The sequence below is a fragment of the Symphalangus syndactylus genome, chromosome X (genome assembly GCF_028878055.3).
Source record: "Symphalangus syndactylus isolate Jambi chromosome X, NHGRI_mSymSyn1-v2.1_pri, whole genome shotgun sequence".
NCBI classification, from domain to species: Eukaryota; Metazoa; Chordata; class Mammalia; order Primates; family Hylobatidae; genus Symphalangus; species Symphalangus syndactylus.
Window position 1 is genome coordinate 90,762,386 of NC_072447.2, and position 288,358 is coordinate 91,050,743.

General features: G+C 36.0%; 2 protein-coding genes and 2 long non-coding RNA genes across 9 annotated transcripts; 2 read left to right on the forward strand and 2 right to left on the reverse strand.

Annotated features, from left to right (window-relative positions):
- Nucleotides 1-8,128: 8,128 nt before the first annotated feature.
- On the reverse strand, nt 8,129-105,906 carry LOC134735952 (uncharacterized). The gene is made up of 3 exons (XR_010119556.1): nt 105,628-105,906; nt 8,355-8,532; nt 8,129-8,276 (listed from the first exon to the last, which is right to left on the reverse strand). It is a non-coding gene; the product is annotated as an uncharacterized lncRNA (long non-coding RNA).
- LOC129475202 (uncharacterized) lies at nt 71,272-80,488 on the forward strand. Its single transcript, XR_008654787.1, has 3 exons — nt 71,272-71,447; nt 72,528-72,610; nt 80,097-80,488. It is a non-coding gene; the product is annotated as an uncharacterized lncRNA (long non-coding RNA).
- A 216-nt stretch (nt 105,907-106,122) lies between the features above and the next one.
- On the forward strand, nt 106,123-134,954 carry ZNF711 (zinc finger protein 711). 5 transcript variants are annotated; one of them, XM_063634283.1, is made up of 10 exons: nt 106,123-106,222; nt 107,934-108,053; nt 108,965-109,218; nt 109,583-109,687; nt 116,963-117,505; nt 125,932-126,087; nt 126,780-126,917; nt 129,933-129,980; nt 131,605-131,748; nt 132,250-134,954. In XM_063634283.1, exons 4-10 carry the CDS (start codon nt 109,609-109,611, stop codon nt 133,425-133,427), a joined length of 2,286 nt encoding a protein of 761 aa, XP_063490353.1. In that variant the 5' UTR covers nt 106,123-106,222; nt 107,934-108,053; nt 108,965-109,218; nt 109,583-109,608; the 3' UTR covers nt 133,428-134,954. The 5 variants fall into 5 exon arrangements, with proteins under 5 accessions (XP_063490353.1, XP_055123278.1, XP_055123277.1 ...); XM_055267303.2 differs by lacking the exon at nt 106,123-106,222 and adding an exon at nt 128,924-129,061 and having other exon boundaries at nt 107,990-108,053; nt 108,965-109,223; XM_055267302.2 differs by lacking the exon at nt 106,123-106,222 and adding an exon at nt 128,924-129,061 and having other exon boundaries at nt 107,990-108,053.
- A 4,165-nt stretch (nt 134,955-139,119) lies between these two features.
- POF1B (POF1B actin binding protein) lies at nt 139,120-245,107 on the reverse strand. Of its 2 annotated transcripts, XM_055268745.2 has the most exons (17): nt 245,003-245,107; nt 244,544-244,866; nt 232,738-232,812; nt 224,684-224,764; nt 214,691-214,792; nt 210,042-210,224; nt 194,828-194,958; nt 183,517-183,544; nt 182,247-182,321; nt 175,993-176,085; nt 175,036-175,149; nt 174,054-174,206; nt 173,665-173,784; nt 172,214-172,342; nt 171,277-171,359; nt 143,919-144,033; nt 139,120-141,162 (listed from the first exon to the last, which is right to left on the reverse strand). In XM_055268745.2, exons 2-17 carry the CDS (start codon nt 244,823-244,825, stop codon nt 141,157-141,159), a joined length of 1,770 nt encoding a protein of 589 aa, XP_055124720.1. In that variant the 5' UTR covers nt 244,826-244,866; nt 245,003-245,107; the 3' UTR covers nt 139,120-141,156. The 2 variants fall into 2 exon arrangements, with proteins under 2 accessions (XP_055124720.1, XP_055124719.1); XM_055268744.2 differs by lacking the exon at nt 139,120-141,162 and having other exon boundaries at nt 143,895-144,033.
- Between the last annotated feature and the right edge of the window lie 43,251 nt (nt 245,108-288,358).

Sequence of the window (288,358 nt, forward strand, 5' to 3'; positions counted from 1 at the left end):
TCATAGCCATAAACTATCTTATGTAATATCTTGAAACATTATCAAAAAGGTTTTTACAATAAATATTGTGCTTAGTTAATAAGTACTCATTAGATGCTAGTGATTTAGCAACATATACTTGAAGACATTCCTTTTCATCTATGAGCCTTTCTATTACAAAAAATATTTAGAGTTGTCTGTCATAGCAAGGCATGAAAGACAAATGGGGTCCTGCTTAAATTGACCTGAGACCTTTTGTAATGGCCTTCAGTTGCCTGGAGTATATAAAATCTTGGAGGATAATCTCAGAATTCAAGATGCTGTCAAATATGGAAAGAGGTAGTAGAAGAACAATGAACTGGGCAAAAGCAAAATAAAAAGCAAAACATAACAAACACAAAAAATTGTAAAGAATTAGCTCTGTGCTTCTTAGTAACTTTGAGACCTTAAGAATCTTAACCTCCATGAGCTTCAGATGTTTTATCTGTAAAATGGAAATGATAACACTTGCCTAACCTACCTCATAGATTTTTTGTGGGGATCCATTCAGATGAAAAAATGTATAAGAAAGTGCAAATGTAAGGGATTTTTTTTTTTTTTTTTTTTTTTTTTTTTTTTTTTTTTTTGAGAAGGAGTCTCGCTCTTTCACCCAGGCTGGAGTGCAGTGGTGCGATCTCAGCTCACTGCAGGCTCCGCCCCCCGGGGTTCACACCATTCTCTTGCCTCAGCCTCCCGCGTAGTGGGGACTACAGGCGCCCGCCACCTCGCCCGGCTAATTTTTTGTATTTTTAATAGAGACAGGGTTTCACTGTGTTAGCCAGGATGGTCTTGATCTCCTGACCTCGTGACCCGCCCACCTCGGCCTCCCAAAGTGCTGGGATTACAGGCATGAGCCACAATGCCCGGCCTAGGGACTGTTATATTTTTTATTTTATTTTTATTTTTTGTGGGTACACAGTAGATGAATTATTATATTTAGAGAGAGAATAATGTGTATATATAAATATATATGTATGTTTATAAATATATGCATATATACTATATATAAATATATGTATTTCTTGTTATTAGCTATTTCTTGTTAGTATATAGTATAGATAAATATATATACTATAGTTATATAATATAGATAATATATATACTGTAGTTATATAGTATAGATAAATATATATACTGTAGTTATATAGTATAGATAAATATATATACTGCAGTTATATAGTATAGATAAATATATATACTGCAGTTATATAGTATAGATAAATATATATACTGTAGTTATATAGTATAGATAAATATATATACTGTAGTTATATAGTATAGATAAATATATATACTGTAGTTATATAGTATAGATAAATATATATACTGTAGTTATATAGTATAGATAAATATATATACTGTAGTTACATAGTATAGAAATATATATACTGTAGTTATATAGTATAGAAATATATACACATAGTTATATAGCATGTAAATATATACTATATTTATATAGCATGTAAATATATATACTATATTTATATAGCATGTAAATATATATACTATATTTATATAGCATGTAAATATATATACTATATTTATATAGCATGTAAATATATATACTATATTTATATAGCATGTAAATATATATACTATATTTATATAGCATGTAAATATATATACTATATTTATATAGCATGTAAATATATATACTATATTTATATAGCATGTAAATATATATACTATATTTATATAGTATATAACTATATATACTATATTTATATAGTATATAACTATATATACATATTTATATAGTATATAACTATATATACTATATTTATATAGTATATCTATTTCTTGTTAGTATATAGTATATATACTAACAAAAAATAGCTAATTGACCAACAATATGACAGAAAATGATTGAATGGTCCTTCTTAATCTTCTTGACCTCCTTCTCCTCCACACCCCCCTTAAGTCTTATTGATCCCTATGGTACCAGTGTTGGTTACCATCTTGAACTACCCTCTCCATGGGGGGTGTCTTGACGACCACTCTCCTGCCCCTTACCCACCTTAAATTCTATGTGGGGGTGGGGAATGGGGAGTTGTTTAAAGGGTAAAAAGTTTTGGTTAGACAGGAGGAATAAGTTATGGTGACCTATTGTACAGCATGCTAACTATAAATAATAATAATGTATAGTATACTTGAAAATTGCTGAGAGTAGATTTTAAATGTCCTCACCAAAAAAATAAGAAGGATGTAAGATGCTGGATATGTTAATTAGCATGATTTAATCATTCCAATGTATACATATATCAGAACATGGTGTTGTACACCATAGATACATACAAATTGTCATTTGTCAGTTTAAAAATAACTAAATAGGTAAAAAAAAAAAAAACCCCTCAACTCTTTAGATGTATTGAATTTTTTTCAATTTCTTAGTGCAGGCATTCTCTCTCTCTCTCTCATATTCAGGCAAAACTTTCTTCTTGTTATGCTCTTATTTACTTCCCAACCCCCAACTTTCAACTGTCTAGTTAATTCTTTTTTTTTTTTTTTTTTTTTTTTAGTGAATGTAACCACCAGTACCTCTTGGTGGGATTGTTTATTATTGAGGACAACTCATTGTTTATAGATAAGCTCTCCCCAAACAATGTTTCCTTTCAGTCTTTTTTTTTATTATTATACTTTAAGTTTTAGGGTACATGTGCACAATGTGCAGGTTTGCTACATATGTATCCATGTGCCGTGTTGGTGTGCTGCACCCATTAACTCGTCATTTAGCATTAGGTACATCTCCTAATGTTGTCCCTCCCCCCTCCCCCCACCCCACAACAGTCCCCGGAGTGTGATGTTCCCCTTCCTGTGTCCATGTGTTCTCAGTGTTCAATTCCCATCTATGAGTGAGAACATGCGGTGTTTGGTTTTTTATCCTTGCGATAGTTTACTGAGAATGATGTTTTCCAGTTTCATCCATGTCCCTACAAAGGACATGAACTCACCATTTTTTGTGGCTGCATAGTATTCCATGGTGTATATGTGCCACATTTTCTTAATCCAGTCTATCGTTGTTGGATATTTGGCTTGGTTCCAAGTCTTTGCTATTGTGAATAGTGCCGCAATAAACATACGTGTGCATATGTCTTTATAGCAGCATGATTTATAATCCTTTGGGTATATACCCAGTAATGGGATGGCTGGGTCAAATGGTATTTCTAGTTCTAGATCCCTGAGGAATCGCCACACTGACTTCCACAATGGTTGAACTGGTTTACAGTCCCACTCACAGTGTAAAAGTGTTCCTGTTTCTCCACATCCTCTCCAGCACCTGTTGTTTCCTGACTTTTTAATGATGGCCATTCTAACTGGTGTGAGATGGTATCTCATTGTGATTTTGATTTGCATTTCTCTGATGGCCAGTGATGATGAGCATTTTTTCATGTGTTTTTTGGCTGCATAAATGTCTTCTTTTGAGAAGTGTCTGTTTGTGTCCTTCTCGCACTTTTTGATATGGTTGTTTGTTTTTTTCTTGTAAATTTGTTTGAGTTCATTGTAGATTCTGGATATTAGCCCTTTGTCAGATGAGTAGGTTGCAAAAATTTTCTCCCATTCTGTAGGTTGCCTGTTCACTCTGATGGTAGTTTCTTTTGCTGTGCAGAAGCTCTTTAGTTTAATTAGATCCCATTTGTCAATTTTGGCTTTTGTTGCCATTGCTTTTGGTGTTTTAGACATGAAGTCCTTGCCCATGCCTATGTCCTGAATGGTAATGCCTAGGTTTTCTTCTAGGGTTTTTATGGTTTTAGGTGTAACATTTAAGTCTTTAATCCATCTTGAATTAATTTTCGTATAAGGTGTAAGGAAGGGATCCAGTTTCAGCTTTCTACATATGGCTAGCCAGTTTTCCCAGCACCATTTATTAATTAAGGAATCCTTTCCCCATTGCTTGTTTTTGTCAGGTTTGTCAAAGATCAGATAGTTGTAGATATGTGGCGTTATTTCTGAGGGCTCTGTTCTGTTCCATTGATCTATATGTCTGTTTTGGTACCAGTACCATGCTGTTTTGGTTACTGTAGCCTTGTAGTATAGTTTGAAGTCAGGTAGCATGATGCCTCCAGCTTTGTTCTTTTGGCTTAGGATTGACTTGGCGATGTGGGCTCTTTTTTGGTTCCATATGAACTTTTAAGTAGTTTTTTCCAATTCTGTGAAGAAAGTCATTGGTAGCTTGATGGGGATGGCATTGAATCTATAAATTACCTTGGGCAGTATGGCCATTTTCACGATATTGATTCTTCCAACCCATGAGCATGGAATGTTTTTCCGTTTGTTTGTATCCTCTTTTATTTCATTGAGCAGTGGTTTGTAGTTCTCCTTGAAGAGGTCCTTCACGTCCCTTGTAAGTTGGATTCCTAGGTATTTTATTCTATTTGAAGCAATTGTGAACGGGAGTTCACTCACGATTTGGCTCTCTGTTTGTCTGTTATTGGTGTATAAGAATGCTTGTGATTTTTGTACATTGATTTTGTATCCTGAGACTTTGCTGAAGTTGGAAACAGCATTTCTTTTGAGGAGTTTTTCTGTGAATGGGAGTAGAGAAAAGAAAAATAGCTGAAGGAAGATGTGGGGCAAATATTTTTTGTTTGTTTTGGAGATTAAGGAAATCAGAGTGTATTTATTGATGAGAATGATCCAACGGAAAGCTGAAAATTCTAATGCAGGAGAGAAATGATGATTTTCTGCAGCAAAGTCCTTAAGTAGGCAAGAAGAAATGAGATGGGAGCCAATGTTCAAGTTATTATCATTAAAAATATTATTGCTACTTTTTTGCTATTATTCCTTTCAGTACAAATTTTCAAATGATCTTTGGCTTGCCTGATTCATGTGAATCTGTTTCTACTGTTCTATGCAGAATTTTCTAGCCATTTGCTGACCACCATCATAATGAGCCTTTCACTTCGATAAATCACAGTTTGGCGGCCAGGATGGAGCCTTAATCCTACCAGAGTCCCTCAACATTTGGGATAAAGTTTCTAAACGGAGAGGAGCCTAGAATCTATAATAACAGCTAATACTTTTATAGCATCTATGTGCCAAGTACTGTAGTAAATACATACATGTATATATGTATATGTATTTATCATATACATAAATTGGGTACATATATACACAACCTCATTGGGTTATTGTGATAAAAAAATGAGTTGATATATATAACTCATATTATTATCACAGTAACCCACTGAGGTATATGCTCTGTTATTCTCATTTTACAGTGAAGAAACTGAAATACACAGCTAATAAATGGGGGAGCCAAGAGACATGAACCCAAAGTCTTGGGCTCTGGAGTCTATATACTTAACCCCACCATAAATCTTTTCCTTTTCTGAGCAAGAATTCATTTAAGGCCATGATGATAATGTCAAGGTTCACTGAACTTAGTTCAGTCTCTGAAGAGAGGAACACAAGCTTATTTCCTCATTACACTGTCCTGAGAAATCTTCGTAAATCTCACAAAGACCCCTCAGATTAATGTCATTTTCTTATGGGTCATTATTAATGAATTTGTCTTTGTCCATAAACAGGTAAAGTATAATATGCCTTTTTCAAGATAAGAATCTGACTTTTACAGTAGATTTACACTATTTCTATGAACACCCCAACCTGCCTTTTAAAAATATTTTTTACTCAAGTATTACATTCAGAAAAGTATCATAAATGCATAGTTAGATAAATCTTCACACAGCGAGCAAGCCCATGTAACTAGTACCTAGATCAAGAACCAGAACATTATTAGCACCCCAGTGTCCCCTTCTTGCCAACTCTCAGTCACTATCCTCCCAAAGGTAACTACTGTTAGTTTGTTATGTTTTCGAACTTAAACCCAAACTATTAGATTGGTATAAAAGTAATTGCGGTTTTTACCATTGCTTTTAATAGCAAAAACCGCAATTACGTCTGAACCAATCTGATACTTTTAAATTAACCCCTACTTCCATTAACAATCGACACATTTCTTGCCTGATTTTTTCCAACTCATTCAAGGATGAAAGCTAAAATTGTGTCATGTCCTGCTCACCTAAATGACCACATTTTGTTCTGAGTTTTTATTTGAACTATGTTTATGTGATAAAATAATAAATAATAATAGTAGCCACACTTATTGAGCACTTACTATGTGCCAGGTAAGTGTTTTACTTGTCTAATCCCCATAACAACCCTAAGAGGGTGGTATTATTATTTTAATTTTTACTTTTCAAAAGAGGAAACTGAAGCGCAGAGAGATTAGGTAACCTTCCCAAGGCCACACAGTTAGCAAGTGGCAGAATTAAGGTAATTTTTTTCTCCCTTTGAAATATGTTTTGCCATATGTAGATCAGACAAATATATCCTAGTTCATCTAGATGCACTCTTGTTATTATAAGATTAGTTTTAATGAATTATTTAAGTACACTTATCTATTATATCTGATTATAGTTTAATTGCAGTCCACACTGAATTCCCCCTTGTACAGTCAATTCAAAATTTAGAATCCATTGTTAACCTTCTTGGGTTTAATTGTGACCTGTTTCATGCATCAGATTAACAGGTTGCTAGCTACTGTTCCCAATGTGTAGAATACAGAATATTTATGTTACATCCCTAGAATTTTTTTCAAAGGCATTTTGGTTGATCCATATTATTGTCCCTTTAATTAACATGGTTTGTCAGTTAGAATACTTTTGGCTGCAAGTAAGAGAACACCCAACTAAACATATTTTAAACAACAAAGATTTATTAATAAATCTCACATAACAAGAAGTCTTAGGTTAGGCAGTCCCAGGCTTGATTCATTAGTTCACTGAGGTTATCAAGGACCCTATTTTTTCCCCATCTTTCCGCTCTGGAACCTCCAGTTTATTAGGATGATTCTTCTCAGGGTTGCAAGATGACTGCAGCCATTCCAAGCATCACATCATGACAGAGCTGTATGCAAAGCCGGAAGAAAGGAGCTGCAAGGGAAGGCTGCCCTTTCCTTTTTTACAAAAGAAACTTTCTGAGAAACCCCAGCAAACTTCCCCTTATGTCTCATTGGCTAGAATTGTTCCATGTGGCCACTCCTAGCTGCAAGACAGGCTGAGATAACAATAATTAACACTCCCAGCCTCTGTTGGGAGGAGAAAGGTGTTTATTGGGCAATATGTTGTTAGATAGGTAACCATCATTATGTGCTTCACATAGATAATTTACAGCTAACCTTAATGTCTTAGAAAGGATATAGATGAAGAAAGGCAATATTAACTACACCCATAGTATATTGGATGTGTAAGCTGAAATGTTGCCTTCCTATGACTTGTCAGTCTGATAGTCTTGATGCTACTGTATTTCTGAAGTCTCACCATATGGTAGGACTTTCTAAGTGTGTCACAGTGAATTTGCTCCATATTGGCTGGAAGTTTCAGGAAAATAGAATTTAGTTTAATAGAAAGAAGTATATTTCTGACAGAGCTGGTTGTTTCCAGAAGGTTTGAAACACATATCACCAAAATGTTTAAGTACAGTGCTTCAGTTTACAATAATAACAATAATAATTACCATAATAATATGTAAATTCTCAGTCAAGAGATACTCAGCCTCCTGTCAAAAACAAATGAATTTCTGTAGAGGGAATTCATGTAGAGCTTAGATAAAGAATTAGTGTCTATCTATGATTTATAACCTTTTGTATCTTATTTCTTATTAAATACTCAAATAATTATTTTTCTCTTACCATAATAAAAACAAATAAACAAAAATGACTGTTTTCCAAAAATGTGCATATATATTTTCATAATATTGTACTAATATTAGGTTGGTGCAAAAGTAATTGCTGTTTTGCCGTTAAAAATAATTGCAAAAAATGTAATTACTTTGGCACCAACCTAATAATATTAAGTACATACTTTATTGCTATGATATTATAAAACAAGGAGATCATTTTTTAAAAATTGAAGTAGAGTTGTTGAGAGCAAACAAATTATACCAGGTCAAGGTAAGCTGGGTAGATAAAAAATTATCTGTATTAACAGGTGGCATGAAGGTTCAACCTGAAACTCTCATGAAACTGCAATCTTATTAGTGGCAAGAAAGGAAGAATGGTGAATAAAGTACAATAATAGGTAAATTCCAGCAGAAATACTTACATAAAAATAAATACACATGCCAGTAGGTGGGGAGAAGACTGGATTCTGAGACACACAGGGGCTACAAGGTTAATGATAGCTTGTCAAGGTGACTTAGATGGAAAATATATGGCAGATACGATTAGGTGAATTGGCGTCCCGACAAATGTGGATCTGAGGAGAAAAAGAGAGAGAATATCCTAATGAAAGCCTGGTATCCCAACTGGATTACATCTGTATTTCTTTCCTTACCAGACACTTCCTTCTCTGTCTTCTCTTTATTTTCTCCTCCTGAAAACTCTCCTTACTTTTGTTTCTCTCTTTCTGCCCTCTTCCACTTTCGTTTATTTTTCTTATCTTTTCTTCATCTCTTCTCTTTGCCAGTGATACCCAATGATGTCCTCAGATGATTGTTCAGCATTCCTGGTGGCTGCAAGGTCAGAGATCTCTGGTTATGAGCAGGGTTGGAAAATGTATTAGTAGCAATATGTTTCAAGCAAAGGTTTAACTTTGGCAAATAATAAAACATGAATCTTAGTACGAAGATGAACAAATAGTTCTTGGAAATAATAAATGGCTATGACTGAACTCAAGTGGTATACAACTCATACACAATTCATGCATGTTCCATATACAGGAAGTATAGATATGGGGATCTGACAAGTGTACAACCAAAAAGTTAACTAGTAATTTATACATGCTGTAAGGAGCAAGTTCAAAATCCATGGTCCCTTATCTCCTATATAAACCATTCACAATCTCTGCTGATTGCCTCTCCTAATTGCAGCAGTCTTTAAATGTAGTTGTCAGGACTGCCTTCTTCTATCTTACTCTCATGATGGTGGATCGCTTGTTTATACTGTCTTGAATTCTGTTCATCTCTTGGTGTTTTCTGACTGTACATTGTGAACAATGTAAGAAAAATTTTAGTTGCTTTATTTCTATAGGTTAAAGATATAAATAATTAATTATGCTTTAATTAGAGAGGGAATCAATGCTTTGTAGTATCCAAGGCTAAGGAACTAGACAATATTACAAGCAAAGGTTCTGTTGTTTAAAATTCACAAACCTGAAAGTATCTGTTTTTTAAAAAGGCGATTATTTTTAGAAGAGAAAAATAATTATTTTCTCTTAAAGATAACATGTTTGTCTCTGATCTCTGAGATAAATATGAAAAATTCTATGTACCAGTAACTAAAATTTTTACTTGTGTCAATATTAGTAATTGTTTTAGGCTACTTATATTTAACACTGTTTCTTAGAATATCTAAAGGTTGTACTATATTTTTAAGAAAATTTTCAATCTGCAATGTGTTCAATACAAATGTGTACTTACATGATATAATAAAAACCATGTGAATCCATGTAAAAGGAAAGAAATGGCCAAAGAAATAGGTGGTATAATCATACCTGTCTATGAAACAGCATAAAATCTTTGCCAAGCCAAGAAGTACAACTTTTTTTTTCTAAATGTTGGCTATTGAAAACAGATGTGACTTAAATTTCTCCAAACAGCACCATTTGACATATTAATTCTGGTGGGCACTTTTGGAATGTTGGGTAGTTGAATGTTCAGTGGAGCATTTTGGCCCAGTGAAGTTGTTTCCATATTTAAAGGTGTAAGTGAAACTTTTAAAGTACTCTACTATATTTTTACCTAAAAACTGCGTTATGTTTTCTGATGTTGCCCTTTCACTCCTTTTAGCAATATGTTTATGTAGTAGAATCAGTGTGTCATATTTTACATTAGGAAAAAAATACGCTCTACAAAGGGCAAACAGCTTCCTTTTGGATTCTATGTACCTAATCTCATCAAAGAAACTTCCCCTTCTTGCCCATCACCTCCATCCCCAAACATACTCAGATACTCAGAGACCTGGGATTCAGACGATCTGAACTCTGACTCCATGGAATCTCTTCTTTGTGTTTAGGCTGGAGGAAGGTTAAAACAGTTTTCCTTTTCTTGGAATTGCAGTTTCTGTGCATGTTTATAGGTCCTGTGACTTGACTCGTAAGAAACTTTCCTACTGAGTTTCAGACTTTAGAAAACTTTTTCTCAGTTCAGATCGGGGAGGAGACACTGCAGCCATATCCTGGGCAAAATGACTCTCCACAGTTTTCTTGAAATTATCAAAACACCATTAAGAGTTGGGGCTGTCTGGGTGCAGTGGCATATGCCTATAATCCCAGCTACTGAGGAGGCTGAGACAGGTGGGTCTCTTGAGCTCAGAAGTTCAAGACCAGCCTGGGCAACACAGTGAGACCCAGTCTCTTCAAAATATAAAATAATAATAATAAAAGAACCGAGTGTGGTGGTGCACAACTATAATCCCAGGTACTTGGGGGGCTGAGGTGGGAGGATTACTTGAGTCCAGGAGGTAGATGCTGCATGAGCCATGATTGCACCATTGCAATCCAGCCTGGGTGACAGAGCTAGGACCTGTCTCAAAAAAAAAAAATAAATAAATAAATAATAAATAAAATAAAATAAAAAAGAGAGCGAGAGATGTGGCTGAGGTGCCTGCTACCCCTAGTGGCCTACTAGTAGAGTGACTGTTTAATCTGTCTGTCTAAATTAGTGCACATTGGGAATGAAGAGAGCATTACTAATAATTATTCTGGGACATCAGACATAAACTGGAAATGTTCTAGCAACCCAGTATTTATGTTGACCCTATCTTTGGGTACCGTGCATCTTGTCAAATTTACTAATTATGCTTATTTTTATGTCTGTCTTTCTCTTATATATTGTAAGCTATTTAAAAACGTAGATCTTTGTTTTAACCATGATTACCTATCAAATGCCTGGAATAGTACTTGGCACATACTAGGTACCCAATAAATCTTGTTGAATGAGTGAAATATTATTGTATAATAGGCCATTTTTTTGTGATTCATTCCTAGGCTAAACGAGAAATATACTCTTGTGAAAGTCCTTTTCCAGGAAGAAATCTGTGAGTATGAATAAGATATATTTGAAAAATATACTTTGACCTCCAATAAATGACAGTGTATTACATATTAAAAGCCACATCCTTTTAAGTAGAGTACCACCTGTTTGAAGCTGGTAGATGCATTTTCTTAGAGAATCCTAGACAGTCATAGCTATGAAAGATTATAGTAATCACCTAACCAATCTTTTCATGTCAGCTATGACAGTATGGCATAATATAGTCCCCCTTATTTGCAGTTTCACTTTCTGTGGTTTCAGTTACCAGTGGTACCACGATCTGAAAATACTACATACAGTAAGATATTTTGTAAGAGACCACATTCACATAACATTTATTACAGTATATTCTTTTTTTTTTTTTGAGACGGAGTCTCACTCTGTCGCCGGGGCTGGAGTGCAGTGGCGCGATCTCGGCTCACTGCAAGCTTCGCCTCCCGGGTTCATGCCATTCTCCTGCCTCAGCCTCCCGAGCAGCTGGGACTACAGGCGCCCACCACCACGCCCGGCAATTTTTTTGTATTTTAAGTAGAGACGGCGTTTCACCGTGTGTTAGCCAGGCTGATCTCGATCTCCTGACCTCGTGATCCACCCTGCCTCGGCCTCCCAAAGTACTAGGATTACAGGCGTGAGCCACTGTTCCCGGCCTACAGTATATTCTTATAATTACTCTATTTTACCAATTGTTATTCTTGTTCATCTCTTACTATGTCCAATTTATAAATTAACAGGATGACTACAGCCAACGATAATTTATTGTCCATTTAAAAATAATTAAGAGTATAATTAGATTATTGGTAACACAAAGGAAGGATAAATGCTTGAGGTGATGGACACCCCATTTACCCTGATATGATGATTATGCATTTCATTCCTGTATCAGAATAGCTCATGTACTCTATAAATACATACACCTACTATGTGCCCACAAAAATTAAAAATTAAAAAAATAAACTTTATCATAGATATGTATGTATAGCAAAAATCATAGTGCCTATAGGGTTCAGTACTATCTGCAATTTCAAGTATCCACTGGGAGTCCTGGAATCTATCACCTGTGAATAAGTGGGGACTACTGTTTATTGGAATAACACATACTAGTAGTACCTTACTTAGGATCTGACATTTACTGTTTGATGGGGTAACCTGATAACAATTCTGCAGGAGACAATGAAGCACTCTCTAAAGATACTATATGAACAATTCTTGCCAGTAGTCACTCCCATTGGGGAATTTGGGAAAGTCATATTCTCCCTCTCCATAAATGCATCGACATTTCTATGTGATGTATGCCCTCTCAGTTTTCAGTATATGCATCAGAGAACCACATTCACATTATTTGGCAGGGTCTCAAGGTTTTATAAAAACACTAGACATTCATATATGAGTTATTTATTTCTATAAAATAGAGGAGGAAAATCTGGAATCATGGGAAAGATGGGGGCAGGTAGATTTTGCTGGCAGTCTTTTCTCATCTTCTCGTGTTTCTTCTTGCATTTGCTACAGAGTGGCCAAGTTAGTCTGTTAACCTACATTCATTGCTGTAGGAGTAGGTGCGAGGAAACACTCAGATTGCAGGTATGGAACTGGAAGCCTAGGCCGCTTCGACCTCTTCAGAGCAGTGATAGAAGTAGTGTAGCCAAAGTGAATACAGGAATAAGCCGTAGGCAAAATGCCGACAATTTTAAAAACAGTCTTGAGACAGCCCTTGTGGATGAGCCTTATTTTTCTTCATACCTGCCACATCTTCATTGCCTAATGATTGGGAAATCTTGACAGCCTTCTGCATGCTGACTCAGTGTGTTAAAACCTGTAGGCTTTAGAGTGTTTGCTCAGGTGGAAAATGGGACAACATAAAACTCTTGAAGTCCTTAAGGAGAAATGTGATGGATGAGTAACAATGAAATGTTTGATTCATTCAAGGGAGACCATTTGTTTTTTCCTAATATGTGAGCTTTTCCTATTTCTCTCTATGTAGATGTCCAAATTTCAGAAGTCGGTGGAAAAATTATTGGTACATGGGGACCAAATGTGACCAACTCTGGAGTACTCTGGATCTGATTTTAGTAGCAGCATTGCCTGGGATACGATTGGCTTTAATAGTTGGTGTAACAATCCAGACTATGTACTGCTGTAAAAAGAAGCCAAAGAAGAATATAGCTGACCATTAGTAAGAAATTTCTAAATACCTTGAGAATGATGGCAAATCTCTTGTGAGATCAGCAAATGAATCCAAAAATAATAAATATAATTTATCATGCGAATTACATACAGGTGGTATGTTCTCCTTCACATTCATCAACGTTGTAATTAAATTCTAACAAAAGTCAGATTAACACGGCCACACCAGACATATTTTGTTCAGGATTTGGATAAAGCAAAAACTGGAAAGTCACTTCCCCAGACAGAAGCCAAGTGTAATTCACAAAATAACTGTCCTACTTCAGTGTTTTCCTTCCCACCAAGGGTCAGTATTTGTGTGCACCCCATATACTGTCCTAATAGTGTGTGTTGGTCGCAGGTGGGAGATGGTGTATCATTACCTCACACTCACTCCCTAATCCCAGCAACAATGCCAGATAAGTGGAAAGAGGAATCCAATAGACTTGCTCTAATCTGAGTCTGTCTTGGGTAAATCTCTTCACCTCATTGGGCTTCATGTTCCTAATCTATAATATAGAAATTGTTATAATCAGATCTACCCACCTCACAGAGATGGTGGAATGATACTTAAAGCAGCAATCATTTATTGAGAGTTTATTATGTGTGTCAGGCTGAATTATAAATGTTTCAAACCTATCAACTCATGTAATACTCACCACCTTATAAAGTCCTGATGAGATTACTGAGGCACGAAGAGATCAAATAACTTAGCCAAGGTTACAAGCCTAACTCTGAACCCAGACAGTATGGCCACTAGACCTAAACTCTTAACTCCAGACTATACTAATGGAATCTAATGAAATAAAATAGTGCTTAGAAAGCTGTAAAGCCATGCTATATTCCTTTCCCTTATTTGTTTAAAAGCAAACTGTATCCTTTATACTTTGCACTGTCTCTGAATGAGAGGTATGAGGGGTAAATAACAGTATAGTAAAATCTCATAAATTTTATATCAGTAAATTCGAATTAGCATCTACATTAAATTATAATTCCCCAGTGACAAGATAATGTTACCCTCCATGCAGTATAAAGGTAGTTTGAAATATTACTTTAAAATTGGAAGTGGCTGATACTGTGAGCTGCATACTCCTAAGAATGGGCTTATAAATTGTAATAAAATCAGCAATTTGAACAGCCTCAGATATTTGTCTCTGGGAGGAATGAGATAAACTCTCCAACCTTTTTGTCATTTCAAAATCCTAAACTTTGCACCATAATTCTGTATCCTTTAAAGCATCATGTGGTATACATGTATATATAGGCATAAAATCAATGCTAAACATTAATTTTTAAAATTTAAATTACTGTGGAGAATTCCATATCACCATTTGACAGAGGTTGGAAACCTCCTGAGATGTTAAAGAATCATTATGATTAGAAATCACACCTGTAAATATGTCACTTTTGAACTATTCTCCATAGCTTTCCTACTCTAAGGTTTTCTAGAACACTAGATTTGTATTCCAATCTTTCTCTTCCTCTAATTGGGTATAACTTTGAGGTGATCACTTAGCCCCTATTTCCTCCTTTAGAAGTAGGGAGAGGGATAATACATATCTTACTTCCCTATACTTGTAAGATTCAAATGAAATAATTAATAAAAAATTGTACTGAGAAGCAAAAGTAAAACAGAAAGATTTATTATAAATCACAAGCACTTGGGGTTATTTACATGCTTTTTGGGTAAATAATTAAGCTGCTTTATTTTCTTCCAATTAAAATGCAGTTTAGTTTGAGCTCCATTTTATTCCCCCTCTGCCATTTCCTGATTTGTGAATTGACAAAGTAACTTTAAATATACTCTGGGAGATTCTTTAGTGTAGTGAATAACATAGGGGCCATGGTGCCAGACAGAATGAGACTCAATTCCCTGCCCCATAAATCACTGACTATGTGGCCTAGGGGAACTTCCTTAACATTTCTTAGAGTTGGGTTTCTTATCCACAAAATGAAGTTAAAATTATCTTCCTTGCAGGCTTTTTGTAAATATTTAAATAAAATAATGTAATATTTTTGTGAAATATACTGATGTCTGCAATTTACTTTTGAGTGTTTCAAAAAATAAGGTGTATTAATGGATAGATAAAGGAATGAATAGATGGACAGATATATATTAAAGCTAGTATATTAAAATTTTAATGGTACAATTAAGTTGGTAGATACATGGGCATTAACTGTAAAATTCTTTCAGCTTTGCTATATGTTTCAGCGTTTTTATAATAAAATGTTGGATGAATCAGACAATCTTAAGTAAACCACTTTGAACATGGAAAACATTAAAAAAGGTCGCCATTCTTATTGCTTTCTCTTGGGTATAGTCTGAAAATGGGAGCATTCATTCTGTATTGTAGCAAAACAGTTTATCAAAGAAAAAGATTTATAACCAATTAAGCAAATGCTCTATCCTATGTTGTTGTTGTTGTTTTTCAAATGTGCCAGAGAACAGAGGTGTTCATCAGGACTCCAACCTTAGCAGAATTCTACATATGATTTTGATACTGATATGAGGCCTCCTCAACCTGATCAAGGCCAGGTAAACACTGGAACTGATCTGCCAGATAAACTAAGTTTACAGAAGGCACCATAAACAGAAATGCCTCGGAGAAACAAAAAGAACCTTGGGAGATCAAAGAAGTAGTCAGAGACAACAAAATGAGATGTAATCAGAAGATCAAATTGCACAAATATGGGACGGTTGATGACAGGTAGAGTACAGGTTGATGATCAGTAGAGTACAGGCCAGGCCTGGGGCATTTACACTGGGAGTGCTGTCTACTATTCCTCTCCACCATTTGTTTCCAGGTAGCATCAAGTTAAAACACACATCTAAGGCAGCCTTGGGGAAAGTTAAAACACATCAAAGAGGCAAAGAAGTCCACAAAAGAGTGCCAGAAAGATATGGATAACAGTACAAGGATTTGAACCATGTGGATATATATATATACATATATATAAAATATGTAATTGTCTTCTCATCTAATGTTCCTAGTAGCACAGATTCTCTAACAGAGACTTGTGGGAATCTCTTCAATTCATTTCATTGTACTTTAGGAGCCGCTCTGAATAAAGAGTAAGAGGGGTATGCGTGCCATATTAGGCCACAAGTATCAGAACGGCAGCAATGCTTTTATTGTTTTAAATCGAACAAATCATATATAAAACACTACAAAATCATCTTTTTGTTATGGCATACTAAGTCCTAAAATATGCCCAATTATGATCTCTATATTTAAGGAAGTAATTCTGCATATGTTTCTGATATGGCTCTGTCTTAATAACATCAAGGCCAGTTAAACCCTGAAACTCATAAAATGGTTAAATTAAAGGGTTGATGAATCAAGGAGAGTGGCAAGATACTTTCTAGTTGAAGTCAAAAAAATTAAATATTGAAACAAATTATAGTATGAAGGGTTTGTTGTAATCTATAGTATTTTTCAAAAAAGAAGGTTAAAGTACCCTAGGTGAATATCCTACTATGAATATTGTTGATGTCTCCAAAAGGCTAAACTCTAGAACTGTCAAATGACTTTGGTTGCCCATTTTTCCCAATTATTTTCTAGATAAACCCTAAAAGTTAGAGAACCGTGCAGGTAGGAGGCACCTTTCTTTTTCTAAGGATTCACTTTTTCTTAATCTCCCTAGTTACTTCTGTCACCTACCTATTTTTCAAATCTCCGAGTTGACATTCTCATCTTTTCTCCTCTATAATAATCTCTCTTTTTAACTTAATGCTATACAAGCTCTAATTGTGGATAAAATTCATGAGGAAAGCCAAGTATAATGCCCATCACTTAGGCTATGTTCAATAAATGTCACTCTCCCTTTCCCTGTCTCAAATTTCCTATGGCTAAATCACTGCTATAGTTCTTGTTAAATATGAATACTTATGGACACTTTTTATTTAACGCTTTAACCATTTCCTAAACTTTCCTTGTCTAGGAAAGCCACAAGCGAACTACCATACCTGTCCCAATCTACATATTCTTCTCTTTCAGATTGTTTCCCAAAGTCTGGGGAATTAGGAAGCAGCAATGGACTACAGGTTAACAACTTAATAGAAAACTAAGAGACTTTTAAACCAACTTAAACTATTTAGAAAGGTGTCCAGATGCACTTTGTTCTGAACGTACATTTGAAATATTGACTTTTGCAAGTAATGACTTCTCAGAAGCTAAGGCTCAGATGAAGTTTCCACAGAATTAATGCTTTTTCATGCAAATTAATCACTGTTTTTTTTTTTTTTTTTTTTTTTTATTCAGCTAGCTCACACACACAATCAGGAACTAATAAGCAGAGGTTGAATTCATTCTTGAATTGTCTATGTTAACCTTTTCTAATTGATTTAACAATTAGATTTGAGTGAGTAGAGGTGAGACTACATATTTGCTACCTCTTCTTCACCCCATCCCCACTTCCACTTTTACGTTTAGCACAAAGTAGCTTATAGCTTTCAAAGTTGTTACAATTGTAGCATGAGCATATAATTAGAAATCCCAATACATTCTGTAAATCTTTGACAGAAAGGGGTGCTCCATAGTTTAGTCATGTGAAAAGAATTCACCGTTGCCTTTGTTAGTTATTTTCGTTGTTGTTCTCATCATAAATACTTTTTAAAAATTTATCTACCTTTAAAACAAAGCTTCTATAGTTCAGCCTTTTCCATAGGAAAGGAATATGCTTGAATTACTTTCACCTGGTGAAAATACACAACAACTATATTAGGGGAATAAAAACTACATTTCCTAGAGATCCAGCTAATGGGCATATTCTTAAGAGTATAGAAATAAATACTGGTATGGCTTAATGAGCATAAAAACAATACCAGGCCATATAACAGAAGCAACAAATATGGATAAATGCTCACTGAAAAGGAAGAACACTGAATAATAATCCGATTTTCTAAATGTGGCAGTGATAATCACAAACTTACCAGATTGTTGACTTTATTATATTTTCAAATGGAATAAATTGAAAGTAGGAGGAGACAAGCTAAGCTTTAAATTATCAAGTTTATAAATCCAGGAAATTATTCTTCCTAGATAATAATATGAAAATAATGTCTAATTATTTAAAGTATTCTTTACATACCTGAGAGTGTCATCATAACTTAATAATTTATCATTTGAGGTTGTTCATACCATCTTCAAATAGTTAAATATTATCAAGCACTCCACAACAGACAACACTGTACAAATTGTGATAATCTCCAGCCCTTCACTATAATTTCAATATGTAATATCACTGGATAAATATAAGATTAACTCCACCCTATAAGTACCTGGTTAGTCATAGCTTTATGACTGTGCATATTTGCATGGTTAAATCACTATGTCATATCACTTATGTAATTCATGAATGAATATTTTTAGACAACCAGTTATATACAACAGGGGTCCCCACCCTCCTGGCCACAGACCCATACTGAGGGGGCATTAACACCTGAGTTCCACCTCCTGTCAGATTAGTGACAGCATTAGATTCTCATAGGCATGCAAACCCTATTGTGAACTACACATGCGAGGGATTGAGGTTGCATGCTCCTTATGAGAATCTAATGCCTGATGATCTGAGGTGGAACAGTTTCATCCTGAAACAATCCCCACCTGATTGCCCTACCCCCAATACATAGAAATATTGTCTTCCAGGAAACTGGTCCCTGGTGCCAAAAAGATTGGGGATCGCCAATCTAAAGTGTACTGGAAATAAGAAAGTTAGAAATAACATATTTTACCATGATTTTTTTCAAAATAAATAGTACAATGTTTTGCTTTAAAAAATATTAGCCCCCATGGTAACAACACCATGAACACAACTGCATGCAGTTGCTAGAGGGTCCCCCCGACCAAGCCATGCTGCCTCTGTGAATGCCCATGTGGAAGCCAGCAACCTGGCACCTGCTAGCATCCTGCTGTAGCTGACAAGCATGAACACTGCCATGCTGCCACTGCTGCTGCTGCTGCTGCTGGGACATGTGAACAAGGATGGATCCTGCTGCCACCACCCTATGTGAACAAGGATGGATCCTGCTGCCACCACCCTATGAAACACCTTGGCTGGAACCATCCATTGGCGTTCTGGGACCAGCAGGTTGGGAGCACATAGGCCCCCACCATCACAGTGTGTTCTTAAACTTGAAGAGCCAGAAAACAAAGTTGGGGCCCAATATCAGTCCCCCAGTGTCACAGCATGCAGTTCAGGAGTTGTGAACTGAGCCTTGGCCCCCTACAATCTTCCAGAAATGAAGTCAGTTGACTGAACCCACCTTACACCACAATCAAACTCTCAAGGTCATCAAATAGGAGAAAAGAAAAAAAATCTAGAGGACAATGACTTTAAAGATGGAAGGAATATCAGCCCATAAACATGAGAAAGAATCAGTGCAAGGTCTCTGACAACTCAAAAAGCCAGAGTGCCTTCTTTCCTCCAAACAACCACACTAGCTCTCCAGCAAGGGTTCTGACCTGGGATGAGATGGCTGAAATTACAGAAATAGAATTCAGAATATGGATAGGAACAAAGATCATCAAGGTGCAGCAGTAAATTGAAACCCAGTCCAAGAAAACTAAGGATCACAGTAAAACAATACAGAAGCTGACAGAAAAAATAGCCAGTATAGAAATGAATGAAACTGACCTGATAGAGCTGAAAAACACACTACAAGAATGTCATAATGCAATCCCAAGTAGAATACCAGAATAGACCAAGCTGAAGAAAGAATTCCAGAGCTTGAAGACTGGCTTTCTGAGATAAGACAGTCAGAAAAGAATAGAGAAAAAAGAATGAAAAGGAACAAATAAAACCTCCAAGAAATATGACATTATGTAAAGGGACCAAATCTATGACTCATTGGTGTCCCTACAAGATGGCAAGAATGGAAGCAACTTGGAAAACATATTTCAGGATGTCATACATGAGAACGTCCTCAACCTAGCAAGAGAGGCTAACATTGAAATTCAGGAAATGCAGAGAACCCCAATAAGGTACTTCACAAGATCTACCTGAGACACACATCATCAGTTTCTCCAAGGTTTAAATGAAAGAAAAAAATCTTAAAGGCAGCTAGAGAGAAAGGTCAGGCCACATACATCAGACTGACAGTGGAACTCTCTGCAGAAACCTACAAGCCAGAAGAGATTGCGGGCCAATATTCAACATTCTTAAAGAACAGTAATAACAACCGAAAATCTCATATACGGCCAAACTAAGCTTAATAAGCAAAGTAAAAATAAGATTCTTCTTAGATAAGCAAATACTGAGGAAATTTTTTACCACCAGACATTCCTTAAAAGAGTTCCTGAGGGAAGCAGTAAGTATAGAAAGGAAAGACCATTACCAGCCACTACAAGAACGCACTGAAATACACAGACCAGTGACACTATAAAGGAAGCACATGAACAAGTCTGCATAATAACATCTAACACATCATGATGACAGGATCAAATCCACACATATCAATACTAACCTTCAATGCAAATGGGCGAAATGCCCCGATTTAAAAGGCACAGAGTGGCAACCTCAATAAAGAAGCAAGATCCAATGGTATGCCATCTTCTAGAGACGCATCTCACATGCAGTGACACACACAGGCTCAAAATAAAGCAATGGAAAAAATCTGCCAAGCAAATAAAAAAACAGAAAAAAGCAGGGGTTGCAATCCTAATTTCAGACAAAACAGACTTTAAACCAACAGAGATCAAAACAGACAAAGAAGGGAACTACATAACAGTAAAGGGTTCAATTCAACAAGAAGACCTAACTATCCTAAATATATATGCAGCCAATACAGGAGCATCCAGATTCATAAAGCAAGTTCTTAGGGACCTACAAAGAGACTTAAACTCCCACGTAATGATAATGGGAGACTACAATACCTACTGACAGAATTAGACAGACAATCGAGGCAGAAAATTGGATATTCAGGACCTGAATTCAGCACTGGATCAAATAGACCTCATAGACATCTACAGAACTCTCCATCCAAAACTAACAGAATATATATTTTTCTAATTGCCACATGTCACATTCTCTAAAATCGACCACACCATTGGACATAAAACAATCCTCAGCAAATGTAAAAGAACTGATATCATACCAACCACTCTCTCAGACCACAGTATGATACAATTAGAAATCGAGACTAAGAAAAATCACTTGAACCCATATAGTTATGTGGAAATTGAATAATCTCCTCCTGAATGGCTTTTGGGTCAATAATGAAATTAAGGCAAAAATCAAAAAGTTATTTGAAACTAATGAGAACAAAGATACAACATACCAGAATCTCTGAGATACAGCTAAGGCAGTGTTAAGAAAGAAATTATAGCACTAAATGCTCACGATAAAAAGTTAGAAAGGTCTCATGTTAAAAACCTAACATCACAACTAAAAAGAGAACCAGGAGCAAACCAACCCCAAAGCTAGCAGAAAACAGGAAATAACCAAAACCAGAGGTGAACTGAAAGAGACTGAAACATAAAAACCATTCAAAAGATCAATCAGTGCTACTGATTTGTGTACATTGATTTTGTATCCTGAAACTTTACTGAACTCATTTATCAGATCTAGGACCTTTTTGGATGAGTCCTTAGAGTTTTGTAGGTATACTATCATATCATTGGTGAACAGCAACAGTTTGGCTTCCTCATTTCCGATTTGGGTGTCCTTTATTTCTTTCTCTTGTCTGATTTCTCTGGCTAGGACTTTCAAGTACTATGTTGAATAGAAGTGGTGAAAGTGGTTATACTTGCTTGTTTCAGTTCTCATTGGGAATGCTTTCAATTTTTCCCCATTTAGTATGATACTGGCTGTGGGTTTGTCATAAATGGCTTTTATTACCTTGAGGTCTGTTCCTTCTATGCCAATTTTGCTGAAGGTTTTTATCATGAAGGGATCCAGGATTTTTTCAAATACTTTTTCTGCTCCCATTGAGATGATCATATGATTTTTAGTTTTAATTCTTTTTATGTGGTGTATCACATTTGCTGACTTGCATATGTTAAACCATTCCTGCATCCCTGGTATGAAACCCACTTGACCATGGTGTATTATCTTTTTGATATGCTGTTGGATTCAGTTAGCTTGTATTTTGTTGAGGATTTTTACATCTATATTCATCAGAGGTATTGGTCTGTAGTTTTCTTTTTTTTGTTATGTCTTTTCCTGGTTTTGGTATTTGGGTGATACTGGCTTCATAGAATGATTTAGGGAGGATTCCCTCTTTCTCTGCCTTTTGGAACAGTTTCAGTAGGATTGGTACCAATTCTTCTTTTAATGTCTGATAGAATTCAGCTGTGAATCCATCTGGTCCTGGAGTTTTTGTTGTTGATGTTGTTGTTGTTGTTGTTGGCAATTTCTTAATTACTGTTTCAATCTTGCTACTTGTTATTGGTCTGTTCAGTCTTTCTGTTTCTTCCTGGTTTAATCTTTTCTTCTGCTGGGTTTGGGTATAGTTTATTCTTGTTTCCCTAATTCCTTGGCATACGAGCTCAGATTTTCTATTTGTGCCCCTTCAGACTTTTTTATGTAGGCATTTAAGACTATGAACTTTTTTCTCAGCATGACTTTTTCTGTATCCCAGAGGTTTTGATAGGTTGTGTCATTATTATCGTGAAGTTCAATTAATTTTTAATTTCCATCTTTATTTCATTGTTGACCCAGAGTTCATTCAGAAGCAGATTATTTAATTTCCATGCATTTATATAGTTTTGAGGGTTTCTTTTGGAGTTAACTTCCAATTTTGTTCCACTCTGGTCTGAGAGAGTATTTCATATATTTTAGATTGTATTAAATTTATTGAGACTTGTTTTGTGGCCTACAATATGGTCTAGGAGAATGTTCCATGTGCTGATGAAAAGAATGCATATTCTGCAGTTGTTGGGTAGAATGTTCTGTAAATATATATGAAGTCCATTTGTTCTGGGGTATAGTTTAAGTCCATTGTTTCTTTGTTGACTTTCTGTCTTAATGACCTGTCTAATGCTGTCAGTGGAGTATTGAAGTCCCCCACTATTATTGTCTTGAGGTCTGTCTCATTTCTTAAGTCTAGTAGTAATCATTTTATAAATCTGGGACCTCCAGTGTTAGGTGGATATATATTTAGGACTGTGATATTTTCCTGTTGGACTAGTCCTTTTATCATTATATAATGTCCCTCTTTGTCTTTTTAAACTGTGGTTGTTTTAAAGTCTGTTTTGTCTGATATAAGAATCCTGTTTGCTTTTGGTGTACATGTGCATGGAATATTTTTTCCATTCCCTTACCTTCAATTTATGTAAGTCCTTATGTGTTAAGTGAGTCTCAGCAAATACTTGGTTGGTGGATTTTTATCCATTCTATATCTTTTACGTACAACATTTAGGCCATTTACATTCAACATTAGTATTGAGATGTGAGGTACTGTTCTATTCATTGTGCTAGTTGTTGCCTGATTACCTTGTTTTTTTTATTGTGTTATTATTTTATAGGCCTTGTGAGATTTATGCTTTAAAGAGGTTGTATTTTGGTGTATTTTGAGGTTCTGTTTCAAGATTTAGAGCTGCTTTTAGCAGCTCTTGTAGTGCTGGCTTGGTAGTGGCGAATGCTCTTAGCATTTGTTTGTCTGAAAAAGACTTTATCTCTCCTTCACTTATAAAGCCTAGTTTTGCTGGATACAAAATTCTTGGTTGGTAATAATTTTATTTAAGGAGGCTAAAGATAGGACCCCAATCTCTTCTAGCTTTTGGGGTTTCTGCTGAGAAATCTGCTGTTAATCTGATAGGGTTTTCTTTTTGGTTACCTGATGCTTTTCCTCACAGCTCTTAAGATTCTTTCCTTAATCTTGACTTTAGCTAACCTAATGACTATGTGCCTAGGTGATTTGTTTTTTTTTTTTAGATGGAGTTTCACTCTTGTTACACAGGCTGGAGTTCAATGGTGCGATCTCAGCTCACGGCAACCTCCGCCTCCCAGGTTCAAGCGATTCTCCTGCCTCAGCCTCCCAAGTAGCTGGGATTACAGGCACGCACCACCATGCCTGGCTAATTTTGTATTTTTAATAGAGACGAGGTTTCTCCATGTTGGTAAGGCTGGTCTTGAACTCCCGACCTCAGGTGATCTGCCCACCTCGGCCTCCCAAAGTGCTGGGATTGCAGGCGTGAGCCACTGCACCCAGCCTGATCTTTTTGTAATAAATTTCCTGGGTGTTCTTTGAGCTTTTTGTGTTTGGATGTCTAGATCTCTAACAAGGCCAGGGAAGTTTTCCTTGATTATTCCCTCAAATAAGTTCTCCAGACATTTAGATTTCTCTTCTCCCTCAGGAAAACTAATTATTCTTATGTCTAGTCATTTAACATAATCCTCAATTTCTTGGAGGCTTTGTTCATTTTTTAAAATTCTTTTTTCTTTGTCTTGGTTGGATTAGGTTAATTTGAAAACCTTGTCTTCAAGCTCTGAAGTACTTTCTTCTACTTGTTCTAGTCTATTGTTGGAACTTTCCAGTTAATTTTGTATTTCTCTAAGTGTGTCTTTAATTTCCAGAAGCTGTGATTTTTTTTTCTTTATGATCCCTATTTCTCTGGAAATAGAGTTTTGTAGGTATACTATCATATCATTGGTGAACAGCAATGATCTCTATTTCTCTGGAGACTTTTTCAGCCATGTGCTGTATTTTTTCTTTTTTTTTTCTTTAAGTTGATTTTCACCTTTCTCTGGTACCTAACTGAATAGCTTAATAATCAACCTTCTGAATTCTTTATCTGGCAATTTAGAGATTTCTTGTTGGTTTGGATCCATTGCTGAAGACCTAATATAATCTTTGGGAGGTGTTAAGGACCTTGTTTTGTAATATTACCAGAATTTACTTTTCTGGTTTCTTCTCATTTGGGTAGACTGTTTCAGTGGAAATATCTGAAACTCAATGGCTGCTTTTCAGATTATTTTGTCCCACGGGGTGATCCCTTGATACGGTGCTATCCCCCATTGAAAAAATAATTCTAAAATTCTTATGAAACCAAAAAAGAGCCCTCACAGCCAAAGCAAGACTAAACAAAAAGAACAAATCTAGAGGTATCACATTACGTGAGTTCAAACTATACTACCAGCCTATAGTTACCAAAGCAGCATGGTACTGGTATAATAGTAGGCAAGTGGATCAATGGAACAGAATAGAAAACCAAAAAGTAAAGCCAAATACCTATATCCAACTGATCTTCAACAAGGCATACAAAAACAAAAAGTGGAGAAAGGACACCTTATGTAATAAATGGTGCTGGGATAATTGGCAAGCCACATGTAGAAAAATGAAGCTAGATCCTTATCTCTCACCTTATTAAAAAATCAACTCAAGATGGATCAAAGACTTAAATCTAAGACCCCAAACCACAAAAATTCTAGAAGATAACACCAAAAAAACTCTTCTGGACATTGGCTTATGCAAAGAATTAATGACCAATAGCACAAAGGTACCTGCAACAACAACAAAAAAGATAAATAGCTGGGACTTAATTAAACTAAAAAGGTTCTGCATAGCAAGAGAAATAATCAGCAAACAGACAACCCACAGAGTAGGAGAAAATTTTCACAATCTGTGCATCCAACAAAGGACTAATATCCAGAATCTACAAGGAACTCAAACAAATCATCAAGAAAAAATTCAAATAATTCCATCACAACTGAGCTAAGGACATGAATAGACAGTTCTCAAAAGAAGATATACAAATGGCCAATGAATATATTAAAAAGTGTCCAAAATCACTAATTATCAGAGAAATACAAATCAAAACCACAATGTGATACCATCTTACTCCTACAAGAATGGCCATAACTAAAAAATCAAAAAATAATAAATGTTGGTGTGGATATGGTGAAAAGGGAACACTTTTACACTGCTGGTGGAAATGTAAACTAGTACAACCATTATGGAAAACAGTACAGAGGCTCCTTAAAGAACTAAAAGTAGAACTACAATTTGATCCAGCAATCCCACTGCTGGGTATCTACCCGGAGGAAAAGAAGTCACTATATGAAAAAGATACCTGCACATGCATGTTTATACCAGCACAATTCACAATTGCAAAAATACTAAACCAGTCTAAGTGACCATCAACCAATGACTGAATAAAGAAAATGAGGTGTATATATATATATATATATATAAATATGTGTATATATATATATAAATATGTGTATATATATATATAAATATGTGTGTATATATATATAAATATGTGTATATATATATAAATATGTGTATATATATACATGGTATACAGGTGTGTGTATATATATGTGGTATATGTGTGTGTGTATATACATATCTCATGGAATACTACTCAGCCATAAAAAGGAACAAAATAATGGCATTCTCAGCTACCTGGGTGGAGTTGGAGACCATTATTCTATGTGAAATAACTCAAGAATAGAAAACCAAACATCATATGTTCTCACTTATAAGCCGGAGCTAAGCTGTGAGGACACAAAAGCATAAGGATGATATAATGAACTCTGGGGACTCAGAGAGATGGGTGGGGTGATGAGGGATAAAAGACCACACATTGGGTACGGTGTACACTTGTTCAGTTGATGGGTGCACCAAAATCTCATATATCACCACTAAATAACTTGTACATGTAACCAAACACCACTTGTTCCCCCAAAACTATTGAAATAATAATAAAATGGAAATAAAAATAAACATAATGAAAAACGACAAATGGGATATTACCACTGATGCCACAGATATACAAATAACCATCAGAAAATATTATGAACACATCTATGCACACAAACTAGAAAATTTAGAGGAAATGGATACATTCTTGGACACATACATCCTCCCAAGACTGAACCAGGAAGAAATTGAATCCCCAAACAGACCAATAACGAGTTCTGAAATTGAGGTAGTAATAAATAGCTTAGCAACAACAAGAAAAAAGCCCAGGATCAGATGGATTAACACCCAAATTTTACCAGATGTACAAAGAAGAGCTGGTACCATTCCTATTGAAACTATTCCAAAAAATTGAGGAAGACGGACTCATTCTATGAGGCTAGCATCATCCTGATACCAAAACTTGGCAGAGATACAACAAAACCAGAAAACTTCAGGCCTATATCTTTGAACATCAATGGAAAAATCCTCAAAAAAATACTAGTAAGCCTAATTGAGCAGCACATCAAAGCCTACTTGTCCATCACGATCAAGTAGGCTTTATCCCTGGGATGCAAGATTGGTTCAACATACACAAATCAATAAATATGATTAATCACTTAAATAGAACTAAGAACAAAAAAACACATGATTGTCTCAATAGATGCAGAAAGGCTTTTGATAAAATTCAACACCCTTTCATATTAAAAACTCTCAATAAACTAGCTATTGAAGGAATATACCTCAAAATAAAAAGAGCCATCTATAACAAACCCATAGTCAACCTGATACTGAATGGGCAAAAGCTGGAAGCGTTCCCCTTGAAAAATCAGACAAGGATGCCCTCTCTCACCACTCCTATTCAACATAGTATCAGAAGTCCTGGCCAGAGCAATAAGGCAAGAGAAGAAATAAAGCAGATTCAAATAGGAAGAGAGGAAGTCAAACTATCCCTGTTTGCACACGACATGATCCTATATCCATAAAGTTCCATAGTCTCAGCCAAAAAGCTCATTAAGCTGATAAACAACTTCAGCAAAGTATAGGATACAAAATCAATGTACAAAAGTTGTTAGCATTCCTATACACCAAAAACGGTCAAGCTGAGAGCCAAATTGGGAAGGAACTCCCATTTACAATTGCCACAAAAAGAATACGTAGGAATACAGCTAACCAGAGAGGTGAAAGATTTCTACAATGAGAACTACAAAACACTGTTCAAAGAAATCAGAGATGGCACAAAGAAAGGGAAAAACATTCCGTGCTCATGGATATGAAAAATAAATATTGTTAAAATGGCCATACTTCCCAAAACAATTTATAGGTTCAATGCTATTCCTATCAACCTAGCAATTACTTTCTTCACAGAACTAGAAAAAAACTATTTTAAAATTCAAATGGAACCAAAAATGAGCCCAAATAGCCACAACAATCCTAAGCAGAAAGAACAAAGCTGGAGGTATCACATTATGCAACTTCAAACTATATTACAGGGCTACAGTAACCAAAACAGCATACTACTTGTACCAAAACAGCATACTACTTGTACAAAAACAGACTCATAGACCAATAGAACATAATAAAGAGCCCAGAAATAGGCCATACACCTATAGCCATCCGATCTTTGACAAAGATGACAAAAACAAGCAATGGGAAAAAGACTCCCTATTCAATAAATAATGCTGGGTTAAGTGGCTAGCCATATGCAGAAGACTAACTGGATCCCATTCTTATACCATACACAAAAATAAACTCAAGATGGAGTAAAGACTTAAATGTAAAACCCAAAAGTGTAAAACCCCTGGAAGACAACCTAGGCAATATCATTCTGGACATAGGAATGGGCAAATATTTCATGACAAAGATGCCAGAACAAACTGCAACAAAAGCAAAAATTGACAAATAGGATGTAATTAAACTAAAGAGTTTCTGCACAGCAAAAGAAACTATCAACAAAGTAAGCAGATGACCTATAGAATGGGTGAAAATACTTGTAAGCTGCATCTGACAAAAGTCTAATATCCAGCATCTATAAGGAACTTTAACAAATTTACAAGAAAAAAACAAGCAATCCCATTAAAAAGTGGGCAAAAGACATGAAAAGACGCTTTTCAAAAGAAAATATACATGCAGCCAACAAGAATATGCAAAAAAGCATATGATCAACATCATTGATCATTAGAGAAATGCAAATCAAAACCACAATGAGATACTGTCTCACACCACTCAGAATGTCTATTATTAAAAAGTCAAAAAGTAACAGACGCTGGTGAGGTTGTGGAGAAAAAAGAATGCTTATACACTGTTGGTTGGAGGTAAATTAATTCAACAATTGTGGAAAGTAGTGTTGTGATTCCTCAAATAGCTGAAAACAGAACTACCATCAAATTTGGCAATCCTATCACTTGGTATATACTTAAAGGAATATAAATTGTTCTTGTTCTATCATAAAGACACATGCACATGTATGTTCATTGTAGCACTATTCACAATGGCAAAGACATGAAATCAACCTAAATGCCCATCAATGGTAGACTGCATGAAGAAAATGTGATGCATGGAATACTATGCAGCTATAAAAAAGAACAAGATCATCATCCAGGAATATGGATAGAGCTGGAGGTCATTATCCTTAGCAAACTAATGAAGAATAACAACAACAACAAAAAAAAAAACAAATACCACATGTTCTCACTTATGAGTGGGAGCTAAATGATGAGAACATATGGACATGTAGAGGGGAACAATAGATACTGGGGCCTACCTAAGGGTGGAGGTTGGGACGAGGGAGAGGATCAGAAAAAATAACTAAAGGGTACTAGGCTTAATACCTGGGTGACAAAATAATCTGTACAACAAACCCCCATGAGACAAGTTTTCCTCTATAACAAACCTGCACATGTACCTGTGAACTTAAAAGTTTAAAATATAAGAAAAGTAACAAAAATATTTACTTATCCAGAAACACTAAAGGAATCTCAGTAATTGAACAGGAATATTTTTTCTGCTACATTTTGTTTTGCCTTTCTCACATCAACAGTGATATATGGAAAATATTAGTTTAATTGGTTTAAAAGATGATTCAAAGCAATCTATGTACCGATGAAAAGCAAACAGTATGTCTTACAATCTTAGGCTAATGTCCACAGCAGGAAAGAACAATTAGTAAAAGCATGAATTATCCCTCTGTTTTTACTTTCACTTAAAAGTCTGTCTTTTGGTTTGTATACAGCCATGTTTCATGGCTTGAGAAAATCAGGAATTTCCATATAAATGTGTTAACTGAGTTTGGGTTCTAATGTAAAATGCAAAACCTGTGTAAGTCAACATTGATTTGGATAAATGAAATGCAAATGCGCTTAAAACAATAGTAGTCTTTAATGAAGAAACAATATATAAGACAAAAAGAAAGAAGTTAGCTCTTTTGTTAGAGGTCTAGACAAAGGATCATTTGTGAATTTGATATTTTTCATCCAGTTATTAACATTATCTGGTATAAGCATGGGACATACAACAGAAATTATATAAATGCTTGAACACATGAATTAATGCATGAATGAACAAATACTCTCATGAGTTTTATTTTACTGTGTGAATAAATTTTCATAAAATATCATGTGTGTCATATCTGGATGATCTGATCACTAACAAGGTTACCTGTAGAGTCAAGAAAATCTTGCATAACTGGTAATTTAAAAGTAAGAAATACTAATAGAATAATATGGTCATAAGCCATAAATGTCAGCCACTGATTACAAGAGAGCACATATGAGAACCGGCATAAATCAGGGTAAACTTATTCTCATTCCTGTATTGTGATCACAAGGCAAAAGTCTGTTTTAGGTGCACTAGTGATCTAGTTAGAACTAAATATTTCTTTTATTGTTTGTTGTTTACTTTTTGAATCAATCTTATGCGATTGAATCGATGGGAATATTAAAACTTAACTGTGAATATTTATTTTTATAATAGCATCAACACTCTAAGAACTTACTTTCTTGTATCATTATTTCAATTATGTTATTGAAGTACGGTTAATGAATACATAATTGCAATCTGCAATATCATTCTAATGTTTTCATGTTTAGAAAATCTCCCCTTTTCTGTTTCTGTTCAAATTATGATAAGAAAATCTAGCTTTCTTTTCCTATTCACATAAGTGTAAATACCCTCAACCTGAAAAGAGAAGATATAAAGTCTCTCTCACATTCAGGAACTTTGTCCTTGCTAAATACTCCTGAATCGAGGGGGTCATTAGAAAAGACATTACTCTTTGTCTAGTTTCTAAAAAATGGGGACAAAACTTACCCACCTTGTGGGAACTACATATAGCAATAAATCATTCACTATATGAGGCTATAGCTAGCATTCTTTGGTTTATGAAATGAAGGGTAAAGCCCCTTGTAAGTATTTCTGCATACTCTGCTCAAAAGAGCATTGTATTAAGTGAACAAATCCTCTCTCATGTGTTTAATGAGCATGAATGCCTAGATTGCAGGAATGATTTAAAGAGAATGCCAAGTCAAAGAAATTGTTCTACTAATGACAACTTCTAGTAGCGCCATGGCAGACTGACAGGAGATATAATTCAATATATAATTTGTTTCCCCCTGAAATCATATCACTCACACTGCTTTTGAAGTGATCACTGTGGCCACAATTTCCTGAATTCTTCACTAAGACATTAAAAAGCAAGAAAGGAAAATTATCAACCAATTATCTTATATCTTCTTTCCTTCAATTATCTTATATCTTCTTTCCTTCTCCTTCAAACCCTCTGGAACTTTTACTGGGAGAAAAAGGAAGTATTCATGTGGATATTTACATAAAGAGGATAGACGCATGTATGTGGGGAATGTCTGTAAAGTGTTTAACCATAACATTCATTTACATAGATATTTATTAAAAAATGTTTATTGAGTACCTACTACGTGTTAGACACTCTATTTGATACTGGAGATGTAATGTCAAATAATACAAACAGTTTTGCCTATCATAGTGCTTCTAGTCTAGTAAAAAAGATGACTATACATGAAATATTCATACAAATAAATGTGAAATTGTTACTGTGAGAAGTGTTTAGAAGGAAGACAATGTGGTGCTTAGAGAGTTCAAATAGTATGAATACTAGACCAGAGGTAAAGGAAAGTGCTTTCCTTTATTCTATACTTCAAATGTTCTACCATTCTTTCATCTTTCCTTCTGTTCTCTATGCTTCTTTGACAAACTGTCTTAACTTAGGGCTCATCTAGGCACGTCTTATGCAATAATAAATACATACATACATGGATCAACAATTTAAAAAATAGATAATTAAAATACAACTTTTAACCACTACCTTGTGTTAAACTACTGTTAATAAATTGCCTAGATTGTATGTCATCATAGATAACAGGAATCCTAAAAGTCCTACTTACAAAGAAAACAAAAACAAACAAATAGAAACCTGGTTACAGGGTTATTAGCTGGTTTGGGAGCCATAATATTAGATTAGTTTTGTACCTCTATAAGATGAGCATCTATATTAAAAAGAAAAGCCAAGAGAAAGAACGTTATATTTTGACTAAAGTCCTAAAATTTCTTAATTTTTATTCTGATTTTTCTTGCCATGTTAGTTAATATTATGATGCCCTCAAATTTTCTAGAATTATTTTTAAAATATGTTTTTATAAACAAATAACCACGCCATGAGAAAAAGCGACTAGATGAAATTCTTCATTTTTAAGAGTAGATGGTGATGGCAGTGATTAACTTTTATATCATTGTTCATGTTTTCCATGTCTTTGAGCAGGAGCCTCTTCTGTGAAAACTCAAAATAATAAAACCTGTAGTTAAGGACCCAGGGCCAAATTATTTACTGGACTGTACAAGTAGTATCAGATTATGCTGATTTTCATAAAATTTTAAGTGATTTGCATTATACTAAAGGCATTTTAAAAAAGGACTCCATCAAGTAAAAAATAGGAAAATATGAAACTGTAGATATTGAAGGATCAGTACTATCCTTTTTTCTAATGTATACATAAATTAAAGAAATACATTTACCAAAATATGGACTGCATTTTTCTTTATGGGGGCGACTACAGGTCTTTTTTTCTCCATTATTGAAATTTTTCCATAGTTTTCTTTTTTTATGGTAATTAAATATTTTATTTTCTAATATACATTTTTAAGTTGTTGATTAATATTGACAGATTTTCAAAGCCATTATAGTTTTGAAGTTTTTCCCCTTCTACCCATATACAACTTTCCAAATTAGGAGATATAACTTTTAGAGGAAAGCATTTCAAACACTTAAACACACACATTAAAAAAAAAATTGTAAGGTTTTAAGTGTAAACATGCATTTTGATCTATATGTCCTACGTTTTTGCAATCTTTCAAATTGCCTCCAGAAGTCTTTTTTTAAAATTATGATTATACTTTAAGTTCTAGGGTACATGTGCGCAACGTGCAGGTTTGTTACATATGTATTTACATGTGCCATGTTGGTGGGCTGCGCCCATTAACTCGTCATTTACATTAGGTATATCTCCTAATGCTAACCCTCCCCCCTCCCCCCACCCCACGACAGGCCCTGTTGTGTGATGTTCCCCACCCTGTGTCCAAGTGTTCTCATTGTTCAATTCCCACTATGAGTGAGAACATGCGGTGTTTGGTTTTTCTGTCCTTGTGATAGTTTGCTCAGAATGATGGTTTCCAGCTTCATCAATGTCCCTACAAAGGACATGAACTCATCATTTTTAATGGCTGCATAGTATTCCATGGTGTACATGTGCCACATTTTCTTAATCCAGTCTATCATTGATGGACATTTGGGTTGGTTCCAAGTCTTTGCTACTGTGAATATTGCCACAATAAACATACGTGTGCATGTTTTTTTATAGCAGCAATAAAAAGACCAAATACCTAAGCATATACTTAATAATAAAAGTATAAGACCTGTATGGATAAAACTTTTTTTTTTTGAGATGGAGTCTCGCTCTTGTTGCCCAGGCTGGAGTGCAATGGCATAATCTCGGCTCACTGCAACCTCCGCCTCCTGGGTTCAAGTGATTCTCCTGTTTCAGCCTCCAAGCATTTGGGATGACAGGCGACCGCCACCACACCTGGCTAATTTTTGTATTTTTAGTAGAGATGGGGTTTCACCATATTGGTCAGGCTGGTCTTGAACTCTTGACCTCAGGAGATCTGACTGCCTCAGCCTCCCAAAGTGGTGGGATTACAGGTGTAAGCCACTGTGTCTGGCGGATAAAACTTTTAAACACCAGAAATCTAAGAGAATAACTGAACAGATGGGGAAAGACATACCATTTTCATGGACAATCAAATCAAATAGTGTAAATTTTTTCTCAACTAATAACATTCCTATGATTACAATAAAAATATAATAGATTTGTAATATTTGTTTTAACTAGATGAACTGATTCTAAATTTTATATGAAAATAAAAAGAGAATGAAACTGAAAAAGACAATGAGAAGATACTAGTCTTATCAGATATTAAAATATATTATAAGGCTTTAATAACAAAACATATATGGTATGGAGGCATTAATAAACAATCCAACAAAGCGAAAACAAACCTAGGCATTGACTAGACATCAGAATTTAGTATACTGTAGATGTGAAGGAGAGTTGGAATAATTAACTAGTGCTGTGACAACCAGGAAGCAATTTAGAAAAAATTAATATTGGATCTATGCCTTACAGAAATGATTTTCAGTGTGGTTTAGACCAGTGCATAAGCATCAACCACGGAACTTGTTAGTAATGAAATTTGTTGGGCCCCTCTCCAGACTTAGTGAATTAGAACCTCTAGGGCACACCCCAGCAATCTGTTTTAAAAAGTTCTCTAGGTGATTTGAATGCACGCTCAAGTTTTAGACCGCCTGCCTTACTCTATACACCAGAGTAATTCAAAATGAATCAAATATTTACCTATAAAGAATTGAAGCCATATAACTACTAGAAGAAAATAGGAGAGAAATCTTTTATAACATTGGAGTGGGAAAGTTCTTTCCAACTATAACTCAAAATACAGCAACCATAAAAATTACTAATAAAATTTTACCACATTGGAAACAAAACAAAACACTTCTAAATTGACAAATCACCCTGAGAAAAGACATGAGGAAACTGTAATAAAACATTTGCAACTCATATTGTATTAACCAGAATCCCAGGAAGAAACAGATGGCACAGGAAATCAGATTATTTAAAGGACAGTTTAATAAAGGGACTATTTGGAAAGGTGTGGACAGATTAAATAAAGGAACCACAAGAATAATGTAATACCCCAGAGCTAGAAATATTAAGGCTTTTGACGCCACTTGGCTTAAAAAAAATGAGGAGAGGGAGTGGTTACTGGAACCTGGGGGGAAAGAATTTTATGGAGAAGACCACTTTAGTCAAGGGGGGCAGTCATTGCAAGGCAACCGGGTAAAGAAGGAACTGGAAGAATAACTTAATCTTATTCTCCTCCCTCCCTCTTATCTCCTGATATTACTTCCTATCCACCAAACTCAATCAGAAGCCAGAGGCCAAGGAAGCCCATTGATAATTATATGGGTCAGCATTCTGAGGGCAGAGAGCAGAGAGAGCAAAGACAGAGACTACATCTAAAGCAGCCAACAAAAGATATCCAGGATAAATATTACAAAGGGCTAATTTTCCTTAATATATAAAAATATCTTCAAAATTTTGAAGTAAAGGATCAACAACTTATTTTTTTAAATGGGCAAATTAGATGAACAGTTACTGAAAAGGAAACTCAAATGGATCTTAAACATATAAAAAGTCTTCACTCATAATAAGAGAAATGTGACTATAATCACACTGAGGTACCATTTTTGTCTACCATTTTGGTAAAGATATGAAAGCGTGATAATATATTCTATTGGCACGACTGCAAGGAAAATGGTTGGTGAAAAAGCAGTTTGGCAATTACAAATGCATATATCATTTGACTCAGCTATATCACTTCTGGTAGTCTATCCTATAGAATATATTTCCACAGGTACAAACTGATGTATTCATACAACTTTTATTGCAGTATAAATTGCAGTAGAAAAGGACTGGAAACCAGACAAAGGCCTACTAAGAGAGCCTGGTTAAATAAATCTATCATACATCTATATAATGGAATGCTATGGAACTTTACAAAAGAAGAATAGTTATCTCTGTACTGATCTGAAAAGCTCTCCAAGATATGCTAAGTGAACAAAACAATGCACAAAAGAGTGTGTATAATATGTTTGCTTTTCTGTATGAAAGGGGAGGAAATTAGAATATATGTACATATTTGCTTACATTTATATAAATAAATTCTACACAAGCAACCATAAAATTGATTGCTGTTTAGGGGGTCAGAGGTTGGGAACTGAGTGGTTGGAGAAGATAAGTCGGAAAAAATTTTTCACTATTTAAATTAGTACTCATTCAGAAATTTTTCAGTGTTTTGCTTTTAATAATGGAATAAATAAAACTATGTTTTAAAAACAATCTGGCAGACACCACCTTAACTATGTAAACCAAGGTTAACATTACTAGTAATAAGATATATCAACATCATGTAATCCCTAATATGATGCACTATTAAGGGCAGGTCACTTCTGTGGTTTTCTTGCCAAAAATGAGTGGCCTCAATGTAATCATGAGAAAGCATCAAACTCATTGAAGGGACATTCTACAAAATAACTGACTAGCATTATTCAAGAGTGTCAAGGTCATGTAAAACAAAGAAAGACTGAGTGTCTCTAAACAGAGTTGAAGAGACTAAGGAGAGATAAGTACAATGTGGGATTCTGAATTAGATCCTAGACCAGGAAAATTGTATTAGTGGCAAACTGTTGAAATTCACATAAGATCTAGAGTTTAGTTAATATTGTGCCTTTGCTATTTTCCTGATTTTGATAATCTACTATGGTTACATAAGGTATGAGAACTAGGAGAAGCTGAGTCAAAGTAATATGAGAACTCACTGTACTATTTTTGCAACTTTTTTGTAGGTCAAATTATATCAAACTTAAAAAGTTATTTTAAAATAAACATTTGTTGCGAAACTCTCAGGTCCCCAGTCCTTTGCAGGGACGTGTGGGAATACAGACAAACATCATTATTCCTGATATCTGGGATATGACAAAAATCCATGAAACAATGGACAAGTCTAGGTTAAGTTCTTCTGTTATACACTTGTAGGAAGATATTTCTCTCTTTTGTAACACATCTCACTGTGCAACTATATACCCAATTTGGGTGGTTATTTTTTAAATGTTTGCTTTCCTTCTAGACTCCAAGTGTAATAGGAGCAGGAAAAATATTCTGTACATATTGTACATGATTTATGTCATAAATTATAGGTAGGACATTTATGTGGAAGAGCAATTATACTAATTTTGCACAGTTCCAAAAGGCAGAACCAAAACTAATGGTGGAGATTACAGGATGGGGGAAATTTCAGCTCAATGTAATGCATTTAGTTTCTAACAATTGGGGCAATAAATAATTAAATGGATTGTTCCAGTGAGGTGGTTCACACCTAAAAAAAAAAAAAAAACCCTCAAAATTGGAAGCATTCCAGAAGACTAAGCTGAGACAGAAGGAGCATCTTCAGATGGGAAAGCAGACTAGAGGTCAGCTAAGATTATATGATATTCCAGTATAAGATTCTGTATCCTTTTCAGCATATCATATTTTAAATTTCCTTAAGCTTCCTTCATATTTGAAGAATCAAAGGAGCTTTTTTTGGCCATCCTTTAACTCTGTGATCTCAGTATGTCATATGTCAAGGTTACCCTTTGAAGCCCATTTTCTAATAAATAACATTTAGCTCACAGAAGATTATCTGTTTCAGTTCTGCCTCTCATTCAGCCTTGGCAGATCCCTATGTCGATTATCCTCGTCAGTTTGACAGTTCATTCCCAAGAATGCCAACAGCAAATATTAGTCTGGAAGAAATTCTGGAGACCATCTATTTAATGACAGATGCTCTCTCTAGCTCCATGCTGACATAAATTTTAAAGGTCCTTTGATATGGAAACCTGTCAAAGGTTTTGTTTTTGTTTTTGTTTTTGTTTTTGTTTTAGAAACAGTCTCCCTATGTTTCCCAGGCAAGTCTTGAACTCTTGGGCCCAACTGATCCTCCTGCCTTAGCCTTCCAAGTAGCTGGAATTCTAGTAGTGCACCACAAGTGCCTGGCTTTTGTCAAAAGTTTTTGAAGGTCTAAATGAGTTATAACCGCTTCAGCCCACACAAAATGCTCAAAAAAAAAAAAAAAAAAAAAAACCTCTAGTTGATTTAGTCAATCATAATTTTTCTCTACAGAAATCATAATTATTTTTACCTTTTAGGTTATGTTTTCTTAAGCATTTGATGATCTTTGTTAATCTACCACCTCACTCACCATGAAAGAACAGGAATTATTGGTCTATAGTTCTCATTATTCTATTTTTATGGAATGTAGTTAAACTGGTGATCATTTGTAACAAAATGCAACACTTCTTGGTCGTTTGTCCCACATTTCAACTTTTACTTCCAGACTCTTCAGGAGATGCTCTCTGGCCCTTATGATTCTACTATACTTAGTAAATTGATTAACTCTTGACCAATGATTTCAAATGGAACTTTCCGTGATGATGTAAGTGTTCTATAAATCTGTGCTAAACAGGATGTTACTCACTGGGCACATGTGGCTATTGTGGACTTGAAATGTGGCAAGCATAACTAAGGAACAGATTTTTAGAATTTTCATTTTATTTTATTAAATTCAAATTTATATGTAAATAGCCACATGTAGCTAGTGGCTACTATATTGGACAGAACAGATATAGACCATTCTACACATTTAAAATAATTTACACAATACCTCTGACATATTTGATTTACTAAACCTTTTGAGACAAGTGCTATTCTTAATACTTTTCTCAGTAAAAACCAGTGAAAATAATTCATGTAGTCTGTTATCTAATTTTTTAAAAAAAAATCAGAATAGTTTTTGTTTCTGTTTCCTCATTTTCCACTTTGGGTTATAGCGTACTAAGCTCCGAGTTTGGAAGCATGTGATCAGCATCTGAGAAAGCATTCAGTGATCTTGATCTTTTCACTTATTTGATTTATTTAATCAGAACCTATTGAATCACAGTGATCGAGTAGTTCTAATGTTTTCTTTTTCTTTTCCCAATCAGCTGTCCATTCCATATTAATTAGCCTTTACTGTGAGCTAGGTACTCTGGGATGTAATAGGAATAAGGTAATGGAGTAGAGAAGAACTAACATATATTGAGCATCTACCATATACCATATTTTCCTAAATATAGGATATCTATAAAATAGGATTTCTGTTTTAATTTTCAACACTGCCCTGCATAGTCTTACTACCTCTATTTTTACAAACAAGGAAATCAAGGGCAAGAAAGGTTAAGAGACTGCACAGGGCCATGGGACTAAGCAACAGAACCAGGATTCAAAACCAGGTCTTTGAACTAGAAGTTCAATCTTCTTTCCACTAAACCACAGCTGACTCCTGAATAATTAAAAAAAAAACAATAATACCTAGCATAGTTTGAATATTCATGTGCCAGGATGTATGCTGGGTACTTTATATACATTACCATTTAATTCTCACAATATCCTCAAAACTCATTTAATCCTCACAACATCCTCAAAACTCATAGGAATGAATTTTACAGATGAGAAACTATAAAACACAGGTTAAATAACTTTAAGTTAGCAGGGTCAAATGCTTTAGCGAGGTCAAAAAGGATTTAAATAGTCAGCTCTTCTACCACGTTCAAAGCACTATATTAGGTTGGGACAGAGTATGCAGATCACTGTCTTCAAAAGTCTTTTCCTCTTCCATTCTCTTCAGTATTCCTTCCCTCCCCTGTTCACTTTCTATATGCCGTCAGGCATTGGAGGTATGTTCTGAGAATGCACCATTAGGCACTTCTGTTATTGTGAGAACATCATAGAGTGTACTTACACAAACCTAGATAATATAGCCTACTACATACCTAGGTTATATGGTATAGCCTATTGTTCCTAGGCTACACACATGTACAGTATGTAACTGTACTGAACACTGTAGGCAACCAACACGATGGTATTTGTGTATCTAAACACATTGTTTATATTGTGTTATAATCTTATGGAACCAGCATCACATATGCCATCCGTCATTGACAGAAATGCCCTTATGTGGCAAATGACTATAATTTATCAAAGTATATTCAATCTGAAAATCAAGTTAATGATATGTAATTTTCATTTATTGCAAATTTGATTCCTGTTACAAATTGTATTCCAATTATATTTCAGTAGGCAGAGCCAGGGTGGAATGTGCTTAAAATTAAGACTGGACTCAAAGTTAACAGCAGAGCAGTTGCTTCTAGTTTATAAGCTCCTGATTCAATTTTTTCCACCTTGTTTCGTGACTTAGCTATTCTACCTTGTCTCACACATTTCAGATTTTGACTTTTTTATAACATTCAAAAATGTTATATATAATTTCAAGATGCATATAGTTAATTTCCTTATTCTCCTTATTTTAATTTATCTTCTTTGCTTCAGGAGACATTAAGTACATTAAGACATTAAGTACAATCTAAGTGGAAAGATGAGAACTGCTGCTGGACAAAATGGTATATATTTTCAAGAAGCATATTGTTAATTTCCTTATTCTGCTTATTTTAATTTCTCTTCTTTGCTTCAGGAGACATTAAGTACAATCTAAGTGGGAAGATGAGAACTGCTGCTGGCCAAGATTATAAAAATCGTTTAACAAGAGAAAAATGTGTCATTTGATAAAAAACCTCAACCTGAAAAATGTAAGTGAAAAACAGCTGAATGTAATGTGTGTGTGTGTGTGTGTGTATACGTGTGTGACAGAGTATATACACATACTCATACACACAGATATATATATATATTCATTTCCTTCCTGGAACCAAATATTGAGAAAAATTCATCTAAGTGAATGCCCATGGAAATACTGCTTTCTTCTCTTTCTTTTTGGTAGACCATTTCTGATTCAGTCTAAGGAGGAACCAGAGGATTATCTAAAGTCTAGAGCAATTCAAGATGCCTACTCCAAGAGACGTGAGGCAGTTCCCAGATTAACCTAGTATTTCAGTTTTATTTTGAGAGGAATTGGGGATTCATTATGGATCAAAATCTCTGGGAGCATTCCAGACTACCTCAGAGCAGACTCAAATCCAGTGGGGTGTGGACGGGTAGGAGTCAGATCTTTCTGAGTGTTAGTCACCAGTCCCTCTCCTTTAACTCTGAAAGCAAAACCTGAATGCAATCTGCAAAATCGTGCTCAAATTATTTCAAAGGTCCTTATCTCTCAGAAAGAGCATACATCTATGGGTTTGGCTAGTGCTCACAGTCAAATCACAGCTCTTTATATTTGTTTTCTCACCTCTAAAAAAGAAGAAAAAATTGGAATATGAGCCATCTCTGTCTTGCAGGGCTGTTTTAACTACTTAAAGGTAAAGTGCTTCAAATACCAAAATTGTAATACAAACTAGTAGATTATTATAGGGAAAGATGCAAATTCTTTTTAGTGTGAAGTACTAAAACAATGTGTACATTTTTCTGGATTTTTTTGTACATTTGAAACATATACCTCTTAAAGCAAGATTTTTTTTAATTAAAAAAATTTTAACTGGACGCATAATAATTATACATATTTGTGGAGTACACAGTGATATTGTTATACATATAATGTATATTAATCAGATCAAGGTAATTAGCATATCCATCATATCAAACATTTATCATTTCTTTGTATTGAAAATTTTTGATATCCTCTTTTTTATTTTATTATTATTATGCTTTAAGTTTTAGGGTACATGTGCACAATGTGCAGGTTTGTTACATATGTATACATGTGCCATGTTGGTGTGCTGCACCCATTAACTCGTCATTTAGCATTAGGTATATCTCCTAATGCTATCCCTCCCCCCTCCCCCCACCCCACAACAGTCCCAGGAGTGTGATGTTCCCCTTCCTGTGTCCATGAGTTCTCATTGTTCAATTCCCACCTATGAGTGAGAACATGCGGTGTTTTGTTTTTTTGTCCTTGCGATATTTTGCTGAGAATGATTTCCAGTTTCATCCATGTCCCTACAAAGGACATGAACTCATCCTTTTTTATGGCTGCATCGTATTCCATGGTGTATATGTGCCACATTTTCTTAATCCAGTCTATCATTGTTGGACATTTGGGTTGGTTCCAAGTCTTTGCTATTGTGAATAGTGCCGCAATAAATATACGTGTGCATGTGTCTTTATAGCAGCATGATTTATGGTCCTTTGGGTATATACCCAGTAATGGGATGGCTGGGTCAAATGGTATTTCTAGTTCTAGATCCCTGAGGAATCGCCACACTGACTTCCACAATGGTTGAACTAGTTTAAAGTCCCACTAACAGTGTAAAAGTGTTCCTATTTCTCCACATCCTCTCTAGCACCTGTTGTTTCCTGACTTTTTAATGATGGTCATTCTAACTGGTGTGAGATGGTATCTCATTGTGGTTTTGATTTGCATTTCTCTGATGACCAGTGATGATGAGCATTTTTTTCATGTGTCTTTTGGCTGCATAAATGTCTTCTTTTGAGAAGTGTCTGTTCATGTCCTTTGCCCCCTTTTTGATGGGGTTGTTTTTTTTTCTTGTAAATTTGTTTGAGTTCATTGTAGATTCTGGATATTAGCCCTTTGTCAGATGAGTAGGTTGTGAAAATTTTCTCCCATTCTGTAGGTTGCCTGTTCACTCTGATGGTAGTTTCTTTTGCTGTGCAGAAGCTCTTTAGTTTAATGAGATCCCATTTGTCAATTTTGGCTTTTGTTGCCATTGCTTTTGGTGTTTTAGACATGAAGTCCTTGCCCATGCCTATGTCCTGAATGGTATTGCCTAGGTTTTCTTCTAGGGTTTTTATGGTTTTAGGTCTAACATGTAAGTCTTTAATCCATCTTGAATTAATTTTTGTATAAGGTGTAAGGAAGGGATCCAGTTTCAGCTTTCTACATATGGCTAGCCAGTTTTCCCAGCACCATTTATTAAATAAGGAATCCTTTCCCCATTGCTTGTTTTTGTCAGGTTTGTCAAAGATCAGATACTTTTAGATATGTGGCATTATTTCTGAGGGCCCTGTTCTGTTCCATTGATCTATATCTCTGTTTTGGTACCAGTACCATGCTGTTTTGGTTACTGTAGCCTTGTAGTATAGTTTGAAGTCAGCTAGCATGATGCCTCCAGCTTATCCTCTTTTATCTATTTGAAACTATATATTGTTGTTAACTATAGTTATCCTACAGTGGTACAGAACACTGGAAATTAGTCCTCCTATCTAGCTGTAATTTTGTATCCTTTAACAAATATTTCCCTATCCTCTCCTTTCCCCTACCCTTCCCAATCCCTAATAACCATGATTCTTCTCTCTACTTTTATAAGGTCACCTTATTCTGCTCCCAAATATAAGTGAGAACATGCCCTATTTATATTTCTATTCCTGGCTTATTTCATCAACATAATGTTCTCCAGTTCCATCCATGTTGCCAGGAATGACAGGATTTCATTCTGTTTTATGGCTGAATAGTATTCCATTGTGTATACATACCACATTTTCTTTATCCATTCATCTGTTGTTTGACACCTTGGTTGATTCTATATCATAGCTACCGTGAATAGTGCTTCAGTAAACATGGTAGTGCAGATACCTCTTTGATATTCTTTGATTTCCTTTCCTTGCATGGTAGTAGAATTGCTAAATCATATGTTAGTTCTATTTTTAGTTTTTTGAGGAACTTCCATACTGTTTCTCCATAGTGGCTGTACTAATTTACATTCCCACCAACAGTATATAAGAGTATCTTTTCTCCACCTCCTCACCAGCATTTGTTATTTTTTTTTGTCTTGTTGATAATATGCATCTTAACCAGGGTGAGAGGATACCTCATTGTGGTTTTGATATCAATTTTCCTGATGATTAGTGATGTTAAGCATTTTTTCATGTATTTGTTGGCCATTTGTATGTCTTCTTTTCAAAATTATCTGTTTAGACCAACTGCCCATTTTTAAATTGGATTGCTTGTTTTTTGTTGAGATGCTTGAGTTCCTTGTGCATTTTGGATATTAATCTCTTGTTAGATGAATACTTTGCAAATATTTCTCCTATTCTTCATGTTGTTTTTATTCTATTGATTGTTTCCTTTGCTGTGCAGAAGCTTTTCAGTTTGATCCCATTTGTTTATTTTTGCTTTTGTTGCCTATGCTTTTGAGGTCGTAATCATAAAGTCTTTTCCCAGAGCAATGTCTTGAAGGATTTCCCTTATTTTTTTAACTAGTATTTTTATAGTTTCGGGTTTTATATTTAGGTCTCTCTTCCATTTTGGGTTGATTTTTGTATAGGTTGAGAGGTGAGGATCTACTTTCATTCTTGTGTATTATGAATATCCAGTTTCCCCGACACCTTCATTGAAGAGACTGTCCTTTCCCCAATGTTCTGGGTGCCTTTGTCAAAAATCAGTTGGTTGTAGATATATGGATTAATTTCTGGGCTCTCTTTTCTATAACATTGGCCTATGTATCTGTGTTTATACTTGTACTATGCTCTTCTGGTTTTGTAGTATATTTTGTAGTATATTTTGAATTTGGTAGTATGATACCTGAAAGCTCTGTTCTTTTTGCTCAGAACTGCTTTGGCTACTTGGGGTCTTTTGTGCCACTATACAAATTATAAGATATAAAAGAAATTATGTGAAGAATGTCATGAGTATTTTGTTTTTTGTTTAGTTTTCCTTTTTTAAAAGAAGTTTTGTGGTACACAGTAGGAGTATATATTTATGGAGTACAATAGATATTTTGATACAGGCACATAATGCATAATAATCACAACAGAATAAATCAAGTTATCCATCACCTCAATTGTTGATCCTTTCTCTGTGATAAACAATCCAATTATGTCTTTTTGTTATTTAAAAACATACAATAAGTTATTGTTGACTGTAGCCGTCCTGCTATGCTATCAAATACTAGATCTTATTCATTCTATCTAAGTATATTTTTAAATCCATTGGTCATCTCTTCTTTCCCCACCCCACTACCTTTCCCAGGCTCCAGTAACCATCATTCTGCCCTCTATCATCATGATTTCAGCTATTTTAATTTTTAGCTTTCACAAATAAGTGAGAACATGTGAAGTTTGTCTTTCTGTTTCTGGCTTATTTCACTTAATGCCCTCCAGTTCCATCTATATTGCTGCAAATGACAGGATCTCATTCTTTTTGTGGCTGAATGGTTTTCCATTGAGTATAGGTGCCACATTTAATTTCTCCATTTATCTCTGATGGACACTTAGGTTGCTTCCAAACCTATAAGATTTCTACCGAAAAGTCTGCTACTTTTAGGATCTTTTATTTTTCCTTGACATTTAGGGGCTTGATCACTATGTTTCTTGGGATAGCCTTATTTTGAGTTAAATCTTCTTGGTCTGCTATAGTCTTCTTGTACTTGAATATTGATATCTTTCTCTAGGTTTGGGAAGTTCTTTGTTATTATCCTTTTGAATAAACTTTCTACTCCTATCTCTCTCTCTACCCCCTCTTTAAGGCTAGTAACTCTTAGATTTGTCCTTTTGAGACTATTTTCTAGATGTGTAGGTGTGCTTCATTCTTTTCTATTCATTTTTTTTATCTCCTCTGACTACATATTTTCAAATAGTCTGTCTTCAAGCTCGATAATTCTTTTTTTGCCAAATCAATTCTGAAGTTAAGAGACTCTGATGCATTCTTCAGTGTGTCAATTGCATTTTTCAGATCCAGAATGTCTGCTTGATTCTTTTAAATTATTTCGATCACTTTGTTAATCTTATCTGACAGGAATATGAATTCCATCTCTGTGTTATTTTGAATTTCTTTGTGTTTCCTCAACATGGATATTTTGAATTCTCTGTCTGAAAGGTGACGTATTTCTAACTTCCCATAATTGGTCACTGGTGCCTTATGTAGTTCATCTGGTGAAGTCTTGTTTACCTGAATGGTCTCTACATGTGTATGTTTGTTGGTTTCTGGGTATTGAAAAGCTAGGTATTTATTGCAATATTCACAGTCTGGGCTTGTTTGTACCCATCCTTTTTGGCAAGATTTTCCAGGTATTTGAAGGGACTTAGATGTTTTGATCTAAGCCTTTGGTCACTGCACCTATATCTGCATTAGGGGTCAGCCCAAGCCCATAACATTGTGGATCTTGCAGCCCCATAGTGGTACCACCTTGTTGGTCTTGGGTAAAATCCAGGAGATTTCCCTGGATTGCCAGGCAGACACTCTTTTCTCTCTTCTCTTACATTTCCCTCAGTCTCTCTCTGTGTGTGGAACTGCCTGGAGCTGGGGGACGGGTGACACAAGCACCCCTGTGGCCACCATCACTGGTAATCTGCAGGGTCAGACCTGAAGCCAGCACTGTATTTCACACAAGGCTCATGGTGACCACTGCCTGGCAAGTGCCTATTTTCACTCAGGGACCTACGGCTCTACAATCAGCAGGTGGCAAAGCCAGCTGGCTTGTGTCCTTACCTTCAGGGCAGTGAGTTCTCCCTGGCCCCTGTGGGTCCAGAGATGCCATCCAATAGCCAGGGCCTGAGGTAGGGAATCTTAGGAATCTACCTGGTGATCTATTGTACTGTAGCTGATCTGCCACCCAAGCCACAAGACAAAGTCCTTCCTACATTCCCTCACTTTTCCTCAAGCACAGCAGTCTCTCCCTATGGCTATCACTACCCCAGGCCTGTGGCAAGTACTGCTTGGCTACCACAGATGTTCCCTCAAGTCTTAAGGGCTCTTCAGTCAGCTTTTAGTAAACACTATCAGGCCTGAGTCTTTCCCTTTATGGTAATGGGCTCCCTTCTGGTCCAGGGCAGGACCAGAAATTCCATCCAGGAGCCAAGGTCTTGAATCATGGATGCCAGGAGCTCACTTGGTGCTCTACCCCCTTGTGGCCAAGGTGGTACCTAAGCTGCAAGACAAAGTCCCCTTTACTCTTCCCTCTCCTCTCCTCAAGCAGGAATCTCTTCTCATGACCATCACAGCTGGGAATGTGCTGGGTCACACCTGAAGCTAGCCTAGTTCTGGGTCTCAGACAAGGCCCACAGTGAGTACCACTTGGTTACCACTGCTGGTTAAAAGGATTCTTTAGTTAGCAGGTGATAAATTCTGCCAGGACTGGGTCGTTTCCTTCAAGGCAGCAGTTTCACTTCTGGCCCTGGGCGTGCTTGGAAATGTCATCCCAGAGCTGGGGCTTCGAATGGGGGCCCCTCAGGACTCTGCCTGGTGCCCTAATCTACTGAGGCTGAGCTGGTATCCAAGTTGCAAGACAAAGTCCTCTTTACTCTACCCTGTCCTCTCCTCAAGCAGAAGGAAGGAGTCTCTCCCAGACCTGTGCACTGAGCTGCCTGGTGTTGGGGAAGGGGTGATGCAAGCACTCCCTTGGCTGCCCCAGCTGTTGTCTCATTAGGACACGTGCACCCCAAGTCTAAAGGCTCCGAGCCCAGCCTAGCACCAGGATTTGACCAGGAATTTCAGTCCTTTTGGCCTAGACTGCCTTTCAAGTTTATTTAGGCCCCTAGAGCACTTTGGCTTGCTGGAACTCAGGCTTTTACGTGGCTGGGATGGACAATTCGCCTCTATCTAGGGCTGGTCTAAATGCTCCCTCTGTGGACACAGTGGTGCTTTCTGCTATGACAAGGCAATACTAAATTCCAATAGGAAGTCCCACAATCACTGTGGTCTCTTTCCCCTAAGTACACAGATTTTCTTTCTTCAGCATGTGGTAGCTGCTGCAGGAATCCTGGATGGGTGGTGTAGGTTATTCAAGACTGTCCTTCTTACCCTCTTTAGTGCCTCTTTCCTTAACATGATGTTAAAACCAGGTAGTGTGAGTGCTCACCTGATTTCTGGGTGTTATGAAGGTGCTTTTTGTGTTTGTGGATAGTTGTTCAATTTGGTGTTCTGGTGTGTATCTATTCAGCCATCTTGCTCCACCTTTTTCTGTCACATGTAGTTTGATATAGATTGCTTTGATTATATAGATTGCCTTGGGTAGTATGGTCATTTTAACCATAGTAAGTTTTCTCATCCATGGGCATGGGCTAGTTTTCCATTTGTTTGTATCTTCTTCAGTTTCTTTCATCAGTGTTTTGTAGTTTTGGTTTATTCCTAAATATTTTTTGTAGCTATTGTAAATGGGACTGAATTGATTTCTTTTTCAGATAGTTCATTGTGTACAGAAACATTAATAATTTTTTGAGTTTTGATTTTGGATACTGTTACTTTACTGTATAATTTTATTCATTCTAACATTTTTTGGTGGATTCTTTAGGTTTCTCTGTATATAAAAGACCATATCATCTGCAAATAGGGACTTTCCAATTTGGATGCCCTTTATTTATTTTTTTCTCTTGTCTAAAATTGCTCTGGTTAGAACTTCCACTATTATGTAGAGTAAGAGTGGTGAGAGTGGGCATCCTTACCTTGTTCTAGTTCTTAGAGAAAAATATTTCAGTTTTTCCCCATTCTGAGCAGTGTGTTTATCATATATAACCTTTATTGTGTTGAGGTACTTTCCTTCTATAACCAATTTATTGAGAGTTTTTATCATAAAAGGACGTTGATCTTTATCAAATGCCTTTTCTGCAGCTATTGAGATGATCGTATGGTTTTTGTCCTTAATGCTGTTAATGTAATATATCACATTTATTGATTTCCATATCTTGAACCATCCTCACATTCCTGGGATAAATTCCATTTGATCACGGTGTATTACCTTTTTGATATGTTGTTGGTTTTCATTTGTTAGTATTTTCTTGAGGACTTTTGCATCTGTGTTCATCAGAAATATTGGCCTGTAATTTTGTTGTTATCGTTGCTGTGTCCTTGTCTGGTTTGGTGTCAGAGTTATGCTGGCCTTGTAAAATCAGTTAGGAAGAATTCCTGCCTTTTAAAAAATGTTTGGGGAATAGTTTGAGAAGAATTTTCATTAATTTCTCTTTAATTTTTTTTTAAGTTCTAAACCTTTTAAATTCTCCTAGAAGCCTCTCATCCCCACTCTACAATTGTAAAAAGGAAACAAATTAGCACAGAAGTAAAAAAGTTTCTAATTTGTTCATCTAAAAATTACTATGATTCTGTGAAAGTTCTCGGGTACATTTTTAGCATATTCTACCATTTATTATCTCTTTGCAGATAAATTTTTACCTTTCTTGCATGCAAAGAAATGCTGTACATGAAAAGATAATTGGCCATAGCATACAAATGAAAATTCAAAAAACATATTTTAGCTGGGTGGAAATATGTTACCCTGTTTCTTTTTACTTTCCATAAAAATAATTAACTGCTAACTTTCAAGCTAATATGGGGTTTAAGGGTCCTTTTAGATATGTATGAGTGAGGTGAGCTGTGCAGACATGTGGGGACTTAAAAAAGTTGGGAAGAGGTGTGTGGTGTGTGTGTGTGTTAAGTTACGGTAAGAAGTAAAAATAGTTAAACCTATAAAAGGAAATCTCTAGATAAAAATAATTGTAATATCAATTAGCTACAACCGTTTTATGCAGAGATAGGTTTCTGAAAAATGTTTGCACCTGGGTGCAGTGGCTTCTATCTGTAGTCCCAGCTACTTGGGAGGCTGGGGTGAGAGGATCACTTGAGCCCAGGTGTCTGAGGCTATAGTGAGCTGTGATTGCACCACCGCACTCCAGTCTGGGCACGAGAGCAAGACTTCATCTCTCTAAAAAAAAAATTGCATACCCAAAATTATACTTTTGAAAAGAGAGATCTAAAATATTTTCAAAAAATATCTTCATTACTTTTCTATGTGGATTGCAAATTTCTTAACAATCAGGATACATTCATCTTGATATTTCTTCATACTTGTATGAGTGCTATGCACCTTGTGAATGCTCAATTAATATTATTGAATGTTGACAAAGAGCAATAGTATCTAGTAAACAGTGCTTCTTTTCCCTTCTCACTTCTAGTTCTCATACTGAATTAAAGACAAAGCATTATCTACATTGATATGTGGCTGCCAAATTGGCCACAATATTCTTGGATTTTGTATTTCAGTGAATAAAGTAAATTTTTGATCACAGAATTAGCTCACCCATACAGAAGTATAATTTAGCCATTAAAGTGATCAACTTATACTAAATTCTTTCATGCTGCAGATTTTTAGTTATATATGCCAAACACAGGAACTGTGAAGTTTTGTTAAATTTGCTGGAATGTTCTCTTAAAACTTTCTTCTATCCCTGGTTATTTTATTTTTGTTTTAAGAGATGGGTTTCTCACTATGTTGCCATAGCAATGGTCAAACTCCTGGGCTCAATTGATCCTCCTACCTCATCCTCCCCAGTAGCTGAGACTACAGGTATGTGCCACTGTGCCAGGCTATCCCTGGTTCTATGAGCATGACTCCCAAAAAACTTGTTGCAGAGAAAGTCCCTGTTTGAAGCAGACAAAATTTTGATGTGGCAATATGGTTGTATCAAAAAGTCTATATCCATGTTCCAGCATTGTAACGAGGTGAATTCTGAGTATGTGTGGAACAGTTTTGGGCTTCCCCACAGTTAAAGACTTAAACGTAATCGCATAAGATTTCCTAACAGCTACATGGCATCCCAAAAGGTAGCCACTTTGTGAATTTACTATTTTAAAACCTCCCCTCTCAGATAAAATTCTCTGTGAAATTTATGCTAATATCCACTTGAATAATATATGGAGTTTTCAGAATCAGGCATAGCAAGACATCTGTAACACAAGACTATGAATACTACTTGGCAAGATTTGATATGCAATTGGTATTCATTGCTCTAATATGGATATTTCACAATTGGAGCGAGACAACTGCTAGCAATACAGCATGGTCAGAATGGATAATGGGAGCATTCAATAAGTAAATGCACAGAAAAAGAAACTTCTTGTCTCTTCTTTAATCATTTCTTTGCTAGTGAGTTCTAATTTATTCCGATACCAATCTATTACTAAATTGAAAAATATGATTGCCAAGCTCCTTTTTAGAAATATAAAAGCTTAATAGTTTGAGCATTAATTCATGCTTAAACATATTCTTTTATAATGTACTTTCTTGGTCTGTATAGTTATTGCAGTTTGATATTTAATAAAATTATTTCAAAATGTATTTATTTGAATTTATGGTTATAACACAGCTACATTTGACCCATACTGCCTACATTTGTTATAATAAGATAAGAACAAAATAATGTAGGCTATAGGATACACAAAATTTGAAAAACTAGAAATAAAAATCAGTATATCAAAAACGTTTTTTCTCTAATAAAATTAGAAAGTTTTATTCTAATAAATAACGTCCTTATCCAATAGGATCTATCCTGTTTGAATAAGATAAAGTCAGTCATCTGACATGAAAATAAAATAGCAATAGTAATAATGCTAGAATCTCATGATTATCTACAGATGGTTAATCCACACACTTTGGCATCTAACTCAGCTAGATAAAGGCTATGGTCCTATTTTTCAAGGAACTCAATCTCACTTTCTTTTTTTCCCACTAATAGGCAAAATAACTGTGTTAAGATTAATCACTGGCAAATGTGCTATCAACAAACTATCAACATCAAAGGCAGAATATCTTAGATAATATCCACTAAAAGATATACTAGATGTTAAAACAACTATTCTTCTACTTAATAAAATAGGACTTATTCAGCTAGCAGTTTTACTTGTATTGTCACCAGACCTGTCAATCATTCAAAAGATAGGGAAATTCACAGTTCTATAAAATAACGAGGCCAATTCTTATAAGGTAAACAAAAAATTAGCCTCATTATGTTATTATCACAGTCCTATTGTGACTACGGTAAAGAGTTGATGCAAATAGTGTTATAACAAAAAAGGATGAGTTCATGTCCTTTGCAGGGACATGGATGAAGCTGGAAACCATCATTCTCAGCAAAGTATAGCAAGGACAGAAAACCAAACACCGCATGTTCTCACTCATACGTGGGAACTGAACAATGAGAACACTTGGACACAGGATGGGGAACATCACACACTGGGGCCTGTCGTGGTGTGGGGGGAGGGGGGAGATAGCATTAGGAGATATACCTAATGTAAATGATGAGTTAATGGGTGCAGCACACTAACATGGCACATGTATACATATGTAACAAACCTGCATGTTGTGCACAAGTACCCTAGAACTTAAAGTATAATAATAATAAAAAATGATACCCATTACTTATGCAATTGTGTAATATCATGCATTCTAGAAGGCAATACTTCTACACACATAATATTTAAATCATTCTGACATTATTTTCTCAAAAGTTTTATTTTATTTTAAATTGACACAATAATTGTGCATATTTGTTGGATACATTTTGATATTTTGATACATGTATACACTGTATATGATCAAATCAGGGTACTTAGCTTATCCATCTCCTCAAACAATTATCATTTCTTTTTTTCCTTGTTCCCACACTACACAGATGTAACAATGATCATTTCTTTGTGATGAGAACATTCAAAATCCTCTTTTCTAGTTACAGTTGACCCTTGAACAACGTAGGGGTTAGGAGCACTGACACCATGTGCAATAGAAAATCCGTGTATAACTTTTGATTCCTCAAAAACTTAACCACTAATAGCCTACTGTTGACTAGAAGCCTTACTGATAACATAAACAGTTGATTAACACATATTCCATGTTATATGTATTATATACTGTATTCTTACAGTAAACTAAGCTAGAGAAAAAATGTTATTAAGAAAATCATAAGGAAGATAAAATGTATTTACTATTCACTAAGTGGAAATGGATCATCATAAAGGTCTTCACCCTTGTTGTCTTCATGTTGAGTAGGCTGAGGAGGAGGAAGAGAAGAGGCTGGTCTTGCTGTCTCAGAGATGGCAGAGGTGGAAGAAAATCTGTGTAAAAGTGGACATGCACAGTTCAAACCTGCATTGTTCAAGGTTCAACTGTATATTTACTATAAATACTTAACAGTGTAATCCACTGAAACCTAATTTGTCTCAGTAAAAGAGACCATTACTCACCCAAGTTATACAAGACAGAAACATGGACTTGATCCTTGAGTATTCTCTCTTCCTCACTTGGTGTATCAATTATCACATCCCATCTGTTAGCTCTTCATATTTCTTAAATCCATCAATTGTCTCCATCTCTACTGCTACTGTCATAGTTCAACCACCCTTCATCTTTTACCTTGTCTGTTACCATAGCCTTTTAGGTGGACTATAAGTTTCTTTTTTTGCCCTGTCTCAACTTTCACCATTCATTCTCCATGGTGGATCCAGCATGACCTTTCCAAAACATAAATATAATCTTGTTACTTCCTTAAGTAAAAGCTTTTTAATTGTGCTCAGTAACCTACAGGATGAAAACTCTATTTTTTGGCATGTCTCATAAAGCCTTTCCTGGTTGCCCCCTGCCTTCTTTACCAACCTCATTTTCCATGCCTTCTCTTCCCCTCCATTGTCCTGTATTCTAACCATTTCAAGGTACTTGGAGTTCCACAAATACTACCTACATTTTCACACTTTCCACATTTTACACATGTTCTTTTTTCTGTCTTTATGCCCTCACTTTTCTTTGGCCCCTGCTCCAACATACCTGAAAAACTCATACTTGTTCTTCCAAGCTTAGATTAAAAAAACACATTCTTTGTAGAATACTTCACTGATGAAGTCAAGCAGTCATTTGCTTTGTCCACTTGCTTCCACAGCACCTCATATATACTCCCCCCATAGTGCATACTACATTGAATTATAAAAATATGTAAATCCATATTCCCCATTAGTTTTTGAGCTATTTAAGGGCAGAAACTGTGTTATATTCTTTTCTTTATCCCTAGTATTTAGCAGACTGCCTAGTACCTAATAAGGTATCAAAAATCATACATTATTTGACTACTTACAGATGACATTTGGTAAATGAATTACAGATAATATACTAGAAATAAAACATTTATGTGTATTTAAAAAATCACATACAGAAGTTTTAATCTTAAGTGTTTAACCTCACTCTACTCTACTCTACTCTTGATTCTTGCACTCTAAAAGTGGAAAAATCAAAGCTAGAAATACTACAACAGTTTTAGTTAAATGAAAGTTGTGGTTGTGTCTATAATGGGAGTTAAGTACTTTTAAGATATGCAAATGTCAGGGAACAATGGTACTATATATTCCATATCATTCATTCAACAGATATTGATTACCTAATTGATTCCTGTTACTGTACAAATTGCTAGAGATAAAATATATATGATTATATCACAGTACCCAAACTCACAGTCTAATGGGGAGAAAAAATGATGACAGTACAATGTGTTCAATACTGTAAGAGGATAACTCACAGGATGCTATGTGAATTCATACATCCTAACCCAGGAAATGTTAAGGAAGGCTTTTCAAATATAAGTAGCAGCTACCCAGGCGAAGAAGAAGGATAGATAATCCAGGCAATGGCAAGAGTCTGAAAAGCCATTAAAGTGAGTGCAAGTGCGTCTTATTTGAAGAGCTGCCCACTATATATATTCATGTTTCAACATATCTAGAGCGCAGGGGGCACAGTCCAGTCAAATACTTTTTTTAGCTTATATTTTAGGTTCAGAAGTACCTGTGAAGGTTTGTTACATAGATGAACTTGTGTCATGATGGTTTGTTGTACAGATTATTTCATCACTCAGGTACTAAGCCCAGCATTCAATAGTTACCGTTTCTGCTCCTCTCTGTTCTCCCAGCCTCCACCTTTAACTAGACATCAGTATCTTTTGTTCCCTTCTTTGTGTTCATAGGTTATCATCATTTAGCTCCCACTTATAAGTGAGAACATGTGGTATTTGGCTTTCTGTTCTTGCATTAGTTTGCTAAGAATAATGGCCGTCAGCTCCATCCATGTTCCCGCGAAAGACAAATCTCAACCTTTTTATGACTGCATAGTATTCCATGGTGTATATATGCCACATTTTCTTTATACAATTTGTCATTGGTGGGCATTTAGGTTGATTCCATGTCTTTGCTATTGTAAACAGTGCTGCAATAAATGTTTGTGTGCATGGGTCTTTATGGTAGAATGATTTATATTCCTCTGGGTATATACCAGAAATGGGACTGGTATGTCAAATGGTAGTTCTGCTTTTAGCTCTTTGAGGAATAACCATACTGCTTTCCACAATGGTTGAACTAATTTACACTTCTACCAACAGTATATAAGTGTTCCCTTTTCTCTACAACCTTGCCAGCATCTGTTATTTCAAAGACTTTTCTAAGTCATGGTAAGAAATTTTATTATGAAGACAGTGGCAGGTGGTAGGCAGTTGGAGAGGATAATTGAAGGATTTTAGAAAGAAGAGTGCCGTGATCAGATCTGCATTTTGGAAATATCACTGGTTACCTTGTACAAAATGTATGGGAGTGGAAGAAACAGTTGTCAAGATTGGAGACACAGACACCAGTTACAGTCAAGGCAAGATGTGATCATGGCCTAGTAGTAATAACTTAGTAGTAACAGAGGTGAAAAAAATGTATTTAAAATATAGAATTGACAGGTATGAGAGACTGTGTAAAGGGGTGTCCAGAATACAGTCTTAGTTCTCTGATTTGGATTACTGGGTGTTTGGTAATACCATTCACTATGTCTGGGCATAATAAAAGGACAGTATTCACAATAGCAAAGACTTGGGACCAACCCAAATGTCCATCAATGATAGACTGGATAAAGAAGATGTGGCACATATACACCGTGGAATACCATGCAGCCATAAAAAAGGATGAGTTCATGTCCTTTGCAGGGACATGGATGAAGCTGGAAACCATCATTCTCAGCAAACTATCACAAGAACAGAAAACCAAACACTGCATGTTCTCACTCATAAGTAGGAGTTGAACAATGAGAACACATGGACACAGGGAGGGGAACATGACACACTGGGGCCTATCGGGGGGTGGGAGGGTAGGGGAAGGATAGCATTAGGAGAAATACCTAATGTAGTTGATGAGTTGATGGGTGCAGCAAACCCCCATGGCATGTGTATACCTATGTAACAAAACTGCACATTCTGCACATGTACCCCAGAACTTAAAGTGTATATATATACATAAATAGACAACAGTTTTGACCCTGTTTGGAGAACCTGTGTGTCATAAGGATGGAGAAATACAGTAGGTAGGTGGAGACATACAGTAGGTCTGCAGTTTAGGAAAAAGGCCTTAGCTATAAATACTGACCTAGAAGATATCATCATAGAAATGGTAGTTAAAACTATGGGAGTAAATAACTCTCAAATCTCTGCTTTTGGCCAAGACTTTTTTTCTGGGCTCTAGACTAAGAATGAGCACATATTTTCAGTGGAGTGGTGGAGGACAGAAAGCAGACAGTGGTAGACTGGGAAGAGAGTGAGTGGTAAAAAAATGGAAGTAGTGTAGTCCACATTTTTAGAAGATTGAGTGTTAAGAGTCTCCAAAATAGTGTTATTCATGGAGAAAATTTATGATCAAACAGTTGATGAGGGGAGGTGGGACTCAAAAAGAAGGACATATTTTGGATTAGAACTGGAAACAAACAATGAAGAATTAATCTGGATAAAAATAGGCTGGGCGCAGTGGCTCACGCCTGTAATCCCAGCACTTTGGGAGGCTGAGGTGGGTGGATCACCTGAGGTCAGGAGTTCAAGACCAGCCTGGCCAACATGGTGAAACCTCCTCTCTACTGAAAATACAAAAATTAGCTGGGCGTGTTGGCGAGCACCTGTAATCCCAGCTACTTGGGAGGCTGAGGCAGGAGAATTGCTTGAACCCAGAAGGTGGAGGTTGCAGTGAGCCAGAATTGCCTGGGCGACAAGAGCAAGACTCCATCTTAAATAATAATAATAATATTAATAATAATAATAGTTTTGTCTATGGGGGTTCAAAACGTTGAGAGCACGTTCAGAACTGCATTTGACAAAAGATCACTATGAGAACATGTGACAATTGAACTGGAGGTTGAATTAATTCATAAGTGTGTGCATTTTTCAAGGCTGGGGGGAAATCCCAAGGTTTCAGCTCTTAATGGAAGAAACAGAGCATACCAAAACACATTCCTACAAACCCACACCAGCCATGGAGTTGAATATAACCTCAGGTTATACTGAGCCTGTGGTTGAAATTGAGCAGGATACAAGATCAATATACAAAAGTAAATTTTATTTCTGTACACTAACAATGAAGAATCCTAAAATGAAATTTAAAAATAGATTCATTTACAATGGTATCAAGATGAATTAACTACTTAGAAATAAATTTAACAAAAAAGCACAAAGCTACAAAGTACAAAACATTGAAATAAATTAAGGAAAAAATAAAGTAAAATAAAATTGTCGAAATAAGGTAAAGAAGACCTTAATAAATGAAAAGACATTTTCATTTATGGATTAAAAAACTTAGTATTGTTAAGATGACAATACTACCCAAATTGACATACAGATGCAATATGCAAGCCCTGTGAAAATCCCCACTGCATTTTTTTGCAGTACACTGTGATGCTAAAATTCATATTCAAATGCCAGAGTGCCAGAACAGCCAAAACAATCTTGAAAAAGAGGAACAAAAATGGAGGATGCATACATCACTACAAAGGATGTAATCAAGACAGTGAAGTACTTCAAAGCATGAGGTAGGCTGATTTCAAAAAAAGACAGTGAGGTGCTGATATAAGAATAGACATATTGATCAATGGAGTAGTACTGAGAGTTCAAAAATAAACCCTCACATTTATTGTCAAGTGATTTTTTTTACAAGGGTGCCAATAAAATCCAATGGGAACAAGATTTGTCTTCTCAAAAATATCATCCTGAGACAACTAGATATCCATACACAAAATAATGAAACTGGACATCTACTTCACACAATATATAAAATTAACTAAAAACAGATCAAAAACCTAAATGTAAGGAGCTAAAACTATACAACTCTTAGAAGAAAACAAGTGCAAATCTTTGTGACCTTGGGATAAGCAATGGTTTCTTAGATATGACACCAAAGACATAACTGATAAAAGAAAAAATAAGTAGACTGGAAATGATCAAACTTTAAAATTTTGTGTTCAAAGGACATCAGCAAGCAAGTAAAAAGAGACTAAGAGAGTGAGAGAAAATGTTGGTAAGTCATATGTCTGCTAAAGGACTTGTATCGAGAATATATTGAAGAGCTCCTACAACTCAAAAGTAAAAGGACAAATAATTCAATATTTGGCAAAGTATACGAATAGACATTTCTCTCATTTTATTTTTTTAACTTTAATTTTTAATTTTCTGGGTACACAGTAGGTGTATATATGTATGGAGTATATGAACTATTTTGATACATGCATGCAATGCATAATAATCACATCAATGTAAATGGGGTATACATCACTTCAAGAATTTACCTTTCTTTGTGTTACAAAAAAATCCTTTTAGTTATTAATACCCTTTTAGTTATTTTTTAAAGTGCAACAAATGATCATTGGCTGTAGTCACTCTGTTATGCTACCAAATACTAGATCTTATTCATTCTATCTAATTATATTTTTGAACCCATTAAAAATCCCCACCCCTTGACCCTGCCACTACTCTTCTCAGCCTCTGGTAGCCATCATTCTACTTTATATTACCATGAGTTCAAATGTTTTAATTTTTAGCTCCCACATATAAGTGAGGACATGTAAAATCTGGCTTTATGTGCCTGGCTTATTTTACTTAACGTCCTCCGGTTCCACCTGTGTTTTTGTGCATGACTGAATCTCATTCTTTTTAATGGCTAAATAGTATTCCATTGTGCATATGTACTATATTTTCTTTCTCTATTCTGTTGATAGACATTTAGGTTGCTTCTAAATCTTGGCTATTGTGAATATTGCTGCAATAGACTTGAGAATGCAGACAACTCTTGGATATCTTGATTTCCTTACTTTTGGGTATATAGCTAGAAGGGGGATGGCTGGATCCTATAGTACTTCTATTTTTAGTTTCTTGAGGAATCTCTAAACTGTTCTCCATAGTGGTTGTACTAATTTACATTCCCACTAACAGTGTAGAGGGTTCCCTTTTCTCCATATCTTCGTCAGCATCTGCCTGTCTTTTGAATTAAAAAGCCATTTTAACTCGGGTGAGATGCTATAACATTGTAGTTATGATATACATTTCTCTGATGGTCAATGATGTTGAGTACCTTTAAATTTTTTTATTTTAATTTTTGTGGGTACATAATAGGTATATATATATTTATGGAGCATCAAATGTTTTGATACAGGCATGGAATATGTAATAATCACATCATGTAAAAATGGGGTATCCGTCCCTTCAAGCATGTATCCTTTATGTTACAAACAATTCAATAATACTCTTTTAGGTATTTTAAAATGTACAATTAAATTATTACTGACTATCATCACCCTGTTGTCCTATCAAATACCAGATCTTATTCATTCTTTTGTTTTTTTTTTGAGATGGAGTCTTGCTCTGTTGCCAGGCTGGAGCGCAGTGACACGATCTCGGTTCACTGCAACCTCCTCCTCCCTGGTTCAAGTGATTCCTCTGCCTCAGCCTCCAAGTAGCTAGGACTACAGGCGCACACCACCATGCCCAGCTAATTTTTTTGTAATTTTTAGTAGAGATGGGGTTTCATCATGTTGGCCAGGATGGTCTCGATCTCCTGACCTCATGATTAGCCCGCCTCGGCCTCCCAAAATGCTGGGATTACAGGCTTATTCATTCTTTCTATATTTTTGTACCCATTAACCATCCCTACCTCCCCACACTGCCCCCACTACCCTTAGCAGTGTCTGGTAACCATTCATCTGCTCTCTGCCTCCATGAGTTCAATTCTTTTGATTTTCAGGTCCCACAAATTAGTAAGAACATATTAAATTTGCTAGCAAGGATGTGGAGAAAAGGGAACCCTCATACACTGTTGGTGGGAATGTAAATTAGTATATCACTACAGAGAACGGTTTGGAAGCAAAAAACTGAAAGTAGAGCTACCATATGATGCAGCAATCCCACTGCTGGGTATATACCCCAAAGAAAGAAAAGCAGTATATGGAAGGGATAGCTGCATTCCCACATTTATTGTAGCAGTGTTTACAATAGCCAAGATTTGGAAGCAACATAAGTGTCCGTCAACAGATGGAGAAAGCAAGTGTGGTACCTATACACAATGAAGTACGATTCAGCCATAAAAAAAATGAGATCCTGTCATTTGCAACAACATGGGTGGAACTGGATATCATTACGTTAAGTGAAATAAACCAGGCACAGAAACAAACTTCACATGTTTTCATTCATTCGTGAGAGCTAAAAATTAAAACACTTGAACTCATGGAGATAGAGTGTAGAATAAGGTTGCCAGAGGCTGAGTGTAGAATAAGGTTGCCAGAGGCTGAGTATAGAATAAGCTTGCCAGAGGCTGTGAAGGGTAGTGGTTGGGGGATTGAACATGATTAATGGGCGTACAATTTAGTTAGACATATTGAATAAGATCTAATATTTGATAGCACAACAGGGTGACTACAGTCAACAATAATTTATTGTGTATTTTAAAATAATTAAAAGATTATAACTTGAATGTTTGTAACACAAAGAAAGGATAAATGCTTGAGGTAATGGATACCCCATTTGCCCTGATGTGATTATTACACGTTGTATGCCTGTATCAAAATATATCACTTACCCCATAAATATATACACCTACTATGTACCTACAGAAATTAAAAATTAAAAATGAATAAGCATAAATGACCAGAAATCCCTCACTTTTGTTTTTCACACCTCATTTTTAAAGTAATTCATATGTGTCCTCTCACTTGTTCCTCTCATCATTCTTTAGAGACAAAGACTATTTACTTGTCTGACTTCCCTTCCCCCGGAACTATAACATCTACGTCTTGTGTATCTCTGTGTCCAGATTCTTAACACATAGAAAGTGCTCAGTAAAAAATGACATAAACAATTGAAGAAGTTACATCCTTTTATTGAAGATTTTCTTTAAGACACACAATGAGCAGATATACCTTGCCAATCACTGGACTGAGCACTTCATACATATTATCTCATTTAGCATTCGTAACAGAAAACTATGAGGCAGACATTGTTATCATTAGTTCCACTTAAAAACTAAGGAACCTTAGGCTCCAATAGGTTAAAAAGTGTGAAGCTGGTACTGAAAACCTGTCAGTATATGTGATCACCCAAGGAGAGCACATGGATATAAATTAAAGGGACTGATGCTAGAAACTTGACTATGATCCCCAGTCTTATTCCACTAAATTTTGTGTTCACTTACTCATCACTAATTCACAAAGGAATTTCTTTAAAATAAGAGTTGATACATGTATAGTAATTATATTTTCTGATCTAAAAATTAGGACATGTGGTATAAAAAAGTTTTTTTAATCCATTTATTTACATTAAAAGTTTTACACAGGCATAACATATCCAGGTAATACCGTTAGCAATTTATTGTATATAATATTATATAATAAACATTTATTGAAAAAATGTTACATAAAATCAGTGCTGTCCCTATAAAAACTTAAAACATATGTTCTTTATTAGGTGTAGTGCCAATGAAGAAATCTGTGAGGAACATGAGTCAGATTCTCTCAGGATTTGAATTCTCTATAGTTGTAAAATGTGCACCTTTAGCAGATGCATTCACTCTTTCTTGTCTACAGTACCTCAGGGTACTATTTAATGGTGTTAAATAGAACTCGAGGAAGGTGATTGCATTTTAATGTAGCTTCCAGCACGTTCACATAAATGCATATTCGTGTGTGCCTTTGTGCATGTGTGTGTGCACTCATGCATGTGTGTGGGGGTGACTTAGATCAGAAGTAGGGAAATGTTTTACTTAGAGATTTAAAATACTTAATTTCATTACGTTTCTATGCTTCTGGCAATAGAGAATTTAAACATAGTATAGGGGACTGTTAATTAACAATAATTTTAATTAATAGAGATTCTGGCTCTATTTTGCTGGCTTTTAAGGCCCAATTTTAAGATTGTATCGTGTGCCATTGTATACCCTGATCTATTGTTAAGTTATGCTTTCAATGAGTTATTTTAACTCCATTTATATATACTTTCTTTTCTGAATTTTAATTTTAGGTTTAGGGGTCCATGTGAAGGTTTGTTACATAGATAAATATGTGTCACGGGAGTTTGTTGTACATATTACATCACCCAGGTATTAAACTCAGTACCCAACAGTTATCTTTTATGCTCCTCTCCCTCCTTCCACTCTCCCTTCACAAGTAGATCCCAGTGTCTGCTGCTTCCTTCTTTGTGTTCATAAATTTTTATCATTGAACTGTCACTTATAAGTGAGAACATGCGGTATTTGGTTTTCTGTTCCTGTGTTAAGTTTGCTAAGGATGATAGCCTCTAGCTCCATCCATGTTCCACAAAAGAAATGACCTCGTTCTTTTATGGCTGTATAATATTCCATGGTGTACATGTACCACATTTTCTTTATCCAGTCTGTTATTGATGGGCATTTAGGTTGATTCCATGTCTTTGCTATTGTGAACAGTGCTGCAATGAACATTTGTGTACATGCGTCTTTATGGTAGAATGCTTTATATTCCTCTGGCTATACACCCAGTAATGACATTGATGGGTTGAATGGTACTTCTGCTTTTAGCTCGTTGGGGAATCGCCACTACTTTCCACAATGGTTGAACTAATTTGCACTCCCACCACAGTGTATAAGGGTTCCCTTTTCTCCACAACCTCACCAGCATGTTATTTTTTGACTTCTTAATAATAGCTATTCTGACTGGTGTGAGATGGTATCTCTTTTAAGTTCCCTATAGATGCTGGATATTATACCTTTGTCAGATACATAGTTTGCAAATATTTTCTCCCATTCTGTAGGCTGTTTACTCTGTTGATAGTTTATTTTGCTCTGCAGAAGCTTCAAAGTTTAATTATATCCCATTTGCCAATTTTTTCTTTTGTTGCAGTTGCTCTTGGTGTCTTTGAACGGTATTTCTGTCTTTACGTCTTTGGTAGAGTTTTGCTTGGTTATGTGGCTGCCCTGTTTCCTCACAGTTGCAGCTCTGTTCCCTCTCAGTGCTCTGAAAATGTAGGTTCCTCTCCCTCTTGAGTGCTGGCTATAGTTTGTGACTTGGCACTCCAATGATAGGCACTGCAGCTCTGGGGCAATCTCAGTGTTTATGTTCCTTCCCCAGCTTAGAGGCAGCAGAGAAAGAAATCCTACTGGGGGTTGTGGCCAAGGGTCCTTCACTTATTCCTAGAGGCTTCAATCTGTAGCGATGCAGGTCAGCAATCACTTAGTGCAGTCAGCCCAAGATGGAGGGTTTGTGCTGTGGGCCCAAGCCAGGCATTCCCTTTCTGGTGATGAGCCATGGAGGGTGTGAGGGGCCTACGGGCGATGGACTGGCCTCCTCTCCTTGGGTCAACTGCAGCTTGTTGGAGGGGTGGATAGGGCACTTAGGGTCTTTGCTCCTTCATTAGTCCAAGGGTGGCAAGGGCAGTTCCGCTGTAGAGGCAGTGACCAAGCGGCTGTCAGTTGCCCCTGGGGCCTCTGTCCAGAGAGTTACTGATTTGGTACTGGCTCAGTAGCTCTGGTGGGGGGTGGCTGCAGGTCCAGGCCTGCAGGACCTGCCCAGTGAGGAGATATGGGAACTGGCACCCACGTAACAGTCTGGCCACTTTTCCATAGGGCTGCTGCAGTATGCTTGGGGCCTGTTCCAGTCCCTAGTCACCCCAGATTTTCCAGAGCCTGGAGGTGTGTCACCAGTGAAGCCTGCAAAATAGCGAAGATGGCAATCTGTCCTTCCCTGTGGGAGCTTTGTCCCAGGGAGGTATGGACCTGTTGCTGGACCAAAGGCACCTTCAGGAAGTGGCTGGAGACCCCAGTTGAGAGGTCCCACCCATTGAGGAAGAATGGGAAAGGCACCCACTTAAAAAAGCAGTCTGGCCACGTTTTGGTAGAGCAGCCATGCTGTGCTAGGGGTCCACTTCAGCCTCCTGTCACCTCACACACTTTGAAGGCCAAAGGCTGGAATGGCTAAGTCACCCAAAGAGCAAAGCACTTTGAAGGCCAAAGGCTGGAATGGCTAAGTCATCCAAACAGCAAAGATGGCATCCCACCCCTCTCTCTGGGAGTACCATCCCAGGGAGAATTCAGATCTCTGTCAGCTGGACAGCTCTACTGGGGAAGGCTGGACACCCCAGTTGGGAGATCCTGCCCAGCGAGGAGGATCAGGACCAGGTACCTGCTTAAAGCAGCAGTCTGGCCACATTTTGGTAGAGCAGCTGTGCTGTGCTGGAGGATCCCTTCTGCCCCGGGTCAGCTCAGACTCTCCAAAGCCTGAAGGCTGGAATGGCTAAGGTACCTGAACAGCAAAGATGGCGGCCCGCCCCTTTCCCCTGGAGCTCCTTCTTAGTGAGGTGCAACGCCGCCACTGGTAGCTGGCTGGAATTCCAAGCCAGTGGGTCTTATCTTGTGTAGTGCCGTGGAAGTGGGGCTTGTGGGCTGTTGCTGCTCAACCCCAAGGATTCAGCCTTTTTCCTAGGAGTATGTACAGGAGTGTAACTTTTCACTTTGCCAAAGCTGCAGCTACTTTTGCTGGAATGCCTGAGTATCTAAGTCTTCAAGGCCTCCATGCATGCCTGAGCAGCTGCTCTGCCAGGACTCCATGTAGCTCTGTCTGTCAGACTGAAGACTGAAGGCTCTGGTGGAGTGGGTTCACAAGGAGATCTCCTGACTTAAGGGTTGCAAAGATCTGTGGGAGAAGTGTAGTTTCCCAGGGTCGTTCATTCACTTACTGCTTCCCTCAGTTGGGGAGGATCCCCTGGCTCCCTGTTGCTCCCAGGTGGGTTGTTGTCCTGTCTTGCTTTTCTTCATTCTCTATGCGTCAAGTTGTTTCCTTGATTAATCCCAATGTGAGTACCTGGATGTTTCAGTTGAAGGTGTTATATTTATCACTGCTTCTGTTCCTCTCCATGACAGCCATGCAAACTAGCTGCTTCTAGTCAGCCATCTTGGCCACTCCTCCCATTTATATATACTTGCTATACATTTATGGCTTTTTTTTTTAAATCCTGGGTGTGAAACTTATCTTTTCGTTTCACAAGCCTATCTGGCATGCATTAAAGAACATTGAGAAAGTTAAAATTCACTTCACAGCTGATCCAGAAGAGCTCAAAGGGTTCTGTGAGTCACTATGTTTTTGGATAAGGCTATTATTTGGAGCAAAGACAGGAAAAGAAACAATTCCTTTCTAATTGTTGGAGTAATGCTAGAGTAGGGGGTTGAAGACTAATTACCTCTTTGACTTTCTTTTATTTCCTTGACTCAGTTATCTCCTGTGAATACGCACAGGGGTTATGTGACCACTATTCATTCGCCAGATCTTAAATACCCAATACTTAATTATCTTTAGTTCTGATCAAGAAGTGAGACTAAAGGAAATATGTATGTATTAAACCTTCAAACAAAAAAAAATTAATCCAATTTCCTTTTAGAACATTTTCTTCTACCAACTTTGGACTAAAGCTGATAATAGAAGCCAAATTGATTAGTTTGAGTAACAAATTGTATTTCTTGTTCTTATTCTTCTTATGAGGGCACAAAGATAACAAAAGGCAGTTAGCCAGAAGGATGGAAAATTAAAGGATCCTGGATAGTGGATTGGTTCTGATTGAGAGCTCACTTTGCCTTATTTATTGCTCAGATTACTCCTCATCTGTGCTTAGCATTATCTTGGATATTTCAAGAGACCATTAAAGTATAGGGTCACAGCATTGAGATTACAGACTCTATAGGAGAAGGAACCAATGTTATTCCTTTTGGTCTTTAGCATAAAAATGCACTCATCACTGTTCAGTAGATATCATTCATTGACTCATTCAACAAAATTTATTGAATGCCTACTATACGCCTAAAACCATTCTATACATTGGTGAAACAGTGGTATCTCATATTGAGTCTTGTCCTCATAGTATTTACATTCAAGAAGAGAGAGAAGGAAGACAATAAACAAATAAGCAAGTAAATAAAATAATTTCAGATTGTGATAAATTCTATAAATAGAATAAAACAGGATGATGTAACAGTGACTTGGGAATGGATAACATTAAATGAAAAGTTAGGCAAGACTTTGAAGAGATATTTGAATTGAGAATAAAGGCTGAGAAAAACCTTTCCATATAAAAAGGGAAATAACTTTCTAAACAGAGAGAAGAACTACTACAAAAATCCTTAGGAAAAAAATGGGCTTGATATTTTCAAAGAAAGAAATTTAACATGGCTGAAATGTTGATAAGGTAGATGTGTCACGCTGGGCTTTGTAGGATGCGGTAAGATATTTGGTTTTGTTGTCAGTTCAGTGGAAAGTCATACAGGAGCACTGCCTCTATGGTAATAATTCTAAATGTTGTAAAGAGAATGGTTTGGAGGGGGCCATGACTATAAGTAGGAAGAAGAGTCCAGAATCTGATAGAAGTCTAAGAAAGAGATGATGTCTTGAACTACAGTGGTGACAATGGAGATAGAACTGGGCTTCGAGGTCTGTTTTATAAATAGAACAAACAAAACTTGCTGGCTGGCTGAACATGGGGCATGAAGGAAAGACAGAAATCAAGCATGACCATAAATATTTTGGTTTGAGTAACTGGATGGTTAAGGAACATGGGAGGCAGAGCAAGTTTGAGGCTGGTGGTGAGAAAGGATAAAAAATTTTGATTTTGACATGTTTAACTGGAGATACCTATCAGAAATCCAAGTGGAAATAGCGAATAGACAGTTGGATATGTGAATACAGATCTCAGGAGACAAGCATGGGCTGAAAAATATAAACTTGTTATCAAGATATGGGTGCTATTTAAAGTCATGTTAATGGACTTACGGCCACAGTATAGATTCAGAGGAAAAAAGAGTTTAGTAACAAGCCCTTAGATGCTTCAACATTTAGAGGTCAGGTAGTGAAAGAGTAGCTGGGTTGATAAAAGGAATTAGGGTAAATCAGAAATAGCAATAAGAGAAAAACCCAGAGAGTGTGGTGGCATACCAGAAAAGAGAAAGAAGAAAGTATTTCAAGAAATACAGAAAGGTCTACTGTATTAAGTGCTACTGAGAGATCAAATCAGAGGAAGACAGAGCAATTACTATTAGATTTGGCAACATGGAGGTGGTTGATAACCTTGACAAAAGCACTTTCAGCAAAGAGGTGGGAACAGAAGCAAGCCTGAAATAAACTGAAAACTGAAAGAGTGGTGAAGGAGTGTTGAAAATTAGGGTGGCAACTTTTTTTTGAGATGTTTTATAATGATAGGCAGCAGAAAAATGAGGCAGTGGCTAAGAGAAAATGTGGAATTAACGGTTTTTATGGAATTCACATCTATATGTTAATAGAAATGATCCAATAGAAAAGAAGAAAGTGTAAATATAGGGCAAAATGGAAATTGTTGCATGAGTAAAGGCTCTGGGGAGGCAAGAAGAGGAGGAATCCTGAGAACATTTGGAAGGCTGTGTCTTTTATACAAGCAGAGAAAGTTTATTCACAGCAGAGTGTATTAATACAGATGCAGACAGGTTGGTAAATTTGGTGGTGAGAAGATGAAATAGTTCTCTTCTGATTGTTTCTACTTTATTTGTGAAATAAGAAGTGAGGTTATCTGGGAATAAACAACATGGAGAAGCTGGAGGTTTTAAGAGAGAGAAGATAGTGAAATATTTGTCTCAGAGAGTAGAAAAATAATTAATTAGGTAATTGTAGGATAGGCTGAGCAGTGATGTTGAACTCCTGGAAATTCTTTATCATAAATTTTAAAGCCTTCAATTCATCTGAGAAACCCAGATCTAGCCTTCCATTGTTCAGTGTACTCCTCGTTCTGAGCATTGCTTCCCTAGATACAGTCTTTATTCTGTAACAATGGGAAAAACTTCATTGGCATTAGGGAGGAGAATGAACAGGGCAACTGCTTTGCCTGTTACTTCAAATACACAGGGCTCCTACTCAGGCTGTTCCACATAGATTAGATGTACCTTCATATCTTCCTGTGCACAATATTTTTGATCTTTGGAATGTCATCAGTGAGTCCCACAAACTTCTCTTCATTTAGTTACTTTTCCCAGCCTGCAGATGATGTTTTGCAATTTGATCATAAATTTAAATGGGAATCTGCTCACTTTCCTACACTTATGTCCTAATGAGCCCTCTTCACATGACTTCATATTTATACTTTGAAATTTGCAAGCTGAACCATGGCTTAATGGTGCATTGGACACATCTGTCCCAGATTCTCACAGCATCCCCCTCACTGTGGCTGTGGAAAAACGGAATCCCTGATTGTGCCTATACAATACCCAAAAGGGGGTGTCAAAGGTTTTTGAAATAAGACATGGAAGTTAAATTTCTTCTGATGAAGAAAGTGGGAGTCACATTGACTATGTTTCTGGAGAACATGGGGAGGCTCAGCTTTGGGTCCACTAATTGTGACTTCAAAGTAGGGTGACCAGGACAGTCCCAGTATCTGTCTGTTATTATTAATTTTTTAAATTATACTTTAAGTTCTAGGGTACATGTGCACAACGTGCAGGTTTGATACATAGGTATACATGTGCCATGTTGGTTTGCAGCACCCATCAACTCATCATTTACATTAGGTGTTTCTCCTAATGCTATCCCTCCCCCAGCTTCCCACCCCCTAACAGGCCCCAATGTGTGACGTTCCCCGCCCTGTGTCCAAGTGATCTCATTGTTCAATTCCCACCTATGAGTGAGAACATGTGGTGTTTGGTTTTCTGTCCTTGTGATAGTCTGCTCAGAATGATGGTTTCCAGCTGCATCCATGTCCCTGCAAAGGACATGAACTCATCCTTTTTTATGGCTGCATAGTATTCCATGGTGTATATGTGCCATATTTTCTTAATTCAGTCTGTCACTGATGGACATTTGGGTTGGTTCCAAGTCTTTGCTATTGTGAATAGTGCTTCAATAAACATACGTGTGCATGTCTTTGTAGCAGCATGATTTATAATCCTTTGGGTATATACCCAGTAATAGGGTTGCTGGGTCAAATGGTAATTCTAGTTCTAGATCCTTGAGGAATCGCCACACTGTCTTCCACAATGGTTGAACTAATTTACACTCCCACCAACAGTGTAAAAGCATTCCTATTTCTCCACATCCTCTCCAACATATGTTGTTTCCTGACTTTTTAATGATTTCCATTCTAACTGGTGTGAAATGGTATCTCATTGTGGTTTTGATTTGCATTTCTCTGATGACCAGTGATGATGAGCATCTTTTCTTGCGTCTGTTGGCTGCATAGATGTGTTCTTTTGAGAAGTGTCTGTTCATATCCTTTGCCCACTTTTTGACAGGGTTGTTTGTTTTTTTCTTGTAAATTTGTTTGAGTTCTTTGTAGATTCTGGATATTAGCCCTTTGTCAGATGGGTAGATTGTAAAATTTTTCTCCCATTCTGTAGGCTGCCTGTTCACTCTGATGGTAATTTCTTTTGCTGTGCAGAAGCTCTTTAGTTTAATTAGATCCCATTTGTCAATTTTGGCTTTTGTTGACATTGCTTTTGGTGTTTTAGTCATGAAGTCCTTGCCCATGCTTATGTCCTGAGTGGTACTGCCTAGGTTTTCTTCTAGCGTTTTTATGGTTTCGGGTCTAACATTTAATCCATCTTGAATTAATTTTTGTATAAGGTGTAAGGAAGGGATCCAGTTTCAGCTTTCTGCATATGGCTAGCCAGTTTTCCCAGCACCATTTATTAAAAAGGGAATCCTTTCCCCATTGCTTGTTTTTGTCAGGTTTGTCAAAGATCAGATGGTTGTCGATGTGTGGTGTTATTTCTGAGGGCACTATTCTGTTCCATTGGTCTATGTCTCTGTTGTGGTACCAGTACCATGCTGTTTTGGTTACTGAAGCCTTGTAGTATAGTTTGAAGTCAGGTAGCATGATGCCTCCAGCTTTGTTCTTTTGGCTTAGGATTATCTTGGCAATGTGGGCTCTTTTTTGGTTCCATATGAACTTTAAAGTAGCTTTTTCCAATTCTGTGAAGAAAGTCATTGGTAGCTTGATGGGGATGGCATTGAATCTATAAATTACCTTGGGCAGTATGACCATTTTCACAATATTGATTCTTCCTATCCATGAGCATGGAATATTCTTCCATTTGTTTGTGTCCTCTTTTATTTCCTTGAGCTGTGGTTTGTAGTTCTCCTTGAAGAGGTCCTTCACATCCCTTGTAAGTTGGATTCCTAGGTATTTTATTCTCTTTGTAGCAATTGTGAATGGGAGTTCACTCATGATTTGGCTCTCCGTTTGTCTGTTCTTCATCGTTTTTTATTGTGTCTATTTGATTCTTCTCCATTTTCTTCTTTATTAGTCTTGCTAGCGGTCTACCAATTTTGTTGATCTTTTCAAAAAACCACCTCCTGGATTCATTGGTTTTTTGAAGGTTTTTTTGTGTCTCTATCTCCTTCAGTTCTGCTTGATCTTAGTTATTTCTTGCTGTCTGCTAGCTTTTGAATGTGTTTTCTCTTGCTTCTCTAGTTCTTTTAATTGCAATGTTAGGGTGTCAATTTTAGATATTTCCTGCTTTCTGTTGTGGACATTTAGTGCTATAAATTTCCCTCTACACACTTCTGCCTGTTATTTTAATGTAAACCTTAACAGCTGCCACTGCCATTCTCATAAGTGTTCTGGTTTGGACAAGAAATTATATGGTCACCCTACCTCCAGAGTTTGATATGGTCACTACTTCCAGAGAAACCTGCCTTCACTAACTAGCTGCTGTTTTTTTTCTGTACCCTCATGTGCACATATGACTGGAGTCCCACACTCTTATAGCCACTACCATCGCCACTCTTTCTGAGACCGGATCTCAAAAATAATCTCACCATTGCTGTTACTCTTTGGCTCTGCCATCTACTTTATAATTTTCTAATCTTTAAGTTTTGCTTAAAACAATTTTCTATATCTACCTAGTTGGATCGAGGACTGGGTTTGGATTAATAAGTTTAAATTCGGTCCAAACTGGTAAAAAAAAAAAAAAAAAAGGAGGCACACAGCCATCCCTCTACATTTGGAGACCCCTACTGCTTCCAAAGAATCCTCCCTAACACATCCACACTGCTGAAGCTAAAGAGTCTGTGTTTAGGTCCCCCAAACCCAAATTTTATATAGGTCTTGTTTCATCCCATAAGATATACTACTTTTTCTTGCCTGATAAGAGAAAGAAGCCTAGACCAATGAAATTAAGTCCACCATGGAAGGAAAGGTGGCCCCTTTAAGAACATGGAATGGTCTGGAACCTTTGATTCTGCCCACTATGACAGCAGGAAGCAAAGGTCAGAGGGAGCGGCCATAGGCACATGTGAAGCTTTCTTGCCAATCTTCGTTGAACTCACACTTCAAAAGTCATGGTTTTCTTTCCTTATTTTATTGTAATTTTCTGTTTTATTATAAAGAAGATTGCAGAAAAGAAGCAGAAAAGGAGAGCTGAAAGACAAAAAAAGAGTATCTAAACAACAGAGGACAAATACTGGGTCTGTCTTTTTTTCCTGTTTCTATCGGTTTGTCTTTTCATATAATACTTAACCTCTGTCTTACCCTTGATATCATTATCAATCTAAGAATCTCTACCCCTCAAGGGTGGTTGTGGGCATTAGATGAAACTTAGGAGTAGTTCATGGTATATAATTTCACAAACTAATCTTTTTAAATCAAAGGGCAACGAATTATTTTATAGACTGCATCAAATTTCCTCATGGAAAAATAACTGTATCAAAGTGGTTACATAAAAATACATTTGATTTCAAAATCAATCAAAATGATCATGTCATAATACGTATATACATAGACATACATACAATACATATTGTATATGTACATACTCTTAACTGGTGTGGCTACAATAATAGGTTCTGTGTAGATCTTGTTTGGATCCAATATTATATGCCTCATGTCTGCTTTAAATGCCAAATTCTTGCTTCAATGCCCATATTCCTGCAAGTTAGTCTTTACTTATGTATTGACTCAGAGTATGGTCTTTAAGTACCAAGTCTTTATCAGTTGATTTGTATGGATTAGTTTCCCTCCAAAACCCTCTAGAATATGTTGTGGCTATTTGATGTTGCAGGTCTCTGTATTCAACCTAAGTATTTTCTGCCTGAGTTATTTTTGTCTTCTGTGTTTCCTCTAGAGATACATGTTTTTCAAACTATGACAATGGGAAGGGGGATTTAAATTTAACCCTTTTGGATGGAAAGGTCACTTACTGCTTAGAGTGGTGGCTGAAACGTATCTTCAATTTGCACTTACTCTTCAGTGAGCCATTTGATATCCCTATATAGACAGATGATGATGATGATGAAGACGACAGATAGATAGATAGGCAAACAATAGACAGATAGAAATAGAAAGAGACTTGCTATATGGTCAACATAATATATAAACATTTTCCCTTTAGCAATTACCTTTATTTGTCATTTCCAAAGATTAGTCCTGGAGCTATCTTTATATTTAAAGATTAGAATGTAGAATTAATGTGAGCTATTATATATTTCAAATTTCCCTAAAATCATGGCTAACCATTTCTTCTCTTCCCTCAAAAAATCAATGTGCAGAATCTCTGGAGCTCATCCCTTCAGAGGGTCCTTCCCAGAAGAACTGTATCTCCACTACCTTGGTTCTCTGGAATAAATTACAAGTAAGTTATCTTAAAAGAGATGTCAAAGCATGTAAATACTAAAAAGAGAGAAAGCAGAATGTTATTTGGGAATAATTTTAGTAGATAGTTTTATGTACTTATCTTTTGGTAGAAGGTAGGGTTTCAGGGAACGGAACACAGAGATAACAATGTTTCTTACTGTGAATGTCTACATAATTGTGTTTATATTAGAGCAGAAGATAGCTCTTTTACACATTTCCTGAGAAAAAACTCAGTACTGACTAAAATTAATCTGTAAGATTTTAAAAATTGTACTTCATTTATTTAAGTATCATAGTAATTTCTCAGACATCCTGAGAAAGAACACAGAAAATATTCCCTAACAAGAACCCTAGTTTGAGTGAGAAATAGAATAAAAAGAGAATTGTTTCATTATTTCAGTTTTATGAGAATGCCATTATTTTGTTGTGTCTGCTATGTCAATCTAATGTGAGTTCTGAATGACTTCATTTATTCGCTTCCCACAGAATATAGTCATAACATTCGATTTCATAACACGTAACACTTTATGATTGAGTTTTTAAAGTATCCTATAATATTTATTTTATTTTTTTTCATTTAAAATAGCCTTATGATTCATGAGTCCAAACAGGACAGTCTTTACGTCTACCCATATTATAATTGATGTGGCTCTCAAGGAACAACAAAACCTAAGCAAATTATGGGAACAAGCATTTATCAACCACGCAAATGAAGCCACTCTTTGTATCTATTATGCATCTCAATCTCCATATATGGTTATCAACGTAATAATTCAAGTAAAGGTTATATAATAAATACTAAGACCTCACTATAGCAAAATGATATGATAGAATTAGACAAATTATGTCAGGCAGAATTAGACAAAACTTCAAGACAAATGTTCAGGAAATTTAGTTTATATGACTCACTGTCATTACTATTTTATTTTGTAAAATGGGATTAGGAAATATGAACCAAATGTATAGTATATATGATACTTAATATGTATTAACATACTTATATATAAGTATGCATAATGTATATTTAAATTTGAATCTTTAGAAGGAGATTTCAGATCAAATGAAAACTGATTAAATGCCATTAGACTGGTTAACCCAGAGATGAGACAGGTCTTATGTTTTTGATGTCATTAAATTACCATAATTTAGCAAGGCAACTGCTATTTTGTGTTTTAGTCCACTTAAATAATACATTAAATAGTACATTGCTCAAGCTAATGTTGAACACTAGCTAATTACTGATCACTAGCTATAAGACATGTTAACAAATAACATAGAATGCAAAGTATTTCCTTGTAGAAGTGTTTAAAAACATCAATCAGAGAAAACAGCAAAACAGAGTATCAGCAGAAAGTTATCTTTATGAATATTCTTGATAAGTGCAATGAATTATAGAAAAAATGGAGCTAGTTCACCAAAAAAGGATAACTGGTATTTGTTAACATAATAAGTTGTGGTTCTTTTGAGAGGGGGACATTTTTGGTTGACCACATAGCAAAATAGCATTCCCCCAAAAAACTGCACTGTGAATTAATGAGTGACCTCACAGTGATAAATTAAGGAAACACAGATTTGTAGTTTTAAGGATTTTGATTGTGCAGTAAGACAAAATGCCAGCTGTGTGATTGAATAAAAGCAGGTTTTTCTAATGTACTTAGCATATATTAGGAAAGATATACCATCTATGAAGACAAGTGATGAAAGATAGAACTGAAAAAAAACTTTCATGGGACATGTAAAATCATTAACAGAATTAAATAAGAGAGAGTGGCACTGAACTCATTTTGGGTCAATACATGTGGAAACTCAAAAAGAGAAAACCTCAGTAAGAAAAGAGGAAAGGGTAATATTGAGAATATAGAGGGGAAACTGGCCGGGCTTAAATGTAGGTGGCTTCAGAATCAGTTTTGATCTGTGTATTAGTTCCCTATTGCTGCATAACAAATTATCAGACTTGTCAACTTATAAAAACACATATTTATTATCTCACAGTTTCTGTGTGTCTTAGTCCATTTTGTGTTACTGTAAAAAAACCCTGGGGCTGAGTAATTTATAAAAATGAATAGTTTATTTGTATCATGGTTCTGCAGTCTGTACAAGAAACATGGCACCAGCATCTATTTCTGGTGAGGACTTTAGGCTGCTTCCACTCATGGTGGAAGGCAAAAAAGGAGCTGGCATGTGCAGAGATCATGTAGCAACAGAGGATACAAGGAGGTTTCCAGGCTCTTTTTTTTTTTTTTTTTTGAGACGGAGTCTCGCTCTGTTGCCCAGGCTGGAGTGCAGTGGCGCAATCTCGGCTCATTGCAAGCTTCGCCTCCTGGGTTCACGCCATTCTCCTGCCTCAGCCTCTCCGAGTAGCTGGGACTACAGGCGCCTGCCACCACGCCCGGCTAATTTTTTGTATTTTTAGTAGAGACGGGGTTTCACCGTGGTCTCGATCTCCTGACCTCGTGATCCGCCCGCCTCGGCCTCCCAAAGTGCTGGGATTACAAGTGTGAGCCACCGCGCCCGGCCTTCAGGCTCTTTTTAACAATCAGCTCTCATGAGAACTAATAGAGGAAGAAGTCACTTACTACTGAGAGAGTGGCTCCAAGCCATTCATAAGGAATCCACCACCATGACACACTAGGCCTCATCTCCAAAACTGGGAATCACATTTCAACATGAGATTTGGAAGGGTCAAATATCCAAACTATAGCATTCTACCCCTGAACCCCTAAGTATCATGTTCTTCTCACAAGCAAGATACAATAATTTTATCCCAATAGTTCCTCAAAACTTTAATTTGTTCCAGCATCGACTCAGAAATCTAAAGTTCAGTCCTATCTGTGACTCAAGGCAATTTACTTACAACTGTGAGCCTGTATAATTAAAAAACAAGTTATTTAACTCCAAGGCACAATGGTGGTACAGGCATTCAGTAAATATTCCCATTCCAAAAGGGAGAAATTGGCCAAAAGAAAGGGGGAATAAGCCCTACACAATTCCAAAACCCAGCAGAGCAGACATCAAATCTTAAAGCTCCAAAATAATCTACTTTGACTCCATGTCCTGCATCCTGGGCACACTGGTAGGCAGGGTGGGCTCTGAAGACCTTAAGAAGCCCCACTCCCATGGTTCTGCTAGGTGCACCCACGTGGCTGCTCTCATGGGTTGCAGTCCAATGCTTACAGTTTTACGAGGCTGCAGTCGCACACTTCCAGGGGCTCTATAATTCTGGAGTCTGGAGGGTGGTGGCACTGCCCTAGTAGGCACCATTTGTGGGGGCTCCAACCCCTATTGCATTCTGAGCACTTGTGGATATAACACCATATGCATGCCACCAAGGCTTACAGCTTGTGTCCTCTGGAGCAGTAGCTTGAGCAGTACCTGGGGCCCTTTAAGCCATAGCTGGAGCCAAAGCAGTGGGGATGTAGGAAGGAACATCCTGAGACAGCACAGGACAGCAGAACCTGGGCCTGGCTCCCAAAACCATTCTGTCTTCTCAGGCCTCTGGGTCTGTGATTCGGCCTTTTACCCATAGTCTTGACTATTAGCGCCTGGCTTCCATTTAGTCATGGTAATCTCTTTAGTAAGTGGTAGTTCCACAACATCCTTGGATTCCTCTCCTGAAAGCACTCTTTTCTTCTCTATCACATGGCCAGGCTGCAAATTTTCCAGATTTTTACACTCTGCTTCCTTTCTAATCATAAATTTCAACTTTAGTTCATCCCTTTACTCCCAGATAATATTGAAAGTTGTTAAAAGTAGTCATGCCACTCTTGAATGCCTTGCTACTTAGAAATTTCTTTCACCAGATACCCTAGATCATCACTCTTAAGTTCAGCCTTCCACAAAGCCCTAGGGCATGGACACAATGCAGCCAAGTTCTTTGCTATAGTGTCACACTGACCTTTCTCCAGTTACCATTAAGTTGCTCATTTCCATTTGAGACCTCATCAGCATGGCCTTTACTGTCTATATTTCTATCAGCATTTTGCTCACAACCACAACCAATCTCTAAGAAGTACCAAACTTTCACCTATCTCCCAGTCTTCTTCTGAGAGCTCCAAACTTTTCTAACTTCTGTCCATTAGCCAGTTCCCAAGCTGCTTTCACATTTTCAGGTATCTTTATAGCAATGCCCCACCCTTGGTACCAACTTTCTGTCTTGGTCTGTTTTTGTTTTGCTATAAAGGAATACCTAAAGCTAGGTAATATTAAGAAAAGAGGTTTACTTGGCTCATGATTCTGCAGGCTAGATGACCGGGAGTCTGGTGAAAGCCTCAATCTCTTTCCACTAATGGCAGAAAATGAAGGAAAGCTGGCATGTACATAAATCACATGGTGAGAAAGGAAGCAAGAGCAGGGAGGTGACAGGCTCTTTTTAACAGCCAGCCCTCATAGGAATTAATGGACTGAGAACTCACTACTGAGAGAATGGCACCAAATCATTCATGAGGAATCTGCCCCCATGACCCAAACACTTCCCACTAGGCCCCACCTCCAACACTGGAGATCAAATTTCAACATGAGATTTGGAGGGGTCAGTTATCCAAACTATAGCACCATGAATCAGGAGTCTGAATATGGCTTATCTGGGTCCTCCACTCAGGGTCTTTCAATGCTGTCATCAAGGTGTCAAGCAGACTGCATTCTCATCTGGAATTTGGGTCCTCTCCCAAGCTCATGCATTTGTTGGGAGAATCCACTTCCTTGCAACTATAGAACTTCATTCTCTTTCCTACCCTTTTCCTTGCTAGCTGTCATCTAAAGGCCACTGTCAGCTCCTAGAAGCCACTTGCAGTTGCTACAGGGCCCTCTGATAGACCCTCTCACAACATTGCAGTTTATCTCTTCAAGGCCAGCAGAAGAATGGCTAGCTCCATTCTGCTAGGATGGAGTCCTAAATAACAATGTATTCAAGAGAGTAACTATTGTATTGATATTCCCTATCATTTTCTCCATATTGGCCAGATGCAAGTCACAGGTTCTTCCTATGCTCAGAGAAGGGGTTTATGCAATCGATGTAGCTCATTGAGGGGGTCATTCAATGTGTGTCCACATAATCAACAATTTACCCTTTAAAGAGGACTAAAATTGAATAGCTCAGCTTTCTCCTAGAAGACTAGGTGAACAGGGGAAAAATGGTGACCCTTAAAGGTTATAGAAAGCCTGGGACAGATAATCTTTTAAAACTGAATAAAACTAATTGAGGAATGTAACCTTTTTATTCATTCAACCAATTCATTAAACCTACTGGTGCCTAGTATGTGCCAAGACCTGTGGTATTTAAACAATGATGAAAAACGTTATTGTCTTGACCTATGGAACTATACTATAGTGGAGGGAAACATATATTAAACAGGTGAATATGTATATAATTAAAAATTGTGATAAGTACTACAAAATAAAAGCTCAGAGGGTAGTGAGAGAGAATGACAGGGGTGACACAATCACCTGCGGTGCAGTGTGTGTATCAGTATTACCCTTAATTATAGCCACCAAAAGAAAAGCAATATTCCTACAAGAGGTGGATAACAGACTCAAAAAAGAAGTGAGTCAGAGCTGTTTTTTGTAGCTACCTCAGTCAAAAAATAGTGGTAGTAATTTCCAAGAAGTAGGGGCAGGATTGGAGGTGGAAGAGGCAAAATTAGACAAAAAGTTGAAGTGACATGGATATTGGTAAGGGAAAGATAGTGCCCAAGACAAGAAAGAACGTGCCTAAAGTTCCTTAGGAAAAGCCATGGAAAAGGTTCATCTCAGTCTCTGCTAACAAATTAAACTTTTCCCCAACAAAGCTCTCACTGTACTTTTATTTCAAGGATACATGGTAACCAAGCTCAGCATTCTGTTAAAGCACATTGTTAAAGTTGCTCTCACTGAGTGTCCCAGTAATATGTTAGATATCAAATCCAAAAGCCTATTTTAAGACTTCACCTTATCTGATCTCTCTATAGACATTTGATACTTAATGTTTCCTGAACACTTCCAGGCTAATACTCTCCTAGTGGTCTGCCTATCTCTCTGACTATAATTCCCCAAACTCCTTCTGAAACACCTTCTAATCTCTAATCAGAGGCAGTGCCTGCCACAAAATGGTGGGCAACAAATATATATATTTTAAAGTTTTGAACCATTCTTGTATGAATGGAGAAGATAGCCAGTATAATGTTTTTCAGTAAACATAAAAAATTCTCACCATTATCCTAAGCAAACTAATGCGGGAATATAAAAACAAATACCGCATGTTCTCACTTATAAGTGGGAAGTAAACAATGAGACCGCATGGACACAAGGAGGGGAACAACAGACATTGGGGATCACTTTAGAGTGGAGAGTAGAATGGAGAAGATAAAAAAAAACCCGCCAGTTGGGTACTATGCTTATTACCTGGGTGACAAAATAATCTGTACACCCAACCGCTGTAACACACAGTTTACCTATATAACAAACCTTCACATATAACCCTGAATTTAAAATAAAACGTAAAAAAAAAAACTTCCATTCAGTAAAAAAAAACCAAACACCGCATGTTCTCACTCACAGGTAGGAATTGAACAATGAGAACACATGGACACAGGAAGGGGAACATCATACTCCAGGGACTGTTGTGGGGTGGGGGGAGAGATACCTAATGCTAAATGACGAGTTAATGGGTGCAGCACACCAACATGGCACATGTATACATATGTAACAAACCTGCACATTGTGCACATGTACCCTAAAACTTAAAGTATAATAATAAAAAAAATAAAAAATTAAAAAAAAATAAAGGCCTACAGTATTCATACTTTCTCAGATCTGTTTTAAAATGACATTTTTAAATGTTCATGGACATGTTTCCTTATGGTCCCTGGAATAGAAAAGTAAATTTATGAATGGAGATTTTTAATTGCCAAAAAGTAACATGTTATGCTGGGGAAATTAAGTTTTAGCACGAACCTCTATCATAAAACAATTCTATGCCGAGACAAAACTCTGGTTATGTGACATAAATAATGTTATGATAACATATGTTGTGAAAACAATTAGTCATGTATTTTAAAATGTGTGCATATGATCATACAAAAAAGACAAATGGAATATTTCATAAAAGCAACAAATTTAATTTTGTGTTAGTACAGTACTAACATTCATAATTGTGCAATACTAGAGTGTGGACCTTGGTACTATAGTATGATAAAAAAAGAAATATTTGTTTTTCTTATGTAAATTTTCTCCTGTAATGTTTGCTTTTTACTTTAGTATGGAAGCTGGATTGCCCAATATCTAAATCAGTACGAAGAAACTATTTTACAAGTATTTAATGGTTATTTAAAAGAAGCCAGGAATTATTTTACTAAAATAAGATATTTTCATGTGTTGTTTTAAATCACTACAGTTTTCTGAGAGTGATTAAATAGATTTCTAAAATAACTAAACATAAGCATATCTGAATGAGAATAAAAATTTTATTAAATGCCATTTAGTTACATTTGATATTTTTCACTTATTTGCAGAGTTTTTCTACACCAGGAGTTCCAAAGTCAAGCTACATTCAAAGAGAGAAACAACAAATTGGATACTCAAGTTATGAACAGTCAGAAGAGTCAGAAATTCCTTATGGGATAGAACATGTGCAATTGAAATCTAATATTAAATTTTCTCTGGAAAAAAACATATATGTGTACTGTATGGCCATCTGATCTTTTTAAAAACATACTCAGAATACTTTAATAAAACACTATGAGTATGAATTATCTATGCTCTAAACACTTTACTCCTCTTTCTGCGTTTATGCCATCACTTCTTATCTCTTTATACCTTGAACTTTTTCTTTCCCCCCTCTCTCACTCTATGACTCCTGAACAAAACTTTCATTTCCAATATCTAACTTCATTAACTAAGTAGGGATGGCAGATGTTTATTATCACCAAAATGCAGCATAACACTTGCAAACTGGTTTATGACATGCATCTTTATAAAGTGCTCAGTGAAATGCATAAACGATTGATTGAAAATTGGTCAAAGAGAATATTGAGTACTTTATTAGTTAGTGGATAAAGCTAAGGAGTTACACAAAAGCATCATATCTAAATAAGGAATTTTATTTGAAATATGTAATTTCATTATGAATAAATTCCATAAAATAAACTAAGAATTGCTAAATGATTTCTGTAAACTGATTGGTGCTGTAGAATGATCCCATAACCCGGGCCCCTGACTCCTTCTTTCCTTTCTTCCTTCATTCCTTCTTCTCTTCCTTTATCCCTCCTTTATTTAAAGGGTACCCAGAGTGGAGCAAGATGGTGGAATAGAAGGCTCCACCAATCGCTGCACATTACTCCCAGCAAGGACACCAATTTAACAACTATCTACACAGAAAAAAACACCCATATAAGAACCAAAATTCAGGTGAGCCCTCATAGTACCTGGTTTTTAACTCCATGTTACTGAGAGAAATACTGAAGAGATAGAAAAAAAAAACCACCTTGAATCACTGACACTACCTCTCCCCAACTCCCCAGCAGCAGTGTGGAGTGGAGCATCTCTGGGCACTGGGGAAGGGAGAGCACAACAATTGTGAGGCATCAAACTCAGTACTGTCCTGTTAAAGCAGGAAGGAAAACAGAATAAGACTCAGCTGACACCCACCCACAGAGGGAGCATTTAAACCAGTCCTAGCCAGAGGGGAATCCTGTATCCCAATGGGTGGAACTTGAGTTCGTGCAGATCTTGCCACCCAGGGCCAAAGTGCTCTGGATTTCTAAGCAAACTTGATAGGTAGTCTAGGACACAGGGACTACAACTCTTAAGTCCTAGTGCTGAACTGGGCCCAGAAACAGTGGTCTGAGGGCGCATATGACTTACTGAGACATCAGTGGGAGCAGCTAAGGGAGTGCTGGCATCACCCCTCCCCTAAACTCTCTGTACAGCTTGTGGCTCCAAAAGAGACCCCTTTCTTCTTCTTGAGGTGAAGAGAGGGAAGAATGTGGAGGATTTTGTCTTGCATTTTGGATACCAGCTCAGCCACAGCAGCATAGGGCACCGATCAGAGTCATAAGGACCCTGTTCCAGGCCCTAGCTCCCAGGAATCACTTCTGTGTTAAAAAAAAAAAAAAAAAAAAAAAAAAAAAAAAAAACTCTCCTGGATCTAAGATGCATCACAAAGTGTCCTACACGATCTGTCAACTATTGGTCCTGTTCTTCAGTCATCTCTCCTTAATTCCCTGGGGTGGAAAAGGGGAAATTAGGAAAAGAAAAAAGAGAAAAAGAAATTGTTAAGTGCTCACCAGTCACTGTCCCTTCTACTTCTTAAATAGATCTCAAATATGTCCCCTCTCCTACCGTTATCTCTATTCATTCTGACACTATCATGGTCTGAAATACCACCACCTTTTCCCTGGACAATTGTAACTGACACCCAATTGGTCCCCCCATATCTTACACTTGCCTCAGTCCAATCCTATTGCCACAGTACAGCTAGGGTAATATTTTAATATACATGCCTAGTCTTGTTATATTTCTCCTTAAACCTCTTCAATAGCTTCCAATTACCTTAGAATGAAATTTCAAGTTCTCACCATGGATCACAAGGCACTCTAAGACCCCAAGATATCAGGTCTCTGTCACTCTGTCTTTCTGTCTCTTTCTATCTTTATTTACATCCATATCTACATCTATATCATGTATGTGTTTGTGTGTTACTGTGTAATATTCATAAGAATACTTACTATGATGTAAGCACAAAATACTTTACACGCAATCTTACGCCATCCTCCCATCACTATGAGGTAGGTACTGTTATTTTTCCCATGTACAAATGAGGAAATCGAGGCTTTAAGTAGCTTAGTAACTTGTGCAAAGCCCCATAATTAGTATCAGAGCCCAGGATTCAAACACAATCAGCCTGATTCAAAACTCTGTAACTAGAAACAGTATATTTTTTTCCAATTTCTTCACTTACTTCACTTACCACTCTCCATCTTGCTATGTGCTCTAGTCATACTTGACTTTCGGTTTCTCTTTTAAGGCCTTCCTACATGTCATTCTCTCTGCCTGGATAACCTGATTATAAATAAGTCCTTGGAATTCAGACACTTCTATGGAAGATGTGGCTATCCCAGAAAAAAACCTCTCAGTTAGGCTGCCCATGAAAGAGTTCCTGGTTGGTTGAAAGTTTTCTGTGAATGTCACATAGTCCAGAATAGAAACAAGCTTCCAGTTGTTGAAAGATTCCTTTATTCATACTGAGAATCATGTAGGGCCAGACCCTGGGTGGTAGGACTTCTGTAGGTGTTTAATACAACACAAGACCAGGCTCTAACTGGCTCCTATCAGTCTAAGCAGGAATAGACATTGAGCATTCAGAGTTTTAGCCTCTTGATGCTGAGGCTGGCCTAAGAACAGGGTCTGGGTGGTTAGAGATTTTGTTTGTATGCACTGAAAACTTCATAAATTGTCAGAGGCTGCTATTGTAAGTGCTAGAGTCAGAGTAGGAGAAGACCGAGGATGGTCAAAGGCATAGTTATATATAGGAGATAATCTAACACAGTGGTTAACAGCTTAAACAACTCTGTAGTGAGCCTGCTGCATTGAAATTCCAGATTCCACACTTCCTAGCTGTGCGACATTGGGCAAGTGACTTATCCTTTATCTCTGTTTCATCTTTTCTAAAGTGAGAATAACAGTCTGTACTCCATAGGGCTGTCATGAGGATTAAATAAGACATGTAAAGCACTTGAGACAGTGCCCACCAAATAGTGATTAGTCAAGAAATCATAACTATTATCTGCTATACCCTAGTACAGGAATAAGACTAAAGTGGACAAAGGTTTCTTCTGTAGGTGCACTCTGCACTCCAAGGAACAAATCTTATGTGGGAACTTATAGTCTATGTTTGAATATACCTGTCTTACCTGACTTTTCCAAACTTTGCCCAATATATATATATTTGAAATATATATATATTTCGAGAAAGAGAGAGAGGGAAAGAATTTATTCTTTCCAATCCTGTCTACTCTGATGTATGCCACCTGGACTGCCTGATCTAACCACCTAATTACAATCAGGTCTGTTTGTTGATTCCTACATCTATCTCAGAGTGACAAAGGTAATTTTGATTTTAATTGCTTCCTGCTAAGCTCAAAGATGTGTTTGGTTTGCCTTTCTGACACTGCCAAGCAACAATCATAAGTCCTTATATCCTTTGCTTCTTACAAGTAGAGGAGAGTGACAAAAGGTAGTAGCAAAGATAACAATATGCTAAGATGGTAAGTACTCCCATAAATAGGTTCTTCTCCACCAGGAGAAAATCTTTTTACTGAACTCTTAAAAAATGAAATATTCCACTTGGTATTACTCTTCTAACTAGAAGTCACTAGTAGCTAAGATTATATGTTTATACACATTAACTTTTCTTTTAGAATGGCCTTGATATAACTACAATGTTGTAGACTTGTACACAACGTTGTTCAAGCTGTTTTCTGAAGGAATATTCATCCCTTCTGAGATTTTTAACAGTTTCAGAGGAATTTTCCCTCTTTCTCCTACTACTAAGCTTTTATTTTAATAGATGTTTTCAGCATGTTGTATATTTAGTTATGACAGGCCTAGTAGTAAGTGTCCAAAGTTTGTGCTTTTATATCATCTGGTTGAGATACTGTCACAGTAAGAATGTTTTGTTAGGAATTATCCCATTTCCTTTATCACAAAGTTTTTGCTACTGACATTTGTAATTTAGAGACTTGGTAGCATTGGGTAAGTGCCTGGCTGCGAATTTCATTAGACTGGAAAAAGGATATGAGTATAGCAGAATTTTTTTTTCTCATATGACCTCAAAAAAGATGTTAGTTAAGGCCAAGAGAAGACAGAAGATATGATGAAGCCAAGAAGAAAGATGAAGTCAAGTTTTCAGTTTCTGTCTCTAAAGTGAAGGGGTTAGATTAGATGACCTCTCGGTTCCCTTCCAGAAATGATACTGCGTCATCCGAATCCTGGATGATGAGCCAAGATAAGAAGCCTAGGTCCAGAAAGTGGGTCAGATCTAGGAGAACAATTAGCAGAGACCAGAAACCCAGGCTTGCTGACTGGGAACAAAAATCCTAGACCAAAGTCAAGGCCACAAAAGGTTGCTATGTAATTATGGGATCCCTGTGATAGGCATTAGGGATCAGCAGCAAGACAGAAGCCTGGTACTGTACCAAACTCCTTTACAGGCAGGAGCTTTCTACAGGTTTCCTGCCCAGAGTAACTCAGAATAGTTTTCAACATGTGTGCAAGGCTTGAACCTATAGAGACAAAAATAGGAGTGACTGAAGTAATGGACTAGGGGAGCAGGGAAAAAAATACTTCTAGATAATGACCATCAGAGCAATTATTTTTGTCAGGAGTTGAGGAGGAGATCAAAAGGAACACTCCTAGTTCCGATAAGTGGCAAAGGAAGACCTTGAATTCAGATCTGACTCTAATGTCAGTGCTCTTAACTATTGTATTAGTTTCCTGTGGCTGCCATAACAAATTATCACATATGCTGTTACATAAAACAGCAGCTATTTATTCTCTCACGGTTCTGGAGGCCAGAAGTTTTATTTTTTAAATTTTTTAAATTTTTTATTTTTTTGTGACGGAGTCTTGCTCTGTCGCCCAGGCTGGAGTGCAGCAGCGCAATCTCGGCTCACTGCGAGCTCCGCATCCCGGGTTCACGCCATTCTCCTGCCTCAGCCTCTCCGAGTAGCTGGGACTACAGGCGTCGCCACCACGCCTGGCTAACTTTTTGTATTTTTTAGTAGAGACGGGGTTTCACCGTGGTCTTGATCTCCTGACCTCGTGATCCGCCCGCCTCGGCCTCCCAAAGTGCTGGGATTACAAGCCTGAGCTATCGCTCCCGGCCTAAGGCCGGAAGTTTTACATCAAGGTGTCAGCAGGGTCACGCTCCCTCCAGAGGCTCTAGGGGAAAATCCATTCCTTAACTCTTCCAGCTACTGAAGGCTTTGGTATTTCTTGGCTTGTAGCCACACCACTGTGATCTCTGCCTCCCTTTTCACGTCATCTTCTCTTCTATGTGTGTCTATGTCTCCTCTTCTGCCTGTATCTTAACCGATAAGCAAGATCTTTATTTAACTTAATTACATATTTTGTCACATAAGTAATGTTCACAGATCCCAGGAATTAGAGCATGGACATATCTTTTTGAGGACCACCATTCAGCCCACTATTATTCCTATGATAAAATTTTTTTCTATTCAGCTTCTTTCATTCTGAGACATTGACATTTTAGCAGGCACGGTTAATTTCATCACAAATATCCCTTTAATCTTTGCTAACAGAATCCAAATTTTGTTCGAAATATCTAAGCTTGTTCCTTTTTTACAGCCTCCATTGCCACTAGTTCTGGTCAATGAGATTGAAGGGAAAGTGTGATAGTGAGAGGATTTCAGGAAAGTTTTTGCCTTCCTGATAATAGGAGATGGACTTACCCTTTGAGTCCCTGGTCCTTCCACTATATTCAGCAATTCCACTCCTGAGTATATATCAAAAAAAAAAAAAAAAAAGAGAGGAAAACTTACATTCCCACAAAAACCTGCACTGTATACAAATAGAAGATTTCTTAGTAACAGCCAAAAACTGGAAAGGAGCCATTTTTCCTTCAACTAGTGAATGAATAAACAAACCATGATACATCCATACAATGTAACCGTGCTCAACAATAAAAGGAATGAGCTATACATACATGCAACAACCTGAATGGATTCCCAAGGATTATGCTAAGTGAAAAAAAGACAATCCCCAAAGGTTCCATACTGTAACTCCATTTTTATAATACTTCGAAATGACTAAATTTTAGACAAAGAGGACAGATTAGTGGTTGTCAGAGATTAAGTAAGAGAGGTGGGAGAAAAGTAGGTGTGGTTACAAAAGGACAACAAAACAGATCCTTGTAGTGATGAAATTGTTCTGTATCTTGACTGTGGTAGTGGATACATGAACTTACACGTATAATATTTTATAGAACAAATACACACACACAACTACAGATAAAACTAGGGAAATTGGAATCACATGGGTGAATTGTGTCAATGTCAATCTTATTGTAATACTGAACTAAAGTTCTACAAGATGTTCCATGGGGGTAAACTGGGTAAATGGTACATGGAATATTTCTGTATCATGTCTTACAATTGCATGTGAATCCACACTATCCCAGTAAAAATTCAATAAAAATTAAATGTCAAGAGGATGACATATTTATGGAGTACTAAGGAATACAACAGGAGGAAGTCCCTAAATTTTCCTTAAATATGCAAAGGAAGAAAGACTGCATGGAAGAGATACTTAAGCTAAGTCGTGAAGAATGAGTAGAAGCATTCTGGATAGATGGGGGTTGGATGGGAGATAAACCAGGAAGAGGGATCAGCAGGCAAAAAGATATAAGAGAACATGGTGTACTGAGGGAACTTCAAGTAATTCAAGTATGGCTGAAGCACAAAGTTCATATGCAAGAAATATCTCTTTTTCTCTGATGTTCTCCTTTAGTAGTAGTCAAAAGAGATTTCTGGCATTCAACCCTATGATACACAGGACTCAAAAAGGAATCCAGAGCCCCTTGTGCTCCAGGAATTAGGAGGGAGCTATCCCCTGTTCCCTGGCCTTGTTCTTTTTAGTACACGAATGAAGAACTGGCCTCATAGCTTTCTGCATTCCTTGCAGGACCCCCATCTCTCTCTCCCCCAACCCCCACACTCATAGTCTCACAACCATTACCTGCTTTGATATTACTAGAATTATATAATTATGTCCTTTATCTCTGTTTATTTCAGTCAACTAAAGAAGTCCAGAAATCCCAAATCCCTACACTTTATTCCCCATGCAACTCTGCACATTATTTTTTGACCCTATTTCCCACCCTTCCCCATTTCCTGAAACTCTCCTGCAGTGTCTACTATAACTTACAGTCCATCATCAGAAAAAATATTTATATCCTTAACCTCTTTTCCAAATATTCCTTTCACCTACTTGCTCTAAGAACTTTAGCTTTCCAATGAAGACACTGCTTCCCCTAAAGCCCAAATGGCAACTGCTTTCTTTCCCATGTTCCTCAAATCAATGGTCCTAAAGTTGGGTTAGATGTCCTATTTGCACCTCATTACCACTTCCAGGCCATTATCCTTCTGTCTTCCTTAAACGCCCCCAGCTTTGAATTTCAAGTCATTCAGTCATTTAGTTGTTCATTCATAAAGCAATCATGTATTGAACACTCTACTATATGCCAGTTATTATTCTAAGGGTTAGGGATACAATGATAAAACTGGACAAAATTCCCTGTCCACGTGGAGCTTATATTTTACTATTCCTTCTTATTGAGTTATACTACTCATTACTTGAGGACTTTAGGTTCTGGCCTAGTGACTGTCATAATACTTAGTGATCAATATGTATTAATAAATGTTCAGATTTATTGGGTTCTTATTTCCTTGATCTCCTCTCTTCCGGGGAGCTATCCACCACTTTTCTTCAGCCACTCTTATATTCATTCCCTGTCTATAATCTCAATTTTAAACATTCCACTATCTAATCAGCACCTTTCATCTCTCCAGCACATTCCTTTTAGCACCCTGGCTTTTATAATTCTTCAACCTTAAAAGATATGCATTCTTTGGACCCTATGAGCTTTTTACAGTTCCTTATCATTCTCATGTCCTCTTTCCCCTCTACCTGATGTAAATTCCATAATCACTCCCTTGTGTATGTCCTGAATATTCTTGCCTTTTTCTTGCTTGAGTTCAGCTGCCAAAACCAAAGCCTGCTTAAAGCCAGTCCTTTCCCTACTTTAACCTACCTCCATACAGGTGAAGGTGGTTTTTAAAAAGCATACAACCACACTTATTGGTCTTAGTTACTAATTCTTGACCACGAACCTCATCTGTGCTCTTATTGCTACCTAGCAATCATACTAAATCTCTCTAGTCCAATCATGTTGCCTCTCATTTAGATGTCTATTTCACACCTTCTCTTCCTAAAATCTCTAATATTTCCTATCTCTCTTCATTCTGATACCCTCACTTACTACTTCACTGAGAAAATTAAAGCAATCCAAACAAAACTTTGAACTGCACAAAAGTATAACTTAAAAGAAAAGAGGAAATGCTTCTCTTTTTACAAATATTCCTGCTAATTCCAGAAACACCCAATTGATTAATAGATCTAAACAAAAATTATCAATGGCTGCTAACATCCCAACAAGGGAAACAACTGGACATTATGTGCCTCTTGATAGAAGTATACACCACCATTTATAAAGTATTCTTGCAAACATTATACCCAGATCTCATCAAACCTCTGAATGAGGAATTACAGAGAACAGAAGAACATGTTGAAAGTCACCATGGGGATGCAATCGCAAAATACAGACTGTGGGGAACTCTACAGGACAAATAGTTCAGTTTTATCAAGAAATAAACTGGGTAATGTAGATGAAAAGAGCATCTATAGATTAAAAGTGACATAAGAGACACATCAGTCAATCACAATACATGGTCTTTATGTGGGCCACAATTCAAACAAACATTATAAAAAGACAACTGGGGAATTTGGAACGTGGTCTGGACATATAATAATATTAAGGAATTATTGTTAATATTTTAGGTATGGTGATGTGGTTATATTTTTTAAAGCACCATCTTTTAGAGGAATATAATATAATACTTAGAGTTGTAATAATATGATACATGGGATTTACTTCAAAATAATCTGGGGAGGGGAAAGAGTGTAGAGGGGGCTATAGAACAAAATATAGGTCATGAACAGATAATTGTTAAAGTTGGGTGATGAGAGCATGGAGGTTCATTAATCTATTAGGTTCATTAATCTATTCTCTATACTTTCATAAATTTTTGGAACTTCCATAATGATGAATTTTTTAAAGGAGAGATTTCCTACAAGCATCAGAAGATAACTTCCAACTGACCTAACTGCAAGAATACACACATATCCTGCCTCTGCTCTTGTCATTATCCATACTCCTAAGTAAGGCAGATTCCTTCATTTGTGTACTAGAATACATACCTTCTTCCTATTCAAAGATGTCATTCCAGTAATTCTTTTCTTACCTGCCCTATCAATTTCCCCTTCTCTACTGGATCAGTTCCAATCAGCATAGAAATGTGCTATAATTTCTCACATTTAAAAAAAATGTCTATTGATGTCCCTGTAGCCCCCTCTAGCTATTGCCCAATTTCTCTGCCTCCTTTAGAAGAAAATCCCTCAAAGGAGTTTTCTTGATTTCTAGTTTCCAATTCCATTCATCCCATTCTTTATAGAACTCATTGCGACTAGGCTTTTACACCTACCACTCCACTGAAATTGCTCTTGTCAAGGTCACCAATGACCTCAATGTTGCAAAATCCAATGGTCAATTCTCAGTCCCCATCTTATTTGAACTATCAGTACATTCCATGCAACTGGTCACCTCTCTAGGCTTCCAAAACATCATACTCTCCTAGTTTTCCTCCCACCTTGTTGTTCTCTTCTTCTCAGTGTTATCTGCTGGTTTATTCTCATTTTTATGATTTCTAACAATTCTCCAGAGTTCAGTCCTTCTCTTCTAAATATACACTCTTTCTTGATGATCTCCAAATTTTGTATTTCTATCCTGGACTTCTCCCCTGAAATCCAACTCAACTTGAATATTTAACAAACATCATGAACTTAGATCCACAGCTGAACTCACTAAAAATTTGCTCCACTTTTATAGACTTCCCCATTTCAGATGGCAGCAACTCCATCCTTCCTCTTGCTCAGGCTGAAAACTTTGGAGTCATCCTTGACTTTTCTCTTTATCTCTACTCCACATCCAATCTACCAGTGAAATGCTAAATAGAATTTTTCAAGTCATAATGAAAAGGCACTAAACTGAAACAGGAAAGACACTGGATCATTAATCAACTACTCCCAGCAAAGAGAAGTCCAGGACCAGATGCCTTCACTGGTGAACTCTACCAAACATCTAAAAAAAGAATTAACACCAATCCTTCTCATACTTTCAAAAAACAGAAGAGGAGGAAATACTTCCAAATTCATGTTATGAGGCTAGCATTACCCTGATACCAGAGACATACAAAGATACTCCAAGAAAAGAAAACTGAAGAGCAATTAATCCTTGATTAACAAAGAGGCAAAAATTCTCAACAAAATACTAGCAAACCAAATTCAATAGCATATTAAAAGTATCATACACCACAACTAAGTGGGATTCATCCCTCATATGCAAGGATGGTTAATATATGCAAATCTCTTAATGTAATATAACACATTAACATAAGTATAAAAACCACATTATAATCTCAATAGAAGCAGGAAAAGCATTTGACAGAATTCAACATCCATTCAGAATTTTTTTAAAAAGTCTCAACAGATCAGTTATAGAAGAAATTTACCTTGACATAATCTCATATCTAGAAAACTGTAAAGATTCCACAAAACAATTGTTTGAACTAATAAACTGATTCAGTAAAGTTGTGGGATACAGATTTAACATACAAAAACCGTTATGTTTATATACAGTAACAATGAACTATTAGAAAAGGAAATAATTCCAATTACAATAGCGTCTAAAAGAATAAAACACTTGAATATAAACTTAAAGTAGGTGAAAGACTTCTAACTGAAAACTTCAAAACACTGATGAAAAAATTAAAGACACAAATACATAGAAAGGCATCCTATGTTCATGAGTTGGAAAACTTAATATTGTTAAAATGTTCATACTACCCAAAGAGATCTATGGATTCAGTGCAATCCCTATCAAAATCCCAATGACATTTTTTACACAAATAAAAAATACAATCCTAAAATTCATATGGAATCACAAAAAGAACCCAAAAAGCCAAAACAATCTTGAGAAACAACAAAGCTGGAGGCATCACATTTCCTGATTTCAATATATATTACAAAGCTATAGTAATAAAAACAATATGCACTGGCATAAAATCAGACATATAGACCAGTGGAACAGAATAGATATCGCAGAAATAAAACCATGCATATACAACCAATTGATCTTCAATAAGGATGCCAAGAATACACAATGAGAACATGATAATCTCTTCAAGAAGAGGTGTTGGGAAAACTAGACATACACATGCAAAATAATGAAATTGGTCATTTCTTTATTTTATGTCATACACAAAAATCAACTATAAATGAATTAAAGATTTAAACATAAGACCTAAAACTGTAAAACGCCTATGAGAAAACATATGAGAAAAGCTTTATGATATTTGTCTTGGCATTTATTTCTTGGATATGAGACAAAAAGCAGAAGCAACAACAAAAACCAAGATAGACAAGTGGGACTACATCAAACTAAAAAGCTTCTACACAGCAAAGGAAACAGTCCACAGAGTGAAATGACAAACTATGGAATGAGAGAAAATATTTCTAAATCTGATAAGGGTTTAATATCCAAAATACTTAACAAACTCTTACAAATAAAAAGCAAAAAAAACAAAGCAAAAGAACCAAAGAACCCAATTAAAAAAATAGGCAAAAGAGTTGAATAGACATTTCTCCACAGAGGACATACATATGGCCAATAATATATGAAATGATGCTCAATATTCTTAGTTATCAGGAAATGCATATCAAAACCACCATAAGAAGTAACATCACATCTGTTAGAATGGCTATTATTAAAAAATAAAAACACATCAAATGTTGGCAAGTCTTGTACATTGCTGGTGGGAATGTATATTGGTATGGCCATTATGGAAAAAGTATGGAAGTTCCTTTAAAAACTAAAAATAGATCTACCATATGATGCAGCAACCCCACTTCTGGGTATATATCCAAAAGAATTGAAATAAGGATCTCAAAGAGATACCTGCACTCCCATGTTCACTGAAACATTATTCATAGTAGCCAAGAGATGGAAACAAGCTAAATTTATACCCACAAATGAATGGATAAAGAAAATGTGGTATATGCATACAAAAGAATACTATTCAACCTTGAATATAAAGGACTTCCTGCCACTTGGATTAATATGGATGAAGCTGGAGGATATTATGCTAAAAGGAATAAACTAGTCACAGAAGGATAAATTTTGCATGATTCTACTTAAAGGCAGTATCTAAAATACTCAAACTCAGTGGGAGGTGGAGTAAGATGGCCAAATAGAAGATTCCAGTAATCATCCTCCCTGTGGGAACACCAAATTGAACAACTATCCACACAAAAAAGTACCTTCATTAGAACCAAAAATCAGGTAAGGGATCACAGTACTAGATTTAACTTCATATCACTGAAAGAGGCACTGAAGAAGACAGGAAACGCAGTCTTCAATTTCCAATGCCACCACTCCTCCATGCCAGGGCAGTGGCAGAGTGGTGCAAAGAGAGAACCTGTGTGCTTGGGGGAGGCAGAGTGCAAGGACTGTGAAACTTTGCATTAGAACTCAGTGCTCTCCTGCCACAGTGAAAAGCGACATCGGGCAGAACTCAGCTGGTGCCCACAGAGGGAATATTTAGACTAGCTCTAGCCAGAAGGCCATCCCAGTACTTGGAACCTGGGTTTCAGAAAGCCTTGCCACTATCGGCTAAAGTGCTCTGGGGATCTAAATAAACTTGAAAGGCAGTCTAGGTCATAAGGACTGCAATTCCTATGCAAGTACTCCTGCTGTGCTGGGCTTAGAGTTAGTGGACTTGGGGGACATGCAACCTAATGAGACACTAGCTGGGGCAGCCAAGGGAGTGCTTGCACCACCACTCCCACAACTCCAGGCACACAGCTCACAGCTCTGAAAGAAACTCCTTTCTTCTACTTGAAGAGAGGAGAGGAAGAGTAAAGAAGACATTGTCTTGCAACTTGGATACCAGCTCACCCACAGTAGGAGAGGGCACTGAGCCAAGTTGTGAGGCCCCATTACAAGCCCTGGCTCCCAGACAAAAATCTAGACACATCCTGGGCCAGAACAGAACCCATAAGCTTAAGGGGAAGAACCCAGTCCTGGCAAGATGAATCATCTGCTGAATAAACAGCGCTTGGGTCCTGAATGGTGCCCAGGCAACACTCAGTGTGGGTTTTGGGTGATACTCAGAGATGTGCTGGCTTAAGGTGGCGAGTGCTGGCTTAATCCAGCACATTCCCAGCTGGTGTGGCTATGGAGAGAGATTCCTTTTGTTTGAGAAAAGAAGAGGAATGTGTAAAGGGGACTTTGCCTTACAGCATGGCTACCAGTTCAGCCACAGTGAACAAGAGCACCAAGTAAGCTCTTGGGATCCCTGAATCCAGGCCTTGGCTCTTGGATGTCATTTCTAGACTTATATTGGGCTAGAGAAAAGCCCACTAACCTGTAGGGAGAGTCCCAGGCCTCGCAGCATTCACCATAACCGGCTGAATAGCCCTTGGGCCTTGAGCGAATATTGGTGGTGTCTAGGCAGTACTCGCCATGGCTCTGGGATGTTTGTGGCCACAGGAAGCAACTCCTTTGCTTGTGAAAAGAAAAGGGAAGAGTGTAAACGATTTTGACTTGTGGCTTGGGTCACAGCTCAGCCACACTAGAATAGAGCACCAGCTACATTTCTAAGGTTTCTAACTCCAGGGCCTGGCTCCTGGATGACATCTCTGGACCTGCCTGTGGACAGGGGAAACTTGCCATCCTGAAGGGAAAAACACAAACCTGGCTGGCTTCACAACATCCAGATTGTAGAGCCGTAGGGCCTTGAGTAAATATAGGCATAATCAGGTAGTGGTTACCGCAGGCCTTAAGTGAGACCCCCTTAACCTATTGGCTTTAGGTTTGATCCAGCACAGTGTCGGTGGTGGTGGCCACAGGGCTGCTTGTGTTAGCCTTCCCTCAGCTCCAGGCAGCTCAGCACAGAGAGACAGATTCCATTTATTTGGGAGAAAGTAAGGGAAGAGAAAAAGAATCTCTTCCTGGTAATCCAGAGAATTCTTCCAGATCTTAACCAAGACAACCAAGTCAGTAGAACCACAGTGTTAGTGGTCTTGGGGTGTCTCCTAATGAAGATATGGCTGCAGTGAACAAAAACTTAGAATACTGAAGTCCCTTCAAATACCCTGAAAGCCTTCCCAAGAAGAAAGGCTTCAAACAAGCCCAGACTGTGAAGATTATAAGAAATACTTAACTCTTCAGTGTCCACACACCAATGAACATTTACAAACATCCACCTAGGAAAACATGACCTCACCAAACAAACTAAATAAGGCACGAGTGACCAATCCCAGAGTGACAGAGATATGTGACCTTTCAGACAGATAATTCAAAATAGCTGTGTTGAGGAAACCCAAAGAAATTCAAGATAACACAAAGAAGGAATTCAGAATCCTATCAGATAAATTTAACAAAGAGGTTGAAATAATTAAAAAGAACGAAGCAGAAACTCTGGAATACAAAAATGTGATGGACGTACAGAAGAATGCATCAGTCTCTTAACTGCATAATTGATCAAACAGAAAAATGAATTATTGAGCTTTGAGATAGATTATTTGAAAATACACAGTGAGAAGAGACAAAAACAAAAAGAATAAAATGAATAAAACATGCATACAAGATCTAGAAAATAGCCTCAATAAGTGCAAATCTAAGAGTTATTGGTCTTAAAGAGGTGGTAGAGAGATAGAGATCAGGATAGACAGCTTGTTCAAAGGGATAATAACAGAGAATGTCCCAAACCTAGAGAAAGACGTCAATATTCAAGTACAAGGAGATTATAAAATACCAAGCAAATGTAACCTAAATGAGACTACCTTAAGACATCTAATAATCAAATTTCCAAAGGTCACAGATATAGAAAGGATACTAAACACAGCAAGATAAAAGAAATGAACATGCAAAAACACTCCAATGCGTCTGTCAGAAGACTTTTCAGTGGAAACTTTACAGGACAGGAGAGAGTGGCATGACATATTTAAAGTGCTGAAGGAAAAAAAAAAACTTTTACCCTGGAATAGCATACTCAGTGATATTATACTTTGAACATGAAAGAAAAATAAAGACTTTCCAGACCAACAAAAGCTGAGGGATTTCAGCAATGCCAGGTCTGTCCTATAAGAAATGCTGAAAGGAGTTCATCAGTCTGAAATAAAAGAGTGTTAATGAATAATAAGAAATCACCTGAAGGTACAAAATTCACTGGTAGTGGTAAATACACAGAAAAGCACAGAATATCATAGCACTGTAATTATGAATGTGTAAACTACTCATATCTTAAATAGAAAGACTAAAAGATAAATTGATCAAAAACAATAGCTACAACTTTTCAACACATAAGACAGTACATTAGGACATAAATAGAAATGACAAAAAGTTAAAATGGGGACACAAAGCTAAAGTGTAGTTTTCATTAGTTTTCTTTTTGCTTATTAGTTTGTTTATGCAATTAGTATTAGGCTGCCTTCAGTTTAAAGTAATGGATTACAAGACATTCTTTGTAAGCCTCATGTTAACCTCAAATCAAAAAACATACTACAGATTTACAAAAAATAAAAAGCAAGAAACTAAATCATGCTACCAGAGGAAATCACTTCCACTACAAGGAATACAGGAAGGGAGGAAAGAAGGACGAGAAGACCACAAAACAACCAGAAAACAAAAAACAAAATGGCAGGAGTAAATCCTTACATATCAATAATGACATAGAATGTAAATGGACTTAACTCTCTAATCAAAAGACATAGAATGGCTGAATGGATTAAAAAAAAAAATAAGACCCAACAATCTGCTGCTTATAAGAATCACACTTCACCCATAAAGACGCACATAGACTGAAAATAAAGGGATGAAAAAATATGTTCCATGCAAATAGAAACCGAAAAAGAGCAAGAGTAAATACACTTATTTGAGACAAAATAGATTTTAAGACAAAAACTATAAAAAGAAACAAAGAACGTTTCTTAATGATAAAAGTGTCAATTCAGAAACAGGTTATAACAATTATATGTGCAACCAACACTAGAGCACCCAGATACATAAAGCAAATATTATTATTGCTAAGAGAGAGATACACCCCAATAAAATAATAGATGGAGACCTCCCATTTTAGCATGAGACAGATCATCCGTACAAAAAATCAACAAAGAAACATTATACTTAATCTGCACTATAGACCAAATGAACCTAATAAATATTTACAGAATACTTCATCCAAAAGCTACAGAAGACACATTCTTCTCCTTAGCACGTGAATTATTCTCCAAGATAGGACAATATAAGTCTTAAGAAATTCAACAAAAAAATAAAATTACATCAAGTATCTTTTCTGACCACAATAGAATAAAACTAGAAATTAATTACAAGAAGAATTTTGGAAACTATACAAACACATAGAAATGAAACAACATGCTTCTGAATGATCAGTGGGGCAATGAAGAAATGAAGAAGGAAACTGAAAAATTTATTGAAACAAATGAAAATGGAAACACAATATACCAAAATCTGTGGGATATAGCCAAAGCAGTACTAAAAGGAAATTGTCTAGCTATAAGCACCTACATCAAAAAAGTAGAAAAACTTTAAATAAACAACCTAATGATGCATCTTAAAGAACTACTAAAGCAAAAACAAACCAAACCCGAAAATAGTAGAAAAAATAATAAAAAAGATCAGAGCAGAAATAAATGAAATTTAAACAAAAATACAATAAAACGATTGATGAAATAAAAAGTTAGTTTTTAAAACAGATTTTAAAAATAGACCAACTTTTAGCCAGACTAATCAAGATAAAAAGAGAGAAGACACAAATAAATAAAATTAGAGATGAAAAAGAAGACATTACTACTAATTCCACAGAAATTAAAAGAATCATTAGAGACTACTATGGGCAACTATATACCAATAAATTGGAAAACCTAGAAGAAATTGATAAATTCCTACACATGTACAACCTACGAAGATTGAACCATGAAGAAATTCAAAAGCTGAATAAACCAATAACAAGTAACGAGACTGAAGCTGTAATAAAGTCTCCAGTAACAAAAATCCTGGGACCCGATGGCTTCACTGCTGAACTTTACCAAACATTTAAAGAATTAATACCAATCCTATTCAAGCTATTCTGAAAAATAGAGGAAGAGGAGGGAATGAATACTTCTGGACTCATTCTATGAAACCAGTATTACCATGATGCAAAAACCAAAGACATATCAAAAAAGTAAGGCTACAAGTTAATATTCCTAACGAAAATTGATGCAAAAATCCTCAAAATTCTAGTAAACTGAATTCAACAACACATTAAAAATATTATTCTTCATGAACCAAGTGAGGTTATCCCAGAATGTAATTATGGTTCAACATATAAGAATCAATCGAAGTGATACATCATACTAACAGAATGTAGGACAAAAAACATATGATCATTTCAATTGATGCTGAACAGGCATTTGATAAAGTTCAACAATCCTTCATGATAAAAACCCTCAAAAAACTGGTAATAGAAGGAGTGTACCACAACACAGTAAAAGTCACACATGACAGACTCACAGCTAGTATCATAATGAATGGGGAAATACTGAAAGCCTTTCCTTTAAGATACAGAACATGACAAGGATGCCCACTTTCATGAGTATCATTCAACATAGTACTGGAAGTCTTACTTACACCAATCAGACAAAAGAAATAAAGTGCATCTGAATTTAAAAGGAAGAAGTCAAATTATCCTTGTTTGCAGATGCTATGATCTTATATTTGGAAAACTATGAGAACTGGTAAACAAATTCAGTAACATTACGGGATACAAAATCAGTAGCATTTCTATATGCCAACAGTGAACAATCTGAAAAAGAAATTTTTTAAAATCCCGTTTAAAATATCCACACATAAAATTAAGTACCTAGGAATTAATGAACTAAATTAAAGGTCTATATAATTAAAACTATAAAACACTGATGAAATAGATTGAATAGGACAAAACAATAAAAAGATAATCTATGTTTGTTAGGATTGCTACAAGCAGCAATCCTAAAATTTATACAGAACCACAAAAGATGCAGAATAGCTAAAGCTATCTTAAGCAAAAAGAACAAAGCTGGAGGAATCACATTACCTGACTTCAAATTATACTACAGAGCTATAGTAAACAAAGCAGCATGGTCTTGGCATTAAAATAGACACATAAATTAATGGAACAGAATAGAGAACCAATTCCGAATGAATATCCAGAAACAAATCCACACACCTACACTGAATTCATTTTCAACAAAGGTGCCAAGAACATACACTGGGGTAAAGACAGTCTCTTCAATAAATGGTGCTGGGAAAACTGGATTTGTATACACAGAGAATGAAACTAGATCCCTATTCCTCACCATATACAAAAAGCAAATCCAAATAGATTAAGTACTCAAATATAAGACTTCAAGCTAATAAACTACTAATAGAAAACATTGGGGGAAACTCTCCAGTACATTTATCTGGGCAAAGATTTCTTAAGTAATACCCCAGAAGCACAGGACCAAAGAAAAAATGGACAAATAGGATCATATCAAGTTAAACAGCTTATGCACAGCAAAGGAAATAATCAACAAAGTGTACAGACAATTCGCAAAATGGGAGAATATATTTGCAAACTACCCATCTGACAAGGGATTAATAACCAGGACATATACGGAGCTCAAACAATAGGAAAAAAATCTAGTAATTCAATTTAAAAATGGATCAAATATCTGAGTAGACATTTCTCAATAGAAGGCATACAAATTGCAAACAGGTGTATAAAAACATGCTCAACATAACTGATAATCAGAGAAATGCAAATCAAAACTATAGTGAGATATTATCTCACCCCAGAAAAAATGGATTTTATCCAAGACAGGCAATAACAAATGCTGGTGAGTATGTGGAGGAAACAGAACTCTTGTACACTGTTGGTGGGAATGTAAATTAGTACAACCACTATAAAGAACACTTTGGAGGTTCCTCAAAAAACTAAAAGTAGAGCTACCATATAATCTAGCAATCTCACTGCTATATATATACCCCAAAGAAAGGAATTCAGTATATTGAAGAGGTATCTGCATTCCCATGTTTGCTGCAGTATTGCTCACAATAGCCAAGATTTGGAAGCAACCTAAGTGTCCATCAACAAATGAATGGATAAAGAAAATGTGGTACATATATACAATGGAGTACTACTCAGCCATAGAAAAGAATGGCATCATGTCATTTGCAACAACATGGATGGAACTGGAGGTCATTATGTTAAGTGAAATAAGCCGGGCACAGAAACAAACTTTGCATGCTCTCACTTATTTGTTGGAGCTAAAAATTAAAACAATTGAACTCATGGAAATAGAGACCAGAATGATGGTTACTAGAGTCTGGGACAGGCAGTGGGAGGTTGGGGGAAGTAGGGATAGTGAATGGGTACAAAAAATATAGTCCAATAGAATGAAAAAGAGCTGGTGTCTGGTAGTATAGCAGTGTGACTACAGTCAACAATAACTTATTGCACATTTAGAAATAACTAAAAGAATATAACTGGATTGTCACACAAAGAAATGATAAATGCTTGAGATGAGAGATACTCCATTTTCCCTGAGATGTGTTTATTACACATTGTATGCCTGTATTAAACTATTTCCTGTATCCCACAAATATATACATCTACTATGTACCCATAATATTAAATACAAAAAATACAATAAAATTGTCAAACTCATAGAATGAAAGAGTAAAATGGTGATTCTTAGGGGCTGGGGGACTGGGAATTGTGCAGTTGTTTTTAATTTGTGTAAAGTTTCGGTACTCAAGATGATTAATATTTACAAATATGCTGTACAATATTGTGCCTTTAGTTAACAATACTGCATCGTACAACTAAATATTTGTTGAAAGGGTTGATCTCATGTTAAGTGTTCTTATCACGATAAATAAAATAAAATAAAATAAAACAAAATAAAATAAAATAAGCTGAGTGAACCCTAAAGAGGATAAACACAAAAAGTCCAAGCCCAGACATATTATATTCAAACTGCTTATAATTAAATACAGAGAAAAATTTGAAACTGCAATTTTAAAAATGCCATTTACAATAGCTCCTAAAACTGAACATGTTTGGTACAAACCTAACAAAGCATGCACAGAATGTATATACTGAAAATGACAAAACACTGATGAAACAAATCCAAGAAGACCTAAATAAATGGACATACTGTGTTCATGAATAGAAGAATCATTATAGTAATGATGTCAATTCTCCCTCAAAGAGATCTATAGATTAACACAATATCAACCAAAATCCCAGCAGAAATTTGTATAGATATAGACATGCTGATATTCAAATTTACATGTAAAGACACAAGAACTAGAATAGCTCATTACATTTTGACAAAGAAAAACAAAGAGGAATCACACTACTTAATTTTAAAAGTTACTGTAAAGCTAGAGTAATCAAGTCAGAGCAGTGTTTGTAAAGGGATAGATACACAAATCAACGGAACCTAAAAAATAGGACAGATATGCACCTACACGAATATGGCCATTTGATATTTTTACAAAGATACACAGGCAATTCAGTGGAGAAAAGGTTGTCTTTTGAACAAATATTGCTGGAACCTTTGAAAATGAACCTTAACCTGAATTTCACACCTTATATAAAGACCAACTCAAAATAATTAATATATGTAAATGTAAAAACTAAAAAGTTAAACTTTTAGGGAAAAAAAACCTTAAATCTGACACCAAAGCACAACACATGCAAGGAAAAAAAATGACAAATTTGACTTCATCAAATTTGAAAACATTTTTTCTGCCCAAGGCACGGTAAAGTGAATGAAAAGACCTAGTAATGATGTACAGAAAATATCTGATAAAGGACTAGTATCCAGAAAATGTATTTTTTTTAAACTCTGAAAACTCAATAGTAAGGAAACAACCACATTAAAAGATGGGCAAAGAACTTAAACGGACGCTTCATCAAAGAAGTTATGGCAAATAACGACACAAACAGGTGTTAATTATTAGCTATTAGACAAATTATTAGCTGTCAGACAATGAGATATCACTATACAACTATCTGATCAGCTGAAATAAAGAATAATGACAATACCAAATGTTGTCAATGATGAAATTATTACAGGGTTCAGGTGATGACGGCCTGAAGTCCTTAATAAACTTTTTCATCTCATGTTTCACCCACTGATGATCCTTGCCTGGATCTGTTACATCATTGGAGGTTGTAAAATAGTGATTTTCTACATTTATTTCTGGATTTTTTTCTACATTTACTAACTGTATTTCTTGCAAACAGAACTTTCTCTTATCAAACTAGGGCTTTCTTGTTGTTCTGAAAGTTTGACAGAAAAAGCAGAATAAAATACTGATTTTTTTTTTCTTTTGACTGCTAATTGTCAGAATAAGGAGTCAATGTTCTATTTACCTTAAATGGTATTCAATGAGGTTTCATTCTTTGGGAGTAGGGGGATCCCTCTCTACCAATATCACTAATCAACTCATGCATTTTTATATAGTCAATGTGTTTTCATCATTCAAAGTTACTATTATTGTCTGACGCTCCTGTGTACTCTTTTTTTTTTTTTTGTATTTTTAATAGAGACGAGGTTTCACCGTGTTAGCCAGGATAGTCTCGATCTCCTGACCTCGTGATCTGCCTGCCTCGGCCTCCCAAAGTGCTGGGATTACAGGCGTGAGCCACCGCGCCTGGCCTCCTGTGTACTTTTGACATTAGACTTTGATGGTACCCCTGCTCTCTGATACAATATGTCACAATCTCATCTTATTTGTTTTTTTTTTTTTATCTCAGACTTGGAATTAGCTATTCCCCCCAAGGAGTCCTGGTACCTTTTACATGGGATAGTATTTACAGACTTTTTGTGTGTCATTTTGTATTTTTTATTAGACTATTTTAAAGGAAAAATTGTACTCTCAATGTTCATTTAAATTATGGTAGTTTTATTATAATGTTACTTAAATATGAACAGCAGTAGAGCCATATGTATATGAATGCTTTGTTTGGGTACACATGGACATAAAGATGAGAACAGACACTCAGGACTACTGAAGAGGAGAGAGAAGGAGGGCGGGCAAGTACTAAAAAACTCCCTGTTGGGTACTATGTTCACTACCTGAGTGATGGGATCATTCATACACCAAACTTCAGCATCACGCAATATACCCAGGTAACAAGCCTCCACATGTATCCCCTGAATGTAAAACAAAAGTTGAAATTTTAAAATAAAATAGAAAAAAATGGATGCTTTGGGCTTATGATGCCTATATAATTATAAAACCACACAATAAACAACAAAACCAATAATTTAACAGCATTAACTTCATGTTATGCATGATATTGTTTTGCTGAAATTAAATTGCAGCTCACAACATGAATATGACTCTGTATTGGCATATTGAATGTGGTTTGCCTTACTCACTTCCCCCACCACTCTATTCTAACTACCAAGAAATTGTATTATGTATAGTGAACCTGATAGAACTACATAATTTAAAAACAAAGTATGACACCTTCACTTCAAATCAGCTAAAAACAATTAAAATACTACTATCTGGTGTCAATGTGCTGTAAATACAAATGTGAGTGTTGATAATGTATGACAGTATTTAGTTATAAGGAGGTTTTCTAGATAACCCAGAATATCCTCATGTTAATTTACTTTAGATTATCTCCTTGGGAGTTGCCCAGGTTACAGTGAAAGCAGGGTATGAGTTTTCCTAGATGAGGCTGAGATTGAAGATAATATAGTTGACGACAAACTGTGAGTCCAGAGGCAGAAGGGACAGCAATTTTTTAAATGTACCATAGCAAAACACTATTAGTTGGCCAGGATTACCAAGGCTAGTAGAGGGAATGATGTGAACCACCTACACAACAAAGAAGCTACAAATTACAAAGTTTATAGTACCTAATTAATATTATTGGTCTTGAGACTAATATGAAACTTCAAAAATGCTAACACATGCATATAAAAACAATACTATTTTCCAAAATAGCATAAACAGCCAGGTCTAACAGTTTTTTTTCCCATTTATTAGTCAGTTTCCCATTTATTAGTCAGTTTCTTCCTTTAAATAAGTATTGGCCAAATATCTAAAGGACATCCCCCAGCTGGGATTCCCAAAACTCTCTTTTTGTACTTGTCTGGGTGTTATCCTTGACTTCTAGTGGAAATTGATAGCAATGTTTAAGCAGGGGAGTAAGATAATCAGTTTTGTTTGTTTTGTTATGCAAGTGAATTCAGTGATGGTGTAGACTCTACACTGTAAAAGATATCAAGTGGAGCAGAGAAATAAGTCAGAAGACTATTACTACTGTCCCATTGGTGAGGGCCTCACTGAAGTGAAAATGGAATGGGGAGAATCAATTTGATATATTTTTCTGATTTTGTCATTTTTGATTTGGGAAATTGGTGAGTAAATGGACACAGAGGAACTAGTTAGCAAGGTGTTGCAATAATCCAGTTATGAAGGTATGTGAACCTGAACAAAGTAATGATAATAGGTAAAAGGGGGATTAATTCCATAGATATTAAAGAGGAAGAATTCTCAGGATATTTTCATTGACTAGATGTTTGGAGAAAGACGGAAGAGCAAGGATGGCCTTCAGGTTTTAAAAATTATCTCCCACAGTGTACCATTCATAAAGGTGATTGATGTAAAAACCCCACATCTTTCTCAGCTTTCTTCCTTGAGTGTCCTGTTGGAATTGCCATGGGACAAGACTATAAGTAGTATTTGCCAGGCTATCCAACATAGAAAAATGTCATGTATGAGGACACACTCATAAAAATTTCTTTCTTCTTCTAGAATGGAAAATAAAAGCTTAAGTAAATGAAACCTACAGAGGTGGGCAAACTATGGCCAACAAGCCAAATCTGGACTGCTGCCTGTTATTCTATGGACTATGACTAAGAGTGATGTTTACATTTTTAATTGTTGAAAAAATTCAAAGAAGAATAATTTTTCACTGCGCATTAAGATGAAATAAAATTCAAATGTCAGCGTTCATAAATAAAGTTCTACTGGAACACAGCCATGCTCACTTATCTCTCCCTGGAACTCAAAAGTAAGGAAAACAAATATTTTACCATCATTACACATGCACATATGCACATACACACACACACACCACATGCGCGCACACGAGCATGCTCCTTCTCTGTGCCCACTGTGGACGGGCTTTGCAGAAAGTGCATTTCTTGCAGAGAAACTTTGAACCTCACACTGGAAGGTAATTTACCAATCTCTTATCTATCTATTTATCATACTTCACGTTTTAGTAATAACTGGATTTCACCCTTTTCAAGCTTGGAAATTATATCTCCTCATTCTGCTGAATGTGTCTATGGCCACTTTGGGGCTACAATGGCAGAGCAGAGTAGTTGTGACAGAGACGCTATAGCCCTCAAAAAATATTTTGCTTACTACTATTTATTTACAAAAATAAAATATTTACTATCCGGCCCTTTATATGGAAAGTTTGCCGACTCCTGGTCTACTATGAGCCAGGTACTGTGCTAGGACTTTCACATCTTCTATAATTTTACCAAAAGCTTTAGTGGTATATTAGGTTATAGAGACCTGAAGAATGTATCTAGAATCTAGAATAATAACATGCTTTATTTGTAAATATTCAAATGATTTGCAAAGATAAAGAGTTACTTTCTTTAGGATCCTATCCTTTCCCTGCTTAAACACTGTTATTGATTCCAAATGCTTATAGAATTAAAGCTAAAATAGGCAAAACATAAGACCCTTTGCTTACGCAATCTAGTCCCCACCTACCTTTCATCACATCTCATCACCCTTTTCCCCACCCCTCACCCAATGAATTTCTCACTGTCCTCCCACTTTTTGCAGACAGAAGCTGAAAGTGACACATTCATGAGATATTTAGTGTCCACTTCATTGAGGCCCCTTGTTCACCTTTTCCTTTCTATACCTTTCTTCACTCTCCTTCACTTTCTTCATCGAATTGTCTACCATTACAAAATAGAAAAGAAATGAAGGGAGGGAGGAAGGGAAACTGTAACACACACAGGTTTTATTGGGGTGAGGCATACCTCTTATCACTCTGGTCAGTCTAATTTGTCAAATCCTCGAGGGTAGGGCCGATACATTTCTTTTTTAACGTCGTCCAACATCTATTAGAGGTTCAGTCATTGATTCTCCCCCTCCCTTTCTTCGTTTCCCTTGGGAAACCTGGAAAACAGAAAATCTTCCCACAGAAACTCCTCAGGGGCGCGCCAAGATCTGGGCTTGCGCACTTGGACTTGGCCGGCGCTCAGCCCCCGCCGCAAGCCGGCGGGGTCTCGCACTAACCTAGCGCGGGCGCCTCGAACTCCCGCGCGCGCGCGTGCACGAGACCCCCCTTTGGCCCCCTACCCTGCAGCAAGGGTAGCGTGACGTAATGCAACCTCAGCATGTCAGCAGCAATATAAAGGAGAACGAGGCGGCGCGCCTCCCAGACGCAGAGTAGATTGTGATTGGCTCGGGCTGCGGAACCTCGGAAACCCGAATGTGAGGACCTTAAGGGATCCACAGCTGCCGCCCCCCGCAGCCATCCAGAGCGCGGTCACAGTCCGACTGGCGGCACGGAGGCGGCGGCGGCGGCAGCGGCGGCGGCAGCAGCAGCGGCAGCTGTAGCTGCAGCAGCAGGTAAGGAGACTCCTGACGAGAAACTAGAGGGACGTGGATCCACCGCGTTCACTGTCTCTTGTCTGAGGGGAGGAGAGGCTCACACCCAGCGTGTAGCGTAGGGCGAAGGGAACAATGGAAGTGGCGTCCAGTCCCTGAGCTTTCCTCCCGCCTCGGGCGGAGTTTTCCTCTTCAGCCGCAGCCGGGGGCTGGAGGAATTGAGGGAAGTAAGGGTTTTCCCCCTTAGCCAACCTCCTCTTTCCCTAGGCCAGAGCCCCAGGGAGCTAGAGCCGTCGTTGAGACCGTCGGTGGTTTAGGGTGACGGGAAAATGGCGGAAAACAAAACGGTGAAGTGAAGAATGCAGCGTCCCCCTGGCATTTTCTCTCAGCTATCCCTCCATCCCATATTCCTTTCACTGGCGCCCCAGTCGCCTCGCCCCCGCCCCCTGACCGAGCTAATAGTAACCTTTGGAATGCGCGAGGGATGGCGGCGTGTGCGAGGAAGTGGCACCGAATCGGCATTTTAGGGGATTGGGAGCCGTCAGAGCCTGGGAGTTGGGGGGAGGGGGGGGCGTGTGCGACAACTGTCGCCTACACTAAAACACCACCATTTTGGTTCCCAACCGTCTCCCACGTAGCGGGGCAGAGGAAGCTGGAGGAGGCTGAGGGGCTGGGCAGCGCGGCGTGGGTAGCAGCGGTGGCGACCGCTGCACCAAGTGAGAGGAGGGAGGAGGGGAAAGGGTATTCTTGTCTCATCGGTTTCTTCCTTTCTACTGCGAAGGTTCTCTTGTTAGGTTTAAGATCTAGTCAGATGGGTAATACCTCAGAGGGCACGTGTGTGCATTCTGCTCGAAATGATTGAAACTTGGCATGGTCGTGGGAAAAGGAGACTTATGCGGGAGGAGGGCTGCGTCCAAAGCTGCAATACTGCTACTTGCCAGGGCTCCTTTGTCTCCCATCTCTGCAAATACTACTTTCGCATTCTCTTGTTCTGCCGCCTTACCATTTCTCGTCTATCTGTCACCCTATTGACATCACTAAGAAGCTAGGTCCTGAATGAGCTATGTTAGAAGAGACAGATTTTCTTTTTGTGATTTCTACTCCCCATGCATTAATGGAAAGATGTTTACTTGAAGCGTACTTGGTGGGTTATCTCCATTCAATAAGGATGTGAGATACACTCTAGAGAAGACCAAGAAGCCTAGCTATCTCTAATGATTATTAAATACTTAACACACTGCTCTTTTCATACCTCATTTATTATTGATTTTATTGAAACTTCCTATGTGGGGAAAGATACCCCGGTTTATTTATTTGGTATTCACACAGTGTAATACTTTTATAATAGTTGCACTATGTGTTGTAATTTTTACACTTCATTGAGTGCTAGTGAAGACTTTTCAGTATGGATTTGGCAAGGATAAAGCTTGCCCTTGATTCTCTTTCACTTTCTAAAATAAGGTGTTGTTTGTGATTTTTAAGATGTGCTTTAGAGAAGATTTTGGTTTAATCAAGTGGTAGCATTCTAAGTATAATAACGTTGCTAATGTAGTCAGTAGTTGTTTTTGTTGGAATCCTTTGGGTTGCTTTTAAGATTACTATAGATTTGAGCATATGAACCCTTCCCAGCCTCACTATGCAAGTTCAGGTGTAAAGAAAAATATTAAGTTGTGTAAGAAACTTAGTTTAAAATATTTTAAAGTATCTGATTTTGAATGTATTTTTCTAATAGGTAAAGAGAGCGTTTTCTCAAAGAAAATAACATAGCACAGAAGGAAAAATAAAAAGAAATTACTGCAGATTTTACTTTATGTAAGAAAATCTACAGTTTCTTCGAGACACTCATATAAAGGTGATTAACAAATTATTTATTGTTTTATCTTATTTAACAGTTAAATAAAATTAAGTTTTAAAAAACATTTTAAGACATTTGTAGTTGTTCTATTAGTTATGTGGTAAAGAAAGTAATTACTCTAATTAAAATCCAAATAGTACACTGTTTTAAATGTTAAGAACAAGTCTCTTTCAGATTTATTTTGTTAACACACAGGTAGTTTATTGTGAACTGTCTTGGCCTCTGGGCCTCATTTTGCATAATAGCAAAGCAGAAAACAATGTGGCATTTGAAAAAAGATACACAACTAAGAATTTCTAAAAATGTGAAGTTTTGCTCATATATAAAGTAATTGTCTGAATCGTTTGTTGTACAGAAATGTCACCTACTTCTGTAGCATATTTATGTATACACCTGAAATAGTGATAGGGGTTCCTCTGTGAGACTCTCCTGCCTCCTGAATACCAATTTAGCCATCCCCCTTTATTTAAGAATATATTAAGCTGTATTACGTGTCACCTTTCTGAAACTTTCATTAAGGATGCAGCTTTATCTGTTGTGCAATATGGTACAATTTATTAAGCACTGCTATGTGAAAAGGAGATAAATGCCTTATAAAATTGACAGGTTTTTGTTGATTTACTTAGAATCTTATGTTTGAAGAGAAAATGCACGTATATATGTCTAAGAAATATATTGAGTGACAGCATCTGACTTTATGTTCCATACTATCAAATGATCGTAAATATAGGATAAGTCATTTGAAATGAAATAGATTGAGCCCTTGTTTTCAAAACCACCATGAAGCTAGCATAATTTTATTAATCACTAATAAAAAGTCATTTGTACAATTACAAGTAAATGATATGCTGAGATAAATAATTTGCTAAATGTTTGTATGTGATCGATCTTATTTTTACCATATTTAGGAAGCAGTCATGTTTCATGAGTCCTCAAAACTGAGACAAGAGAATGTAGTAGAGTGAGGCCAGAAGTCCTTACTGGTTCAAAGAACTCCGGGGAAACTGGGATAGAACATTTTACATTATAAGTAGAACCCTGGGAGCCAGAGGTGAATACAAGTTTATCTGCAGAGCTCCGCTGCAGGGCTGATCTGGGTCTGGAAGAAATGGATGAGAGCCAGTGGATGAAATTCACTAATACTAGACATCTGAGTCCTCTAGTAATGTATAAATATCCTAACTATTATTTGTTGTCATCTCGTTCTTCTTTTATAACCTGTGTTTTAACTGGAACTTTAGCACTGCAGTTTTGTTGTTTTGCTTTCTTCTACCACTTCCCTATGGCTCATCAGCTTGACTGTGCCTTCGTCTCCATTATTTTTGGTTTACTTCCACTTGGCACTTCTTTTATTTATGGTTGTCACACAAAGCATCTAACCATGGTTTTTCTTTGTTTTGCTTTCTTTTGTAATGAAGCTTTCCACACTTGGTTGAAAGGCATATTGTCAATTGCATTTTTTTCTCAAAACAACTAACTTTGGGCTAAATGTATTAAAACTATTTTAAAAGCCATTTCTTTTGCAGATATTGGTGAATGAACTTTGCTAAGTATGGATTCAGGTGGTGGAAGTCTTGGATTGCACACGCCAGACTCTAGAATGGCCCATACCATGATTATGCAAGATTTTGGTAAAGCATTTTCTTTGTTGTATTTTCTTCTTTTTTAAAAGTAAGGGGATAATAAAAATAAATAAGTTGAGGAAGGGGTGAATTACAATGAAAACTTGTTCTTTTACTAGGAAAATATATTTGTAGAGCTTATTCTCATAAAGCTGTGTGTCAGTGGTCTACTTAACATCACTCTTACAATTTAGGGGAAGGTTGTGTTAGGGACACTTGAAATATAGTGGTAGTATGTTACTGGAAATGAAAAACTCAATTTACATAAATAACTGCATAATTATATCACATTCTGTTCTGATAGTATATATCAGCTCTCAGGTGTAGGAAATGTTAAACTGGCTTTCTAAAACACATTTTAAGTTGCATTGTTAATAAAGTTGGAAAAAGAAGTGCTTATATCAACTAAAAAAATAAGATGCTTATATGGTGATATGCAAAATCATGCACTAGGTGATTATCACTGTGATGCTATTTCCACAGAAAGTTGTTACCATTAGAATACATTTTTCTTTCTCTTTTTTTTTTTTTTAAAACAAAAAAAAAGAGGCCGGGCTTGGTGGCTCATGCCTGTAATCCCAGCACTTTGAGAGGCCAAGGCTGGTGGATCACGAGGTCAAGAGATTGAGACCATTCTGGCCAGCATGGTGAAACCCCGTCTCTACTAAAAGTACAAAAAATTAGCCGAGCGTAGTGGAGCACGCCTGTAGTCCCAGCTAGTCAGGAGGCTGAGGCAGGAGAATTGTTTGAACTCATGAGGCGGAGGTTGCAGTGAGCTGAGCTGAGATGGTGCCACTGCACTCCAGCCTGGTGACAGAATGAGACTCAGTCTCAAAAAAAAAAAAAAAAAAGAGTCCTTACTCTTGTGGCTAGGTTTGTAAGTAGCCTCTTAACAGTACTCATTTTGAAGAGGATGCCAAGAATCCATTGACATTCAACAAATAAACTGAATTTGGCCAGGGATGATCTGAATTACAGAGGAGATAGAGCTATTTGAAGTATAAAAGGCAGGGATGAGATCAAAAGAGTTGAAGATAAGATTGGAGTGAAAGCAGAAAAGACAAATAGTGAACTGCGATAAAAGAACAGGAAACGAGGTAATATGGAATTGTTGAAGCTGAAATTAGTGATGAGGGAATAGAACTGTGATACTTTGCTAAGTTAAGAAAATGCTACTACTGTTCGTTGATAATGTGGTTGAATGTATCATTTGGTCCCCTGTAGTAAATCCCACAGTAACGGAAGTCAGTAAAGCCATATTCTAGTCATGGCAGTGCTGTTAACTAGCTGTGTAAACTTGGATAAATTACTGAATTCCCTTTTATAATGACTGCACTAGATAACATTTAAGGTCCTCTCCAGTTATAGAATTCTTTGACATTTCTTTCTGATGAATAAAGTTAAGTAGTCCAATATTGGATGTGAGTTAATTGATGAAATACAAAGAAATCATGGATGTATTCTTCTGAAAGCTAAGTGAATTGTGTTGACTACGGATGATTTAGAAATGACTTTGGGTGAAAAAAACCTCATCAATAAATTCTAGAGGAAGGATAATAGGGCCAAAGAGTAAGAGATTAAAGATATTCCCATGAATTCTTTAGTAGAGCGTTGATAGTTTTTAGAATAATGGAACACTGGAATTTCAGTATGATAAATAAATTTTGGTTGAAATGTCAACTTTACTTTTTTACCTTTTAAAATAAGATATTTTTTAAAATGGAAGTATTATAGTAGTTTCTCCATTTAATACAAAATATTACCTCTCCTATAGCATTTGGTAAAGTGCCAAAACTCACTTCATTTCTGAAGAGGTTGGCTATATTAGCTAGTAAAGTGTGATTCCTTTCAAAAGATGAAAAAAAATCTGATTGGTGCTGGTGAATATTTACATAATGTTCCTTTTAACCTTCCTTTCCATTGTTTATCCTCAATGTCTTTAGAATTAATTACTCCTTTATTACATCTACTACTTTTATTCTTTTAGTTGTTAGGGGAATAGAATATGCATATTGAAATATTTAACATATATGTGTTTTCTTCTTTACTTTTTATTCAGATACATTCACATACCATTCCATTCATCCATTTTTATAAAGTATACAATTCAATGGTTTTTAGCATATTCACAAAATTGTATGACCATCACTAGTACCTAGTTTTAGAACATTTTCTTATCCTAAAAAAAAACACCTCATACCCATTAGCAGTCATTCCCCATTCTGCCTCTCCCCATCAGCCCTAGGCGGCCACTAATCTTTCTGTCTGTGGATTTAATTATTCTGAACATTTTATATAAGTGGAATCATATATGGTCGTTGTGTCTGGCTTCTTTCACTTAGCATGTTTGTAAGTGTCATCCATGTTATAGCATGTATCAGTATATACTTCATTCGTTTTCACTGCCAATGATATTCCGTTGTATGAGTACACCACATTTGATTTATTTGTTTATCAGTTGATAGATATTTGGGTTGTTGAAATATTTTTAATCCACTAGAAATATTTTGTGTTTGACAAAGTAAGCTTTGCATCTTAGATTGGAGTATGAGTGCCTTTGGAGGTGTGTGATAGTATGCCAAGGCATATCTGAAACCACAGAATAAATAGCACAGCCTCTTGGAATTTTTTTTTTCATGTAAATTGAGGAGAATATATATACACACATATACCTATACACAATTATAGCTGCATAAATATGTAGAAAGTAAGATTTTCATTCACTCTCCCCTCCCTTTTTATAAATAATAAAATTGAAAGGTTTGCAAACTCCTAATTTTTAATTAGTATTTTCATATTATTATTTAAAGCCCTCTCTAAAATGAATTTAATAGAGTAAACTGATTTATATCAGAAAAAAGTTTAAAGACACTTTTTGTTGTTTTTGTTGTTATATACCTGTTTATGATTTAACTGTCTGGTAGTATTTTGAGTTAGTGGTTTTTACAAATGATGCATTCTTTTTAAATTTCATTTTTATGCTCTCTTAAATCAAGGTATATAAATCAATAGCAATTAAATTACTTTTGCATTTTTGGTGAGACTATTTTTCTGAATTTGCTATTAGATCAAGAATAACTAATATGGGTAATGCTCACTCGTTTGTGCTTAGGGATAATGTTGACCTGAAATATGTTAAGTTTCCATTTGTCCTTGGTAAATTCTGAACTTTTAAAAGGCAGTAACTCTCACTCTGTTTTTGATATGCAGTTCCCAGCACAATTTCATTTATAGGCATTTTCATTTTTTGTATGATATTTTGTGAAATGCAAAGGTTGTCAAACAGACCTAAACCTAAAAAGACCTTTATTGGGGGACTTTTGGAAATTTTAGCCCTGATAACTTAGATTTCTTCTGAAAGCAGCCCCCCCATGCTTATTTTACCTCCCTGTTAAAATTTCTAAATTCTAAAATTTCATTAGAAATTAGATACGTTCTCTTTAAATTTTGTCAGCGTCAAAACTTAGATATTTGCAGCCCATAAATTATTGACATTTGTGAAACTTAGAGTTTAACATACACAGAGGTAACCAAATAAGAACACTGTGGCACAAGATCTCCAAATTCTGTAAGGTTCTTGGTTGGTACAATACAGAAAATCTGAAACATTAATTTAATGCAGAATTCATTGGACCAATTTGTTTTGAAGAGTATTTGAGACTTAGAAATTTACAACTTTGTTCAATAACCTTGCTGGTGTCTCAGTATAATAGCTGTCCTTGAAGTATGAGATTGAATTTAATAGTTGTTTAAGATTTTAATGCTGCAAAAAGTCTGTGTTGTTTTAGGATATAAATAGCAAAACACCCTTAGATAGTGGCCCAAGACAGACCTGACATGTAACAGATTTTATGCTGTCATTCTGGTGATGTTCCAAGTATTCGTATTTAAATGGAATAACTTTAATAAAATGGGAAATACTTGAAATCAGGACATGTTTCTTACTGTTGCCTAATCATTTAATTTTATACTTTTTAAATGATTTTTTCTTATTGTTTATAATTTTCTAAGCTAGTAAGATAAATTATTAATGCAATTTAATGCTGTTTACCAAATGATTTAAAATTTAAATGAGCGACCACGTGATAGGCCATTTTACTGTTTATCTTAAGCTATTCCTCTAGCTGTGCCTCACTTAGTTAATCTTACACATCTCTTTAAAAAACAGTATCTAGGGTAAATATACTCTAACCTCTTCCCAGGCAAGTAGAAAAAAGGCAGTCTGGAGTCAAACAATGAGTTCAGTTTCCAGCCAGGACCTTGTGGCAACCTTATATAACATCTGTAAACCATAGTTTCTCCTTATTTAAAATGAGAATAATCGCACTCACCTTATACAGATTAAATGAGATGATACTTGTATTAGCAGGTTGCTTGTTGGATAGTCAGTGCTCAATAAATATAGCTAATCTATAGCTAAGTGACTTTGTTTAGAAAGTCAGTGGAATCTAACAGATGAACTGATAAGAAGAACAAACAAAATTTAATAAGAGATATCTTGGATCTTGGTCTAAGTAATCTGCTGGTACCCTGTGAGGGACTTATCAATTCTTGGTCTAGGATCCTTGAGAGCATTTGGTTCAGGATAAACAAACATATTTGGATTTATTTATTTAGTTTTTTAGATCTGATCTATTTTGACTTGTAAGTTCTTGCTAGAGGCTAGGTGAACTAGCACTGTTCCTTCAGTCTATCTTCTTAGAGTCCACCCAACCAGGTTGATCTGAACCCAGGTCCCCACTAGCATTATTCTACCCTTCTTTCCTTCCTGATGGTCTACTTTCAGGAACCAGACTAATCTTCAGCAGTGTTCTAAAATAAATGGAATTTCCCATATTTTAAATCTTTGGTTTGTGAAAAGATTTTTGTGAATTAGTCATTTTATTGTTTAGATATATAGAATTCCAGTACAGTTAATTTTACAGGATTAATATTTTAATTTTTTCCTTGCTAAAAAACCACATTTCCAGTCTGATTAAATGCTAAATTTGAACCCCCACCTCCTCCCCATTTCTGAAATGCCCAGTGGAGTAACAACCGAATTAAAAATATTTGTTTTATACATACTCTCTTCGTGTACCAGACTTCCAGGATTGTGGCTGTGTCCTTTTGGGGTAATTTAGTGGTTTAGATGAGAGTTTGAGACGGTGAGGATTTAAAAGGGTTGAAAGGAAAGTATCCCAAAAACGCTGTTGAAAGCTCAGCTTTCCCTTTTCACCTTTTTCTTTGATGTGTTAGTGTATTGATGGTGTCCATTGGTCTCCATCCTAACTTGGTAACTAACTTCCATAATGAATTGATTAAAAATAATGAACACTATATGACAAATAACACTCTTTCAGGTACTACTTTATAGAAAGTGATCAAAAGGTTTTGTACTGGATGATTTCTTGTAGATAATTTATTACAACCAGATCCACAAAGCCTCTTAATTTGTTGTTGTACCACCTCAGGGAGCAGAACTTAGCAGAATTCCTCATGAAGGGATTTTACACTCACACAATATTTACAGGGCAGGTAGGAGTTGGTGTTTACCATGCTGCTCAAGAAAAACATTAAAGCTTTATTCCTACAGATTTACTATTATCAAACCAAATGTTAGTCTAAGATGAGTAGAGAGTTTTTCCCCCTAAATCAGGTGTTGAAAGATGCCTTCCAATTTTGGATATAGTAATTATTATAAGTTAAAGAAGTTCAGACACTTTCATGTTTATGACGCATATTTTATAATAGGATATTTTATTAACTCGCTTAACATATTAGTATCCTTTTACGTTTTTGTGCCTTTTTAATTTTTTGAAACAATTATAGACTCACAAGCAATAGAGCAAAGGAGTACATAGAGTCCATGTACCCTTTACTTATCTTCTGTAATGGTGGCATCTTACATAACTATTTTGTATTGTAGTACAATACAAAAACCAGGAAATTGACATTCACGCGTTACTGTTAACTAGACTACAGACCTAATTCAGTTTTCACCATTTTTAACATACATTCATGTGTGTGTGTGAGTGTATATATTCTATGCAGTTTTATCCCACATATAGATTTATGTAAATACCACCACAATGAAGATGCAGAGCTGTTCTATCACTATATATATATGCCATCCCTGTGTGTTCACAGACACACACATACACACTCACACACAGACACCCTTGGCAACCAATAGTCTGTTCTCCATCTCTATAGTTTTATTGTTTTGAGATAATATAAATTATTCCATTTATACATTATACAGTATCATAACTTTTGGTGATTGTCTTTTTTTCCCTCAGCAAAATTTTCTGGAGGAAATTCAGGTTGTTGAATGTATCAATAGTGTGTTCATTTTTATTGCTGAGTAGTATTCCATAGTAGGGATGTGCCAGAATTGGTGGAACCAACCATTCACCTGCTAAAGGACACTTGGGTTGTGTCTAATTTTTTGCTACTATGAGTAATAGCTACTATGAGCTGTTAGGAATATTTCTGTACAGTTTTTGGTATAAACATATATTTTCATTTTTCTGGGGAAAAATGCCCAAGATTGCAATGGTTGGATTGTATAGTAAGTGCATATTTAGTTTTGTAAGAAATCGCCAAACTATGGGTGGATCACGAGGTCAGGAGATCGAGACCATCCTGGCTAACACGGTGAAACCCCATCTCTACTAAAAATACAAAAAATTAGCCGGGCACGGTGGCGGGTGCCTGTAGTCCCAGCTACTCAGGAGGCTGAGGCAGGAGAATGGCGTGAACCCGGAAGGTGGAGTTTGCAGTGAGCCGAGATCGCGCCACTGCACTCCAGCCTGGGCGATAGAGTGAGACTCCGTCTCAAAGAAAAAAAAAAAAAAAAGAAAAGAAAAGAAAAAAAGAAATGCCAAACTATTTTGAGAGTGTGGCTGCTACTATTTTACATTTGCACCAATAACATTTGAGAAATCCAGTTTCTCCACATCCTCACCCGCCTGTGGTGCTATCACTGTTTTTTATGTTAACTGTTTTAATTGGAATGTAGTGATATCTCATTATGGCTTTTATGTTTTACTTGAAAATAAAGTATATTATTTTAAGGTCTTCATGTAGATTTTACTAACATTGTTTTCACCCAACTCTAACCCAATTCCTGGTTGTTGGTGATTTGAATTGCAGTTAAATCGTCAATGATTTTAAAAAATGATTTATTTAGCCAAGATTACTTAATATTTAAGAAATATTTATAGCATTTGATTTATTAAATACAGTACTCTAAATTAATAAAATAACTTTACCTTTTTTGGATAATTGTTTGTATTATAGTGGCTGGAATGGCTGGTACTGCACATATCGATGGAGACCATATTGTTGTTTCAGTTCCTGAAGCTGTATTAGTTTCTGATGTTGTCACAGATGATGGGATAACTCTTGATCATGGCCTTGCAGCTGAAGTTGTCCATGGACCTGATATCATCACAGAGACTGATGTAGTAACAGAAGGTGTGATTGTTCCTGAAGCGGTACTTGAAGCTGATGTTGCCATTGAAGAGGATTTAGAAGAAGATGATGGTGATCACATCTTGACTTCTGAATTAATTACAGAAACTGTTAGGGTACCAGAGCAGGTATTCGTGGCTGACCTTGTTACTGGTCCTAATGGACACTTAGAACATGTGGTCCAAGATTGTGTTTCAGGAGTCGACTCTCCCACAATGGTATCAGAGGAGGTTCTTGTAACTAATTCAGATACAGAAACTGTGATTCAAGCAGCTGGAGGTGTTCCTGGTTCTACAGTTACTATAAAAACCGAAGATGATGATGATGATGATGTCAAGAGCACTTCTGAAGACTACTTAATGATATCTTGTAAGTGAAACATAAAGCCCATAATTACTCAGGAGATTGATTTATATCATCTGGAAAAGTTTTCTGGGATGAGGGATATATTCAATAAAAGTTATAGGGGAATCTTTTTGAAAAATAATTTTTTGAAGCAGTGTCATTAAGATGCTGTTTTGAGTTTACTGATGTTTTTAATTCAGTGAAAATTCATACCTGAAATGAAGTAAAATAATGCAGTTTATTAGTATCTTAAAATAGAGGTATAGATTTGGCAGCAACAAGAACATTAACTGATACAAAATTTTAATGATAAATATATATATTTCAACATGGGAACTTTCTTATGTAGCCACTGCTTTTTTTTGATATGACAGGCACTGGAATTGTCAATTAAGTTTTTCTTAGGAACTTAAGCAGAATATGTTAAGAAATGTTGTATTGATTTTTAAATTAAATACTTGAAAAGTAAATCATAAACTCAGATAATGTCCTACAGTTCTCCCTGTGTTTATATTGCATTTGCCTAAATATGTGCGTGTATATTCTATGCAAAGCTATTTAACATGTTTATTTTAGCCTGCTTTGCAAGATTCTTAAAACATTCTATCCGAAGCGGGAAGATAGAAATATTTTGTTCTCATTTTAAATGATGGGTTAATGAGAGCAGCAACAAAAATAAAATATATCTTGATAAGTTATCGATGGAGCTTAAAGAAGTAGGCATATTAGTTATTAAATTTGAAGGGATCATGCTACAAGTAGTTAAGATTAGACAATTTTTTTTTTACTTTTCCAGGAAGATTTTTATTCTTTTCTTTTTAAAATACAAAAATGGTTGACTGGGAAGTTTATTGCCAGGTAGAGTGTGTGTGTATGTGTGTATAAAGTGATCGTATGTATATGTGTATTAGTGAATTTAAAACTGAAAATAAAGTAGATTTATTTAATTTGTGAATTTGATTCTGAAGTTTGGCATGTTACCTTTTTCCTTCTATAAGCACTTTTGAAGGTGAATTTTTACATTGTTTTTAAGAGAATAATGTAAGCCACTAAAAGACTGCAAATATTGTTACCTATTTTTAAATAGATATGGATTACTAAAGCAACTCCATATTTACATCTTAACGTGGCATTTTTTAAAGATCTATAGTATGGTTATCATGTAAAATGATGTGGCAAAAGTTGGTAGTCTATACTAAAATTCAGTATGTCTTCAAAAGGGTATTCATTAATTTAAACTGTTTGATATTAAAGTAGTGCAAAATTTAGATGTCATGTATTGTGAATAGTTATACCTTGTGTTATCTTCTCTGATTTAATTCTGCAAAAGTTTTTTAAAAAGTTTCTGGAATATTCTAAGTTAGAATAATTATTTTGATAACTACCTCATATATCAAATACAAGGACTCCTTTGAGGAATATAATTTTATTTTTTGTTCATTTGTTTGGTTTCAACTTTTATTTTAGGATTCGTACGGGTATGAATGATCCCATCTCCCAGGTACTGAGCATAGTACCCAACAGTTAGTTTTTCGGTCCTTGCCCCACTCCCTCCCTCCCACCTCTAGTAATCCCCAATGTCTGTTGTTGCCATCTTTATGTCCATGAGGACCCCATGTTTAGACCCCACTTATAAGTGAGAACATGCAGTATTTGGTTTTCTGTTGTTGCATTAATTTGCTTAGAATAATGACCCACAGCAGCATCTATATTACTACAAAGGATGTGATTTCTTCTTTACTTACGGCTGTTTAGTATTCTGTGGTGTATATGTACCACATTTCCTTTATCCAGTCCACTGTTGATGGGCACCTAGGTTGGTTCCCTGTCTTTGCTATTGTAAATAATGCTGTGATGAACACACAAGTGCATGTGTCTTCATGGTAGAATGATTTGTTTTCCATTGAATGTATACCCAGAGTGAGACTGCTGAGTTGAATGGTAATTCTGTTTTAAGTTCTCTGATAAATTTCCAAACTGCTTTCCACAGTGGCTGAACTAATTTACATCCCACCAACAGTGTTTAAGTGTCCCCTTTTCTCCACAGCCTCACCAACATCTGTTGTTTCTTTGACATTTTAGTAATGGCCATTCTGGCCATAATAAAAAAATAGTAGATGTTGGCCTGGATGCAGTGAAAAGGGAACACTTTTACACTGTTGGTGGGAATGTAAACTAGTACAACCGCTATGGAAAACAGTGTGGAGATCCCTTAAGGAGCTAAAAGTAATCTATTGTTTGATCCAGCAATCCCACTACTAGGTATCTACCCAGAGGAAAATAAGTTATACAAAAAAGATACCTTCACATGCATGTTCATAGCAGCACAATTTGCAATTGCAAAAAAATATGGAACCAGCCCAAATGCCCATCAATCAACGAGTGGATAAAGAAAATGTGGTACACTATGGAATACTACTCAGCCATAAAAAGGAATGAAATAATGGCATTGCAGCAACCTAGATGGAATTGGAGACTGTTATTCTAACTGAAGTAACTCAGGAACAGAAAACCAAATATCATATGTTCTCTCTCATATATGGGAGCTAAGCTATGAGGATGCAAAGCATGAGAATACATTAGACTTTGGGGACTCCGGAGAAAGGGTTGTGGGTGGTGAAGGATAAAAGAGTAAACATTGGGTACAGTGTATGCTGCTCGGGTTATGGGTGCACTAAAATCTCATAAATCACTGCTAAAGAACTTATTCATGTAACCAAACACCACCTATTCCCCAAAAAGCTATTGAAATAAAAACATTTTTAAAAATAGCTTTGTCAGTATGAACAAGCAAAATAATAATAATAATAATAATAATGATAAAATAATGATAATGGTCATTCTCACTGGTGTAAGGTGATGTCTCATTGTGATTTTGATTTGCATTTCTCTGATGATTAGTGATGTGGAACATTTTTTCCTATGTTTGTTGACCACTTGTATGTTTTCTTTTGGGAAGTGTCTGTTCATGCCTTTTCCCCGTTTTTATTGGAGTTACTTGTTTTCTGCTTGCTGATTTGTTTAAGTTCTTTGTAGATTCTGGATATTAGACCTTTGTCAGATGCATAATTTGTGAATATTTTTCTCCCATTCTGTAGGTTGTCTGTCTACTCCATTGATAGTTTCTTTTGCTGTGCCGAAGCTCTTTAGTTTAATTAGTTCCGACTTGTCAATTTTTGCTTTTGTTGCAATTGGTTTTAGGGACTTAGTCATAAATTCTTTCTCAAGGCCAATGTCCAGAATAGTGTTTACTAGGTTTTCTTCTAGGATTCTTATGGCTAGAGGTTTTATCTTTAAACTTTGGTCCATCTTGGCTAAATTTTGTATGGTGAAACATAGGGGTCCAGTTTCATTTGTCTGGATATGGCTTCCCAGCTATCCCAGCACCATTTATTGAATAGAGAGTCCTTTCCCATTGCTTACTTTTGTTGATTTTGCCAAAGATTAGATGGTTGTAGTTATGTGGCTTTGTTTCTGGATTCTCTTTTCTGTTCCTTTGGTCTATGTGTTTGTTTTTGTACCAGTAACATGCTGTTTATGTTACTGTAGCCTTGTAGTGTAGTTTCAAGTTAGGTAATTAATGCCTCTGGCTTTGTTCTTTTTGCTTAGGGTTATTTTGGCTATTTCTTTCTTGGTTCCATATGAATTTTAGTGTAGTTTTTTCCAATTCTGTGAAAATGACGTTAGTAGTTTGATAGGAATAGCATTGAATCTGTAGATTGCTTTGGGCAGTATGTCCATTTTAATGATATTGATTCTTCCAATCCTTGAGCATGGAATGTTCTTCCATTTGTTTGTGTCATCTATGATTTCATTTATTAGTGTTTTATAGTACTCCTTGTAGAGGTTTTTCACCTCTTTGGTTAAATATATTCCTGGGTATTTTTTTGAGGCTGTTGTACATGTAATTGCATTCTTGATTTGGCTCTCAGCTTGGATATTGGTGTGTAGAAATGCTACTGATTTTTGTACATTGGTTTTGTATCCTGAAGCCTTAATAAAATTGTTTATCAGTTTAATAGCCTTTGACAGAGTCTTTAGGGTTTTCTAAGTATAGAATCATATCATCAGCAAAGAGAGACAGTTTGACTTATTTTACTGTTTGGATGTCTTTTATTTCTTTCTCTTACCTGATGGCTCTGGTTAGGATTTCCAGTACTATGCTGAATAGGAGTGATGAGAGTAGGCATCCTTGTCTTATTCCAGTTCTCAAGAAGAATGCTTCCAGTTTTTGCTCATTCAGTTCGATATTGGCTGTGGGTTTGTCATAAATGGCTGTTATTATTTTGAGATATGTTCCTTTGATGCCTAGTTTCTTGAGGGTTTTTATCATGAGGGGCTAATACATTTTGATTTTATCAAAAGCTTTTCCCATATCTACTGCAATGATCAATGGTTTTTGCTTGTAATTCTGTTTATGTGGTAAATCACATTTATTGATATGCATATGTTGAACCAACCTTTCATCCTTGGAATGAAACCTAGTTGATCATGGTGTTTTAACTTTTTGATGTGCTGTTGAATTTAGTTTACTAGTATTTTCTTGAGGATTCTTGCTTAAGGAACATAATTTTGTATAAAGCAAAATATCTTGTTAACATCATGATGGGAGATCTCATTCAAACCTCCCTAATTTCAGGGTTAAAAAAGTTAACACCTTTATAATTTTAAAAACTATAATGGCTTTTTTGAGATATAATTTACACATCCTTTTATTTACCCATTTGAAGTGTGCAAATAAGTGGTTTTTCATATATTCACAGGGTTGTACAACCATCATCACAATCAATTGTAGAACTTTTTCATCACCACAAAAAGAAACCCTATACCCTTTAGCTATTACCCCCCCTGTGCATCCACTCTGAGGCAACCATGCCTCTATAGATTTGCCTATCCTGGATATTTCATATAAATGGAGTTATACAATATGTGGCATTTTATGTCTGGCTTTTTTTACTTCACATAATGTTTTCAAGGGTCATTCATGTCATAGCATATATCAGTACATTTGACCCTTGAACAATGCAGGGGTTAGGAGTGCTGAACCCCGCCCCCCCTGCCGACATACACACAGTTGAAAAGCCGTATGTAACTTTCAGCTTACCAAAAACATAACTACTAACAGCCTACTGTTGACCAGAAGCCTTACCAATAACAGTCAATTAACATGTTTTGTATGTTGTATGTATTATATTCTGTATTCTTACAATAAAGTAAACTGGAGGAAAGAAAATGTTAAAATCATAAGGAAAATAAAATATATTTACTATTCATTAAGTGGAAGTGGGTCATCATAAAGGTCCTCATCCTTATTGTCCTCACATTGAGTAGGCTGAAGAAGGAGAGGAAGAAGGGTTGGTCATGCTGTCTCAGAGGTAGCAGAGCAGAAGAAAATTCATGGATAAGTGGACCTGCACAATTCAAACCTATGTTATTCAAGGGTCAACTGTACTTCATTCAGTATTACTAATAACATTCCATTATATGGGTATTATCACGTTTTGTTTATCCATTCATCCATCAGTTAATGGACATTTAGGTTGTTTCCACTTTTTGGCTATTATGAATAATGCTCCATGAACATTTATGTACAAGTTTTTATGTGGGTGTATATTTTTAGTTTTCTTGGGTATATACCTGGGAGTGGCATACCTCTGAAATCTAAAGGTGACTATCTTGTTGTTCACTTTTTCACTCTATTGTGAAATACAGATTCTTTGTATATTGCCTAATCCCATCACTGTGGTATATCAGTATACTGTATAGTTTTTATACCATACTCACCGTATAATTTTGGTAGATGTAAGTAACATACAGCAGATAAGATAAAAAGCCTACCTAACTTTTAAAAAGGAATGTTATATTGTACATTTTACTAAAATGAAATTTTAATTAAATTGTGCGAGTGGGCCATAAAATAATATTGAATGTTACCAAACTTTGCAGTGTTAGCAAACAATACACCTCACTTTCTTATGTTATATTTAGTGCCAGAAGAATTCTGTGGTGGGTATTTCATTACTTATTGCTGGATTGAGAAACAACACTATTGGACTTGAATATTGCATACCTTACAACAAACAAAAAAGTTAAGCTTGAATTTAAGATATTTTGAGTATTATCTGCATTAAGAAGGGCCTTTGGGGACTTATTTCTAAAGTCAGTTGATTGCCTATTAAGTCTTTGTTAATTTTGTACTTTCCATAACAAAGGATATAGAATAAATCTTGGTCAGGTTGATGGTTTACCTCTTAAAACTGCATGCCAACATCTTTAATAGTTTTATCATCTTCTGTGAACTTAAAATATAGAGTAAGTTCAGTTAGTACATTTCAAAATTGCTCATTCTGAGGAATCTAAGTAAAAATTAATGGATGCATTAAACTTAAAAGTATGAACCTTAAGAAAAGGTAGAAATGGAATCAGAGAGAATAGTATTAGTAATTTCATACTTAATGCTAAAATTATGGTACAAAACTATTAAGAAGTGGTGAAAAAAATGTGACTTTCATTTCATGAACTTTAATTTTGTGAATTATAGTTTTAACTCAGCTTATCCCAGAAGGAACTGTGATCACTTTAAACTATTCATGTATAATAAAGTAGAATTTATAAAATGAGAGTATTTTTATTATTTTATTAATTTACTGTAAGTTATTTCAGCCTAAAAGTTTGTATTTTGGACACTTTTTGAAGTTTTTTTATATTCTGTTTTTAATTAATGAGAATATAGTTTTTTTCTGAAAACTTACTCATAATTTTTTCTGTCATTTTTATTCAACATTATTTTATAAGAGAAGCTATTAAGCCAGTAATATCAAATACTTAATCATTTTTTTCATTTTAATTTGTACCATTGTCAAAAATGTTGCCAAAAGTTTAGTAATATAATTAGGAGCTGTGATGGAATGAAAATATGTAGTCTTTATTTTAATCATTTGGATGCTATCTTTCATAGACAATAAGCTATTAAAATTTGTAAATAGGATAGAATCATTTATATTTAATCACAAAGTTAAAGTAGCTCTGCAATGTAAAAATAATTTTTGATATGTGTTGTTTTCCACCATTTTGAAAGGCCTGAGGAATATTTTTCAAGTTGTATGTATCAAGTTTGAAACTGAAGTAAGGAAAATCTAGACTTTGACCCATTTAGGTCTTGCTAAAATTGTTTTTAGGAGTGCTGAATTAATAGCTTTTTAATGCCACTTTATTCTGTTTTTAATGGTTCTGGAATTGTTAGATGTATGTAGGGGCTTCACAATTTGATGTTTCATATTGAGTACTGTGACATATATATAATAAGGAGGAGCAGATTTTCAATTTAGATTACATTTGTGTTTTTATAGGAACAGCATTAAAGAAAAAATTATAGGCATATAATATTTAGGAGGAATATATTGTTTGAATATTATTTATGGTCAGAGGACAGTTTATTAATCTATTCATTGCATAGTTCATGCATAGTATTCATGTGAACTTAAATGTTATCCTAAAAGACTATACAGTGGAGAGTCATATGATTTTCTTTTGATAAGGAAAAAGAGGAGGAAATACCCATTTATTTCTCTTACATATAATTTTGAAATAAAGCATACATTGCAAAATCTAGATATATACAAAATTTATGGCTTGAAGTTGTCTTCCATTGACCCTGCAGAAATTAGAGTATTTACTAAGATTTTATTTCCATGATTTATGAAAACCCATTTTTATAGTCATTTAGGTGTTCTCTGTGTTTTTTTTTTAATCCTAGATCTTGTATGCTAATTTGTTTTAGAAACAACCACTATTTAATTTGGGAACTGTTGTTTATGCGAACTCATTTTATGAGTAATGTGTGTTTTATGTTCTTAATTTTTCTGTTATTAAATTTGGTGTTAGGATTTACCTTAAAATGTTGAAAGTGATAGAATTGGAAACCATTTTAATTAAAGCTATATGGTTAAGTATTTTGTATCTATTAATTGAAATCTGTAAATAGATTTTTATATAATTGCGATTATGTAATATAACTGATCTTGTATACTGTTTTTCCATGAACCTTGATGCTTTTTTAAATTTTAAAAATAATTTTATTGTTATAGATTTATGTTGCACATGTACAGGTTTATTACATGGATGTAATATTGTGTAGTGGTGGGGATTGGGCTTCTAGTGTACCTATCACCTGAAGAGTGAACACTATATCCAATAGATAAATTTTCAACCCTCATAATCTCCTCTCTCCCCACCTTTTTGAAGTCCTCAATGTCTATTATTCATGAATCATAACACTTTTAATGGCTTCATAATAGATTATTAAGTGAATACAGTGGGTAGGTGGTTAACATTTCACGTTACACTTCAGCTTAACACCCACTAAATAGTGGTAATTTTTCTTGTTTTGGTTTTTGTTTTTTGTCAATGGTATTTTTTGACTGAAATAATTTTCTGTTTATATTTTGTAGTGGATGATGTTGGAGAGAAATTAGAGCATATGGGGAATACACCATTAAAAATTGGCAGTGATGGTTCACAAGAAGATGCTAAAGAAGATGGGTTTGGTTCTGAAGTAATAAAAGTGTATATATTTAAAGCGGAGGCCGAAGATGATGTTGAAATAGGTATAAACACTAATTTTAATTTATTGCTCTAATAGGAGTTATAATTTATTATATTTTCTGGGGACTAGTCTAAAAATGTTCTCAAAGCAAGGGGTTTTTTTTCATATGTTTTCTTAGGGAATTGTCTACTTTTAAAAATTGTATATGAATATAAAGCAGGAATGCAGAATATGTCATTCTTTGATTCTTTCAAGCATGAGTAGAATACTACAGCAGAAAATATCAAAACAAATGATTGGAGAGGATTTGATTTAGATTAAGAAACTATAATGAGTGTTTACGAGCATGGATTCTAGAGGCAGTCTGCTTAGGTTTTAAGTAGGTCCTGTCACTTAGCTGAGTGACCTTTGATAAGTTACTTAACCCCCTTCTGTCTATTTCCTCATCCATAAAATTCTCATAATAATAACAGCTACCTATAGGGCTGTTGTGAGGGTTAAAGGGGTAAATATGTATAAAAAACTTATATACTGCTTGGCATATAAGCTTGATGTAAGGATTAATAATTGTCATTTCTCAGTGATAGCTGAAAATTCAAAGTATAATTTATATGAAAATGTTCTGAGTACTTTGAAATTTATTTTGGAATTAATTTTTTTTCTAAAGGGAAATATTTCTATATATTCTCCTTATTAATTTAGGTGGTTATTCCACGATACTTCTCTATTTTAATATGTGTTTTAATTTTTAAGGTGGAACAGAAATTGTCACAGAGAGTGAGTACACCAGTGGACATTCAGTAGCTGGAGTGCTTGACCAGAGCCGAATGCAGCGGGAGAAGATGGTTTACATGGCAGTTAAAGATTCTTCTCAAGAAGAAGATGATATCAGTAAGAAAATAAGGGCACTGTAGTGACTTATCAGTAGCCATCATGCATTATTTAAAAAAAATCTCAGAGATACAAGCACTGTATAGGAACAAAGTTCAATAAAATAAGCCTGACCCTTTGCTGTAAATAATTTAAAAGTGAAGGGTCCTTTTGACCATTCATTTGTACATGTATTGTTCAAATCACCAAATATTAAATAATATATCTTAGTATACTACACTAGAAATACAGAGATGAGCAACATACAGCTCCTGACATCAGTGAAGCTCAAAAATATGTAATTACTGAGTACCTACTTTCTGTACGTTACTGAATATGTTGCAAGATATTATCTCATTTAATTCTTACAACTCATATCTGAGGTAGGTGGTATTTTTCCTGTCTTATGGAAGGAAAAAAAAGATTTGGGGAAAATAATTTATCCAAGATCATTCCAATATTAAGTGCGAAGGGCAGGATTTTAATGGTTATCTAATTCCACTGCCAATGTTCTTTCCACATGGCAGTGGGCACTGTTGGCTTCTCTCTGGATTTAGCAATGGAAGGGTTGATGGTTTGTTCTCCTGTCACTAAAGGGTTATCTTATGTAAGTATTCTTCCAAGCCAAGCTGCCAGGAATTTGATTTCCTATGCTGTTGATGGTCTCCAAGCAGTTGCTGCTTAAGGTTTTGTGGGGCTAAGTACCACAGGACGATCAAACCTCCTCAGGTTTCCTTTCCTGCCATACTGCATGTTTCCTTATGAAGACATTTTGCTCTCTGCCTACTTTCTCCTCACCTCAGTATAGGAATGCAGCCCTTTCCTAAGGCTATTCCTGTCTTCTTACTATGCTGAGAAAAACACAATGTTGCCTTGCCCTAGAAGGGTAAGAGTCTCCATTTCACTGCATTCAGTTGACAATATTGGGCTTTACCTGTGCTGCACTCTGATACCTACTCCAAGTTTCCTTCCCTAGAAGTTGTAGGGTGCTGAATTCCACCCCCAAACAGCTGAAAATATCAAAACAAATGAGTGGAGAAGATTCTGATGGGTAGGAAAAGAGTTTAATCAAATAATTTCTATTTGATCTCTAAATTCTTTATTTTTTTATTCATTGGTAAGGAAAGGGGCACAGTAGGAAATGGGAGACTGAGGTTTAAGTTAACTTATGCCAGAATTCTATGGGAATGTGGGAAACTTAGACCAGTGTGTCTTTTTGGTTAATAGAGAGAAGACAAACTTGGGAGAAGAGGGATACTTTTTTCCCATGTTTTTCCCCACGTTTCTTCTGTAGTCATCCAGGATCCCAGTATGTGAATCAAAGGAAAAGCAAAAATTCAAGACAATTTTCTATTTAACAAGTTAAATGTAAACAGATTATTTTATATAAAGTATATTGTGGCTCTCTAGGTTTAAATATTTTTTTTTCTTACTGCAATATTGTTTTGTTAAATGAAGCTCATTTAATGCTTTCTCTCCTCAGTAGAATCTCTTAAAATCTGGCCTATTGAAGAGTGTCCACATATTCTTGATCACTAGCATTATATACATATATAATTTTTATTTTTATTTTAAATTTTTTCAATTACTAGTATTTTTGATGATTTTTATTACATGTATAGTACTGCATTTCATTTATAATACAGTATATGAGATAGTATGGACCACTTTCTAGTATTATTTCTATGAGAAATATTTTCTGAGTCCCAAAAGACTGTCAGGCAAATGTATAATGCCTAATAGAATGTAAGGTCATTCAGTATATTTCAAGCGCACATGTTTTTATAAAATTTTAAAAGCCATTTCCATAGAACTTGGTTCTAAGAGGAGAATAAGAATTTTGGTAAATGATTGTCTCCTAGTGGCACTAGCCTCCAAAAGTGCCTAATATAAATTGAAATTAAATTTATAAATTTTTAAATTAACCAAACTGAAATTTGAAAGTTGAAAGATTTACATTGTTTGGAATTTTTACCCACTTATTACATATTTGGGGTTATAAACAAGCAATTATTTCTAAAATTTAGGTTGCGCTGAAATAGCAGATGAAGTTTACATGGAAGTCATTGTAGGGGAAGAGGAAGGAACTTCTCTCCCTGAGATTCAGCTTGAGGACTCTGATGTTAATAAAACAGTTGTCCCTGTTGTCTGGGCTGCGGCATATGGTAGGATACTGGCATTTTTTCACCTGATAAGTACATAACATGTATTTACTCAGCCTTTAGGCCATTAAATAAGCTGTGTGAATGCCACCATGAATTGGCTAATATAATAAAATGTTTTACACTGTGGACTGATTCATCTCTAGTTACTTTAGATGATTTTTCTACCACATACCTTGTACTATTTAAAATGAACCTTGCTTAATGCATTATGTTTTTCAGTATGATCTATTTTAAATCCTACCTGTATAAGTGAGTGCCATAAAAAATTTTATTTTTCTAAAATAGGAATATCCTTTGAAAATCGATCCTTCCTCTTTTGGAAAAACTTATTTCATTTATTAACTCTACAGATGATAAGGTTTTGGGGTTTTGAAAAAGAAACAGAAACCCAGGTATGCTCTTTTAGAAAGCATATATAATGAAAGGTAAATTTATCAACTTATTTTTTCCCTTTCAGTCTTATTTTATTTCATTCCTATGTAACGTACAAGATGGTCCAGGTATACTCTTTACTTTGAAAAATTTTGATGTTCAAATGCATTAATTTATCTAAACTTGGTTCTTCCAAAGGTTCATTCAACAGTCATTTATTGAGCATCTTCAAAGTTGGGGGTACACTGCAGAAATATCTACCCAGTTTTTATTTAAAAAGTAAAATTGTTCTAGATGTTAACAATTCCAAGGATGCTGAACAGCAGCCCTTATTTTCAGTATGTGACATTATCTAACCTATAGGAGTGGAAGAACACAACAAATTTTTTTAACCCAAGGAATGGTGGGCAAAGTAAGATTTTGTAGATTTAAGATGTGATCCACTAGTAGTCATTATAATTAGCATATCAGTTTGTAATTGGTCTTTTTTTTTTTTCAGGAGATGAAAGAAGAGTTTCCCGAAGGTATGAAGATTGTCAAGCATCAGGTGAGAGAGCATTGTATATGAGATGTGAGTTAAAGGTCTGGCTTTATATACTGCTTGGTAAGTAACAAGTTTGTGTCTACAGACACATTTGTTGGACTCTTACTTGCTTAGTCATACCTAATCTAGTTAGTTAAATAGGAGTTTGCCTCTTTGAGGAATTAATTTATATGTGGACATAGTGTGTGTTAATCTGTAAATGCAGTTCCATTTAGATTTCCCTCAAACTTTAAGCATCAGGCAGTTTACCAAATGGACCGTAACAGGTTGCTATGGAAAAAATGAAATAGAAATTATTTGAACAGAAAAGTAAAAATTATTCATGATATCAACCCCTTGTTAATGTTCTTTTTGGGGCAGAACTGTTTTCTTAATTTCTATGGCAACCAGTGCATTTATATATAACTGTTATATAAAACCCATGTGTCAGCTTAATTTTTTTTAGTTTTAATACACTCTATATGGTGTTATTCTCTAGTTGATCTTCTTGTTAAGTTTTCCTAAGCAAGGAGATATTTTCTTATGATAACGTGTCATTGTTCTGTTTCTACCCTTGGGAAATATTTGACTCTCTAAACTTAAGTGTTGATTTCAAGAAATTGATGAGAAGTTAGATCACAGCATATAAGTTAACCTGACAGTTTTGTAGGTCTACATTTTTTTAGCTAAATTGCATAAAACCACAACAGATTTTTGATAACTAGGATTTTATTAAGTATTTTTTAATGTATGCACTGATCACACTGAAATTGCAATAAATTGCCTACCATATGTTAACCCGTAAAATCAATCTTAATATGTAGTACTCTTTATATCAAGTACACTATTCTGAAGCATATCTACAAGAGATCTGTTTTGTTTTTTATGCATTACACTTAGTCACCGTAACTATAATCATTCACTAATATGTCTACATTTCTTTTTCAATTAATTTCATCAGCCTTCATTGGTAAAAAAAAAAAAAAAAAAAATTGGTCTGATGCCAAGATTTTGTTTCGAATTCAGTTTCTTTTCTTTCTTTTTTCTTCTTTTTCTTTCTTTTTTTTTTTCAAGGGACAGGGTCTTGCTCTGTTACCCAGACTGGTGTGCAGTAGCTCAATCATAGCTCACTGCAACCTTGAACTCCTGGGCTCAAGCAGTCCTCCCATCTCAGGCTCCTGAGTAGCTGGGACTACAGGTGCATGCCACCATGCCTGGCCAATTCGTGTTTTGTAGAGACAGGATCTTATTATGTTGCCTAGGGTGGACTGAAACTCCTGACCTCAAGCAATCCTCCTGCCTCAGCCTCTCAAAGTGCTGGGATTACAGGTGTGGGCCATCATGCCCACCCCAAATCCAGTTTCTTATATTACATTCATCTTATCAGTTTATTCCTGATAAAATTGAGATATTTTAAAGTTAATTTCACATGATATCCTATTCAAAGTGTTTACATATACATGTCTTTACTTGTGAGTGAGAGAGAACAAGAGAGAGAGAGAGAAAGAGAATCATAAGATGGATATACTTTGTGAAATTTACTACCACAGTGGTGACTTGGTGCCATGTCATCTGTAGTAGCTCATCCAACAGAACCAAAAATGTATAAATGTATGTAATTTAATGATGTTTCAATTTTTTTTTCCAGGAAATACTTTGGAGTCAGCATTAGAAAGCAGAAGTAGTACAGCAGCACAGTACCTTCAAATTTGTGACGGCATTAATACAAATAAAGTACTTAAACAAAAAGCCAAGAAGAGGAGAAGGGGAGAAACCAGGCAGTGGCAAACAGGTAAATACTTTGCTTTATGTATATTATAATTATTTGAGATGTGGAAGTATTTTTTTGTCATCAAAGAAAAATATCTATGGTTTACACGGCAGTTCTACTCTCCATGTACCTGTGTGTGTATGCTATAGATAATTGCTTTTTTTTCACATTGTGTGACTGGTACTTAATAAAACTATGCTTGTTTGCTCTTTATTCCAAAGATATTTTTACAGAGAATTTTCAGGTTGGTTTAACAATAAAGGGTATCTGTTTTTGGTATTCAAAGTATATATGATAACTGCATTTTGGCATGTGAGTGGTTCATAGTAGAGTGCTGTTCATTACTTTTTAGTGAGCTACTTTGCCATAAATTGCTTTTATTATGTATTTTTTATATTACAGGATTTTATTCAACTAGTATAGTTTTCACATAGTGAATGCCAACTAGTTTTGGCACCTTTGTTATAAAATCCTTTAAAACAGTCTGATCAAATGTCACAACTTTCTCTTTTCTTTATCTAGCTGTTATAATAGGTCCTGATGGACAGCCCCTCACAGTGTACCCTTGCCATATTTGCACAAAAAAGTTTAAATCCAGGGGATTCTTAAAAAGACACATGAAGAATCATCCTGATCATTTAATGAGAAAAAAATATCAGTGTACAGATTGTGACTTTACAACTAACAAGAAAGTGAGTTTCCATAACCACTTAGAAAGCCATAAGCTTATAAACAAAGTTGACAAAACCCATGAATTTACAGAATACACACGAAGATACAGAGAGGCTAGTCCACTGAGTTCCAATAAACTTATTTTAAGAGACAAGGAGCCGAAGATGCACAAGTGCAAATACTGTGACTATGAAACTGCAGAACAAGGACTGTTAAACAGGCATTTGTTGGCCGTTCACAGCAAGAATTTTCCTCATGTTTGTGTTGAGTGTGGGAAGGGTTTTCGACATCCTTCTGAACTCAAAAAACATATGAGAACCCATACTGGTGAGAAGCCATATCAGTGTCAGTATTGTATTTTCAGGTGTGCAGATCAATCAAATCTGAAAACTCACATTAAATCTAAACATGGTAACAATTTGCCATATAAATGTGAGCATTGTCCCCAAGCATTTGGTGATGAGAGGGAGCTTCAACGCCATCTGGATTTGTTTCAAGGACATAAGACACACCAGTGTCCTCATTGTGACCATAAGAGCACCAATTCAAGTGACCTTAAGCGGCACATCATATCTGTCCATACTAAGGATTTTCCTCACAAATGTGAGGTCTGTGATAAAGGTTTTCATCGTCCTTCTGAGCTCAAAAAGCATAGTGATATCCATAAGGGTAGGAAGATTCATCAGTGTAGGCACTGTGACTTTAAAACATCCGATCCATTTATTCTTAGTGGCCATATCCTTTCAGTTCATACTAAAGATCAGCCACTGAAATGTAAAAGGTGCAAGAGAGGATTCAGACAACAAAATGAGCTCAAAAAACATATGAAGACCCATACTGGAAGGAAGATTTACCAATGTGAGTATTGTGAATACAGCACTACAGATGCATCTGGCTTTAAACGACATGTGATATCGATACATACAAAAGACTATCCACACAGGTGTGAATTCTGCAAGAAGGGATTCCGAAGACCATCAGAAAAAAATCAGCATATTATGAGGCACCACAAAGAAGCTCTTATGTAATAAGATCAATATAAAGAAAGAAGCTATTTAGGAGATATGATATGCTACTTGGGAGAAAACTCTCACTAGCTGTCTCACCGGGTTTCAAAGCTTGATACTAAACCATGACTTTACATTCTTTGTATTAAAGATCTTAAAATATTTGAATTCACGGGGGATCGCATAGCCCTTTGAAAATTACTTAAAGAATTTAAGAAGCACTATAGAATGGTCACAGAAAAACTTCTTAAGTATCTATGTAATAGTATTATATGCATACTTAAACTACAGAGGGGAAAAGCAAAGACAGATACTTTATTTGGCTGATTATGTTAGATACAAATGTTTCTGAAAAGAATACATAATTGAGTTTAGCGATGCTTTGCTATAGCAAGCAAATCCACTTTTATGCAATTTTAGAAATGGGGCGGGGAAACAAAATGTGGTCATTCATCAGTCACTTAGTCATTGAGCCTTTTATATTGTACCTGGAAATTAAATTCCAGAAATGACAAAAGTTTTGTGTATTCATTAAAAGAAAACTAACTGGAAAACAGGTTAGATTAATTCAGTACTATTAAAAAAGAATTCAGAGCTGTTAATATTTTATCACAAGATAGGATACTTAAAATATAGCATTCTGTGCTGAGGTCTAAGGTGAAGTCTATAAAGATTAAAGTTCCCTTTTTTCTGATGTTCAAGTTGATTGTTGTTCAGTATGGCATATATGACAAAAATATATTTGAGTCAAATGTGGCTTTCTAAAATGGATGCAACATTAGCGTTGCAAACAAAATCAGCACTATATTTCTTAATGATCTAAAGATTAAATTGAGAGAACACAGTTTTCTTAAATATTATAATGTCTAGAGTTTTTTTAGGACAGTCTTAGCAAGTATGATTGTTCTAGTCTTACTTGCTCTAATGTTTAAAGGTGCAATTTTATGCCATTATTGAAATTGATTTTTAAAATCTATATACCATATTATTAACATGCATTTTCAATATGAGGCAGTGTTTATGCAGTATTTAACAGAGCAATCTGCTGCCAATAGAGTTTGGAGGTGGATATTTAGTTTACAGTGTATAAACTTAAAATATGCATCCCTTTAACAACGCTTTGTGTTAGCATGCTGCAAATCAAAATGGCACTTAATATTAAAACCTGGTTTAGGGAAATTTTATGAAAATCCTGTTCATAAATGTAATGCATATGATATGTACTTTTAAGTTTTAGTTGCTTCATGTTTACATTCAGCTGTTCAACATAATTAAAATGTAATTTTACTTCATGCTATATTGTGGCTTTGTGTTTCAAATAATGTTCACCTTTCTGTTTTTGCACCAGATAAGAATCAGTTCCTTGAGAGTAAATTTTTTATCTTTCTTAACTTCAGAATATTAAATTTGGAATATCTACTAAAATTGTGTGTTATGTGGCTGTAAATGATGTACACGCTGTAAAATAAGATCGCTACTGTTATGTGGGATTATTATTTCTAAATGTTACTCATTGAAATGAGCATACAATAAAAAGCATTTATTGCACTTCATGGTTTTATGAGTTTATTTAAAGTTGCAATATTTTTTATTAAAAGACTTCACTTCAGATTTATCATAGGCAGATTGGTCCTTTCTTTAATGTCTTGTTGAATTTTGTTCATTAACAACAACATGAACTAGGAATTTAAACAGTTATGATGACTATGTAATGCATATTTCTTAAGAATGTATGTTATTTGCTAAAATCATAATGAAATACTGTAAATAAAAGTGTCCATTTTAAGATCTTAGATTTCATATTAGAGAGAAAACTAAAAGTTCTTAACTTGCTTAAATGACACAGTCCTGAGCAGTGAATACATCTAATTATGTTCCCAATATACATTCAAAAGGAAAAGTATTGTTGTGTGTATTTGGCAAAGATTTCTGCAAATGAGCATAAAAATAACTTTCTATGTTCAAACCAGTGAGCATTTCATAGAATTCTATATATATATGGCACTGTTAAGACTCTTTGTCAGTTGAATTATTAATTATTAATCACTAGCAGAAAAAGAAAATATCAGCCTCACATGTTAGACCAGTGCTTCTTAAATTTAAAGTCTGTAGAGCTCACCTAGGGAATTTGCTGAAATGCATATTCTGATTCAATAGATTTGGGGTGGGGCCTACAATTCTGCATTCCTATTAAGTTCCCATGTGTTGCCACCATATGAGTAATAAGGTGGTCGACAAAAGCACCTGTTGTAATTCCGTCACATGTTAATTACTTTGCTTAAACAGATAGTTATGGGTGAGTGGACAGAGGGAATTCTTACTGAGGACATGACATTAGAGCTGAGATATGAGTGGCAAGAAGGAGCCAGCCATATGAAGGTCTTGTGAAAGAGCAAGGCAGAGAAACCTGCAGATGCAAACAACCTGAGATGCAACAAGCTTTGGCTGGAGAATGGTTAGCAAGGGGGAGTGATAAGAGACGGTTGCAGTGATCTGAGATCGCACCATCGCACTCCAGCCTGGGTGACAAGAGTGAAACTCCGTTTCAAAAAAAAAAAAAAAAGAGATGAGACCTATGAGAAGTTTGAAATGGGAAGTCCTTGGGAAAAGTTAAGGAAAACAGTACTATTATATGTTTTGAAAATCACTCTTGAGGCTCTAAGAAATGTAGAGGAGCTGAACGATGCAGCCATGTTAAGTGGTTATTATAGTTGTCATGGTTACAGTGGAGCTGGATAAAAGTATATGGATTTTCTTCTACTTGTATATTGGGCTTAGAAAATGCCAGCCCAGGTAGAGCAGACATGAATTTAGCCCATGTTACAAACAAAATATTGTCTTTAAAATGCAGATTTTCCTGGCATAAGGCTTTCCTACATACCAGGACAGATTCCACCTAGAATGTAGATCTATAAGTCAAAGTACCTTCATAAGACAAAGAAAAAATTGGGAATTACTGAAAAATCATTTTTCCAGAACAGTTCAGGGTCATATGTGTAGATGGATTTATCCAATTGTCACTTTTAAATTGCTTATGCCACGATGGAGAAGATAGTATTTGGGAACTCTTACACAGATAGGGCCCTTAAGTTCAACTGCTCATGTCTCTTACAGGACAACCACAAGTTTAGTTTGAACCTTGAACTTCTCTGAAAGATATATATCCCTTGAATTGCAGAAAACCGTGTACAAAAATAGAAAAATATAATGAACCTCTATATAGCCATCACCCAGCTTCAACAATTATCACTTTATGGCCAATCTTGTTTCATTTGTATACTTCCTCACTTATCCCTTCATCCGCTTACACCTGATTAGCTTATTTTGATGCTTCCTTCCCCCACTGGTTTAATTTGTAGCAAATCCCAGACATGTTTGCAACAATTTTTGAAGGATATAGCACAATTCTTAACATGCCTACTTCCAAGGGGGAAATGACTCGCCTTCTATGAAGGCAGAGGAACAAAATAATCATCTCATTTAACTCTTTCAACTTCCCCTTGTGAGAACCAAGAAAAAGCTGACTAGGCTTGGAATTCTATACAGTACGATTTTTTTTTGAACTAATAAGGCTTTAGAGAAGCTGCAGGACTAGATTAAAACCTTAGAATATAATTGGTTTGAGACCATTCCCAATCTCCCAACTTTTTTCAGCTCCACCCTGTCATTCCAAAAGAATTATAACTTGTAAATTTGGAACTGATTGAGAAAGATCTCTTAGAGTCTTGGATCTTGGATAAGAACTGGATATTGTTATGAGGGGTCTTTAGATTCCTAAAGGTCCTGCAGAAGAAATTGGCCAATTTGTAACTTCAAGGGTATAGCACTAGATGTCCCAAACTAAAACTGGATATTGTTATGAGGGGTCTTTAGATTCCTAAAGGTCCTGCAGAAGAAATTGGCCAATTTGTAACTTCAAGGGTATAGCACTAGATGTCCCAAACTAAAAATGTGTCGCTTGCCTGTTTCAGTTACGCCTTTCTCTGAGCATTACCCAAGTAACTACTCCAAAGGGAACTCTCCTCCGTTTTAAAATCTGGACCAATTGACAATATTGACACTATCTCATTTAACCTATAATGTAAGTCCTAGTCACCTCCCATCTGATTCCAAAACCCTCTTATCCTAGATTCCAGCAGCATTCACCCATCATGACATGGCTGGCTCTTCAGACCCTTTTAGGGAACTAGAACAAAAAGCCTATATTTTCTCCCAGTTAAAGAAATTCGTCTGTCTTATTGGATCTTGGCACATATGAATTATAAGTGTTCAACACTGTTAGCAAACAAACTACAGAATCAAAGCCTTACATTGGAAACACTGTTCCTTAACATAAAGGATCTCTGGAACATATACTTCAATTTGAAAAAGAATTATTTTAATGTGGTAGGATGGGAAACCAAACATAAAGGCTATGAACTTAACAACATCTCATTGTCTGTGTCAGGCTAATCTAAGATTACCAAGACTGCCTAGTTATCTGATTTTCTCATATAACAATTCTGAGGTATGTCTTCTTCAGGACTAAATATTGTTAAATGTTTTATTAAGAAAGATGCACTTGTTTATTACTTCCTTTATTTAAATGTTTTCTATGTACTATTTCATATATCCTAAGTTGTGCATGAAATACTTCATATTTTTTAACTGGACAAAAAGTACTATGGAAATCCAGTCAATTTAGTTTTGGCATGTGGTGGGGAAGATGTACCTCATAAGGAAATCTTTTCACAACATATTTACTTTCAAAAGAATTATTTTCAGAAGAAACATGTCATCTTTGTAGATTGCAATAATGGGAAAGGTGTGATGATGGCTTTTTGTTAAGGTGATCTAAATTGGGTAGTGAGATGGAAAGTTTTTTAAAGCTTTATTTTGTTCCTTTTGTACTGTCTATGTTAAGAAGGAGTAAGGCAGCAAAAGCACCATTACAAGGATGGGAAGAATGCTTTATGGAACAAGTGAGTTATGGAACTTAGAAATCTAAGTTTGAAAGCAAAGACATTCTAATTTAAAGAAGAAATTTGCTTCAACTGGAGGTTGAACTATGTTAAAGGAGTCCACATAAGGAAGTTTTCTGCTTTTTTTTTTTTAATGAGAGTGATGCTTGTTAGCTCCAACATAAACATTGACATGATTATAATTTCCTGACAAAAATATACAGCTAAGCTAAAAATCCTTCTGCATATTTCCCACTTGGACTTTCACACAAACCATGTAAATACTTCACATATTTTATTTAGACACATAAACATTACTTTGCATGTCATTCCACAGTCTCCATTTTATGTGACAAATCTAAAGTGAAAACATACTGGAATAGAAATTAGATAAATAGGCACTCCTCACCTGACAACTTTGAAGTTTTCAGAGATAAGCAGTGTGAAACTTATGAGAGGGAAATATATCACTACTAACTCTATTGATCTTAATCACAAATTGGAAAAGAAATATATATATTTAAATAGTCATTTAAATATATAGAACAGCTCTTTATATCATCACATTTTGTATTACAATTTTAAAAATTGTTAAGTATGATAAGGACGTTGTTATGACCCCAATTCACTATCCATGGATCAAGTGAGCCAATAAAGTGCTGACTTCTTACTTTTTAAAATCTTTGTGGATATATAATAGGTGTACATATTTACGAGGTACATGAGATATTTTGATACAGGCATGCAATGTGAAATAATCACATCATGGAGAATTGGGTATCCATCCACTCAAGTATTTATTTGTGCTACAATCAATCCAATTATACTCTTAGTTATTTGTACAATTAAGCTATTATTGACTATACTCACCCGGTTGTGCTATCAAATACTAGGTCTTATTCATACTTTCTAACTACATAGTTTTTGTACACATTAAGCATCCCCAGTTCCCCTCGCACACCCCTTTTCCCAGCCACTGGTAACCATCCTTCTACTCTCTATATCCATGAGTTCAATTGTTTTGACTTTCAGATCCCGCAAATAATTGAGAACATGCAATGTTTGTCTGTTTCTGGCTTATGTCACTTAATATAGTGACCTCTAGTTCCATCCATGACTCCTTAACTGCCCCTGAATTTTGGACACTATTATTTTTAAGTATTTTGGAAAATTCACACCGTTCTCATTTTTAAACCTTAATAATAGCAGTTTCCTACTAAGCTAATAAAACTTCCCCTTATATTATTTGTAATGTGTGCATAACATAGTACACTTTTGTTACAGTTACATATATGAATAGTTAGCAGAGGAGAAACTCCTCTGTTGTTCCTACACCAAGGGAAAAAAATGTAAGGACTGTATAGCTTATGAAGAATATTAACATTTTTCTATCACAAAATATTGATAAAATTGGAATTGTATCAATCATGTTATGGAGCTTAACATTTTAGCCGAAATATTAAGATAATATAAATAAGGCTTTTAGCTTCATATCAAGACCTATTTGAACACTTCTAGAAAAGAACATTAAAAGTTTTTTCCTCATTTATGGTTTGATTTAGTGTAGTGCCTCAACTGTTTTTAATGGTGTCCTAGTATAATGCATAATTATTAGAATATAATTATAAGGCATTACAGAATTTTATGGGGATACTTGAAAAGATATTTCAGTGCAAAACTTCAAATTACATATCCAAATGTCTTTGTTGCCTTAATCTATACTTGGACAAAGGCAACATTTTAATTTTTGCTAAGTCTTAACTTTAGCCAAATGGGTTGAAATTTAAAATTTTCATCCTCATCTTGCATTGAAAAAATACTTGTGTTCACTTATGTTCACTTTGTAAGGTCATTAAAGCCCAATTGCTAAATCAACTTCTAAGTATACTAAATACTCTGCTACAAAATATTTCTCCCAAGTAGGATAAATCTATCAAGTATTTATTGTTGCTATTTTTATTCCCTAAGTCTTTATATCTATGTAATATTTCAATGATATGTTTGCATACCACTATGAAAAAACTTACCTTCCTTCCACCTACTACTACCATATTGTGTTATATGTTTTTTAAGAAGTAGGTAGGCTCATTTGGGGAAGGTATGCGTTGAAAGAACAGATCTGCCAAGGGACTAATATGTACTTAGAACCAGAATAGCATACTGTATAATTTAGTGGACTTCATTATTTCAAAAGATATTATTCCACTTCCCTGCTAAATGAAATTTATCATCATCTTTGACTTAACTATATCTTCAAGAGGTGAAAATAGCATGTAATAAAGCATATCTTTTGGTCATCAGGCCTACTGTGAAAAGCAAATACAGACTGTATATATTATATACTAGCTGGTATTTTTTGCTTCAATTGTATTTTATCTCTTGTTTAAAAAACATGATTTCATCTTGTAACTGAACTGCACATAGAATATCTGAGAAAATCTTCTAATGGCATAACTTGTAAAATCTCTACCCCAAAAAATTAGTGCGATATCTAGGAGGTACCCTATCTGAAACATAATGAGTTATGTTCTACAGTGTCTGCAATCAAACTTTAAACAATCAGGTCCCTCTTTCAGTTAGTATGTTGTTATACTGAATACATGAGTGTTATGGAAAAGATTTAGGTCTCATAAATGGCTGAAGAAATTGTCATCTACAGAACTAATTCATTCCATTACATTTCTTGGGTAGCAGCATGGTTCCAAATTCTGATTGGTCTTTAGTGATGGAAAAATAACAAAGTACTAATGCAGAGACACACACACACACAAAAGACGCCTTTGAGTTGTAATACTTTAAAGTGGATCCATTCATGGCTAGAAAAGAAAAAAAAAGGTTATCTTACAACTGGTTCATAATTAAAGTCATTGTTACTGTATGCAAAGTTATGGAAAATTATTTAAATTGATGTGTATAAAACCAAAGGACATGTATTGCACTTTTGTGGCACTCTTTTATATATGTATATATATATGAAACAATGATTTGTCTTTCTTACTTTAGTCGTGGTATGTTTCAAATGACTTTAAGCAAGAGCGAAGGATAATTAAGTAGATTTCCTTCTTTGTAATATTTAGAGTTTAAATATGTCCAATCGTCTCTTAATAAATATGGATTTTCATCTGTGAATGCATTTAAATATATTCTGACTTTGCTATCAGTATCTATAGATTCTTCAAATATCAATTTTGATTTTTACTGCTGCACATTTTTAATGGAGAGAGAAGTAGTGGCTACTATTCTGTAGAACCTTTATTTGGCAGGTCTTCATATTGCCACCTCTGGGATACATGTGGTTAGGGTTAGTAGCAGCAATTGCTTCTCAGTCTTAACTTTGGGCATCAAATTATCTTTGAGTGGCCAATTTTAAATTCTATGGGTTGATAATTAGTAGTAAGTAATTTTCAGTTAACAACCTAACAAAAACAACATTTCAAAGTTTAAATGCAGTTATTTTTACTTTGGGATTACTAAACATTGGTTGTTTTCATTGATGATAACAACCATACTTAAAAGATTGATGGCTGGATTGTAGTTAAAGAAGGGCTTCAGCGCTAAAAAAACTTTTTGAATTTTTTTGTTGACTCAAATATTTGAGCTTGTTCAACCAAAAGATGTTTCTAAAAGTTATTTAACAGATGTTTAGATGTTTAATTTTATTAACTATACATCTGAAGCGTAATTTTTAAATATTTTTCAAAAGGTTCTGCAGAATACTGGATTGATATTTGCATATTTGTCTATTGCTCTCCACGGTATACTTAAGCATTTTAAGGCTTTTATTGAAGTATAATAAACATGTTAAAAAAAAAGGACATATAAGTATTTAAATAAATGAATTTTCCCAAACTGAACATGCATATGCAACCATCTCCCAAATAAAGAAACGGAACATTATTAAGACCCTGAATCTCTCCTTATGCTTCCTTTTAATCAGTATCCACCCCTCAAAGATAACCATTTACTTATTGAATAGCCATAGATTTAGTTTTGGTTACTTTTATACCTCAGTAGTTTGACAGGTAGATAATTTTATCATAAGAAGTCAAAGAGTGTCATTTTCACAATGTTTTAAGTCAGATCTGTATGATTTGAGAACTAGGATCCTCAAACATTTCTCTGTTCATTTCACCAGAAGGATATCACACATTCCTATGATCCCTACCAGTGGCTTACTATTAGAATCTTTTGCACCAGTGTAGGAGTATATAATTAGGAAAAAAACCCAAGAACATTCTGTTAGCAGAGTTTTTCAACCTCAACACTGTTTATTAGGGGCTGAATAATTCTTTGTTATGGGAGACTGTCCTGCACATCGTAGTATGTTCAGAAGCATCCTAGTTCTCTAACCGCTAGATGCCAATAATACCCACCCCTCTGGTTGTGAAAACCAAAAATGTCTCTAGACATTGCTGAATGTCCCGTAAGGTACAAAATTGCTGCTGTAGAGAGCAACTGTGCTAGGGAATATATAGTTGGCCCTTGGTATTCATGGGTTCCCCACCAATGATGGGTTGAAAAATTTCAGGAAAAAAATCATTACTGAACATGTACAGACTTTTTTTTTTTACTGTTATTACCTCCTAAACAAGATAGTATAACACGTACTTAGAATTTACATTGAATTAGGTATTGTGAGCTAGAAATGACTTAAAGTATACAGTAAGATGTGCATAGGTTATATGCAAATATTATGCCGATAAGGGACTTGAGCATCTACAGATTTTGATATCTGCAGGGGATCCTGGAACCAATCTCTCATGGATATTGAGGGACAACTATATATCCCCTATTTGATGATCATTACTTTAAAAGTTAATAGAGCAATATGTAAAAGTTTTAGCGAAGTAGCTCTCAGTCCTTTATAAGAAGATTTCAATAATCAGTCCCCTTAGCAATGGATTGGACCACTTAGAAAGATGCTAAGGTCCATGTCACCTGGCCATCTTGGAGGATGTTGTAGAAGGTAGAGTAAATATTGGAGTATATGATGTTTAAAGTACTCTTCAGCAGCCTCACTATAACTGTGGGATTTAAAGCTGGAGGATGTTACAATCTAGTGAGGAAGCTAGAAACATCTCTTCTTTCTAAATCCTAATGTATAATATATATATAAAATCCACAGGAATAAGTACCACATGCAAGATTGCAAGACAAATTCTATTGAAACATGCCTGTTCTCCATTTTCCAGTTGCCTTCATAATTGTCTATAACATTTGCTACCTGCTTTAGAAAAAGGGAAACTGTTTTGGAAAATTTGAATGGAACCCATTCAATAACTACCGAGCTAGGCAAGAAAATAAATAAAATTAGCATATCACTAATGTTAATCTTCTTTCTTTTGAGGGGCAAAAATTATATTTATATTATAGCTTAAATAATCAATTATATTGCCCCATGTATGAATCTTTCCAAAATTTCTTAATTCCCACTATATATCAATAATGGAAACAGAAAATCTCAAAAGAAAAAAATACTCAAAGTTTCTAGTTCACTTGATATTTTACCTCAGTTTTAAAAGGCTGTACATATATAGTCAAAATAGGGCTAAAAATGCCCAAGTGAACTTACACAAGTGTATTTGTCTTCTGTTTTCTCAATCACAATAGTCTGTGTTTCACTACCTGGTGGTATATATTCGTAGTCATCATACAGGAGGCCTAGGATTGGATATTGTGTCCTGTACCTGTAGACAAGAAAAGAGTTAGTTTACAGGCTGCATGAGAAAAATAACTTTCATTCCTTTTTAGTCACTCCTAGTTTGATTACCCTAATTAAGCCAATTCGGCTCTGAATGACTTTTTAACTGTTACTGAAAAAACAAAAAAATAAAAAACCCTATTTCAATGGACAAAGATGTACAACCATTATTTTCAAGAAAATAAAATAGAGGGACTTCTGTTTCTGGCCATGATGGACCACTGGTAGCACAGGACAGTGACCCCAGAAAAGAAAAGCAAATTATACGGGCCCTACAAGTGCCTAGCTCACTGTCTAGAGAGATTTTCTTGGTCACGGGATAAGGAAAAGGAAGCCAAACAGATACCAGCAGTCTCACAAAGATGAGGTGATAAAGTTTAGAGTAAATATAGGCAAAGACACCCAGAGTTTGTGGGGCAGAGTATCAGACAGAAGAGAGCTACATAGATAGAGAGAGGTCAGGACAGCTGTAGAGGTTTTCCCAAGAGCCTTTGGGTGAGTACTGATCAGTGTGCCTGTATGTGAAGAAGCTACCAAGACTTAGGAAATAATGACTAGAAAGGAGCAGGCTGGCAATTTTGGGAAGTCTCATAGGGATGGTAATGTTTTGTGTTCCACTAACCAAACCAGAGTGAAAAGCTCTCCTGATACAGAGGCCATCAGATAGATAACCACAGAATATTTCCTTAGTAGTGGGATAAAATTAGCCTCAAAGTACAAGTTATTCTCAAAGAGTTTAAAAGCAAGGCTTGATGTACTAAATTGTTTCCAAGTAATTTCATCTCAGAACAAAACTCCAAATATTTTAAGTAATACCCTAGTGAAAATCTAAACCTCAACAATATAAAATCACAATTCATGGCATTCAGTGAAAAATGAAAGTCATGCAATAGATGATAAGACTAATAATTCAGAGAAATATAAATTAGTAGAAACAGACCAAGAGACAATACTGATAAAAAAATTAGTAGGCAAATGTGCGTCTATTAGAAACATACAAAATATACAAGGTATATTCAAGAAGTTAGAGGAAAGCATGAACACAATGAGGAGAGAAATAGAGAATATAGAAAAGATCCACATTGGACTACTAAAGATTAAAAAAATTAGAGGAATTAACAGCAGATTAGGCACTGCATTAAAAAAAGACCAATAAATTTGAATACATCAAGATAAGTAATCTAAAATAAAATATAAAAGAAAATGGAAAAAAATGAATGCAGCACGAAATAACTGTGGAAATATCAAATGTCCTTATATACATATAATTAAAGTCCTGCAGGATTGGTGGCAGAAAAAAATAATTGAAGACATAATGACCAAATTATTTCCAAGTGTGATGTAAAGCTATAAACACATGTATCCAAGAAGCTCAGTGAATGTGAAAAAAAAAACATGAAGAAAACTACAGAGAGGCACATCATTATCAAATTGCTGAAAACCAGTGAAAGAGAATCTTAAAAACAGACTCAGAGAAGAAAGGACATTATTCAAAGAACAAAAATCATAAGATTAACAAAAAACTTCTCAGTCACAATGAAAGTCAGAAGACAGAAGAACAACATTGTTAAAGTACTTTTTTAAAAAGAAATGTAAAAAAACTCCTTAAGCTGATAAGCAACTTCAGCAAAGTCTCAGGATACAAAATCAATGTGCAAAAATCACAAGCATTCCTATACACCAATAACAGACAAACAGAGAGCCAAATCACGAGTGAACTCCAATTCACAATTGCTTCAAAGAGAATAAAATACCTAGGAATCCAACTTACAAGGGATGTGAAGGACCTCTTCAAGAACTACAAACAACTGCTCAAGGAAATAAAAGAGGACACAAGCAAATGGAAGAACAGTCCATGCTCATGGGTAGGAAGAATCAATATCGTGAAAATGGCCATACTGCCCAAGGTAATTTACAGATTCAATGCCATCCCCACCAAGCTACCAATGACTTTTTTCACAGAATTAGAAAAAACTACTTTAAAGTTCATATGGAATCAAAAAAGAGCCCACATTGCCAAGAGAATCCTAAGCCAAAAGAACAAAGCTGGAGGCATCACAGTATCTGACTTCAAACTATACTACAAGGCTACAGTAACCAAAACAGCATGGTACTGGTACCAAAACAGAGATACAGACCAATGGAACAGAACAGAGCCCTCAGAAATAATACCACACATCTACAATCACCTGATCTTTGACAAACCTGACAAAAATAAGAAATGGGGAAAGGATTCCCTTTTTAATAAATGGTGCTGGGAAAACTGGCTAGCCATATGTAGAAAGCTGAAACTGGATCACTTCCTTACACCTTATATAAAATTAATTCAGGCTGGGCGCGGTGGCTCATGCTTGTAATCCCAGCACTTTGGGAGGCCGAGGCGGGCGGATCACGAGGTCAGGAGATCGAGACCACGGTGAAACCCCGTCTCTTAAAAATACAAAAAGTTAGCCAGGCGTGGTGGCGGGCTCCTTTAGTCCCAGCTACTCGGAGAGGCTGAGGCAGGAGAATGGCGTGAACCCGGGAGGCGGAGCTTGCAATGAGCCGAGATTGCGCCACTGCACTCCAGCCTGGGCGACAGAGCGAGACTCCGTCTCAAAAAAAATAATAATAATAATTCAAAATGGATTAAAGACTTAAATGTTAGACCTAAAACCATAAAAAACCCTAGAAGAAAACCTAGGCGATACCATTCAGGACATAGGCATGGGCAAAGACTTCATGACTAAAACACCAAAGCAATGGCAGCAAAAGCCAAAATTGACAGATGGGATCTAATTAAACTAAAGAGCTTCTGCACAGCAAAAGAAACTACTATCAGAGTGAACAGGCAACCTACAGAATGGGAGAAAATTTTTACAATCTATCCATCTGACAAAGGGCTAATATCCAGAATCTACAAAGAACTCAAACAAATTTACAAGAAAAAATCAAACAACCCCATCAAAATGTGAGCAAAGGATATGAACAGACACTTCTCAAAAGAAGACATTTGTGCAGCCAACAGACACATGAAAAAAATGCTCATCATCACTGGCCATCAGAGAAATGCAAATTAAAACCACAATGATCTCAGGCCACTTAGAATGGCAATCATTAAAAAGTCAGGAAACAACAGGTGCTGGAGAGGATGTGGAGAAATAGGAACACTTTCACACTGTTGGTAGGACTGTAAACTAGTTCAGCCATTGTGGAAGACAGTGTGGCGATTCCTCAAGGATCTAGAACTAGAAATACTATTTAACCCAGCCATCCCATTACTGGGTATATACCCAAAGGATTATAAATCATGCTGCTATAAAGACACATGCATATGTATGTTTATTGTGGCACTATTCACAATAGCAAAGACTTGGAACCAACCCAAATGTCCATCAATGATAGACTGGATTAAGAAAATGTGGCACATATACACCATGGAATACTATGCAGCCATAAAAAATGATGATTTCATGTCCTTTGCAGGGACATGGATGAAGCTGGAAACCATAATTCTGAGCAAACTATCACAAGGATAGAAAACCAAACACCACATAATCTCACTCATAGGTGGGAATTGAACAATGAGAACACTTGGACACAGAGTGGGGAACATCACATACTGGGGCCTGTAGTGGGGTGGGGGGAGGGGGATGGGATAGCATTAGGAGATATACCTAATACAAATGATGAGTTAATGGGTGCAGCACACCAACATGGCACATGCATACATATGTAACGAACCTGCACATTGTGCACATGTACCCTAGAAGTTAAAGTATAATAAAAATTTTTCAAAAATGACCAGCTTACTCGTCTATTCACAACAAAAATACTTTTGAATAATGAAGAATTGATAAAGACTGTTTTCAGACTTAAAAGGCCAAAAGAAGTCTTCACCAGAAAAGAAGCATGATAAAAAATGTTAAAAGAAGTTTTTAAGGCAAAGGGAAAATGACACAAGATAGAAATTTGAATTTGATCAAAGTAATACATAGCACCAGAAAAGACAAATATGTAGGTAAATTTAAAACATTGTTTTTCTTATTGTTAACATTTCTTTAAAAGATAGTTGGCTGTTGAGAACAAAAATAATAATGTATTTAGGGGCTAATAATATATGTAAAATAAGTATATATGATAAAAATAGTAGAAGTCATATTAGTCATATGAAGGGGAAATGGAATTTGATTATTACACAGTTGTTATGCTACATGTGATGGGATATAATATTATTGGAAGTAGGCAGTGATCACTTAAAGAAGAATATTATGAATCCTACAGCAATCAAAAGAAAGAAGTATACTTAAGAAGCTAATAAAATAGGTTAAATGAAACATGAAGAAATAATTCATCCAAAAGAAGAGAGGAAAAGAGAAAGAAAGAAAATGTGAGGTAAATAGAAAACAAATAGCAAGATAGTAAATTTAAATCTATCCATATAGATATGTGTGGCCTAAACACTCCAATTAAAAAGCAAAGACTGTTAAATTAGATAAAAACTCAAGACCCAACTACATATGCTATTTACAAAAACCATACAATCCTTAACACTTTAAATACAAACTAATAGATTAGTGTAAAAGGATGGAAACATATGTATCATGCAATTTCTAATCAAAAGAAAGTTGGAGTAGTTATGTAAATATCAGATGAAGTAGCCTTCAGAACAAGAAGCATTAGTGCAAATAAAGGGTGATTTTATAATGATAAAGGTGTCAATTCATTAACAAAATATAGCAGTCCTAAATGTTCATTCATCAATAAAACATAATAATCCTAAATGTTTATGTACCCTCCCAGCAGAAATTCAAAATATATGAAGCAAATACTGATAGAACTGAAAGGAGAAATAAACAAATCCGCAATTACAGTTGGAGATTTTGGCACGCCTTTCAAGGTAATTGATATAAGTAGAAAGAAAATTAGTAAATATATAGATGAAATCCCCAAATATGTGGAAACCAAAAAATATAAATCTGAAAAACCTGTAGATCCAAGTACAAATTAAAAGGGAAATTAGAAAATATTTTGAACTGAATGCAAATGAAAATATAACTTACCAAAATTGTGGGATGCAGGTAAAACAGTGCTTAAGTAGAAATTTATAGCATTCAAATTTTATATTATGAAAGAAGAATGGTCTAAAATCACTGACCTATGTTTCCAGGTTTTGAAACTGGAAAAGAAACAGAAAAGTAAGTGGAAAATAACATAAGCAAAAACAAAGATAGGAGAAGAAATTAGTGAAATAGGAAAGAGAGAAACAGTGTAGGAAAATCAATTAAATTGAAAGCTGGTTCTTCAAGAATATCACTAAAATTGACACAACTCTAGTCAGACTGGTTAGCAAAGAAAGAGAACATAGAGTTTACCAATATCAAGAAAGAAAGAAAGGATATCCCTATAGGTCCTGCAGTCTTTGAAAGAATAATAAAGAAATATTATGGCAATTTTATGCCAAAAACTTGGCAATTTAGATGAAATGCACAAATTCCTCAAGAGACACAAACTACAAAAGCTCACTCAAGAAGCAATAGATAATCTGAATAAGTATGGGTCAATTTTTAAAATTGAATTTACAATTAGATGCTTTCACACAAAGTCAACTCCAGTCCAGGATGACTTTACTAGTTAACTCTACCAAAAAATTAACAAATAAATAATGTCAATCTTACATAAACTCTTCCAAAATATAAAATAGTAGGGCACACTTCTCAACTCATTCTATGAGGTCAGCATTACTCTGGTGACAAAGCAGTCAGAGGCATCATGAGAAAAGAAATGTATAGGCTAATATCACTAGTAGAATACAGGTGTCAGATCCTTAACAAAATTTTAGCAAATTGGATCTAGCAATATATAAAAAGGATACTACATTAATCCAGCACAATTTATCCCAGTAACAAAAGTTTGGTTTAATATTCAAAAATCAACAATTCATCATTTTAACAGATCAAACAATAAAAACTTATGTTCGGGTTTGGGATTTTAAGAATGGACAAGTAAGGAGTTTGACAGACACTCTCTACAATAAAACAATGATTCAATGATTTCACTGGTGAAAATTACATATTTTTTAAAAATTAATCATTTAAAGTCTCTGGAACTCATTTAAGGGAGGACAGCAAATAGAAAAATATTTAAGAAAATATACTAAACCTTGTTAAGAACATTGAAAGTCTATGATATTTGAGCCATGACCTGCTTCATCCAACTACCTCCTACCCCTCAGCTCCTGTTTCGGGCAAGAGTGGTTGAGAAGTCATACTCTCTTCCTCTACCCTGTCCCCCACTTGTAGAATGGAAACTCTATACCAGACATGGCAGGCTGAAAATATTGGGTTCCTGATCAACTCCATCCAACATGCTCCTTGGTCAGAGATTCTACAATGAGAGGAGCAAGCTAAGGAGACCATAGGCTGCCATCTCCCCTCAATGCCCACTGACAGAACAGAGATTGTCACTGGAAAAAGTGGGTACCTGCCCCAGTTCTGGTTCAGTGGCACAGGGATTCTTCCCAGGTTGAAAGGCAGTGATATGGTTTGGCTGTCTCCCCACCAAAATCTCAACTTGAATTGTATCTCCCATAATTCCCACGTGTTGTGGGAGAGACCCAGGCAGAGGTAATCAAATCATGGGGGCTGGTCTTTCCCATGCTATTCTCTTGATAGTGAGTAAGTCTCATGAAATCTTGTGGATTTATCAGGGGTTTCCGTTTTTGCATCTATCTCATTTTCTCTTGCCACCGCCATGTTAAGAAGTGCCTTTCACCTCCCACCATAATTCTGAGGCCTCCCCAGCCATGTGGAACTGTTAAGTTCAGTTAAACCTCTTTTTATTCTCAGTTTCAGGTATGTGTTTATCAGCAGCATGAAAACAAACTAATACAGGCAGTCTATAAGTACAAATGCAATACAGCTCTGTGTGATGGGACTGACTTCATTTGAAACAGATAATGTAAAAATCCACATCTAAGAATGTTGCTGAAAATAATGGTGGACTTGGTGGAGAGCAATTAAGACGAGGCTGGAGGCTCTAGAATACAAGCAAAATGGCAGAACAGCCTGAAGATAAATAGAGAAAGAGATGGCTAAAAAGAGTCCTCCTGAGACTCTTTTATGGGAGTCAAGAAAGCTATGCACATGTGCTAGGCCACAACCACTCAGGCGCATGCAGAACAGAAAGTGGGGGAAGAAATGAAAGCATATCACAAGCTGGACAGACCATCAACATAGGTCACATGACTCACTGGCGCAAGGGGCTTAAATGTAACCTCTAACAAATTGTTGAACAAAAAGTTGCTCTGGTCCAGGGGCAATTCCTAGGAAACCAAGCTAAAAATAAAATCAGGTTCATACATGGCAGTCTGGACAACCACGTGCATGCCCAAGGCTGCAAGCTCTCATGTGCAATCAGGGAGGGAGCTTCCAATACACTAGTCTCTGGCTGAATGTGGGTCAAAAAAATGCAAATATCCTGAAATGCGATGGCAGCTCCCAAGCCACACATATATCCAGTAGTGTAAAAATATAACTGGGTAAGGTGTCATAAGCACAACTTTTTACCACTAGGTGGCTTATTCAAGCCCGGGGGCAACCCCTGGGTAGTTCAGTCAGAAGGGAAAAAACAAACAAACAAAAAAACCAAAACCAAAACAAACAAACAAACAAACAAAAAACCAAGAGAAAAAATCTGAAAAGGGACATTAGAAGACAAGCAATTTGGAGAAAACAAAAGATTTTGAAGAATTAATTTAGGGAAAATACTAAGTACATAATCAGGCAAAAAACCCCTAGCAAGAGGTGGGGGTGTGGGAACAGGGATCAGTATCCAGAGTTGCTACAGCATATTATTCAAAATGTCTAATTTTCGGCAAAAAATTATAAAACATGCAAATAAAGAAGAAATGCTGACACATAAAGGGAGGGAGGAAAGCAGGCAATAGAAAATAATTTTTGTATTTTATTTATTTTTCAACTTATATTTCAGAATAAGGGAGTACAAGCACAGGTTTGTTACAAAGGTTTACATGATGCTGAGGTTTGTGGTATGAATGATCCTATCACCCAAGTAGTGAACATGGTACCCATAGTTTTTCAGCCCTTGCCTGCCGCCATCTCTCCACCCTTCAGTAGTCCCCAGTGTCTACTGTTCCAATCTTTATGCCCATGAGTATCCCATGTTTAGCTCCCATATTTAAGTGAGAAAATGCACTATCTGGTTTTCTGCTCTGTTCGTTTTATATAGGATAATGGCCTCCAGCTACATCCATTTTGCTTCAAAAGACATGATTTTTTTTTATAGCTGCACAGTATTACATGGTGTATATGTACCACATTTTCTTTTTCCAGTCCAACATTAATGGGCACCTGGGTTGATTCCATGTTTTTGCTATTTTGAAATAATGCTGCAATGAACATGCAGGTGCATGTGTCTTTGGGTAGAATGATTTTTTTACTTTGGGTATATACCCAGAAATGAGAATGCTGGGTCAAATTGTAAACTCGTAGTTCATTGAGGAATCTCCAAACCGCTTTCCACAGTGGCTGAACTAATTTACATTCCTACCAACAGTGCATAAGCATTCCCTTTGATCTGCACCCTCACCAGCATCTGTTGTTTCTCAACTTTTTAATAATAGCCATTCTAACTGGTGTGAAATGGTATCTCATTGTGGTTTTAATTTTCATTTCTCTGATCACTAGTGATGATGAGCATTTTATTCATGTTTGGTGGTTGCTTGGATATCTTCATTCGAGAAGTGTATGTTCATATCCATCGCCCACTTTTTAATGATTTTTTGGCTTGTTGATTTAAGTTCCTCACAGATTCTGCATATTAGAACTTTGTCAGATACAGAGTTTGTGCATATTTTCTGCTATTTTGTAGGTTGTCTGTTTACTCCCTTGATATTTTCTCTTGTTCAGCAGAAGCTCTTTGGTTTAATTAGATACCATTTGTCAATTTTCGCTTTTGTTGCCATTGCTTTTGACATCTTCATCATTAAATCTTTGTCTGTGCCTATGTCTTCCAGGAATTTTATAGTTTTGGAATTTACATTTAAGTCTTTAGTTCATCTTTAGTTTATTTTTGCATATAGAGTAAGGAGGGGTCCAGTTTCAATCTTCTGCATATGGCTAGCCAGTTATCCTGGCACCATTTATTGAATAGGGAATTCTTTCCCCATTACTTGTTTTTGAAAGCTTGGTCAAAGATCAGATAGTTACAGGTGTGTGGCCTTATTTCTGGGTTCTCTATTCTGTTCCATTGGTCTATGTGTCTGTTCTTGTACCAGTAGCATGCTGTTTTGGTTAGTGTAGCCCTGTAGTATAAATTAAAGTTGAGTAGTGTGATGCCCCCAAGCTTTGTTCTTTTTGCTTTGTATTGCCTTGGCTATACAGGCTCTTTTTTGGTTCCATATGATTTTTAAAAGTTTTTTTGTAGTTCTGTGAAGAATGTCAAAGACAGTTAAATGGAAATAGCATTGAATCCGTAAATTGCTTTGGGCAGTATGGTCATTTTAACAATATTGATTCTTCCTATCCATAAGCATGGAATCATGTTCCATTTCTTTATGTCATCTCTGATTTTTTTTTTTTTGAGCAGTGTTTTGTAGTTCTACTTGTAGAAATCTTTCACCTCCCTAATTAGCTGTATTCCTTTTTGTGGCAATTGTGAATAGGAGGTCATTTCTGATTTGGCTCTCTGCTTGACTTTTGTTGGTGGATAGGAATGCTAGTGATTTTTGCACATTGATTTTGTATCCTGAGACTTTGCTGAAGTTGTTTATCAGCTTAAGAAACTTTTGGACAGAGATTGTGGAGTTTTCTAGATATAGGATCATGTCATCTGCAAACAGGGGTAGTTTGACTTCCTCTCTTCCTATTTGGATGCCTTTATTTCTTTCTCTTGCCTGATTGCCCTGTTCAGTACTTGAATGTTCAACATTCAATACTATGTTCAGTAGGAGTGGTGAGAGAGAGCATCCTTTTCTTGTGCTGGTTTTCAATGGGAATGCTTCCAGCTTTTGCCCATTCAGCATGATGTTGGCTGTGGGTTTTTCACACATGGCTCTTATCATTTTGAGGTATGTTCCTTCCATACCTAGTTTATTGAGAGATTTTGACATAAATGGATGTTGAATTTTATAGAAAGCCTTTTCTTCATCTATTGAGATAATCATGTGTTTTTTGTCTTCAGTTGTGTTTATGTGATAATTCACAGTTATTAATTTGTATATGTCTAACCAACCTTGCATTCCAGGGATGAAGCCTACTTGATTGTGGTGGATAAGCTTTTTGATGAGCTGCTGGATTTGGTTTGCCAGTATTTGTTGAGGATTTTTGCATCAATGTTCATCAAGGGTATTGACGTGAAGTTTTCATTTTTTGTTGTATCTCTGCCAGGTTTTGATATCAGGATGATGCTGGCCTCATAGAATGAGCTAGGGAGGAGTCCCTCTTCCTCTATCTTATGGAATAGTTTCAGCAGGAATGGTCCCAGCTCTTCTTTGTACATTTGGTAGAATTCAGCTGCGAATCTGCCTAGTCCTGGCCTTTTTGTTGTTGTTGTTTGGCAGGCTATTTATTGATGCCTCAATTTCAAAATTCATTATTGGTCTGTTAAAGGATTAAATTTCTTCCTGGTTCACTCTTGGGAGGGTGTTTGTGTCCAGGAATCAATCCTGGACACAGCAAAAGAAACTGTCAACAGAGTAAACAGACAACCTACAGAATGGGCAAAATGTTTTTGCAAACTATGCATCGGATAAAGGTCTAATATCCAGCTTCTGTAAGCAACTTAAACAAATTTACAAGAAAGGAGCCAAGATGGCCAAATAGGAACAGCTCCGGTCTACAGCTCCCAGCGTGAGCAATGCAGAAGACGGGTGATTTCTGCATTTCCATCTGAGATACCGGGTTCATCTCACTAGGGAGTGCCAGACAGTGGGTGCAGGACAGTGGGTGCAGCGCACCGTGCGCGAGCTGAAGCAGGGCAAGGCATTGCCTCATTCTGGAAGCGCAAGGGGTCAGGGAGTTCCCTTTCCTAGTCAAAGAAAGGGGTGACAGACGGCACCTGGAATATCAGGTCACTCCCACCCTAATACTGTGCTTTTCCAATGGGCTTCACAAACGGCACACCAGGAGATTGTATCCTGTACCTGGCTCGGAGAGTCCTACGCCCACAGAGTCTCGCTGATTGCTAGCACAGCAGTCTGAGATCAAACTGCAAGGTGGCAGCGAGGCTGGGGGAGGGGCGCCTGCCATTGCCCTGGCTTGATTAGGTAAATAAAGCTGCTGGGAAGCTCAAACTGGGTGGAGCCCACCACAGCTCAAGGAGGCCTGCCTGCGTCTGTAGGCTCCACCTCTGGGGGCAGGGCACAGATAAACAAAAAGACAGTAGTAACCTCTGCAGACTTAAATGTCCCTGCCTGGCAGATTTGAAGAGAGTAGTGGTTCTCCCAGCACATAGCTGGAGATCTGAGAACGGGCAGACACCCTCCAGAAGTGGGTCCCTGACCCCCAAGCAGCCTAACTGGGAGGCACCCCCCAGTAGGGGCAGAATGACACCTCACATGGCCAGGTACTTCTCTGAGACAAAACTTCCAGAGGAATGATCAGGCAGCAGTATTTGTGGTTCACCAATATCCGCTGTTCTACAGCCACTGCTGTTCTGCAGCCACCACTGCTGATACCCAGGCAAACAGGGTCTGGAGTGGACCTCTAGCAAACTCCAACAGACCTGCAGCTGAGGGTCCAGTCTGTTAGAAGGAAAACTAACAAACAGAAAGGACACCCACACCAAAAACCCATCTGTACGTCACCATCATCGAAGGCCAAAAGCAGATAAAACCACAAAGATGGGGAAAAAACAGAGCAGAAAAACTGGAAACTCTAAAAAGCAGAGCGCCTCTCTTCCTCCAAAGGAACACAGCTCCTCACCAGCAACCGAACAAAGCCGGACGGAGAATGACTTTGACGAGTTGAGAGAAGAAGGCTTCAGACGATCAAACTACTCCGAGCTACAGGAGGAAATTCAAACCAATGGCAAAGAAGTTAAAAACTTTGAAAAAAAATTAGACAAATAGATAATTAGAATAACCAATGCAGAGAAGACCTTAAAGGAGTTGACGGAACTGAAAGCCAAGGCTTGAGAACTACGTGAAGAATGCAGAAGCCTCAGGAGCCAATGCGATCAACTGGAAGAAAGGGTATCAGTGATGGAAGATGAAATGAATGAAATGAAGCCAGAAGGGAAGTTTAGAGAAAAAGGAATAAAAAGAAATGAACAAAGCCTCCAAGAAATATGGGACTATGTGAAAAGACCAAATCTACGTCTGATTGGTGTACCTGAAAGTGATGGAGAGAATGGAACCAAGTTGGAAAACACTCCACAGGATATTATCCAGGAGAACTTCCCCAATCTAGCAAGGCAGGCCAACATTCAGATTCAGGAAATACAGAGAACGCCACAAAGATACTCCTTGAGAAGAGCAACTCCAAGACACATAATTATCAGATTCACCAAAGTTGAAATGAAGGAAAAAATGTTAACGGCAGCCAGAGAGAAAGGTCAGGTTACCCACAAAGGGAAGCCCATCAGACTAAGAGTGGATCTCTCGGCCGAAACTCTACAAGCCAGAAGAGAGTGGGGGCCAACATTCAACATTCTTAAAGAAAAGAATTTTCAACCCAGAATTTCATATCCAGCCAAACTAAGCTTCATAAATCAAGGAGAAATAAAATACTTTACAGACAAGCAAATGCTGAGAGATTTTGTCACCACCAGGCTTGCCCTAAAAGAGCTCCTGAAGGAAGCACTAAACATGGAAAGGAACAACCAGTACCAGCCACTGCAAAAACATGCCAAAATGTAAAGACCATCAAGGCTAGGAAGAAACTGCATCAACTAACGAGCAAAATAACCAGCTAACATCATAATGACAGGACCAAATACACACATAACAATATTAACTTTAAATGCAAATGGGCAAAATACTCCAATAAAAAGACACAGACTGGCAAATTGGATTAAGAGGCAAGACCCATCAGTGTGCTGTATTCAGGAAACCCATCTCACGTGCAGAGACACACATAGGCTCAAAATAAAGGGATGGAGGAAGATCTACCAAGCAAATGGAAAACAAAAAAAGGCAGGGGTTGCAATCCTAGTCTCTGATAAAACAGACTTTAAACCAACAAAGATCAAAAGAGACAAAGAAGGCCATTACACAATGGTAAAGGGATCAATTCAACAAGAAGAGCTAACTATCCTAAATATATATGCGCCCAATACAGGAGCACACAGATTCATAAAGCGAGTCCTGAGTGACCTACAAAGAGACTTAGACTCCCACACAATAATAAAGGGAGATTTTAACACCCCACTGTCAACATTAGACAGATCAACGAGACAGAAAGTTAACAAGGATACCCAGGAATTGAACTCAGCTCTGCACCAAGTGGACCTAATAAACATCTACAGAACTCTCCACCCCAAATCAACAGAATATACATTTTTTTCAGCACCACACCACACCTATTGCAAAATTGAACACATAGTTGGAAGTAAAGCACTCCTCAGCAAATGTAACAGAACAGAAATTATAACAAACTGTCTCTCAGACCACAGTGCAATCAAACTAGAACTCAGGATTAAGAAACTCACTCAAAACTGCTCAACCACATGGAAAGTGAACAACCCGCTCCTGAATGACTGCTGGGTACATAACGAAATGAAGGCAGAAATAAAGATGTTCTTTGAAACCAACGAGATCAAAGACACAACATACCAGAATCTCTGGGACACATTCAAAGCAGTGTGTAGAGGGAAATTTATAGCACTAAATGCCCATAAGAGAAAGCAGGAAAGATCCAAAATTGACACCCTAACATCACAATTAAAAGAACTAGAAAAGCAAGAGCAAACACATTCAAAAGCTTGCAGAAGGCAAGAAATAACTAAAATCAGAGCAGAACTGAAGGAAACAGAGACACAAAAATCCCTTCAAAAAATCAATGAATCCAGGAGCTGGTGTTTTGAAAAGATCAACAAAATTGATAGACTGCTAGCAAGACTAATAAAGAATAAAAGAGAGAAGAATCAAATAGACGCAATAAAAAATGATAAAGGGGATATCACCACCAATCCCACAGAAATATAAACCGGCATCAGAGAATACTACAAACACCTGTATGCAAATAAACTAGAAAATCTAGAAGAAATGGATAAATTCCCCAACACATACACCCTCCCAAGAGTAAACCAGGAAGAAGTTGAATCTCTGAACAGACCAATAACAGGCTCTGAAATTGTGGCAATAATCAATAGCTTACCAACCAAAAAAAGTCCAGGACCAGATGAATTCACAGCCGAATTCTACCAGAGGTACAAGGAGGAACTGGTACCATTCCTTCTGAAACTATTCCAGTCAATAGAAAAAGAGGGAATCTTCCCTAACTCATTTTATGAGGCCAGCATCATCCTGATACCAAAGCCTGGCAGAGACACAACAAAAAAAGAGAATTTTAGACCAACATCCTTGGTGAACATCGATGCAAAAATCCTCAATAAAATACTGGCAAACCGAATCCAGCAGCACATCAAAAAGCTTATCCACCATGATCAATTGGGCTTCATCCCTGGGATGTAAGGCTGGTTCAACATACGCAAATCAATAAATGTAATCCAGCATAGAAACAGAACCAAAGACAAAGACCACATGATTATTTCAATAGATGCAGAAAAGGCCTTTGACAAAATTCAACAACTCTTCATGCTAAAAACTCTCAATAAATTAGGTATTGATGGGACATATCTGAAGATAATAAGAACCATCTATGACAAACCCACAGCCAATATCATACTGAATGGGCAAAAACTGGAAGCATTCCCTTTGAAAACTGGCACAAGACAGGGATGCCCTCTCTCACCACTCTTATTCAACACAGTATTGGAAGTTCTGGCCAGGGCAATTAGGCAGGAGAAGGAAATAAAGGGTATTCAATTAGGAAAAGAGGAAGTCAAATTGTCCCTGTTTGCAGATGACATGATTGTATTATCTAGAAAACCCCATTGTCTCAGCCCAAAATCTCCTTAAGCTGATAAGCAACTTCAGCAAAGTCTCAGGATACAAAATCAATGTACAAAAATCACAAGCATTCTTACACCCCAATAACAGACAAGCAGAGAGCCAAATCGTGAGTGAACTCCCATTCACAATTGCTTCAAAGAGAATAAAATACCTAGGAATCCAACTCACAAGGGATGTGAAGGACCTCTTCAAGGAGAACTACAAACCACTGCTCAATGAAATAAAAGAGGATACAAACAAATGGAAGAACATTCCATGCTCATGGGTTGGAAGAATCAATATCGTGAAAATGGCCATACTGTCCAAGGTAATTTATAGATTCAACGCCATCCCCATCAAGCTACCAATGACTTTCTTCACAGAATTGGAAAAAACTACTTTAAAGTTCATATGGAACCAAAAAGGAGCCCTCATCACCAAGTCAATCCTAAGCCAAAAGAACAAAGCCAGAAGCATCACACTACCTAACTTCAAACTATACTACAAGGCTACAATAACCAAAACAGCATGGTACTGGTACCAAAACAGAGATATAGATCAATGGAACAGAACAGAGCCCTCAGAAATAATGCCACATATCTACAACTATCTGATCTTTGACAAACCTGACAAAAACAAGAAATAGGGTAAGGATTCCCTATTTAATTAATGGTGCTGGGAAAACTGGCTAGTCATATGTAGAAAGCTGAAACTGGATCCCTTCCTTATACCTTATACAAAAATTAATTCAAAATGGATTAAAGACTTACATGTTAGACCTAAAACCATAAAAACTCTAGAAGAAAACCTAGGCAATACCATTCAGCACATAGACATGGGCAAGGACTTCATGTCTAAAACACCAAAAGCAATGGCAACAAAAGCCAAAATTGACAAATGGGATCTAATGAAACTAAAGAGCTTCTGCACAGCAAAAGAAACTACCATCAGAGTGAACAGGCAACCTACAGAATGGGAGAACATTTTTGCAACCTACTCATCTGACAAAGGGCTAATATCCAGAATCTACAATGAACTTAAACAAATTTACAAGAAAAAAACAAACAACCCCATCACAAAGTGGGTGAAGGACATGAACAGACACTTCTCAAAAGAAGACATTTATGCAGCCAAAAAACACATGAAAAAATGCTCATCATCACTGGCCATCAGAGAAATGCAAATCAAAACCATAATGAGATACCATCTCACACCAGTTGGAATGGCCATCATTAAAAAGTCAGGAAACAACAGGTGCTGGAGAGGATGTGGAGAAATAGGAACACTTTTACACTGTTGGTGGGACTGTTCAACCATTGTGGAAGTCAGTGTGGCGATTCCTCAGGGCTCTAGAACTGGAAATAGCATTTGACCCAGCCACCCCATTACTGGGCATACACCCAAAGGATTATAAATCATGCTGCTATAAAGACACATGCACACGTATGTTTATTGCAGCAGTATTCACAATAGGAAAGACTTGGAACCAAGTCAAATGTCCAACAACGACAGACTGGATTAAGAAAATGTGGCACATATACACCATGAAATACTATGCAGCCATAAAAAATGATGAGTTCATGTCCTTTGTAGGGACATGGATGAAACTGGAAACCATCATTCTCAGCAAACTATCACAAGGACAAAAAACCAAACACTGCATGTTCTCACTCATAGGTGGGAATTGAACAATGAGAAAAACATGGACACAGGAAGGGGAACATCACACTCCGGGGACTGTTGTTGGGGGATAGCATTAGGAGATATATCTAATGCTAAATGACGAGTTAATGGGTGCAGCACACCAACATGGCACATGTATACATATGTAACAAACCTGCACATTGTGCACATGTACCCTAAAACTTAAAGTATAATAATAATAAAATTAAAAAAACAAACAAAAAAAAGTTTATAAGAAAAAAAAAACAACCCCGTAAAATAAAAAGTCAGCAAAGGACATGAACAGATACTTTTCAAAAGAAGACATATATGTGACCAACAAGCATATGATAAAAAGCTCAACATCACTGATCATTAGAGAAATGCAAATCAAAACCACAATGAGATACCATCTCACACCAGTCAGATTGACTATTATTAAAAAGTCAAAAATGACAGATGCTGGTGAGGTTGTGGAGTAAAATGAACACTTATACACTGTTGGCGGTGTGTAAATTAGTTCAGCTGTTATGAAAGTGGGGCAATTCCTCAAAGACCTAAAGACAGAGATAGCATTCAACACAGCAATCTCATTACTGGGTATATACCTAAAGCAAAATAAATCATTCAATTGTAAAGATGCATGCAGGTGTATGTTCACTGCAGCACTATTCACAATAGCGGACATGGAATCAACCTAATGCCCATCAATGATAGGCTGGGTAAAGAAAATATGGTACATGTACACCATGGAATACTATGCACCCATAAAAAGAACAAAATCATATCCTTTTCAGGGATATGCATGGAGCTGGAGGCCATTATTCTTAGCAAACTAACACAGGACCAGAAAATCAAATACTGCATGTTCTCACTTATAAGTGGGAGCTAAATGATGAGAACACATGGACATGTAGAGAGGAGCAACAGACACTTGGCCTTTCAGAAGGTGGAATGTGGGAGGAGGGAGAGGATCAGGAAGAATAACTAATGGATACTAAGCCTAGTACATGGGTGACAAAATAATCTATACAACAAACCTCTGTGACTTGTTTACCTATGTAACAAATCTGCACTTGTACCACTGAACATAAAATAAAAGTTAAAGAAGAAAAAAACAGGCCGGGCATGGCGGCTCATGCCTGTAATCCCAGCGCTTTGGGAGGCCAAGGGGCAGATCTCCTGAAGTCAGGAGTTCAAGACCATCCTGGCCAACATGGTGAAACCCTGTCTGTACTAAAAATACAAAAAATTAGCCGGGAGTGGTGGTGTATGCCTGTAATCCCATCTACTCTGGAGGCTGAGGAAGGAGAATCGCTTGAATCTGGGAACCAGTGGTTGCAGTGAGCCAGGATCGTGTCACTGCACTCCAGTCTGGGTGACAGGGCAAGACTCCGTCAAAAAAAAAAAAAAGAAGAAGAAGAAGAAGGAGAAAGAGAAGGAGACGGAGAAGGAGGAGGAGAGGAACATTTAGAAAGAATTAAAGAAAATGCTACTGAATTTTTACATTAGTTTTGTATTCTGAAACTTTAATGAAGTCATTTACTAGGTCTAGGAGGCTTTTGGTGGAGTCTTTAGTCTTTTCTAAGTATAGAATCCTATCAGCAAGGAGAGAGAGTTTGACTTCTTTTCTTAATTGGGTGCCTTTTATTTCTTGCTCTTATCTGATTGCTCTGGCTAGGACTTCCCATACTATGTTGAATGGGAGGGTTAGAGACAACATCTTCGTCTTGTTCCAGTTCTGAAGAAGAATGTTTCCAGCTTTTGTGTGTTCAGTATGCTATTGGCTGTGGGTTTCTCATAGATGGCTATTATTATTTTGAGGTATGTTTCTTTGATGCCTAGTTTCTTGAGGGTTTTTATCATGAAGGGATGTTGGACTTTATTGATAGCTATTTCTGCATCACTTAAGATAATCACATGTTATTTTGTTTTCAATTCTGCTTATGTGGTGAATCACATTTATTGATTTGCATAAGTTTAACCAACCTTGAATCCCAGCAATAAAGCCTACTTGAATGTGGTGAATTAACTTTTTGTTGTACAGCTGGATTGGGCTTGCAAGTATTTTGTTGATGATTTTTGTGTTTATGTTCGTCATGGTTGTTGGCATGAAATTTTCTTTTTTCGTTGTGTCTATGCCAGATTTTGGTATCAGGATAATGCTGGCTTCATAGAATGAGTTAAGGAGGACTCCTTCCTCCTCTATTTTTGGAATAGCTACAGTAGGATTGATAGCAATTCTTCCTTGTATGTCTGGTAGTATTTACCTGTGAATCCTTCTGGTCCAGAGCTTTTTTTGTTGTTGTTTTATAGGAGTTTTTAAATTACTAATTCAATTTTAGAATTCATTATTTGTCAGTTCAAGTTTTCACTTTCTTCCTGGTTCAATCTTGGAAGGGTATGTGTTTTTATGAATTTATCCATTTCCTCTAGATTTTCCAATTTGTGTTATAGAGGTTTTCATAGTAGTCTGAGGACCTTTTGTATTTCTGTGGGATTGGTTGTAAAGCCATCTTTTTTATTTCTGATTGTGCTTAGTTGAAACTTATCTTTTTCTTTGTTAATCTAGCTAGTGTTCAATTGCTCTTTTTTATTCTTTTGAAGTACCAACTTTTAGTTTCATTGATCTTTGGTATGAATTTTGCATCTCAATTTCATTCAGCTTTTTTCTAATTTTAGTTATTTATTTTCATCTGCTATCTTTGGATTTGGTTTATTCTTGTTTTTCTAGTTCCATTAGGTGCAATATTAGATTGTTAACTTGAGATCTTTCTAACTTTTGTTGTAGGTGTTGAGTGATGTAAACTTCCTCTTAACATTGCTTTGGATGCATCCCAAATATTTTGATATGTTATTTCTCTATTTTCATTAATTTCAAAGAAATTATTTTTTATTTTTTTCTTGATTTTGTTGTTCACCCAAAACTCATTTGGGAGCAAGTTGTTTAATTTCCATGTAATTGTGCAGTTTTGAGATATCTTCTTGGTATTGATTTCTATTTTTATTGCACTGTGGTCTGAGCATATGCTTGATATAATTTTGGTTTTTTAAAATTTATTGAGGCTTACTTTATGGTCAAGCATATGCTCAATATTAGAATATGTTCTGTGTGCAGATAAGAAAGTGTGTTTTGTGGTTGTTGGGTGGATGATTCTGTAGATGTCTATTAGGTCCAGTTGGTTGAGTGTCAAATTTAAGCCCCAAATTCCTTTGTCAGTTTCCTGCCTCAATGATCTCTCTCATGCTGTCAGTGGGGTATTGTGGTCTCCCATTGTTATTTCGTGGTTGCCTAAGTCTTTTCATAGGTCCAAAAGAACTTCTTTTACAAATCTGTTTGTATGCAGATGTTATGCTCCAATGTTGGACAGTTAAGTCTTCTTGTTGAATTGAACCCATTATCATTATGTAATGCCCTTCTTTGTCTTTCTTGTTTGTTGTGGGTTTAAACTCTGTTTTATATGATATGAGAAAAGTAACCCCTGCTCTTTTTTTGTTTGCCATTTGCATGATAGATCTTTCTCTATCCCTTTACTTTGAGTCTGTGGGTGTCACTGCCTGGGAGATGGGAGGTCTTGTCTTTTTATTGCACTTACCACTCTATGTGTTTTAAGTGGGGCATTTTGACTTTTTTACATTCAAGGTTAGTATTGATATGTAAGATTTTGATCATGTCATCTTGTTGTTAGCTGTTTGTTGTGTAGCTTTGGTTCTGCAGTTGCTTCATAGTGTCTGTGGGATATGTGCTTAAGTGTGTTTTTATGGTAGAAGATATAATTCTTTCATTTCCATGTTTATCATTTCCATAAGAACCTCTTGTATAGCTGGTTTAGTGATAATAAATTCCCTTAGTGTTTGCTTGCTTTGAAAGTTTATTTCTCCTTTGCTTATGAAGCATAGTTTGGTGGGATATGAAATTCTTGGTTGGAATTTCTTTTCTTGAAGAATGCTGAATATAGAACCACAATCTTTTCTGGCTTGTAAGTTTTCTGCCGAGAGGTCTTCTTCCAGCCTGATGGGGTTTCCTTTGTAAGTGACTAGAGCCTTCTCTCTTGTTGCCTTTAACAATTTTTTCTTTCACATTGACCTTCGTGAATCTGATGACTATGTGTCTTGGGAATGTTTGTCTTGTATAGTATCTCACAGAGGTTCTCTATATTTCTTTAATTTGCATGTCAACCTCTCGAATGAGATGGAAGAAATTTTCATGGACCATATCCTCAAATATGTTTTCCAAGTTATTTCTTCTCTCTCCTGTCAGGAATATCAATTAGTTTTAGGTTAGTCTTGTTACATAATCTCATATTTCTCAGAGGTTTTGACACAATTTAAATTTTTTTTCTTTATTTTTGTCTAAGTTGATTATAAGATTCTGTCTTCAAGCTCCAAGATTCTTTCCTTGCTTGGTCTATTCTGTTGTTAATGCTTCAAAATGTATTAGGTAATTTTTGTAGTAATTTTTTCAATTCCAGAAGTTCCATTTGGTTCTTTCTTAAAGTGGCTATTTTGTCTTCTTTCTACTTTTGGATAGTTTTACTGGATATCTTGGATTGGGTTTCGACTTTTACCTGTATCTTGATCAGCTTCCTTGCCATCCAGATTCTGAACTTTATGGCTTTCATTTAAGTCATTTCAATTTGGTTAAGAACCATTGCAGAGGAGTTGCCTTGTTTGAAGATAAAGAGAAACTCTGACTTTTTGAATTGCCAGAGTTCTAGCACTGATTCTTTCTCATCTGAGCAGGCATGTGCTCCTTTGTGTTTGGATTTGCCGTAATTTCCATGAGGCTTTTTGTTTTGATATTCTTTATTTCCCTTTAGGGTTTAACTGTGGTGCAAGTTGAGTAAAGTTAATTAGCTTTGTTTCTAGGTGTTTCCAGAGGGCCAAGGCTCTGTATGGGATCTTTATTTGTGGCTAGATTCTTACCTTGGGTTTCACAGGCAATGTGTATTGGCAGAATACTTTTGGTATTGTAATTTGTGCAGTGATCGAGTAGATGAGTAATGGTTGGCAGAGAGTCTTACTCTGCTCTGTGGCTTTTTTATATTTCTGCACATTTGCAGTGGTACTCTGTGGGGACCAGGGGAGAGAGATGACACCCTAGCCAGGTCCATTCCCAGGCCTTAGGGTAGCCCCCCTTGATCACTGGCACTGCATCCACATTTCATTTGTTAGATGTTCTAGGCCATGGGGCTCTCTCAGGCAGAGATTGCGTCTAGCAGACAGGCCTCACCCTTCCTGGACAGGCACTGGAGACAGAGGTGTGCCCTGCTTCTGCACTGGCCTATGAACTCACACCTAACATTCAGTGTATTGAGACTGGGGGCTCCTTCCCAGATTGAGTTCTGGCAAAAATCTCAACTCAGAACTCCTGAGTGTGTGCTGCAACCTTGGGGCATTGGAGCCATGCCTGTGGCTTTGTCCTCTACCTCCTTGGGATCAGGCACCTGTTGTGCTGGGAGAGCTGAAGTGTTCCCAGGCTGTGGGGAAAGCACTCTAGCAGGGCCACTGGCAAGACTGTCAGGCCAAGCAGTGGAGGCTGTGCTGTGTGAACACAGTTGCAGAATCAGCCAGGCAAGAGCCTTGTAGGGATTGTGGACAGGAAGACATGCAGAACAGATGTGTCCAGAGAGCCTTGGGGGAATGGGTGCCTATGGCCACATTTTGTTGCAGCTGCTCCACATGTAAAACCCCCTGGGGTCCATGCAGGCTAGAACTCTGTCTTTGTCTATTCTTTGGGCAGATCCTCCTGACAATTGAAATGACTGCAAGAGTCCTGAGATCTCTTGTAGCTAGGATGCCAGAGGTATATGGTGAGAGTGGGTTGCCCTGCTGTCACTTCACTCACCCATTCCTTAGGAGGTGTTCAGGACCAGGAACTGATCCTGGCGCTTGGCACACCAATGCAGTTTTCCCAGCTTTCTCCCTATTCAGCCTTAGTATCTGTGTTACCTCTCAAATCTCAGTGTTTTCTCTCCAAAGATCTGTTTGAAGTACAAACAGATAGTGGAGAATTTGCTGGTTTGTTTACTGGATATTTTGGTCTTTTGTGGTGGGAGAAGTGCTTCCTGGATGTGTCTACTTGGCCATCTTGTCCCTCCCTCCAGAAACTACTTTTAAAGAGGACCAGATGGTGTATTTAGAAGATAAACACTTCAAAGAAGTTATAATAAATATGTTTATAGGGCTGGGCTCAGTAGCTCATGCCTGTAACCCCAACACTTTGAGAGGTCATCATGGGATGATTGCTTGAGACCAGGAATTTGAGGCCAGCCTGGGCACCATAGTGAGAATACAAAGAACTAAAAAAAAACCATGCTTGAGGAAGTAATGGAAGATGATGTCAGTGAAAATGTATAACAACCTCCAGAAATGCTCTATGCCATAAAAGAAAAAGGAAATCTGGCCAAAAAAAATCAAAATTAACTTTATCAGAACTCTCAAAATTAATAAACTTTTACAGCCATCAGAGAGCATTTATTTAGGAAAAACAGTTAAATCAGCAAGCTTTGTGGCATTTGAAATTGTTCTATTCTCATCTCTGTCTCTCTAACTATGCAATAGAATTTTAAAACAATCTTTTTTTTTTTTTTTTTTTTTTTTTGAGACGGAGTCTTGCTCAGTCACCCAGGCTGAAGTGCAGTGGTGCAATTTTGGTTCACTGCAAGCTCCGCCTCCTGTTTTCACACCATTCTCCTGCCTCAGCCTCCCGAGTAGCTGGGACTACAGGTGCCTGCCACCACGCCTGGCTAATTTGTTTTTGTATTTTTAGTAAAGACGGGGTTTCACCATGTTAGCCAGGATGGTCTCAATCTCCTGACCTTGTGATCCACCTGCCTCAGCCTCCCAAAGTGCTGGGATTACAGGTGTGAGCCACCACGCCTGGCCCTTAAAACAATCTTGGTAAAACCCAGGAGCCTGGAAGCCACTAGAAGACAAAACAAGGTTAGAGCTCCTTCAAAGCCACATTGTCGTTATTATAATTGTCATTGTTTGATTTGTCTGTTGATTCTGTGGAAAACTCCACTTGCAAGGATGTCTTTTAAAACTTGACTTGTAGCTCAACCAATTTGAAAATCCTTTTTCCTGGGAACATTTGTCGAAAATAATGTGTGGAAATTGTTTAATATCACAACTACCTGAGGTGGCTATAATAGTTCAGGCAGACAAGAAATTGACCAAAAATGATAAAAGGAAAAACTGAGGAATAAATTGTCCATAGTGGGCTTTGAAAAGTTGTTATATGTTCCTGGGAATCTAGAAAGCCACAAGCATGTGTAGGGCTTTGTACATGCCCAAGGCTGTATGCATGTGAAGGAAAGACCTGAGAAAACCCTGAGCCCTCGGTCCTGGCTAACCGTAAAACTCTGCGTAAGCAGGAACTGGGAGCTAAGGACGAGCTATAAATTTCCTACCAGAACATTGAAGAGGTGTCCAAACACAGACAAAGAGCCTCTCAGTGAAAACTAGGAGACTTACTAGTTTCATGTTTGTAACGAAACCTCTGTTTAAATGTTAACTGACCACTAAGATAAATGTGCAGAGACTTCAGTGACCACATATGAAAAGAATACAGACTTTACAGAATTAAATCAGAAAAGTCACTAAACAAAAGACAATAACATTAACAGCAAACAATAGCAACAATGAACACCTTGGCAGGAGGGAGTATCTAATTTCCAGAGCTACCACATTATATTATTTTCAATGTCACGTTTTCAATAAAAAATTATAAGACATGCAAAGAAACAAGAAAATATTGCCTATCATGGAAAAAATCACTTGAAACTGTCCATTAAGAAGCCAGATGTTGCATTTACATAGCCTTTAAATTGGCTATTTTAAGTATGCTCAAAGAACTAAAGAACTAAAGGAAAGGATGAGAGTTGTGCCTTATGGAATAAAGAACATTATTAAAGAAAGAGAAATTACTTTTAAGAGAAACTACAGTAATTCTGAGGTAAAAAAGATAATAACTAGATTTAAATTTCTCAACAGCCGATGTAAGCAAACGGAAGAAAGAATCAACAAATTGCAAAGAAGGTCCCTTGAGTTTATCTAGTCTGAGGAACAGAAAGAAAAAGGAATGAAGAAAAATAAACAGAGCCTCAGATAACTGTGAGATACCATAAACAGAACATTCTGTTCTGTTTATGGGGACTCCACAAGGAGAGGGAGGAAAGTGGCAGGAATAATAGCTGAAGAAATGTCTGAAAACTTCCCAGACTTGATTAAAAATATCAATCTGCACATCAAAGAAGCTCAGCAAATGCCAAATAGTGAAAAATAAGAGTTCCAAACCTTGACACATAATAATCAAACTGTCAAGGGCCATAGAAAAAAAGAATCTTGAAAGCAGTAAAAAAGAAACATGTCAGGGGGATCCTCAATTAAAAATTATCAACTGATTTCTCATCAGAAATTATAGAGACCAGAAGGCAATGGGATGATATATTCTAAGTAACAAAAAAACAGTTAACTGAGAATTATTTTATCCAGCAAAACCATTCTTCAAAAATGAAGGAAAAGCAATATATTCCCATACAAGCAAAAACTCAAAGAATTTGTCACTACAAAACCTGTTCTAAGAAATACTAAAGGGAGTCCTACAAGAAATACTAAAGGAGTCCTTCAGGCTGAAATTTAAGGACTCTATACAGCCTCCCAAATCCATTTGAAGAAATAAAGATCACCAGTAAAGGTAACTATACAGGTAAACATTAATTAAATTTCTGGGGGAAACGTAAGGGTAAAAACTCAGAAAATACAGTAAAAGTAACTAAAATGGAATTAAAATGTTACTGTAGAAAATATTTTACACAGAAGAAGGCAGGGATGGAGGAACAGAAGAACAAAAAGCATAAGACATAGAAACAAATAGCAAAATAGCTAATGTAAATTCTAACTTATAAATTACATTAAATGTAAGTGCATTAAATATTCCAACTAAAAGCAGAGATTGGCAGAATGTATAAAAAGATACAACTATGTGTGGTTTACAAGAGTCACAATTTAGAATCAAATACACAAATAGGTCAAAAATGAAAGGACAGAAAAAGATATTTCATACAATTAGTAACCAGAAGACAGTTTATATTGATATAAGAGAAAATACATATGAATGTAAAAATTTATGATCTTGGGTTAGTCAACAGTTTCTTGTATATAATACCAAAAGCACAAGCAAGAAAAAATATAGATGAATTAGATTTTTTTCTATATGAAATACTTATGCTGCATATTATACTCTCAAGATAGTGAAAAGACAACCCATGTAATTGATGAAAATATTTGCAAATCTTGCTCTGATAAGGGACTTGTGAACATGTGAAAATCTCTTGCAATTCAACTATAAAAAGACAACCCACTTAAAAAAATGGAAAAAAAAATCGAATGGACATTTCTTCAAACAAGATGTATAAATGGCCAATAACCACACAAAAACTGCTAAAAAACATTAGTTATTAGGGAAATACAAATCAAAACTCCAATTGGATACCACTTTCCACCACCTAGGATGGCCATAATCCAAGAGATGAACAACAACAAATGGCAATGAGGATGGGGAGAAAGTGGAACCCTCATACACTACTAGGAATGTATGATGGTGCTTTTGCTTTAGAAAACAGTATGGCAGTTCCTTAAGCATACAGTTATCATGTGACCTATCAATTCCACTCCTAGGTATATACTCAAAAGAAATGAATACATGTATCTTACACACTTGTACACAGATGCTCACAGCAGCATTATTCACAATAGACAAAAATTGAAAACAACCCAAATGTCCAACTGATTAATCAATAAATAAAATGTATATCCATACAATTGGATATTATTTAGCAACCAAAAGGAATGAAGTCTTGACTCATGCTAAATCATGCTTGCATCCTGCAAACATTATGCAAAATGAAAAATCCAGACACAAAAGACTACATATTGTATTATTTCATTAATATGAAATATCCCAAATAAACTTCTGCTGAAGCTATACATAATTACTTTATATTTGGTTTTGCTAAATGGCTGGATGTAATTTGTGGTCATATTGCTACCATGAGGGTAGACCTTACCTGATTAAGATGTCTACACGGGAGAGAGCAGAGCCAAGATATAAAGAAAGACATATTTATAAAGGCATATTTTGAACACACAAATCCATCTAGATACCAAGTAACCCCATTTAAGTGAATTTAAAAAGTCCCAGTTTACATTGGGTCTCTTGGCACATGAAACAGAAAGAGTCCTAACTAATGTGGTTGGTTAAAAAAACAATTATTTGTTTTTCACTTCCAAGGTAATTAATATATTGTAAATTCAGGAAGGATGTGCTTCAGGATTTTTTTGACCACAATAGTGATGTCTTTTTGTGAATATTCATTCTTCAGTAGAATAATTGGCCAGCAGAAAACACCAAATTCTGTCTAGCTTTTATATACCAATTAAACATGAAATAACTTGGATTATATGATCATAATTTTTATATTCAAATTTCATTTAAAAATACATTACTTTTTAGTGGTAATAGTAGTCCTTCCACCAGTGGAGGGTTGGTTATGAGAGGAATATATTTCTTGCCGCAACTTTGAGAGTTCCTTACAAATAAAAGATAATATAATCATTTGATGGAAAGTAGAAACATGAGATAATAAATATATTTAATCATTTAGAAGGGTTACTAACAATGATTACACCCCCTCCCTTTTACCCCTTTTTAGCCTTGAGGTAATAATGTTCTAATCCCACTTGTTGAATATCATCTAGCGTTGCTTCACAATACCTAATAAGTTATATTATATGCCTGTGCAGGAACCTGCAACTAATACAGGATATCTAAATTTGGAGGATAACTTGAGATTGAATGGGCATTGTTCTCAAGATGAGGATGTGAAAGTTTTTGCTCTGAAAAGCCTGAAAAGTATATCCATAGAAGAAAAGTATTGAAACTTCAGTATATAAGCAGATATAGTTTCCTAACAGAGAGTTTAGCAATGAATGTTGCTACAAGCACCATTTGCTCCATAACAGCAACACAATATTACCCATAATTTTTGACAATTCCTTCAGTACCTATTGAATGCCAGGTCGTGGGCTACATGCTACAGATACAAGGAGGAATATAACACATGTTTTAATGAAGCAGCTCATAATGAAGTAAGGAGGTCACAGTCTACTGGGAATCTCACTGCTAATGAAATATAAAATCAATGTCTTAAAAATATTAAATGTACAACAGCACTTATTTTTTGCTTCAATTCTAACTTTCATTTGAATTGTTTCTCCTGAAATATGTATATTCTACTTCCTCACTTGCACCTACATTTTATTTCATGAAATAAAGTGACTCTTGGATATGTGTCCTTTTCTAGTCCATGGGAAGTATTTATCCTACAGTACTACAGTTCTAAGTTGTATTACTTTTCTCCATCCCCACCCCTTCCTTTTATACCTCTGACTGACGCTTTATAAGGGAATCCTTCTCTTCCAGCAAGCTTGTCAGTTCACGAAGCTTAAATTGGAAGTCACTACAACTTCCTTCTGTCTTTGAAACATCTTTATGGTACTGGTTTAATTGGGACTAAGGATTTAAAAAGAAATAAGTATTATTATAATCTTCATATAGAAAATGTGTAACTGAGTTCCAGGGAGGTTAAGTGACACAAACTCACACAGTTAGTTATGAAATGAAAGTAAAATACCAATAGTCATAAACGTTCAAAGAATTTCATGAGTATATAATATGAAATGAAATGCCAATTACAAATTTCTCCTTTTTTTTAAGGTGTCTTTGCTATGTAGGACTAAACATTATCTACGTAACAGTCTTAGGCCACAAGATTTAAAGTAAAGCTAAGAAAACAGGCACTTTAGAGTCCTTGAAATAATAATTAAGGAAATCGCAATACCAAATTACTACTATTAAATTCTGATTTTCAGTTCACAAAATATTCCTCCTGCATGAATTATCTCAGTTCTCACAGCAGTCCCATGAAATAAGTGTTATTATAATCTTCATTTACAAAACAGATAATGGGCTCCAGAAAGGTTAAATGATACAGTCACGCAGTAACATAGCTGCAACTCCAAAACAGGTCTTCTGACTACAAATCTTACCCGTTTCCCTTTTTACCTCATATGTGTATAGCTTAGGTAGAAGTGCTATTAGTAATGTTGGGATGGAAAAGAAATCAGTGGAGGAAATCTGCTAGAAATATTGGTAGGTTTTTAAAACAAATTATATTTTGTTTCATTTTGATTTTTGGTAAAAATTATACAGTGATGTTTAGAGAGACAAATTTGTGATTATTTTGTTTATTAAAATATTTAAGTGTATTTTACTACATTTAGGAATCAGTAAAATAAGGGTTAGATTAAGTAAATTCAACCTAGAATTACAAGATAAGGCAATATATACTTACAAATATCACCTTAATTTTGATGTCAACTATAGGTACATAAAACTTAACACTGTTTTCCTCCTCATGCTTGACAAAGTCCTTGCTATTCATCATCCCTCGAAATTAAGTGAGAATTTTTACAAATCTAACTGTGGCTCTGTTGAGTAATCTCATATATTGCTTTTGCCTACATAAGCATGCTTTAGGCAAGATCATGAAGAGTCCTCCACCTATCCCAAAAAATAAATTAACAAACCAAAACCAAAACACTGAAATGAATATCTTCTTTTACTTTCCTAGAAGAAATTAAGCTAAATTAGAAAATCATTTAACAGTTATATTTCAGATACAGTAATGTATTTAAAACAAATGAATACATGACATATTTTTAAAACTCTACCTTCAGCTAATTTTTTCTGGTAGCTTTAAACTTGAAGCCATCATTGTCTTGCTAGAAAGTTTGTGCTGACCTGTGTATTTATGCAATGTAGGATCAACATACCCTCAGTCTGCAGATCTCTCTATCTTTCTCCATTCTCAAGTTTTTTACCATCTCCGTGTAGTGGCTGCCAATCTCATCCATTTTAGCCTGCAGCATTGGGCCTGTGCAAGTCTCAGAAACCTACAGAAAGCAAAATAACTATCTGTAATTGGATTGTTTTGAAGAAAATACATGTTATGTTACAAGGATTGTTATTAGATGAAAACCACATGATTAAATAAGACATTGAAATAATGAAAGTGATTTTCAGTAACTGCATTATAAGCTCAAGTGTCAGTGATTAAGATCTAACAGTACGTGAGGGAAAGCAGTCCATATATTTTCTAAATGCTAGGATTACAATGATGTAACTAAGGTAATACTGTATATTTAAAAGGAAGTTTTAATACCTGCATTCTAAGGTTTTGATTCTCTTGCTCTAAATTACATTTACAATATTCCAGTTCTTTTAGTCTGTATTCCATGTCTGATAGTGTATGTCGAAGAGAGAGATTGTTCTCTTCCAATGCCTGGCATTTTGAACTTGAGTCTTGAAGTCCTTGCTGTAAAGAAGACACAAGTACATAAGACAAATGCATTTTGTTTTTGGTGAGGGAGTGTTCTTTTTATTGATTCATTCGATTGAATCAAGTAAATATTTTCCTATGCCCAGTTTTCTCATACTCTTGGTCTTAGATGGTACATTAAGTCAGCCATATAAGATATTATAGTGTTGCCTCTAGTCTCACTGGCCTATTTTGTGAGAGAGGGAATCATGACTAGATGAATTTATAATGCCTCAATTTAACAATCAGACTCTTGCTACTCTGTGACAATAATGTACCCTGCTTTCTAGTAGGCACAGAAACGACCATATGTCTGATTATTTACATGACTACTAGTAACTGAGCAAGAATTTGGGACAGCCATAGGAGTAAAGATCAGGAAAAGGGTAATCCTTAGAGACTACTTACAATTTCCTAGGAATTCTCTCTGCTCAGACATCCAGAGAATTCATCTACAGTTTTTTCAGTCATTTATTTATTGCACAAACGTGTTAAGGTCTACAACAGCTTTTTTTCATTGACATGTTAGTAGATTAAATAAATGCATGAACCTAGATTTTTAGTATTTATACAATTCTGGTCACCCAATAAGACAAATAATTGTGTCCCACATGCACTTTATATCTAAAATAGATAAGATTATCTGTTTTTCTGAGAGGGCTTTCAGCCATTGGGAATACCCAAAGCCACTCAATTCTCATATGAACAAATTTTTCCATCATATTTTAATTCTGTCTTGATGATATCTCATAACTCCAATGTGCCAGTAATTGTGCATATGAAAAGCTATCAGTCTAGATTAACACCAATAAAAGCATCAATTTACCTGCTGCTGGTGATTATTTGCTCTCACTGATGCCAAGAGTTCTTCGTACTCTTTTAGTTGAGTTTCTTTGAATGATAAATCTTTCTCAAGTCTCATCTTGTCATTTTCCAGTGACTAGAAGCATAAATTATTTATTATGATTCAGAATTACAAAAACTTAACAGTCATGTAATACAAAGACTTGTTTACCTTGGAAGATTTAAATAAGCACTTGTTTCATTTGTACTTGCTTAATAAAGCAGAATTCTTAAAAGTTAAGAAAATACGGGATAGAAATTATTGAAACTTCTAAAACCTTCATTGAAAGAGACATTTTGATGGACTAACTATATATGAAATGAAGCACAACCTTCTGAAATGTTTTAATGTTTTCCTTCAATCTACAAAGAGTCCTTGTTAATCCCAGCAAGTGGTAAATTTTTAAATTAGAGTCTAAATATGTTCATCATAACCCAGAAACAACAAAACTACTCCAAAGTCCTCAAGGCATTATTCAATGTGTGGAAAGCATTCTGAATATATCTAGCTGATGGCACCAAGAACACCAATTAAAACAGAAAATGGAAAAAAATTAATTTTTTAGAGAAAAATGTTTTCAAGTTATATTTGAATGGAAATTCAGAGTATGCTTTATAATTATGAAAAAGGGGGAATTTACCTTCAATGAGTCAGATTATTTTAACTTTGCAGACTACTCTCTGGCTTTAAGCATTAAATTGCCTTAGTGGTAAACTAAATGATAAGTGCACATCCAACATTCTTTCATTTATACTTTGGATACCTCTTTTCTCCTCTCTCAATGCCAATTAACTGTTTGAAGAAAATAATTTAGCTTTGTCTGAATAAGCATAATATTGTGCTATATTAAATTTTAAAAACGTATACTGGACATCTTTATTTCTGTATTAGGAAGCTAGGAACTAGAAAGGCTTTGGAAAAAATCAAAATAAATCTTACTGTCAAGTCATTTTGAAGATGTCCAAGCTCCTCCCGTATGTTGCTAAATGTGGACAGCACTAGTCGGAGTGACTTATCAGACATACCCCTCATCTGCAGGAAGAAAGGATTAATGGTTTAGTTTTATTAACATTTGAAAATAGGCAATATAAGTGAAAGTTATCTTTTTTTTGTTCCTACTAGCAAACTTATTAATAATTTTACTTTGATATGGCAAATTAGAAAGGTGACATAAGGCATTTTGTCGATCGTGTGTTTAAGTAATCCAAATAATATTCCTGAAGATAGCATAGCTAGTATTTATAACAAATATTTATTATTTTTTCCATGACAAAGTATCATCTTTGTCACAAAGTAGAATTCTATCAGCAAAATTTAATTTTTACATTATTCTTTATTTAAAAGATTAGAAGAGATGAGACAGTCAATCATCAAATAATAAAATGAATCTCCCTAAGTGTATTGCCAACTGCCTGAATTTTGCCTGAGGTGAAAAGAATATAATTATAATTAAGTTTAACTTTAAAGTATAGAGCTATCTCAATTTATTTATTTATTTATTTTTTTACCAGAGTCTCACTCTGTCACCTAGGCTGGAGTGTAGTGGCATGATCTCAGTTCACTGCAATCTCTGCCCCCTGGGTTCAAACAATTCTTCCACCCCAGCCTCCCAAGTAGCTGGGACTACAGGCATGCACCAACACACCTGGTGAATTTTTGTATTTCGAGTAGAGAACGGGTTTCACTGTGTTGGCCAGGCTGGTCTCGAACTCCTGACCTCAAGTGATCCAGCAGCCTTGGCCTCCTAAAGTGCTGGGATTACAGGTGTGAGCCATTGCACCTGGCTTATCTCAAATTTTAAAGAGAGGGGAAACTGTTTTACTAGATTATTCTTATTTCTTTAAAGAAAAATGGTTTAAAAAACAGACAACTTTGGCTTCTGGGAAGATGGAGTAAAATACTTTCCACAACCAATCAGACGTTGTTTAAGGTGTAACTTTGTAACTTCAGCCTCTGATTGGTCACTTTCTGCAACCAATCCGACTGATAACGGGCCACTACTTCATTTACATAGAGTGTACACCAAGTTACCAATGGGAAACCTCTAGAGGGCATTTAAACCACATAAAGTTCTATAACTGTGCACTTGAGCCAATTGCTCAGCCCACTCCCACCCTGTGGAGTGTGCTTTCATTTTCAATAAATCTCTACTTTTGTTGCTTCACAAAAAAAAAAAAGAACAAAGAAAAACAAATACTTTTCCCTAGCCTTCCTGTTAATGGCAACTAAAAACCCTGGACATTATATATAAAACAAATATAAAAAGACTCAAATTGGTGAAAAGAGAAATGATTGGTTAGGAATCTTGGGACCTGAGAAATGACACAGCAATGAGTTCCTGGATTTTCTTTTCGCTTCATATATTAGATCAGTTTTGGGGAAGCTGGTGATCTAGTTACATCAACGGACAACAAAAGTCCTGAGAAAAGCCTTCTCTCTCTAGCGAAAGGACCATGAAAGGGTCAGCCTAGCAGGACAGACTCTACTTCCACACGGACCATCAAAGGCCAAGAAGAGAGCTTAGACTGCCCCCTTGTCAGGCTCTAGGGAGGTACACAGCACCATTCACCGGGATGGTGTCAGAAAAGGCAGAGTGAAGAATGGTGCTTTCATTCCTACTGGTCAAAAATGAAATTCCATGCACTGTGATGTCAGTTGAGACTGTGAAGAGAGCTTGGGCTTTCACCCTATCTCATCAAGAGAAGCTGAGTGGGGGAACCTCAACTTCCACCACCAGCTGGCAGTAATAGGTAGTGCACACACTTTCTCCGATATTTGAATATTCGAATGAGACCCAGAGAGTCACAACCTAAAAATGGCGAGGTCTCCCATCCAAGTACTAGCCAGGCTCAATCCTGCTTAGCTTCTGAGATCAAACAAGATCAGGCATGTTCAGGGTCAATTGAAAATTACTCATAATTCCAAGAACAAAAATCTCAACTCAATAAGAAAAAAACACTTAACTGATGACAACATCAAGGTAATAGAAATGTTAGAATTATCTGATAAAGTGTATAAAACAACCATCATAAATACTTCAACAAGAAGTTGCAAGGAGACTGTAAAAACACATTGTGTCAATGACAAAATAGAAAGTCTCAGCAAATAAATAGAAGACATAAAGAATACCTAAATGGAAATTTTAGAACTGAAAAGGACAATAACAAGACAAAGAAACAAAAACCAAACCAAAACAACAAAACTCTCAAGGAGTGGGCTAAAAAGCAGAATGGAGAGAACAGAGGAAAGAATTAATGAACTTAAAGATAGAATAAAATAAAGTATATAATCTGAATATCAGAAACAAATAGATTAGAAAAAATTAAACAGAGCTTAAGGGTCTGTGGGCATATACCACATATCTAGCTTTCATGTTCAGAGTCCTGGAAGGAAAGGAGAAAGAGGATGGAGCTGAAAAAATATTCCAAAAAATGATGGCTGAGAAGTTTCCCAAATTAGTGAAACCTGGTAACATACATATTCAAGAAGCTGAGCATATCCCAAACAGTATAAACCCAAAGAAATCCATTACCAGACAAACCAGAGTCAAACTTCTTAAAACTAAAGACAAACTAAAAATTCTCAAAGCAGCAAGAGAAACATTAATTACTGGGAATAACAATTCAAATGACAACAGATTTCTCACTACAAATCATGAAGCCCAGAAGGAACTAGGATACTATTTTTTAAGTACTAAAAGAAAATAATTGTCAACTGTAAATTCTATATGCAGTGAAATTATCCTTTAGGAATGGAGGGAAAATCACATTTTCAGATGAAGGAAAGTGAAAATAATTTGTCACTAGCAGACCTACCCTTAAAGAATAGCTAAAAGAAGTTGTCTAAAGAGAAGAAAATGATAAAAGAAAGAATTTGGAACATTAAGAAGGAAGGTATAGCATGGTAAGCAAAAATATGGTAAATACAATAAGTTTTCCTTCTTTTCTAGAGTTTTCTTTTTTTATTATACTTTAAGTTCTGGGATACATGTGCAGAACATGCAGGTTTGTTACATAGGTATACACGTGCCATGGTGGTTTCCTGCACCCATCAACCTGTCATCTACATTAGGTATTTCTCCTAATGCTATCCCTCCCCTAGCTCCCCACCCCCTGACAGGCCCCAGTGTGTGATGTTCCCATGTGTTCTCACTGTTCAACTCCCACTTTTGAGTGAGAACATGAGGTGTTTGGTTTTCTGTTTCTGTGTCAGTTTGCTGAGAATGATGGTTTCCAGCTTCATCCATGTCCCTGCAAAGGACATGAACTCATCCTTTTTACTGGCTGCGTAGTATTCCATGGTGCATATGTCCCACATTTTCTTTATCTAGTCTATCATTGATGGGCAATTTAGGTTCGTTCCAAGTCTTTGCTATTGTGAATAGTGCTGCAATAAACATACGTGTGCACATTTCTTTATAGTAGAATGATTTATAATCTTTGGGTATATACTCAGTAATGGGATTGCTGAGTCAAATGGTATTTCTAGTTCTAGATCCTTGAGGAAGCGCCACACTGGTTGAACTAATTTACACTCCCACCAATAATCTAAAAGCATTCCTATTTCTCCACATCCACTCCAGCATCTGTTTTTTCCTGACTTTTTGATGATAGCCATTCTAACTGATGTGAGATGGTATCTCATTGTGGTTCTGATTTGCATCTCTCTAATGACCAGTGATGATGAGCATTTTTTCATGTTTGTTGGCTGCATTAATGTCTTATTTTGAGAAATGTCTGTTCATACCCTTTGGCCACTTTTTGACAGGGTTGTTTGTTTGATTCTTGTAAATTTGTTTAAATTCTTTGTAGATTCTGGGTATTAGCCCTTTGTTAGATGGATAGATTGCAAACATTTTCTCCCATTCCGTAGGGTGCCTGTTCACTCTGATGATAGTTTCTTTTGCTGTGCAGAAGCTCTTTAGTTTAATTAGATCCCATTTGTCAATTTTGGCTTTTGTTGCCATTGCTTTTGGTGTTTTAGACATGAAGTCCTTGCCCATGCCTATGTCCTGAATGGTATTGCCTAGGTTTTCTTCTAAGGTTTTTATGGTTTTAGGTCTAACATGTAAGTCTTTAATCCATCTTGAATTAATTTTTGTATAAAGTGTAAGGAAGGGGTCCAGTTTCAGTTTTCAGCATATGGCTGGCCAGTTTTCCCAGCATTATTTATTAAATAGGGAAATCCTTTCCCCATTGCTTGTTTTTGTCAGGTTTGTCAAAGATCCAATAGTTGTAAATGTGTGGCATTATTTCTGAGGCCTCTGTCCTGTTCCATTGGTCTATCTCTCTGATTTGGTACTGGTACCATGCTGTTTTTGTTACTGAAGCTTTGTAATATAGTTTGAAGTCAGGTAGCATGATGCCTCCAGCTTTGTTCTTTTGGCTTAGGATTGTCTTGGATATATGGGCTCTTTTTTTGGTTCCATATGTAATTTAAAGTATTTTTTCTAATTCTGTGAAGAAAGTCAATGGTAGCTTGATGGGGTTAGCACTGAATCTATCAATTATTTTCAGCTGTATGGCCATTTTCAAGATATTGATTCTTCCTATCCATAACAATGGAATGTTTTTCCATTTGTTTGTGCCCTCTCTTATTTCCTTGAGAGATGGTTTGTAGCTCTCCTTGAAGAGGTCGTTCACATCCCTTATAAGTTATATTCCTAGGTATTTTATTCTCTTTGTAGCAATTGTGAATGTGAGTTCGCTCAAGATTTGGCCCTCTGTTTGTCTATTATTGGTGTATAGGAATGTTTGTGATTTTTGCACATTGATTTTGTATCTTGAGACAAAATCAAGCTGATAAGCTGAAGTTGCTTATCAGCTTAAGGAGATTTTGGGTTGAGATGATGGGGTTTTCTAAATATACAATCATGTCATCTGCAAACAGAGACAATTTGACTTCCTCTCTTGCTATTTGAATCCCCTTTATTTCTTTCACTTGCCTTGTTGTCCTGGCCAGAACTTCCAATACTATGTTGAATAGGAGTTGTGAGAGGGCATCCTTGTCTTGTGCTGGTTTTCAAAGACAATGCTTCCAGCTTTTGTCCATTTAGTATGATATTGGCTGTTGGTTTGTCATAAATAGCTCTTATTATTTTGAGATACGTCCCATCAATACCTAGTTTATTGAGAGTTTTTAGCATGAAGCGGTGTTGAATTTTATCAAAGGCCTTTTCTGCCTCTATTGAGATAATCATGTGGTTTTTGTCATTGGTTCTGTTTATGTAATGGATTACGTTTATTGATTTGCATATGTTGAATCAGACTTGCATTCCAGCAATGAAGCTGACTTGATCGTGGTGGATAAGCTTTTTGATATGCTGCTGGATTCAGTTTGCCTGTATTTTATTGAGGATTTTTGCATCGATGTTCATTAGGGATATTGGCCTGAAATTTTCCTTTTTTGTTCTGTCTCTGCCAGGTTTTGGTATCAGGATGATGCTGGCCTCATAAAATGATTTAGGGGGGGAGTCTCTCTTTTACTATTGTTTGGAATAGTTTCAGAAGGAATGTTACCAGCTGCTCTTTGTACCCCTGGTAGAATTTGGCTGTGAATACGCCTGGTCCTGGGCTTTTTCTTTTTTTTTTCTTTTTTTGGTTGGTAGGCTATTAATTACTGCCTCAATTTCAGAACTTGTTATCGGTCTTTTCAAGGATTCAACTTTTTCCTGGTTTAGCCTTGGGAGGCTGTATGTTTCTAGGAATTTTTCCATTTCTTCTAGTTTTTCTAGTTTATTTGCGTAGGTGTGTTTATAGTATTCTCTGATGGTAGTTTGTATTTCTGTGGGATCAGTGGTGATATCCCTTTTATCATTTCTTATTGTGTCTATTTGATTTTTCTCTCTTTTCTTCTTTATCATTCTGGCTAGTGGTAGGGAAGAGGGTGGAATGGAGAAGAGAAAGGCAAAAACTGTGAGATAGAGTCAGATTGTACTAAAGCACTGAGGAGTGAATAAGGGCATTCTACAGAAGGGAATAATATTTCGAGAATGTTTTCCCAAATGCTAGCCATTCAATATAATTGTTGGTGATCTCACTAAACTGAAATATAACCCTTGTCTAACCAAAGAATCCTCAACTCTTAGGAAAGATGATTTTAATTTGGGACTTTCTGTTCTTAATTAAGGGAAGCAACCTAGGAAGCTGTTTGTTAGTGTTGATTTCACACATCCACTCTTGACCCCATCTCACCTGCAGAATGTAGCGTATTTGCTGTTTTGTAAACTCTGATAATCCTTTAGGAATCAATGATTCAATGTCTTCTGACTGTAAGAAAGAAAGGCTTATCCATGGAACAGATACACATCAATCTTAAGATCAGCAATCCACAGATTTTGTGTAATGGGACATATTTAAGGAATATTAAAAGACTAATTCACTTTTTGAGAAACAGTTTCTATGAGTTTAATTTCTAGCCTTATCAGTTCTTATTTAAAAAAATCAATTATATTATAAACAGTATAAAAATAATCCTGAATTCCACGCATTCTAGGGAAAACCTTTGGGCAACAAATGAGAAGTTCCATTTCTATTTTTAAAAAGACGAAATTAAAAGCAAAATGGTCTATTAAATTCCTTTACACACTTTATTCATTGTATATTTTTTAAAACTGGAAGTTTTGTTGGGTGATAGATATGACATTCTAGAAGCTGATTTTTAAAATAATGAAAACTTTGGGAAATAAAAATTAAGGGAGTTACAGGTTTTACTGAGAATTTACACAGAGCTGTGGTGACTTTTGGAAGATTATGATGTTGCCACCACAACACTGAAACAGCTTCAACTAATTTTAAGTGAGGAGCTGAAGTGAAGTATTTCTTAAAGGCAATTTAGGAATTACTGAATAATTGTAATGAATGCAGTACACCAGTACACTGGAAAAAACAATTAAAAACACAAAAGAGGGAATTGTGCTTTTTATTGCATTGAAATAGGTTTTTCTCTATTTGATTATTCTATTAAAAGCAACTAAGATAATATGCATATGTAATAGATTAATATTTGAAAACATTTAAGTTGCTGACTGGCATGGCACATATAAGGTTTTGAAGCACATTAAAACTAACTTTGCTATTTAATTAATCATATAGATTTCAGTTTTCTAAAGCAGAGAATATGTGGTCAGTGGAACATCTCTTGTACCCCACAAATAAATACACCTACTATGTACACACAAAAATTAAAAATAGAACATTTCAAATAAACATTGTAATAAGCATAGACAAATTAAATCATAAAGTGACAACTGATAACAATTTTTTGTGAATAATTACTAGTTTTATAGCTATTATAAATATGTAGTGTTTATATAATTTTAAAGGCAAAGTGGCCATAAATTTTTTCACTTACCTGCATTTTCAGTTTAGTAAGGTACTTAACTGAAAGAATATTACTATTGCGAATATCAGAATCTACTTTGTTATTTTACTATATTCGATTTTGAACTATCTTTGCACTTACCTCATCTGTAGACTCAAAGTCCTGTTTGCTGCAAGAATAAAAAAAAAAGATAGACAACTTTAGGAAAATGTATTCACTGGTCATATATAAATGCTAGTTTTCTATTAATTTTATCTTACTTTTTGAAATATAAGAGGATTTATTCAATTTATAAGAACAAGTGAAAATGTTAAAAGTAAAATGGCACTTTTACTTAGTTTGACTAAAATATTTTTTTTTTGGAATTAGCAGACCTATTAAAAAAGAACATCTGAATAACAAAATAATAAAATGCAGAAGTGGTTAGTACCATCCATTAGCACCAGTTTAATTGTGGCTACATTAGAAGTCCTCAGTGCTGAAGATGGCTGAAGAGGAACAGCTCCAGTCTACAGCTCCCAGCGTGAGCAACGCAGAAGATGGGTGATTTCTGCATTTCCATCTGAGGTACCAAGTTCATCTCACTAGGGAGTGCCAAACAGTGGGTGCAGGACAGTCGGTTTAGCGCACCATGCACGAGCCGAGCCAAAGCAGGGTGAGGCATTGTCTCACTCGGGAAGCACAAAGGGTCAGGGAGTTCCCTTTCCTAGTCAAAGAAAGGGGTGCCAGACGGCACCTGGAAAATCGGGTCACTTCCACCCTAATACTGCGCTTTTCCAACAGGCTTGGAAAACGGCACACCAGGAGATTGTGTCCTGCACCTGACTCGGAGGGTCCTACGCCCACGGAGTCTCGCTGATTGCTAGCACAGCAGTCTGAGATCAAACTGCAAGGTGGCAGCGAGGCTGGGGGAGGGGCGCCTGCCATTGCCCAGGCTTGCTTAGGTAAACAAAGCAGCCAGGAAGCTCGAACTGGGTGGAGCCCACCACAGCTCAAGGAGGCCTGCCTGCCTCTGTAGGCTCCACCTCTGGGGGCAGGACACAGACAAACAAAAAGTCAGCAGTAACCTCTGCAGACTTAAATGTCCCTGTCGGACAGCTTTGAAGAGAGCAGTGGTTCTCCCAGCATGCAGCTGGAGATCTGAGAACCAGCAGACTGCCTCCTAAAGTGGGTCCCTGACCCCCGAGCAGCCTAACTGGGAGGCACCCCCCAGTAGGGACAGACTGACACCTCGCTCGGCCGAGTACTCCTCTGAGACAAAATTTCCAGAGGAATGATCAGACAGCTGAATTTGCTGTTCACGAAAATCCGCTGTTCTGCAGCCACCGCTGCTGACACCCAGGCAAACAGGGTCGGGACTGGACCTCTAGCAAACTCCAACAGACCTGCAGCTGAGGGTCCTGTCTGTTAGAAGGAAAACTAACAAACAGAAAGGACACCCACACCAAAAACGCATCTGTACATCACCATCATCAAAGACCAAAAGTAGAAAAAACTACAAAGATGGGGAGAAAACAGAGCAGAAAAACTGGAAACTCTAAAAAGCAGAGCACCTCTCCTCCTCCAAAGGAATGCAGTTCCTCACCAGCAATGGAACAAAGCTGGATGGAGAATGACTTTGACGAGTTGAGAGAAGAAGGCTTCAGATGATCAGACTACTCTGAGCTATAGGAGGAAATTCAAACCAATGGCAAAGAAGTTAAAAACTTTGAAAAAGAATTAGGCAAACGTATAACTAAAATGACCAATGCAGAGAAGTGCTTAAAGGAGCTGATGGAGCTGAAAGCCAAGTTTCGAGAACTACGTGAAGAATACAGAAGCCTCAGTAGCCGATGCGATCAACTGGAAGAAAGGGTATCAGTGATGGAAGATGAAATGAATGAAATGAAGCAAGAAGGGAAGTCTAGAGAAAAAAGAATAAAAAGAAACGAACAAAGCATCCAAGAAATATGGGACTATGTGAAAAGACCAAACCTACGTATGATTGGTGTACCTGAAAGTGACGGGGAGAATGGAACCAAGCTGGAAAACACTCTGCAAGAGATTATCCAGGAGAACTTCCCCAATCTAGCAAGGCAGGCCAACATTCAGATTCAGGAAATACAGAGAACGCCACAAAGATACTCCTCGAGAAGAGCAACCCCAAGACACATAATTGTCAGATTCACCAAAGTTGAAATGAAGGAAAAAATGTTAAGGGCAGCCAGAGAGAAAGGTCGGGTTACCCACAAAGGGAAGCCCACCAGACTAACAGCGGATCTCTCGGCAGAAACTCTACAAGCCAGAAGAGAGTGGGGGCCAATATTCAACATTCTTAAAGAAAAGAATGTTCAACCCAGAATTTCATATCCAGCCAAACTAAGCTTTATAAGGGAAGGAGAAATAAAATACTTTACAAACAAGAAAATGCTGAGAGATTTTGTCACCACCAGGCCTGCCCTAAAAGAGCTCCTGAAGGAAGCACTAAACATGGAAAGGAACAATCGGTACCAGCCACTGCAAACACAGGCCAAATTCTAAAGACCATCGAGGCTAGGAAGAAAGTGCATCAACTAACGAGCAAAATAACCAACTAACATCATAATGAAAGGATCAAATTCACACATAACAATATTAACTTTAAATGTAAATGCTCCAATTAAAAGACACAGACTGGCAAATTGGATAAGGAGTCAAGACCGATCAGTGTGCTGTATTCAGGAAACCCATCTCATGTGCAGAGACACACATAGGCTCAAAATAAAGGGATGGAGGAAGATGTGCCAAGCAAATGGAAAACAAAAAAAGGCAGGGGTTGCAATCCTAGTCTCTGATAAAATAGATCTTAAACCAACAAAGATCAAAAGAGACAAAGAAGGCCATTACATAATGGTAAAGGGATCAATTCAACAAGAAGAGCTAACTATCTTAAATATATATGCACCCAATACAGGAGCACCCAGATTCATAAAGCAAGTCCTGAGTGACCTATAAAGAGACTTAAACTCCCACACAATAATAATGGGAGATTTTAACACCCCACTGTCGACATTAGACAGATCAATGAGACAGAAAGTTAACAAGGGTACCCAGGAATTGAACTCAGCACCACCAAGCAGACCTAATAGACATCTACAGAACTCTCCACCCCAAATCAACAGAATATACATTTTTTCAGCACCACACCACACCTATTCCAAAATTGACCACATAGTTGGAAGTAAAGCTCTCCTCATGAAATGTAAAAGAACAGAAACTATAACAAACTGTCTCTCAGACCACAGTGCAATCAAACTAGAACTCAGGATTAAGAAACTCCCTCAAAACCGCTCAACCACATGGAAACCGAACAACCCGCTCCTGAATGACTACTGGGTACATAACAAAAAGAAGGTAGAAATAAAGATGTTCTTTGAAACCAACGAGAACAAAGACACAACATACCAGAATCTCTGGGACTCATTCAAAGCAGTGTGTAGAGGGAAATTTATAGCACTAAATGCCCACAAGAGAAAGCAGGAAAGATCCAAAATTGACACCCTAACATCACAATTAAAGAACTAGAGAAGCAAGAGCAAACACATTCAAAAGCTAGCAGAAGGCAAGAAATAACTAAAATCAGAGCAGAACTGAAGGAAATAGAGACACAAAAAACCCTTCAAAAAATTAATGAATCCAGGAGCTGGTTTTTTGAAAAGATCAACAAAATTGATAGACCGCTAGCAAGACTAATAAGGAAGAAAAGAGAGAAGAATCAAATAGATGCAATAAAAAATGATAAAGGGGTATCACCACCAATCCCACAGAAATACAATCTACCATCAGAGAATACTACAAACACCTCTACACAAATAAACTAGAAAATCTAGAAGAAATGGATAAATTTCTCGACAAATACACCCTCCCAAGACTAAACCAGGAAGAAGTTGAATCTCTGAACAGACCAATAACAGGCTCTGAAATTGTGGCAATAATCAATAATTTACCAACCAAAAAGAGTCCAGGACCTGATGGATTCACAGCTGAATTCTACCAGAGGTACAAGGAGGAACTGGTACCATTCCTTCTGAAACTATTCCAATCAATAGAAGAAGAGGGAATCCTCCCTAACACATTTTATGAGGCCAGCATCATCCTGATACCAAAGCCTGGCAGAGACACAACCAAAAAAGAGAATTTTAGACGAATACCCTTGATGAACATTGATGCAAAAATCCTCAATAAAATACTGGCAAACCGAATCCAGCAGCACATCAAAAAGCTTATCCACCATGATCAAGTGGGCTTCATCCCTGGGATGCAAGGCTGGTTCAACATACACAAATCAATAAATGTAATCCAGCATATAAACAGAACCAAAGACAAAAACCACATGATTATCTCAATAGATGCAGAAAAGGCCTTTGACAAAATTCAACAACCCTTCATGCTAAAAACTCTCAATAAATTAGGTATTGATGGGACGTATCTCAAAATAATAAGAGCTATCTACAACAAACCCACAGCCAATATCATACTGAATGGGCAAAAACTGGAAGCATTCCCTCTGAAAACTGGCACAAGACAGGGATGCCCTCTCTCACCGCTCCTATTCAACATAGTGCTGGAAGTTCTGGCCAGAACAATCAGGCAGGAGAAGGAAATAAAGGGTATTCAATTAGGAAAAGAGGAAGCTAAATTGTCCCTGTTTGCAGATGACATGATTGTATATCTAGAAAACCCCATTGTCTCAGCCCAAAATCTCCTTAAGCTGATTAGCAACTTCAGCAAAGTCTCAGGATACAAAATTAATGTACAAAAATCACAATCATTCTTGTACACCAATAACAGACAAACAGAGAGCAAAATCATGAGTGAACTCCCATTCACAATTGCTTCAAAGAGAATAAAATACCTAGGAATCCAACTTACAAGGGATGTGAAGGACCTCTTCAAGGAGAACTACAAACCACTGCTCAATGAAATAAAAGAGGATACAAACAAATGGAAGAACATTCCATGCTCATGGGTTGGAAGAATCAATATCGTGAAAATGGCCATACTGCACAAGGTAATTTATAGATTCAATGCCATCCCCATCAAGCTACCAATGACTTTCTTCACAGAATTGGAAAAAACTACTTTAAAGTTCATATGGAACCAAAAAAGAGCCCGCATCGCCAAGTCAATCCTAAGCCAAAAGAACAAAGCTGGAGGCATCACGCTACCTGACTTTAAACTATACTACAAGGCTACAGTAACCAAAACAGCATGGTACTGGTACCACAACAGAGACATAGATCAATGGAACAGAACAGAGCCCTCAGAAATGATGCTGCATAGCTACAACTATCTGATCTTTGACAAACCTGACAAAAACAAGAAATGGGGAAAGGATTCCCTATTTAATAAATGGTGCTGGGAAAACTGGCTAGCCATATGTAGAAAGCTGCAACTGGATCCCTTCCTTACACCTTATACAAAAATTAATTCAAGATGGATTAAAGATTTATATGTTAGACCTAAAACCATTAAAATCCTACAAGAAAACCTAGGCAATACCATTCAGGACATAGGCGTGGGCAAGGACTTCATGTCTAAAACACCAAAAGCAATGGCAACAAAAGCCAAAATCGACAAATGGGATCCCATTAAACTAAAGAGCTTCTGCACAGCAAAAGAAACTATCATCAGAGTGAACAGGCAACCTACACAATGGGAGAAAATTTTTGCAACCTACTCATCTGACAAAGGGCTAATATCCAGAATCTACAATGAACTCAAACAAATTTACAAGAAAAAAACAAACAACCCCATCAAAAAGTGGGCAGAGGACATGAACAGACACTTCTCAAAAGAAGACATTTATGCAGCCAAAAAACACATGAAGAAATGCTCCTCATCACTGGCCATCAGAGAAATGCAAATCAAAACCACAGTGAGATACCATCTCACACCAGTTAGAATGGCCATCATTAAAAAATCAGGAAACAACAGGTGCGGGAGAGGATGTGGAGAAATAGGAACACTTTTACACTGTTGGTGGGACTGTAAACTAGTTCAACCATTGTGGAAGTCAGTGTGGCGATTCTTCAGGGATCTAGAACTAGAAATACCATTTGACCCAGCCATCCCATTACTGGGTATATACCCAAAGGACTATAAATCATGCTGCTATAAAGACACATGCACATGTATGTTTATTGCGGCACTATTCACAATAGCAAAGAGTTGGAACCAACCCAAATGTCCAACAACGATAGACTGGATTAAGAAAATGTGGCACATATACACCATGGAATACTATGCAGCCATAAAAAATGATGAGTTCGTGTCCTTTGTAGGGACATGGATGAAACTGGAAAACATCATTCTCAGTAAACTATCGCAAGGACAAAAAACCAAACACCGCATGTTCTCACTCATAGGTGGGAATTGAACAATGAGAACTCATGGACACAGGAAGGGGAACATCACGCTCCGGGGACTGTTGTGGGGTGGGGGGAGGGGGGAGGGACAGCATTAGGAGATACACCTAATGCTAAATGACGAGTTAATGGGTGCAGGAAATCAACATGGCACATGGATACATATGTAACAAACCTGCACATTGTGCACATGTACCCTGAAACCCTAAAGTATAATAAAAAAAACAAAAAAAAAAACAAATATTGCTTCTACAATATAAGATTATGGAGCTGTATTTTCTGTCTAACTTTTATATTAGAAATAAAGCCATCACTTTCTAATGTTAAAAAAAAAAAAATGTAATTCAGCATATAAACAGAGCCAAAGACAAAAACCACATGATTATCTCAACAGATGCAGAAAAGGCCTTTGACAAAATTCAGCAACCCTTCATGCTTAAAACTCTCAATAAATTAGGTATTGTTGGGACGTATCTCAAAATAATAAGAGCTATCTATGACAAACCCACAGCCAATATCATACTGAATGGGCAAAAACTGGAAGCATTCCCTTTGAAAACTGGCACAAGACACGGATGCCCTCTCTCACCACTCCTATTCAACATAGTGTTGGAAGTTCTGGCCAGGGCAATCAGGCAGGAGAAGGAAATAAAGGGTATTCAATTAGGAAAAGAGGAAGTCAAATTGTCCCTGTTTGCAGATGACATGATTGTATATCTAGAAAACCCCACTGTCGGCCGGGCGCGGTGGCTCACGCCTGTAATCCCAGTACTTTGGGAGGCCGAGGCGGGCTGCTCACGAGGTCAGGAGATTGAGACCATCCTGGCTAACACGCTGAAACCCTGTCTCTACTAAAAATACAAAAAATTAGCCTGGCAAGGTGGCGAGCGCCTGTAGTCCCAGCTACGCGGGAGGCTGAGGCAGGAGAATGGCATGAAGCTCGGGGGGCGGAGCCTGCAGTGAGCCGAGGTCGCGCCACTGCACTCCAGCTTCGGTGAAAGAGCGAGACTCCGTCTCAAAAAAAAGGAAACCCCATTGTCTCAGCGCAAAATCTCCTTAAGCTGATAAGCAACTTCAGCAAAGTCTCAGGATACAAAATCAATGTACAAAAATCATAAGCATTCTTGTACACAAATAATAGAGAGCCAAATCATGAGTGAACGCCCATTCACAATTGCTTCAAAGAGAATAAAATACCTAGGAATCCAACTTACAAGGGACGTGAAGGACCTCTTCAAGGAGAACTACAAACCACTGCTCAATGAAATAAAAGAGGATACAAACAAATGGAAGAACATTCCATGCTCATGGGTTGAAAGAATCAATATCGTGAAAATGGCCATACTGTCCAAGGTAATTTATAGATTCAATGCCATCCCCATCAAGCTACCAATGACTTTCTTCACAGAATTGGAATAAACTACTTGAAAGTTCATATGGAACCAAAAAAGAGCCCGCATCGCCAAGTCAATCCTAAGCCGAAAGAACAAAGCTGGAAGCATCACGCTACCTGACTTCAAACTATACTACAAGGCTACAGTAACCAAAACAGCATGGTACTGGTACCAAAACAGAGATATAGATCAATGGAACAGAACAGAGCCCTCAGAAATAATGCCACATATCTACAGCTATCTGATCTTTGACAAACCTGACAAAAACAAGAAATGGGAAAAAGATTCCCTATTTAATAAATGGTGCTGGGAAAACTGGCTAGTCATATGTAGAAAGCTGAAACTGGATCCCTTCCTTACACCTTATGCAAAAATTATTTCAAGATGGATTAAAGACTTACATGTTAGACCTAAAACCATAAAAACTCTAGAAGAAAACCTAGGCAATACCATTCAGGACATAGGCATGGGCAAAGCATGGGCAAAAGCAATGGCAACAAAAGCCAAAATTGACAAATGGGATCTAATTAAACTAAAGAGCTTCTGCACAGCAAAAGAAACTACCATCAGCGTGAACAGGCAACCTACAAAATGGGAGAAAGTTTTTGCAAGCTACTCATCTGACAAAAGGCTAATATCCAGAATCTACAATGAACTCAAACAAATTTACAAGAAAAAAAACAAACAACCCCATCAAAAAGTGGGCAAAAGACATGAACAGACACTTCTCAAAAGAAGACATTTATGCAGCCAAAAAACACATGAAAAAATGCTCATCATCACTGGCCATCAGAGAAATGCAAATCAAAACCACAGTGAGATACCATCTCACACCAGTTAGAATGGCCATCATTAAAAAGTCAGGAAACAGGTGCTGGAGAGGATGTGGAGAAATAGGAACACTCTTACACTGTTGGTGGGACTGTAAACTAGTTCAACCATTGTGGAAGCCAGTGTGGTGATTCCTCAGGGCTCTAGAACTAGAAATACCATTTGACCCAGCCATCCCATTACTGGGTATATACCCAAAGTATTATAAATCATGCTGCTATAAAGACACATGCACACGTATGTTTATTGCGGCACTATTCACAATAGCAACGACTTGGAACCAACCCAAATGTCCAACAACGATAGACTGGATTAAGAAAATGTGGCACATATACACCATGGAATACTATGCAGCCATAAAAAATGATGAGTTCATTTCCTTTGCAGGGACATGGATGAAGCTGGAAACCATCATTCTCAGCAAACTATCACAAGGACAAAAAACCAAACACCACATGTTCTCACTCCTAGGTGGGAATTGAACAATGAGAACACATGGACACAGGAAGGGGAACATCACACTCCGGGGACTCTTGTGGGGTGGGGGGAGGGGGGAGGGATAGCATTAGGAGATATACCTAATGCTAAATGACGAGTTAATGGGTGCAGCACACCAACATGGCACATAGATACATATGTAACAAACCTGTACATTGTGCACATGTACCCTAAAACTTAAAGTATAATAATAATAATAAAAAAATGAAAATACATAAATAAATAAAAAGAAAATAGATTTTGTTGGAAAATGAAAAATCAAAAGACTATATCCTACATACTTCTGAATTTTACAGTGTGATACTTTGATAGAAATATTCACAGGGCATGGTTAATGCACAGAAGTAGAGCACCTAGGACAAACTGAAGATTTTGGGAAGGCTTTGCAGAAAAGTTCAGAGATTATAGGTAAAGGAGTACTCAAAAATGTTTGAATCCATCTCAGGCATTTAGTAGCTGTGTGATCTTAATAACTTATTTTCTTTGGGTCTTCATCTGAAAGTTTGTAAGGTTATCATGCAAATTTTGCAAATTAGGTAATATAGATAATACCTAGCACATGGTGGATACTTAACATATAGCTGATTATTACATTAAGGGAAATATTTTAAAATAATGAACATGTGTATAGAGATGAAATCGTTGTTTGGGTAATGGGAAAGAGGGATATTTGTTTGTGTAATGGGTAACGGAGATGGTGTTGATTAGGATAAAACTATGATGAAGGCCAAGTTGAAGACAGAAATCATGCATTTATAATGGCACCAGTTCAAATAAATGGCTCTGCTTTTCTCTAGCAGTGATCAGCTGCATGGGCATAACAATAATGAAGGCATTTGTTCATTCAGCAAATATCTATTGAGCACCACAGTAAACCAGCCACCACACTATGCACCAAGGACATCAGGGTAAATAAAGCAGCCCTCATGGAGCCCTCTGCATTCTAAAGATAGTGGGTGTTGGATGAAGGAGGTGGTGGTCGTTTTTTTTTTTTTCAAAAAAAAAAAAGAGAACAAGGCAGAGAGTTAGAGTAATCCAGAGTTGGGGTTTTGCTAAGTGGGAAGGGCAGTTCAATAAGGAGGCAAAGCAGTTGAGGGTGACAGTAAGATAATGGTTGTAGTCATTAATATGAAAGCAAGAAAAATCAGGTGGGAGGGAGCTAATACATGGAGAAAAGACAAGATGTACAAGAGATTAAAAGAGAATACATTACAGACACCAAAATATTAACATGGAAAAATATATACTATATATATTTGAATGAGAAAACGTACAAAATAGTATATATGGTGTCATCCCATTTACATTAACCTATATATTATATAAAATTATATATTATTTAAAATCTAAGAAGTAGAAGAATCTAGTTAGTGAAAAGTCTGAATTAGAAAATATTCTATGGACTTTCCTTTATCTTCCAAATTATTTTGAATTTGTGGAGCTTTCCTAGATTTTGCCTGACAGATGGCCACAGATATGCTGTAACTATATAGTAGAAGGCACCTTTTGGGGTGTAGCTTATAGAATTCATTTCATAACAAAATATGGTCTCATCTACACATGAACAGTTGATAAGTTTTTAATGAATATCTATTTAAATCTATATAATTTAAATCTATATAATTTAAATTATATAGATTTAAATCTATATAATTTTATATTGTGTTATATAAAATTATGTTTGTTTATATCTATTGATATATTTTTAATTTAATGTAATAGATAATAATATACAAAGTTTATATATAATATATGACATATCAAATATATTTTAAACTCTGGCCTACATATGTTGAAATCACATAAGTGGAAGACAAACAGTGGTGTGTTGGCAGTAGGACGGTACCTAATACCGTCAGTGTGATACCTTAAAACAAGTTATAGTATGCCATGCATTTTTGAGCTCCTTGCCCAAGATGTTGCTTGTGCCATGAAAGTACATCACAAAGGAAGGTACATGGAATTCTTTACTAATCCTAAAAGGGCTTGTGTTTTTTGTCTGGTGATTTTTATAATCTACATTAACTCTTAAAATGAGACATTTGCTCATATCTGCCCTGTTACCCGGGGGGAGGGAGGAGGGATAGCATTAGGAGATATACCTAATGTAAATAACGAGTTAATGGATGCAGCACACCAACATGGCACATGTATACATATGTAACAAACCTGCACGTTGTGCACATGTACCCTAGAACTTAAAGTATAATAAAAAAAATAAAAAAATAGAAAGTACTAGAGTTTTTGCTGTGAACGTAAAACTGAAGTCTATTTTTAAAGTACTAGAATGTTGTAAAATGTTTGGTAGCTACAACATCAAGGCAAATAATATGTTTACAGTACCTTCCTCCAATTCTCTGCAAATGTTCTAATAAGCAGTGATATAGATCCGTATTCTTACGGCTCAGATCAGCAAGCAACTCTCCAAAATATCTGGGGTCCAATTTTTCGGGGCCATCATCCTGAATTATCACCTGAAGCAAACATCAATTACAATTGTAAGCAATATTAAGTTTTTCTAAGTTCATAGATATTTTTATGTGAAGCGAAAGAAAGATAACCTATTAAAGTCATCACATAAATCAAGCCATTTTTTTCAGAGATACATTTTTTAATGTGGGAGAAATTTAAAGAAAAATCAACATTGCAAAGGCAATTTCAACTTCATTTCACTCGATTCTCGAATGAAAGCGAAACTTGAATAGCATAAACATTCTTGAATATAGGCACTTAAATAAAACAGCAAAATGAGTAAATTAAATCACATGGCTTATTCATATGTCTCCTGTGGAAAAAGAAAATGTGAATTATATTTTTTATTAATTTTTAAAATTAAAAATTAATTGAAACATAATAAGGGTACATATTTATGAGTTTTAGTATGCTATTTCAATACCTGCATACAATCTGTAATAATCAAATCAGGATAATAGCATATCCATCATCTCAAACAATAATCATTTCTTCATGGTGAGAACATTTAAAATCCTCTCTGCTAGATATTTGAAAATATAGAGTAAATTTCTGTTAGCTATAGTCTCCCTACAGTGTTACAGAACACTGGAACTTATTTTTTCTATATAGTGGTGGTTTTGGATTTGTTAACCAATCTCTTCCTATACTTTCTTCCTCCTCCCTTCTAAGCCTCTTGCTACCACTATTCTACTTTCTACTTGCATGACATCAATATATTTATATATTTAGCTCCCCCATATAAGTGAGAACATGTGATATTTATCTTTCTGTGGTCTGCTTATTTCAGTTTACATAATGTCCTCCAGGCTTATCAATGTTGCCCAAATGACAGGATTTTATTCCTTTTTATGGCTGAATATACTCCATTGTGTACATTGTGTATATACATACCATATTTTCCTTATCCACTTATCCATTGATGGACACTTAGGTTGATTTCATATCTTGGATATTGTTAATAGTGCTGCAATCAACATGGGAGTGCAGATATATCTTCGACATACTGATTTTTAAATTATACTGACTATAGAAGAATTACTTCCAGTTGGACTTGCATATTCTAAGTGAAAGTCAGCCTGATTTGTTAGTATATCTTAAAGGTAGATAAATAAACCTACTCAATTCAATGTGTTTTAACGTATTTCTTGTTTGACTTCCCCCGTTTATTATTTAAAGCCAATATTTAGTCAGTCTCACATGGGAAAGAGTAGCTCAGGGCCAACTGTAGAGCACTCATAGACTTCAGAGACATTTGAAATCCTAGACGCAAATTACTATAAACAGTGTCCTAAATAAGACACATTCTATTGGCTTCCTATTCTTGGGTATCAATCTTTTCAATACTATTGGGCACTGTGGCTCCCATCCCCAAAACTCACTGCCTGGAGGATAATAATTTACGTTACACTCCATACTACTTTCAACATTGCATGTGAAACCAAGTGCCCTAAAAACACATTTATTCTTAAGCATATAGATGGTAAATGGATTTGAATTTGACTACTGATACTTCCTTTTCAACCCTCCTCTGAATGCAGACCTTAAAAAACTGTACATTCTAAGGCGAATGGAAGAATTGCAAAGTAAGCAAAGATAAGTTTTCATAATCACATCTGTGACACAAAAATCGTTCATAAATATTGGTCAGTGAAAAAAAGTGAGACACAAAAAAAGTGTAGTATCATCACATTTTTGTTCAGTCTAGATGAATATACCACAATGTTAGTTATCTTGTCCATGTACCCTTTGGAGTTGCTTTCCTGAGTAAATAATGATTATTTCTTAAAAAGAATAAAATCTCACATGTGAAGGCATGAGTAGATGGGTAAACCTGTAAAGTCAATATTATCACAGAGTATGTTTAAATATCATAGAATTAACAAGTAGTGCATATATAGAGATGTAGATATATGAAAATAGATATAGATTCATACGTCTGTATCTACATATTCTATATAAAACCTTTAAATATTTACATAAACATAAATTTATTTTTTTCCCAGTACATTCTCTCCTTCAGCCATAGTAGATTTCACTCTTTGGGGCACACACCATACATTCCTGCCCCTAGGATTTTACTCACATTGTTTTCTGCTTAAATACCCTCTGTCCTTCTTGTTGTGTATCCAAATCTTACCCATCCTTTGAAACTCATCTCAAAATCTACCATATCCATGAAAACTAAAACTATGCCAGCCAACAAGCTAATTCAATTCAGCTCTTTGTGCTCAATTATTTTGAATTGTTTTATTATACAGATGTAAGTCTTGTTTTCTCAGCACCCTCCTTTTACCACAAAAGAAATAAACAAAAATGAGTCATACTTTTTGGTATATTTGATAGTATTTAATACAATACTGATTAAATACTCTACAGCTGCTCACTAAAACTTGTTGCATTGAAAGAAATCATCTATCTGATTGGAACTGCCCCCAAGTGCTAGTAATTCTGGAATTTTTTTACAGATTTCTCTCTTAAAGCCGCCAACAACAACAACAGCAACAACAACAAATGGTTAACAAAGTCAGCAAAAGTATAGGCAGCCCTTCCTTAGGAATACCATGGTGATCCCTTGTACCTTCCCTACCAGGAAGAGTCAGTATCATCACACAGTCTAATTGGAGCAACTAAACTGAACTCCTTGTAGAGTTGGAGGCTGGTATTTGAGTTCTACGTAGACTTCTGGATAATGTCCATCAGATTCTCAGTGATTGACTCCTCTCAGGAAATGAAAGTCAAAAGCAGGTAAGTCGTTATTCAGAATTATGTCTCATTTAAACAGTCAATGTGTTTAGGAAAATCATAAGATAAGGACCAAACCAGCCCTTTTGGAATCCATAATCCATGGTTCAAATTTGGGAGGGGAGAGGACTGAGGGAATTAAAACTCTCATCTATTGTTAAGTCAGGACTATTACTCAAGACCAAGGTGAAATTTCCTAACCATAAACTGTGTCGTGCTAGTTAGCAATATTTTCCATTACTAAATCACAGCTCTTTGGAGTTTCTTAATTTTAATGGAACTATTTGTGGGTGTGTTTTGACATAGCTTTTAGAGTTGGCTCAAAGCTATCTTTTTTGTTGTCTTGAGAAAGCCAAGATAGAAGTCGTCCCAAGGATACATGAGTGCCTTGGGCCAGAATAATGGTAGCAGTAATGGATAGAAGTTTTCTCCCCGTTACAATACTGACTTGAAATATAGCAGCACCTCATATATACTCATCTGCCTGATGAATGAGAGCTATCTCAAATGTTAATCTTGGATAATTAATTTAGTTGTTTATCTATAATCAAGGAAGGAATACAGGCTGTGCTGAAGAATATAAACATATACAGATATAAAAACATGACAATTTTCTAAAAAATTACAAAAATTGTTAGATTCGTGAGCATGCATCAATGAAGTACGTTTAATCAGATCATTATTTGACTATAATAACTGCCAGTCTAATTCCTTGTCTCTAATTATAGATGAGAAGCCCATGATGATAATTGCTCCAGCAAACTCAAGGCAAAGCAACAATGCTTAAGTGTGCAACCAGAGGCAAATTAGTGTCCATTTTCCAGAAAAATCTGTAGAAAGGAAGTAATTTCAAAAGAAAGTCATTTCTGAAGAGAAATGACAAACCTCACCTCACTACTGCCTTGGAAGTTCTTGACCTAGTTCCAATTTGGGGTGTTGTTTCATATTTGTGGTCTATGAGTAGTAGGTGGACTTTTCTTGCTAGCCTCCACACTTTATAAACTTTCATATTCAAAGGCAACACACTTAACCAACCATATTTACATAGTTCAGTGGTAGTGATTATAAGGCACAATCAATAGTTGCTGATTTCAGCTGAGCTATCTATATTCTCTTGACTGGTTTCCCTTCAGCTTAAGAACAAACATTTGTGAGAATGCTTCTCAGGGGTAGGGATAGTTTGTAGTCAACGAACAAATGACAATCCAATAGAACAGTCTTGGCTTAATTAAATTTATTCCTACTAGGTAACTGGCTTAAATATGTGCATGTTTCACCTATTTAGAAGGGTTGTTTAGAGATTATAAAGCACTTAAAATGCCATGTTATATAAAAGCAATTATATCTAAGTAACTAAACTCCTAAAAGGTCATGAAAATATTAAGTAATAAGATCTGCTGTATTAAGATCCAACTGGGTAGTAAGTTTTGAATTGTTGCATGGCAATGTAAAACCTCACTATTAGTAAAAATGTTATAACGTATAGATTATATATATATGTCCAGCAAAAATTATAAGGATATGGTGACAGTTTTGGATGTATAAGATTACTACTTGATTTTGCCTTGATTTGGAACATTTAATATCTGTTAGACTGATTCAAACATAGTTAATCCAGTGGGCATTAATCCTTGACAAAATTAAATGCATTTTGGATACAATGTCATTTGGCTAATGAGGTAAAAATAAATAATTGGTCTCTCCCTATTTTATACCAGGAGTAGCAATTCTAACAAGAGAAAAAGTAAAAGGATATTAGGTTCTGAAAATCCTCACTATTATTTTAATCTATGTAGATATTTTAATAAAGAAATGATGCTACCTAGTGCATATTAGATTATCTTTTATATTTTTTCTTTTTCTTTAATTTTTAATTTTTGTGTGTATACAGTAGATGTACATATTTATGGGATATATGAGATATTTTCATACAGGCATACAATATGTAATAATCACATCAAGCTAAATGGGGTATCCATCACCTTAAGTATTTATGCTTTCTCTGTGTTACAAACAATTCATAATGCTCTTTTAGTTATTTTTAAATGTACAATTAAATTATTGTTGATTATAGTTACACTGTTTTTCTATCAAATACTAGATCTTATTCTTTCTAATTCTTTTTTGTGCCCATTAACAATCCCTAATACTCTCTCACCCCCGCCCCACTACCCTTCTCAACCTCTGGTAACCATACTTTACTCTCTATCTCCATGAGTTCTAATGTTTTATGTTTTAGTTTCCACAAATAAGTGAAAACATGTGATACTTGTTTTTCTCTGCCTGGCTTATTTCACTTAACATAATGTCCTCCTTTTCCACCCATGTTATTGTAACTGACAGGATATCATTCTTTTTATGGCTGAATAGTACTTCATTGTGTATATGTACCAAATTTTCTTTATCCATTAGACTCTTGGATAAAGAAAATTTTTAGATTCCTTCCAAATGTTGGTTATTTATTTTCTTTTATGTATATACCCAGCAGTGGAATTGCTGGATCATATGGTAGCTCTATTTTTAGTTTTTTGAGGAACCTCCAAACTGTTCTCCATAGTAGTTGCACTAATTTACATTCCCACCAACAGTGTACTATGGTTCCCTTTTCTCCACATACTCACCAGCATGTGTTATTGCCTGTCTTTTAGATAAAATCCATTTTAATTGGGGTGAGATAATCTCTCACTGTAGTTTTGATTTGCATTTCTCTGATGATCAATGATGTTGAGCACATTTTTACACCTCCCATTTGCCATTTGTACACCTTCTATTGAGAAATCTCTACTCAGATATTTGGCCCATTTTAAAAAAATTAAATTATTAGATTTTTTCCTATTGTTTGAGCTCCTCATATATTCTGGTTATTACCTCCTTGTCAGATGGGTAGTATGCAAATATTTTCTTTCACGCTGTGGGTTGTCTCTTCACAAGTTAAAAGCTGTACAGAAGATTTTAACTGGATGTAATCCCATTTGTTCATTTTTGCTTCAGTTGTTTGTGCTTCTGGGTTATTACTCAAGAAATCTTTGCCCAGTCCAATGTCCTGGATATTCTCCTCAATGTTTTCTTGTAGTAGTTTCATAGTTTGAGGCATTAGATTTATGTCTTTAGTCCATTTTGATTTTATTCTTGTATATGGTGAGATATAGAGGTTTAATTTCATCCTTTGCATATGGATACCTAGTTTTCCCAGCACAGTTTGTGGAAGAAACTGTCCTTTTCCCAATGCGTGTTCATGGCACCTTGGTTGAAAATGAGTTCACTATAGATACATGAATTTGTTTCTGCGTTCTCTATTCTATTCCATTCATCTATGTGTCTGTTTTATGCCATTACCAGGCTATTTTACCAGGTTACTGTAGCTCTGCAGTATAATTTGAAGTCAGTTGAGTTCTGCCCAATTTTGGCAGCACTGAGTTCCAATGCAAAGTCCCACACTCACCTTGCTCTCCCTCCCTCAAGCACACAGATTCTCTCTCCCTGCCACACAGCCTCTGTCAGGTTATGAGGGATGGGTGGCATCAGCAATTCAAGACTGTTTTTCCTACCCTCATCAGTGCCTCTTTCAGTGATACGAAGTTACATTCAGGTACTGTGATCACTCACCTAATTTTTGGTTCTTATGAAGATGCATTTTTTTTGTATGTAGCTAGTTGTTAATTTTGGTGTTCCTGTAGGGAGGACAATCGGTGGAAGTTTCTCTTTGTCCATCTTGCCCCACCTTCTGGTTCATATTAGATTTTCAACACATGTTGTCACTGAATTGAATGTACTCTACAATAGTCACAATTCTAAAATGAAGACTTCTTTAACTATAACAGTTCTGTACTTGAAATAAAGAACTAATTTAACTTTCTATGTGAAAAAACATAGATAGCAAAGTGTTGCAATGAAAAAAGAATTGAATTTGAGAACAAATGTGAAGCTTCCACTTCCCATTTGTGAGTTAAGTAAATTGCTTAACTTCTCTGTGCCTGTATTTCTCAACTGTATTATGTAGGCAATTTAGTACTTATTTTATAAAATTGCAGAAGGCATCAAATAAAATTAAATAGGGGGGGAAATGCTCAGTAAATTATTAAACAATTGTGCAAAGAGTTTTCTTTAATTTAAGGCATATGTACAGTTTGCTACTGAAATGACAGAAGAAATGAAAGACAATTGCCTCATTTTCTATAAGACTCTCAGCTGCCTGGGAGTAGAGATACTGTTGTTTTTTAAGTTCTAGTGCCTAGCATGGTGCTTGAATATAATAAGTCCTAAGTAAACATTTGTTGGATAAAAATATTTTTATCACCATAAAAATAATAATAATGCTGATTCTGCATCAACTCATCTTGTTCATCAAAAGAAATATTAAGGACATCCCTTTTAATAGCCTAATCTTTCAAGGTAAGTAAGTAGTGAGAAAGTTGATTATAATAAAGGATAAAATTGGAGCTACATATTAAGCAGAACAGAGGGAAAAGCACTGGTTGTAAGAGGTGCTTTAACAAATCACACTGAAATGGATTTAGTGAAACTTATGCAAAGTTATTCTCACTTCCTTTTGGTGTGTGAGTGTGTGTTTCCAGTTTGACATTCTTCTTTTCCAAACCAATTAAAAACAATGTAGGTGGTTTGGGTTGTAATTTTATAATGAGTATAAGTGACTGAATCATAACATTTGAACGGCGTAAATTATTCTTTCTCATGGGAAAATAAAATGTATGATATTTTCTTGTACTACAAAGTGAGTATCAAGAATTTGCAAACCTTTTTCTCATAAACAATGGGAATTCTGCAACAAGGGCTCTAACGAGAGCTACAGATCAAATGCTAAGAGTTCCAAGAAGAAAACCTAACTTTCAGCTGTATGAGAGAGGTTGTATGAAGAAAGAATCATCAAACTGTGACAACTGATTAGGTGTGGAGTGGCAAAGTAGACAGAACAGTAAAAAAAGATGTTAAATATTAAGACTAGTAAATAAAGCACTGGATATATCATTAATAGATGAGAAAGAGTGAAAAGCTCATATGATTCGTTTGAGATGACTGTGGGACAGTCAAGTAGAGATGTCAGTTAGGCAATTAAAAATGATGCATTGGAGCTGAGAAAGTTTTGGGTGTTGTCCATACAAAAGTAGTAGCAAACGTCAAGATTTTATATCATGTTGTCAAGGGATAGAGGGTAGAGAAAAAAGAAGGGGGGCTGTATTAGTCTGTTCTCATGCTGCTGATAAAGACATACTTGAGAATGGACAATTTATAAAAGGAAGAGGTTTAATGGACTAACAGTTCCACATGGCTTAGGAGGCCTCACAATCATGGTGGGAGATAAGGAAGACCAAGCCATGTCTCACATGGATGGCAGCAGGCAAAAAGAGAGAGCTTGTGTGGGGAAACTCCCTCTTATAAAACCATCAGATCTCATGAGACTTACTCACTATCACAAGAATAGCATGGGAAAGACCTGTCCCCATGATACAGTTATCTCCCACTGGGTCCCTCCCACAACACATGATCATTCAAGATGAGACTTTGGTGGGTACACAGCCAAACTATATCAGGGGCCAAGAACACGTCCTTGGAGAAGAGGTCCAGATGAAAGAAGAAAGAAGTGCCTGAGAAGAAGCCATAGAAGCTGCAGTACAGTATAATGGAAAGAAAGATATCAAGAATAGAATAGATTAGCAGTGCTAAATGCAGTAGAACTGAAACAAAATGAGGGGCAAGAAAAGTAAGTGGGATTCCGCAACTTGGAGGTCAATAAAAGCAGTTTCAGGAACATAGTGAAGCTAGAATCTGGTTTGCAGTGTTGAGGAATGTGTGAGTAGTGAGAATATAGCATCTGAGAGTATGCCTCCCTCCTTTGGAAATTTTTCAGATGAAAGGAACAAAAGAGATGAGATTATAAGTCAATAGAATGGTAGGGTCACAAAGGGAGTCACCCTGATCACAAAGTTAGAGTCTTCATTCTTGAAGATCGAAAGAATCAGAAGTTTGCTGAAGGTATAGAAAAATTTTTCAGTAAAGTGGAGCATTGAAGGAATTCATGTGGTGAACCAAAATCGTGGTCCCTGGGCCAGTAAAGTAGCATTAGGGTAACCAGGGAACTTGAAAATGCAGATTGTCAGGCCCCAGCAATCTCTCCTTAAATAATTCTTCCAATTGATTCTGGTGCCCACTAAAGTTTGAGTTCCACCATCCATTGTTAGTAGAAGGCAAGGCTACCTGCAGAGAGGGAGACATCAGCAGTGAGACTTGCAGTATAAGCAGGGTGGGACACATAAGAATTAGACATTGAAGACTGGTAATGAGTTGATTAGAATCAATTAAAAAGGCTCTTTAACAATGGTGGGAGTCCAGAAAGACCGAGACAATCTGTACTAGACTAAATTGGTTTAGTCTGAAGACTTTCTCTAGTATACAAAGAAGTCAAAATCTAGGGGCACAGAAGGTGGATGGCAGCCTACACAAAGCAAAGGATCAGCAAAGTGATGCCAGTAAAAGGAGAAGGGATTCTAGCAAGATCATTGCTGAACTGGCTGACAATGGAAACCAGTGTGGCTTAGAATTGAGGGCTGGAGAGTTTGGTGAAGGTGACATTAAACAGAAATGAGAGAGTAAGAGACAAAATAAGAATGTGATGGCAAGAGAAAGAGACATTCAGAATCCCAGGTTAAACAGTTTCAAGTGAAGATATAAATTCAAGGACTGGCCAAAGGCTATGTGAACTAAAGATGTAGAAATGAAAAAAATTGAGAGTGAGGAAGAACCATGAAGACAGTGTGGGAAAGGGTACTGATGTGGGTGGCGAAGTTCTTATAGATGATTCTAGATTCAGCAGGAAGTGGAGAGAAGATTGTAAGTTGGCTGATGAAACTGTTGAAAGACAGAGAGAGTGACCAAAATGTCAGTAGAGAGTGATAATTCAAACCAAGGCGGGTGGTGTACATGGATTACAGAGTTTCAAGGAGAGTAGAAAGCTGATAAGGGATAATTGATCAATAGGAACCAGAACATTTGTGTATTGAGAAAAGAATTAACAATAGATACACAAAAACCAAGCAAATGAAAAAAATTAGAGAATTATTAACACCAGCAAAAAGTTGTGCGAATAAAAGAAGCAAAATAATACACAATTTGGTTCAGCAGTAAATGATATTTTATAGCAATAATAATATAAACACTGAACACTGATTTACCAAAAATAAATGGAGATTTAACTATATTGGGAGGATGGAAGGGATGAAAACAGTTGGAAGAGAGATTAATTAAACCTTTGTGTGTCAGAATTATCAACAGATAATATATAACACTGATAAATCAAGACATAGCAGCATAAGTATATCCATACTATAAGTTTATGCATACTAAAAATACATGCATGCCATTTAGCTTTATATATAGCTATTTAGCTAAATGCAAGTAAATATCACAAGACGAAGCTAACAATTGAAAATGATTGGCCGGGCGCGGTGGCTCACGCCTGTAATCCCAGCACTTTGGGAGGCTGAGGCAGGCAGATCACAAGGTCAGGAGATCGAAACCATCCTGGCTAATGCGGTGAAACCTCGTCTCTACTAAAAATACAAAAAAATTAGCCGGGCGTAGTGGCGGGCGCCTGTAGTCCCAGCTACTCGGGAGGTTGAGGCAGGAGAATGGCGTGAACCCGGGAGGTAGAGCTTGCAGTGAGCAGAGATCATGCCACTGCACTCCAGCCTGGGCGACAGAGCGAGACTCCGTCTCAAAAAAAAAAAAAATAAATAAATAAATAAATAAAATAAAAAAAAGAAAATCATTGCCTCTGGGGATCAGCTCTGGGTGGTGAAGAGGGTAGGGACAGGGAATTGCTGTTTATTATATGCCTTTTACTACTATTTGGCCTTTTAAACTATGTACATATATTACTTTAACTAAAAAACTAATTTATAAAAAAGCAAATAAGTAACAATGTGTTAAAAAGAAAGTTGAGTTTGCCATAAAACAATAGTTCTAAAAGGTTTCATAGTAAGAGGCTGCAGAGGTTGCAGAAGACAGATAAGGTTGTGTTGGGAAAAGATAGGCCCCAAATGGACACTAATTAAATTTGTGGAAGCAACAGCAGGGGATACAAGTTTACATAAAAGGCACTCATTTTTAGTAATGGGATTGAAGAGGGCAATAAACATGGAGAGGAACTTGAGCCACCTGTTAATGAGCGAGGGGATAGACAGAACTGCTGAGTTTATTGAACTAACCAGCCCTGAAATTCTATCATTGGTGAATGACATGCTAAATAAACATTATAGCGAGCTTCCCAGAGACCTGCCAGAAAAAGCACCTGACACTAAGATCTGATTTTTTTTTGTCAATTCATTAAAGGCATCACATCACAAATTGGAGTATTTTTCATTGGCAATAGCACTATCCAGGTGATCAGGACTGTTCCCTTTACATCTTCCCATGACTACAGAAGACTTCCCTGAATCCTTAAGCCAAGTGGAAGAGAGTTGCACACACACTATATACACTTATTTGAATATTTCTTACAAACACCACCTATATGACAACTTGTATAATGAGTTCAGCTGAGCTTTTCCCTGTCATCAACAAGTATAAAATTATCTGTTCCTTGCTAATGACAGGAAAATGATCACAGCATGCTATCCTTAATTTCTTCAGGGAAGTACATGTAACTTGTAATATTTTGAATTTGAAATCAAAAGGGTGATATTAGTAGGGAGAACCATGGAAAATGTACATAAATTAATTTTATAAAAATATTTTAAAGCCACGGTTTTAGATATCTGATTTTGAAAAATATTTTTAATGCCTTTCACTTTGGGGAAAGTACTTTAACGGTGATCTAGTTTCATCTAAAAATAGTCTTACAATGAAACTAATTTCTTATATTGGTGATTTGAAACATTTGCGACCCAGAGTTGGGGCAAGAAGATCAATAATCAAACATTAATTTCAGCATCTGCTATGTACTTGACACTAGGATAGGTGCTTTACATATTTTATCTCATTTAATCCTCTTGTAGGATATATTGTACATTAAAGTATGATTCTTCCCCTTTTAGAGATGTAGAAACTGAGGTTCAGTCCAGCTAAGTCTATTGCTGAAGATCATACAGCTCAGCAGGATCAGGTTTTACAAATTCAGATAATTAAACTGAATGCCTGTGTTCTATTCCTCTTCATGACGTTCCTTCCAAGTTACAGTTTAACTCTAAACACAAACTGTGAAAATGGGTCCTACTTTAGTTTTAAAAGAGCCTAATCTATGTCTGCGCATCACTCTTTAAAGATACTCTTCTACCCACGTATCACTACAGAGGACATGTAAACATCAAGGTGCCTAGGTGGGAGAACTCCCTCCTTTGTCCATGGAATCTGCACAAGCAGGTTACCCTGTCATCACTCTGAGCAAGAATGGACCCTGTTACAATCCAATGTTACATTACAATCCAATGTAATCTATACAAGTGAAATTACTAACTCTAAGCTTCCAATAGACTAGTGCTTTCAAGGGCCTATTCTATTTTCAGCAGACTTCAACTTTATCCTTATAAAATATTGAAAAAGCTGGGGGTGGGGAGCTGGGGAGGGATAGCGTTGGGAGAAATACCTAATGTAGATGACAGGTTGATGGGTGCAGCAAACCATCGTGACACGTGTATACCTATGTAAACAAACCTGCACCTTCTGTACATGTATCCGAGAACTTAAAGTATAATAAAAAGAGACGATCTAAAATGGAAAAAAGCAGAATTTAATAAAATTAAAGAAAAAATCCTCCAGCCTTTACAGAAGCTACATAGAAATCTCAAACTACAGTATGAATAATAAAAAAGTGATACATTAGTTACCCAACTCCGCCCCTTTACTGAGTAGACAACATATAATCTAATCAAATGTATTATTAGATGTACTAAAGCTGGGGAAAGAATATCATAACATTACTGTTGCCACTGGACAAAACTCTTAATCCTGTCATACAGTTCCCATCTCTGATAAGTGTCCCTCCTACCATTTCTATTGTCATTATTCTACTTTGTTTTACACCTAGACTATTGAAATAGCTTCTAATCATCTTTTCTTTGCAAAGTTTTCTCCATTGATTTTTTTCAAGTTGTAGACTTTGTAGTTTATAAAAACTTTCCAGCACATATTTTTATTTAGTATTTTATGGATGAGGATGTTGCTGAGAGATTTTGTATTACTAAGAACACATAGCTTGAGAGGAACAGAGTTAGGACAAGAACCCAGGTCTCTATACCCTGAAACTAGTCTGCTTGCTATCACCAATACCTTCCCTGTGGCAGACTCTTCTTAACCAAGGGCTTTCTTTATGTTTATACTATTGCTCAAGGACTCTCCACATAAATGATCCAAATTCAAGGAGGAACTATCAATGGGCTCTGGAGTCAGCCTACATATGTATAAATCTTGGCTTTACCGCATGCTAGCTGTATAAGCCTTTGCAAATAATTTAAACTCTTTGAAACTCGGTTACCTTATATGTGCAATAAGGACAACAATAGCACCTTCCTAATCTGATCATTGTAAGAAGAAAATTAGTCAATATGCTAGCCATATCTATTAGTATTTTCCTACTCAGCAACCTTCACTCACCCTCCATTGCCTACTAAAGAAAGCCCAAAGTTTTTAAATTAACACTTAAGAATCTCATGACCTGGCCTTAATGTATCATATTAACACTACACCATAATACTCCTTGTCACATGTCTTTCATGCCATACAAATCAAACCCCTAACTTCTTCTGAAACCCAGAATTTACTTTCCCAATCCATAACTTTGTTTATGTGATTCCCTCTTCTTAGGATATTATTTCCATGCAATATCACAATACCATATATGGAAATTCTGCCCATTTTTCAAAGCCCAGGTTAATTACTTCCTCAACACAGCCTTCCTTGATCTCTCAGCCAAAATTAATTTCTTCAGTCTTTTGTTCCCAAAGTGTGTTGTTTTTTCCTCTTTTATGACTGAAAACACTTTGGTTTGTATTATGCTTTTATATGTGCCTGCCACTTTCCCCTATTAGAGGAAACTTAGGCAAAGCAAAGTTAAGGATTAGGTTGAACTGTATATAATTGTTGCTATTATACCAGTTTCAGCCTACAAAAATGACAATTTCAAATGATCTAATCTAATAAAATGGCTCTTTTATGGTTATATCTAATGCACTTAAGCTAAATATTCAATACCTTCTGGATTGTATTCTATGAGTTATTCTAGAGGCCAGTGTTTCTGTGCAGATATATAGAAGAAAGACAATTTTAGGCTTTTTTCTAAATTAGAAAATTAAAAAAAAATGTAGAGATAAGGGTCTCACTATGTTGCCCAGGCTTGTCTTGAACTGCTGGCTTCAAGAGATCCTCCAGCCTTGGCCTACCAAAGTGCTGCGAATGCAGATGTGAGTCACCGAACCTGGCTCTAGGCTTTTCTTAGGTTGAAAAAACATGGATTTTAAATCTTTTGTAGTTCTTTTTGATTAATGTGGCCAAAATGTATATTTCAAAATTTCAGTTCTTAGAAATAACCTCATGTATATTTAATATAAAATAATCAAATTCTTATGTGGGCTGGCTCCTTCTTTATTTTTTCTTGTTTTCTTTTGTCTTTTAGTAAGAGTGCCTATGAAAGAGGCCAAATGGAGATCTAGAAAAATACAAGTGATGGTTGATTCCCCATTGTTCCAGTTATTAATGTTAGTTTTAGCAACATACAAGAAAATCTTTTTTCCTTCAACACTTGTATAGCAGATGTTTACAAGATTCCAAAGTTTTCATAACATAAATTAAATACCAAGAATTGTATTACATGAGATTTCTCCTTAGCAACTAAGTTCTAGTTTCTATTTTGTCAATGTGATACATAATAAAATCTATACATATTTTGACTTGATTCTCAAGTCAAATAATATATTCTCAAAGAAGACATACAGGAAGTAAATACCAGTTTGTGAAATGTGACCGTTAAAATCATCATAGATAATATAACTTCCAATTTATTGTTCATTTAAATACCATACCTTGTGAAAATATTTAACATTGCACAACTGTTGGGCCCATTTTAGAACTGAAGATCAGTTACAAATTAGGTATTCATTAACCAGTTCATAACTCATCTCATAGATTTAATGTCTTAATGGACCTAAATTGTTTTGTCTTCTGAGAGAAGATGGGAAGATTTGTTCTAAAAATGCTATGACAAGGCACAAATACCAGTGATATAACTTCTCAGTATTTTGATGAAAATTTAATGGGAGCACCTGCACAGTGGTATGAGAAGAGTTCAACAACATTATTTCAGTTTGTTAAGGAATCAGCTGATTGATCTTACCTGCTCACGAATGTGGCTTGATCCACTACGGCACAGTTCATTTCCAATATTTGTAGAAATCGGATCATTTCCTGTGATGGCTTGGATTTGCTGGCTAGAATCAGGTTGTTGCCAGTTTGCAGAGTGGATGACCTGGGGCTGTTGGACAATGTGATGATGGCATTGAACCTGAGGATGGCACCCCTAAGACACATACACATGCCAAAAACAGCCACTTAGGATAAACATTACTAATCAAGAAAAACAACTGGAACCATTTTTTTTAAACTTAATGTTTTCTTTCACTATAATTCAAACCCTAGGATTTATAGTTTTCACTAGTGATATTTTTTCAGTTTTTTTCATTGGGCAAATTTGTATTGAATTCTGTTTTTATTTGATCAGATTGTCATGACCATCCAAATACTTATGTAGATTGGCCAAGGCATTGCGTGTTCTAATTAAATTAATATTCCAGCTATACTTAACACTAAAACCATAATGAATATTAATATTAATATTACTTTGATGATTCAGTAGGCACTTCAGAATCTAATTACATAAAACACTATAATGCCGAAGATATAGGTAAATTTAAAATTAAAAAATAATATAGTGATTTTCAATGTCAGGAAGCATATTAGAATCACAGTGGGTGAGGAGCAAAGTTCTTATCCTTATGAAACTTAAGGATAAATTTCTTAAAAAGATAAAAAAAAACAGCGACTGAAACTTCAGACCTAGAAAACGTGGATTCTAACTCTGATTTTATCACTAACTCTGATCTTGAGAAACTGTATGTGCAACCTTTATGAGCCTCCGTTTTCCCATTTATAAAAGTGAAGATGGTACATATTCCATAGGGGTGCTATGAGGAGTAAATAAACTAATGTCTATAAGTTGATTACTACAAAGTAGGTGAGTAACAAACATTATTATGATGATCACATCATCATCATTGTCATAGTCATCATCAACTTTATCATCATTTACCCTACTAATTTTGCAGATGGAAAAAAAAACTCTGAGGTCTAGAAAAGTAAGATAATTTTCTCATAGTAACGCAGCTAATTAATGACAAACTTGGGACTGGAACTCATGATTTCCAGCTTAGACTTCTTTTAGGATATTAAGCTGAATTTGCACTGACTTCAAGATATTCCGGAATTTGTTGTTTTTAAACTAAATCTTTGTTATCTGCTTATTTGTCATGGCTTTTTTCTGGTAAGTATAGAGCACAGACTAAGAAAAGATATCTAGTTATTTTAGTTTGGGGGATTTCAGGCATACTTGAATTTGCTTTCTTATCTTGTGATTATTCTACTTCGATAAGAGATCTGGAAGCCTGTTTTCAAAAGAAACATACTGTGTTTTGAATCACAGTTCTGCATGTATGAACATACAATTAATTTTGAAAGTAAAAATGCAATGCACTATATCCTTTTGACTATAGAAAGTTGGCCTATATTAATACAGTAAAACACTTCATATTTTACATTTTTATATGAAACAATTTTCAAGCTATATTAAATGAAAAAAGTACAAAAGAATGAAATAGTATTCTCTTTCTGCTGTAACATGTTTTAAAAGTGACATGCTTTGATATGCATAGACCAAAATAGTTTTAAGAGTAGCTGCTTCTGGGAAGAGAAACTGGGGACAAAAGTGTCTGGATAAGGAGGTTTATTTGTCACTCTATATCTTTTAATGCTCTTTTTATTCCTTTCGATGTTTTTTATACTTTAAAATTTTTCCATGTATAAAAATTACCTTTTCATGTATACAAAAATATTTTGAAAAAATGAAATACATATAAATAAACACATTTTACAAATAGAAGTTGCCTTGATAGATATAGAGATAATAAAGGTTGTAGAATAAGTTCATGCTATCATTTTATCTAGACTCTTTTCAAATATCACACTTTGTACATATACTAGCACTAAAATCTTTATAGTTTAGGAATTTTGGGGGTGAATGTATGTTACATTATTATTATCTTTTATGTTACAAAATATCTTCATATACTGGAATGAGGTAAAATTACACTGATAGTCTGAGATGACTATCACTCATTGGAGAGCTTGTAGGCTATTGAAATGGAAACTTTCCTGAAGGAATAAAACAAAACAAAACAGTATGTTCCTCACAAAGCAAGTTAGGAAACTCTTGGAAAGCACACATCACTAGAGAGCAATAAAGAAATCAAAACCTGTTTCTTAAAAATCTTCCTTTGTTAATGTATCAGTTGTCTCTTGAATAGAACACTGACATTCCCATCATCTGGGGTGCCTTGCAGTCTACCTGAGCCCATTTGGCCTGTGAACCATTTACTGGTACCCCTGAGGTCTTAGCAGGTTTTCAGTTTTCAATTCTTACACTAAAGTTCTTTTTCTAAAGCCAAATATTCATATATTCATCATATTTTTAAAAGATATAATAAGCTGAATTTTTAAAGTACAGAAAGATCAAACATTTCTGATTTGTCGTCTTGTTTTTCCTTTTTGATAGAGTAAAAAGAATTATCATGAGTACAAATCATACGAATTGGATAGTTATCTTGCACCTGGCACCACTTTACCACCCTTCCACTACAAAGATCTCTTTTTTCTTGAATATTTCTCATCTCCTAAGAGCTAGTCCTGTTTGATTTGGTCACATGTGACGGTAAACAGGTTCTTCCAGACTCTGGCTTTACTCAGATTGTCCTAGTTTATCTCCATCACTGAGGAAACTAGTAGGACAATGCAATTGCAGTTTGCTCTATCTGCATGGTTCCTTTTACACTGGGCAGCTTTCATGGCGGTTCCCAAACTCCCAAACTGTTTAAGTAATTAATAAGAAAAAGTGGGCATAAACAAGTAAATATTTGAGTTAACAGTAAATAGCAGCAGTATTCTCTTAAAGGAGCTAGTCTTTAGTTGTTTCAGCTGCATGGCAACGATGTACAAGATATTCAATCTTTTACTCTAGAGTCCAAGAATTAGAAACACTATTTGTTCCCTTTAAAACAAGAAGCTAGAAGCAGCATGAAATGATTTGCCTCTAACATTCCTTACTATTTAAGACGTATCAAAACTTATTTTTTGTAGCCCAGTTGGATAAAGGACAGATGTTAGAATTTGATTTCTTATAAAGGAAAACACGCCTTGAAGAATAGGTACATTTCATGAAATTTTTTCTGTTTGGTATCATAATGTCCAGAAGTATTCTGCTGCTCCTCGGTAAGATAAGTGTTCAATACATACCACAGCAAACCCATCAGACTATATCCAGCTTTCCAAGCAAACCAAAATGTTAAAGATTTGCATGTTTATGATTCTGAAAGTTTGCTTCATTTTGACTGGACACAAGTAAGTAATAACGTATTAGTTCCTATGAATCTGGTAACAAATGTCCACAAGTGCTCATAAAAAATAAAATGAGTTCTTATGCCAAAAAGTTCAAAAAGGAAAAGCTAGAATTTTTTAGTCAGTTTGATTTGTGTATGAAAAAAATGATTTTGTTATCGCAACTGATTTGATAGTGTTTAACTGCCTATTATAGGTCGAATTGTACCCTCTCGCACCCAAGATATGGTGAAGTCTTAACCCCAGTAACTCAGAATGTGACCCTATTTAGAGACAGAGTCTTTATAGAGATAATCAAGTAATTAGGATGGCCCTAATAAAATATGACTGGTGTCCTTATAAAAGCGCAAATTTGGACACAGAAACAAACATGCACAGAGGGAAGATGATGTGAAGACACACAGGAAAGTTTCCATATGAAGACGAAGTATTGGAGTGATGCATCTACAAGCCAAGGAATGTCTGAGGCTACCAAAAGCAAGGAGACAGGAATGGAAGAGTTCCTTCTCTGGCAGCTTCAGAGAGAACATAGTCCTGCCAACACAGTAATTTCAGACTTCTGGCCTCCAGAACTGTGAGACAATAAATTTCTGTTGTTTTAAACCATACAGTCTGTGGTACTTTGTTGCAGCAGCCCTAAGAAACTAATACACTGCCCTAGTTCAAGAATGTCCAACAGACAAGTCCTGGACATTGGGCTGGACACGCTTGTATGAACTGAGAAGAGGAATATGAAACCTCCGTTGGTTATAGTAACAAATCTGCATGAAGGACTTGTGGCTCTAGATGCCACGGAATTACTGTGGCTTTGCTGCAGTTTTATACTTGGTCTGTCGATTTGAGCTTAACAGAATTTTTTAAATGTACTAGAAGCTTTAGTTTTCTAGATCTTTTACAGTATATGGTATTTCACATATCTGTTCTTATGTATTGTTCATTTAAAATTCATTCTATATTAAAAGAATTAGAACAAAATTATAGTGTTTTAAATTATGATTTTTGTTGGACCAGTTTAAAGGAAAACATACAAGGCATTTGGATATCTTTATTAAGTACAGATTCTGCCATTAATTTTCTATGTGACTTCACATATCCTGGTTTCAATTTTCTTTCAGTAAAATGAGGACAATAATACTTCGCATGAAAAATGGGTATGAAAGTATTAAGAATGGTATGAAGGGCTGTAGATATCATAGCATATTATAAGTCATGGTGGTCTTGCCTTGCACTTCAGAGTTGAATGTCACTTGAGCTCTATTAAAATACTAACAATTCAAAATTATACATTTAAAAACAAGTTTTAAAACAACTATTACTTACCTGATCAGTATTTAGCTTCTCTACTTTTCTTATTGTTTTTTCATAAATAACGTTGTTTCCTGGGAAGAAATGGCTTCCTCTTAGGAATTGAGATAGTGGTTCCTAAAATGATAGTAAATTATATGTTTTGTTTTGAAAGTTATCTTTTCAGAGTAACCTTAAATTAGGCAAATATCCAGTGTCGAATAGGCTCTGAAGTACTGGCTGACCTTAGGAAGAGAGTGGAATGACATCCCAATAATGTTGGTAGATGCAAGGAAATAATAATAAAGGTAGTTCCCTTTATCAAAAAGAACAATCTGGATTTCTCCTATTACATTTTACTAAGCCTAATAACGTCTTTTGTGGAGATTGGTGGAGAGTGGGAAAGATAATTTTCTCTCTTTTCCTAAAGCAAGATATGATGAGTTTCCTTTGAGTTAGGCAAGCATGAGGTCACTCTCATTTAAATTGGGTTCACTGGAAGATTTCTTTCTATGCAAAAATATTGTTGGAAAAATGCAAAATAAACATATTTCAGCATGACTAGGCCACAAAGTAGGTAGAACTATATTAAAGATTTTTTTCTGCAACTCAATTTGAGTGTCCTTGAATTGTACAATTCTTAATTGTAATTATAATCAAGGCTAAGACTCTCAGAACAACATATGTTTTGAATATTAAGAGCAGAGTAGAGGCTTTAAGAGCCACTTTATCTCCATATATTCAACTAAATTGCTGTAAGATTAGCTGAGTGCCTAGAAGATGTCAGGCAATGAAATACAGGCTGGTGACATGTCCAAAATCTGAAAGAAACTGGGGAAGAGCTAATAAGAATCAGACCAGGAGTCTAAAATAAATGTCATGTGTACCATGTTCTTTTCCCTTCCTTTGGTTTTCATTTGAAGTCTACTTGGGTAGGGAGATCTGGTGTTGTTTTATTTGTTGTTTTTCTACAAAACAAAATTTGCATTCATTTATTTTGTGATATAGGGGAATACTATAGAAGACCATATAGGCAAGCCTGTTACCGGTTAATGTATTTAAGAACATTTCAAAATCAACAAAACGTGCTAGGATTTTTGTAGTCTGCTATTGTAAATACCCATAGAGCAGCTGGACCAAAACACTGATTGTTTAAAAGGCAAGATGCTCTTGAATCAAAAGTTATATACTTATTGTATTCAAGTTTGAGCAAAAGGTGTTTCAACCAAATGTTCCTTGGGGACTTTGGTAAAACAAATATATAAGTGACCAAATCTGACTAGGTTATGAAGTATTAAATCTAAAGCTGGATATATTTAGAAAGACTTCCCTAGAAGGTATTTTGTGTTTGTTTGTTTTTGCAAAAGAGCCCCTATGGTAGTTATGTGCAATCATGGAACACATGCTTAAGTGCTTGCTATGCACAGTGTACTTTGCTACATGCTTTGAGGCATAAAACGTAAGTCTGACTTATTTTATTACCAAGGGCATTTAATATTGATCAGGATTCAACAAACTATGGTAAATAGCCTGTTTTTATTCTGTTCTCAAGCTAAAAATAGTAGTTAGATTTTAAAGGACTATAAATAAAAAACAAAGGCCAAGGCCCTATGTGGCCAGCAAAACCTAAAATATTTGTTATCTGTTTCTTTACAGAAAAATTATGCCAATCCCTGATCTAGATAATATATGAACATAAGCATATATGCAAAGTAGAAAGAGACAAATGCCTTTACATGTACAGAGAAAGAACTTACGGGATGGAGTTCAGAGGAAAAAAACTGAGTTCCATCTGGCAGTGCCCTAGTAGAGTAGCTGGATTAGGTGGCATTTGAAAGAAGGTTAAAGTGGTCTTTGGATATGAGAAAATTGAAGAAAATGGTATTCCAAGTGAAGGAAACAAGACAATTAAAGTCACCAAGTTTGGAAAAGTGTAAGTTATATGTATGGGACATACTTAGCACATAGAGCTTAGTTCTTCAAGCAGTGAGAAGTCTTTACGTGCTTTTAAACAGGGGTATGAGGTGAAGTTTACTTCAAGGAGATTAATTACAGGAAGAGTACAGATGAGGAGACTGGTAAGATTATCCCAATAATCAGACAGTACTGTTCAAAGATGACTCTGAGATCTTGAACCTGAGGAGTCTACTACATGGTACCAAAAATGAAAATGTTGAGACATCTTACGTGCTCCTAATAACAATCTAGGTCTGATTATGTTTTTATTCCCCAGAACACTCAGCAAACTACATAGTGCATAGCAATCCCTTTAACATGTCGCAAATGATTGCAAATAGCTCCCAAAGAGACTCTTTCACAAAAAAATGTCTGGGTAGACACTCAGATGTAGACGTTCAACACATAGGTGAAAACACAAGTCTGGAGCTAAGTGGGGAGCACAAGGCTCCAGATCTATTACATATATCAAGACCACCTGCTCACTAGTGCTAGATTAAACTAGGCAATTGCTGAATAGTTAAATGAAGAGCAAATACAGAACTAGACATGTCTCAAGAGGTCTTAGAAAAGAAAATATTGTAATTTAAAGGAAGAGTAATTTTCAAGAAGCAGTAGGAAGTCAAAGGTAAAAATGTTTCAGAGTGGCCAACAGATGAGAATTATAAAGTGGATTGGATTTGGATTACTACAAATCCATTGGGTTTGACTACTAAAATCAGTGGAAGAAAGTATAATTGGCAAAAAATTATGGAGTCATAAAACCTATATTTCAGTTCTTCCTTCTCCTATGTGCTGCAGAAAATCAGGTAGGCCATTAACCTTACTGGAGGCTCAGTTTTCTTAGCATAGGGAGGGTAATGCAGAATATCAAGTAAGATCGTGTGTTTTAAAGTACCCTTAATCTATAATTTTAATGTACAAATGACATTTGTTTTAAATAATATTGTAATATAATATTTAAAATCCATACTGTATTTTAAATAATATTGATAATTCCCTTATAACTTTCCTAGAATATCAAGTATAAAAATATACACAAGTAGGCTTACTGAGGGCAGGGACTTTGACTATCTTGAGTACTACATAGTGAATGAACTGATGATTGAGTGAGACGGAATGATACGAACCTTCATCTTAGGAATGTAATCATCCTCTAAGAGAGGGAAAACAAATTTAGCAAAAGCATGAAATTTTTTTTCTGTGAAATGAAGTTCACTATATATGATGAACAGTCATTCCCTGTTTGCAGATGACATGATTGTATATCTAGAAAAACCCATCATCTCAGCCCAAAATCTCCTTAAGCTGATAAGCAACTTCAGCAAAGTCTCAGGATACAAAATCAATGTGCAAAAATCACAAGCATTCTTATACACCAATAACAGACAGAGAGCCAAATCATGAGTGAACTCCCATTCACAATTGCTTCAAAGAGAATAAAATACCTAGGAATCCAACTTACAAGGGATGTGAAGGACTTCTTCAAGGAGAACTACAAACCACTGCTCAACGAAATAAAAGAGGACACAAACAAATGGAAGAACAGTCCATAATCATGGATAGGAAGAATCAATATTGTGAAAATGGCCATACTGCCCAAGGTAGTTTATAGATTCAATGCCATCCCCATCAAGCTGCCAATGACTTTCCTCACAGAATTGGAATAAACTACTTTAAAGTTCATATGGAACCAAAAAAGAGCCCACATTGCCAAGATAATCCTAAGCCAAAAGAACAAAGCTGTAGGCATCACGCTACCTGACTTCAAACTATACTACAAGACTACAGTAACCAAAACAGCATGGTACTGCTACCAAAACAGAGATATAGACCAATGGAACAGAACAGAGCCCTCAGAAATAATACCACACATCTACAACCACCAGATCTTTGACAAACCTGACAAAAACAAGAAATGGGGAAAGGATTCCCTATTTAATAAATGGTGCTGGGAAAACTGGTTAGCCATATGTAGAAAGCTGAAACTGGATCCCTTACTTACACCTTATACAAAAATTAATTCAAGATGGATTAAGAACTTAAATGTTAGACCTAAAATAATAAAAACCCTAGAAGAAAACCTAGGCAATACCATTCAGGGCATAGGCATGGGCAAGGACTTCATGTCTAAAACACCAAAAGCAATGGCAACAAAAGCCAAAGTTGACAAATGGGATCTAATTAAACTAAAGAGCTTCTGCACAGCAAAAGAAACTACCATCAGAGTGAATAGGAAATCTACAGAATGGGAGAAAATTGTTGCAATCTACCCATCTGACAAAGGGCTGATATCCAGAATCTACAAAGAACTCAAACAAATTTACAGGAAAAAAACAAACAACCCCATCAAAAAGTGGGTGAAGGATATGAACAGACAATTCTCAAAAGAAGACATTTATGCAGCCAAAAGACACATGAAAAAATGCTCATTATCACTGGCCATCAGAGAAATGCAAATCAAAACCACAATGAGATACCATCTCATGCCAGTTAGAATGGTGATCATTAAAAAGTCAGGAAAAAACAGGTGCAGGAGAGGATGTGGAGAAATAGGAACACTTTTACACTCTTGGTGGAGGTGTAAACTAGTTCAACCATTGTGGAAGTCAGTGTGGCAATTCCTCAAGGATCTAGAACTAGAAATACCATTTGACCCAGCCATCCCATTACTGGGTATATACCCAAAGGATTATAAATCATGCTGCTATAAAGACACATGCACACATATGTTTATTGCGGCACTATTCACAATAGCAAAGGCTTGGAACCAACCCAAATGTCCATCAATGATAGACTGGATTGAGAAAACGTGGCACATATACACCGTAGAACACTATGCAGCCATAAAAAATGATGAGTTCATGTCCTTTGTAGGGACATGGATGAAGCTGGAAACCATCATTCTCAGTAAACTATTGCAAGGACAAAAAACCAGACACCACATGTTCTCACTCATAGGTGGGAATTGAACAATGAGAACACTTGGACACAAGAAGGGGAACATCATACACTGGGGCCTGGTGTGGGGTGGAGGGAGGGGAGGGATAGCATTAGGAGATATACCTAATGTTAAATGACGAGTTAATGGGTGCAGCACACCAACATGGCACATGTATACATATGTAACAAACCTGCACATTGTGCACATGTACCCTAGAACTTCAAGTATAATAAAAAAAAAGAAAAAAAAAGAAAAAAGATTGTCTAGGCACTAACGATGTTGATTCTGTCTTGAATATTTTGACCATATTACTAGAAATGACTTACTGAAAAAAAAACCTCCAAATTTAGGGGACTATTATTTTCCCCAAATCTGTAAAAAAGTAAATCAAAAATTGATATAAATAATTTGTCAAAATAACTCAACAAAATAAATTTAATCAGAAGTTTTAGATGTCTCAACAAATGAGCTGCTAGACAATTCTATTTTGGCACCTTCTTTTTCTCAACCTGTCTATTTGAATTGGTGCCAGATCCACCCTAAAAATTAATAGGTGTTTTCAAAGTGGCAGATCTTATAATTTTAATTGTAACAGCTAGAAGCTCTGGTAGTAATTCTCACATCTAACAAAGTATATAATCCCCAACATCTACTTTACTGTTCCCAGGCCCCAAAACCTTTGTGGAAAAAAACGTTTTTAAAAAAGATTTGCTGATTTGGCTCATTACAATTTGAAGATATCCAACTTCAAGTAGATCGTTCAACCTTTGTGGTTATATTTGTATTCATCAAATTCTTTATAACGTTGCTTACAAATATTTTCATTTTCCTCAACTCCTGTGCTTATACTCCCTCTTTCTCCTCCTATTTACAGAGAAAACCAAGATAATCTATCCAATGAGGTCTCTCTATTTTCCTGCACATCTCAAAAATCTCTCTTTTCTGCTCCTTCCATCCAGTTAAGGAAAAAGATGCATTCTCTATCTCTCTCTTTGTTTTTCCTGAAGTCATTTCTCCACCTGTACCTGGAATCCCATTCCTTCTTATCTCTTCCAGAATATTATCCCATTTGTCTCCTTTCTCTGTTGCATCTTTAGCCTTCCTTATTACTGGTTCTATCTGCAAGTTTCCGAGGTTCACAAGATTCTCATTTCTCCTTTAGCAACCATCCATCTCTCCTTCCTTTGACCAATACCCTTCCAGAAGAGTAATCTTCACTCATTTTTTTCAATTCATCTCATCTTCTCACCCATTAACTTCTTGCATCTGGATTTTGCCTCCATAAGTATACCAAAACAGCTCTATCAATGTCACTATCGCTTTCTTAATGGTCAAACCCTATTCTCAAACCTCATCTTCTTAGGCCTTTTGGTCATTTGAGATGGTTGACCACCCCATGTTTGCATTTGCTTCAGTTATGGTGTGTTCACATCCCTCTCTGATAACCCCTCTGTCTCTGAAAGTGGCTCCTTCCTTCTGTTCACTTAAAGTAGACATTTCTCAAGGTTCTGACCCAACCTTCTCCATTACCTCTTAGTGATCTCACTCATTCCCATAGCTTCAATGATACCTTTAAGAGGAATGATTCCCACATCTCTGTTAAATATGACCTTTCTTTGAGTCATTTTTTAACTGCCTGTTAGGTATCTTTCTGTTTCTATGCACCTAAAATGCTACTGGTTCAAATAAAACTCAAAATTTCACCCTTTACTAAATCTACTTCTCCTCCCACTCACTTTTCAATCACTTTAAGTGGGTCACCTTACTCTCAGTGTCTCAAGCTAAAAAGCTTAGGGTCATGTTGACTTTTCTCCATATCCAGTAAGTCATCGAATCTTGTTAAAGCTACCATCTAAAATAGCTGTCAGAAAAGACAGAGAGTAATGAATTAGCATCAGAAGACCTGAGCAAGTTACACTTATTCAAACTTTCATTTCCTTAGTAGTAAAACAATGCTAATAACAAGGTTAATCATACTAATACCTTAAATACCACAATAAATCCTTCCCTGATTTTCCCCCAAACAAATGTATTATCTCTGACATCTGAACTCCAATAATAATTTTTATCTGTAGTCCTTTCATGGCATCTATCCTACATCTCACCATGTATTCTACATAGCTGTTTGTGGACCTGTCTTATTTCTTTCCCTGAGAAGAGCTGTATGCTCCTTTAATTTGGGAAACATGTCTTATTTCCCTGTTTCTGTTGAGAGACTGTATAGTGTCTTCCCCATAGCAGGAGCTTCACAACTGGAAAATTAATGAAATTGATTAGTATTAATTGGATTATGTCCACTAATGGAACAAATGTATTTCCTTCATTTCTGGATCAAATGTTAACCAGAATGCATAAATCCTTAGATTAAATGATGACAAATGGAGAATAAGGAAGATCAGGAACAACAAAAAAATAAAAAGCCTTAACAGAGATAGAAAAAAATCATAATGAAACAAGTGGATTGAGAATATTTTAATTACAGGAAAAAGAAATAAAGATTAGACAAGCTGGGAGGTGAAAGAGGATGAAATTGCTATTTAGATGAAATTGCTATTTAGAAGGTTCAGCTTATTATAAATATTGTAATTAAACTAGAATCTTCTCCTGAGGGGATTTAAAAGAGCAAACAAAAAAGGAATCTACTTAGATAAATAAAGTGGGGGATATAGCTAAACAGGATTTTCAAGCTGCTTTGTAAAACAAGTTAGATTACTTTTCATTTACAAAGCATCATGAAACTTGAAATTTGTTTCACTCTTCAATAATGGAAAGAGTTAAATGATTTAAAATGACCATTTTCTTCAACCCTCTGCTGGGACTTTGTCCTGAGAGAAAAATCAATATGGCTGTGTTCAACTACAAGTTGAACAAGTTTGTAGTTGAACACAGTCATATTGATGAGGTCTTACAAGGGTAGGCTCAGTTTTTCCAATATGTTAGGTATTTGCATATATACTTCTGATTTCTCTGTTTTTGTAACTACATGTGGGTAAGGGGGTGCCTAAGTGAGTATTAGATCCTAATTCACCTCCATCATCAATTGTCCTTCATTTGCAAATGTTTCACTCCCAGCTCTGCATTGTTCAATTTCAGTTCCAATTTTGCTCCTTCGTAATTGAATGGTTTTGCACTAGCTAAGAACTTAAGTTGAAGAAGGTTGGGACCTTGTTTTGTTTACTGCTTTATCCTCCAGTTCTTAGGGCAATTTCTGGAACATAATAGGCAATCAATAAATATTTATTGAGTAAATGACTGAATTTCTCTGTGCTTCCATTTTTTTCACCTTTTTAGGATTAACCAGGATATAATATTGAAATTGCCTAGCATGGAGTATATACCCAATAGTTATTAATTCTTTCTTTTCCCTATTAACTAAATAATAAGGATTTATCCAAAGTCATGTAAGAATTGCTGGCAAAGTGGATTGGAATGCAAATGATAGGACATTTTAAATCTCTCTGGATATATCCTAGGCAAGCATAGCAATTCTCACACTATGAAAATAATGGGTTATCTAGAACTAACTCTGAAAGCCAGGAGTATCAAGCGCAATATGCATCCAAGTATGCATATCCCCCAGATTACGTGTAAAATGAAAGAAAAAGAGAGAGGGAAAGGAAGAACAGGAATGTGTAAAGTGACTGGCCAAGTAATAGAAAAAGATACGCTCTCCTCTCCCAGGCCTTTCGCATCTCCTCCTCCATACCTCCCCCTCCCTACCTCCATCCTTTTCAGATTTATTGCGTAAATATTTGATTCTGCAAAAGGAGGAACAGGCAACTGATTTAGCTGTAATAACATGCCTTTTCAATATTTACAAGGATATATGAAAACTCAAGCAAATGTCCAAAACAATCACTCCTCAACTCAGAGCCTCAGGTTCATACCGACACACATGTACAACCAGCAGCCTGCTTAGCTAAGGAGCCATGAGAAGATTATTTTTAATAAATAAGTAAATGAAGAAGAAAGGGTTTAGATACTAGTAAAAGCTTAGTACATCTTCCCGACTCACCTAGAATAGTAGCAAGCAGGACCCTAATCTAACCCTTTCCTTTCCACAGCTGAAGCAAATAGTTTATTTTATCTTATAAGGGAAGGGCAGGATGGTTTCCCATCATGGCAGAAAAATAAAGAGCAAAGCAAAGAATTGTTGTAGTCCTATCTGGATCGTACTGTTGCCAATTGTGAAACTGATGTCCTTACAACCTCATAGAGCCTCCTGTTGCAGCTAAAGAAGGGGTATGTGTGCATGAATGTAAATGCATGTGTTGAGGATGGCTTATTATGGTGGAATCTTAGTTTGTGAAATGTGAGGATTTATATCTCAGTAAACAAATAATAATGTAATTTTCTAAAAAACTCATTGCTGGGTACAAAAGTTCACACACCACAGGCAATAAAGTCATAGGGACACTTTTTAACTTTTGACCTTTAATTTTCATCTTCCTAGTCCATATCTCCATGGCAAAGGTAAACAGCCTGAAAACTCCAACCCCTGATGCAGCAGTTGACAGAGCTTTTATGTGAAGCTTGTAAAAGAACTTTGTCCCTTTTTTCTTTCATTCCAAGTGCATAAAAGTCTTTTGTAGCATAAGGGTGGGGCTATAGAAGAGGAAAATCTTTACAACCCAAGAATTTCCAACCTGCTTGGAAGTATTGCTTCTCTGCGTCAGAATATATAGACGCATGGTTGTCTGGCATTAAAGATGGCATTTATTGATACTGATAATCAGCAATTTACTCTGTAATTGTAAGAAAGTCCACCCAGCACTTTGGGAGGCCGAGGCGGGCGGATCACGAGGTCAGGAGATCGAGACCACGGTGAAACCCCGCCTCTACTAAAAATACAAAAAGTTAGCCGGGCGTGGTGGCGGGCGCCTGTAGTCCCAGCTACTCGGAGAGGCTGAGGCAGGAGAATGGCGTGAACCCGGGAGGCGGAGCTTGCAGTGAGCCGAGATTGCGCCACTGCACTCCAGCCTGGGCGACAGAGCGAGACTCCGTCTCAAAAAAAAAAAAAAAAAAAGAAAGTCCAACTATCTGATCTTAAGGATCTGGTGACTGATTAAGCCTTTTTGTTTAAGCAATTAACTTCTAAAGAATTACATGTTGGGAAAAGTTTTTCTTACCTGTTCAGGATTTTGTACTACATATTTCCTAATAGTGGTCTGTGGATATGTAGTAACTTTCACTGTTGGAGAATGAAGTTCCTGTGAAGAAAAGACAAAAGCTGGATATAATCATAGTTATTTAATGAGCTTGGAGCTATCAATAATAATAGGGAACAATTTCCAGGGTTAAATTTTTAGTTATTTGCATGAACGATAATGTATGATTTTATGATTTAGTTAATTTTAATTTCAGAAACATGTATAAAAGCATGTGTTCTGTGCCCAACATTTTACTGGGTACTTGTATTATACTCATTTCATGGTATTTCATCCACATTTTAAAATGCTTCTTTCATTGTAAATGATTACAAGAAAATAACATCTCAATAGTGATGAATTAAACCTCTGGTTTGGAAAAGACATGTTAAAAAATGAAAAGAGACACAAAGAGAAAAACGTGTATGTGTGTGTAGTAAAACATATAAATCTTCAGTGTGCTGGAAAGAGAGGACCATAGGTATCATTGTAAAATGTAGATGGGAAAAGAGTTTTTTTGGGGGGTTCATGTAGATTTATTTATTATTTTTAACTTTTATTATAGGTTCAGGAGAACATATGCAGTTTTGTTATATAGGTAAATTCATGTCACAGGGGTTTGTTGTACAAATTATTTCATCACCCAGGGACTAAGCCTAGTACCCAGTAGTTATTTTTACTAAACCTCTCCCTCCCCCGACCCTGCATCCTCAAGTGTGGGCCAGTGTGTATTGTTCCCCTTTTTGTGTCCATGATTTCTCATTATTTAGCTCCCACTTATAAGTGAGAACATGCGGTATTTGGTTTTCTGTTCCTGTGTAAGTTTGCTAAGTTTAATGGCCTACAGCTCCATCCATGTTCCCACAAAAGACATGATCTCATTCTATTTTACGGCTGCCTAGTATTCCATGGTGTATATATATATATATATACCATATTTTCTTTATCCGATCTATCATTAATGGGCATAGTGATTTCATATCTTTGCCTTTGTGAACAATGCTGCAATGAACATTCATGTACATGTGTCTTTATGGTAGAATGATTTATATTCCTTAGGATATATACCCAGTAATGGGATTGCTGAGTTGTATACCCAGTAAGGGGATTGCTGGTAAAAGGGTAGTTCTATTTTTGGCCCTTTGAGGAATTGCCACACTGCTTTTCACAATGGTTGAGCTAATTTACACTCTCACCAACAATGTATAAGCTTTCCCTTTTCTCCACAGCCTCACCAGCATCTGTTAGGTTTTATTTTCTTCTGACTTTTTAATAATAGTCATTCTGACTGTTATGAGGTGGAATCTCATTGTGGTTTTGACTTGCATTTCTCTAATCAGTGATATTGAGTTTCTTTTCATATGCTTGTTGGTTACATGTATGGCTTCTTTTGAGAAGTGTCTGTTCATGTCCTTTGCCCACTTTTTAATCAGGTTGTTTGTTTTTCTCTTGTAAATTTGTTCAAGTTCCTTATAGATGCTGGATATTAGACTTGTCAAATGTGTAGTTGACAAATATTTTATCCCATTCTGTAGGTTGTCCTTTCACTCTGTTGATAGTTTCCCTTAATGTGCAGGAGCTCTTTAGTTAAATTAGATTCTATTTGTCAGTTTTGCTTTTGTTGGGATTGCTTTTGACATTTTGTTTCTATGTTCAGAATGGTATTGCTTAGGTTGTCTTCCAGGGTTTTTAGAGTTTAGGGTTTTACATTTAAGACTGTAATCAATCAATCTTGAGTTGATTTTTGTATATGGTATAAGGAAGGGGTCCAGTTTCAATCTTCTGCATATGGCTAACCAGTTATCCCAGCTCCATTTATTGAATAGGGTGTCCTTTCCCCATTGCTTGTTTTCGACAGCTTGGTCAAAGATCTGATAGTTGTAGGTGTGCAGCCTTATTTCTGCGTTCTCTATTCTGTTCCATTGGTCTATGTGTCTGTTCTTGTACCAGTACCATGCTGTTTTGGTTACTGTAGCCCTGTAGTAGTTTGAAGTTGGGTAATGTGATGTCTCCAGCTTTGTTCTTTTTGCTTAGGATTGTCTTGGCTATTTGGCCTCTTTTTCTCATTCCATATAAATATTAAAATAGTTTTATTTCTAGTGCTGTGAAGAATATCCTTGGTAGTTTAATAGGAATAGCATTGAATCTATAAATTGCTTTGGGCAGCATGGCGATTTTAACAATATTGATTCTTCCTATCCATGAGCATGGAATGTTTCTCCGTGTTTGTGTCATCTCTGATTTCTTTGAGCAGTGTTTTGTAATTCTCATTGTAGAGATCTTTCACCTCACTAGTTAGCTGTATCCCTAGGTATTTCGTGTGCGTGTGTGTGTATGTATGTGTGTATGTGTGTGTGTGTGGCAATTGTGAAAGGGATTGCATTCCTGATTTTGCTCTCAGCATAATTGTTGTCCGTGTATATGAATGTTAGTGATTTTGCACATTGATTTGGTATCCTGAAATTTGGCTGAAGTTGTTGATCAGCTTAAGGCCAAGACTATGGGAGTTTCTAGATATAGAATCATGTCAACTGCAAACAGGGATAGTTTGACTTCCTATGTTTCTATTTTAAAGTTCCTTATTTCTTTCTCTTACCTGTTTGCTCTGACCAGGACTCCCAATACTATGTTGAATAGGAGTGGGGAGAGAGGGCATCCTTGTCTTATGACGGTTTTCAAGGGGAATGCCTCCAGCTTTTTCCCTTTCACTATGATGTTGGCTATAGGTTTGTCACATATGGCTCTTATAATTTTAAAGTATGTTCCTTCAATACCTAGTTTATTGAGACTTTTTAACATGAAGCAATGTTAAATTTTATCAAAGGCCCTTCTGCATTTATTGAGATAATCATGTGGTTTTGTCTCTAGTTCCGTTTATGTGATGCATAGAATTTATTGATTTGTGAATGTTGAACAAGTGTTGCATCCCAGAAGTGAAACCTATCTGATGGTGGTGGATTGGTTTTTTGATGTGCTGCTGGATTAAGTTTGCAAGTATTTGGTGGAGGATTTTTGCATCAATGCTCATCAAGGATATTGGCCTGAAGCTTTCTCTTTCTTTTGTTGTGTCTCTGCCAGGTTTTGCTATCAGGATGATGCTGGCCTCATAAAATGATTTGGGGAGGAGTCCCGCCTCTTCAATTTTTTGTAGTACTTTCAATATGAATGGCACCATCTCTTCTTTGTACATCTGGTAGAATTTGGCTGTGGATCCATCTGGTCCTGGGCTTTTTTTGGTTGTTAGGCTATTTATTACTGATTCAATTTTGGAGCTCATTATTGGTCTGCTCAGAGATTCAATTTTTTTTCCTGCTTCAGTCTTGGGAGGAAAAATGTGTCCAGGAATTCATCCATCTCTACTAGGTTTTTCAGTTTGTATGCATAGAGGTGTTTGTAGCAGTTTCCAATGGTTATTTTTATTTCTCTGAGGTCAGTCGTAACATCCCCTTTGTCATTTCTAAGTGTGTTTATTTGGATCTTCTCTCTTTTCTTCTTTATTAGTCTAGCCAGCAGCATATCTGCTTTATTAATTTTTTGAGAAAACGAACTCCTGGATTTGTTGATCTTTTGAATTTATTTTGCTTCTCAATTTCCTTTAGTTCAGCAATGATTTGGTTATTTCTTGTCTTCTTCTAGCTTTGGGGTTGGTTTGCTCTTCATTTTCTAATTCTTTCTGTTGTGATGTTAGGTTGTTAATTTGAGATCTTTCTAACTTCTGGTTGTGGGTGTTTAATGCTATAAATTTCCCTCTTAACACTGCCTTAGCTGCATCCCAGAGATTCTGGTATGTTGTATCTTTGTTCTCATTAGTTTCAAAGAACTTCTTGATTTCTGCCTTAATGTCATTATTTACCCAAAAGTCACTCAAGACCATGTGGTTTAATTTTCATGTAATTGCATGGTTTTCAGTGATTTTTAAAACTTTGACTTCTATTTTTATTGTGCTTTGATCCAAGAAGGTGTTTGGTATGATTTCAGTTCTCTTGCATTTCCTGAGGATTGTTTTATATCTGATTGCTTGGTGGATTTTAGAGTATGTGCTACGTGATGATGAGAAAAATGTATATTATGTTGTTTTGGGGAGGAGAGTTCCGTAGAGGTCTGTCTGATATATTTGGTCAAATCTTGAGTTCAGGACCTGAGTATCTTTGTTAGTTTTTTGCCTTGATGAGCTGTCCGATCCTTTCAGTGGACTGTTGATGTCTCCCACTATTATCGCATGGGAGTCTACATCTCTTTGTAGGTCTCTAAGAACTTGCTTTATGAATCTTGGTACTCCTGTGATGGGTGCATATATATTTAGGATAGTTAAGTCTTCCTGTTAAATTGAAATCTTTACTATTATGTAATGCCCTTCTTTGTCTTTTTTTAAAATCTTTCTTAAAGTCTGTTTTGTCTGAAATTAGAATTGCAACCCATGCTTTTTTCTTTTTTTCATTTTCTTGGTAGATTTTTCTCCATCCCTTTATTTTTAGCCTATGGGTGTCATTGTATGTGAGATGGGTCTCTTGAAGACAGCATTTTTTAGGGGGATTCTTGGTTCTTCATCCAGCTTGCCATTCTGTGCCTTTTAACTGAGGCGTTTAGTCCATTTACATTCAAGGTTGGTACTGAAATGTGTTCATTTGATTCTGTTATTATTTTGGGAAAACTGGTTATTATGCTGGCTTGTGTGGCTGCTTTATAATGTAACTGAGCTGTGCACTTAAGTATGTTTTTCTATTGACTGATAATGATCTTTACTTTCCATGTTTAGTGCTCCTTTCAAGATCTCTTGTAAGGCAGGTCTGATGGTAACAAACTCCCTTAGCATTTGCTTATCTGAAAATAATCTTATTTCTCCTTTGCATAAGAAGCTTAGTTTGGCTGGATATGAAATACTTGTTTGATGATTTTTTTCATTAATAATGTTGAATAGAGGCCTCTACTCTCTCCTGGCTTGCAGGGTTTCTACTGAGAGGTCCACTGTTAGCCTGATGGGTTTCCTTTTTAAGTGACCTGCCCTTTCTCTCTAGCTGCCGTTAACATTCTTTCTTTCATTTCAACCTTGGAAAATCTGCTGATTTTGTGTCTTGAGGATGATCTTCTTGTGTAGAATCTTGCATGGTTCTCTGTATTTTCTAAATTTGACTGTTAGCCTCTCTAGCAAGGCTAGGGAAGTTTTCATGGACCATATCCTCAAATGTGTTTTCCAAGATTTTGCTTTCTCCCTGTCCCTTTCAGAGTTGCCAATAATTCATAGATTTAGCTTGTTTATATAATCCCATATTCCTCAGAGATTTTGTTCATTCCTTTTCATTCTTTTTTTCTTTATTTTTGTCTGACTGTCTGATTTCAGAGAGCCAGTCTTCAGTTCCTGAGATTCTTTCCTTGGCTTGATGTATTCCTCTTTTAATACTTGTGATTGCATTGTGAAATTCTTCTAGTGTGTTTTTTCAGCTCTATCAGATCAGTTAGGTTCTTTTTTTTTACTAGGTATTCCATGTATTGGCTTTTGTATCATTTTATTGTGATTATTAGTTTTCTCAGATTGGGTTTTGCCATTCTCCTAAATCTCAATGATCTTTATTTCTATCCATATTCTGAATTCTATTTCTGTTATTTCGGCCAGTTCAGCCTGGTTAAGAACCCTTGTTGGAGAACAAGTGTGATCATTTGGAGGACATAAGCCACTCTGGCCTTTTGAGTTGCCAGAGTTCTTGCATTGGTTCTTTCTTATCTCTGTGTGTGGGTGTTCCTTTAATGGCAGTGTAGGTTGACTACAGTCAATAGACTTCTTTTTTGGATGTCTTCACAGGGCTGAGGTTTTGTGCAGGGTCTAAATAGCTGACTTCTTGTCTTTGGTTTCACAGGGGGTTATGTTAGTGAGGTATTGTTGTTGAAGCTTTGGGTTATGATCCAACAGGTGGCACTTAGGCATAGTGGTCTGTTGGTAGGCTCTTGCTCTGTCCCGTTGCTCCTCTGTTATTTCCTCACAGTTGCAGCTATGCTCCCTCTCAATGCCCTGAAAGTGTGGGCTCCTCTCCCACTTGAGTGCTGGCTGTAGACTGTGGCTTGGCACTCCAGGGATGTCCATTACAGCTCTATGGCGATATCAGTGTTTGTTTTCTCCTCAACTTGGAGGCAGCAGAGAGGACCTTAGCAGTGGTTGTGGCCAAAGGTCTTTTACTTGTCTCCTGGGGGCTCCACCCAGGGAGATACAGGTCAGCAGTCACTCAGTGCTATCAGCCTGGGATGGGGGTTCTGTGCTGTAGGCCTAAGTCGGGGGTTCCCTGCCTGGTAATGAGCAAGCGTGGGGTTCCATGGCAGGGAAAAGAGTTAATATCATCCATATAAAGAGAGTTCTTATATATCAATGAGAACAAAATCACACTTATAGAAAAATGATCAAATGACATGAACAATTTATAAAAAATAAAAGCAAATGGTTAATAAACTTAATAAAAAGTGTTCAGCCAAACTAGGAATCAAACATAGCAGAAGAATGCCATATTTTTACTGGAAAATTAAAAAAATAATGCTGATGAAGGTTCAGCAGGGCAGGTATTCTCTTATGGAGAGGGGAAAGATTGAATAATCATCCATAAGCTGGAATATGTAGCCATTAAATAATGATCTTGAATAAGACAAATTTATATTAAAAGCTCATAATATCATATAAGTGAGAAAATGAGGATATAAAACTGTATATATGATATAAACTCAATTTTGTATTTGAATGGAAGAAAACACAACAAAATACAAAGAGTAGTAATCTCTAGGTGGGGGAAGGAATCATGAGTGATTTTTGCTTTTGTTTCTTTATATTCTTTTATAGTTCTAAAATTTTCTACAACAAACACATATTTTCATTATCAGAAATAATATGTACAGTAAACCCAATTTTAAAGCCCTTAATTATGAAAAATAAAATAGATAATACAATTTTTTGACTGGATTTGAGTGTAGTCAACACCCCTGTGATTTAAGTGAATCAATCTCACTTTGTTGGTCCTATAGGGCTGCATTTCTAAGTCAATTATAACCTTTATCCCACTGTCCAATGGTTTGTTACGTATGTGGCCCATGCTAGTCTATGAGCTCCTTGAAAATGGTGATTGTGTCTAGTTTATCTTTGTGCAATATGTGGCACATACTTGGTGTTCAGCAAATGTAAGCTGAGTAAGTGCATTACTCTAATTGACCTAACTCTAATCTAGACCAAACTGAGAAGTGGTAGGGAAACTTTTCTTTGATAATCTTATTTTTCTGCATAATATCATATTTTTCTTGCTATGCTCAAGGACTAAAGACCAGTTTTTGTTCATTTGTCTCCTCACTGTCCAAGTTCACATCCTGACCCCACATCTGGGTCAGATTGTTTTCTTAAAACAGCATCTCCCGCCTTCCTACCCTCTAAATCCCATAACCCCTTTACTCCTCTTTCGTGTAACAACAAACTTAGTGTGCTTTATGTTTTGCTTTCTTTGAATTTACTTTTTGATATGTGGCAATTACTTAATGAAACACATATTTCAATATGCTGTTTATTGTTATAGCTACCTTTTGGATACACAATGCCTAGATTCAAGAATAATCCTAAAAGTGGGATTATTAGGACATAAAAGCTAAGGAAATAGATCCTTGTGTGTCTTTCAAATCATACGTCTATAAGAAGAGTTAGTTATGACCCTATAAGTTATTCTCTCTGAATATGAACTCATAATACTATCACTCATAAAGCCAAGTCTTCAATCAATCTGAGATCTAGTTATTTCGTCCATACTCACTTTGCTAAATTAAACTGCACTCAAACTAAAAGCAGTCAGATTGAATAGGCAATGAAACAGAAGAATCGGATTCATAGCACTTGTTTCACATTACTTTTATGGGCTGAGGTGATTCTCATATGTGAGAATCCTTTTTCATATTTTATGATCCTCACATGGTATGAATGTGTAAAGTCTTATGAGGGTCTAAAGATTGCTTACATACATGAAGAAGATTTCCATATAAAAAAGAGGAACAAATCTAATGTAATTCACAACTTCTTTTACCTGTTCAGTATTTTGGGTTATATGTAGAGTACTTGGGGCACATGTAGATATTTTTAAAGTTGGAGAATGGAGTTCCTGTTAAGAGAAACAAAAGGGAGTTCAGAAATTATTTGAAAGTCTTAAGTTCTCATGGTATTTTTTCTTTATTTTAATAATAATGTGGTTAGTCAGAAATAAGAGCATTATTTAGTGCTTTCTTACATAATGTCCATCTTTCCAAAGAACTAAATTACTTTGTTGTCTTCTCACATAACCCAATGATAAAAGAGTTTGTAGAGTGCTTTCATAGCAATACATTCTACTTGTACTGTTAGGTTGCATTCTTTTTGTTTCTGCTTCAAGAACTCTGCATTCATATACACCCCAATGTTATTATATGTTTGCAATTAACAAGATATAATATTTTATCAAACAAAACTTTTCTTTCAGTATTTGTTCTATTTCTTTTTTAAAATTCTTATAAATTTAAGGAGTACAAGTGCAGTTTTGTTACATGGATATTTTGCATAGTGGCAAAGTCTGGGCTCTTAGAGTAACCATCAACCGAACAGTGTACATTGTATTCATTAAATAATTTCTCATCAAATGATGTAAAATTTAATAATTATCAAATGAAGAGATAGACACCCCATTCTTCATGATGTGCTTATTTCGCATTGCATGCCTGTATCAAAACATCTTATGCACCCCATAAATATACACATTTACTATGTGCCCAAAATTTTAAAAATAAAATAAAACTTAGAAAAAATAATTCTCAAATCAACATAAGAAACTACCTTTGAAAACTCAACTAAGAGTAATTTTAAGAGTAAATTTTAAAGTACCTTTGAAGAAGGTAGTTTGAAGAGTAAATTTAAGAGCAAATTTCAAACTACCTTTGAAAACGCAACTAAGAGTAATTAATTTTAAATCAATTCAAGCTAACTCTTAATTATGCTTTGTCTATTCTGCTTCTAGTCTAATTTCAAAGAGTAGGCTCTGTTGTTAAAATAATCTGTAAAAGTGAAAGAATATAATTTTTTGAAATGGTCCAATAAAATGATCAATCTATCCATCACGCTGGCATTGTTTACGTATTTCCTCAAAAGCAACAAAACTGCAATCACTTCATTAGTGTGCAAAGAAATGATGGCATTACTCAATCTCCCCATCTCTTACCATAATTTACAATCAATTGGCACAACTCCAGTATATTTTCCTACAAAGGTATAAATATTTTTTCTTTAGAACAAGGGAACTATTAAAAATCAGAATCATTAATTTACAAGGGAAACACTGACAGACTCACACAGAACTATAGCTATAATGTAGGTGTTACATGTGTTCTTAAAACAGGACTATGCATTTACTCAAACTGCCAAATGTTCTGAATTCTTTGTTGTTGTTGTTGTTGAACTTGTAACATTTTCATCCTCCGCCACCCTTTATATCAACAGCAATACTGCAGGCTCAGTATTTCTAGGAATCTTTTGCATATGTTCTCAGATTTTCTGCTAATAATTGAGAAGACTTGCTCAGACAAATGCAGAGAATTACAGATTACATACAAAACAGGTACACATTATCCAGTTTAGGAAAATGGTTATAAATACAACCATGTGCAGGCAGGTTTGGCACACAGACCCAAGAGGAGCAGATTCAAGAAGACAAGAAAAAAGAGGGGTGCTCTTTAGTTATGGAATAACACATGAACACATTCTTAATATAAACATTTATATAGATAAGGTTAAAGACCTTCTCTTGACCATCTTCCCTCTGCTCACTTACCCAGAAGTAACTATTGTTGTCAGTTAAGGTGTCTTTACATAAATACCTATGTATAAATAGTAATATTATTGCTTTTATTGTTCTACAACTTAAACCAAACAGTATCTCTTGTATTATGTACTAGATACATGTTTTAAATCATTATTTTCAATTAATAGTATTCCAAAATGCTTGTTTTATAGCTTGTTTTTATGTTTTCCTACCGATCAACATTTATATTATTTCCAGGTTTCCACTGTGCTGCAATGAGCAACTTTGTGCAACATGTTTCTTTAGAATCCCACACAGAATTGAGATTGCTGGGGCATGGAGTATGTGTGTTATTCATTTGAACAGATACTGCCCAATTAATTTCCCAAATTTGACTATGATAATTATACATCCACCAGCAGTGTGTGAAGGTATTCATGACTAGAGGATGTTTGGTCTGTTTAGGCTGGGGCTAATAATATTATACTAGTATCATTCTGAGAAGACAACTATGCACATGGCTAGTATCTGGTAGCTGTTGTAGAAATGATAGCTCTGTCATTCTTGTAGCCAATTCAAATATGATGGCATTAGCAAATGAAACATAACAAACCTTACTAGCCAACTGGACTAGCTTTTAAGATACAAAAGCGTACTAAGAAGTTTTATAAATCTACAGAAATTTAAACAAATAGGAATACACACATATCACACATCACAGATAAAGACATTTATTTATGCCAGTATAAGCAGTATTACTTTATTCAGATGTTAAGATAATAGATGTTTAAACGGCAAACAGTTGTATTTGAGCAAAGACTAGTCTCGCCCTAAAATGAAGGAATTCTTTAATCTTATATGTGGAAAGCTGGAACATTAAGTCCATAGATTATAATGTACTCAATTATTTTTAGCCCTACTTCAGCCTTCATTATTAGAATTGATCATCTAGACAAATGTGGCTTTCCCATGCAACCCTCATGGAAACATTAGAGAACAAATGTAATAGGTTCAAAAATTACAACATTAAGATGTAGCTTAATATGAGTCAGAGATATTTAGACATATGGTGTTGACCAGCATGAATTTAAATTGCATCAGTATGGATTTAGGCTGATCATAATGGGGAAAACCTCTCTGAAAATAGGTTTATTAATTCCAGAAAGACTTGCTAAAGAAGACCCCTTTTCCCTGGAAGTCTACAAAATTAGGTAAGATGGTGTGAGTAAATGTCCAAAATGAACAAAATCTTGATGTTGAAAGGTACTTTCAATGGCATCAAGATCTAGGCAAGACTGCAGCAAGTCATCCCATAAATAGCCATTGACCATTCCATAGAAAGTGATCCAAAATTTTTGAACGAATGAATGAAAAGGAGATCTTAGTTTTAAAAGCACTCCAGGAATAACAATCCAAATCTCCCTCTTAATAACCTGTATCAGTCAGTGTTTAATTTTGTTACTCATCTGTACATAGCTTACCTAAATCCTTCATGTTGAAACTATTAAATTTAATGAAGTCACTTTTTTTGTTTTTATGCGTTTTGTGCCACAGCCCCACATTCCTGATGATGAAATAATTGAAGGCTATAATGGGGTGGTGGTTGCTATCATGACATAGTGGAAAAAGTGCTACACTTGGAGTCAGGAGCCCTGGATTTTATTCCCATTTATACTACTAGCCACTTTTGTAATACTGGTCAACTCATGTTCTCTCTCTGAGATTTGTTTCCTCATGTGAGAAATGAGAAATGGGATATGGGTGTGGGCGAGTGTGGATTAGAGGATCTTTAAGTTCATTTCTATTTCTGACGTTCTGTGAATCTGAGACCATTCCCAACTTATTTTTCCATACAAACAAAAAAATTACAAATTTTTTAAACTTGTCAGTATTGTTTTCCTTTTGATGATGATTATAATGATAACTAACACCTATTAATAGCTTTCTACCCCAAACATGTTACATAGATCATTCTCTTTAACACTCAAAATAACCCCATAAAGAAGATACTATTATGACCCCATTACATACACAAGTAAAGTTAGACAGAGGTAGGATAGGTAACCAGATGGAGATTACACAGCTAATGCTAAGGTGCTGGAATTCCAACTCAGCATGACTCCAGAACTCATGCTCTTAATCACTATATTTTGCCACTTTTATTGCTTGCCTCATTATATTTTCTGTTTTTCAAGTTGTGTAACCTAATTATATGGTTAAGTTTGACTAGTCCTTATAACAGAAGGTCAAATACTGGGACTTTTAAAATTATTCACTGTCAAAAGCAACTTTGGAGGCTTGAAAATAAGACCCCCACCCACAAGTGGCTGTGTGAAAGAACAGCCTTGATTAGATAATTTAAACTTCCATAAACTCAGTAGAATTTGTAAAACGCGTGATAGATTTACAGAGTGTACTCACAAGCCTCTAAAACTCAATAAACTATTGAATTTTGGTTTAATACTCATATCATCTAATCTCTTCAATTTTGCAGGAAGACCTTACTTTTTCTGATAAAATATTCAGCATTTTGTTGAGTCATTTATTCCTGTGGGTCAGACTTGCTATATACACAAACATTATACTTTATTGGCAACTTTAAGTAGTCTGGTGAAAAATAATTTGGGGCCGGGCGCGGTGGCTCATGTCTGTAATCCCAGCACTTTGGGAGGCTGAGGCGGGCAGATCACGAGGTCAGGAGATCGAGACCATCCTGGCTAACATGGTGAAAACCTGTCTCTACTAAAAATACAAAAAAAATAGCCGGGTATGGTGGCGGGCACCTGTATTCCCAGCTACTGGGGAGGCTGAGGCAGGAGAATGGCATGAACCCGGGAGGCGGAGCTTGCAGTGAGCTGAGATTGCGCCACTGCACTCCAGGCTGGGCGACAAAGAGAGACTCCGTCTCAAAAAAAAAAAAAAAAAAAAAATGAAAAAGAATTTGGTTTATAATTATGTGGGCTTGGTTCTAACATATACAGGTCCTTTTTTCCTGCACTGCTTCAGGTAATGATTTTCAATTTTGGGAAAGTTATAACAGCTCTCTTCCTCCTATTTTTTCTTTACTTTTTATGAAGTACATAGGGCATTACCAATTTTAAGACCAGAGTAGATTAAAATCAGTCTGTTTTGGGGATAATTTCATTACATCACTTGAGATAATTGTCCATACCTTTGTACACACTAAATCTGAGCTATGAAACTCTGGTTTCCCTAGAGAATTCATTATTCACAAAAGTATATCTTATTTCCAACTATTTGTTAAAAAAGCTGTTTTCAGGGGAACATCACACACTGGGGCCTGTCGGAAGGTGGGGGCCTAGGGGACAGATAACATTAGGAGAAATACCTAATGTAGGTGACGGGTTGATGGGTGCAGCAAACCACCATTGCCCGTGTACACTTATGTAACAAAACTGTCCTTTCTGCACATGTACCCCAGAACTTAAAGTATATATATATTTATATATATAAACATATTTTATTTATATATATATACATATTTTATTTATATTTATATATATAAATATATTTTATTTATATATATAAATATCTTTTATATATATAAATCTTTTATTTATATTTATATATAAATATCTTTTATTTATATTTATATATACTTTATATTTATTTATATATACTTATATATATACATATATACTTTATTTACATATACATATATATATACATATATATACTTTAAGTTCTGGGGTACATGTGCAGAAAGGGCAGTTTTATATATAAGCTGTTTTCAGAGTTAAATCAGATGATGTGCAAACGGCCTAAATGTCTCAGTTATTTACTTTAGTGAGAATGCTTTAGAGTAGCTCAGTGCAGTAGAGAAAGAAGGGAAGGCAGAAGCTCAAAAGGTGTTACTCTCCTTTGATAAAAGGAAAACCTTAAAAACTTAATATATACCCTGAATTCTAGGATTATTTCAGAGCAAGACCTTGAAAACTAGAGAGAAAACTATTTTTGTCCTCTAATGTATTTTTGATATTTTCTATTCTGATAATGGAACATTAGAATGGGAAAATATACAGTAAGTGTAATCATCAAATGTTTTGTTGAAATAAAAAATGTGAACTAATTTTTAAACTGAAATCATGAATATCTAAAGTTAATTAAGGGAGATAGCTGATGTAATGAAAATATCAGGAGCTGGTTTCTAAACTCAGGGCATTCACTAACCAGCTGTACTAAATAGACAAGTTATTTTGAGCTATTCGAGTCTCAATTTCCTTATTTGTTTAACAGATAAATAATACACAATGAATATTGTCTTTGTACATTGTACAATTTGTACAATAAACATAATAATGCTTGTTTTATCTAATTTTTGAGGTTCTAGTAAGTTGTTTACTAGATAATCATATACATGGAAGAGTTGTGAAAAACAAAAAACCCATGTATTAATATGAAATATTTTCACTGGATTGATTATATATGTGACTAAGTTACTAACTTGCAGTTTCTTCACTACTTATTGTGTAGTGGCATTGAAAGAGATATAAATGATGAGTAGAATATAATCTCTACCCTCTCATGGTTATAATCATGTAGGGGATAAACACTATGAGTACAAACAGGAATTAAGTAGACTATCATAAGACCTATAAGAAGTTCACTAGGTGAGTTTTGAGGGCTAAGAGATAACTTCAACCTGGGACAATCAGAGGATCAGAAGGTTACACCTGAGGAAAGGCTTGAAAAATTTGTATAATTTCAGGTTGTCTAGATTGGTGAGGGTGAGGAGCAGGAGCAGTTCAGATGTAAGAGCAACGGAGTGAAAGACATAGCTGTGGAAAAATTGGGGACTTTATTGAGAGAACAATCATTTACACTTAGCTAAAACATAGGACACCAGAAGGAGAGTTCCAGGAAGTTCCATAGGAGCCCTATCATGGAGGGTCTTGAAAGTCAGACTAAGCAATTTATAGATACTTAGTGTCATTGAAGGTTTTTGCAGCAGAGGAGTGATATGGGATGTGTATAGGGAATTTAAGCAACTTTTCTAGAGAACATATTCTTAGGTGTAATTAAAGTTGTGGAGATTTTAAAATGAATATTCCTAGGGACTCCAACTAGACTGCTTCATAGTTCTATTCTGCCAAAGTTCACCTCATGATTGCATATTTATTTACAGCTCTTCCCGAGACATTCCATATAGACCTGTTTGGGCATTTTCTTCATACAATTTTCTCTGCAATTGGTCTTTAGACTGCAAAACCTGAACCTCTTCAGTCAAGACCTGTTGGCTTCATTTTCCTGTTGACAGCTCTGGTCAAAGAGCTCAAAAGCCTGGTGTAAGACACACAGGAGAGACTGAAGGTAATGAGAATTAAATCATAGAGAATATTACATACATAGTGCAGGCTTTGTTTCTAAATATTTGGAAACTTGTTAACATGAAAGTGTAACTCTTTTATGTTGTCTAATTTGAATTTTAAAACTTTACATAAAGACTAATATACAGTATAATATTCCATGAAGGAAAACCATGGAAGGTTTGTGTATGCTCCTGTTACTCCCAACAACTATGAGAATCACTGAAGGTAAGAATAGTGAGCTACAAATACTCTAGGCTGAACAGTTTCAAAAGAAGCAATATCTTTAAAAACCACCTGATATTTATGCTGACAGAATTTACCAAGGCAAACCTCCATTTGAATAAATTCCCTGAATAGTATGGGAGACGTTTTTGTTAGGATCTTTCAAAGCCATGTAACATAGTTAAACACCTGTCTGAGGTTATTGTTGAGATGTTATACTGAACTTACATAGCAAGAAACATGTTATTTATAATAATATCTCTTTAGATGAAATAAACACTTCTTTTATTTAGGATAAAATCTGTGTTTCTGTTGTCATACAAAGAAAGCAACCGAATGTATAATAAAACTACTTCCTGTTCCTCCTTCTCTCCAACCTAAATCCATCATTTAAGATGTCCATATTAGGTTCTTTCTCTTCTTTTTCTGAAGAAAACTAGGAGACAGAGAAAATAAAATATACAGTCTTTTTGCAGTGCATGCTTTCTGTCTTTAAAAATTATGAGTATATATACTTTATTGAAAATCAAAAAAGGACCTCTACTGGGATAGCTCCTGGTGTGAAGAAAAAGTTGGCTGAAATATATTTACTTATAAAAGTTTTAACTTTTAAATAGGGCTTAAGAGCATGGCAAATTCCCCAATTGTTTTGTCATGAATTGTCAAGAAAATAAACTTGAAAGGACAGTTTCCCTCTCTTCCACTTGCCACCCTCATATCTTGCCACACACACACACACCGTGACAGCTTATGAGTGCCTTTGACTGAAAACAGGCCCAGCAATTTATCAGACCTCCCTTAAACAAGATACAATTGCCATGGGCATTTTCACTCAGCAATTAGTTGCACTCTCCAATTTCTATAGCTTCATTTAATTGTAAGCACAAAAGAGGAGACCAAAGCTGAAAATGCAACCCCTTTATCCTATGACCTCATTCTTTTTTCAGGCAACCTACTTCCTTGAACAATCATTCACTTTAGTGACTACGCCCTCGAACAACAATTTATCAAAGCAGCACACCCCTCCCCACAGAACGGGAAACTTTTCTGATAGTGTATAGAAATCCTGGAAGAGTAGAAGAGTTATCCACAATCTTTGCAACCAAAGAAAAAGCACAAAAAAATCATATAAACAAAGGTAAGCCCCAGCTGAATAATTGTTGAGAACAAAGGTCATTCGTAAACACACATTTTCCCCCAGGCTGCTCTCTAGAGTTTGTTTGCAAGTTTCAAATTCAAAAGAATGGCAACCTTTATAACATATACACTAAAATAATCCTTCTTTCACAAAAGCATGTTTTACTTGATAAAATGCTCATGGTCACAACATAAAATAATCCTTTAAAATGAAATATAGATAGACACATGGGACACCTACAGACCAGGCTCTGTATGTCTGTCCTAAAAATGAACTCTCCCTGGACAGGTTAATGATATTTATCCAGAAAATCACAGTGTTTGCTAAAAAATAGGCATTTAATAAACATGTATTCAGTGAATGACTGGTATTTAAAAATATTTTATTTTAATCCATTTTTTTCTCTCTCACAACAGAGCTGCTCTGTATACATGAAAAATATCTTGAACTTCATGAAAACCTTAATTAGTGGAAGGAAAGAATGTTAGCCCAATGAGTAATTCATATCAATGTTGCTCATTTAAGGCATTTCATTTTGAGTTAATGATGGTAGGTTAACAGCTAAGCTTTGTAAAAGATTGAACTAAGAATTTTTGTTTTACTTTAAGCTTCTAGAACTCTATTTATTTGCAAGACCACATTCAGTTCTAAAATGCATCCAAGACCTTGATTATATCTGTGTTCGACTATACGTGTTCATGCAGATAAACCCAGTAATTTTAATTCTACCATTAATTTAGCAAATTTCACCAGCAACTGGTTTCTACACTTAATTTTCTCTGAGAAACACTCTATCAATCAAACAAAATAATAACCAAAAAACATAAAATATACATTTAATTAAAGAAACAAAGTAACATTATATATCTGGAGAAATTTAAAATATGTTTATATCCATAAACACCATTTTAGTGCACAAGGGGTTAAGAGAAGAAAAGCACGTACTCAAAAGCTAGAAATGGAAAATAAAGTGCTACAAAAAACATTTGATTAAATCAAAAAAGGCCTACTACATGACCTAAAATTATGATTCAGGAAGCAAAGCAGAGTAGCATCAATTTTGGTTTCTCAAAGGCAACATATTTTACTACTGGTAATATTTATTTTACAATCTCGTGAATTCCCTGAATGTCTTCCAAGAACCAAAAGGTAAAAAACAAAACAAAACAAAAACAAAGTAAAGGTTTAACTGAATTCATGATGATCAACCATTGATTGTAATATCCATTTTTCTAGCTGCCATGGTCACAAACTCTGGCATTAGACTAATTGCTACACATCAACTCATCTGAAACATGGTTTATTAAGGATAGACTTTATTGAAACATAAAGTGAATTAAGGGTTTTTGAGTAATATGTACTGCTTGCTCATGCCTGTCATGGTACATTATACATACCATCACATTATACTCATTTCGTTAGCATAAAGGTAATTTCAGATCAAATCTAGGTCCTACTTTACACGATGCCACAATGCCATTCCATCAATAAACAGGGAGAAAGGAAAATAAAATAGAAGAGTTTCCTTGTCATATTCTTTGTGGCAGCTATCTAAAAGCTGTCTTGCCAAGTTCTCTTTTAGTGGATTTGTGAATGCCCTTTGATATCCAACTCAGTTTGAAAATTTATAGTCAAATATTCTTTCTTCTTGTTTCACTAAGGAATTAATACTTCTTTTTTTCCCTTTACCACATAGGTTAACTTTCACCTTTCTCATTTTCTAACAGCACTTACTTTTCTTCCTTTTCAATCATAAATAACTTCAGACTTCACAGAGCCCTCCATTCTAATCTTTTATCCCAGTTTCTGCAGCTGCACTTTCTACCCCTAGGTTGTTTATAAACTCCTCTATGGTGAACTACATTTTAGGATGGAGATAGTCCATTTTTAAGGATCACTTTGGCAAATGCCAGGTAAAATAAGGAAAATCTTGTAAAAAGCTCAACCAACTTGATCCTGAGTTATTGAAAGGGGAAGTTGAACCAAGGAGTAAATAATAAAACATACTCCTAAAAATTGTTCGGTAGCCAATATTTATAATTTGTCAAACTTCAGCTTTTAAATGTCTATTTACCTTTCCTTTACTAGCAAGTTGACAAAAAAGGGGTCTAAATTTGTTTAAATAGCTATGGCAGATAGGATGATTTTAGGATTCCTAAGATAATAGTAATTGTTTTTAACCTTCACATTATTGTTTCTCAGCTACAATAAAACGAAGGTGGCATTCATTTTGTTCCGCATTAGCATCTCAGTATGAATATTGGAATGCATATTTGCATTATTTTTATCACTCATGCAAACTAGTATTTATGAACTTTATATTTTTCTTCTCCTTGACCTCAGTATAAGTGGAGTTTTTCTCAACCAGTTGAGAAATGTTACTTTATATTCTACTTAAATTTGTGGGTTTTGGAAAAATAATATGTATTGTTCCTGATTGGTAATAATAATGTAACATAGCATCATATCCCAATGACTGCTTTTTGAGATTTTTGTATCTTAAAAACACAATTTCAGTTTGGACAGAATTTTCCAGAAAGCTTAAAACATGCAAATTTAATGTAAAAGGAGTCAGAGGATAAAAATACACATAAAGCTGTTAATTTTATATAGTCTTGCAGTGTTACCTTGTATTTATTGGGAAGGTTATTAACACAGGTATTGGTGCTAAGAATAACTCTTAAGAAACAAATGTATTTCATTTTATGGGATGTCTTAGAGTTCCATCTTTTGCAGCTTTCATGTAACAATTGCTTACATCTTGCCTTCCTCAATCCTATATCTACTCTTTCAGTACTCTTTCTACAAGTATTCCATAAATTATTCACCTAGGCTGTACAATAAAAAGTGTGTCATTCTTGGAAGATGAAACACATATGACAATTCAGACATCTGCACCTCTCACTTATCCTAGAGCAGCTATACTATTTGCTGAGCACAAATAACTGCTTATCACTCAGACATGCCACAGTACCTGTATCACCATATTTGATACCAAAAAAACCTGTTTGCTTCTGATATGAAGTGAATCAGTAGGAACTTGTTCTAATAAAAATCTACTGTACTCAAGTTGAGAACTGCTTTGCACTAGGGACAAAGGGATTCTTTGGATCAGATCTTTCAGTCAGATCAAACAGAAAATGAGCCTTCCTATACTATGGTTAGATTATGAAAATCAGTGAAACCCGGAAAGGAACAGCCACAGACACTAGTAAGTGAAATAACAGCCAAGAGATGAATTTGGGTGACTGTCCAAGGCATATATAACCGCAATCCACCAAAAGATATCCTGTGGAATAGAGGCAAAGAAGCAGAAAGGAAGAGAAATCAGGTTGAAGATTGCCCTTCTCCACTGGCATAGCTTTCTTTGTTGTACCTGAGAATGGTCGCTCCAAACCAAATTTTGGTAGGAGGAGGTGGTTTTGAGAGGGGAGAGCACTTCCCGTGAGTTGAAGGGGTCCAAGGCCTGCACCACCTTGTTCATGGGCCCACTGTAGGTCCTCACTCGCTCATACACTACATTTTTTTCTGGAGGCTGCTGGGCTTGGCTTGACTGATGGTAGCAGTGGTAATGCTGGGGCTGGCACTGCAGCACCTCTGGGAGCTGCTGGGTTCCACAGCTGCTGCTGCTCGTCTCACTCCAATAGCTCGAGCTCATCTTCTTCCAGTGGTCAGCAAGGGACCTCCCAGATGTTCTACCTAAGGAACAAACAGAGAAATATAATGGAAGGAAAAGGCAGGCAAGCAGGCAGGCAGACAGACACACGACACACGTGTGGAAACCACTTATCAAAAACCTCTGCCAATAGTGGAGCCGGGAAGAGAAGAAAGCTACCTGAGCAGCAGCAAGAGCAGGTCTGGCAGCTACGGAGGAAGCAGCAAAATATTTGAGCTCAAATGGAAAATGGAGCCACCCTGTGACATTGCTCCAGGAAATGGTACTGACACGCCCTTGAGGGGCGGATTCACTTAGCAGGTTTACATGCCAGGAGAGGCCCTGCCTTGCCACGGAGATAGCTACAAGGCTGCCCGGCAGGTAAAGGAGTCTGTGAAGAGCAGAAATGCAGAATGTCAGGGATGAAGCCAGAGTTTCCAAGCGCATGGGCTTAAAAATTCACAAAGACATGAAGATGTAAAAAACTTGCTAGAGAAAAAAAGTCACACATGTTATATGAAAGTGTCTTTTTATGGTTCTTAAGTTTAGCAAAGGTAGTTACCAGCATAAGTATTATTATTCCAGATTCCCAGACCAAAATAATGAGTATTAGTCTAGGAATACACCAATTTTCACAGATAAATTTGCATTCTTTGCAAAACCCATCTGATAATTGCAGTTAAGGAAGATTACTAAGGGTTCTCTTTCTAGCGACTTTGTCTAATATATGGACTTGTTTATCTTACTGAAAGCTTCGTATTCTTTTCTATCATTTGTTGAAGGAAATTTGTCTACATGATTGAATTGCTGTATAGAAAGGTGGATGGTCAAGAAAAACCTAAAGATTCCACAAATGCTTTGCATTTTGGCATTCACATCTGTTGTTTTTCATTTATGTAAGGGAATTTCTCCTGCCCTTATATGTGCCCTAGGAAACACTGAGTTTGATTGACTTTTTAATATCTAGTTATTAAGGGAGCTGCAAGTCCTGAGAGGTGCCTTAACTGACATAATGAGATTTAAATGTGTTTACAACTTACATTTATTACTACCTGAAATTTTGATCATAATGCCTACTTAAGCTCAGATTTTGCTATGCAATATACTTCAGCACCACTTAAATCCAGAATACTCATTCAAAGTGACTTTAGTAAAAAGTATCTTCCTAATGTGTATATGTACAATAGGACCTAGCATACTACCACCATTCTAGAGAGGAAGAGAATGTTATCCAGGGGCTAGCAGCATTTTTTTTCTGCCCAGTGAACAAAGTGTTATGATTTACTATTCACTATGTGTCAGGTACTGTTCAAGGGGTTTTATGTGGATTATAATTATTTCATCATTGAAGTGACTTTATGAGGTTTATAGGTGAGAAACTGAGGCACAGACATGGAGAATTTGAAAAACTTTCCAAAGTTAAATAACCTGTAAATGGTGGGCCTGGCATTTTAACATATGGAGATTCATATTAGAGTCTAAGCTCTTATCTGGTATATTATACAGCTAGATACATTCTCAAATTGTTCCATTTTACAGCTAGATAAATTATCAAATTGTTCTGAATCCTGCCATCTAATAAATCTTCTAGATGTCAACATCAAAAAACACTTCAGAAATGCTAGCCATGAGTGACTTTAAAGGAATCTTTAGATTTTCTTTTATGGCTGAGGGGTGTGCAAAAAGCTGAAAATTACCCTTAAAAACTTTTAAATTAGTTATTACACATTTACATTTATATTTGTGTGCTGAGTGCAGACCTGTCAAATCTGATCTTTGCTCATTTTAATGATATTCCTAAAGAATCAATTAAAATTTAAATTAGAAATATGTGACATGTTAAACAGCCTGGTAAAATATCAGATCAATAACTTACTAGTATCATTAGCAGTATCACTTTGAATAAACTTTATGTGTGAACAGAGAATAGGTGTTAAGTGGGATCATCCAGTCAGCTTTGATTCATGATAAAATATAAATTAAACACATACACACACACACACACACATTCATGTGAGCACACACAGAATACTGTAAATATCTGTTTACAGTGACCTATTAAATAAAGCAAGAGATTGAGATGAAGAAAAAAATTTCCTTTATCCATAAACTGGTGACCATACCTGCCCTTCACATATCTTGGATATATAGTGTTTTGAGCCAACTTCCTTGATACAGTTTGGCTACAATTTGTGTGTAAAGCTGATACCTTCACCCAATATCTGAGCCTCATTCATCACTATTCTCCATCTCTGGGTATGAGGGACAGAGAGCTTGAAGCTTAGGCATAGTATATTAGAAATGACATTAAGCACTATCTGGCAGGCAAATCACATCTAACTATGAAGCAGGTGTTGACCACAATTGTTCACTTTGGAAAGGCCTATTAATTATTGTCACCAAAATTTCTACTTCTCTGACAACTCACTTGTGCATCACATGATCGGTTTCTCTAATTGGTTTTTCTCCTTTATGAGGATGATGTTCATACTAACACATTTTTGATTAAGAAATAAATATAAATATGTCTTTCTAGGTAGTAATAACACTTGCCCTATTTTACACTTGAAAATCCAAGGGATTGACATTCTGTATTCTGCATCCTTCATGATTATACCACCCTTCTAACATTAGCGAATGGAGTAGTAAGAATTGATTCCTTATTCTTAACTCCAGATTTTTTCAGATAATCTTTAATTAAATTTCCAACAGTTCTTTTGTTTCACACAGTAATGGAGATATTTTATGCTTACTACTGAAAAAGCCTCATTTACAGTGACGGATTTAGGGGACACAATTGGTAACCCTTTAGAAGTTAATTCAGTTCTAACAGACTTAAAATCTTTATTGCTTTTGATTACAAAAATAATTCATTTTTAAAAATTCAAATGAGTAAATACATGAACAAAGTAGAAAATTATACTCATCATACTGATAATAGGAGTAAGGGATAGAGCAAGGAACAGAAATGTCTGCTGTGCACTTTAATGGTAATTTTTTAAAAAACAATGATTTACATTTTGACTGAGTTGTCTTGAAGGCCATCTGAAAAAGTCCTGATTTGACCTACTGAGGCTGTTGGAAAAACACAGTTGCTCCTATACTCTCACAATACAGAACATTTCTGTGACCCCAGATGTGTGAGGGTTATTTCCCTACCCAACTAGTAAGTGATCAGTTCTACAGTGGACACCAGCTGTGTGTCCTCTAATTCAATCCTGACACTATCTACTTGGAGATAGCATTATAACTCACAGGTTGAAGACTTTCAGTCCCACAAGACTGTCCCCAACTTCAGACACCAGTCGCAAGCCCCAGGTTGCTGCACCTGTGCTCCTGACCAACCAGCTCTCAATTGGAGTTCATATGACCCCCCTCCTTGGATTTAATTAATTTACCAGAGCACTCACAGAACTCAGGGAAATACATACTTACATTTACTGGTTTATTATAAAGGATATTACAAATGACTCAAATGAACACCGAATGAAACAGATGCACAGGGCAAGGCACAGAGCCTCCATGTCCTCTCATTATGCTCCATTCTCTAAGAACCTCCACATGTTCAGCCATCAGGAAGCTCTCTTTGAACCTAGTTCTTTTGGGGTTTATGGAAGCTTCATTATATAGGCATGATTGATTAAATCATTAGTCATAGGCTATCAATTTCAACTTCTCTCCCCTAAAGAAAGGTGGGGCTTAAAGTCCCAACCCTCTAATCCTGCCTTAGTCTTTCCAGTGACCAGCTCCCCTCCTGAAGCTACCTAGGGGATGCCAACTCTCAGTCAATTCATTTGCGTATGAAAATATATTTATCACTTTGGAAATTTCAAATATTTTAGGAGTTGGATGCCAGAAAACAGGGAAGACCAAATATCTATTTCACAATATCACACCTACTTCATAAAATTGTTATTAGAATCAAATGTGAAAGTGCTTGCTGATTGTAATATACTACCCAGGCATATGATTTTAAAATATGTTATTCACAGATAATGTGTTATAATTTTTGTCAAATAGTAGGCTTTGAAAAGAAAATATGAATGCCAGAGGAGGCTATAGGCCTGGTTTATAAAAAGCTTAGCTACCTGAAACTGTTAAGGTAAAACAAATCAGTAATTAATTTATCAAAAATGATATATATATAACTATCTTAAAATATTAAATAATAAAGGTAATTATAAACTTATCATCAAATATATTTCATCAGCATCAGTAGTTTTCATGTGTATAACTAATCCTGCACTCCACCTTCTATTTTATGGAGATGATGCTCAAGTCTGTCTCTAGCCCAGCCTCATCCCCAGGACTAATGATATAATGGCAAAAGATAGAGAGTTAAAGCAAAGTTACTCAAGTCTTTTTACTTCTGCATTCTCTATGATCAAGGAGAAGTATGTACACACTGGAAAGGATCAATAACCTTTGGTCCATTCAGAGGAAACTGAAGCCCCAAAGTAGATGAAATGACTGTATGAAACCACTTACATTTTACTAAATGAGTCCAACTCATTTGATTCTGCAGAACTACATTCCAGCCTTCTGACAAAGTTGAGCTTGTTTAACTGCTACTGAGAAACTTTAGACTGGGAAATGTTTCAGATTATAATATATGAAAAAATATCTGTCTTGATTTGGAAAAAAATGAATGGCAGAGTTTACAAAGTGAGTAAGTCTGACATCAATGCAAGTCAAAATTCTGTATCAGACTATAAAGTGTATGATGATACATATACCAAGAATAGAGATAGGTAATCCCCGAAAAACTTTTGGTATCTCTGCTTCACGGTCTCTGAATATGTACCCTTAAAGTCAATTTTACCAGTGACACAGTTTTGTTCAGAACTAACTGATCCCAGTGTTCCAAAAACCATAGTAGATAAAATTATATTTGGATTCTAGACAGAATAAATAAATCCTCAGTGTGATTTGAATGAAGTGGAACCAAGCCTCTATGATCCTGGAAAATCCCCAAGGATGACTGACCTCTCCTGTAAAAAAAAAAAAGATTAATTTAAAGCAGCATTTCTCAAAGCATGTCCTGAATAACACTAGTTCTACAGGGTCATACACCTGGAAAAAAATGTTTGTGATCAAATGAGTTTAAGAAATATTTGGAAATACTTGGTTAAATATAATTTGAGAATAGTTTTATTGCTATAATACTTCTATCCTTTCCTAAGCTGATGTGCACCATGATCTTCTAAATGGATCAATGGTATGCAGTGTTTTTCAGGTTCTGTTGGTGATAAAATATATTTTGTGTGTCATATTTTGTGTTTTTCTGATTTTTTTCTTTTTTATGATTTTTTTCTTCTGCATGCTTTTGACTAGACTCATATAGTAAGAATTCATATCTAGTTTGTAATTCTACTTATATAATAAAAACATACCAAAGACCATTTGATCAGCCATGTTACTATACTAGTGATACTCAGGTGAGATCCATGAAGCTCATTGGGAAAATTTTTAGAATTGCAAATTCTCAGGCCCCACCCCAGACCTACTGTGTAAGAAATTCTGGGGTGAGGACCAAGGATCTGTTTTAAAAAGCTCTCCTGGTGATTCTGATGTACACTAAGGTTTGGATATCCCTGAACTATACCAATATATTGGAGGCAGGCTTCGACAAAAGAGGACAATGGTAGTGGCACGAAGATAAGAAATTGTAAGCAGCTCGAGAATTGATGACTAGAAGTCTGCATGCAAGTAGAAGTGAGCTATGACCCTGGATAAGAGTCAACATGTTCTACATATATGGAGAAGTTAAAATGGGCGCGAACTATAGTGTAGTATATTAATTATAGCTACATAAGGTATTCTGGCAATAAAAATAAAAGAGGATAATATTAGAGTATACCAGAAAGCTGTACACTATAGTGTTAATTAATGTAGTTTTGCGGTCAGATAGGCCTGGATTTACATTCTGGTTCTACCATGAACTAGCTCTATGGCCTAACAAACTATGTTACTTTCCTGACCTTCTGTTGCTTTTCAATGAAATGGACAATAGCCCCTAACAAAGAATTTGGTGTGTCCATTAGATAAAATGCATGTGAAGTGTTTAGCATGGTGTATGGTACTCAGTAGCTGAACAACAAATGGAAATTCTTAACATTATGCTCTAGATCTGACTTGAAGGAAAGGAAGAAAGGGCTTGCCATGATTTTGCAGATAGAAATATGTCTGTAGCAGAGCATATCATGTAAGAAGGCCTTACTTGTGAAAAGGGAAAACAAACAGAGGTAGGGAAATGACCAATGGCATAGTCACAGAAAAGGCTCAATCAATTTACCAAAAAGGAAAAGATAGAATGAAGCTTGAGTGAAAAGCAAAGGCAGTCATTTATAATTTAAAATGCTTAGCTACGATAGAAGACTTTAGTTGGAGGTAAAGTCCTGTGATATCTCTTCTAGGTGTCTGTTTTGTAATGTACAAAAATTGTAAAGAGTAACTTAAATGTAATTCATTGATTTAGAATATAAGTACGAAAGTACTCTAAGCAAGCAAGAAGAAAGGAAGTAATAAAAATAAGAACTGAAAGAATTGAGATTGAGAACAGAAAAGTGATAGAGAAAATAAGTAAAACCAAAAGATGGTTCTTTTAAAAAAATTAGTAAAATTGATGATCCTCTGACAAGATAGACCAAAAAAGAGAGAAAATACATATAACCAAATCATGAATGAAAGAAGGACTCCACAGACATTAAAATGATAATGGAGTATCTTATAAACAATTTTATGCACACACATCCTACAACTTAGATGAAAAGGACCAATTCCATTTTCATTAGGAAATGAACCAATTCATAGTGAGAAATAGAAGAACTACCACAACTCACCCAAGAAGAAATAGATAAACTTAATAACCGTATATAAATAGAAGAGATTGAATTCATAGTTATAAACTTTCCAAGAAGAAAAATGCTGAATTCCACCAAATATTTAAGGAAAAACAATATATTTTCTTTTTAAAATGTGTATAAATTTAAGAGGTACAGGTGCAGTTTTGTTACATGGATATATTGCATAGTGGCGAAATCTGGGCTTTTAGTGTAACCATCACCCAAATAATGTACATTGTATCCATTAAGTAATTTCTCATCCCTTACCTCTCTCCTACTCTCCCACCCTTCCAAGTCTCCAATATCTATGTCCATGTGTATACATTATTTAGTTCCATTTATAAGTGGAAAACATGGGGCATTTGACTTTCTGTTTCTTTGTTGTTCACTACAGAACTCTCCATCCAAAAACAATCGAATATACATTCTTCTCATTGCCACATAGGACACCCTGTAAAACTGATCACATAATCCGAAGTAAAACACTCCTCAGTAAATGCAAATTAACTGAAATCATAACAAACAATCTCTTGAACCACTGCACAATCAAATTAGAAATCAAGACTAAGAAATTCACTCAAAACCTTACAATTACATGGAACTTGAATAACCTTCTTTTGAATTACTTTTGGGTAAATAATGAAATTAAGGCAGAAATCAAGGAGATATTTGAAACTAATGAGAGGAAGCATACAACATGGCGGAATTTCTAGGACACATCTAAGGCAGTGATAAGTGGAAAATTTATAGCCCTAAATGCACACATCAAAATTTAGAAAGATCTCGAGTTAACAACCTAACATCACAACTAAAAGTACTAGGGAACCAAGGCCAGACAAATCCCAATGCTAGCAGAAGACAAGAAATAACCAAAACCAGAGTTGAACTGAAGGAGATTGAGAAACAAAAAAGCATTAAAAAGATCAACGAATCCAAGAGCTGGGTTTTTTTAAATTAATAAAATAGATCGCTAGCTAGACTAATAAAGAAGAAAAGAAAGAAGATTCAAATAAACACAAACAGAAATGACAAGTGAGATATTACCACAGATGCCACAGAATAAAAATAACCATCAGAGAATATTATAAACAACAACCACTATGCACATAAACTAGAAAATCTAGAAGAAATGGATTATTTCCTGGACACATTTTCCTTCCCAAGACTAAAGCAGGAAGTTAAATTGAATCCCTGAACAGACCAATAAAGAACTTTGAAATTGAGTTAGTAATAAACAGACTACAACCAAAAAATACCCATGACCAGATGGATTCACAGCTGATTTCTACCAGATGTACAAAGAAGAGCTGGTAATATTCCAGCTGAAACTTATCAAAAATATTTCTAACTCATTCTATGAGGCCAACATCATCCTCATACCAAAACCTGGCAGAGACACAACAAGGAAAGAAAACTTCAGGCCAATATCCTAGGTGAACATTGATGCAAAAATATTCAACACAATACTGGCAAACCAAAAACAGCAGCACATCAAAAACCTTATTCATCATAATCAAATAGCATTTATCCCTGAAATACAAGTTTGGTTCAACATAAGCAAATCAATAAATGTGATTCATCAGATAAACAGAACTTAAGAAAAAAACCACATGATTATCTCAAGAGCTGCAGAAAAGGCTTTTGATAGAACTCAACACTTTTTCATGTTGAAAACTCTTAATAAATTAGGTATTGAAGGAACATACTTGAAAATAATAAGAGCTGTCTATGACAAGCCCACAGCCAGAATTATGCAGAATGGGCAAGAGCTGAAAGCATTTTCCTTGAAAACAGGCATAAGACAAGGATGCCCTGTCTCACCACTCCTATTCGACATAGTTTGGGAAGTTCTGGACAGGGCAATCAGGCAAAAGAAAGAAATAAAGAGCATTCAAATACTACAGGGGAAGTCAAACCATCTTTGTTTGGGGATAGCATAACCTTACATCTAGAAAACCTCATAGTCTCAGCCCAAAAGTTCCTTAAGCTGATAAACAACTTCAGCAAAGTCTCAGGATACAAAATCAATGTGCAAAGATCACTAACCTTTCTATACACCAACAACAGTCAAGTCAAGAGCCAAATCAGGAACACAATCCTGTTCATAATTGCCACACACACACACACACACACAAAACCCTAGGGACACAGCTAACCAGGGAGGTGAAAAATCTCTACAAATAGAACTACAAAACACTGCTCAAAGAAATTAGAGATGACATGAAGAAATGGAAAAACATTCCATGCTCATGGATAGGAAGAATCGATATTGTTAAAATGGCCACACTGCCGAAAGCAGTTTATAGATTCAATGCTATTCCCATTAAACTATCATTGACATTCTTCACAGAACTAAAAAAAAAATATTTGAACATTCATATGAGACAAAAAATGAGCTGAATAGCCAAGGAAATCATAAGCAAAAAGAACAAAGCTTGGAGGCATCACACTACTAGACTTCAGTCTATACTACAAGGCTACACTAACCAAAACAGCATGGTACTGGTACAACAACAGACACAAAGACTAACGGAACAGAACAGAGAGCCCAGAAATAAGGCTGCACACCTATAACTATCTGATCTTTGACCAAATTTTCAAAAGCAATCAATGGGGAAAGGACTTCCTATTCAATAAATGGTGCTGGGATAACTGGCTAGACATATGCATAAGATTGAAACTGGAGCACTCATGCTATATGCAAAATCAACTCAAGATGGATTAAAGACTTATATGTAAAACACAAAACTATAAAAATCTTTGGAGACAACCTAGGCCATACCATTGTGAACACAGGAATGGGCAAAAATTTAATGAGGAAGATGCCAAACGCAATTGCAACAAAAACAAAAATTGGCAAATGGGATCTAATTAAGCTAAAGAGCTTCTGCACAGCAAGGGAAACTATCAACAGAGTGAACAGGCAACCTACAGAATGGGAGAAAATTTTTTCAAACTATGCATTCAACAAAAATCTAATATGCAGCATCTATAAGGGAATTAAACAAATTTCAAAAGAAAAGCCATTAAAAAGTGGGCAAAGAACATGAACAGACCCTTTTCAAAAGAAGACATACAGGCAGATAAAAAGCATATGAAAAATGCTTATATTACTGATCATCAGAGAAGTGCAAATCAAAATCATAGTGAGATAACATCTCAGTCAGGATGGCTATTATTAACACATTTATGCTTAGCGTTCCATTATTGGAACGCTAAGCATGTGGGAGTTATATCCAACTGCTCAAGTGATCGCCAAGGTCTGACTGCAAAAATTCAAAAAATTGCAACCTCAGGCATAAATGGGTTAAAAAGTTAAAAAATAACAGATGCAGGTGAGGTTGTGGAGAAAAAGGAGCACTTATAGACTGTTGGTAGGAGTGTAAATTAGTTCAGCCGTTGTGGAAGAAAGTGTGGCAATTCCTCAAAGACCTAGAGGCAGAAATACCATTCGACTCAGCAATCCCATTACTAAGTATATAGCCAATGGAATATAAATTATTCTATTATAGACGCATGTACACATATGTTTATCACAGCACTATTCACAATATCAAAGACACTTAATCAACCTACATGCCCATCAGTGGTAGACTGAATAAAGAAAATGTGATACACATACACCATGAAATATTATGTAGCCATAAAAAAGAATGAGATCATGTTCTTTGTAGGAACATGGATGGAGCTGGAAGCCATTGTCCTTAGCAAACTAACTCAGGAACAGAAAACCAAATACCACATGTTTTCACTTATAAGTGGCAGCTAAATGACGAGAACACATAGACAGGAACAAAACACACGGGGATCTATCAGAGGGTGGAGGGTGGGAGGAGGTAGAGGATCAGGAAAAATAACTAATGAGTACTAGGCTTAATATCCTGGTGATGAAATAATCTGTACAACAAACCCCCATGACACTAGTTTACTTATATAACAAACCTGCACATGTACTTAAAAGTTTTAAACTGATCTTGAACTTAAAATAAAAGCTTTAAAAAAGTAAGATAGATACACAATTTTTTTTAAAAAAATTTAAAACAGCAGATGGATAGTTAAAGAAAATATGCTAAATATTCACAACGGAGTACTATTCAGTCAGAGAAAAGAATGAAATTCTATTACTCACAGCAATATGGAAGGAACTGGAGGACTTTATGTTAAGTGAAATAAGCCAGGCACTAAAAAACAAGTATAGTATGCTCTCACTCATATATGGAAGCTAATAAAATTGATCTCAGGGAGATAGTGAACAGAATGGTGGTTACCAGAGACTGGGAATGTTAGGGGATCAGAGGATAACAAAGGGTTGGTTAATGGATCCATACATATAGTTAGATAGAAGGAATAAGTTCTAGTGTATGATAGAACAATAGGGTGACTATAGTTAGCAATAATTTATTGTATATTTCAAAATAGCCAGAAGAGATTTGGAAAGTTCCCAACACAAAGACATGATAAATGTTTGAGGTGATGCATATCCCAATTACCCAGACTTGATAATTACACATTGTATGCTTGTGTCAAACTATTACATCTTCAGGGAAAGAGAAAAGCAATATAGCAAACTTGTAGAAGAACAAAATAGAGCTCTAAAAAAGAACAAATGAAATTAAAAGTTTAGTGGATGACTTTAATAGCAGATTGGACACAGCTCAAGAGGGAACTAATAATCTAGGGTATATACAAGAAAATATTGCTCAGAACACATCAGAAAGAGACACAAATATGAAAAATATGGACAAAAGATTAAGTAATATGGTGGACAATGTGAGACATTTTAATTAACTTCTACTCTGAGTCCCAGAAGGAGAAGAGAGAATGGAATAGGAGTAATATTAAAAAGATAATGACTTAGCATTCTCCAAAGCTGATTTAAGGCATGAATCTACTGCATCAAAACACCTAGTGAATTTCATAGAAAAAAATAAATACTGAGATGTAAAGTGAAAGTGAAGAAAACCTAAGATACAGAACAATTAAAATCACTCAGAGAAAAGACAGAACCATATAAAAGATCAACAGTTAGAATGACAGCTGACTTCCGTACAGCCACATAATAAAAGGAAAATGTCAGATACCTTTTCAATGTGCTCAGAGAAAATAACTGTCAACCTGAAGTTTTATTCCCAGTGAAAATGCCCTTCGTGAATGAAAGATACTTGGTTTAATTGCTTACTGATGTGTAACAAATTGCCTCAAAAATTTAGGACTTAAAATACCAATCATTTTATTATCTCTCACAGTTTCTGTAAGATGAACTTGGAGTATTTCTGTGTTGAGATTTCTCATGCAGTTGCAGAGTGGCTGGAACTGGAACAATGAGAGGTGGGAGCAGGTCAGAGCTGGCTCTGCATCTCTCTTCATGGAGTGTCAGGACCTCTACATGGGGTTTTTTCACATAGGCCAGATTGTGCTTATTTATAGCAAGGAAGTTTCAGGGAAGTCAGACTGCTTCCCTAATGGCTGAGAGCTTCAAGAGTGAGAGTTATAGGGAACAAAATAAAGCTTCACCAAATTTTATCACTTAGCCTCAGAAATCACATAATATCACTTCTACCATATTCCTTAGGTCTGTAAATTTAAGTTAAAACTGCCTCCTTACATATGTTAAGTTTGGCATAAAGACTTCTCCATAGAATGAACTATAACCTAACTGGATGTGTAAACAGACTATAACCTGCTCTTGTAGCCAATCACATGCAGCCAACTATTCAAACCCCGTTCAAACAAGGCAAATGCCAAGCTGTAACCAGTCCAGCTGTTTCTATACCTTATTTCTATTTCTGTATATCACTTTCCTTTTTCTGTTCATAAATATTGTCTGACCATGTGGCAGCCCCAGAGTCACTCTGAACTTATTGCAGTTCTGTGGGCTGCCTGAGTCATAAATTGTTCTTTGCGCCATTAAACTATTAAATTCAATTTGTCTAAAGTTTTTATTTTAATAGGTCACATAAAAGCCATCCAATGTTAAGGGGGAAGAAAAGTAGACTTTACGGGAAGAGTGTCAAAATCACACTTTAACAGCAGAACGTGGGATGAGACATATTGTTGCATCCATCTTTGAAAAATACAATCTGTGTAGCCACATTTTCAGACAAAAACAGGTCATTGCCAACTGATAATAAACCATAATCTAAAGGAGGTGATGCCTGATGCAAGGAAAGAAGAGCAAATCAAGTAGGTATTTGAAGTTAATTTAAATGAACATTATATAAAGCAATGATAATGTCTAGCAGAGTTAATGAGTAATATATAAATATAATTAAATACATGACAATAGTAATATATATTTCAGAAGGCAGAAATGAGTTCTGAAATATCTTACTGTCTAGGATAAGGGTAAATGTATCTATTAATTTTAAATTTTGACAAGTTGCCTGTGAATGCTGCAACTTCAAGAGTAACCACAAAATGAATAGAAAGTAGTAGAGTGAAATAAGCTAGTAGAGGGAAAAATGAAGTCATAAAAACAATCTCAATACAAAGAAGGAAATAAAATGAGAAAAAACATAGAATAATTAGAACATGTAAAAATTATAAAGTAAGATGGTGGATTTAAACACAAAATATGGCAGTAATCATATTAAATGCAAATGTATTAAAATGTAGTTAAAAAGACAGTTTTTCCAAAAGAAGTTTTTTTAAATCCAAGAATATGCTGTTTACAAAAGAATTATATTAAACATGAGGATAGAGAAAGGTTACAAATACAAATCAGAAGAAAGCTGAAGTAATTATATTAATATAAGACAACATTGATTTTTAAGATAAAAAGCATTGCTAGAGACCCAGTGATCACTATATGATCATAAAACTTCACAAAGTAGATAGACAATTTTAAGTTTATATGCATTTAATACTGTTTAAAATTATATAAAGCAAAAATTGATTAAGGCAAAATGACATGGTCAAATACAAACTCATAGTGCAAGATACTTAAAACATCTCTCTGAATAACAGATATAGGAGGAAGAAATCAGCACAGACATAGATTATTGGAACAACACAATTAATAAGCATGATGTCTTAATCTATTTTGTGTTACTATAAAACACTACATGAGGCCAGGTAGCTTATAAAGAAAAGAGATTTAGCTCACAGTTCTGTGGGCTGTACAAGAAGCATCGTGGAGAAAGTCAAAGGAGAAGTGGGCACCTGCAAGGAGAGGCACAAATGAGGAACATCCTGGTTTTATAACGACGCACTCCCATGGGAACTAAGCTGTTTCCACAAGAGTTAATCCAGCCTCCAGTTTCATGAGAAAAAGAACTCACTACTTCTAGAACAGCACCAAGCCACTCATAAGGAATCTGCCCCATAACCCAAACACCTCCCAGTAGGCCTCACATTCTAACACTGTCACAATGGTAATCAAATTTTAACATGAGCTCTGATGGGGACAAACAAATCATATCCAAACCCTAGCACCTGCCTAGTGCACATATTCAGAATACCACACTCCTAAAAGGCAGTAGATACATTATTTTAAAGGACATACGTAATTTTAAAAATTTACTGTATATTGGGTCATAAAGAAAATAGCAATTATTTTTAAAAATTGAAATAATTTAGATTGTGTCCTGTGACTAAAATATGATTAGAAATCAGTGCAAAAAAGATGAATAAATGTCCACATATGCCTGGAAATCAAGAAAAACACTGATAAATAATCTTTGAATCAAAACAATCATATTAGGAAATAAAAAATTTGACCCAAATGATAACAAAATAAGTCTCTTCACAGCACAACTTATTGGTTTGCACTTAAAGTATTACTCAGAGGGATTATTTTTAAAATCAGAAAGATTTAAATAGAATTTCTGTATAGTAAAACACACGTGTTGTGGTGTGTACTTATATGGAACTTGACAAAGGCATTGACTTGTGCATCTGCCACTACAGTTATGATGCTGAAGTGTACCACCACTCCAAAGATTCCCCATGTTGCCCCGTTATAATCACTACTCCTCTCACTTTTAACCACTAAACTGTTTATATCTCTACAGCTTAGTCTCTTCCAAAATGTCATATGAATAAAATGACACATTATGTAGCTTTTTGAGTTTTGAGTCTGGCTTCTTTTATTTAGTAAAGTTCATTTAAAGTTCATTTATGTTTTTACATATGAATATAAATAAATTCAATCCTTTTCACTGCTGAGTAGGATTCCACTTTACAGTTGAAGGGCATCTGGGCCATTTCTAAATTTTGGCAATTATGAATTAAGCTACAATAAATATTTGAATGCAGGCTTTTGAGTGAACATATGTTTTTATTTCTCCAGTATAAATATCTAGAAGTGTGTTTGATGGGCTGCATGGTAGGTATGTGTTTAATTTTTTTTTTTGAGATGGAGTCTCGTTCTTGTCGCCTAGGCTGGAGTGCAGTGGCGCCATCTCAGCTCACTGCAACCTCTGTCTCCTGGGTTCAAGTGATTCTCCTGCCTCAGCTTCCTGAGTAGCTGGGATTGCAGGCACCTGCCACCACACCTGGCTAAGTTTTTGTACTTTTAGTAGAGATGGGATTTCACCATATTGGCCAGGCTGGTCTCTAACTCCTGACATCAGGTGATCTGCCCCACTCGGCTTCCCAAAGTGCTGGGATTACAGGCGTGTGCCACCGCGCCCGGCTGTGTTTAACTTTTTAAAACGCTGCCAAACTGTTTTCCAAAGTGGCTATACTCACAGTTAGCATTTCCACTGGCAATGATAGAGAGTTCCAGTTGCTCCTCTGCTGGCCAGCATTTGGTAGTGTCAGGTTTTTATTGCTCTTTATTTCTACCCTAATAGGTGTTTAATGGTATCTCATTGTGGCTTTGAATTTCCCTAAAGAATCATGATGCTGAGCATCTTTCATATGCTTACTTTCCATCCATTTTTCTTCTTTGGTGAACTATCTGTTGAAATCCTTTTTTTTTCTTTTTTTAATTGTTGAGGCTTGAGGATTTTTTAAAAATGTTTTCTGGATATGTCTTTTATGAGATGTACATTTTGCAAATATTTCCCCCCATCATTGGCTTGTATTTTCACTTTCTTAACAATGACTTTTGACCTGGCACGGTGGCTCACGTCTGTAATCCCAGCAATTTGGGAGGCTGAGGTGGGTGGATCACATGAGGTCAGGGGTTTGAGATCAGCCTGGCCAACATGGTGAAACCCCGTCTCTACTAAAAATACAAAAATTAGCTGGGCGTGGTGGCAGGAACCTGTAATCCCAGCTACTTGGGAGGCTGAGGCAGGAGAATCGCTTGAACCCAGGAGGCGGAGGTTGCAGTGAGCTAAGATCGTGCCATTGCACTCCAGCCTGGTAGACAAGAGTGAGACTTTGTCTCAAAAAAAAAAAAACAACAAAAACAAACAAACAAAAAAATGACTTTCAAAGTACAGAATATTTTAATTTTAACAAAGACCAATTTATTCTTATTTTCTTTTTTATATATTGTACTTTTGGTGTCATGTATATATATATATATATATATATATATATATATATATATATATATATATATATAAAAGTATTTGTCTAACCCAATGTTGTAAGAATTTTATGTTTTCTTCGAATTAATTTTGTAGTTTTTAGTTCTATGTATAGGTCCATAATCAATGATGAATTCATTTACTGTAACTTGTAAGAGGTCCATGTCAAGATTCATTTTTTTTCTTTTTTCTTTTTTTGCACGTGGAAGTACAGTTGTCCTAGAATATTTGCAGAAAATTCCATTCTTTTCCATTTAATTGCTTTTTCACCACTTTTGAATTCCAATTGACTATGTATGTGTGTGCCTATTTCTGGGCTCTCAATTCTATTTTATTGTTCTGTATCCAATAGATATAGAACACGCTTTTCCAATAGAACACTGTCTTGATTACTGTAGCTTTATAGTAAATGTTCAAATAAGATAGTCTGAAGTAGAGATAAATTAACTTTAAACATAAATGATAGAAAAGAAGAATGGCTGAAAGTCAATGACTGCCTTTCTAGCTGTCAGAAAAAGAACAGCATTAAAAACAAAGAAAGGTAATAAAGGATAAAAATTACTGAAATAGAAAACAAAGGTCAGTAGAGAAGATCAACAATGCCAAAATTGAAAAAAGTAGAGCAAATAGTAACCAAGTAAAACAGCGTGAAGCCACAGATGTATCACATCACAAATGAAAAACCCAAAATGAATATATATATTTCATCAATATGAAGATAACTCATATTAAAAATAATTATTTTACATTATAAATAATATTTTAATAAGAAATATGAACTTGAAGAATAAATAACAAGTTTTTAATACATTAAACTTTTTATATTTATATTTTTAATCTTTGTGGGTAGAAGTAAGTGTATATATTTATGGGGTATATGAGATATTTTTGATACAGGCATGCAAAGTGAAATAAGCACATTATGAAGAATGAGGTATCCATACCCTCAAGCATTTATTTTTTGAGTTGCAAACAATCCAATTACACCCTTTTAGTTATTTTAAAATGTGCAATTAAGTTATTATTGCCAGGCATGGTGGCTCACGCCTGTAATCCCAGCACTTTAGGAGGCGAAGGCAGGTGAATCACTTGATTTCAGGAGCTTGAGACCAGCCTGGCCAGCATGGTGAAAACCAAGCTCTACCAAAAAGTACAAAAATTAGCCAGGTTGAGGCAGGAGAATTGTTTAAACCCAGGAGGCAGAGGTTGCAGTGAGCCGAGATTGCACCACTGCACTCCAGCCTGGGTGACAGAGTAAGAACTTGTTTCAGAAAAAAAAAAAAAAGAAGTTATTATTGACTATAGTCACCCTGGTGTGCTGCCAAACACAGCATTCTTTCTACTTGTTTTTGTAAACATTAACCATCCCCACCTCTCCTCTACCCCCTCATATAACTATATGCCATTTTAACTGGGGTGAGATGATACCTCATTGTAGTTGTGATTTACCTTTCTCTGATAATCAGTGATGTTGAGCATATATGCCTGTTACATATGCCTGTTTGCAATTTTTATGCCTTCTTTTGAGAAATGTCTACTCAGAATGTTTGGCCCATTTTTTGATGGGATTATTACATTTTTTCCTATAGAGTTGTTTGATTTCCTTATATATTCTTATATTTAATTCCTTGTCAGATGGATAGTTTGAAAATGTTTTCTTCCATTCTCTTGGTTGTTTCTACACTTTGTTGATTGTACCCTTTACTGTGCAGAAGCTTTTTAACTTGATATGATACCATTTGTCCATTTTTGCTTTGGTTGCCTGTGCTTGTGGGGTATTGCTTAAGAAATTTTTGCCCAGACCAATGTCCTGGAGACATTTTCCAATGTTTTCTTATAGTAGTTTCATAGTTTGAGGTTTAGACTTAACTCTTTAATCCATTTTGATTTGATTTTTTTATATGGTGAGAGATAGTGGTCTAGTTTATTTCTTGCCTATGGATATTCCGTTTTCCCAGCACTATTTATTCAAGAGACTATCTTTTCCCCAGTGTATGTTCTTGGCAGCTTTGTTGAAAGTAGGTTCACTGTGGGTGTGTGGACTTGTTTCTCGCTGCTCTATTCAGCTCCTTTGGTCTATGTGCCTGTTTTCATGCCAGTATTATGTTGTTTTGGTTATTATAGCTCTGTAATATAATTTTACATTAGGTAACGTGATTCCTCCAGTTTTGTTCTTTTTGCTTAGGATAGCTTAGGCTATCCTGGGTCTTTCATGGTTCCATATAAATTTTAGGATTCTTGGCCTATTTCTGTGAAGAATGTCATTGGTATTTTGACAGAAATTGCATTGAATCTGAAGATTGCTTTGGGTAGTATGGACATTTTAACAATATTGATTCTTACAATTCATCAACATAGAATTTTTTCATTTATTGGTGTTCTCATTGATTTCTTTCACCAGTGTTGCATAGTTTTTATTATAAAGATTTTTCACTTATTTAGTTAAGTCAAATCCCAGGTATTTAATTTTAGGTGTGGGTATTGTAAATGGAATTACTTTTTAAATTTCTTTTTCAGTTTGTTCACAGTTAGCATGTAGAAATGCAACTGAATTTTGCCAGGCACATTGGCTTCCACCTATAATCTCAGCACTTTGGGAGGCTGAGGTGGGCGGATCACTTGAGGCCAAGAGTCCGAGATCAGCCTGGCCAACATGGTGAAACCCCGTTTCTACCCAAAATACAAAAATTAGCCAGACTGGTGGCACACACCTGTAATCCCAGCTACTACGATGGCTGAGGTAGGAAAATCGCTTGAACTGAGGAGGCGGAGGTTGCAGTGAGCTGAGATAGCGCCACTGCACTCCATCCTGGGTGACAGAGTGAGACTCCGTCTCAAAAAAAAAAAAAAAAAAAAGAAAAAGAAATGCAACTGAATTTTATATGTCGGTTTTCTATTCTACAACTTTACTGAATTTGTTTACCCATTCTAATAGTTTTCTTGTGAAGTCTTAATGTTTTTCCAAATATAAGATCATAGCATCTGCAAACAAGGATAATTTGACTTCTTCCTTCCCAACCTGGATGCCCTTTATATCTTTCTCTTGTCTGATTGCTCTAGCTAGGACCTCCAGTACCACGTTGAATAACAGTAGTGACAGTGGGCATTCTTATCTTGTTTCCAATCTCAGAGGAAAGGCTTTCAGTTATTTCCCACTCAGTATGATACTAGCTGTTGGTCTGTCACATATGGCTTTTGTTATGTTGAGGTAGGTTCCTTCTATTCTTGTTTTTTTAAGGGTTATCATCTTAGAGGGATGTTGAATTTATCAAATACATTTTCAGCATCAATTTAAATGATCATATGATTTTTATCTTTCATTATGCTGATATGATGTATCACATTGATTGAATGCATATGTTGAACCATCCTGACATCCCTGGTATAAATCCCACTTGGTCAAGATGAATTATCTTTGTAATGTATTGTTGAATTCTGTTTGCTAGTGTTTTGTTGAAAAATTTTACATCACTATTCATCAGAGATATTGGTCTGTGGTTTTCTTTTCTTTCTTTCTTTTTTTTTATGTGTCTTTGTCTGGTTTTTAGTATCAGGGTAATAGCGGCCTCACAGAATGTGTTTGAAAATATTTCTTCCTTCTCTATTTTTTGGAATAGTTTGAATAGGATTGACATTAGTTCTTTAAATGCTTAGTAGAATTCAGCAGTGAAGCCTTCAGGTCCTGGGCTTTCCTTTACTGGGGGGAGGGGGGGGATTTTTTATTATGGTGTTGATATCATTACTTGTTATTGGTCTGTTCAGGTTTCAGACTTCTTCCTGATTCAATCTTGGTAGCTTGCATGTGTGAAGGAATTTGCTCATTTCTTCCAGATTTTCCAATTTATCGGCATACAGTTGCTTATAGTAGCCACTAATGATCCTTTGAATTTCTGCAGTATCTGCTGCAATGTCTCTTTTTTCATTTCTGGTTTTATTTATTTGTAACTTTTCTGATTTTTTCTTAGTGTGACCAAAGGTTTGTCTATGTTGTCTTTTCAAAAACTAAACTTTTTGTTTCATTGATTATTTTGTATATTTTTTCTTTGTTTTAATTTATCTTATTTCTGCTCTGATCCTTATTATTTCTTTTCTTCTACTAATTTTGGCTTTGATTTTCCCTTGCTATTCTAGTTCCTTAAGATGCATCATTGGATTATTTATTTGAAATTTTTCCTCTTTAGGATGTAGACACTTATAGCTATAACCTTCTCTCTTCATACTGCTTTGGCTGTACCCAATGGGTTATAATATGCTGTGTTTTCAGTATCATTTGTGTCAAGAAATATTTCAATTTCCTTCTGAATTTCTTCACTGACACACCAGTTATTCAGGAGTATGTTGTTTAATTTGCATGTGTTTGTATAGTTTCCAAATTTCCTGGTGTTATTGACTTCTAGTTTTATTCCATTGTGGCCAGAGAAGATGCTTGATATCATTTTAATATTTTTGAATGCTTTAATAGTTGTTTTGTGGCCTAACATATGATCTATCCTTGAGAATAATTCATGTGCTGAGGAAAATAATGTGCATTCTGCAGCTCTTTGATGAAATGTTCTGTAATTATCTATTCGAGACATTTGGTCTACCGTGCAGATAAAGCCTGATGTTTCTTTGATCATTTTCTGTCTGAAAGATCTGTCTGGAAGACCTGTTCAGTGCTGAAAGCGGGTGTTGAAGTCTCCAGCTATTATTGTGTTGGGGCCTTTCTCTCTCTTTAGCTCTATGTCTTTTTTATATCTGGGTGTTACGGCATTGTGTGCATATATATTTAAAATTGTTATAGCCTCTTGATGAATTGACCCCTTTATCATTATAGAGTGAACTTATAGAGTCTCTTGTAGTTTTTGTCTTGAAATCTACTTGTCTGATATAAGTATAGTGACTTCTGCTCTTTCATGATTTCTGTTGGCTTGAAATATCTTTTATTCATCCCTTTATTTTCAGTCTATGGGTGTCTTTATAGGTGAAGTGTGTTTCTTATATGCAACAGATAAATGGGTCCTGTCCTTTCATGCATTCAGCCAGTTTATATCTTGATTGGAGAGTTTATTCAATTTACATTAAATGTTATTGTTGATAAGTCAGCACTTACTCCTGTCATTTTGCTATTTGTTTTCTAGTTGTTTTGTGGTCTCCTCTTCCTTATTTCTTTTCTTCCTGTTTTCCTCTAGTGAAGGTGATTTTCTCTGGTGTATGATTTAGTTTCTTGCTTTTATTTTTTATGTAGCATGTTTTTTGGTTTGAGGTTACCATCAGGCTTGCAAATACTATCTTATAACCTGTTATTTTAACTGGTAAATAACTTAACACTGTTTGCATAAACAAACAAACAAAAAGAAAACTAATGTAAATTCTACACCTTAACTTCATCCCCTTGCTTTTTAACTTTTTGTTGTCTCTATTTCTATCTTATTGTATTGATTATGTCTTGAAAAGTTGTTGTAGTTATTATTTTTCATTGGTTTAATTTTTAGTCTTTCTACTTGGGATAAGAGCAGTTTACACACCACAGACACAGTGCTATAATATTCCGTGTTTTTCTGTGTATTTACTATTACCAGGGAGTTTTTTTTACCTGTAGGCAATTATTTATTGCTCATTAACATCCTTTTCTTTCAGACTGAAGGACTTCATTTAGAATTTCTTCTAGGACAGGTCTGGTGCTAATGAAATCCCTCAGCTTTTGTTTTTCTGGAAAAGTCTTTATTTCTCCATATTTGAAAGATATTTTCAGTGGGTACACTATCCTAGTGTAGAAGTTTTTTTTTTCCTTTAGTATTTTAAATATGTCATACCACTCTCTCCAGGCCTATAAAGTTTGCACAGAAAAGTCTGCTGCCTGACATATGGAAGCTCCATTGTATGTTATTTGTTTCTTTTCTCTTACTGCATTTAAGATCATTTTTCTATCCTTGAACTTTGAGAGTCTGATAATTAAATGCCTTGAGACATTTTTGGATTAAATCTCCTTGATGTTCTATAACCTTCTTGTACTTGGAAATTTATATCTTTCTCTAGATTTGGGAAGTTCTCTATTATTATCCCTTTGAATAAACTTCTACCCTTTTCTCTCTCTCTACCTCCTCTTTAAGGTCAATAACCTTAGATTTTCTCTTTTAAGGTTATATTTTTGATCCCGTAGGCATGCTTCATTGCTTTTTATTTTTTTTGTAGGGAAAACTCAGTTTATTTATTTATATATTTTCATTATTATACTTGAAGTTCTGGGACACATGTGCAGAACATGTAGGTTGTTACATAGGTACGCACATGCCATAGTGGTTTGCTACACCCATCAACCCGTCATCTACATTATGTATTTCTCCTAATGTTATCCCTCCCCTAGCACCCCACCCCTTGAAAGGCCCTGGTTTGTCATATTCCCCTCCCTGTGTCCATGTGTTCTCATTGTTCAGCTCCCACTTATAAGTGAGAACATGTGATGTTTGGTTTTCTGTTCCCGTGTTAATTTGCTGAGAATGATGGTTTCCAGCTTCATCCTGGAAAGGATGTCCCTGCAAAGGACATGAACTCATCCTTTTTTATGGCTGCATAGTATTCCATGGTGTATATGTGCCACATTTTCTTTATCCAGTCTATCATTGATGGGCATTTGGGTTGGTTCCAAGTCTTTGCTATTGTGAACAGTGCCACAATAAAGATACATGTGCATGTGTCTTTATAGTAGCATGATTTATAATCCTTTGGGTATATACCCACTAATGGGATTGCTGGATCAAATGGTATTTCTTGTTCTAGATCCTTGAGGAATCACCACACTGTCTTCCACAATGGTTAAACTAGCTTCCACTCCCACCAATAGTGTAAAAGCATTCCTATCTCTCCACATTCTCTCTAGCATCTATCATTTCCTGACTTTTTAATGATCACCATTCTAACTGGCATGAGATGGTATCTCATTGTGGTTTTGATTTGCAGTTCTCTGATGATCAGTGATATTGAGCTTTTTGTTATATGTTTGTTGGCCGCATAAATGTCTTTTTTTGAGAAGTGTCTATTCATATCCTTTGCCCACTTTTTCATGGAGTTGTTCGTTTTTTTCTTGTAAGTTTGTTTAAGTTCTTTGTAGATTCTGGGTATTAGCCCTTTGTCAGATGAGTAGGTTGCAAAAATTTTCTCCCATTCTGTAGGATGCCTGCTCACTCTGAAGATACTTTCTTTTGCTGTACAGAAGCTCTTTAGTTTAATTAGATCCCATCTGTCAAGTTTTGCTTTTGTTGCTATTGCTTTTGGTGTTTTCATCATGAAGCCTTTCCCCATGCCTATGTCCTGAATGGTATTGCCTAGGTTTTCTTCTAGGGTTTTTATGGTCTTAAGTCTTATGTTTAAATCTTTAATCCATCTTAAGTTAATTTTTGTATCAGGTATAAGGAAGGGGTCCAGTTTCAGTTTTCTGCATATGGCTAGCCAGTTTTCCCAACACCATTTGTTAAATAGGGAATCCTTTCCCCGTTGCTTGTTTTTGTCAGGTTTGTCAAAGACCAAATGGTTGTAGATGTGTGGTGTTATTTCTGAGGCCTCTGTTCTGTTGCATTGGTCTCATATATGTTTTGGTACCAGTACCATGCTGTTTTGGTTACTGTAGCCTTGTAGTATTGTTTAAAGTCAGGTAGTGTGATCCCTCCATCTTTGTTCTTTTTGCTTAGGATTGTCTTGGTTAAATGGCCTCTTTTTTGATTTCATATGAAATTTAAAGTAGTTTTTTTTTTTTTCTGTGAAGAAAGTCAGTGGTAGCTTGATGGGGTTAGCACTGAACCTATAAATTACTTGGGACAGTATGACTTTTTTCACGATACTGTTCTTCCTATTCATGGACATGGAATGTTTTTCCATTTGTTTGTGTCCTCTCTTACTTCTTTGAGCAGTGGTTTGTAGCACTCCTTGAAGAGGTCCTTCACATCCCTTGTAAGTTGTATTCCTAGGTATTTTATTTTCTTTGTAGCATTTGTGAATGGGAGTTTACTCATGATTTGGCTCTCTATCTATTATTGGTGTATAGGAATGCTTGTGGTTTTTGCACATTGATTTTGTATCCTGAGACTTTGCTGAAGTTGCTTATCAGCTTAAGGAGATTTTGGGCTGAGACAATGGGGTTTTCTAAATATACAATCATATCATCTGCAAACAGATAATTTGACTTCCTTTTTTCCTGATTGAATACTCTTTGTTTTTATTTTTTGTTTTGTTATGTTTGTTTTTGTTTGTTTTTGACAGAGTCTCTCTCTGTTGCCCAGGCTGGAGTGCAGTGGCGTGATCTCGGCTCACTGTAAGCTCCACCTTCTGGGTTCACGCCATTCTCCTGCCTCAGCCTCCCGAATAGCTGGGAATACAGGCGCCTGCCACCATGGCTGGCTACTTTTTTGAATTTTTAGTAGAGACGGGGTCACCATGTTAGCCAGGATGGTCTTGATCTCCTGACCTCGTGATCCGCCTGCCTCAGCCTCCTAAAGTGCTGGGATTACAGGCGTGAGCCACCGCACCCGGCCGAATACCCTTTATTTCTTTCTCTTGTGTGATTGCCCTTGCCAGACCTTCCAATACTATGTTGAATAGGAGTGGTGAGAGAGGGCATCCTTGTCTTGTGCCGGTTTTCAAAGAGAATGCTTCCAGCTTTTGCCCATTCAGTATGATATTGGCTGTGGGTTTGTCATAAGTAGCTCTTATTATTTTGAGATACTTTCCATCAATACCTAGTTTATTGAGAGTTTTTAGCATGAAGGGGTGTTGAATTTTATCAAAGTCCTTTTCTGCATCTATTGAGATAATCATGTGGTTTTTGTCATTGGTTCTGTTTGTGTGATGGATTATATTTAGTGATTTGTGTATGTTGAACCAGCCTTGCATCCCAGGGATGAAGCCAACTTGATCATGGTGGATAAGCTTTTTGATGTGCTGCTGGATTCAGTTTGCCAGTATTTTATTGAGGATTTTTCACATCGATGTTTATCAGGGATATTGGCCTGAAATTTTCTTTTTTTGTGGTGTCTCTGCCAGGTTTTTGGTATCAGGATGATGGTGGCCTCATAAAATGAGTTAGGGAGGAGTCCCTCTTTTTCTAATGTTTGGAATAGTTTCAGAAGAAATGGTACCAGCTCCTCTTTGTACCTCTGGTATAATTCGGCTGTGAATCCGTCTGGTCCTGGGCTTTTTTTGGTTGGTACACTATTAATTACTGCCTCAATTTCAGAACTTGTTATTGGTCTATTCAGATTCAACTTCTTCCTGGTTTAGGGTGTACGTGTCCAGGAATTTATCCATTTCTTCTAGAGTTTCTAGTTTATTTGCATAGATGTGTTTGTAGTATTCTCTTATGGTAATTTGTATTTCTGTGGAATCAGTGGTGATATCACCTTTATCATTTTGTATTTTGCCTGTTTGATTCTTCTCTCTTTTCTTCTTTATTAGTCTGGCTAGCAGTCTATCTATTTTGTTGATCTTTAAAAAAAACAGCTCCAATATTCATTGATTTTTTTGAAGAGTTTTTCATGTTTCTATCTCCTTCAATTCTGCTCTGATCTTAGTTATTTCTTGTCTTCTGCTAGCTTTTAAATTTGTTTGCTCTCGCTTCTCTAGTTCTTTTAATTGTGATGTTAGCAAGTCCATTTTAGATATTTCCTGCTTTCTCTTGTGGGCATTTAGTGCTATAAATTTCCCTCTAAGCACTGTTTTAGCTGTGTCCCAGAGATTCTGGTACGTTGTGTCTTTGTCAACTTAATGAAATAAAGTGTGAAGACAAGATTAGAGAGAAAAGAATAAAAAGAAAGGAACAAAGCCTCCAAGAAATATGGGACTATGTGAAAAGACCAAACCTACATTTGATTGGTGTACCTGAAAGTAATGGGTAGAATGGAACCAAGTTGGAAAACACTCTGCAGGATATTATCCAGGAGAATTTCCCCAACATAGCAAGACAGGCCAACATTCAAATTCAGGAAACACAGAGAACTCCACAAAGATACTCCTCAAGATGGGCAACCCCAAGACACACAATCGTCAGATTCACCAAGGTTGAAATGAAGGAAAAAGTGTTAAGGGCATCCAAAGAGAAAGGTTGGGTTACCCACAAAGGGAAGCCCATCAGACTAACAGTGGATATCTCTGCAGAAAACCTACAAGCCAAAAGAGAGTGAGGGCCAGTATTCAACATTTTTAAGGAATTTTCAACCCAGAATTTCATATCCAGCCAAACTAAGCTTCATAAGCGAAGGAGAAATAAAATCCTTTACAGACGAGCAAATGCTGAGAGATTTTGTCACAACCAGGCCTGTCTTACAAGAGCTCCTGGAGGAAGCACTAAACATGGAAAGGAACAACCGGTACCAGCCACTGCAAAAACATACAAAATTGTAAAGACCATCGACACTATGAAGAAACTGCATCAACTAATGGGCAAAATAACCAGCTAGCATCATAATGACAGGATCAAATTCACACATAACAATATTAAACTTAAAAGTAAATGGGCCAAACGCCCCAATTAAAAGATGCAGACTGGCAAATTGGATAAAGAGTCAAGACCCAGCAGTATGCTCTATTCAGGAGACCCATCTCACGTGCAAAGAAACACATAGGCTCAAAATAAAGGGATGGAGGAAGATTTACCAAGCAAATGGAAAGAAAAAAAAAAGAAAAGCAGGGGTTGCAATGCTAGTCTCTGATAAAACAGACTTTAAACCAACAAAGAAAAAAAAAAGACAAGAGCATTACATAATGGTAAAGGGATCAATGCAACAAGAAGAGCTAACTATCTGAAATGTATTTTCACTCAATACAGGAGCACCCAGATTCATAAAGCAAGTTCTTAAAGACCTGCAAAGACACTTAGACTCCCACACAATAATAGTGGGAGACTTTAACACCCCAATGCCAATATTAGACAGATCAACGAGACAGAAAATTAACAAGGATATTCAGGACTTAAACTCAGCTCTGAACCAAGCAGACCTAATAGACGTCTACAGAACTCTCCACACCAAATCAACAGAATATACATTATTCTCAGCACCACATCACACTTATTCTAAAATCGACCACATAATTGGAAGTAAAACAGCCCTCAGCAAATGCAAAAGAACAGAAATAATAACAAACAGTCTCTCAGACCACAGTGCAATCAAATTAGAACTCAGGATTAAGGAACTCACTCAAAACTGCACAAATACATGGAAACTGAACAGGCTGCTCCTGAGTGACTACTGGGTAAATAACGAAATCAAGGCAGAAATAAATAAGTTGTTTGAACCCAATGAGAAAATAGCTTTTTATTTTTTTGTCTCCTCTGACCGTGTAGTTTCAAGTAGCCTGTCTTCAAGCTCATTAATTCTTTCTTCTGCTTGATCAATTCTGCTATTAAAGGATTCTGATGCATTCTTCAGTATGCCAGTTGCATTTTTCATCTCCAGAATTTCTGCTTGATTCTATTTAATTATTTCAATTTCTTTGCTAAATTTTTTTGATAGAATTCTGAATTCTTTCTCTGTGTTATCTTGAATGTCTTTGAGTTTCCTCACCACAGCTAATTTGAATTCTCTGTCTGAAAGGTCACATATCTTTGTTTCACCAGGATTGGTCCCTAGTGCCTTGGTTAGTTCATTTGGTGAGGTCATGTTTTCCTGGATGGTGTTGATGCTAGTAGATGTTCATCTGTGTCTGGGCATTGAAGAGTTAGATATTCATAGTAGTCTTCATTGTCTGGACTTATTTGTAGCAGTCCTTCTTGGGAAGGCTTTCTAGATATTAGAACAGACATAGGTGTTGTGATCTAAGCTGTGTCTGCTTCAGGGAGCATCCCAAGCCCAGTAATGCTGTGGTTCTTGCAGCCTCATACAAGTACCACCTTGATGGTCTTGGACCAGATCTGAGAGAATTCCCTGGATTAACAGGCAGAAAATCTTGTTCTCTTCCCTTACTTTCTTCCAAACAGAGAATCTCTCTCTGTTCTGAGACACCTAAAGCTGGGGGAAGAGTATCCACAAGCACCCCTGTGGATACCACCACTTTGACTCTACTAGATGAGACCTGAAGCCAGCACAGCACTACCTGTTGCCTAAGGCCTGCCCTAACCACTCTCTGGCTACTGCCTACATTCACTCAAGGCCCTGCAGCTCTACAGTCAGCAGGTGACAAAGCCAGCCAGGCCTATGTCCTTCCCTTCAGGATGGCGAGGTCCTTGGGCCCCCTGTGGGTCCAAAGTTGTCATCCAGGATTCAGGGCTAGAGTTAAGAACCTTAGAACTCTACCTGATGTTCTATTGTACTGCAGCTGAGCTGGCACTCAAACCACAAGATGAAGTCCTTCCCATTCTTTCTTCTCCTTTCTGAATGTAGAGGAGCCTCGCCCCATGTCCACTGCCACCCTAGGCCACAAGGCATACAGCCAAACTACCCCCAATGTTCCCTTAAGGTCCAAGCACTAAGTGAGCTTGTGGTGAATGCTGCCTGGCCTGGGAGTCAGCTTTCATGGCAGTGGTCTCCTCTCTGGCCCAGGGCAGGTCCAGAAATGACATCCAAGAGCCAAGTCCTCGAATCGAGGACCTCGAGAACCTGCTTGGTGCTCTACCCTGCTGTGGCTGAGCTGGTACCTAAGATGCAGGACAAAGTCCCCTTTACTTTTCCCTCCACTTTTTTTCAAGCAGAAGGAGTCTTCCCCATAGCCACCATAGTTAGGAATGTGCTGAGTCTCATCTGAGACCAGCAAGTCTTAGCATCTCACCCAAGGCTGTTAACATAGCACCTGGATTTTGTTGCTGGTTATTCAGGGCCCAAGAGCTGTTCTGTTAGCAGGCGATGAATGCTGCCAGGACAGGCTCCTTTCCTTCAAGGCACTGGGTTTCTTTCTGGCCCAGCATGTGTCTAAAAATGTAATCTGGGAACTAGGGCCTAAAACGGGGGCCTCACGACTCTGACCTCTGTCCTAGCCTACTGTGGCTGAGCTGATATCCAAGATGCAAGACAAAGTCTTCCCCACTCTTCCCTCTCCTGCCCTCAAGCGGAAGGAAGGAGTCTCTTTTGGAGCTGCTAGCTATGCAGCCTGGAGTTAGGGGAGGGGTGGTGCCAGCAGCCCCTTGTCTGCCCCAGCGGGTGCCTCAATACATCACATGCCCTCCCCCTACCCAGTCCACTGTGTCTGGGCCCAGTTCAGCACTTGGACTCACCTAAGAGTTGCAGTCCTTATGGCCTAGACTGCCGTTCAAGTTTACTTAGAGACCGAAAGCACTTTGACCATTGGTAGCAAGGTTTGAGGAAACTCAAGTTTGGAACCCTGGGATCAGTGATTCCCCTCTGGCTAGGGCTAGTTTAAATGATCCCTCCATGGGCAGGGGTCAGCTGAGTTCGATCCAGTTTTTCTTTTTGCTGTAACAGAACAGCACTGAGTTCAATGCCTCACAATTGCTGTGTTCTCGCTTCCTCAGTGCCCAGAAATGCTCTCTGCACCATGCCACCACTGCCAGGTGCTGGGGAGGGGTGGTGTCGGTGATTCAAGACTGTTCTTTTTCTATTTTTCCAGTGCCTCTTTCAGGGATATGAAGTTACAACGAGGTACTATGAGTGCTCGCCTGATTTTTGATACTTATGAAGGTGTTTTTTCTGTGTAGATAGTAACTTGATGCCCTTGCAGGAGGGATGATTGATAGAGCCTTCTATTCTGCCAACTTGATTCACCCCCTTCAACAACTTCTACTGACTCAAGAAAAAGTGGAAAATTTGAGCACTAAAGAATTTGATTCTGGATTTTTTTTATACAACATTATACCCACAAAAAAACTTTCAGGTCACAATAGTTTCAACAGCAAGTTCTACCAGACATCAAAAAAGAAATAATTTAAATAATATGGAAGTTTTTTTTTTTTAGAAAATAGGAAGAGTATATCTTTTCAGCCACTCGTTTTAAGAGAGTAACATAACATAATTTAAAAATCTGAAAAAGACAGTATGGCAAAAAAATCTTATAGGCCATGTTCATACTTCCACATAGATAAAAAATCCTAAGTCAAAAATCAGAAACCTAAATTAAACATTTTTTTTTTTTTGAGACAAGGTCTCACTTTGTCACCCAGGCTGGAGTGCAGTGGTGCGATCTTGGCTCACTGCAGCCTCGACCTCCTGGGCTCAAGCGATCCTTCCAGCACAGCCCCCCAAGTAGCTGGGACTATAGGTGCACACCAACACGTCAGGCTAATTTTTTGTGTTTTTGGTAGAGACAGGGTTTCGCCATGTTGCCCAGGCTCATCTCAAACTTCTGAACTCAAAGATTACAGGCGTGAGCCACCATGCTTGGTCTAAATTAAACAGTTATAACAACATAATGCTTTATGACCAAGTTTGGTTAAACCCAGGAATGCAAGATTGATTTAACATTTTAAAAAGCAAGCAGTATAATTCATACATTGATCGATTGAAGCAGGATTTTGCAAACTGCAACTCATTGACCAAATCCAACCCGTTATTTATTTTTACAAAATTGTACTAAAACACAGCCACACCCTTTAAATAATTTTTAATTGAAGTATAATAACTAAACCTATTTATGGAGCACAATGTGATGTTTCAATACATGTATACAATGTGCAATGATCAAATCAGGGTAATTAGTATAGCCGTCACCTCAAACATTGTGCAATGATCCAATCAGGGTAATTAGTATATCCATCACCTGAAACATTTATCATTTATTTGTGATGAGAACATTTAAAATCCTCTCTTCTGGCTTTTTTTAAATATACAATATATTACTATGTATAGTCCTTTTAGACTATAGTCACCCTATTGTGCAATAGGACACCAGAATGTATTCCTCTAAATGTAACTTATACCCCAGAACCAATACTCTTCATTGTCCCCTCCCTTTTACCTTCCGCATTCTCTGGTAAGCACTGCTGCTATACTTTATACTTCTACAAGATCAGCTTGTTTAGATTCCACATATGAGTGAGATCAGAGATCAGGTGTTATTTATATTTCTCTGCCTCGCTTATTTTCAATTAATATAATGTCTTCCAGGATTATCAATGTTGTCAAAATGGCAGAATACCTTTCTTTTGCCTGAATAGTATTCCGTTCTCTATATATACCATATTTTCTTTATCTATTGATCCATTGATGGACATGAGGTTGATCCTATATCTTGACTAGTGTGAACAATGCTGCAATTAACATGATAGTGCAGATATCAACACACTGATTCCATTTTTTAAAAATATATACCCAATAACGAGAATGATGGATCATGTGGTAGACCTACTTTTTTCACAGCACCTCGACATTTTTATTGGCTATTTAAAAAAAAATTGTGGGTACATAAGAGATGTATACGTTTATAGGGTATATGAGATATTTTGATACAAGCATACAATGTATAATAACCATATTTCAAGGTACATGGGGTATCCATCACTTCAGGCATTTATCTTTTCTTTGTGTTACAAGCAATCTAATTATACTCTTCTAATTTTTTTACAATGGACAATAAATTATTGTTGATTGTGGTCACCCTGTTGTACTAGATCTTATTCATTCTAACAATATTTTTCCACCCATTAACAATCCTTATTTCCTCAACCCCCCGACTATTTTCCGCCTCAGATAAACATCCTTCTACTCACAATCTCCATAAGATTGGTAGTTTTAATTTTCAGCTCCCACAAATAAGTGAAAACACGCAAAATTTGTCTTCCTTTGCCTGAATTATTTCATTTAACAAAATGTCCTCAGTTCCATCTATGTTTCAAATAAAGGGATCTAATTATTTCTATGACTTAATAGTACTTCAGTATGTATATGTACCACATTTTCTTTATACATTCATCCGTGGTGGACATGTAGGTTGCTTCCAAATCTTGGCTATTGTGAGCAGTGCTGCAATAAATGTGGAAGTGCAGATATCACTTCTATATACTGATTCCCTTTCTTCCAGATATAAATCTATCAATTTGATTACTCGTTCATGTGGTAGTTACATATGTAGTTTTGTGAAGAACCCCTAAACATTCTCCAAGGAGTTGTACTAATTTACATTGCCACCAAGAGTGTATGAGGGCTCCCTTATCCTTGCTGGCATTTGTTACTACCTGTCTTTTGGATATAAGCCATTCTGACTGGAGTGGGATAATAGCTCATTGTAGTTTTGATTTGCATTTCTCTGATGGTTAATAATGTAGAACACCTTTTCTTATACCTGTTTTGCCATTTGTATTTCTTCTTTTCAGAAATGTCTATTAAGAACTATTGCCCATTTTTAAATCAGATTATTAGATTTATTCCTATTAAGTTGTTTGAGCTTCTTATATATTCTGGCTAGTAATCACTTGTCATATGGATAGTTTGCAAATATTTTCTCCCATCCTATGAGTTACAACTTCAGTTTGTAGATTGTTTCCTTTGCTATGCAGAAGCTTTCTAACTTGATATAATTTCATTTGTCCATTTTGCTTTGATTTCCTGTGCTTCTGGGGTATTATTCAAGAAATATTTTCCCATATCAATGTCCTGGAGAGTTCCCCCAATATTTTATTTTAGGAATATCATAGTTTGAAGTTTTAGATTTAAGTATTTAGTCCATTTTTATTTGACTTTCATATGGCTAGAGATAGGGGTCAAGTTTTATTCCTCTGCATATGGATATTGGGTTTCCTAGCACCATTTATTAAAGAGACTTTCCCCAATATATGTTCCTGGCACTTTTCTCAATAATGAGTTTACTGTAGATATGTGGATTTATTTCTGGGTTCTCTATTCTATTCCTTTGGTCTACGTGTCTGTTTTTGTGCCAAGACCATGCTGTTTTGGTTACTATGGCTCCATAGTATAATTTGAAGTCAGGTAATGTGATTCCTCTGATTTTATTCTGTTTGCTCAGGATAGCTTTGGTGATTATATGTTTTCTGTGGTTCCATATAAATTTTAGATTTTTTTTTTATTTCTGTGAAGACTGTCATTTGTATCATTTTGACAGAGATTACATTGACTCTGTAGATTGCTTTAAGTAGTATGGACATTTTGACAACATTGATTCTTCAATATTGTTGAATATCTTCCCATTCTTTGTGTCCTCTTCTATTTCTTACATCAATGTTCTATAGTTTTCATTGTAGAGATCTTTCAGTTCTTTGGTTAAGTTAATACCTTGATATTTTATTTTCTTTGTAGCTATTGTGAATGGGATTACTTTTTCAATTTCCTTTTCAGATTGTTTACTGTTGGCATATAGAGATAGCACTGACTTTTGTATGTTGATTTTGTATCCTGCCACATTACTGAATTTATCAGTTCTAATGGTTTTAATGGAGTCTTTAGGTTATTTTTTTCAAATATGAGAGCATCTGCAAACAAGGATAATTTGACTTCTTGCTTTCCAATTTGGATGTATTTTCTTTCTCTTGTTTGATTGCTCTAGTTTAGACTTTCAGTATGATTTTCAATGACAGTAGTAAAATGGGGCATACATGTTATGTTCCAGATCTTAGAGGAAAATCTTCCATTTTTTCCCATTCAATATGATACTAGCCATGGGGCTGTTATATATGGATTTAAGTGTGTTGAGGTATGTTCTTTCTGTACCCAGTTGCTTTGAGGGTTTTTATTATAAAGAGATGTTGAATTTTATCAAATTCTTTATCAGCATCAATTACAATAATCACATGGCTTTTGTCTTTCTTTCTGTTGAAATGATATATCACATTGATTCATTTGCATAGGTTTGACCATCCTTATGTCCCTGGCATAAATCTTACTTGGTCACGATAAATTATCTCCCTAATATGTTGTTGAATCTGGTTTGCCAGTATTTTGTTGGGGAATTTTGCATTAATGTTCATCAGGGATTTTTAACATATAATTTTGTTTTATTTTTTAATGAGTTTGTTTTTTGGTATCAGGGTAATACTGGCCTCATAGAATGAATTTGGAAGTATGCCCTCCTCTATTTTTTGGAATAGTTTGAGTAGGATTGGTATTAGTTTTTCTTTAAATGTTTGGTAAAATTCAGTAGTGAACCCATCAGGTCCTGGACTTTTCATTGGTGGGATACTTTTTTTTAATTACTTTCATTTCATTACTTGCTATTGCTCTGGTCAGGTTTTTGATTTCTTCATGGTTCAATCTTGGTAAAGTGTATGTTTCTAAAAGTTTACTTCTTCTAGGCTTTTTAATTTTTTGGCATAATTGCTCATAGTAGCCTTTAATGGTCCTTTGAATTTCTTTGGTATCAGTTGTAAAGTGCCCTTTTTCATTTCTGATTGTATTTATTTAGGTCTTCTGTTTCTTTTGTAGTTAGTCTGGCTAAAGATTTGTAGTTTTTGTTTATCATTTCAAAAACCCAACTTTTCATTTTGTTGGTCTTTCATATTGTTTTATTTCTTTCTATGTCATTTACTTTTGTTCTAATCTTTATTATTTGTTTTCTTCTACTAATTTGGGGTTTGGTTTCCTCTTGCTTTTCTAGTTTCTTAAGAGGTATCATTAGGTAGTTATTTCAAGTTTTCCCATTTTTTTTTGTGTAGGTACTTATTGCTATGAATGTTCTTATTAGTAATCCTTTTCTGTATCCCATAGGTTTCAGTTTGTTGTGTTTTCATTTTCAAAGATTTCAAGAAATTTTTTAATTTCTTTCTTAGTTTCTTCATTGCCTCACTGGTCATTTGGGAGCATACTGTTTTATATCTGTGGGTTTGTATAGTTTCCAATATTCCTCTTGTTATTGATTTTTAGATTTATTTCATTATGATCAGATAAGATACCTGCTATAAGTACAATTTTTTGAATTTTTAATTATTATTTTACTTTAAGTTCTAGGGTACATGTGCCTAACCTGCAGGTTTGTTACATAGATATACATGTGCCATGTTGGTTTGCTGCAACCATCAACTCATCATTTAAATCTGGTATTTCTCCCAACACTATCCCTCCCCTACCACCCCACCCCCAACAGGCCCCAGTATGGGATGTTCCCCTGCCTGTGTCCATGTGTTCTCATTGTTCAACTCCCACTTATGAGTGAGAATATGTGGTGTTTGGTTTTCTGCCCTTGTGATAGTTTGCTGAGAATGATGGTTTCCAGCTTCATCCATGTCCCTGCAAAGGACATGAACTTGTCTTTTTTATGGCTGCATAGTATTCCATGGTGTATATGTGCATTTTCTTTATCCAGTCTATTATGGATGGACATTTAGGTTGGTTCCAAGTCTTTGCTATTGTGAATAGTGCTGCAATAAACATACATTGCATGAGTCTTTATAGTAGGATGATTTATAATCCTTTGGGTATATACCCAGTAATGGGATGGCTGGGTCAAGTGGTATTTCTAGTTCTAGATCCTTGAGGAATCACTGTCTTCCACAATGGTTGAATTAATTTACACTCCCACCAACAGTGTAAAAGCATTCCTATTTCTCCACATGCTCTCCAGCATCTGTTGTTTCCTGACTTTTTAATGATCACCATTCTAACTGGAGTGAGATTGTATCTTATTGTGGTTTAGATTTGCATTTCTCTGATGACCAGCGATGATGAGCATTTTTGCATATGTCTGTTGGCTGCATAAATGTCTTCTTTTGAGAAGTGTCTGTTCATATCCTTTGCCCACTTTTTGATGGGGTTGTTTGTTTTTTTCTTGTAAATTTGTTTAAGTTCTTTGTAGTTTCTGAATATCAGCCCTTCGTCAGATGGGTAGATTGCAAAATTTTTCTCCCATTCTGTAGGTTGCCTTTTCACTCTGATGATAGTTTCTTTTGTTGTGCAGAAGTTCTTTAGTTTAATTAGATCCCATTTGTCAATTTTGGCTTTTGTTGCCATTGCTTTTGGTGTTTTAGACATGAAGTCTTTGCCCATGCCTATGTCCTGAATGGTATTGCCTAGGTTTTCTTCTAGGGTTTTTATGGTTTTAGGTCTTACATTTAAGTCTTTAGTCCATCTTGAGTTAATTTTTGTGTAAGATGTAAGGAATTTTTAAAGACCTTCTTTGGACCTAACATATGGTCAATCTTTGAGAATGATCCATATGTGGAGCATGTGTATTCTGCAGCCATTGGATATTTAATGTTCTGTAAATATCTATTAGGTTCACTTGGTCCATAGTGCAGAGTAAATATGATATTTCTTTCTTAATTTTTTTTGTCTGGTGATCTGCCCCATGTTAAAAGTGAAACATCGAATTCTCCTGCTATTATCTTTTGGGTCTATCTCTCTCATTAGCTGTAATAATATTTGCTTAATATAATTGGTTGCTACAATGTTGAGTGCATTTACATTTACAATTTTTATATCCTCTCCCTGAAGTGATCCCTTTGTCATTATATAATGACCTTTTTTGTCCCTTTTCATAAATTTTATCTTAAAATCTATTTTGTGTGCTATAAGGTTAGCTATTCCACTTTTTTTTTTGCTTTCCATTGGCATGAGATATCTTTTTCCCTTTTTAAAATTTCAGTCTATTTGTGTCTTTATAGTTGAAGTGTGTTTCTTGTAGGACACAGATCATTAGTTTTGTTTTTTATTTATTCAGCTATTGCATGTCTTTTGATTGGAGAACATAGTCCATTTACATTTCATCTCACCATTGATAAGGGCTTACTCTTGTCATTTTGTTGTTTTATATTTTTTGTCATCTTCTCTTTCTTCTTTTCTGTCTTCCTTTCAATGAAGGTGATATTCTCTCATTAAATGTTTTAATTTCTTACTTTTTTGTGTGTGCATATGTTGTCTGATTTATTATTTTGGATTACCATGAGGCTTGCAAATAGTATCTTATAAACTGTTATTTTAAACAACTTAACACTGATTGCATAAGCAAAATTAAAAACAAAGATAAAACTAGTAAAACTCTAGATTTTTTTTCCCATTTTTAACCGATTGTTGTTTCTGTTTATATCTTATTATATTGTTTATGTCTTGAAAAGTTGTAGTTATTATTATTTGTCAGTTCATCTTTTAGTCTTTCTACTAAAGGTATGAGTAGTTTGCCTACCACAATTACAGTGTTCTGTAATTTTCTTTGTAGTTTCTATTACCAGTAAATTTTGTACCATCAGATAATTTTGTTTTTGCTTTTTAGTGTCATTTTCTTTTAGATTGAAAAACTCCCTTCAGCATTTCTCATGGGACAGGTTTCATATTGATGAACTCCCTCAGCTTTTGTTTCTCTGGGAAAATATTTCTCCTTTATGTTTGATGCATACTTTTGCTGGATATACTATTCTAGGATAGAAGTTAAATTCCTTCAGCACTTTAAATATGTCATGTCACTCTCTCCTGGACTTTCAGGTTTCCACTGAAAAGTCCGCGGCCAGACTTATTGGAGCTCCAATGTATTTTTTCTCTGATCTCACTACTTCCTCTTTGAGGCCAATAACTCTTATATTTGCCATTTTGAGGTCATTTTCTACCTCTTGTAGGCATGCCTCATTCTTTTATCTTTTGTCTCCTCTGTGTAATTTCAAATAGACTATGTTCAAGCTCACTAATTCTTTCTTCTGCCAGATCAATTCTGCTGTTAAGAGAATAATGCATTCTTTAGGTATGTCAGTTATATTTTTCAACTCCAGAATTTTTGCCTTATTCTTTTTAATCATTTCAATCTCTTTGTTAAATTTAGCTGATCGGGTTCTAAATTCCTTCTATGTGCCATTTTGAATTTAGAATGTGCTCCCTCAAAACAGCTATTTTGAATTATCTGTCTAAAATATCAGATATTTCTGGTTCCCTGGGATTGGTTTCTGATGCTTTATTTAGCTTGTTTGGTGAGGTCATGTTTTCCCGGATGGTCTGAATGGTTGCGGACATACAACAGTTTCTGAGAATTGAAGTGTTAGCTATATATTGTAGTCTTCGCATTCTGGGCATTTGCAACTTTCCTTCTTGGGAAGGTTTTCTAGGTATTCAAAGGAGCTTGGGTGATATGATTTAAGTCTGTGGTCACTGCAACCATATCTGCATTAAGGGGCACCCCAAGCCCAGTAAAGCAGTGGCTCCTGCAGACTCACAGAATTACCATCTTGGTGGTCTTATGTAAGATCCTGAAGGGTTCTCTGGATTACCAGGCAGAGACTCTTGTTCTCTCTCCTGACTTTTCCCCATACTAACTGTGTGTGTGTGTGTGTATGTGTGTGCTGGTATTCAGGGAGGAATGAAATAAGTACCCTTATAGCCTCCACCAGTGAAACTGTGCTGGATCAAACCCAAAGGCAGCAGCACAGCACTGGGTTGCACCCAAGGCCCTGCTGTTCACTGCCTGGCTACTACCTATATTCATTCAAGGCCCAAGGGCTCTATAACCATCAGGTGGTGAACTTAGCCAGACTTGTGTTCTTCCCTTCAGGGTGGTGAGTTCTCCCCAGTCCCAGGCTGGTCCAGAGATGCCGTCCAGGAGCCAGTTTCTGAAGTTGGGGACGTTAGGAATCTACCTGGTGCTCTATTCTCCTACAGCTGAGCTGACATCTTGGCCACAAAACAAAGTATTTCCCACTCATCCCTCCCTGTCCTCGAGCAGAAGAGTCTCACCTTGCGGCTACCACTGGCCCCAGGCATTTGGTGAATACTGCCTGGCTACCACCAGTTTTCACTCTAGGCCCAAGGGCTCTTCAGTCAGCTTGCAGTGAATGCTGCCAGGCCTGGATTTCTCCCTTCAGGGAAGTAGGTTTCCCTCTGGCCCCAAGCAGTTCCAGAAATGCCACCAAGGAACCAAGGCAGCCTGGAATCAGGGACCCCAGGAAACTGCTCGGTGCTCTAGCCCACTGTTGCCAAACTGATACCCAAACTGCAAGACAAAGTCCCCTTTACTCTTCCCGCTAGTTTACTCAAACAGAAAAAGTGACTCTTCATAGCCACCATAGCTGAGAATGTGCTCAGTCACCCTATAGTCAGGATGGCTCTGAATCTCACTCGAGGCCAAAAATGAGTATTGCCTGTTGATCACTGCTGATTATTTAGTACAGAAGGGCTCTCTAGTCAGAGACAATAAATCCCACCAGGACTAAGTTCTTCCCTTCAAGGCAGTGTTTTCCTTTCTGGCCCAGAGTTTGTCTATAAATTTTGCCCAGGAGCTGTGGCCTGAAATGGGGGTCTCAGAACTCAGCCTGGTGCCCTATTCTACTGAGGCTGAAGTGGCATCCACTTTGCAAGACAAAGTGTTCTTTACTCTCCCCTCTCTTCTCTTCAAGCAGAAGGAAGGAGTTTCTCCTGGAGTTGTGAGCTGTGATGCCTGGGGTTGGAGAAGGGATAACATAAGCAGCCTCGTAGCAACCCTGGCTGGTGTCTCACAAGGTTGTATGTACCCCAAGTCCACTGGCTCCAAGCCCAGCATAGCACCAAGACTTACCCAGGAATTGCAGTCCTTGTGGCCTAGACTGCCTTTCTAGTTTATTTAGGAACCCAGAGCAGTTTAGCCTGCAGTAGTGGGGCTTGCTGGAACTCAGATTCCAAGTATTTGATGGATGATTTACCTCTGGCTAGGGATAGTATAAATGTTTCCTCCATGGACTCCAGTTGAGTTCTGCCTGATGTTGCTTTCTGCTGTAACAAGGTACCACTGAGTTTCAATGCAAAGTCTCAAAATTACTACACTGTCCTTCCTGCAAGTACACACATTCTCTCTCCTCTCCAGGTGGCTGCTGTCAGGATATGGAGGAGAGGTGGTGTGATTCATAACTCTTTCCTAACCTGTCCAGTGTCTCTTTCCTTAGGTACTATGATTACTCACCTGATTTTTTATTCTTATGAAGGCTTTTTTGTGTAAATAGTTGTTCCATTTGGTGTCCCTGTCGCAGGGGGGAATCTCTGGAGGCTTCTATTTGGTCATCTTGCCATGCCTCCTCAGTAGTTCTATTTTTAAAGTTTTGAGAAACCTCCAGGCTCTTTTCCAGAATGGCTATACTAATTTACATTCCCTCCAAGAGAGTGTAAGCGTACCTTTTTCTCCCCATTGTCACCAACATTTGTTATATTTTGTCATTCTAATAATAGCCATTCTAACTGAAGTGAGTTGATATTTCATTGCCTATTTCATTTACATTTACCTGATGATTAGGAAAGTTGAGCATTTTTTTTATAGACCTGGTGGCCATATGTTTGTGTTATTTTGAAAAATACCTATTAAGGTATTTTGCCCATTTTAAGAACAATCTTTTGTTTCTTGTGTGTATTTTTTTTTTTGCTATTGAGTTGCATTCCTTATATATTATGAATATTGACCCCTTGTCAGATGTATAGTTTGCAATTATTTTCCTCCATTCTAGAGATTTTCTCCACTGTTGATCCTTTCTTCTGATGTGCATACGTTTTCTAGTTTAATGCAATCCCACTTGTCTATTTTTGCTTTTGTGCTCTTACCTTCTTACTCAGTCCAATGCCATGAAGCATTTCCCCTATATTCTTCTAGTAGCATCATAGTTTAGTTCTTACCTTTAAGTCATTAATCCATTTTGAGTTGATTTTTGTATATGGTGAAAGATAGGGGTCTAACCTCATTCTTCTATGTGAGGATATACGGTTTTCTTTCAGCCTCAGTTATTGAAATGCTCGTTCCTTCCCCTGGTGTGTGTTCTTGGCCTCTTTGTGGAAAATCACTTGGCTGTAGATGTATTTACTTCTGTGCCCTCAATTCTGTTTCTTGGTTTATGTGACGGTTTTTATGCCAGTACTATGCCTTTTTTGTTACCAGAGAAATGTAGTATATTTTGAAGTCAAGTAGAGTGATGCCTCCAGCTTTTTCTTATTGCTTAAGATTGATTTGGCTATTCAGAGTCTTTTGTAGGTCCATATGATTTTAAGGATTGTTTGTTCTACATCTGTGAAGAAAGCCCTTGGTATTTTGATAGGTATTGCCTTGAATCTGTAGATTACTTTGAGTAGTATGAACATTTTAACAATAACAATTCTTCCAATCCATGGACAAAGGATATCTTTCCATTTATTTGTGTCCTTTTTTTTCCATTACTTTTATCAATATTTTCAAGTTTTTATAGTTTTTAGTGTAGAGATTTTTCACTTCCTTAAACTTATTCCAACTTATATTTTCATAGCTATTGAAAATGGGGTTGTTTCCTATATTTTTTTCATACAGTTCACTACTAATATATAGAAACACTATTAATTTATGTTGATTTCGTGTCTTGGAACTGTGCTACATTTGTATACTAGTTCCAAGAGTTTTTTTGGTGACGTCTTTAGTGATTTCTAAATATGAGATTATATCACCCACAAACAGGGACAATTTGACATTCTCCTTTCCAATTTGGAAGCCTTTTATATCTTTCTCTTGCCTAATTTCTCTGGCAGGAACTTTCAGTATGATGTTGAATAGAAGTTGTGAAAATGGGTATCCTTGTCTTGTTCCAGTTCTTAGGGAGAAAGCATTCAGCTATTTTTTCTATCTAATATAATGTTAGCTGTGGGTTTTTCATATACAGTATTGGGTTAGGGTATATTTCTTCTATGCCTAATTTCTTGAGAGTGTTTATCATGAAGTGATGTCACATTTTGTCAAATGCTTTTTTTTTTGCATTTTTGAAATTATCGTATGTTTTTGTTCTTTTTTCTTTTACTATAAATTATCACATTTATTGATATGCTTATGTTGAACCATTCTTGCATCTCTGGGATGAATCTCACTGGATCATAACCAATGTTCTCTTTAATGTACTGCTGAATTTGGTTTTCTAGGATTTTGTTGAGGATTTTTGTATCACTGTTCATCAAGGATATTGGTCTATGGTTTTCTTTTGTGTGTGTGTCCTTGTCTGGTTCTGGTATTATGCTGTTTATTAGAGGGTATTGCTATAAACTTCCCTCTTAGAAGTAATTTTTGTATATACCATAGGTTTTGGTATGTTGTTTTTGTTTTCATTTCCAGAAATTTTAAAATTTCTCTTTTTATTTCCTTATTGACCCATTGGTTATTCAGGAGCAAGTTTTTAATTTCTATATATTGAAGTTCCTTCTTTTACTGATGTCTAGTTTTATAGCATTGTGTTCAGAAAAGATACTTGATATAATCTCTATCATCTTCTTAAACTTGGTAAGACTTGTTTTGTAAGCTAGCATGTGATCTATACTGCAAAATGTTCTATATGCAGTTGGGGAGAATGTGTATTCTGCAGCTGTTTGATGGAATGTTTTGTAAAGCTCTGTTAGATCAATTTGGTCTAGAGTGCAGTTTATTTTTTACTTTATTTTATTTTTTTTAGAGTGCAGTGTAAATCTGATGTTTCTTTGTTGATTTTATGTCTGTATGATGTGTCCGTTGCTGAAAGTGGGGTGTTGAAGCCCCCAGTTATTATTGTATTGCAGCCAGTCTCTCCCTTTTGATCAAAAGCATTTGCCTTATGCAGTTAGGTTCTTCAGTTTTGGGTACATACATATTTATAATTGTTATATTCTCTCGTTGAATTGACTTCTTTATTATTATATAATGATATAAAGACTTTCATCTCTTTTTACAGTTTTTGACTTAAAGTCCATTTTATCTAGTGTAAGTATAGCTTCATTAGTTCTCTTTTGGCTTTTATTTCCATGGAATATCTTTGTCCATCCTTTTACTTTCAATCTCTTTGTGTCCCGTTACATGAGTCTTTTGTAGACAATATATAGTTTCATGTTTTGTTTTTCTGTGTGCATTCAGCCACTCTATGTCTTTAGATTGCATTATTGAATCCATTTACATAAAAAATAATTATTAATAGGTAATGACTTACTACTGCCATTTTGTTCATTGTTTTCTAGTTATTTTGTTGATTCTTTCTTCTTTTCTTTTTTTTCTGTCTCCTTTATGACTAGATATTCTTCATTGGTATGCTTTGATACCCTACTTTTTGTCTTTTGTGTATCTATTATAGATTTTTGCTTTGTGTTTACCATGAAATATCTGAGATTTGCATAAAATATCTTATAGTTATAACAAGCTATATATGGCTGATAACAACTTAACAGTGATGGTATTTATAAAACTCTACACTTTTATTCCATCCTTCTCTGTTTTATGATATTGATATCAGCATTTACATCTTTTTGTATTATGTATTTTTAACAAATTATTATATCTATTATTATTTTAATAATTTTGTTTTTAATCTTCATATAGGAGATATATATATATATGATTTATACACCAACATTACAGTATTAGAGTATTCTGAATTTAACTGTGTACTTACTTGTACTAGTGAGTTTTATACTTTCATGTGCTTTTGTGTTACCAATTAG

Coding starts and splice junctions, on each gene's coding strand:
- POF1B (XM_055268744.2), bottom strand. CDS start 244,825: ATGAGCTCGAGCTATTGGAGTGAGACGAGCAGCAGCAGCTGTGGAACC. Junction 182,322..183,516: donor ACTTTGAGTCTACAGATGAG/GTAAGTGCAAAG, acceptor TCTTTCTTACAG/TCAGAAGACATTGAATCATT. Junction 144,034..171,276: donor ACTACTATTACCACTAAAAA/GTAATGTATTTT, acceptor TCTTGTCTACAG/GTACAGGACACAATATCCAA.
- ZNF711 (XM_055267303.2), top strand. CDS start 109,609: ATGGATTCAGGTGGTGGAAGTCTTGGATTGCACACGCCAGACTCTAGA. Junction 126,918..128,923: donor TCAAGAAGAAGATGATATCA/GTAAGAAAATAA, acceptor TCTAAAATTTAG/GTTGCGCTGAAATAGCAGAT. Junction 131,749..132,249: donor AACCAGGCAGTGGCAAACAG/GTAAATACTTTG, acceptor TTCTTTATCTAG/CTGTTATAATAGGTCCTGAT.